This window comes from Sciurus vulgaris, assembly GCF_902686455.1.
Source record: "Sciurus vulgaris genome assembly, chromosome: 11".
Classification (NCBI taxonomy): domain Eukaryota; kingdom Metazoa; phylum Chordata; class Mammalia; order Rodentia; family Sciuridae; genus Sciurus; species Sciurus vulgaris.
The window spans coordinates 64,744,762-65,033,119 of NC_136472.1; the positions used below are offsets into that span (position 1 = coordinate 64,744,762).

Consider the following 288,358-nt stretch of genomic DNA (forward strand, 5'->3'; position numbering starts at 1 on the left):
CTGTTTTCATTTGTCTCTCCATTCAAACTTCCTTCTAAATGATTTCATTCAAAATCATCTTTTACCTGCTTACAAAGGCAAAAATGTAGGTGTTATTCTAGATTCTTCCTCACTTTTATTCCTATGTTCAATTAATCAGTCACTAGTGCATTAATTTTACTACCTAAATACATATGAAATATGTCCCATTTTTTTTTTATTCTACTGCAAATTCATTACTTAGGGCTTCTCCATTTCCTACTTTTTACTCGTTTGACAAATATTTCAGGGAACCTATCATGTTCCAGATACTGGACTCTGCCCTAAGGGTACAATGAAGACACAGTAGACAGGGTTTTTTGTCCTCACTTTTAAAGGACGTAAGTTAGTAGGGAGACAATTATATGGATACATAATTATAATGCACCATAATTTAATTAAGCAGTCACAGGGGTTGTACTAAGTGCCATGACAGAATGAAGGTAGAGCAACTGAGCTCAGAAAATCAGGGATAAATTCTCAAACGAAGTGCATCTCAGCTGAGATTTGAAGGAAGATTAGGAATTAGTCCTATAATATAGATAGTGGGGAGAAGTGGGAAATGCTGTATGCAGAAGCAGCAGTTCACACAAAGACCCATAAACCAGAGAGAGCTTGTTGGATTGAGGAACTGATACAAATTGTGTATAAAGTTTCTGCAGGACTGGGCCAGTATAGTAATTTAGGCTTCCCAGGAAACAAACTCAGATGAATTTATATGCAAGATGTATGTCTGAAACATTACCTATGAGGAAGTAAAAGAAGCAGATTGGGCAGAAGGAAAAGTTGAACTGAAATGTAGTTGTAACATAGGCCCCAACTGATTGCACATGGAGTTCTGGAGCAAGAAGGATTCATTAGCGATGCCCGTGGCATTTCTACATCCAGCAGTCATTGGATGAGCACTGTTCCCAAGGAGGCAAGGTGCACAGTATGAAGAGTTTCCTTTGGCTGGGGGTAATTGCTGGAGAGAGACTCAGCTGTGAGCTGTTAGTGTCAATGCTTGCACAGCTGCAGGAATGAATGTTCTTGTCATAAAGGATAAGTTAGGGCAATGTAACACAGTGTCCCTTTCAGTATTATAAGGAGAGATTAGATATTGCCAATTTTCTTAGGACCTGACAAACATTCAAGGTGTTATGGTAAGAAGGAGAAAACAATTAGAGTTTCAAGTGAGTAATGTAAATAGATTTGTATTTTAGAGATCTCTCTGGAGGCCAGGTGAAGAATGTCTGAGAGGGCAGCAAGAATAAGTTCAAGGTGGGAGATGGATTGGGAAAGACATCATGAGGACCTGAAGAGTGTAGTGTCCAAGGAGAGAGGAAGTTAGATGAATGCCTTTTGAGAAATATTTAAGCTGTAGAATTAGTGGAATTTGTTTACTGATTTAATGAGGAACAGAGCGAGGGAGAGTCAGGGTGATGGCCAGATTCTGCACTGTTTACTGCAGCCTTCATTCTGACCCCTCTAGTCTATCATCACATTGTAGTCAGGGCAATGGAGCCAATATGCAAACCTCATTATGAAATGTCCCTATTTAGGAGTCTTGATTGAATGCCAGTTCTCTCCCAATGAAGCCTAAATTCCTCAGGCTCATCATGGAAGTCTTTGCAAGTAAATTGCATCTAAGCAAAGATGGATAACAGGAGTAACTGGTAGGCAAAGGAGGAAGGAGTATGAGAGATGCATTCTCAATAGCAGGAGATGCACACACACAGCCTTATAAATGTAGCTCTGGCCAGAAAGTCTGCCTCTCAGAATAAAGCATACATCTGCAGATCCAGTCTTTGCTAGCCTTCTAGTCTTTATTACATGTCTCTCACTCAGTCTTGGAGCCTTGTTTGGACACCTTATCCTTGTCAGGACTAACTCCTGAATGAACAGTAACTTTCCTCTTGATCTGGGCTCAGAATTGCTTTCAGAAGTCCTTCATCTAAATCGTGCTCACTCCCATTTTGCAGCCTTGCCAACACCATGAGCCTCCAGGGCATATCACCTGAGGGCTTCTCTGAAAGGCACATGGAAATTCACACCAATGCACATAAGTGCCTTAGCTCCAGTGTTGGGATCCACTTGATAGATTTTAACAGAGATTCCCCAATCCTATCTTATTTTGAGAGAATCAATTCTTCTACCCCTTAGTAAATAGACAGCTTTTAGGCAATTTCACTATGGTTCAACATATTCCACTTACCCATGAAGATGAAGTTCCTGGACATGTCAGATTCATCAGCAATGCAGTGCTGTGGACATGATACCTGGTTTCTCTGCGATTGATGGAGAAGAAGACAGCCCTCATAAATACATTTTCAGAAAACATAAGGCTTTTCCCTCCTCTGGAAAATGCCAAACTATTTTTTAAGGTTACATATTTTAATGAAAATCTTTCCAAGCATATTTCAAATTTATTTACTTTAAAAAAATATACATATATATATGTTTTTTGTTTTTTGTTTTTTGTTTTTTTTTTTGCAATGCTGGGATTGAACCCAGGGCCTAGTGCATGTGAGGCAAGCACTCTACCAACTGAGTTAACTCCCTAGCCCTAAAATTTTTTTTTTCAATTGTAGATGAACACAATACCTTTACTTAATTTAATTTCTATGTGGTGCTGAGAATCAAACTCAGTGCCTCACATGTGCTAGGAAAGTGCTCTACCACTGAGCCACAACCCCAGCCCTCAAATTTATTTACTTTTAAAAAGCTATTTATTATTTTCTTAGTGACATAAGATCTTTATGATTCAGCTACTAAATCATGTACAGGGATCTTTCCGGGATTATTAAGGTATAAAGAGATATTTTCCTTGGCGCTTATTGGGCAAGAACAGCTAGGAACTTCCAATTTTTGAATCTGCTTTTTATATTTTCTCTGACTTTCCCTTCCCCTCTCTGTCCCATCAAATTCTTTTAAATTAAGCAAACTAATTCTCACACTGATTCCCTCCTAACATGTGAAATAGTCCTGTTTGGGATTAGGTTTAGACTTAAGCTTCAGAAATTATTTGAGGCTGCCTCCTCTTTTGCTTACCCACTGCTCTGTGTCCCCCTTTCCTGGAATCATGGCCTATTTGAGTAACTTGTCCTGGCCCTACTCTGCAACAGGACCTGGGCTGCTTGTTCTGGTGTATTTCAGCACTCTTGATCACCGCCCTGCCCTCTGTCCTCCAGGTTCATGGGCCTGTGAGGGTACCCTAGTGGAGACCCCCGGCCCCCATCCTCTGGGGTGGGTGCTCCACTCCACCCTCTCAGAAGTCTCATCCTGCTCCTCTCACCTCTGCTTGCTGCCCCAAGGTTTCTTCACCCTTCACCAGGCTGCATCACACAGTTCTCCCAAAGAAAGAAGAGGATTTTGACAGAGAGGATTGGGGATAACTTTTCAGGGTTTGGGGGTTGTCTTGTTCCCTCCTACACTGTACAGAATTATTCTTCCCCCAATACTGAGCATATTTTAAAGTCCAAGAAATTCCAGAGAGCCTTCCACATTTCCAGTAGGAAACCACCTTCCTTTCTAACTTTCTGCCACTCAAGAGAGACAGTCAGAGATCAGCCTGAATCCACCAGTCTCTGTGGAGAACTTTGCAAGAACAATTCAAGTTCCCAAATTCAGGCACTTGCAGGAGACAGCAGGTACTGATTAAAGGACAGACTGAAGTATCAAATGTTGAAAATTCTCAGAGTTAGTCCTTTTAATACAAAGGAAAACCAGAACTAGAGACCTTAGAAGACTGGTTGTAGTGGTAGAAAAACAAAATCAAACAAACAAAAAGAATAATTTACAGTACGTGTGTCAGGTTATGGCTATGTGTCTTCACTGAGTCTTTAGTCAATGTGCTATGAAAGTAAGAGGACATAGCTCTGCCTCCTAGGGACTCACGATTTACTAGAATAGAGGGTGGGGAGAGGCAAGCAATGGAACAGAATCCACTTGTGAGGGTGGGGATAGGGTTGTTTTTTTATTTTTATTTTTTTGTACTTGAATGAGAGGTACTGAGGGATTTGAATGAGCCATCTTAAGTACAATGACATTTGCCCAGATGTATTGATTTTCTTATTAATTTACTATTCTTTTCCTTTTCAGATCTTTGGATTAGGAGGAACAAAAGGAGGTAGAAGTGGAGGGAAAGGGTGTGGTCTATGGGATTTCATAGGAATTAAATTCAGTTTCAGGATGAAATATAAAAGAAACAAATATATTGTAGAAGGAATTTAAATTAGATATTAAGAGTCTTACGACTGAGAAATATTGGTAAGAAGTTGTTGGTAAGAGGTTGTTGAAGCAAATTGGTGTTTTTTAAGAAGATATTTGGGGAATCATTTTAATCAGAAGGGAATCCCTCCATATAGCTAATCAAAAGTGGCAGTCTTATATAAATGTTTGTGATACTTCTAGTCCTTACCAGTTAGGCCTTTAATTACCTTTCTGTTCTTGTGTACCTTTGCTCTAAGTCTTAGTTAGCTTGAACCACTGTAAGGAAACACTGTAGACTGGGTAGCTTAAACAGCAGGTGTTCACTTTTCACAGTTCTGAAGACTGTAAAGTATATGATCCGGATATTGGCAGGTTCAGTGTCTGGCAAGGGCTTGCTTCTTGGTTCACAGACAGTCATCTTCTTGCTATGTCCTCACATGGTGGAGAGAGAGGAATGCTCTGATCTCCCTTCCTCTTTTCGTAAGGACACTAATCCATTATGGTGGTCCCATCCTCATGACCTCATCTTATGTTCATTACCTTCTAAAGTTCCTACCTCTGATTGTCATCACCTTGGGGTCCAGGGCTTCAACACAAGAATTTGGAGGAACATAAACATTCAGCACCAGTCTTTCCATTGATCAATAATGTTATGATTTGACATGAGTTGAGGAGTCTCCAAGAGGCCCCCTTTACCTCCAGTTACCTCAGGTTGTCCTCTTTCCTCACTTGGCTTGAGTCTACACAGAGCACGATCTCTGTTTTGGACATTTATTTATGACTCCCCCGTGTTTTACTGGAAACGTCTTCTCTCCAGGACCTTATTAAATGAGTGGCAGGGATGCTGTTCCCTGTGTGACGTGAAGAACCTGGCACTGCTTTCCCATAGACTTCAGGATGCCCAGCGTTCACTTGGTGGGATTGGCCTCCCTCTCCTCAAAGCTCTCATCATGGGTGTTCTGGTTTGGCTTTTGAAAACCACCTGTGCAACTGCCTATAAATGGATTCTTTCTGGAAGCTTTCTGGTCCTAATAGATGCTAGTCAAATGCTGGACCCACCAGGTGTGGTTGGGTGGGGTCAGATGGCTGTAATGAGTCTGCGTTCCTTTAGCATCTGGCACTCACATCTCTGCCAAGAGCTTTTGAAATTTTGCCTACTATTGTGCAGCTTGGGTAGGCTTTAGAGCAGGGGTGCATGGACAACAGGGTAAGGGACTGAGTAGTGAAAGCCACTGATGGGATTGAGATGTGCATTAGTGATTCCTGGAGGCGTGGAAGGTGTGGAAGCTGAGGCTGCAGCTGGAGAAGACTCGTTGGCCAGGAGATGATGTCGGAGGCCCCAGGGCCAGGGCTGCTCAGCATGTGTGGAAATACTGGATCTTATCCAGGCTCTGTGTCTGCCCAGCACAGGACTTATCCTTAATCTCTGCTGTCCAGTTTCCCAAGTGACATCTCTGGAGTTTTGTGAACATCTAGCCTACTGAGGAGACTTAAAGCTGATGGTTACCTATGGTCCCCAGAGAGTTTCTCTGAGCGGTCTTAGTTCAGTGTCCCAAATGTAAACATTGAAGTCAACTTTTGTGGAAACCTTTTGTTTGGAGCCTTTAGCCACTAGAGGGCAGAGGCTTCTCAGGCAGTCTTTGGACTGCAGTCAATTGTGTTCCTTTTCCTTTTTAGAAGTGAATGAGAATATATTCCCTTTAAAATAAGTACCCACAAACCTTCTCCTTTCTCTTCCCTTCTCCCCCAATCAATCTGACCACCATTCTTGATCAACTGGATGGAATGACTTGTGTGGTTTTATTTTCAAAGCAGGCTGAGGTGTGAGAATGACTGTTCTTGCTGCTGGGAGATCAGCAGGCTTGAGAAATCCACACCTTGATCCAGTGCATGCAGGGGCTGGTGGGTGGGCAGTGCTGGTTTGTGTGAGCTATGCAGTTTGGAGAGGAATGTACTTGATTTTGACACCCAGACACCTCTGTTTTGACAGAGGTGAGCAGCATGAGCTGCAGACAAGTCCATGACCTCCCAGGATACAGCTTTATTTATTTATTTATTTTGACAGCCCTAGGCAAGGGGTGACAGGTTAGTCCTTAAAGAAGTAGACCAAGAAGGGAAGTGCTCAGTGTCCTTCCTCCTTCCTGCCCCTGTGAGCCATCCACATAGACTCTTCCCCTTGTCCTCATCTAATACACGCTTCTTTGTCAGAAGTTCCCCTTCCAGGGAGTTCTCTGCCGCTCTCCCTTTCCCCCCTCCAGCTTACTTGTAGGATTGGGATTAATCCTTTGGGGGTAATGAGAACACCTGTACTTACATTTCTTCAAAATGGAATTTCCCTTGCTTAAGGAATTCCAGTCCTGCTTTTATGATCAGCACTAGACATCACGGGTTACTAAAGAGACTTTCTGGATACTCTCAAAATCAGATTCCTTTCTGATCATTTGTGAACAATTAAATACTCATTGAAAATGGCTTCCATGGGCTGCATGGTAGGAGAACTGATGTTCTGTGGAAATCAAAATCCCTCCTCCACAGGTAACCCGAACTTGAATTTCTGGGCAGTATGTTTCTAGGATTGCACTGTCACATCCAAACTATGTGGCTTTCCCAGTAATGGTCATAAGCAGTTCCCTAGTCTCAGAGACACAAAGACACCAGAGATGGAAGGGCACAAGACACATTGGGCCAACCCTTCCTCATGTGAGAGGAAATGCAACCCCACAGGAAGGACGTGGCATCAGAGGCAGGAGCAGAGCTCTGGGCCCAGCCTCTGTCTGTGCCTCTGCCCACACAGGTGCAGCATCTGGGTCTTCACTCAGCACTCCTCAGGCTAGGAGTCACTTGCAAACACTACATGTTAATGACAGCTTTTCAACAGACCTGGCAGCTCTGACAAGCCTTTGGCATTTACACTGTAGTCTCTGACATCCTTTTTTAACCCACATATTATGGATCTGAAAAGGTGGTATCTATCACTTCTAGGGATACTTCTTCTAGCTGCAGATGGGGTTATGGAAGTGAGTGTTAAATGGAATCTTGCATAAAATCATGGGGGAGAGCTGCTGTGACTGCATGTTACAGGCATCTAAGGAGACAGAAGGCTCCTGAGAAAATGATCTACACTAGGTGGCCAGGTACATTCATGAAGAACTCACCTTGCTTCTGACATTCCCAGGCAGCAATTTCTGTAAGACCCAGAGAGCTACTCACTGCAAAAAAATACACAAGAACAAATCTTCCAGCTCTGGTGGGGCCATGCTTTCTGCAATACTTTTCCTTGACCTGAAAGGGACATCAAGTTCTGCACCAGCCTATTCAGAGCTGGTCCTGCCCAGTAATTTCATCGGTGCACATATGCATGTGTACACTGGCATGGGCATGCCAACTACTGTGACGGGAAATGAGTGAGGGGTTGGGTCAAGAAAGAAAGTTCTAGGCAAGGGCTTCTTATGTCCATGCTTCTGTTGTTTGAGTCCTTTGGTGACTGCTAAAGTTCTCTTAAGACCAGAAGAGTGGGAGTCAAGTCTAGCCACAGGTATGGTACTGCTTCGTTCTCAGATGTCCCTGGCCTGGGTCTGAGCGGGACCCCTGATGGCAAGGAATGCATAGGAAGGGGTGGCCTGGAGCTTACAAGGTGGCAAGTGGGTTCTTAGGACTCCACAGGGCAGGGCTCTTTCCCACATGTGCTCATTGAAGGTAACTGGTGAGTTCCTTTGGCATCTTTTGAGAATCAGCTGGTCTCTACCACTACTTCTGTCTTTCAGAATAGGGCAAATATTTTATGTGTAGCACCCAAAACGGTGAGATCATGCACCAGAATAGTTTCAAGTAGGGGGTGAAAGTTCAATCTCTCTCTCTCTCTAGTCCTTAACCCCTGTGTAATTACAGTTTCAAGCTTGAAATCTCTCTTGTCCAAACTACTGTTTTTACCTTGTGCCTGGAGTCAGAGAAGGTCAAGAACTGAAGGTTGGTGGAGGAATCTTTCCTCATTTATAGAAGTGCCTTCCTCAACAGCATCTGTCCCCCTCCTGGGAGCATCACAGTACTTGAAGATCCTGCTGGTTTCCTGAGCTGCTCTTTTCTTCCTAAGGGACAGTGGTTTTCAAGAAAACTTCACACCCAGGAGTAAGCAGTCCTTTATGAAGGAAACTGATGACAGCTGCTTTTTCATGGACTGGGAAAATTGACATAATGCTGCCAATCAGCCAAATGTTAATATCTACCAAATATCATAAGCATTTGAACGATTTGCTAAACTTTTCCAGTTTTATGGGACTTTTAAAATTCCTTATTTTTCTTAAAATACTTTAAAAATACATAGAAAAAAAAGATCCTGCTTTTAGGCTTTATGTGATGTTTTCCCTACCGTACTCCCTCCTCTACACAGTGGTTGTCCGGTTGTCCTTGTTCTTTCCTGTTTGATGACATGGTTACACTTTCCCACTGCCTTTTCTTCTTTCTTTCATGGGAGTGGGGAGCAGGAAGAGCACCTTTTGAAGTCAGGAGACAACAAAACCCTTGGTAGTTGCTGCCACACTTGTATTATCTTGACCCAGGAACCCCAGAACATTTGTCTAAGCTATTAATTGGACTGCTACAGCAAGCACTGTCTCATGTGTCCAGTAGTCACTGTGAAGGCACCAGCAGGTGTTAACAGCACTAGTGAGGGCGGGGTCTACCACCGCATGTCAGGTAGCAGCCCCCTCTTGCCAACCCTGCAGGACCAGCTGCATCTCACACATGAATGTCACATGAATGTCACGAGCTCCGTGTAAGCACAAAGGGGTTTCAAGTGGGTTCCCTGTTAGGGAACCAAAAATGTAAGTGCAAAGAACAGAGTCAGGAAGCCGACCTGGGATCAGCAAGCTCTACTTTATTCAGCGCAAGACTCAATCAAACACCCCAAATCATCTTCCAGGCAGAAAAACCAAACCGGGCCAAGGCAAGGATCTGAGTTTTATAGGCTTAATTTAGAGTGGGGCAGAAAAGTAATTCCTGGGGTTTATTAGGGTCAGCTGATCCGTTAGGGTGAGGAATTCAGTACCAATCAGGTGCAGGTTCTTTTGTGTTCTCCCATTTTCCCTTCCTGCTTTCCCTCTAACTGAGGCCTGGGCCCTTAAAGAACAAAAGCTCCAATTTACCATGGACAAGGCCGGTTGGGTAACAGCTGTAGATAGGGGAAATGTCCTGGGGCCTATTTTCCATATCCTTCATTTCTCTCATGAATTTCAAATGGAAAACACTGGAAGGCAAAACTTAATTTTTTTTTTTTTTTTTGGTGCCAGGCACCATGGCACACGCCTGTGATCCCAGGGACTGAGGATGCCAAGGCAGGATCTAATGTCAAAATAAAACTCTCAAAAGGCTGAGGATGTAGATCTGTGGCAAAGCACCCCAGAGTTAAATCCCCAATAACCCTCCCACAAAAGAGTTTTCTTATTAATTTTAGGAAAGTAAATAGAATTCTTTCAAAACCAGAAGAGCTATTTAAGATAACGTAATATTTAGAAAATATTTATTTTGATTGGAATACTTTTAAAGCCTGGAGTTGTAATTCAGAAGATAGCATCTTCTGCTCTTTGTAAATTTTCCTGTGGTGCCCAGATACCTCCTTTTCTCTGGCAGGCTTGGCACAGGGCTGCCTGGGTCTTATTCTCTATAAAAGATTTTATAGTCACTCTTTCTATCTTGAAAACAAAATTAGAAAACATGGACCATAATGTTGGGCCATAATGCAGATTTTGGACTTGGCTAGAACAGCCCAGGAGCCTTGCTAGAGCCAGCAGGTCCAATGAGCCATCAGCCCAACTCCACACTGAGGTGTGGACTCGCCATACAGCAGGGACGGTGTGTTTGTTTCTCTTTTACAAATGTGTAATTTGTGACAATGCCCTTCTTTACTGAGCTCTTGTTTGTACATTCTTGTGTGCTTTTAAAATAGTGAAAGTTTTATTTCACAAAAAACAAATCTTTAAATTTAGTTCTACATTTCCTTGAAGAGATAAGGAATCTTTTCAAAATCTTAAAAACATCTTTTCAACTTAAAAAAAAAAGATAAAATTTGTTTCTGGAAGGTTTATTTACCAGTTTGCAAGCTCATTTCTGAGGATTTGACAAGTGTCTTCAGGTATTTGAAGAAATGGTTTTATTCTCTGAAAGCTTTGAGTCTGGAAAATTGGAGAAATTGTCTTACTTTGATAAATTCAAATCTGGATAAACTCAAAATTAAGACTCTGGATGCTGTCATCATGAAAAAGGAATTTTATGTACACTGTGAGAAAGCCAGTATCTTGGAGATGATGTTCACTTGATGGGAAGAAACATAAATATTCCTACATAAAATGCTGACTTGGAAATAACTTTAATGCAATGAATGATCATTGAAACAATAATAAATCTAGAATTGAGTCAAAAAATTAACTCTTTAAAAACTACCTTACTGTTCAGAATCAAAGTTGAATTTTCAAAAAATAAAGAAAATGAATAAAAGCAATATCAAATATGGTGAACTGTAAGATGTAATACCAATTATGATCAATAAATTTCACATTGGTAAATACATTTCTTCAATGTCTGGCACTGCTCATCCAGTTTTCACAGAGTCATCTGTTTTATGATGTAGTTTGGGGGTGTGGTATCAATGAAAAAGCCTTGAGGACACCATCTGTGACCCAGGTCCCTTCGGTCTATTCTTCCCTTTCCTACCAGGAGGAGGTGCCATGAGAATCATTGTCTACTATGGAAGTCCGTTGCTGGCCTGTGGATGAGCTTGAGACTCTGATGCCACTAAAGCTTAGCCAAGATGACTGGACTGCAGTGCTGACCCCCAATTCTCTGAGGCTTTGGGGGACATCTTTGATCTTGGCTCTTAATCGTTTCCAGGCTCAGAGCTCTTTACCCAAGTGGGAAGAGGTGCAGAGGTGATCACAGAGCTAGTTGAATTTTGCAGTCCATATGATCAGGGAGCCTGGGAAGGAAGTGACAAGCATTTTAAATGGGAGGAGGAAGTGGGTTTCTGCCAGTCCCTGGAGGAGGCTTGATCTGCTTTGATGGGACATGAAGTAAAAGGAGCTTTACACCTGCCATCAGGGTTCCCTGAGGAGCTCTGTGGCATTGCTCAGCACTTACTTTTGCCTCATATCTGTTCTTGGTTTAGAAATGAGGACCCAGGTTCACTTTCTGTAGCTCCCAGAATGTTAGAAACATTACCTTTTCTGGTCTTCCTTGGAGTTGTCCTGCAGGTTATACCTAGTGGGATAATTTTTCCCACTGATGGGACAACTTTTCTGATTATTTTCTTTCTTCAGTTTTAACATTTCACTTCTTCCATAAAGGTCAGCTTGTTTTGGATTACAGCTGAATAGAAAGTGGAACAGTGTATACGATTCTGAGAAAGTCCCACATTTATGTGCCTTTTCTCTGGAAAGGGCATCTCAAAGACACACTTGGATTCCCTGAATTGCCAAAGGTTTAGAAGATCCTAAAGCAGTACTTTGGTGGCAGGGGTCACTGGGTCTACAGCCAGAAGTATTGGTAGTGATTGTCAAAGGCCATTTTTCTTTGCCCCTGAGGGAGGGCTGGAGGGACAACAGTCAGCAGTACCTATGAGACATAAAACTTGAGTGTCAGAGGGGTCTCACAGGCTCACTCAGCCTATGGTGCCAGCAATTTACTCAGCAATGCTCTGTGAGACACTCTTTATAGGGATGTGGGAGGGGGACAGTAAGCCATCTTCTGGCTTGACTGTGGGTGGCAATACCAGAGACTGGGCACTCCTAGGCAAGACACTCAATAGCCCTAGTTGACTGTCCATGAAACAGGTGGTCATGGCAGCTAAATGGCCTCCAGGATTCTCAGGATTCACATAGAAGTTGTAGGTGTTTTCAGACATATACACATCCATATGTGTGTCCTTTTCTCTTGTTTTGAAAATTCTAGCAAGGGAGATGAATTAATTGGGAGTAGGCCAGTGTGGGGAACAATGGTGGCCCTAATCATTTCATTAGGCAGGGCTACTAAGGGAGAGGGAGGGGCAGACAGGAGAAGGCACCAAGCAAGCACTGGTGATGTGGAGACATCAAGTAAGGGGGCAGCTGGCAACAAGTTAAGTTCAGACCAGATTTGGCAAACCCCCACACTCTGCCTTAACTAGCTGCAATAATTCTTTGTGAAGTTCTCACAAAAGGGACAGACAATGTCTATTTAGCATTCTTATCTCTAAGATTAGTCTCAAGTATGGGGAAGTCCTGTTTGCACCCTTTACTTTGGCTCAGAGATGAAAGGCAGGGAAATGCATCTAATTCAAACTTTTGCATTTTGATTACAGTAATGATGATTTTTCTCCTCCAGGGTTTCCTGTGATGTCTGTCATGCTGCTTCACTTATAACTGGTTGCTTTTCTTTATACTTTTTAACTCTCCATGGATAACCTTTTCCTTCCTCCACCCTTTATTACTCCCCATTCAGCATGCATGACCAGCATTGTGTGTGCTTTTAGAGTGACAGCTCTCTAGAAAGTCCTTTGACTTATTAATGTCCCCCCCACCACTCCCATCCCCAGTGTCTCCAAAGATGGCCCTGATGGAGCCACACTTTCCCAGTATTCTACTCTTGCATAGTCCCTTCCCCTTAAGTCTGGGTTTGCCCTATGACTTACTCTTGACCCCAGTATGTGGCAGAATGATCCTGTGTTGCTTTAGAAGTTATTTAAGAGTCTAGCCACAATGGCACATGCCTGTGATTCCCACAGCTGGGGGAGGCTGAGGCAGGAGGATTGCAAGGTCAAAGCAAGTTTTAGCAATTTAGTGAGGCCCTAAGCAACTTAGCAAGATTCCACCTTAAAATAAAAAATTAAAAGTGCTGGGATGGTTATGCACCTCCTGGGTTCAATACCCAATCCCCACCAAAAAAAAAAAAAAAAAAAAAAAAAATCTGACTCTCTCACAGAGAGAGTGGGTAGGGAGGGAAGTAGGCCATTTTGTAAGAAGTTTAACTATCTTGAGACATCCATGTTGTGAGGAAGCCCAAAATCACCATGTGGAGAGAGATGCCTAAGAATTCTCCTGCTGTAGGGCTGACGTTGTGGCTCAGTGGTAGAGCGCTTGCCTAGCATGCATGAGGCACTGGGTTCTATTCTCAGCATCACATATAAATCAATCAATAAACAAAATAAAGGTCCATCAACAACTAAAAAAATATTTAAAAAAGAATTCTGCTGTTCTATTCATACCGGATGGGAAGCCAGACATGACATTCCGCCCAGTCCTACATTCAGGCGATGCCAGCGCCAGTTGCCAACTGACAACAACCATGAGAGTCCAAAAGAGGGCATCACCTAAGTCCAGATATCCCACATAATCCCAAGAGAGCATGTATTTCTACTTACACCACTACATTTTGTAGTGTTTTGTTATGTAGCAATAACAATTAGAACACCCACCATCACAGGACAGGATAATCATGAAAATACCAAATCACTTTCCATATCTATCTTTTTGTCAGTCTCCTTAAGTGGAATGACTTTCTTCTTTTCACATGAAATATAGGTCTATTGATGGCTACGAGGACTAAATCGTGGGTTCATGACTGTTAGAGAAGTTTGAAAAGATCCACGTTGTAGACCCACTCCTTTCCCCTCCCTGACACCTCTTCCTGCCATGTACATGCTCAATGTGTGCAATTCACTGGCCAGGAAGGGGCCCTGGCAACAACACACATCCAGGGCAGGTCTCCTTGAAGACGATGACAGTGAGAGGAAGGGGCTGGGACTTCGTGCCAGGAAGATGAGAGGGCAACTGGTTTCTTCCTTTCTTCTGGCACCAGCCCTTCCCAAGGTCCCTTTCTGAGATACCATCTGTTGTTTCTCGTTCCAGTGCTATTTTCACTTTTTTTCTCTCAAGGTATTTAGTATCCTTCTCTATTCTGGAAAAGATACTGAAGAATTCCCTCCTCCCAAGTTCAATGAGACGAGTTTTGAGTTTTTCAAAAGGAACATTTACTAGGAAACTAAAGGGCAACCAAACAGAGTGCAAGAGAACAGAGGCAGAGTTGCAAATGGGCTGAGGAGTTCAAATTTATAACCAGCCTCTGGCCACAGCTGTACTAGCTGGGCAGGGCTTTCCAGACACAAAGTTGCCTGACTACCATGTGGGTAGTCATATTTGCCTGATTGCCCCTACAAAGTCACCGTGTTTCATACCAACAGGCCAGTAGCATACTCATTAGGACCCCAGGGCTGCTAGCTCTGGGTAGGAAGATGCTGAGGTGGAAACAGTAGGCACAGCTGGCTCTCCAACCCAGGCTCCCATTGCCAGGGACATGCCAAAGTTGAATGGGATGACTGCTGACAGCTATTGGAACCAGTCTGATTTCTTTGGGATCATACTTCTGGGCTCTTCTGCCTGGATCTAGTGACACTATTTCTGCTCACTCTCCTGCTGGCACTAGCCCTTCATGCTTTGGTTCTAAACACTGCTACGGTGGGCGATATCTGAATGGGGAGGGATGAGCTGAGGAGAACCTTGGGCAAAGAGAGCTGAATTTTTCTCACGTCTTCAGACATGGGCAGAACTGGGATTCTCTCCAAATCCTAAGGTTGAAAGATAATGAGATGGAAATGGATTAGGCAGGTTGGGGAATGTGTGAAGCTTGAGTGTATTAACATTGCCTCACACACCAAAGGCCTCCACCAGTTTTTGATCTGACATCAGGATACATCTGACATCTTGTACCAGGCCACCAAAGTAGCAAGAACTTTCTGAGGATACGCAATGATCCTGCTTCTGCTAAGTTGGTTCCACGTCAAAATGTTAACTGAAATGAAGATAATATGTTTTCCAGTAAGGTAAACTACAATCCAATTCTGGACTCTACTGCAAAGAGACTGTATGAAAAAGGAGATGTTATCTTGGAGTCATGGTACAAATGCGTGGATAGGGTGCCTTGAACCCATAATGGGAGAGAGAGGACCACTAGGTAACAGCCCCCTGGTCCTGCTGGGGTATGCTGAGGCCTTTGGTTTCATTTCTGTGGAGGCGGAAGCAATGAGGATGAGGCGCAAAGGTGGTAGCAGATTGGCAAAGGGAAGCTGAGTAATGGAAGAGTTACCCGGGGAGAGCCCTTGACCTTCACTCTTGTAGGTATTTCCATTCCCCAGTGCTATGGAAGTGATATGTGCTGAAGAGAAGAAAACTTTTGTCTGTGGCTGTTCAAGGCTAGACTCTGAACTGCTGCCTATGGAGATACCCCAGAAGGCACTCAGGCCAAGGAGGCACCAAAGCTGTGCCTTCCCCCAGGGAACTGCTGTGTGGTCTCCATAATCTCAATGCTCTACCTATTACTGAGGCTGTTCCTTCAGTGGACAAATGTGCCTGGGAAAGGATATTTCAGAATGCATATGCCACTGAGAGGTATGCCTCTCTAACAGGGATGACAATTAAATCTGACTAACTGAAAGGAAGTGACTTGGTTATTTAAAAATAATGTTATAGAATCTCAAAACTCAGAATCCAGTTTTGGCATAAAAGAAGGCCATGATCAACCAGTAGTCTTCCATGTACATGGGAGGGGCAGTGCATTTTCTATGAACTAACCCTCTTTACACTAGATTTTCTCCAGGGGAATGCCCTGCTTGTCCTATTATTCTCTGAGGGCTTATTCTTTGCAAGGCTAGAGCACTTCTTGGGGTGAAATTATTATCTGAAGACAGTTGTTAGCTAAGGTAGGTAGGTAGTTAAATTTGAATTGAGATCTGCTGCTAGCACCTGGATTTATTTTTAAAATATTTTATCCTTCCAGGGCATTCAAGCAAATAACTTCATGTCAGAGTGACCATTGCCATAGCAGGTGCTATGTTCCCATCACCAAGGGCTTTATGTCAATCACTAAGAGTCCTGGTACTCTTGGGACTCTATGTCACTTGCTTTCTTCCATAGTCCAGTCTTGGTTCTTGGTAATGAGAGACGAGCTTCCCCTACAGTTCATCACCGTGGACCACCCGAAGAAAGTGGCTGGACCATTCAGGTCCACCAAATCCAATTAGGAAAGATGGCCAGTTATTGCTGTGGTTACAGCTGAGCATTTGGTCACTGGAGTCATCCGGGTGTTGCTGGATGGAAAAAGTTACTTAAGATCTTTGTTAGATGGTTGTCCTACTGTGTCCTTGGCATAAGCCGTTCTCTTATTCATAGTCATCGTTTCTGTAGGAAGAAGAAACAAAAAGAGTGATTTGGTTTTCAATTGTACATTTTTAATGTGTACCAAACAAGTGCCAGGCACTGCGAGGGATGCTGGGAATACAAAGACCACGAGTAAGATAAGTGCCCTGATTTCAAAGCACTCAGAGGAAGAAGTGAATAACAGAGGTGAACATCAACTGCTGCAAGTGTCTTGAGGGGCCTGAGGAGGTCTGCTGGGAGGATTCTGAAGGGTAAGTCTTGCCATTTAGGCTGAACAGAGAGCCCATCAGGAGAAGGGGGCGAGAACTTTGGGCAGAGAAGAGAGCCCAGGCAAAAGCATGGAGAGCCTGGTGCACTGGAGGGCTTGTCAGGATTTAGGTGACTTCACCGTTGGTGAGGAGTGGAATGGCAGCAAGCAGGGCTGAACTGGAGGAAGGGAGTTAGAGTGGTGTAATACTGCAACATCCACTCCTTGTTTTCCAGCTGTCAGGGGTGGGCTTTCTTAATGGAGCCCCAGACTTGGATAAGCACGATCTCTTGTTTTGCACACTAAGTTCAGTATTCGACTAAAATTCAACTCAGGGTATCTTCTAGTACAGATTAAGGGTGTTAATTCTGCAGTCATAGAGACAAAGAAAACCAAATTTCCTTGGCTATAGTAATAAAAAGATTACTCACAAACTATGGGAGAGCAGCAAATAGTCCCAAACTAAAATATATAGATTGCATTTCAGAGATCAAAGGTTCACATGTAAGACTCTAACTTAAGGAAAATAATAAAAACCAGAGTGTACACTATAGAGGGAAGGCCATGCTTGACTGTGTCCTTGGATTTAAAGTGTTTGTATGAGTGTGTATACACACACATACATCAGTGAGAAAAGGGGTATTTGATTCTGAGTATAGCAGGAAAATATGAATGGATTTTTTTTTTAAATATTGTGACTTGAACTCATTAAGGGTGCTACTCTGCAGTGCCCTCCAAAGGGCTATTTTCCAACCTACCTCTCGCATTGGCCCTGGGTCCCATAACCCCTTGCCCAGCTGTGAAACCCATCCTTGAAGGCCTGTTTGCTGGTGCCTGAGCCTCATTAGTGAAGGCAAAGTGTGAACAGCATCGGTCCCATCAATGAATGAAGTCTGGAATTTGCTGTGCTGTGATTAGCCCAATGGGCTGTGTGCACCATTTCTTCATTTTTGAGTACCCACTGTGTGCCAGGCACTAGGATATGAACTTTACAAATCCTTAAAAGAACCCTGTGAGGTTCTTTACTGGAAGATACAGAGATGTAGGGAGATTCATTTACATGAAGTCACATATCATAAGTAAATGTCAGACCTTTGATATAAATCCAAGACTTCTAATTCTGAAGTCCAAGCTTTAGCAATTATATCACTCCTAAACAGGGTGTATACCAGTCTCCACATCTGATGCATTAAAACTGCTTTGTCTGCTTTGTCTTTTTAGACACTAAATCTAGACATGCAATCTGCCTTGAAGGTCCAAGCCAGTAGCACACAGCAGGTGTCACATCCCTCATATAGCTTCCTAGCTTCTCATTCAGTTTCTCAAGATTCTCCAGTTGGTAACATGCATGTGTATCTCATATGATCCCTTAATTCTATGTAAAATCTCTTTATTCCCTGTTATGACCTTAGCTTTGCCTGTTCTTTTCAGCAGTCTTTTTGGACTGCTCCCAAGGTACCCAGTCTTACAGGGCACTTGGTTTGTTAATGGCTTTTCCTAAAGTCTGCTTAGTGGGCTAGGCTATCGCTGCAGCCAATTTTTACCACTTCTCATACCCAGGGATACCATCAGCGGAGGTCATGCAGTTGATGGCCAAATTAGAACATAGCTCTGACCAGATCTCTATGGCAGTGTTTTACTTATCTGGCAAATTTCCTTGTGCATTCAATTAGCCAGAATCAAGGATATCCTCTGGAAAAACTGTGAGTGGCCTGTTGGCCTTCCCCTTTTCAGGTGAAATCCTTCAGCTGGATGCATTTTCTGAACTCAGTTCCTGTCTGGGCCCAGCATCCTTTATTTTCCTCCTCTTGAGAGTGCCACTAAGGTCCCAGAATCTTTGTGATCAGGGACTAAGCCTATGAGTTGACGGAATAAAGGAGTATGGATACATCTTGGAGTGGTGGGTCATCTCTACCAGAAGTCTTAACAAAGGAAGCTTCTTGGGAACAAACTTATTCTAGGGAAAATAAGGTGTACAAGTCAGGTCTGAAAAAGGAGTTCAGTTGTCTGAAGGGCAGTCGAGGAAGGCATGAATAATGCTGTCATCCAATCGCTTTGTCTGTCTTTTGGGACAAAGAAAGACTGGAAAAATTTAACCAAACAATGCTAACATTCCAACATCTTTCCAACTCCTAGACATAATAAGCTCTTTCTAAGATTTTTGAAGACAAGATATGAGGAAAGATTTTCCTATAGTTGCCATATTTCACTGCATAATCATGGCATTCTGCTTTTTCAGTCCAAAATGGTTTTATAACCTTCCATCATATAATTGCCACATGGCATAATTCTATTCCTCATGCTGCTTAAAAGGTAAACAGATTAGCAATGTATGGTGAGTGGCATATGGATGCACATTTGTCTTCTTGCACACTGTGAACTGCAAATCTAGAATTTTCACCAATGCACATATATTGTCAGTATATTTCTGCTGTCTTGTTTGATCTGTTTAGAGTGCTGCAATACTAACAGCAAACACATTTATTTGAGTGGTGCTAGGGTTGGCACATCAGATGAGGAAACCAAGCTGGGCGTGGTGGCACACACCTAAAATCCTGGCTACCTGGGAGGCTGAGGCAGAAGGATTGTAAGTTCAAGGCCAGCCTCAATAATTTAGCAAGATCCTCAGCGACTTAGCAAGAGCCTGTATCAACACAAAAATTAAAAAGGACTGGGGATGTCCTTTTAAAAAATATTTTATTTTGAGACTGGGTCTCACTGAGTTGCTTAGGGCCTTGCTAAATTGCTGAGGCTGGCTTTGAATCTGAATCCTGAGATACTGGGATTATAGGTATGGGCCACCATATCTGGCTGGATTATTCAATTTTAATGAGTCTTCCATGCATCCTAATTTTGCACCATGGCAGTTTAATAATTAATGATATTTAAGTAATATTGGTACACTCCACTTTTTTGTATGCAAGGATTATTCTTTATTTCCTTGTATTATTAATTTTACAGAAAAAGACAATTTTATTAACTTATCTAAAAGTATGTATTAAACATTTATAAGGATTAAAGTTTGAGCTAATCACATTGAGAAAATCCAAAGCTAGACAGGCTAGGCTACACAATGCCTTGCCTTTCATATTCTCTGGTTTCAGTTACTTCTATGTCATTTTAAAGATCACAGAGCTAGTTACTTGTAGATCTGGGATTCACACAGGTAGTCTGACTCCAGAGACTAATGCTGACCCTAAACTGACTCTTACATGAATTTACCAAAATGGTGTATTCTTTTTGAATTCTTAAAATAATTTCTTACAGCAGTAGTGGGCATACACCATGCTTTGTGACTCCCTAGGAGTGAAATGAAGTGTATAAGTGGTTGCACAGTGTTATGTACCCATGAGAATGGCTGTTTCAATAAATTGTTGTAGGAGACATAGGAAGAAAAAGCATGACCCTCCAAACAAAAAGGAATGTTCCACTTTGCAGTATGGGAATGGATGTTCCAAGCTGGGGAAAGAAATACAGGCGGTGTGTAAGAAGGAGTGAGAAGATAATTTTGCTGGAGCACACATTGTGTAATTAGGAATAATGGGAGATTAAGATTGGTATAGTCCAATAGTGAAAACACCAAAGAAATGTTCATTTGATAATAATTTACTGTGTTCAGGATAATAAAGAAAGGATCTGAATGGATGCCTAAAAATCTAGAAATGTACTTCCCAAACGAAGTATTTTGAGTTTGGCCATGTGTTGTAGAATGTAGATTGAGGGCTGTGTGGATTAAGTTATTTATTAAATATACAAGAAGTGCAACCTTGGGATTTGGGTAAACCGTCACCAGGTGGTAGCAGATATTCTGACTTCATGGTCTGGATGACCGGACTATGAGAGTCAGCCAGCTCAGAAATGCAACTCCTGAGGTGGATGGGCTTGTGTGGACCGTGAAGAGTTACATTCATGTCCAGGTCTATGTAGGATGATTACTCTGAGGAGCGCAGCAGAATCCCTTTTGTATCTGGCTCCTTTTGCTCAAATATAAGTATGAGTGATTCATCCAGTATTTATTCATTGGAGATTGAGCTCTCCAAAAGCAGATGCTGGGCAGTGGTACACACTTGACAAAATCTCAAGTGAGTACTGCCCATTACCATGTCCTATTTTGAGTTGAAATGGCTAAGCATTTACACCCCAGCCTTTGTCAGTCCTTAGGTGTGAGCTACTCTGAGAACAGCAGACCCCAGGTAAGGCAACTTGTTACTGAGGCAGATGGTGAAAGAAGTGCACAGTGGAGGCTGTCTGCCAACTGCAGTCTTTGGGACTGGTCATTCAATTGGTTTCAGTTTCAGAGGTCTCAATCCATAGACAGCTGGCTCCATTCCTGGGGTGCTTGAGGTGAGGCAGAACATCATGGCATAAGAGTGGCAGAGGGAAGCAGCTCACATGATGATCGGAAAGCAGAGAAAACCACACTCCACTTTTTTGAAAAAAAAAAAAAAAATTTTGGTGTAAAATCTGCAATGATTATATAGTGAAATATTTTAAGAACAGCATTGACCCCGTGGGATTTGAGGGGAGTGGAGGTGGAGACTATGGCATCAACACCAGAGTGAGCCACGGCGGTTTAAACATGACGGCCCTAATGTTGGCCTAGCTGGTTCCAGGGCTGGCTCCAGGCCTACTGCATTGGTCACAGCAGCACTGTCCTTGTTGTCAGACCCAGCACCCTCCCAGGTAGGGTCTCTACAGGTTGAGAAGGTACCAGGAACTTCAACAGCAGCAACAGGAAGTAGTGGTTACAATCCTATCTGAACAGAGTGGATTTTAAGTGAATTCAATTGTTCTGAGACACAATGATCTAATTTGAATTAAATTGAATTGAAACCAAAGATGAGAACTGTCCCAATGAAAACTGTAATGTACAATGACATTTCAATCACAAAAATGACAGCTGATGTGAGACAGGCCATTGAAACTGACCTCAAATTAAGAAAAGGAAAAGACTGAGTGGAGCATTAGATAATATCACCCTGAGAATCTGAAAATGGGTTTTGATTGCAGGAAACATCTAGGGATTTGAAATAAGAAGCTTGCCAAAAATTGAAGTGGCTGTTATTAGATGATTTAATCTTATATATACTTACTACTTGTATTTGAATTTTTTATTTAAAAAGCACAGAATCTCAGGATTTTGTTGACTATTTGTTGCTTAGCACAGCTTTACCAATATGTATGTGAAGACACATCATGTTCTGGCCACTTAGGATCTGATTAGCTCCTTCCTTTCAAAGAGGGAATTCAGGTATTCTTTATTTTTTACTCCCTTTTTCCTGTTTAAGAACTGGTATGTGAAAGAAAGAAAGAATGTAAATATAAACATACTGCTAGTCAGAAGACTGGGATGATAGCATGAGACTGAGAGTCCATTTGTCTAATAACTACTATTAACTGAGTGCTTAAGCACCTAGCTCTATCCTAAGAGCTTTGCATACCTTATCTCATTTAATTCTTTATCTCAACCCTCCATGATAGATATTTGTTTTGTCAGTTTTTTTAATGCTGTGACCAAAGGACATGACAAGAACCATTAGAGGAGGAAAAGTTTATTTGGGGGTTTATAGTTTCAGAGGTCTCAGTCCATAAATAGCCAATTCCATTCCTCAGGGTTCGAGGTGGGGCAGAACATCATAGTGGAAGAGCATGGTGGGGGAAAGTAGCTGAGGACACCACCACCATGAAGCACAAAGAGCTCTGCTCAACAAGGACAAAAAGTAAATCCCAATGACCTGCCCCCAGGGACCTACTTTCTCCAGCTACCTCCTACCTGCCCAGAGTTATCATCCACTTAAACCCTATTGGAGGATTAACACATTGATTAGGTTAAGGCTCTCAGGACCCAATCACTTCCCCTTTAAACTTTCCTTCATTGTCTCACATGTGAGCTTTTGGTTATATAAACCATAACATTATAATTATACATTTTCAGATGAGGTAACTGAGTTTGAGAAAGGCCAAATAATAAAGGTGGCAAATGGCAGAGCCAGAATTCACCACCATGCCTTTATGTATCCAAATGTGCACTCCTAAGTATTACGCCAGGATGGTAAATCATGGTGCTTTGCATACCAATTCCACCCACTACAGCACCTTTCTAGAAGGGAGTCTCAGTCTAGAAAAGAATTTTGAAGAGTCCAGACTGTAGAACAATGTGTCGAGATCCACTGTCAACTTGATGTTGAGGAGAGAGGTGGAAGATGGTGGCATGTGTGCCAGGTACATTGTTATTTACCGAGAAGAATTCACTGGTAACAATCTGAGGAGCAAGGGCTCCTGTAGAGTCATCATCAGAAGGCAAGAATAACACTGTCATATTGTTTCAGATGAAGGGGCAAGTTAAGGAATTGCTACACAAGACATAAATTATTCTACCCAATGAAGTCAAGTGGTGGGTATTCGAAATTTCTTACTCCAAATTTGTATTCATTACATTTATTTATTAATGCTTTCAATGAACATTCATTCAGCACTGGGGTCATTCATGTTGAGCAGTAGGAATACAAAGATGATCAATGCACACCCTGCTCTTTTTTTTTTTTTTTTTCTTTCTTTTAATGAAGTCTTCTATGTTACTTGGTCTGGGCTTGAACTCTTGATCCACAGTCTCTGGAGTAGCTGAAATTACAGGTGTGTGCCACACCCCCATGCCCAGTCAAACCTTACTCTTGAAGAGCTCACAGGATCAACAGAAGACTATAGAAGCAGGAATGAGAAAGCAGAGTAAAATGAAGTCTCATTTGTGATCTCTGAGTGTAACTGCTATGTTGGGGTGTGTGTGCATAATTCTATCTACCCAAATGAGTGAATAAGAAAAAAAAAATATGATAAAAAATGGGTAGGAGTGAAAGTTGAAAGATCCCTAGGGTGTATATGATACATTGAATTCTGAAATGAAACTCCATTTTAAAAGCCTAGGATTATCTCCTAATGACAATTCAGGAAACAGAAGCTAATTAAGAGGGACTTGCCTTGTTAATTCATGGCTCCAGTATGATTCCCCTGAGAGGAAACCCATATCCTGTCCCATGTTGGTATAGCTATTTTACCTCTGCAAGTTGGAACTCACATCACTGAATGCCCATCTGCTATCTCAATTGCTATTGAGGACCTGAACTGATAATTCTCTTTCTATTACTTGGAAAAACAACTTCACTACACCAGAAAGGTGTGTCAAATAAGATTTATAAATGATGAAGTAATGATGCTTTTGTGCAAGCTATATTTATTCAGGTGCAATGCACATTTTATAGTCCTGTTTTATGTTTTTAAACTAAATGCTTAAAATATGATATATGAAAAAATTACTTAATTTATTATTTTAATGGATATTTTTAGGACTTCACTAGCTGAATTTATTTATTTTTATTTATTTATTTTTTTAAGTTGTAGATGGACACAAAATCTTTGTCTTATTTATTTATGTGGTGCTGAGGATTGAACTCAGTGCCTCACACATGTGAGGCAAGTGCTCTACCACTGAGCTACAACCCCAGCCCTTAACAAGCTAAATTTATAGTCAACATTTAAATGCTTAGGAAAATATATAATACTAAATTAATAAAGTTGATTTTTAGGATGTTGAAATGCCTAAGATAATTCAATCAAAATATATATGATTTTATTATTTAGCATTGTGAGAGTTGACAAAGGCTTGAGAAAAATTTAATACCTACTGTGTTTTATGCTTGAAGTATTTGATATAATCAGATCTTAAGTCTGTGATTTTAATTTGAAATGTTGAAGGAAATTTAGCTAACTGATGCTTAAACTGTGCTTAAATAATTAGGTCAATTTTATTTGCTAGATTTATGATGTCTTTTTCTTTATTTTAAAATGTTTAAGAGAATTTGATTAAGTATGAAATCCTTATTTTAGAAGTTTAGGAAAATTTAACCTGTTAATAAGTCAAAGAGTTAAATGAGAAGCAAAGAACAAGTAAAAATGAGTATTTTAATTTCAAAACAAAATGATTAGATTTATGATCATTATAACATTCAACATTATATAGCATTGGTTACATATGTGTCTAAGAATACGACAAATATTAATTAATTTACTCTTCAACACAACTTCCTGAAGTAGGTAGTGCTATTATCCCCGTTTTATAGATGGGATAAATCAAGGTACAGAGATATTAAATGATTGCTTTACCAAGTGACTCAATGCTGCCATAACAAAGTACCACGAACTAGATGGCTTAAAACGACAGAAGCTTATTCTTTCAGTTCTGGAGCCTAGACATCTGAAATTAAGGTATTGGTGAGGCCATGCTCCCTGTGAAGCTTCCAGAGCAGAAAACTTCCTTGCCTTTCCTAGCTTCTAGTAGTTGCCAACCATCCTTAGCTTGCACCTGCATCTTTCCAATTCCTGCCTCCATTGTCATGAGGTGTTCTTACGGGTCCCTGCGTCTTCAGATAGCCTCCTCATAAAGACATTTGTTAATGGATTATGACCCACCCACATCCAGTCTGACCTTATCTTAACTAAATATATCTGCAAAGGCTTTATTCCCAAATAAGGTCCCATTCTGAGGTTCTGGATAGACATGAATTTTGGGAGAGGATACTATTCAACCCAGAATCCCACTGTCACCAATATCCAGCATATCTATAAATGCAATGGCAGTTCTCAATCCTTATCTTATTTGACACATCTGGCTGTTCCTTCTTCCTGGAAAAAAATTCTTATTTTGCCTTCAGGTATAGAATACTCTCTTGATTTTCTTACTACATCAGTGACTTTCTTGGAATTTGTTATTTTCTCTAACATTGGAATCTAATGTTGGAATATGCCCTTTTTGGTCTTTGGATATCTTCTAGTCTCCATTTACATCTCAACCACCCTTACAACAACAGTCTGACCTTGCTCTGGAAATCCAGATCCCTGCATCTGATCGCTTCTTGATTTTGTGTGGATATTATCCCATAGATGCTTCAAACAGCAGGTCCAACTCCCCCCTGTCCCACACAGGTGCTCTACTTGCAGCCTTCCCCAGCTCACTTCCTGTCAACTCCATTCTTCCCATTGCGCAGGCCCCAAATTTTGAAAAAATCCTTTACTTTTCTCTCTCATACCTGGAGATCCTGTTGGGTTTCCCTTGAAAACATATTCAGACTGAAACCATGGATCACTACTTTCCTTGCTTCTACAGTGGTCCAAGTCTCTATCATTTCCATCTCGATTACAGTCGAAAACTCCTAATGGATATTCCCACTTTCACAGTCCGTTCTCAACCTGGCAGTAGGAGGATGAATTATAAGCTTAGATTTGTACCTCTCTCTTGAAAATTCTGTAATGGCTCCCTGTTCATCTCAGAGAGAGAGCCAAAGTGCTTCCAAAGATCTGCCAGGTTCTATGTAGCCTGAACTCTACCTACCAGTTACTTTTCTGATCTCATTTGCTTCTCTCTCACACTTGCCCTCTGTCCCTCACATTGCTGTCCTCACTGTTCCCTATACTGACTCCCTTAAGGCCTCTAACTGGAATGTTCCTTGAGTCTGCAAATCCATATGGCTTGCTCCCATCTCCTTCAAGTGATTGCTCAACTGCTTCAATTCTCTTAAGCCCTACCATTACCTCCATTGAAACTAACCCCCTTCAACAAAAATCTGTGCTACACTTCTGATGTCCCTTACTTGCTCAATTTTATTTTTCACTGTGCTTACTCTCTTCAACATTACACAGTATACTCATTTGCAATGTTGATTTTCTGCTTCTTCCCACTACAAAGCAAGTTCCACTGGGGCAAGGATTTTTGTCTACCCAACCCCAAATTCATCTTCAGTAACCACAGTAGATATTCAACCAATAGTTGTTAAATAAATAAGTACTCGAAATCCAGCATTTTCTTCTGCAAAGTGATGGTCTTGTTTATTTCTTTTGGTACTGGGGCTTGAACTCAGGGATGCTTACCACTGAAGCATCCCATCCCATTTTATTTTTTATTTTGAGATAGGGACTTGCAAAGTTGCTGAGGCTGGCCTCCAATTTGTGATTTGATTGCTTCTTCCAAGTCATTGGTCATTGCACCCAGCTATAAAGTAACTGTTTTTAAGGAAGTTTGAATGATTCTTACTTGAACAGACTGCAACAATGTAACCAATGACACAATGTAAACATCTTGCATCTTGAAAGGTTGCTGAGATACTCTGACTATATGGTCACCAGCATGGTGGTTCCTAGCATACAGGAATTCTGAGTCTTTAAAATAAGAGAAGTCTCTTAAAAAGACCTTCTTGCGGGGGCTGAAGTTGTGGCTCAGTGGTAGAGTGCTTGTCTGGAACATGTGAGACCCTGGTTTTGATACTCAGCACCACATATAAATAAATAAAATAAGATACATGGTCAACTAAAAATATATATACATATAAAGAAACACCTTTCGTTAAAAAAAAAAAAAAAAAAAAAGACCTTAATGAGAACTTTTTGAGCCTCTAGGCTGCTGCAAATCTCATATGAAATAATGCCTGGGACCTTGACTGCCATTGTTTTAACTCTCCCATGGTTATTGCCTGGGATTTGGAGAAATAAGTGCCAGAAAGAATGTACCATCATTTAGTCCCCAAGAAAATGGAACTTTCTTAGCTTTCAGAGCTCGTGCTCAGTTATTTTCATGCATCAATGGAACCACTAGGCTTATAGATTTGAAATACTGACATGCAGAATCTTAGAAAATCAGAATCATTTTAGAAGTTATAAGAGAAGACATTGGAATTCTATCTCACAAGAATTTATTTCATGCTGACTCTGTGCTAGGCATTGTCTAGGTACTGGTTATACAATGATGAATAACAGTCTCCATTCTTGAGGATGTACTGGAGATGACATGTGCACATTCATATCAAGTAACACCAATAATATGTTAGGGATAGGCACAGGGTGCTAGGAGAAGACAGCACAGACCAGAAACATTGAACTCTCATTAGAAGATCTTCAGAATGCTTCCTGAAGATGAAAACTCATCAGATGTTTAAAGATGAGTTGGAGGTTGGGGCTGTAGCTCAGTGGTAGAGTACTTGTCTAGATGTTGGAGACCCTGGGCTCAACTCCAGCACCAAGGCAAAAAAAAAAAAAAAAAAAAAAAAAAAAAAAGGGAGGAGCTGGAGTTGGAACAGACAAAAAGGTGATAGAATAATGTAAGTTAAAAGCAGGAGCAAGGGTGTGGTGGGGAATAGAAATCATTGTGTGAACCAATAGCAACTAGGAGTGACCCCAATGTACAGTGTAAAAAGAAGACGGAGGCATGGTCACAGAGGACCTGGCACCAAGGGAACCTCATCTTTATCTTATTCAGTACAAAGGGCAATTATTGAAGGATTTTTAAGTAAGGGACCAACAGTGGTCAGATTTGTATTGCAGTACTAGGGCCCTGGAAGCAAGGTAGAGACTGGATTGAAGAGAACACGAGAGCAAGGAAACCAGGGTTGTGTGACCCCATTCACCCTCCCCCTGTGGAAGTGCAGGTGAGTAAAGATGCAAAGGGATACTTGGCTTTAGCACTTGAGAGTCTACATTGTTAGTTTCAAATCAGGCCCAAAGTGCTTGAATTTTCTGTAAAGGGCCAAAGAAGCTGGGGGGGGGGGGGCAGTAAAAAATATAAAGGTCAAAGAGATCATGAATGAAGGGTCATATATTTGCATCCCAAGTCCCAAACTTTAGTGTACAATAAAACAGATGTTAGGTGTGAATTCGACTTCAGGACAACACCAGTACCACTTATGGGTGGTGGACATATTCTGGCTAAGGGCCAGACTCCAAGATCCTCTGGTTCCCATCTGCCTGACTGGAGAGAGGGGCACCCATGGGTGGGGATCTGGTCTCTCCTCAGGTTGCTTTTGTCCACTCTTAGGAGCTGTTTGCAGACTGCATCTTGTCTTAGTTCCCTCTTGGGCACTCACCAACCTCCTGCCTGATGACTATTGTATGCTAGAAACTCAGTAGAGCAGAGGCTCAATCACCATCTATAGTCAAGGTCAGCAGTGAGCCTAAAGCAACTACATCCATCAGTTGAGTGCATACTGACAGCCCCTGTTTTTCCTTTCACCATGGGGACAAACACTACCTCACACCTCAAGGGGTTCACAGTAAAGACTGATGGACCTAATTAACTACAAAAGAAAAACAAGAGGTGGTAATTGGTCAATGTGAATCACAATCAAAGCACTGTGGGAATACTTTGTTCTCAGTGGGGTGTGGTTCATTGACACCTCATAGGGGAAGCACATTTAAACTGAACCTTGAGGATTATATAGGATTTATGTAGTAAGAAAGTATAGAGGAAAGGTATTCTAGAGTACTGAAGGACCAGGAGGAAAGGTGCAATACAGCAAATTGATTTAGGAAACAAAGAGGTATAGCCAAAGGTGGAAGTTTTTGAAAAGGAATGACAGTCAAATCTGGGTTCTCCTTCTCAAGGAGGGTGGCTTAGGATGAGAGGGAAATGACTGAAGGGCTGCTGAAACCACTTCTAAAGACTACCTGAGGAAGAGATGGCAGGCACTGGGTGACTTCCTTCTTGGGCACCTTCTGGGATCAGTTTCACCTAAATGGGAGGTGATAGTTCAGCAGACATGTAATTCTCACCTGGAGTTCACATGGGCCAAAGAGAATGGCTGCAGGACTTGTAGCTTATTGTGATTCCATGAAGGATAAAATATCAACCACTTGAGGGCCTTAAGCAAGGGTCTTCATCCCCCTTCCCCAGGCCCTTCACCCTCCCCTTTGTTTTTCCAGGTATAACTTATAGATGTTTTTCTTAGTTTGGGAGGAGGTCTCAGAATTAGCTTAAATACCAGAATGTAGCTGAATGGAATAAACACACATAACAGGCCGAACAATAGTCAATTAACTATTTCTTGATGCTAGAATATTTTTTAAATGTAAGACATTATATCATTTCATCTATTAATCATCCATATGCATCTCTAACAGAAAAAAGAAAACTTTAAAGTATGTAACCATCATCCATTATTGTCTCTAACAAAATGAATAATGACTCCTGAACACCATCTAATACTTGAAGTTCACATTTCCCCAACTGTCTCAAAACTATCTTTAAACAGTAAGTTTGTTTGAAACAGAAGCAAATACATAGATGAATGGATAAAGAAAATGTGGTACATATACACAATGGAATATTTCTCAGCCATAAAGAAGAATGAAATTATGGCATTTGCTGGTAAATGGATGGAACTGGAGACTATCATGCTAAGTGAAACAAGCCAATCCCAAAAATCAAAGGCCAAATGTTCTCTTTGATATGCAGATGTTAACACACAATAAGTGGGGGGAGGAGAAAAGAACAGAAGATAACTGGATTAGACAATGGGGAATGAAGGGAAGGGAGAAGGGATAGAAACAGGAAGGACAGTAGAATGAATCAGACATAACTTTCCTTTGTGCATATATGAATACACGATCAATTAAACTCCACATCATGTACAACCACAATAATGGGAAGTTATATTCCATGTATGTATGTCAAAATACATTATACTGTCATGTACAACTAAAAGAAACAAAAAAAGAATCAAATAGTTACACATTGAATATAGTTGGTATTCTCTCCCATATATCCTATAGATTGGTAGATGGAGCCAAAGGCTTGATTCAACTGAAATTCAAACTTTTTGGAAGAATATTTCACAGGTGGTGCTATACCATGTCAAAGGAAGAGGTGTATCATGTCCAGTTGTCCTATTTCTAGTGATTTTAAGGTGAATCACTGAGTTCAGATGTTGTTAGTCTCATCCACCCATCATCAAGTTCCTATCAATATTTCCTTGATTTCCTAACTGTTGGCGATAGATGCTTAGGTGTTGTGGGCTTTTATACTGAAGAGTACAGAACCAACAGAAGGCCAGAGACCTATGGCACAGACCTAAAGACACTGTAAACCTCTGGATTAACATGCACCTCTTATCTTTTGATTTGCATAAGACAATGCATTTATTTTACTCTTTAAAGCAGTTTGAATTGAGTTTTTGGTTCCCGTTGCTACACTGGGTGGGCTTTATACTCCGTGCTAGGGACCAGTTCTCTATGAAAGGACTCTGCCACGGTTTTGAATGTCCTCACTGAAACTCATATGGAAAGTTAATCCCTGAGGTCATATGTTAATGATATTTGAGAAGTGAGGCCTCTGGAACTGGGTCATGAGGGTTCTGTTCACATGAGTGAATCAACAGATCAATGGATGAATGGGTTATTGTTAGGAATGGTTCTATTATAAAAGCAATTCTCTCTGGCTCACTCCATCTGTCTCGTCATGTGATGCCCTGCACAGCCTCAGGACTCTGCAGAGTCCCCACCAGCAAGAGGGCCCTTCCCAGGTGCAGTACCTCAACCTTCTGCCTTTGAGATGGGCCCAATCTGAGCAGTAGGTGGCCAGAGGGCATCCCTTCTGTGGGGAAGGAACTTCAGGGCACAGAACTAGAGTGAAAGGCCTTCACTCCAGGAGTTGGTTCCCAGGGTGCCTGGCAACTGGCCCTGCTGCTATCATGGGATGTGGTCCTTACCTGTCAGCCAGGAGTGACATTATTACCTGGTAACTTGAGGCCAACATGGCATCAAGCAGCAGTACTTACAGGTAGATTTTTTCGATGTAAGTTGCTTCAAGTCATTACACATTTTGATTTCTCTTACATTTGACTGTGATTTCTTATTATAGTTTGTTTCCTAAAATTGTGTGTTTTAAATCTGCGATGTTGTTAGGTCTTTTTCGTTTAGTGATCCTTCACTTCTCATTCACAGTTTCAAATTAAGAACTGTGTATTTTGTGTATTTTTTTCTCTGCTTTTGTGTTTGTGGAACAATTTTCTAGCAGGACCATTTTCTAGCTCATCCTTCCACTAGAGTTGGGATTTTGACCAGGAAATGTGTCAGATTTGTTATTGTTTGTCATGGGGTCCATGCTAGTGGACTGCAAGAGACAGCTTCAGGCATAGCTGGATCCAGAGGTTCAGACAATGTCTTTAAAACTCATTATCACCCTTTCCACTTCTCAAATCTGTTTTTTTGTTTTGCCCCATTTTGGGGTTGGATTCCACTGGGCTGATGTGAAGATAACAGCTAGCAACTTCACATTTACATTCTTACAGCTCTAAGTTCAGTGGAAATGTGACTCCTCCTTAGAGTTCCAACAAGATTCCTGGGCCTAAATTTAATCATGTGCCAACCCTGAACCAATTTCCAATGTGCTGAAGCCTGAGGGGCCAGAGGGACATTTCTGGATCTCTGTGGGGTTACTTCTACCCATATGGACAGAGGGGGAAGGTGCACTGAGTACTCAAGGAAAATGGGATTCTTTTATCAGAAGAAGACAGAAGGAATGCTACATAAGCAAAATCCAACATTTTCACTCCAGAGCTTTTCAAGCTAAAATAATTAGGCAAAATCACGTTCTGCTTCAGAGGAATTAAATCTATGCAACTAAAATTGAGTCTTATCAGAATTTGACATTTAAAAGTACATTTGTGAGCTAGGTGTGGTGGTGCATGCCTATAATTCCAGTAACTCAGGAGGTTGAGGCAGGAGGATCACCAATTCAAGGCCAGCCTCAGCAACTTAGTGAAATCCTTTTTCAAAATAAAAAATGTAAAGGGTTTAGTGGTAAAGCACCCTTGGGTTCAAGCCCCAGTACCAAGAGCAAACAAACAACCAACCAAAAAACACACTTGTGGAAAAACAACTGTAGAACATGCTACTAAAATAAAAAGAGTATTCTATTAGCTTTTAGGGTTTTGAAAACCAAAGGTTTTCAGTTACTTGATTTTACTGCATACTGTTTCCCACATGTCCTACTGGGTTTGGAAATCGTGGTTCTAGTGAAGCAGATAATTAGGTAGGGAAGACATGGCAGAAGCAAAACAACTGAAAGTCAATTAGCAAAAAGCTTACATCACACATCATCCGGGAATGTGAGGCCATGAGGGATAGCAAATTGGTGCTGGCAAAAGGCACTGTTTTAGTTTCACATTGTTAAATGAGCTGAATGATAAGAGTACAGAAGGAAAATTCTTTAGAACCAGCTCACCATGTAAGCCCTCAACTGCCTGTTAAGACTGGGTAAGCCCTGACTGGTACAGCTGGGTCTCCTTCCAAGCCACTGACCACCAAGACGTGGAGTTGAAAGGCTTGCTGAGATTTGTAGGTCTCTACGCGGGTTTTTCCAAGGAGAGGGCAGTGGAATAACAACAAAAGTGCAACCATAACCTCTAGAGGTTGTGAGATTCACACTGATGAGAGAGCAATGAAGGAAGAGGGCCATGCCCAAGGGAGGGAAGTCTGCGTCTGGATCCACTTTGGTGGCCATGCTGAAGCCGCACTGGGGTAGAAGAACACACGAGATTAAAAGCACTATGGAACCGAAAGGATCTCAGTTTGAACATGCGTTAGTCAGCTTTGGGACAGTAGCAAACAACCCTCAAATCTTAGGTGTTTATACAATATAAACTAATTTCTTGTGGGTTGGCTGCAGCTCTGCCAGATAGGTGGAAGTCCACCTCCAAGTCTCCTCCTTCCAGGATCAGGCTGAAGAAGCCTCTGCTGATCAAGGTGTTTCACTCCCATGACCGATGTCCAAAGCTCAAGGAGGTGAGTGGAAATAGGTGATCCTTCTTAAAACTCCCTCCATATCCCATTGGCCAATTTAGTTTTATGTGGTTATGGTTTAGATACGATGTGTTCCCCAAAAGCTCCTGGGTTAATTGCAGGAATTTTCGGAAGTGAAATGACTAGATTATGAGAGCTGTGATCTAATCAGCCCATCCTGGTTTGAACGGGCTAACTGGGTGGTAACTGTGGATGGGGCCTGGCTGGAAGAGGTGGGTCACTGAGAGCATGCTTGGAAAGGGGTCTTCTTCCCTGAAGCCTCTTCCTCTCTCTCTCTCTCTCTCTCTCTCTGGGATTCCAGGTTGCCACGAGTGGATCAGGACTCCTCTTCCTCACCCTTCCACCATGATGTTCTGCCTCACCTTCGACCCTGAGCAATCAGGGAGTCAGCCAACCATGGACTGAACCTCTGAAAGTATGAGCCAAAATAAACTTCTCCTCCTCTAAGTTGTCCTGGTTGGGTATTTTTGTCATAGCAATGAAAAGCTCACTAACATCCAGGGCCAAGTCCAAAGTTACTGTGTGTAAGGCCTTGAGGAGAGTGCGGAGGAGGTTTATGATAATGAAAAAATATTAAAATCAACCTCAATCTGCTAGCTCTATCGCTTATTTGCCTGATGATGTTGGGTTAGTTGAGCCTCCATTTGTTTGTTCTGGGGAGACAACACCATTTACCTGCTAACAGATGAGGCTTGTATAGCATGTGGCATTATTTTATTGTTAATCTGAGTATCATATTATAGACAGACATGGTGGCTCGTGAGGAAGGCAAGGACCAACTCTGGGAAGACAGCAGGCCAGGGATAGGCAGGTTAGACAGGCACAGGAAAGGGGGTAGCGGTCAGGGAGCCAGCTAAGGGTTTATGGTGGCAAGAAGACAAGGGCACCTGAGACCCAATTCTCATGAACACTGGACAATGGATGAATAAAGGGGTGGACAGTGACAGACCAGGCCCTCTCTCAAACAACCCTGGGAAAGCGGCTGCTCTGAGGATGGTGATGGCTTTATCTTCTCAACCCCAGGATGGTGCCCAGGTGAGGCAGATTTTGTTCCTGGAGACCATATCTGCCAGACCTCACCCTTTTGCTTCCTGCATGTCCAGTCCATCATCTCTCCTCTCCTGGTGCCACTCACATGCTGTCCTGTACTTTCCCCCTCTCAAAACCAGCACCCTCTTTCCACTGTCTCCAGACCTCTCTGGTCTGCTCCATTCTCCATCATCTTCCTCTCCCACATCCTTAACCCTGTATTAAAATCTTCAACCCACTTGACTGAATCTCAGTGTTCTAGAAGAAGGCAATTTAATCCTTCACATTCTATCGCCTCCAGTGGGGTTGTATCTTTCACTCTTCAAAGTCTTTGTTTCTTCATCTCCTTTGTTTCTTCATCTCCAATTCCCAGTCAACCCTTGCCTCCTTCTCCCTGCTACCCTCAGTAACACCTTGGCCAGCCTCCTCCAGCCCATCAGGACTCTGTTGCTCCCTGTTTTCCATTCCACCCAAGTCCTGTCAGGATTCCACATGAGTAAACCAGGAATGGTAGGTGTCTCATCAGTGGCCTGAATTCCCGGGGCATTATGTTGGGGAGACCCAGCTCTCATCCATCTTGCCTGCTGAAGAATTGTTTGAGGGCCTATAAAAGGAGAGTTATTTTGAGAGAATTCTTTGTGCTCTGTAGTAGAGGAGATTTTGCCACTTTATCCAACTATTTCAGTAAATCTGGAAAACAGAAACGTGTGACATAAGGTTGGAGAAGCGGTGGGCACAGCTTCCATTTTCGTTGTAATTGAAGTGGAATCATCGTAGCATGGAACGGTAAACAAAGCACAGTCATCCTATTGAAACCAGCAGAAGACACCTTCTTTGGAGCAGGAGGAGTGGACTAATTTTTTCCACTTGTGGCAGGATGAAATAGGAATGTGGAGCCCAGAGGGGAAGACGAGATTTGCTTGCGGTGGCTATGTACACACTGCACAGTTAGCAGGAGCCAGCAAAAGCAATGATGATTTCCTGAAGTCTCAAGCCAGGTCCCTGCACCTTAGTCTAGCTCCCTCATGGGGTAAAGGCTGCTTCGGAACAGACCTGAGATGGAAACAGATAGTCCTGAAGGCTCCTGAAAGGCCAGGCTTCTGCGCTCTGTCTTTCTTCCCAGCTGCCTCTCACTTCCTCTGCTCCACCAAGTCATCAAATGGCCTGAAAGTGTGAAGTACATGGGATCCTGAAGTTCAGAAGGGACCCTGAGATCCAGCAGTTCTTCTCAGTGAACCATCAAGACTCGTTATAAAGCCCTTCCACAGAGGGAGATCTCACGCTACGAGGCAAAGCATGGGGTGTCACCAATGAGGGCTTTTTCCATTCAGAGTTTCAGTGTTTTCAGTGTGTAGAGGTTTTTGTTTATTTGTTTCTTTGGTATGGGGGATTGAACGCAGGGATGCTCTACCACTGAGCCATATCCCCAGCGCTTTTATTTTGAAACAGGGTCTCACTAAGTTGCTTAGGTCCTCACTAAGTTGCTGAGGTTGGTTTTGAACTTGCAATCCTCTTGCCTCAGCCTCCTGAGTCACCGGGATTACAGGTGTGAACCACCATGCCCGACTAAGAACTGGGAGTTTTAGTGATCTCAGTAAATAAGCCACGGGCTGTGGACAGGAGGGCAAGAGGCACTGAGCCCACACCCTGGCTGAGGACTGTCACAGTAGTCTGGTCCTCATAAAGAGGGCTCCTTCCTAGGGCCCACCATGGAGGCAATGCCTCTGAGATCCCAGCATTAGGTAGAATCTGGAGAGATGATTCAGCCTAAGCATCCTGACTACTAGAATTGTCTCTCTGGAATAACTTCCAATGTTCTACAGCACAGTAGGATAACTATGGTTGGCAATAATTAACAATATTTCAAAATAAGTAGTAAAGAAGATTTTGAATGTTCCTAACACAAAGCAATGATGAATGTCCTAGGTTATAGATAGGTCAGTTAACCTGATAATTACACATTATGTATAGGTGTTGAAATGTCATGCTGTAACCCACAAAAAAGTAATTACTAAGTGATTGATGATATATATTGTCTCTCTGGCATCAAGAGGACAGCAAGCAGCTGTATTCCTGTGGGTCACTGGCCCTGTGTTCCCCAAAGCTGTTTTGTGTGTTGTAGAAAGTGGCTTAGGACAGAAACATGGGGCATGACTCTAAATATCAGCCCACAAGTCTGGGAGAGAGAAAGACAGTGAAGGGCATCAGAATGTGGGAGAGCAGAAACCAGCAGAGCATGAGGCTCCTGGAGAGGCATGGGGGCAGGAGGAGAGAGAGGGTAGATCAGAGAAGGGGTGAAGAGTGACACTTCAGTCAGGGGCTCTTAGATGGCAGAGAGGGAGGTGGAGGACTGTAGTGACACTGGCCCACAGCTACCCGTGATTTCAGAGGCTCCTGGTACTACTTGAAGAATGTTTTTAGACACTCGAATCCTTCCTTTGCTCTTTTCTTCCCCTGAACATGTTTTTATGTTAAATAAAATTGATTATTAAAATTTACCTAGAGTCCATTAAATGTTAGGCACTGTGCTAAACATGTAACATTCATTTTTTCATTTAAGACTCACAACAGGTTTGTGAAGTAGGACCTATTATTGTGTGGTAAAAATGTTGAATATTTCGAGGTTTAAGGAAATTTAGAAATTTGCTCAAGGACACACAACTCAGAAGTGATAGAGCTAAGACATCAACCCATTGGTCTGACTCTAGGGTCCTGAAGTGAAAAGACCCCACCTTTGGCTTTGAATTAGTGGATGGTGGCTCAGGGACCCTGCAGAATCCCAGCAGGAGAGGAACCCCATGGAAACTTCCTTGCAAGACAGGACACCCTTCAATCTGTCCCTAGTCGCTGGCCACTAAGTCCTGGCACTAATCCTGTTTTAGAAAATTATAAACTCCATGAGAGATCAAAGGCAAAGTCGGGGCTCCTGCCTGCCAATCCATTCTTACTTGCTCCTTTATGTGGCCCAGGCCTCCAGGGAGGCAGTGACCACAAGACAGGAGACACACCCAGCTCTGCCTTCGGAGAAAGCATACACGTGGGCATCTGTTGGCTATGGAAATTGGGCAATTTTTCACTTAAAATCATCTGAAAACAAACTTCAGTGCCTTCAAAATTATATATTCACAGAACATTTCTAGACTCTGGAATAGGATTAGATGGTAATGATTTAATTGATGGTTAAGTGTGTAGATAAAATGAATGTGCTGAATCCTTTCCGTAATTATCTCTCCAAGGAGCCCTGGCAGCTGTAATTACTGTCTGAGGCCAAAATTACAAACCAGCTGTAGTTTTAAGCAAAATGTGTTGCAGCCCCTGCTGGATCTATAAGGAAAAGTTGCCCACTAGCGGGACAGGAATCCCGGAGGACCTGTCAAAGAAGGAGCAGAGACCTTGAAGAGGTTTGTTTTCCAGACCTTGGGGAGTAGATTCTTGCAGAGTTGTTATGCATCCCACCCCTCACTGTCACTGCACCCTGCTCTTCTCTCTTTCCCTTGCCACTGAAATCCTTCCTCCTCCCCTTTCTTTACCAGGAAGATTCCTCGACTCACACTGATCTCTTATGTTGGGGTCCAGAGGGGCAGCAGGTTGAATAAAGAGGAGCACTCTTAAATCTCAACTTGGGACAATGGTGAAGCCATCATGGGCTTGGAGGCAGTCTACTGATATCACTATAATGCAGTCTACACCCTGGTGGCCAACAGATGAAATTACGATGAACAGGAATACTCCATTGATCCCATGAATTTAATCATGACTAAATTCTTTGAAGAAGTTATTCAGCTCCTCCTGAAGAGTTATGCAAAATACATGCATTCCTTCAGTGCACATCTCAGAATTATGGAGCTCCTCCTACGTACCAGGCACTATGTGAAGGATTAGATATACACTGAAAAAGAAAACAGATGTGGCTCTCGCAACATTGGACTGTGGTTCTTGTATTATACCTGATTTGGAACCTGCCAACTGCCGTATGGGGATCTTCATCTAGAGATAAGGTAGTTGGGTAGAAGAGAATTTCTGATGAAGTGAGAATGCTACAGGAAGGGAAAGCAGCTGATTTCAGCTGAGCAGGCTGCAGACACTGGCTTTAGGGAAGAGGGTCCTTCTCTGCTCTGCAGCCTCCTTCATGCATTCAGAATTCTTGAAATGCCTATCATACTCATAGGCTATGTTCCTCTGTGGTTCATTCTTTCTGCCCCCCAAAGTATGGATCCTATGCCCTTCTTTACCGTGTAGAACTTTTGCTAGTTATGAATAAGATAGAACACAGTTCCAGGTAACCCTTACTGTAATATTATTAAACTATGTTTCCTCATCAATGGGGAATGAAGAAATCAGCATTGTATCTCTAGTGCTGGCATCTTCTCAGAAATACTTATTTTATAAATGTAAACAAGTCTTAAAATACTAGGGAGGAAGGTGGCAGATGTGACTAGCATAAGCATTGACTAGAGGGAGGTCAAAGACCTCTAATTCCACTCTAAAAGGGGAAAGGGTGCTCATTTCCAAGAGTTTTTTTTTTTTTTTTTTTTTTTTTTCAAGTGAAGGTGTTAGGTACTGGAATGATAAGATTCTGCAAGATGAGTAACTCTCAGCTTCCACAGGGAGTACGCTGGAATTCATTCATTCCCATTCAAGTTCTCTCTCCCTTTTATCACTCAACTGTGTTCTATTGAAAGGCAGGGAATATATATCTTTATCGCATCTTTTATTTATTCCTCAGTGTCTGAACATTGCCTAGTACTTAGTGGCCCTAAAAGTTTATTGAATGAACCCATCCATGAACCCACCAGAGCCCTGAGCATCACCTGCAGTGATGTCAATGGCCAGAGGAGGGCAGCAAAGGGTAGCAGAGCTGATAGCTGAAGCCCAGGAAATGACCATTTGCTCTTTGGGAGACAGAGGCTTGGCATTGAGGTAAGGGTCCTTTACCCACATGAATGAAAATTGCTGGCAGGAGTCCAGTGAATTCCAGTGTCATAAAGGAAGGAGGCCAATTTGAATGGAAACTTGAGAAACCCGTGGATAGTGCTGAGGTAAAGGTGTGGGGAAAGAAGGTGAGACCCAAGTTTCCATGTCTGGTGGGCTAGAATAATGCTGACAGTAAAGTCCTGTGTTGAGTACCTCTAGGAGCTACCGATATGTTCCTGGGACATTGATTCTCTGATTCTGAAAATGGAAAGTGTTCTGAAAGTTGGGGCTGACTCCTCCTTCACCCTGTTTTGGGTTCAGGAACAGCTGGAGTAGAGGGCCAAGACCAGCTCAGAGCTGTATGTAGGAGGATGTTCTCAGGTTACTGTCTTAAGTCCCACCACAGACGTGGGAGCTGGGAGGATTTTGGAGCACTTTAGAAGTCATTTTCACTGGGGAGTAGAGTGTTGACATCAGGTGAGAGGTGTGACAGGCAGCGGTACAGAGGCGGCCATCAGGGACCTGCCAGGAGCAGCTCTTATCTGGAAAGGTTCTCATTGAGAGGTCCTGGCCTGGCAAGCATTGGGAACCAGACTTGGTCTGCTACTCTGTGGTGCCTATGCTGGCTTGATCTTTTGAAATTGCCTAGAAAATGGGTTGATTCTAAATAAGGCAGATGATGAAGTCCTGGGCTGTGGGGGAAAAAAATTGGCTGGATAGGAGGAGAGTCAGAACTGGAAGGCTGGGCAGGTATTTCTAGGGAAGGGGGTGGGGAATGGGGTTTTTCATGGTATCTCAGGAAAAGTTCCAGAATTGAACCTGTTGGCCTACATTCCTTCAAAAACTGACAAACTTCCAGTAATGACAGAAAAATGGAAAGTCTACTGGGGACTCAAGGAAGTTGAAAGCTACAAGAAGTACATTTTCCTCTGCATGTTTTCATGTCTGGACTCAATGCCTAGAACTGCATCCATGTAGCAGTTGACATGATGATGAATCAAAAGGAAGGATAACTAGCAGCTTGGGAAAAGCTCCAACACCGTCTTTAACCACCAAATCTGCAATCTCTCAACTTTCACCCTAGCACTAGACTATCTGGCTGGATGATATAATTTCCCATTGTTTAGTTGAGTTTGTATCTTTACATCAGAATTATTCCAACAGTATATCTTATAGCAAAGCAACTCAAGAACTTGTCAGATACTCTTTGATGCAAGATGACTTTCAGGAAACATCTTCTCAGTGGGCTTCTATTCACAATTAGGTTTCTGTCTCCGTATTAATGCTATGATTTGCTTTAGGAGCATCACCTGTATACCTGGCTCTTCCCTTAGGTGGGTCGTTTCTGTTATGTTCCACAATACATTTTGCAAGGTTTTTTTTTTTGTTTTTTGTTTTTTTTGTTTTTTAACCTCATGGACAGTTTCCAGGAAGGTACAGCACATTAATTTCTAAGTGGTCTCCTGACATGCTTGGGTATCAGTGATGCTAACATGGCTGCAGACATTGCCCTAGATATTTTGTTTGTTCTTTGTGCAGGATGCATCAGAACACCTATGACTATGAGTTTTCTGTCTTATCATCTGTGAGTCATTAGGCACCCCCTATCCTGAAACGCTGTTTTCCACATCCTGCTTAATGTCATTCACAGCAAGTGGTATCATGGGTTATCTGTTTTGTTGTGTTGTCCTCCTCTAACTCCTGGTATCAGTTCATACATCTAGATGAAGTTGGCTAATCAACCTCTGAACAACATAATTCCCACATCTTTGTAAGATGCTCTGCATTCTTGGTTAGAAATGATTTCTTTCGGTTCAGAACCTCATTCTAAACATCAACCTGATTTTTCAAGGCAACTGAAAGATCATCTTTGAAGTACTCCTCAGTTTTCCAGAGTTTCAAAGGGCAGTGGGAAGAAGTAATGAAAATTCCACCTGTATTTTCAAGTCTTTCAATTTCCTGTCCCAAAAATCACTTCCTCTGAAGACACATTCATGTTCACTCCAAATGGATGATCTGTCCATGATAAGCAACAACTTTGACCAATTTTAGCACACTCAATCACACCTTCTACAACTCCAGGAAGGCATCTATCTACCCATTAGACTTTTCTGATCCACATACAGCCCACATAAAGTCATGCCTCACAATAAGCATCACCAATAATGATCTTTTTTAGCATTCCTAAAGTATCTTTCTTCACACTCAAGTGACTGGGGGTCTCTCCCTCATCTGTGCTTCTTTTCCAGAAATACTGGCTTCCCTCCAATGATATGAACCTCATTTCCATTTGTATTATTTTATTTTGCTCAGTTTAGTTTCTTTTCTACTTAGGGGATTGATACCATTTTAAGGTTTCATCTTCAGCACAGTTAGACTGTAGGAAACAGTGAAACAAATGCAGAGGCCAAACACACTCTTTATCATGTTTGCTTTTGGACACTTCCACAGCTACACCTGTTCAGGGGAGTCTTCAGGTTGCCAGGAACACAGGCCCAATCAAGGGTGTTCAATACAAGTTTGAATTGTTTGTGGTGATTTATAATGAAAATATTCACGGAACAATTATAGAAATGAATTCTCACAGAAGTTCCAAAGAAGAAACCATTATAGGAGTAGGTACAGGAATTACAGAATTTCTGTTTGGGGTCCAAGATAGTTCCCAGAATCTTAGCTTCAGAACCTTTCTAGATTTTTTGATCAGGTGTCTGCTATTAATAAGACTTATGTTTTTGTTCATCTGTTTTTCCTCTCATCTTTTTATTAGTTGACTTCTTTAACCTCTTCTTGGCAAATATTTGTTATCACTACAAATCTAGGATACTTATAATGTGGCTTTCTCATGGCCCATCAAGACTTCTAGATTCCCTCTTGAAAGTCTTTTGATCTTTCATTTTGTGGTTCTGTTGATTCCTCATGTTCTTGGCATTTCCAAGTTTGGCGGCAGAATCTAATTAACCCAACTCACCTTGTGTTATCAGGCCATGTCTTTGGGCAGCCCACAGATTGGCTGCTGGGAGCATGTGCCCCTCTTGATCTAATTCACCCATGAGCAGCGATACACACTTTACACACCATGATGGTCAGCACTGTCCTGTCGACAGATATTAGGGGTAGAGTTGTGTATGTATGCAAAGGAGGCTGAGCTGGGGCAAGCGCCACAAATGACATGTTTTAGCATGTGTCTCTCATAGGTTTTGTGTTCCACCCCCTGGTCCATTTTCCAGACTCCTATTTATTAACATATGATCTCCAGCCTTGAAGTCTTTCTCCTCCTGCTCTCCAGCCTTCACTCATGGCTTTACCTCTCAGCAGCCAGTCTGTCTATTGACTTGATGTTGCTTGATTGCAACTCCTATGGCTTGGCCTGGGGACCCCTGCCAAGAAGTGTTTCCAGGACAGCCTTTGTGGGTGTGACCTAGTGGTCTTGAGCACTGGTCACCTTCCTGGTTTCAGCACAGGCTGCTTGAGATTAGATATCCTCCTTTTTCTATCAGTCTACCTAGGCTCCCATACTTACTCTCCTCCATCTCTTTTTCATTGTTACCTGAAGCAGAGAAAGGTTCTGGTTTCCCAGAAGTTTTAAGTTCATATACTAGATGAAGGTTTTATTCCATCAGGAACTTAACTGAATTGACTGACTTTCTTCTCTCCTATGCTATGTGCATGCATCCATGCTCTTATTAGCTTGTGGAAGTCCAGTTTGTATAATTTCTTTTATTCTCCCCTGGAACTGTGTCCTCTCTATTAAGGTGTGTGTGTGTGTGTGTGTGTGTGTGTGTGTGTGTTTAAGGAATATTTTCCAGATGGCTTCACCCTCTGAATGTCTTGAGGTTTGTCTGATTGAGGCCAAAAGTAAAAGTGATTGTTTGCTTTCTGAGTGTTCACTTGCATCAGAGTTGGGTCTTTTAGAACTTTTGAATAAATGCTCAAAGACTGCCCACAGTTGGACTCGCAGCAAGTGAATGGAGGAGGGGCTGTGAATTGGACCTGGGAGGAATGGACTTAGCAGGAATATGCTTCTCTATTAAGAGCTGATGCTGAAATCAGAGATGGCTGGAATAGAAGTGTGACATTTAAGAGTCAGGGGTGGGATGTGGGAGGTGTATGGTATGACGCAAGGGGGCTCTGATCTGACAGGTGCAGTTTCAAAGTGCAGAAGACATAGGGAAGGGGCTGGGTCCTTTCAGATTAAAGTTGATGGAAGAATAGAGGAGGATTCTGGCAAAAATCCCAGTAGGACCAAGGTGAGGAAAGGGGCCCTTTATAAAGCTGAACCAGAATGGAAGAGAGTAGAGCTATTTCCAAGACACTGCAGTGTGCAGTAAGTGTACAGAGAAAGTCTGAGTGTCAGAAATCTGGGGAGAGGAGGAAGGTGACTGGCTGGGTCCTAGGTCTGGTAGTTGGGGGAAGGTGGTAAAAGGGGCATTGTGTACATATTGGGTCCTCTGCTCTTATACTGAGAGCAGCACAAGGTACGTACTAACTCTGCCCAAGGGGTTACATTCACTTGTATGTTGTGGGGGCAAGATGGCACCATAAAGGCTTATTATTATGGGAAGGGCAGAGCATCCTGCATGCTCTGTAAGAAGGGCTGCCCTGTGTCTCTATGTCAAAGCCCACACATCAGTTATCCCTCTCCTGTATTTTCAATATTTTCTTCTCTATTATCCTGTTCTCAGCCTATAAAAATGGTCACATATTTTGCTTCTGAAAAGGAAAATTCCTCTCCCACGACCCTTCAACTTTTTCTAGCTACTGGTCTTCCCCTTGTGTAACAAACAAACAAAGACAAAAACAAAACTTGAAGGAGTCGTCTATTATCATTAACTCCAACTCCTCACTTCCTAATTCCTCCTTCCTTGTCTCTCTCCAGTCCAGATGCCACCAGATGCCATTACTCCACTGAAACTTCTCTCTTTCAGGGGAGACAGACGTAAACATTCAGTGCGACCAGCCCCAAAACTTGTGCACACAAAACAAGTAGCACCGGGATGGGGCAAAGTGCTGAGAGATGATTTAAAAGTACTACTAAGTTGAGTTTGAAATTGATTTGAACAGATTTTGCTGTGTCTCCAATGTGCTGTAACCTGCTCCATGGACCACTGTTGATGTCCTGGTTATGTCCCCTTGTCCCTCTCTCTGAACCTTTCTCTCTCCCTCACTCCTTAGGAGGCCAGCCTCATGTGTATGAGGTCCTTTGCTAATGGTGTTCCCTTTATTTTATTTTATTTTATTTTATTTTGTCCTCACCCTTAGCAAGGAGAAGCTGCAAGGGCAGAACCCACCTGTCTGAACTGAGGTCCCTTCTCTTCAGAGCGAGGTCACAGCTAAGGCTGGAGTCCTTTAATACCGATACACCGGCCCTGGGGGAAAAACTGCAATCTCCCTTAATCCAGGAAAAGCTTCAGTGGGTGAAGTTCTGAGTTTTCTGACATACTTTTCCTGAAAGTCTTAAAATTCAGGCTAATTAGCCTTTCATCAGCAGATTAGAGGCATAAGCATTTTCATTGTAAAAGTCAATGAACCAACCTGCCATCATTCATGTGGTCTTAGGCCCAGAAGAGAACCTGGATGTCAGCTAGGGAAAGGGTAGTACATAGGAGCACCGTGCGAGTGTTTGTGTGCGCGCACGTGTGTATGGAGACGGGGAGTTTGGCTTTGACACACTTTATATTTATTTATTTTTTGGATTTTAAAATTCTTCTAAGCCATGCCATTGTGAACGTAATTGTCTTTAAAAAAAAAAAAAAAAAACAAACATCTTTTAGAAGGTAATATGCGAACATTGCATTTTGTTAAATCCGTAGCTCTTGGATCCAACACACTGAAATTTCTTAATCTCTCCTCTCTTCTTGTCAGCCTTCTCATCCCTCAATCCTCACCCTCTGCCCCTGTCCACTCTTTACCTTTCAGTAGCTCAGTAAACAGCAGGACCATCCATCTGGTCCACACAGAGGTTTGGCTCTCATCCCAAACTCCTCCCCCTTCCTGCCCTCTCATTCAATTTTAGCTCATAAAGCTTCGCGGGCGCCTTCTGCCTCATCCATCCCCACATCTTCTGCCCTCTTCAGGCCCCAGCATAGCTCACTCCACTGCAGCAGTCTCTGCCTCCAGCCTCATCCCCTCCTGCTCTCCTCTTCCAGATGGTCAGCATGATCCTTCTAAAACACCACATTGAGCATGCTGAAGCGCCTCTTAACATCATTCCAGAGCTCCCTCACAGCCCCAGTAAAAAGGCCAAACTCCTCCCCCCTCCCTTTTTGGCCTCATTTTTGTCCCCCGGGCGCCTGTGTTTCAATCATCTGAACTCTTTGGTGTCCCAGGCACTGGCCCTCCTCTTTCACAACCTTGTGCCTTTGAACACACTCATCTTTATTCTTTTCCTTTTCTTCTTTGCTCAGCAGGGGGATTCTTACTCCTTTCCAAGAGCCTGATCAAGTGGGACCAGCATGTGTCTCTCATTACCACTCTCTCCCCATGGAGGGTTGGGAACTCCCATCTATGGTCCCATACAAATTTCAAAAAATGCCAATTACATAATTTATGATCTCATACTGGAACAATTCACTGTTGGTCTCCCCCAGAAGCCTCCTGGAGGACAAGTACTTGGTCTTCATCACTGGGTGCAGAACATTCAGTGTAGTACCTGGCCCCCAGGGGGAGCCAAGGAGTCAGTGGTCACTTCAGGGCGCTTTGTCATAGTGTAACACACACCTTCAATGAGAAATGCCTCTTTCCTTCTGTGTCTCTAAACAAAACTTTTCTTTAATGATAAACACACAAAATTGTTGTCTCTATGCTATTAAGCACGATAAGCTCCAAATCTAAGGTTAAATATTTATGGTAAAAATAATTTACTCATGTTCATGCAAATGTGGCAACAGCAACTCAGGCATGTAGCATTCTATGAAGAGAATCTAAAATCAAGCAAGGGATGTGTTGATTCCCAGCAAATATACTTGATGAAAAGCCAAGAATTCTGGTCTTTCAGAGAAAAGACTAGAATGGATGGCTCTAAATATGTGTGCAGTGGATCATGATTCCATATCTCCCTCCTAATACTCCCACATTGAATCAAAATTACAGTGCCCTCTGTGAAATTGAGTATCCTTTACTTCAGTGTTTTTCATACTAAGAATAATGACCCTTTATTAGATTTGTGAAATTGATTGTGACCAGTACTTTTTAAAAAATAAAATTTAAAAAACAAAGTACATTACACATATGTGCATTACTTCTTGAAACCTTGGTTTCAGTTTTATATGTGTGTGTGTGTGATATTAAATGTATTTCCCCCTGTGAATCACAGGCATGGACATTTCAGGCACCCTGCTCCATGTATAACTGGGAACTTGTTGAAATACTGTGCTACAGCTTACATTCTTAACACCAAAGTTTCTGTGAAGCATTCATAATTCCAAAATCCAGAGAAATGAGAAATGTGAAATACCCTACAAAGTTATCCTTCTTTAAGCATTGCAATAGCACCACTGAAAATCAGCTACTAAAAAGCCTGGGTCTGAGGTTATAGTTTCCTAAGATTTTAATTGGCTGAGAAAAGGAAACAAACACTTGCTGAGCATCTTTCATTGCCAGATCCTGTGCTAGGTGCTTTTGTAAATATCATTTAATCATCATAACAAGTACTTAAAACCTGGAACTAATATCCCCATATATGGAGGAGGAAACTGATCTTCAGAGACATCAGGTAATTTGGTCAAGTCAGCAGCTCTAAGTGGTGGAGTGGCCATGGACTCTTCTGTCTATTAGACACTAGTGACAACAGCACAATTGGGGTGGCCCACCAGGAAATGTAACTGGACTGTGCCTTTCTCTCTGATTAAAAGATTTTGCTGTCCTTAATTTTGGCTGCTTTGATTACAAGTAGCTCTTGCATTTATTTGTTTACATATTCAGCTTCCAAATTAAATTTGGCTTCAGGAATGAGTTCAGTGAAAAAACAAGCAAACAAACAAACCAACAAAACCCCACAAAACACACAAAATCTGACCACCACTCTATCAAACAGTTAAGTCTTCATGTGTTGCTTTAGTTTGCTAAGCACTAACTTAAATTTGTAAATAGATGTGCATATAAAGGAATTTTCCATAATCTATAATCATGTAGAATTGCCATGCAACTCTCATTGCAAAATCCAAACGTAAATCCATGTCTATTCTTCTGAAGGTATTGTCCCCAATTTCTGCTTCCCTCAATGCCACCAAACTTTGCTCCCTCTGGCTGGTTGTGGCTCCTACACTCTTCTTCTACACCTATTCTTTCTTCAGTTTTTTCAACCACATGGAAGGGATATTGTATAACAATCTCCTTCCCCATCCCACTCAATAGCTATTAAGTAAGGATGTCCACTCAGCAGCACAGAACCTTAAAAATAGAGACTACCTAATGTTCTCTGGGTGTGGAGTGGGTGGTGACGGTGGAGTGGGCTCAGTCCTTAACTTCCAGGCCTCCCCTTTTTCTGGGACAGGAATGAGTAAAGCCTAAATCTGGTCCAGATCTATTTTTTTAATATTCCAACTTCTCATTATTCTGTCTAGTGGAGTCTTCTGGTCTCTGCAGCTGATTTTCTAAATCAAGTTATATCAGTCTCTGCCTGCAATTGCTCAAAGATGTTCCTTTAATGTTTAGAGCATCTACCTGTACAGCCCAGGGATCAGCTCTGTATTTCCACTGTTATTGCTATTATTAATTCTGTCCCTACTTTCTGCTACTGAGGAAGCCCATACACAGCAGGAAAGTCTCCTGGGCTCCCATGAATTCAAACACAATCTGTAAAGACAGCAAAGGAAGTTATATCTGTGCTTGGGGGCTTTAGAGAATTATTGCTTGAAACAGTAAGAGGAACATCTTCTGGGCCGAGTAGTCCTCGAAGACTCCCATGTGATTCAAAAGTCCTTTTCTTTCATATTATTCCCTCTCTTGCTTTCAAGCATCTCCTCTGGCAGCAGCAACTGGAACTAAAACTGATTTCCCTGTAACAAAAAGCAGCTTCCTCAAGGTCTTTGTAATTAACTCTTTCAGCTCCAGTCCTTCTGCTTCCCCAACTTGTCCACTGACATACAGTGGGCACACTGCAGCTCTAACATGCCCTCTGACCTGCTGGAGGAGCAGAAGGGCTGGTGGTGCCCTATAAGTGAGGATTTAAATTCTGCCCTAACTCAGTGAGATCAAAGATACTGTCCCTGATGTCACCTCACTATCCTGAGAGTGTAGGGTTGCTCTCAGTTACGATTTCTTTCTCTACAAGGATCCCTGGATCCTCACTCCTGATTTAAGATTTATCACTAGATAAGTCCATATTTAGGAATATGTTGGTTTCATACTTGAAAAGCAATTGAAATACCACATTATTTGTAAGTAGCAGTATAAGAACCATTATCACTACTTCTGGAAGTAAGCATTCTGTAACTTTTAGGAACAAAAACTTTTAAATGCAATGGAAAGATCAGCTATTGTCACCCCATCTACTTACTTGTGAATGCAATGATCATGTTTCGGGCTGGAGGTGGAGAGGCAGACCTACCTTACTGTGGCCACCCTCCATGCTTTGGGGCCCTGTGACACAATCTTTGGGGCCCTGTGTCAAGCAGTCTTGGTTGTCAATTCATTCCTGGACCTCATCTGCCAAAAGGAGTAGAACTCCCTCTCCATTCACTTCCCCCACCAGGCTGACACAGCCTGCCTAGCTAGGATCCTCCAAGCAGGATCCTATTTCAATCCTTAAATAAAGGGCTCTTCTGTCAACTTCTCTAAAACTAGAAGCCTACTCTAACCATTGCCAGGCTCTTAGTTCCTTCATTAGGGCACATGGCTACCACTGGAGGGCCGGCCTCACTACTGCAGAGACGTTTCCAGAACTAAGATGGAAACATCAGATGCTCCGCCTTGAGATGTTGTTTATAGATTCTGTGGGCCCCTCTGCAAACAGGTCAGCTCCTGCCTTCCCCTAATGAGTAGGTGTTGCCTGCTTCAACTCAGTCTTATTTCTTGATGTGACCCTGACTCCAGGCAACAAGGAAGGTGCCTTATTAGTCTTTTTGGGTTGCTGTAACAAAAATTACCAGACTGGGTAATTTATAAACAACAGAAATTTACTGTTCACAGTTCTGGAGGCTAGAAGCCCAAGATCAGGGCACCAGTAGATTTGATGTCTGGCCAGGACTAGCTTGAATGCCTCAAAGAATGTGCCTCCTTTCTGCATCCTCACATGGTGGGCCTCTTTTATAATCCCATTCATGAGAGCAGGACCCTCATGGCCTATTCACCTTCTACCTCTTAATACTATCGCATTAGGGATGAGTTTCAACATGAATTTTAGGGGGACAGGAACGTTCAGACAATAGCAGTGACAAAATGCAGATCAGGCCCAGTGAAAAGAACGAACAGGTGTGGGTTTAAAATCTCCATGCCCTCTTCAGAGACTTCATTAAGCATTAATATCAGGAAGGAAAATCCAGAATGTTTACATTTTTAAATTTGTAGGCAGTCTTATTCCCTTTGGATGACATTTACTTTCTTGATTGGTTTTATGACCTTTCTAGCAAACTGTCAATCTGAGCACTTACTATCAATTTGTAAAGTATCTAAGCATATACTATTCAGATCCTCAGCTATGTAGGAAAAATCACCCTGATGTTTTCCATTTCTTTCATAACTGCTTCTGTTTCTGACAATCTGAGCACAACTCACACACCTAGAAGTTGAGATTGCATTATGTAAGCTTGATGATTTTTAAAGTCCCCCTGGCTTTTTAGGAAAAAAATAACATAGGAATAAAAAATAAAGTTGCTAAAATATTGTTTAAAAGTATAGGTATTCATTTTAATTTTAAACAAGTAAATTGAAGTCCATCATAAGAAAACTGATGGGAGACAGGAAGATGCCTGATGTTCACTGCTGAGGATCTGTGCCTCTCAACCCAAGGGAACAATCACACATGGAGAGCTTCCATAGGCCCTTCGCCCCATCTAGGATTCAAATTCCCCCTGGAAAGTAACATAGAAATACAAAAGAAAAACATTTTTCTCCTTAACTGCAAACAGTATTTGTGTATCACTGAGAGCAGGGTGTCTCTCTTTTGGTCATGACTTTCAACATACAAGCTCATTAACCAAACGCCAATCATTGATTTCATTAGGAAAACTTCACTGAGGGTCTATTGCATGCCACACATTTAGTTAGGTACTGAATGTATCACAGAGAGGAAGACAGAACAGTCAATCTCATGGCACCTCTGGGAATAGTTTCCCTTTACTCCAAGGGAAGACCACTCAGGGCAGGATAGGTGTTCATCTGTGTCCCAGATGTTTTCTGTTCCAAGCAACAGAAATCCCACCTAAAGTTGCTCACACAATAAAGGCAATTTATGAGTTACATATTCATAAGAGTCAGAGGTTACTCTATGTTCAGGAGAGGCTTGATCTAGCAACTCAAGCATATGATTGAGGTTCTGGATTGTTATTCTCTCTCTATATGACCACCCATGGGGTTGACTTCCCCCTAAGTCTGGCTCCTTTACAGAGGTCCAGAGAAGTTACAGATGCTTCATTTATATCCAACAAGAAAGATACAGAATCTTTGTCCCAGCATTCACACCAAATATTTTATAATACTCTGACAGAATTCACTTAGGCATTGTTAATTCCCAAAGTCACTTGTGCTATTCCTGGAGCCAAGATTGGAACTCTAGGGAGTCATCAGTGAGAAATTAAGGCTATCAGAAAGGAGGCTTAATGTTGGCGAGGCAACCAATACATGTTCATGCCGTCAGTGTACAAATACCTACAGAACTGGGCAGAATCCTTTGCCAGCTCTCCTGTATTTTTGTTCTTGGAGTGTAAGAACTAAAATCATGTACCCCAACCAGTTTACAGTCCACAAAGTAGCCTCTACATAAACTTGAGTTCACCATTCTATTATAATTTTCTTCATTAACATAACCTACTATTCCCACAGAATCTTGCTGAGAAAAATAAAAGTTGCAAATAACATTTTCATTCCTGGGCTTCCCAAAAGACTGCCACTTTTTCTTAGAAAGCATCTATAGACCGTATATACCCCAAGGCTTTGAACCCTGGGGCTTGAAATCCTCATCTTGCTGTGTCCATCTAAACTATTACATCACAATCCTTCCCCACAGTCTTAATCTAGTTCCTCTCACCCCCTGTTACTTTGAGAGACTCACCCTAAACCAGACATCACCAGACATCAAAAGAGCAGTAAATCAGACCCTGCCTTCCCCTTCTACTACCAGGGAAAGCAACACACTCAGCTTTGTCCTATTTGTGCATCTTATGGTGATGTGTGAGAGGCAGCATTTGACAGGATCATCTCCTGAAAGTTTCATTTCCAGGAGCAGAGGTCTTCCTTGGTGTCCTCTGCCAGGATGCTCCACCTTTGCCCCAGGTCCCTCCCCAGGCAGGATACAGTCCTTCTTTCCCCAAACTACCTGGAGCAGGCGTGATTCTTTGAGTGGCATAAACTATTCTGATTCATTTATTTCATCTGTGGGAGGACAACTGGCCCATCCCATCATGTCACAGTCACCTACGAAAGAAAGCCGTTCTTGGAGATGGGGTAAGCTGAAGCTCAAGCCCAGGGTCATCCACCTTTCTATTTAATAGCTATTCAAGTGCGACCCAACAGGGAGGAGACTTCCGCAGCAAGGCCATTTGTGAATGAGGGGAGAGTCAAGATGCAGTTGACTTTCGGTTCAAGCAGGAATGTTATTTTCCACCACATTGTCATTATCTTTTCTACCTCTAGTGTTTACCTTGAGCACTCCCACGTTATGTATGATTACTCTCTTTTCTATAAACCTTTGGCAAAGTCACTGGTTTTGTATCACACCTGAAGATGAGAAAATACTTAGCATCCTTCTTTTTATTTTCCTACAGATAATTGAATATGAGAAAGAAGATCTGCTGGGGAAAGCCTGAGTGGTTTTGGATTTACTTGCTGACCTCCACCAGCTGGAAACAAAGACCCACTAACACTAATCGTGCCGGCTTATCCAAACTGTGTCCTGGTCACTTACATCAACTGGCATAGATTCTATCAGGCTTGTTAATGGTTTCAGATCCACAACACATAGCACGTTTATGTTCTTTTCAATCAGTTTGATTCAGTGACTCTACAAGTGCTTTTGGACACTGACTTGCTAAATTCCACCATCAAAATTAGTGTATTTTTTGGTAAAAACAAAATGGAAAAACTCAAGAATAAGGCCTTTATATCACACTCCCCACTCCAATTTCCCTTCATTTTTTCTCTGTCTTCACAGACAGGTAGAGCAAGGCATGACCTTCTATAAAACATGAATGCTTCCATGTTGAGAACAGCTCACTTGAGGGGTACTAGCACCCTTGTGATCCTCAATCAGTTCTCACTGGGGTACAACAGTCTGCTATTCTACACTGGGATCTCTGTGTGCTGATTCTCTCTTATGAAAGGAGACAATGAAATACTCCAGGACCTGGCCACCCATATCAGCTCAAGGGGGAATTGTGTTTTACTATTTCTCAAATTATAATCAAAATGCAAAGCCACTGTCGTCAGATGGGGGTTCATGGGAACCGAGGGAGTAAAGAAACCTCTCCTCATGTACTTGTAAATAGAGAAAGGTAGTCAAAGCTTGGAGCTTAACCCAGGTCATCTCCAGTTGAGCAGCCAACTGCAAAATCATTCTTTTATACCTTGCCTAGAACTGATTTCTACTGTGGATTCCACTGAATGGGGGAGTCTGGAACTTTAAGACTAAAGGAACCCAATTTATTCCAGCATGTACCTCATTCATTAATTTTTTCATTCACTCATCAAATAGTAATTTAATATCTATGTAACAGGGATGGCATTTTGATTGTCTTTAAATCACGTTCCATGCATTGACTCAATACTTTCTATTTTTACCGGCTGAAGGTAGATAACAGAAGGTCGACAACCAGCTAGCATCAGTTAATCTTCATGAAACAAGGGTCTTAAAGCCATGTCTTCTTAGGAGAAAAGATCCTTCTAACTTATGAACATTTCCTTTACATGTTGAAAGGAAACCTTGGAATCCTGAACATAAATCAAAGGTAGTAAGGAATCATGCTATGATAGAAGTTTCCACAAGATAGGAAGAGGAAGTAGAAAGCCTTTAAAGAAAAGAGAGAGGTGAGGAGAAAGAGAGATTCTGGCTTCAGCTCAGGCTTTAAAACCCCAAGTTCAGAGAATATCTTTGCCCCTCATACTTCAGATAGAGCACTAATCTCCAGAATCTATAAAGAACTCAAAAAACTCTACACCAAGAATACAAATAATCCAGTCAACAAATGGGCTAAGGAAATGAACAGACACTTCACAGAAGATGTACAAGCAATCAACAGATATATGAAAAAATGTTCAACATCTCTAGTAATAAGAGAAATGCAAATCAAAACCACCCTAAGATTCCATCTCACCCCAATTAGAATGCAATTATCAAGAACACAAGCAACAATATGTGTTGGCGAGGATGTGGGGGAAAAGGTACACTCATACATTGCTGGCGGGGTTGCAAATTAGTGCAGCCACTCTGGAAAGCAGTATGGAGATTCCTCAGAAAGCTTGGAATGGAACCACCATTTGACCCAGCTATCCCACTCCTTGGCCTATACCCAAAGGACTTAAAGTCAGTATACTACAGAGATACAGCCACATCAAAGTTCATTGCTGCTCAATTCACCATAGCCAGATTGTGGAACCAACCTAGATGCCCTTCAGTTGATGAATGGATAAAGAAACTGTGGCATATATATACAATGGAATATTACTCTGCCATAAAGAATGATAAAATTATGGCATTTCAAGGCAAATGGATGAAACTGGAGAATATCATGCTAAGTGAGATAAGCCAATCTCAAAAAACTAAAGGACAAATGATCTCGCTGATAAGCAGATGAGGACATATAATGGGGGGTGAGAGGGGTTAGCGTTAGGGTTAGGGTTAGGTTTAGGGTTAGGGTTAAGGTGAGTGGTAAGAATGGAGGAAGGAAGGACTGTATAGAGGGAAAAGAGGGGTGGGAGGGGTGGGGGGAAGGGAAAAAAATAACAGACTGAGTCAAACAACATTACCCTATGTAAATTTATGATTCCACAAATGGTATGCCTTGTCTCCATGTACAAACAGAGAACCAACATGTATCCCATTTGTTTACAATAAAAAAAAAACCCAAGTTCAGATGGATTGATGGGGAAGTTGAAGGTAAACGTGGCCCTGGGTCAACCTGGGCTATAGGAACAAGGTAGATAAGACCATGTATCTGTATAGGCCTGTAATGGCACCAAGGTTCTCATGGCTCGTGTCCTTTCTTCCCACATCCTTCCTGGAGAAGTGATCTTGTTTCCTAAATCTGTTGTGAATTAACCACTAGCTCAAAGGTTCAAGTCTTTCATTCTCTCATTTCAAAATCATTTGGAAGCAGTCATGTTTACTGTAGTCAACCTCCCTTGTTCTTCCAGGACCCTTCTCAAGAAGTCTACTCTCCAAACTTCTGCTGGAATGGGCACTAGGTCACACTTCCATGACCTAACCTAGGCAATCAGATGCTTTCTCTTGGGAACCTTGAAGACTTCAGGCAGACTCTGCTGAGAACTCTATAGATAACATCTAGTGATGGTTGAAAGGGGCTGCTAGTGTAATTTCAAGACAAGTCTGGGTAATTGACATTTGCTTTAGATCTAAAGCTCTAATTTTACATATTAACTATCTTGTCTCATTGTCCCAGATGTAAAACACCTATAGAAACTTAAATTGAGCAACAAATATCCCATTTATAGGAACTTCCGAAGTAATTACCAGTCAGGCATGGTGGTACACACCTGTAATCTCTATGACTTAGGAGGCTGAGGCAGGAGGATCACAAGTTCAAGACCAGTCTCAGTAACTTAGAGAGGCCCTCAGCAATTTAGAAAGATCTTGTCTCAAAATAAGAAATAGAACGGGCTGGCAATGTCACTCAGTGGTAGAACATCCCTGGGTTCAATCCCCAGTACCAAAAAAAAAAAAAAAAGAAAGAAAGAAAGAAAGAAAAAGAAAAAAGTAATTATCATGTTCACAGAATTGAAAACTAGGGACTTAATGGGTTAATGAGGCTAAGGCTAATAAAAGAGAACTCTATTCCTTTCTTTTCAGAGATTACTATACCATAATTTCCCATAGTTGTGCTAAAAATCAAATAACCCTGAGCAAGTATGGACAGCAGATTCAGTCAGGCTGTCGGACAGCCAGACTAGTCCCGAATCTCTTTAGTCTGGCACACATTTACGTACAAAGGCTGGGCTTGAAGAGAAGAAGACTGGCCCAGACTTGAGCACCCCTTAAATAGGACTTTGGGAGTTTAGAATCTTGCACCTCTGTCAATTAGGATAATGGTGCTCATCTTTACTATACATATGATTGGATACCCTTTTTCATTCCCTCAGAAAACTAAAATTTGCTTTAACCGAACGGTGTCTGTGCCTGGCTTTCCCATCAAACCAAGGCTACTACTCAAGAGTCCAGAAACTACCCAGGACTACACAAGAAGCAATGAAACCTGGAACTATTTCCCATTGTTCTTCCCAAAGTTCATAATGTAGAGCAGTCTGGCATCCAGGAGGGGGGGAAGTGCCGCCACATGGCCAGGCCAATACCATCTTATTATGGCTACGTAAAGGCAGGGCTGCGGGACGCCCCTAGTGCTCTGTCGTCTCCTGTGGTCGCCTATCCCTGAGTGCCAAGTGGTCTGCTCGGGAGGAGCTTACTCAGCTCCCCAGGCTTTTGACATCAAGGAGAGCAAAGGGAGCAGTGTTGACTGACCTTTGAGTGTACAGGGAAGCCATCCAGAATCCGAGAGAGAAGAGGATTTTTGAACTCACTGGCTTTGAAGACTCCATCTGGCACCTGCCCTGGCAAGGTCAGGGTATACTGGATGCAGCCCCAAGCAGGCTGCCAGATCTCTGCAGGGTTCGGGGTTCAGTGGTAAGCTGCTCCCCCACCCCTCATATATGCATGCTTATGTGTATACACACAAAACACACACCTGTCAAGAACTGGGATTTATCACTGTTTCTTTTTCAAAGCAGAAGTTTAAGAGAGTAAAACAGCAATTTATCTTTATAGCCCAGGAAAGGAGGAAAAGGGAAAGAACTTAAATGTGGGTATCTATGTCCAACCAAGCCCTGAGTCAACCCCGCCCCTGCCCCAATCTGTGATGATGGCTCAGTAGGGTGCAGGCCTTTCTCCTATTCTCCACCACAAATGCTACGGATGACTTTCCCTGTGTGGCTCAGTCCCATGAGAACACACAGCAACCAGTCAGAATGTGGGACATGCATCATGACTGTAACTGAGCACTCTACTGAGCATTTGCCATGAGCCAGCCACAGGGCTGCCTCTCACATGGATTAGATGGTCTAATTCTCACAACCACCCTTGGGAGACAGGCACTGTTATGGCCACTGAGACGAGAAACATACAACAAGCAGGTGGCAGCCCAGCAATGTGAATCTAGGTCCATCTGACTCCAGTGTGCATGTTTCCAAGCCTCTGTCTGTGGCCCTGTAAGAGTGGAGGCCTACAGAGCACGGGCCACTTCCCAGGGCTGCTTTTCATCTCATCTGGTACCATTGCCCCAATTCTGCCAATGACATATTTATTTTTAAAAGGGAAAGCATCACTTCCCCTCTCGGGATGGATCTGGAGTCCAGGGCATTACTTCAAAGAGACAGGAAGCAACAGGGAAGAAGCAGCCTCCCTTGGTTTGCCCTTCATATCAGGGGTGTCCGCATTTCATTTCCTCAGTTCTGCTGCAACAGTTGAGAAACTGCCATTGTACTAGCTGAAGTGTTCCAGCTGCTCTACAGATAACTCCCAAGTTTCAGTGGTTTAACCCTAAAGACATTTCTTTCTCACTTACATAACTGTTGAACACGGACATGCAAAAAAGCTGAGCACTCAGAGTTTAAGGAATATCTCCCAGGTGACCAAAATCATATAGCACTTCTCCCTCAACAGGGAAGGAGCGCTCCAAGGCCTGCTTTCCACCACCCTCTTTGCATAACACCTGCTGCTGCTCAGGACTGGGTGTGTAAACTCCTCCCCATACACACAAGGGTTACTCCCCTGTCGAGGTCACTGAGAGAGAACTGCCTGTGTATGAATCAGGGCTCATTTCTCTTAGCCCTTCCTCACTCTCATCCTTAGTCCTGTCCCATTTCCTGGCACTCCTGATTACAAACCAGAATTGAAGTCAACAATGCTGTCTAAGGAGCAGGAAGTCTGACAACTGCTCTGACATGGCCAGTGGCAGGTCTGGACAATTCAATGAGGCACAGATAGAACCTTTGCGAATTTTACCAGGAGCTGAAGAAGTGATGTACAGTTCAGTCAGGGTCAGACCCCCAGCTGCTTCTCAAGCAATTCATAGGTCCTTTGGGTCTCCCTTAGGGATTAATTCTGAGTCCAGGAAAGAGAAAATCTTAGCTTCTATGGCCCAAGGGCAGAGATGTCTTAAGGGACCTGCAAATTAGGGGCCCCCCAGGCTCTCCTTGAATTTACCCAGAGGTCCTGATGCTTGGTGTTTCCCTCCTGCACAATTTCAACAAAGGATGTGTCCTTTTGTCCTCAGACCTGAGTTGGGAGCCTCTTACCTCCACACCACTACCCTGCATGATTATTCCAGCTAGACTCACCTGATCGTCAATGGCAACTGAGCCCATACAGTATGAGGCTCTGGTCTTGGTCTCTCAGGATGATTATGCAGAGAACAGTGCCTGCATTGGGAGAGCACAGCTCTCTGCCTGGAATCCCTGCACCCTCATAAATAGCGGCTTCCCACTTCCTGGTGATCCCACTTCCTGGTGATCCCACTCTCAGGGGTTCTGTCTCTTTCACTTACTGAGAGCAGAAAGGAGAAAGTCTTTATGGACAATCTCCTCTCAGTACAACAAACAAGTCTCTCCTTTGTGTTCTTTATATGGATGATAAAGCTTATGGTGTACATGTTAATAATGCCTTTCTTATCATCTCTCAGTTCTGTAAGAGATGACTTCTTATCTATATCTGTATTTTCTATACCTGTATGCATGGCATTTGACTTTCAGAAATATTACTTAGGAAATGTAAATTATTTTTAAGGGAATGAGTTAGCAAATGAATGCATCGATAGGCAAAGATGAGTAGAATAAGAATGAATGAGCAGCGATGGAGGAGGGACTGGTGAATGGAGGTGAAGTGGTGGAATGATGGCCAATTGCCTTTGGGAATCCTACCCGCCTCTTCTCTGCAAACATGTTGCTACCCAGCAAAAAGAATATATTTCTAACTTCCTTGCAACTAGGCACATCCAAAGTTCTGTGACTAATTTAAGCATAAGTAGCAGTGATGCATGAGATCTCAAAGAGAATCCTTAAAAAAAGAATTTGTGTTCTTTTGACTCTTGCACCTTTTTATTGCCTTGGAGCTTAGCAGCCATGTTGCACATTGGGGTGAATTCTAGAAACAAAACCACAGTGGGATAGTAAAGCAGAAAATGTCTGTTATCATGGAGTCACTACAATACCCTACCTTTACTTCCTCTGGATCTTTTATATGCAAGAAAGAAAGACATTTCCATTTCACCTGTTGTTGTCTTGTGGTTTATTGTTTTTATTACATGTTGTTGAACCTGATTTGAACCGACTTACTCAGAACCACAATCCTAGAATCCAGGCCTTCTCTTTCTCAGTCCCAAGTTCTTCAAGAAGTCAGGTTCGAGACAATATATGATGGATTAAAACTCCGCACTCACCCAGATCCTTCAGATGCCCCCCAAAAGATCAAAATGGCACCCAAAACCATAACGTGAATCAGAGAATCTTAATCTTTTAAAAATACAATCAAAGTGAGGAATAATTCCTGATCAATGTTCAAAACTCACTAGATTGTTGGGGCCCAGACTGAACCTTGCATTGAATGCAAGTCCCAGTGACCTCAGGAAATGCAACCAGGGAAACCCATCATGACTGTAGATACTGATGCTCTCAGGCTTTGGATGGTTCTTGCATTTTGACAGCAAAGTACTTACTGTTTTGCAAAGTGGAGCATGTGGCGTTAGATCTTACCTCCATCAGGGAATGCCAGTGTGCAATGGGCTTCCGAGGATACGACAGCATTTCACTCCAGTGGTCTCTCCCCAGCCTCTCAGCCTCGTTGCCAACTTGACACACGCCAATGATCTCATTGTGACCTACACTGTGAAAATGGCCCACAATAGTTTTTTCTTAAAATTTTGGTATATAAGAGCAGCAGTTACTCAGCTAAACTGATGGCAGGACTGGGGAAATGGTATCTTATGTTATTCCCTAATTTAAAACTATAGGCCAAGCTTAACAGCCAATAGGACTTGGGATTCATTATTGTACCCTAGTTTTCCTAACACTGAATGGCTTAGCTTGTTCCCAAGAACTCTGTGTTCAAAGAACTTCTGATGCATACTAAAAATGCCATCTCTGATTCTGGAAGTACTTTGGTCCCCAAATCCATAAAATGAAAAGGGAACCCTCTGAATGGAGTTTTTTTTTTTTTTTTTTTTTAACAATAATGGCCATTCAAAGCACCATAAGAGGCCACTCAGGATGGGTGAGGGAGCAGCTCTGGGTCACAGCCACTGGTCTGGAGCCCACAAACAGAGCAGAGTGGAGAAGACTCCTGTGTCTTCTTGCTTCCCACTTCGTTAGAGAACATTGAGATCATCTTATGCTGTTCTCTCTTTCTCGCTAAACCCAGTTTTTCATTCTTTGACCCAACTTGATTTCTCAACTGCACAAATATTACTTAACTCCTTTAATATCAGGGATGATATTTCTGAAACTTTTCCTGGGTAGGTCTCTGTTTTGGACCAATTTGTTTTTTTTTTTCTCAGTAATGTTTTTGAAAAAGTCCTTTGCCTAATTGGAAGGATTTTGCTCATTCTTTAACTCTTTGAGATCCAAGTTCACATATTTTCTTTCTTTTTCCTTCCTGCAAAGATGAGTAACTTTTCTTCTATTTGTGTGTGGGTGCTAAAGAGAATAGAAGGGTAGGGAGAGAGTGTAAAAGATATTCAAGTCTATACTCATTAAAATCAGATGAGTGCAGAAACCCCATGGATTCTGGCATGGATTTTTCCAGTCCAGATTCATGAGTTTACTGATATTTAAATCGAGGCAGGGATCACATAACCAGATTTGTTAATGCAGGAAATCTGGCAATAGCTTAAAAAGTGTTGGCCTAGGCTTCCACAGTTGGTGGGCAACACCCTCTCCTGGGGCCTAACACTAATGGTGTTGTGTGTTGCCCATAGGAGATGGGACAAGGTCTGCCACAGCCACAGGCAGGCGGGGTGGAAGATGGTCATGTGTCACGTAAGCATCTGTTGAAGAGAGCGTTCAGGTCACGGAAATTGCCTTGCTGATATTTCAGAGGTATGTGGGAAAATTTTTATCTACAAATAATATTTGTAAGATTATATTAGAAGTCAGAATGATTTTTTTCTTTTATAATTGTGCTCAGACCACGTGGGAGGTTTCTAATTAAAAAGAGACTTTGCATTTCAGTCTAATGACTGGTTTAACATGTATAATTCCCTGTTGGTACTTCCTTTGCATATTAAAATGACTGTTTTTCAAATCTGTCCTTTAAATACACAATTGGCTACAATGCAGGCTATAAATATCTCTTCTGTGCTGTATTAATTAAAAAGTCTAGCATCTTATGCATTTTAATGTACCCTGTCATCCATACTGATTCTAGCATTTTCAAGAGAACATTTCTGTGTTTGCTTTCAGACTTAAGTGGATGGAAATGATCTTTATTAAACACACGGCAAGAATGAAAAAAAGATTGAAGTTTTGTATTTAAAAATGTTGATGGTCTGGCTAAAGTAACCATTCTGCTGTTTTGAGTGGAATATTTTCTCTAAAGGTAATCAGAATGGCCCAACAGAAGATATGAATTGTGGGGCACTTCTCTAAGCCCAGATTCCAGGAGGTATGCAAAGATGGAAAGGGGAAGAGGTGGAGGTATGGGGAGAATGAAGGAGGAGAAAGATTTAAGAAAGTTGGAAGAAAGAATAGAAGAACAGAGGCACTGTGGTAATCTGACTCTACAGAATGGTTTGGAACATGATTCCTTGTCAGTCTGGCTTCTAGGTGCTACTCATTCAGGCATTTCCAGCAGCCTGGGATACTAGCTAAGAATCCATGGTTGTTCCCTTCTGTTCTCGCTGCCCAGGGTGGGACAGACTTGACTGAGACAGGGCTCCAGGTATCTCACCGGTCATAATCCATGACTGCGATGGACAAATGGATTTGGTCAATGTTCTCGGGAGGGACGTCAAAGACTATGGCTTCATTGTAAACAGGATTCAGCGTGTTCCTCTTGGTGGATGTTTTCCTCTTCTTCAGTCGCCTGCCATCACACATCAGTGAGACTTTCACGTAGGGATCTGTACAGACCATGAGAAGGAGGGCCACTGTGAGGATAAACGTAGATAGTGGGTTTGCCTGGACAATGGCACACACAACTCCTTTACCTGCCTCTGGACTGGAGTTTGAGGATTTTAATTAATGTGATATCTGGGCAGTGACTAGTTAGGATAATTAAGTCATTCATTCAAGAAAAAGCACAGGACACTGTCTCCTCAAAATGTGTGAAATTTAAAAATAGTGTGAAAACATCTGTTACCAAATTAGAAAACCTTCCAGCTAGAAAAAGACCAGCCTATCTGCCATAGCAAGAGAGACACACAGACATTTCCAAAGGAAATTTCTAAGGAAACAGGCCTTAGACCCCAAATTTGAGCCATCCCAGGGAATCTTTTCCTAAAGATCAGGTCTTTAAGAAAGGAATTCCTGGACTTCCAGAATTTCTGAATTCCTAGAAGACATAAAGAAAGGGCACTTAAGGGAGGATGTCTTGGAGTACAGGGGGCCTCTGGAGCCTCCAGTCATCAGGTTTCAAGGGGAGAAACAGTTCAACCTCCAGGCAGAAAGGAACACCAGCTTGCTGTGATGCAGCACTGACGGGGCTGGTGACAAGGCCAACCTCTGCATCGCACAGCAATTCTGGTCTCAACTGTGCCTCATACTATACTCCTGCTCAATGGAAGGTTTCTCATCTTTCTTCGCCTGCATAGCCATGTGCTTCCCTGACTCCTGACACATCCCAGGAGGGACTCAGAGGGCGGAGGGCATGTTTTTTTTTTTTTTCTCTCATATAGGACACAGAATATATTGCGTCTTATGTTCTTTGATTTCAGTGATTGTGAGCCATTATACCCTTTATTCACTGAAATACCCAAACTTTTGTGCTCATTTTTATAAGGAAATAGAATTATCTTCAATCTTCAATAAGCCTGGGATGGTGATATCTGAGGAAAAAGACCCAATTAGATAAGCTCTGCTGGCATGTGCAAACTGCAGATCCAGTTTGCATGGTGACAGGGAAGACCTGAGAGAAAAATAATAACGATGACAACTAAAATTATGTAGCATTTAATATAAACCAGACACTGATTTTATAAATTTTTATGTATTAACTCGTTTAATCTCACAACTCAATGAGTCAGATATTATTATTACTCCATTTTACAAATGGAACTTTGAGCCCTCGAGAGGTTAAGTGATTTGTCCAAGGTCACACAGCTGTTAAGGTGGTAGCTCTGTGATTTAATCTATGCAGTTTAGTTCCAGGGTCAATGTGCTTTATTAGTATATTAGAAACTATATAAGGTACTACATTAGAATCAGACAGGAAGACTGAATTTGATAATGTCCCACCTGATGCTCCTGTTATGTCCATTGCTTTTAAATTCCTTGCTTTTATAATGGTAATAGTCAGCCTGCCAGCCGTGGGAAGATAACAGAGAGAAAACATCAGCTCTCCAAGATCCACATTGTCCTGTTGAGAAAGCAGAGTGAAGCATTAGAAAGTGTCTTAGTCCAGGTGTGCATGAGGCTCAGTGGCAGGGCACTGCAAGGGACCATGTTGCTCCTTTTGCTCAGTCATGAACCACTGGTGTCTTTTCCTTTCCTCTCAGTCACATGGAGAGGAACATACCCTTGCACTCTAGGAGCTTCTCCCACTAAGGAATAGCACATCTTTAGATGGCAAAGTTGCAGAGGCTATCCAGGGTCTCTGCCACCATATATCCAGCCACTCACAGCCCTGCATAGCCTCCATGGGTCCCAGTAGCCCAGAACACAGCTTCCAGTGCAAACTCCACAGCCTTAACAATCTTCCATGGAGCCCTGCCGCAAGGTGGCTCTACTCATATCCCTACCACAGTCTACATAGAGCTTCCCACATAAAGCTACACAGAGATGCCCCACAGTGGTGCACAGTCACAGCCTCACCCATGGCTCTGTGTGCACAGCCCCACAATGCATTGTGAAGTATTTCAAACAGGTCTGCACACAGCCCAAAGTCCCCCCCATACTCCTCCCAAGTTAGTCACAGTATCCCCATACAGTCCTGCATAACCACAACCCTCCCCCAAATACCTACTCTCAGAACGTTGCACACAACCTGGCACAAGTTTTACGAAAAATCCACACCTGGAAATCTAGCTCCTCAGTAGCTCTAGACAAAAACACTGCAAGAGCATCACAGCAGCAGCCCATGGCCCCACATGTCCATGGCCCTGGAGACACCTGGACACTTGCTTCATCCTGTAGTCTCCATGCAGAAAGAAATGAGCAGAGCTCTAGACCCCCTGGGTACCCTGCTGCCTGTCCCCAGGGTCCCATTTCGCCACAGCTGTTCCCTTCTCTGGGTGTGTCTATAAGGAGCCCCCATCCCCTCTGCTAGGGAAGACAATTTTGTGTGGTGTGCAGCCATTCAAATAGGTCAGAAGACATGAGCCTCTTTCTCCTTTTTTAGCCCAGAGAGAGAGTAACCAGGAAGAGAGAGGGAGAGAGAGAGAGAGAGAGAGGTGGGGGGGAGGAAGCCAGTTCATTTAGTTTCAATTTCTAAAAGACACCCGAGGTCATGAAGCTGGGTGCCTGTGTCTAATTAATACAGTTTCATACTGACAATGCTCTGGGGAGTCAGGTTCTTGCCCTCAACATTCAAAGCCTCCATTCCCCTTCTAGATTCTCCAAGGAGGCTTCTATTTTTAGAAGCACAGATTCAGCTCTGGAAGGTCACCTCACCCAACCTCCCGCCTTGACTGCTTCCACAGGAGGATGAAGCGAGCAAAGGGATCTATTTGGTTGCTAAGGCAGATGGATTGCTCTGCATCTCCCTGCATCACTTGCCCCATGTGAAGCAAGCACCTCACCTGGCAAATCAGGCTCCCCTTTAATAAAGATATTAAAGTATCTTTAAATACTGTGTCCTGGAGCCCTGACCTCAAGAGACCAGGTAGTAGGGACTTCCCTTTGGGGAGAGGTTGTGGGGAATGGGTTCTATAGGAGTGGGGGTTCACACAACAGGCTCTGGCTGCGGCTGTTGCTGGGCTCCTGCTGCCTGGGAGCAGGGCCTGAAGAGGACAGGTCTGACCCAGACTTCTACTGGTGACATAGGGGAAAGAGAAGCAACAGCTGTCCCCACAATGCATCCTTATCCCCTGGCCCATTCCTTTGAACCCTTTGACTTTTACTCTTCCCTTGGAGGGCTTTCCACAGTACCTCACTCTCTCCTCGCACTTCATTCTGCCCAGAAAGTCTTGTTTTGACAAAGTAATTACAAGAGCAACTAAAATCATGCCAGTGAACCTTCATAATTGATTCTTTCAACATATATTTCCCGCATATGCACTGCACACACTGTAAGGTTTAAGGTATGAAAATGCTCTCAGTCCAGTCCCTGCCCTCAAGGTTGGATGCACATCATGAAATGTGATATGTCAGATCTCTTCAATACTAAGTACATTGGATCCCTTTCCCAGCATAGACCCCATTCACAAAAATTTATATGACTATTTTTTAAATTTATTTTTAAAAATTTTTACAGATTGCATTTTGATTCATTGTACACAAATGGGGCACATCATTTCATTTCTATGGTTGTACGATGCAGAGTCATACCATTCGTGTAATTGTACATGTACATAGGGTAATGATGTCTGTCTCATATGGCTATTTGCTTATGAGCTAAAAATAATCAAACTCCACACTTGGTATTATATTCAGGATGTAAACTGGGGCTAAAGCACAGATTTGTATTTTTTTTTTTAAAAAAGAAGTTAAACTTTTCAAAGACAAAATGCTTGGTTTGATCTTTAAATACTTTAACAAGTAACCCTCTAAAATTTTCTAAATTATCAAAATAAAATTCAAATATAGAAAAATTTCATGTTAAGAAGTAAAATATTTCCTTTTCTCATGCATATGCTTATAATGTCATTCCTTTCCCTAGAGTAACACAGTGAATAATTATCCAGGTTTTGTTCTTTTCATGCACACATCCACCTACCCATCCGTCCACCCATCCCTTCACTTACTCTTTTAACATGTGCTATGGTTATGAGCATGGGCTGAGAATACTCTTCTCAGAGGCTGGGAGCTAAATCTGCAGTAGAGAACGACAGTCACCACCCTTTGAGAAGATATGGGCTTGTGGGGCAGTGTAACAGGAGTTCATAGCACCACTGGTAACTGTTTAGCCCTATCAGCTGATTTGATTTGGGGTCAAGAAACCTGTAGATCTCAGTGTTTTATAAACATTCCCAATCAAGTGGTTCTCATTCAATAGCAATTTTGTTCTAGGGGACATTTGACACTACTAGAGAAATTTTTAATTGTCACAACTGTGGAGGGTGTGTGTGTTACACCTAGCAGGTAGAGCCCAGGGATGCTTCAAAACATTCTATAAGGCACAGGGAAGCCCATTATCTAGTTTAAAATGTCAATGGTGTCAAATTCCAATTTATATGGAACTGCTTAGATTCTTAGTAAAAGTTTTTCTGAAATGCTGATAAAAGTCAAATAGAAAGGGGTGGTGGAATATCTGGTTTCTTTTTCAGCTTGACAGGACTCAGATATGCATGAGTTTCAGTGGCAGCTGAGTACCCTGGAGGACACAAGGGGGAAGGAAAATGCAACACTAAGAAATGCTTCATTTGTTCCTGCTTTGTGTGGTCAAGTTCAGAATTGTTAGCAAGATGCATTGGGAATTTATGGCAAGCATATGTGAATTTACTACCTACCAACCTGTAAATGCTTTCTTGATCTGTTTGCCTGGAGAGGCCTAGATAGCTGTAATTTTTAGCTAACAAACTCTCATATTGCTCTTCTTAGATTCTTCTGGTGAATTCCTTCCCAACTCCACGAAATTCTGAAGGGTTGGTGCAAGAATCCAGGCTGACCAAAATATTCATGCCCCTGTGCTTTGTTGAGATGAAGGATAGATGTATGACTCAAGTAGGATCACTTAGAGTCATCCCTGGGAATGAAAAATCAATATTGAGAAAGAGAAATTTTCATTTTATTGGGGTTATTTATTGGAAGACAAGAGGCCAGAATCCTTGCAAGGTTCTTGTGTGTGTGTGTATGTTTGTAGTACAAGTGGCAGAATATCACTTTATGTTAATCTATGTCACTTAAAGATGTATACTCAAAATAAATACCACAACAAAGAGTTATAGCTAATAAGATGAACAAAGGAGATAAAGTGGGAGTCTTCTTGTCTGATAGTAGGCTATAGGACCCTCAGTCCAGAAGTGGTCCTGTCCAATTCCCAGGAACAAGAAACACAAGATGGAGAAACCAAGATCTGAATGAACAGGTCTTGTTGAGACTTCCCCCTCAGTCTACCATCGCTAGGTCATACCCTCTTGTCCAATCATGTTTCTACATGTTGTCCATTTTGCATTGAACACAAGCTTACAAATACAGTGTTGGGGTTGTGGTTCAGTGACAGAGTACTTGCCTAGCATGTGTGAGGCACGGAGTTCAATTCTCAGCACCGCATATAAATAAAGTAAAAATCTGTCAGCAGCTATGCACACACACACACACACACACACACACACACACATACAGTTTTCCATGAGTCTTTGGGTCTTCATTTCTGAAGGCTCTGTGTCACATAAAACTTTGATTAAATAAATTTATCATTTCTCCTGTTAATATGTCTTTGTCAGTTTTTATTTCAGACCCACTCAGGAACCACAGGAGGGTTGAGGAAATCTGTCTGCCCCTACACCAGTCTGTGTACTCATTAAGGGGAAGGTCCATTTATCCACCACTCCCAGTGGTGGCCATGGAGGGATGGCTCAGTCAATATTTCTTGCACTAATGAAGTGATGATGCACAAATGAAGGAGAGGTGGATCCCCGGATATGTATTCACTCTCGGTAGATCTGTGGGGCCTTTGTATCAAATGTCCAGTGAATTCCAGACTATGGGACATCTGGTCTCCCTTCCTTCCTCCCCCATCCCCACCCACTCCCTGCCACCAAATTCCCCAGCATTGCCAGCTCACTGGGAAATCCTTTTCTTACAGAGCCTCTTTCAAAAACAAAAACTTGTAGGGAACAGTGGCAAGAAATCATTTGTTTAGCAAGTGCAATCCTAGTTGCAATACTTCTCTCAAATGTCCTCTATCCTCACCTGTAATAATCACAATGATGGTCCAAACCAGTAATGTAGAAGCTGTTAATGATCTGATCCTTCTATTTTCTCAGAAAGACTCCAAATGATCTTCCTATTTTCTCAGAAAGACTCCCCATACTTTCCCCAAACATAATAAAAAATTGGCAAAAATGTCCTTTTCCAGTGATGGATTCTACCAATAATTAGCATGCACTGTTAAAGAAACTGTTGACTGCACTTTATTTATAGATATTAACATGATTAATTGCACTGGAAGTGTGCCTGGAGGATGACACTTTCTGAGCTGGTGGTGGGGCAAAAGAGAACCGGTAGCCCTCATGGGTAGTGAGAAAGAGTTGGGACCTACCATGCCTTTCCTGTCTGAATTGCTCCCTCAGGGGATTCTAGGTTTAGTTCCATAAGACCAGCTTCCCTTAAGAAAGGATTTTCTTTTACCCACTATATGTCAGCTAGGAGCCAACAAGATAACAACATCACATATGTAAACACATAGGTAAAGCTCTTATGGTTGACCAAAAAATGCCCATCACTATTTCATCTGGTCTTATCCAGTTCCTGGTTTAATATAACAAATATATGGGTGACCCCAACATTTATATCTCTACCCCAGCTTTTTGCTTGCATTAGAGCCTCCTACATCCAAATTTCTTCTTTAGATCTGTACTTACAGTTGTTTAACAGGCATCTCAATCTTAAAAATACTTCAAAATGGAGCTGATTTTCCTCTCCTTTCCCCAGCTTTCTTACTGAAATCTTCTCCTTCTCAATGTGGTAAAACCTCCTCCAAGAGGCTGATGCTGAAAGCCTGGTAGACATCATATCTATATTCCTCCTCTTCTCTCACCCTCCCACATCTGCAAGTCATGTAATTTCTCTCTTTAAAAATATCTAGAATCTGTTCAAATTTCTCTGCTCTACAGTGCTACCCCATTTCAAGACACCACCATCTCTTGTCACATGCACAGAAAAGTGATTGCAAGGGCAGGCCAGCTGTTGTGATGGGTGCCTATCACAAAATTCTGTCCAACCATGGATTGGCTCCCAGCTTGGGATTCCCTGTCTTGCCTGATGCTCTGGTAAATACTCAAAGAGGACTTCAGGAGAGGGTTGGTGCCACCTGTGGAGGTGAGGAGACACAGTAGTTCATCACCTCCTCACATGATTGGGGTTTTCCCCTCAAAGCCTTCCAGGGTGCCCTCAGTGGCTAGAGTGCCCATCGTATTTGCACACACAGGATGCTGCAGCATCCTAGTGCTGCCATGACAGACAGGACTGATGGTGATAATAATACAATGTGGAACTTAATGATAATAAGAATGATACTAGCTCAGTCTGAGCAACATCTTTGCCCTCCCTTAAAACAGAAGTGGCTCTGACTTGTCTGGAATTACATGACATCTGGTTTTGCTCTGCTGGGACTCAAGTTGTTCATGTTTCTAACACGTCCAAAATCAGGGAAGTTGTGGGAAATTTGGCAGCCACACTCTTCTGTGATACCCTTAAATAATAATACCTCGCTGAAGGCTTACTAGGTACCCTGCTTTTCTCAACACTACAGGCAACTGGTTTCTGCCCCATTGGAACCAACTATCTAGAGTGACAGGGCAGAGCTTCAGCATGGGGCAGTGGTCAGGCCCCACCTGGCAAAGGAAAACCACATACCACGTATCAAGAGCTGACTCTTTTCTTGGTAAAGTAAGCTTGGTGCTCATCTCAGGCGGATGATTAGTATTGATTATTGAAAAGTATGGTTTCTGAACCCTTTAAAAATCATTGAGTCCTAATGGGTTCATTACAAAGAGGTTAGATCAGACTAATATCACTTCCTTTTTTGATTTGGGTTATTGGACCTTCATATCAGGGAACCTCCAAAGGCACAGTGAATGTGACCTCTGCATGACCTCTGATAAACTCTTCCCTGATATCCTTGTGGACGATCTGGATCAAAGTAGCCCAGAAGATAGTAAAGATATATTCATATCTAGTTTGACAATGGTACTTAAAGAATGCTAATTAAGGATTCTATGAACTGAGTATTATTCAGGTCTGTAATTTATCAAGAGTTTAGAAAAAGAAATAGAATTTGTATATGATACAACAGGCAAAATAAGTATATTTGACCCTATAATTGAGATCCACAAAAATCCCGATAGATGAGATGGATAAAGCCTAACGATACAAATTTTTCAAGATAAATTAATTAAGGGTCTAAAAAGTCAATGATGCAATCTCTGAAGTAGATGCAACCTAATGCATGTTAAAAATTAAAGGTGTACAGTTTAATTTTATTTTTAATCAAAATGTGAAATAGCTACCAGAAACTAATTTTGTTTCAGCCTGCATCAATACAGGTACGGTTTCAAAAGGAAGAGTGTACACCAGTCATAAGACATCTGAAACATTAATTCTGTTCTGGGAATCTCAATTTTAGAGATACATAAGCAGCTGGAAGGTGATGATAAAAGCTGAAACCACTATAGAAGAGGATCAGGATTACATGAGGAGCAAGGATGAGCTATTAAGCTTTATTAAAAAAAAATCAAGAAACACAAGATTCTTGTCAGCATTAATTCAAATTGATGTCAGACAGAAGAGGGACTAAACTTGTCTCCCCAACCCCCAGTACTGGGATTGAACCCAGGGCCTTACACACGCTAGGCAAGTGCTCTACCACTGAGTTACAATCCCAGTTCTAAAAGTGTTTTTAATGGTTCCAAGGATAAGAACTAGGACCAGCAAGTGGGAGCCAGAGGAAGACGTAGAATATTCTTCTCTATCACAATCTAAAACCGTGGGCTGTATTTCTCTGAACGTAGTTATTTCCCCATCTCATCAGCAATTTTTTCTGGTTCAGAGAAGAATCAAGTTTCAAGTTGGAAGATAAAAAAACGTAGGGTCGTCCCCAGTCGTGATCTACTATAATTCCATACTTCAGACATTAGCTGGTAGGTGAGGGGAGACATTTCTGGAGCAGGACAACTGAATTATCAAAACTGTGATTAAGGAGATAGGGCTTGGTGGAGCATGCAATTGTATTTGAAGGGAAGATTTAGAGATGAAGGAACCAGAAATAGTGGAATTTGTCACCTAAAAATGCTTAATTCAGCATTCTAGGCACATGTATACTTTCAAAGGGCACAAGGGGAACATGAAGTGAATACCAGCCTTGGTGTGCCTGGCATAAGAATGTGGGGTACTGGGACCTCCTTGTTTTTCTCAGCATGTTTCCTCAAGTGATAGTCTGAGATTCAAGTGTGATTTTTTTGATCCTTCTATTTTCCTAGGTAGCATGTCTAGTTAAAGAGAGTTCTTGGCTAAACAAACATAGCAGTTTTTGAAAATTAAAGGGCGGTAGAAAAGGCTTTAAAATTTAATTTGAATGTTCAATAACTTGTTCTGAAAAGACTTTACAGAGCAATTCTCTATAGGAAAAAAAAAAAAACAAAGAAATTGGAGTTGAGAACTTATTCCTATTTAAAGGCTGTGGGAATATCAGAGCATCCTTAGATTTGAGCATATGTGCTGGCTTTGATGGATACTGCATTTCGCTGGCTTTTGAAGAGAAGAAAACACTAAGATGAGTTGGAAATAATTTTGAATTCACCCTGCATTCTCAGCATTCTTGTCATCCTGAAATTTTCCATCAAAACTAAGAATTCATGCAGTTTTGTGGGAAGAAGAGGATTCTCAAATAAAGATGACCTCTATAGAGAAGCACAGCAGTGAGTTCAATCAACATGTTTATGAACAATCATAAAGAAAAACATACTATTTTTATTCAGCATAAATGGAGACTTAACCCAAAGATAATCATGGGACACAGATTTTTTTGTTTTGCTTTTTAAAATCATCTACAGAAGATTTATTGGAGAATACTGTGCATTCCCGAACACTTCTTCTGTCTCCATCAGTTCTTCCTACAGCTTAGTACCAGGGTCACTAAGTCATGTTGACTCTACCTCTAAAACATGCCTTGATTACCCCTCTTCTACCCATTGCCTTTGCAGCTGTCTCTAAAAGATTACTTTGGAGCATTTTACACTTCTGACCCATCTTACATGTAAACACAGGTCTGATCACGTCACTCCTTAAATCCTTCAACAAACTCTGGGTGCTCTTAGGTTAAAATCCGAACCTCACAGTACATCCTATAAAGGACAGCCTCTCCAGCTGTTCTGCTATTTCTCCTAATACACTGAATTCTCCAATCAGTCTGGACTATTCTTAAACCCCTGTCCCCTGACACCTTTCCTTTTCATTCTGCTGTGCACTGTTTCTTCTTCCCAAATGACCACTGTTCACTTCTACGCAGGCAAAATGTTCTTTTGTATCTTTGAAGATCTAACTTGCCAAGTTATCTCCTGTGTGCCATCTTCAGTGTCTCTCCAAGTCTGTGTGTTCTCTGCTCTGGCCACTCTTTGTCCATATTTCTTTATTTTATTTCTTTGTCCACATTTCTATCTCCATACAAAATTAGAGATGTCTATGACTCTGAGATGCTGAAGGTAGGGACTATGTCTCCCTTTTGGCTCACTTATCCAGGGCTGTGGTCATTCTACAAAGGAGAACAGGGCCAGAGGTTATTTAACTCGCCCAAGGTCCTATGGCTAGTTAGCGCCCAGGCCCTGTTCCCAAACAGTCTGACTAAGGCCTACCGTGCCCCCAAGTGGGGACCCTTTCTAAGCCCCACAGGCTCTTAAAGACTGGTAAAGGGGAAGGTAGCCAAATTCCTTCTTGTGTGGTGGAGACTTGAGGGAACTTGGAGGAGCTGGACTGGGAGCTAGAAGGGCCCAGATTCTTTCCTTTGTCCCATGGTGGTTTTGCCTCAGGACTGGCCTTCTCTCTTACCTTTTATCAGGAGGAACTACTTTTGCCTTGGTAGCTAGTAGGAAGAAGAGAAACTAAGAGAGAAGTACCCTCACTGAATTCAATTTGAAAACTGGGGCAAATGGCACTTTGACAAAAAAGAATCTGCCTTTCCTCCAAGCACCAGCATCACATCACTTTCCTCTGTGTCCACTGCAACTTTATAACATGATTGAAGGAAATGAGAGGTTTTACCACACTAAAGGGCAGTATAGGTATAATTAGGGGTCATCTTAGATGCATTTCAAATAAGAACAAAAGTAATAGTGCTTCTCTTCTCAAATTAAATTAACTAATATATGTAAAGCCATTAGCACAATGCCTGAAATACATGTGTTAACTCATTTTATGTGTCTTCCTGTACCTCCTAGAATAGGGCCTGGTACAGCGGGTCCATAGTAAGTACACAGTACACCAGAAAGTGAATGGCAATGGTCTCTACAGAAAGGGTAAGGCAGATCAATCACAGACATCTCAGAGTAGGATTCTTCTCCACCATTCTTATATCCAGATCTACAAACTGGATAAAGGAGACACAAAACATGCTAGAAGAATTCCTAGGCAGTGGACAGAATTAGCAGGAATGAAAACAAATAAGATAGTGTCTTTAAATGGTATACCCTGAGAGCTTTCAGGGGGTTAGCAGATATCATCAGAAAGGCTGAATTACTTCCCTGTGGCAAAGTGCACCAGTGTCAAGAATGGGTCTGAAAGATACTTTACATCCCCACATTCTCTGATGCTAAGACTTCATTAAAATCAGTGAATTTCCCTCCATAAAAGTCAACTCAAAGTGGATCAATTAACCAGAAATCTTGCAACTGCTAGAAGAAAATACAGAACCAACACTGCAACACAGAGAGGCATAGACTTCTTTATTAAGGATGTCTAAATCTCAGGAAATGAAACCAAGAATTAAAATGGGATACTATGAAATTAAAAAGCTTCTACCCAGCAAAGAAAACATTTAAGAGTTTGAAGAGAGAGTCTGCAGAATGGGAGAAAATCTTTGCCAGCTACTCTTTTAACAGAGGATTAATATTCAGAATATTTAAAGAACTCAATAAAACAACCCCCCACAAAAAAAAAAAAAAACCCTCAAACAACCCAATTAATAAATGGGCAAATAAATTAAACAGACACTTTTCAAAAGAAGAAATATAAATGGTCAACAAACTTATAAAAAATGTTCAACATCCTTAGCAATTAGGGAAATGCAAATCAAAATTACACTGATATTTCCAGTTTGGCAGCCATTGAGACCACAGACTATAATAAATTCTAGTGAGGATGTGGTGAAAAAGGAAATAACTGTTGGTGGGATTGTAAATTAGTACCCAGAAATGGAAATACCATTTGACCCAGTTACAGGTAACTCCTCATTTTCTCAAAAGAACTAAAATCAGCATATAAACCTCCCAATCCACTCCCAGGACGTAGCAGAGGGTCTGCAGTTTTTTCCACCCAGTGTTCCATTAGATACTCACAGATTTTCTAGGAAAAATAAGTCAACTGATAGAAGGAATCTACTTCTCAGTAATAGCCCAAGGTGGCTTCATGGGTTGGGATGGTTTGAGAGATAAACCTGGCCACTGAAGTTGCTGTGATGACCCAGGGAGTTCCCTGACTCCCTGGGGTAATGACTTAAGTTTGCAGCGTGTGGGAATCTGTTCTCTCCACAAGGGCTTAGCTCTCGTGCACTTGGATGAGAGCTAAGGCAGCTAAGGGAGAAGAGGGGAGAATCTGGACATGTGGGAGGAAGGGAGGGAGAGAGGCAATGAAGGAAGGAAACAAGAAAGTGAGGGAGGGAAGGAAAAGTGTAGGGGCAGGGAGGAAGGCCAGTCTTCACTAATTCCTTTTTCTTTCTTTTTTTCCAATGGTACTGGGGATGGAACCCAGGGACATATGCATGCTAGGCTAGCACTCTATCACTGAGCAACACCCCCTAGACATTCACTTTAAATTTATTCATTCACATATTCAGCAAATATTCCAGGTATTATATTAGATGCTAGAAACAAAAGGGGGGTGAGGGAAGGGTAAAATCCTTGCTGTAATGGAGTAGCCATTTAAATTGCATTTCTAGAGTTCAGATAATAAGGTAAATGATAAGCTATAGAAGCTGGTGGAAGGAAATTCAATTTTAAATAGGATACTCAGTGAAACCTCAGAGATGATACCATCCGGGAGAAAATCTCATGGAAGTGGGTATGGGGTACAAGGGTATCTAGGGCAGTGGCTAGGCAGAGAAAACAGCCTGGGGAAGGAGTGTGAATGAGTAACAGGAAGGAAGCTGATATAACTACAGTGAAGAAAATATACAGGAGAGAGGAGGGGGAGGAAGTCAGAGATAATGTGGGGTGGTGGAGTCTGAATCCTGTAGGCCAGGACTTTGGGTTTTACTCTGCTGAAAGGAGGAACTGCTGGAGGATTTGGGGCAAATAAGTGACAAGAACCAACCAATAACTTAAAAGCATCACTCCAACTTCTATACCAAGAACAGGGGCGTGGGAGATGGAACAAATTAGGAACATGAAAATCAATTAGGAGGCCACTGCAATAAACCTGCTACTACGCAACACTATTCAAGCTTCTGTTGTTTTTAAGATTACTTAGAATTGTCTTGGGTTTTATAAGGTCTCCTTCATCATTAAGAAATACTGATAGCTGGGCATAGTGGTGCACACCTGTAATCCCAGTGGCTCAGCAGGCTGAGGCAGGAGGACTGCCAGTCTAAAGCCAGCCTCAGCAACTTACCAAGGTGCTAAGAAACTCAGTGAGAGCCTGTCTCTAAATAAAATACAAAAAAGGGCTGGAGATGTGGCTAGTGGTTAAGTGCTCCTGAGTTTAATCCCCAGTACCAAAAAAAAAAAAAAAAAAAAAAAGAAATACTGATGTTTCTGCTACTCATTGAGTCAGATTCTTTAGTGATGGCAGGAAGCTACTTTTGTTTAGAAAGAGTTGTGATAGGGGCCCAACTGAGTATTCTCCCCAGGAATTCAGGGACAGTAAAGCAAGAAACTCTCTAGGGCAATTTAGAAAAATGTAAAAAGAACACTGAAATGTTCACCAGAAGTCCTGCAATCACTCTTTTGTAGGCATTGCCCTCCAGTCTCCAACAGACAGGAAGAACAGGTTTTGCCAGGTTCCAGGTGCTTCCAGACTCCAGGAGGAAAGAGTCTCAGCACTAAGCCGAGTTATGTGATGTTGCCATTTTTTTAGGTCAAAAATGGGAATATCAGCAATTTTATTATATAGTTCAACCAATTACATGGCTCAAGGTCAGTGAGAACTGTGCTTACTGCTGTCCTAGATGCAGTCATTAAATGTCCTCCAGCTTAGTTCATGAAAAGTCATTCAAGATAAAATGCAAACCTGAACAACTCAGGGCAGCCAAGGATGCTGATAGAATCCATACTTCCAGCAAGAGAACTGTGAACAGGTAAGACAGGGACCTGGGAATTCTGGGACTCAGTATCAGCAGTAATAACAATACAGGAAAGGGGGGTATAAGACTGGGAAAATCACTCAGGGGAACAATAGTTGGGGAAATGCAAATGATAAGGTAACACACAGAATCAATTTATTTAAAAATACCTCCCAGAGGAGAAAATAATAACAATGCTTCAGCTCTTCCAATGATTTTAGTATGACTCTGAAACCAATATCAAAGATGTGCAAACAAGCAAGCATCTCCACCAAAATGGTAACAAACAGCACACAAAACTATAAGCCACATCTTATACGAAAGTGCTTGAAAAATCCTGTGTTAATATATTAAGGAGTAAAATCTACAGGCAGTATTAATAATATCTTGACCCAATAGGGTTTATTTCCATATGCATGGATATTTCAAAATTAGTAAACCAGGAATGTAACAAGTCACATTAATGGGTTGGAGGAAAAAAATCATGCAAACATCTCAATAGAAAATATAACAGATAAAATTCAATATCCACTTCTACTAAGACAAATACAAAGCTTAATACTGTAAAACTAATGGTATTATGATTAAGTTCAGGATAAAGATCAGAATTTGTGCCACCATTCCGTTATTCAACAGTTTGGTCAGTTTAGCCAATGCCATAAAATGAAAAAAAAATATGAAAAATTAAATTATTATAAAAATCAGTTGCTATATAATTACTCAGAGAGGATATGATTGCTTTGTTGGAAATCCAAGGTAACCAAGTGAAAAACTGTTGGAACTAATGAGACAGGTGGGTCGTTATAAGTATACAAAAATAAAGAACTCTTACAAATTAGAAGATAAATAACCTAATTAAAAATGGACAAAAACCTAAACCAATAATTTAATGAAAGAAGATTATTTACAAAGGTGCTCCAAGTCATGAGTCATAAAGAAAAATCATAATGAAATACCACCCGTAGAATGTCTGAGATGAAAAAATGAAACAACTCATTGGTGCATGACTGTAATCCTAGTGGCTTGGGAGGCTGAGGTAGGAGGCTAGCAAATTCAAAGCTAGCCTCAGCAACATAGTGAGGTCCTAAGTAACTGAGCTAGGTCCTGTATCAAAATAAAAAATCAAAAGGGCTTGGTATATGGCTCAGTGGTTAAGTGCCCCTGGGTTCAGTCCCTGGTACCAGGAAAAAAAGTGACAACATCAGCAAATATAGGAAAGGAAGTGAAGGAACTGGAAATCATATGCACAGTTGGCAGGAATTGAAAACAGTAATTTGAAAAACTATTTGCATTTCTTATAAATGTCTCCTATTGAAGTCTAATTATCACTGTTTATAGATGATATGATCCTATACATAGAAGATCCAAAAAAAAAAAAAAAAATAGAAAAACTCCATCAAAAGACTGCTAACACTAATAAACATATCTGGCAAAGTAGCAGGTTACAAAATCGACGTAGAAGAATCAATAGCTTTCCTGTATACCAACAACAAATCTGCTAATAAAGAAATTAGGAAAACAATTCCATTCACAATAGCCTCAAAACCAAACCAAACTAAACAAACAAACAAACAAAAAACCCTAGGAATAAATCTAACCAAGGAGGTAAAAGACCTCTACAATGAAAACTGCAGAACAATGAAGAAAGAAATTGAAGAAGATCTCAGAAGATGGAAAGACTTCCAATGTTCATGGGTAGGCAGAATTAATATTGTTAAAAAGGCCATACTACCAAAAGCAAAATACAAATTAAATGCAATCCCCATCAAAGTACCAATGACATTCTTCACAGAACTAGAAAAAAAAAAGTGCTAAAATTCATTTGGAAGAAGATCAGACCAGGAATAGCCAATGCAATTTTAAACCTAAACAGCAATGCTGGAGGCATCACAATACCTGACTTCAAATTATACTATAGAGGACCCCGCCTGACCCCTGCACTGAGGACAGTGCCATCACTTGTAAGTCTCAGTTGCAGAGCAAGATGGAGGGTGACTCAAGCCGCCTACATCGCGGAGGTAGCAGGTGGGCACCCAACCTGCCTGCCTTGCGGAGCTAGGCAGTGGGCAGCCAACCTGCCCAACCACCAGGCCGAAGACAGACACCATCACTGAGCAACCCCACCCGACCACCACGCGGAGGTCTGTTGCCATCGCGGAGCAAACCTGCAGACGAGCCAGGCCACCTGCATCACGGAGCTAGCCAGAGGCTTCTTTATAGGCTGGTACAGGCATTTCAAATTATTCCTAAGGGTGTGGCCATCATCATTGGAAGGGCAGCTCCCTTCCTGAGACACCTACAGGAGGCTAGAGGACCTTTGACAAGACACAGGAGTCAAGAGAGGAGATACTGAGATACTCGGGACCAACTCAGAGCCACCAGGTGAGTCTCTCCCAGTGGTCGGGCTCCCCGGATGGGGCAGTAGTCCCGAAACGCAGGGAACTTCATGGAGTAGAGTATCCCAGTGAGACTCCCCTGCTGGAGACTAGAACCCAGTCAACCAGGAGCGTTGCAAAGGAGGGCTGCACAGAGAGAGGCTTCGAAGCAGAGTGAGGGTCCGCGGCCCAGGCGGTAGCTCTGGTCCACAGGGAACGTAGCAGAGGAAGGCCGATCAGCGAGGGAGTCCCTTGCAGGGCCAGGCTCCCCAGCCCAGGCAGTAGGTCAGGACCCCTGGGAACATCGCAGAGGAGGGCAATGGTGGTAGTTCTGGACTGAAGGGAACTTCTCAGAGGAGAGCTGCCCAGTGAAGCTTCCCCACTGGGCGAGGCTTTCCCACCAGGGAGTAGAACCAGAGACACAGGCCCAGATCAGACCTGCCCCAGTCTGCAGTCTGGTCCCCCTTTGGCTGACCATCAATCAACAAGTGGAGGAGCCTCTGCCAACTGAGAGGGAATATACCCCACCTGAAAAGCACCACCCCTAGAGGGGCAGCTTCCTAGTAGAGCACTGCATTATCAAGTTCCTCCAAGACTTCAGGCTACTGAAGGCTAAGAGGTAAGTTATTGGAAATCTACAGGGACAATATTAGTCAATAGAGGAAATCTGCAATATTCCAGAGTATCATCACTAGAGGGGTGGATACCTGAGCAATATGAGAAAACAAGGGAAGAAAAGGTCCCAAACAAACCTAGATGGTATAGCAATAAAATCCAATTACAGCATGGCACAAGATATGTCAGAAAGGGAGTTCAGAATGTTCATAATTAAAATGATAAGGGAAGCAAACGAGTAGATTAAAGAGCAAATGCAGGCACTGAATGATCGCACCAAACAACAGTTAAAAGAACAAATACAGGAAGCAAAACATTATTTCAATAAAGAGTTAGAGATATTGAAAAAAACAAACAGAAATCCTTGAAATGAAGGAAACAATAAACCAAATTAAAAACTCCATAGAAAGCATAACCAATAGGATAGAACACCTGGAAGACAGAACCTCAGACATTGAAGACAAAATATTTAATCTTGAAAACAAAGTTTACCAAACAGAGAAGATGGTAAGAAATCATGAACAGAATCAACAAGAATTATGGGACATCATGAAAAGGCCAAATTTAAGAATTACCGGGATTGAGGAAGGCACAGAGAAACAAACCAAAGGAATGAACAATCTATTCAATGAAATAATATCAGAAAATTTCCCAATTCTGAAGGATGAAAAGGAAAATCAAGTACAAGAAGCTTACAGAACTCCAAATACACAAAATTACAACAGACCCACATCAAGGCACATTATTATGAAAATACCTAACATACAAAATAAAGACAGAATTTTAAAGGCTGCGAGAGAAAAAAATCAAATTACATTCAGGGGGAAACCAATATGGATATCTGCAGATTTTTCAATCCACACCCTAAAAGCTACAAGGGCCTGGAACAACATTTTTCAAGCTCTGAAAGAAAATGGATGCCAACCAAGAATCTTATACCCAGCAAAACTTACCTTCAGATTTGACAACGAAATAAAATCCTTCCATGATATACAAAAGCTAAAGGAAATTACAGAAAGAAAGCTGGCATTACAGAATATTCTCAGCAAAATATTCCATGAGGAAGAGATGGAAAACATTGATGTAAATCACCAAAGGGAGGAATTACCCTAAAGGAACAGCCAAATAAAGGAGAAACCAAAACATGTCAAAAAACAAAAATGAGTCAAATGACTGGGAATATAAATCATATCTCAATAATAATCCTGAATGTTAATGGCCTGAACTCATCAATCAAAACACACAGACTGGCAGATTGGATTAAAAAGAAAGATCCAACAATATGCTGCCTGCAAGAGAGTCACCTCATAGAAAGAGATTCCCACAGACTAAAGGTGAAAGGATGGGAAAAAACATACCATGCACATGGCCACAGCAAAAAAGCTGGAGTATCCTTCCTTATATCAGATAATGTGTACTTCAAGCCAAAGTTAGTCAGAAGGGATAAAGAAAGCCATTTCATACTACTTAAGGGAAGCATAAATCAGGAAAACATAACAATCATAAATATCTATGCCCCAAACAGTGGCTCATCCATATATGTGAAACAAATCCTTCTCAATTGCAGAAATCAAATAGATCACAAACAATAATACTAGGTGATTTTAACACACCTCTCTCACCACTGGACAGATCCTCCAAACAAAAATTGAACAAAGAAACCATAGATCTCAATAACAAAATCAATAATTTAGACTTAATGGACATTTATATAATACACCATCCAACAAAGAGCAAATACACTTCCTTCTCAGCAGCACATGGATCCTTCTCCAAAATAGACCATATTTAATGCCACAAAGCTACTGTTAGCAAGTACAAGAAGATCAAGATACTACCTTGTATTCTATCAGATCATAATGGATTGAAATTGAAATAAATGACAGAGTAAAAAACTGAAACTACTTCAACACCTGGAGATTAAATAATATACTATTGTATGATGAATGGATAACAGAAGACATCAGGAAGGAAATTAAAAAATTCTTAGAGGTAAATGAGAACAAAGAAATATCATATCAAAATCTCTGGGACACTATGAAAGCAGTATTTAGAAAGGAAAATTTATTTCATGGAGTGTATTCAATAAAAGAAGAAAAAAATCAACAAATAAACGACCTAACACTACAGCTCAAAGCCCTAGAAAAAGAACAACAGAGCAATACCAAAAGTAGCAGAAGACAGGAAATAGTTAAAATCAGAGCTGAAATCAACGAAATTGAAACAAAAGAAACAATCGAAAAAATTGATAAAATAAATAGTTGGTTCTTTGAAAAAATAAACAAAATTGATAAACCCTTAGCCACACTAACAAAGAGAAGGAGAGAGAAAACCCAAATTACTAAAATTTGGAATGAACAAGGAAATATCACAACAGACACGACTGAAATACAAAACATAATTAGAAGCTATTTTGAAAAATCCAACAAAAGAGAAAATCTTGAAGACATCAACAGGTTTCTAGAGACATATGAATTACCTAAACTGAACCAGGAGGACACACACAATTTAAATAGATAAATTTGAAGCTTCAAAAAAAATAGAATACTTGGGAATCAATCAAACAAAAGAGGTGAAAGACCTCTACAATGAAAATTACAGAGCACTAAAAGAAATTAAAGAAAACCTTAGAAGATGGAAAGATCTTCCATGTTCTTTAATAGGAAGAATTAATATTCTCAAAATGGCCATACTACCAATAGTGCTATACAGATTCATGGCAATTCTAATTAAAATCCCAATGACGTACCTTACAGAAATAGAGCAAGCAATTATGAAATTCATCTGGAAGAATAAGAAACCCAGAATAGCTAAAGTAATCCTTAGGAGGATGAGTGAAGCAGGGGGTATCGCAATACCAGAACTTTAACTATACTACAAAGCAATAGTAACAAAAATGACATGGTATTGGCACCAAAATGGACAGGTAGATCAATGGTACAGAATAGAGGATATGGACACAGACCCAAATAAATACAATTTTCTCATACACAACAAAGGTGCCAAAAATATGCAATGGAGAAAAGATAGCCTCTTCAACAAATGGTGCTGGGAAAACTGGAAATCCGTATGCAACAGAATGAAACTAAACCCCTATCTCTCACCCTGCACAAAAACATCAACTGAAAATGGATCAAGGACCTTGAAATCAGACCAGAGACCCTGCATCTTATAGAAGAAAAAGTAGGTCCAAATCTTCACCTTGTTGGCTTAGGATCAGACTTCCTTAACAGGACTCCCATAGCACAAGAAATAAAAGCAAGAATCAATAACTGGGACAGATTCAAACTAAATAGCTTTCTCTCAGCAAAGGAAACTACCAGCAATGTGAAGAGAGAACCTACAGAGTGGGAGAAAATCTTTGCCACACATACTTCAGATAGAGCACTAATTTCCAGAATATATAAAGAACTCAAAAAATTCTACACCAAGAATACAAATAATCCAATCAACAAATGGGCTAAGGAAATGAACAGACACTTCACAGAAGAAGGTCTACAAGCAATCAACAGATATATGAAAAAATGCTCAACTTCTCTAGTAATAAGAGAAATGCAAATCAAAACTAAGATTCCATCTCACCCCAATTAGAATGGTGATCATCAAGAATAGTAGCAACAATAGGTGTTGGCGAGGATGTGGGGAAAAAGGTACACTCATACATTGCTGGTGGGTTTGCAAATTAGTGCAGCCACTCTGGAAAGCAGTGTGGAGATTTTTAGAAAACTTGGAATGGAACCACCATTTGACCCAGCTATCCCACTCTTTGGCCTATATCCAAAGGACTTAAAATCAGCATACTACAGAGATACAGCCACATCAATGTTCATAGCTGCTCAATTCACCATAGCCAGATTGTGGGAACCACCCTAGATGTCCTTCAATGGATGAATGAATAAAGAAACTGTGGTATATACACAATGGAATATTACTCAGCCATAAAGAATGATAAAATTATGGCATTTGCAGGCAAATGGATAAAATTTGAGAATATCATGCTAAGTGAGATAAGCCAATCTCAAAAAACCAAAGGACGAATGATCTCGCTGATAAGTGGATGATGACACATAATGGGGGGATGGGAGGAGGGCAAGAATGGAGGAAGGAGGGACTGTATAGAGGGAAAAGATGGGTGGGGGGTGGGGGGTGGGGGGGAAGAAAAAAAATAACAGAATGAATCATAAACTATTACCCTAGGTAAATGTATGATTATAAAAACAGTATGCCTCTACTTCATTTACAATCTGAGAAACAAGATGTATCCCATTTGTTTCCAATAAAAATGAATTCTAAAAATATACTATAGAGTTATAGTAACAATAATTGCATGGTACTGGCATAAAAACAGACACATAGACCAATGATAGAGGATAAAAGACACAGAGACAAATCAATAGAAATACAGTCATCTGATCCCTGATCCTTGACAAAGATGCTAAAAAGAGACACTGAAGAAAAGACAGACTTTTCAACAAACGGTTCTGGAAAACTGGTTATCCATATGTAGAAGAATGAAACTAGATCCTTATCTCTCACCCTGCACAAAAATTAACTCAAAATGGACCAACAACCTCAAAATTAGATCAGAAACTATGCAACTCCTCGAAGAAAACGTAGAGTCAACACTACCTTTTAGGCACAGGTAATGACTTTCTCAATAGGACCCTTAAAGCTCAGGAAATAATCCCAAGAGTTAATAAATGGAATGGCATCAAATTAAAAAGCTTCTGCACAGCAAAGAAAACAATTAGGAACATGAAGAGAAAGAATGGGAGAAAATCTTTGCTATCTACTCTTCTGAGAGAGAATTAATATCTAGAATATATAAAAAGCTCAAAAAACTTTACACCGAAAAATTAAATAACCCAATTAATAAATGGACAAATGAATTAAACAGGCACTTCTCAAAAGAAGAAATACAAACGGCCAACAAATACATGAAAAAATGATTCACATCATTAGCAATGAGGGAAATGCAAATCAAAACTACATTGAGATTTCATCTCACACCAGTCAGAATGGCAGTCATCAAGAATACAAATAATAATAAAAACTGGAGAAGATGTAGAGAAATGGAACACTTTTACATTGTTGGTGGGACTGTAAATTAGTTAACCAATATGGAAATCGGTATGGAGGCTCCTCAAAAGACTAGGCATGGAACCATAATATGATCCAGTCATATCACTCACTGATGTTTATCCTAAAGAACTAAAGCCTTACCATGGTGATATATGTATGGTTATAGCAGCACAATTTACAACAGCCAAACTATGGTACTAGTCTAGGTGTCTATCAACAAATGAATGGATAAAGAAAATGTGGTGTATATATATATACATGCAATGGAGTTTTATTCAGTCATAAAGAAAAAATGAAATTATGACATTGACAGGAAAACAGATGGATCTAGAGACCATAATGTTAAGCAAAAGAAGTCAACCTCAGGAGGTTAAATAAGGGTCATACGTTTTTTTCATATGCAGAAGCTAGAGAGGAAAAAGGAAAATAAAGGTGGGGGTAGATCTTCTGAAAAATCAAAGGGAGATCAGTAGAGGGAGCTGAATAAAGGGTAGGAGGAAAGAAGGGAAGGGAGAAGTGCTGCGGAGTGATAGTAGCCAAATTACATTGTTACATTGTGTACATGTATGAGTATGTAACAACAAATACCATCAATATGTAGAACTATAAAGTACCAATACAAATGTGGAAAAATGTCTCCTACGATCAAGGAATTCTAGTCCTAGGTATTTATTTACTCAAGACAAATAAAAACACTTGTATAAGAATAGTCATAGTAGCTGTATCCATATTAGCCAAAAAAGAAAAACAAGAAGCAACCCATAGCAACCCAAGAGCAGAGGAATGGATAAACAAATTCAGACATGCTCACACTGTAATATTACTCAACAAAAGCAACAGGAAAAGAACAAACTACTGAAACGCTCCATAGCACAGATGAGAATCAAAATCACCATGTTGAAAAACAAATTCTCCTCTTAAATGCACACAAGTGTGAAGTGTGAGTACAGGAAATTACGGTGACAGAAGTCAGAACATGGCTGCCCTTGAAGGGACTGACAGGAGGAGGACATGAGGACACTGCCAGCAGGGACAGAAATGTCCTGTGAAAATTCTATTAAAACTCCATTCACAAATAGGAAGCACGATTTTTCACAATGGGTTCCCAGTATTTTCTTTTATCCATAGCAGATTCCACAATCAACAGGCTTATTGTGATAGTGTCCATTTGAGGACAACGATAAATAGCTTTCAAATTCTAATTATTTCACATTTACCTAATTTTGTTATATTTTTGAGGCTTATACTTTTGGCTATAGCAAAAGTTTAAAATGTGAGTATTTGTTATAAGATAATATTGGGAGTATAGGAAATATTCGTTTATTCAGATGGGAGAGAGACAGCAAATCATTTGGGGGATATTAGTGAAGACTGTTACCTTATACACACACCAAATTAATTCTGAACAGATTCACGTTTAAATAGAGATTAAATAGAGATTGCTGTTTGGAGTGTGGCATCTGGAGTCAGACTATCTGGATTTGCCACTCTCCATGTGACTTTGAGTAAGTCACTGAACTATTTATTTCAGTTTCTTTATTTGTAAGTTAACAATAAATGTTATGTGCCTCATAGGGTTCTTGATGAACAAAGGAAATGATATATACAAATTTCTTAGAATAGGGCTTGGCAAATGATTAATAGCAGATATTAGTTCTTAATGTTGTTATTGTTACTATAGAAAGTTTTTACAATCTCAAGAATAAAAGTGCTTAGGAAAGGGCTTACTAAGCATGACTCTGAAGGCTGGATTTCCTGTGGAAGAACATCATATATGTGAATACATAAACATTTAACAAGGCCAAGAACCAAAGGCTGACACCTGTAATTTTAAGGAGATCTTAAGAATTAGTAAGGAAAAAAGGCAATTCCTCTTCTAAAAATGGGTTTAAAAAAAAAGGCAAGTCACTAAATAAAACAACAAATGGTCAGTAAACTTACCAAAAGGTGTATGAACCTCATCAATATTAAAATGCACAAATCATATCAAAATGATCATGTCATATTTTGCCTATTAGTGAACAATAAAAATTATAATAACAGAAAAAAACCTAGGAAGTCTAAACTAAACAAACAATAACTACAACAATTAGAAAAAAGGATCAATGAAAACAGCTGTAAATCATTATCTGTCATGGAAAGAGAAGTGATTACAGGAGAGTATTGACTGCCTTCCTTACAGCTTTGTATACACAAGAGGTTAAATTTTCTATGAGGATCAGGTATAATTTCTCTAAGTCATAAAGTTAATTTGTGTACATTTATATTACAAATATTCATACCTATGTTAAAGTTAATTAAATGAAGTTTACAAGGGAGCTATGAAATTGGCACTTGCACATGATTTGTAGAACTATAAAACAGTAAAACCAGATCAGAGAAAAAATTAACAATATATATCAAAAGCTATAAAATGTGTATATCCTTTAATTTTAAATGTCTACTTCTAGGACTATATCCTAAGGAAATAATTGGACTGTGTAGAAAACATACATATGAAGATTTACATCTTGGTACAAAGCTGAAAGTTAGTAGTAACTCAAATACTGGTCAATAGAAAATTGAATAAAAGACATTATGGTACATTGACACATGCAAGAAATAATAATAGCCAGAAGGACTGTCACTTAAAATGAAGATATGTATGTCTATTAATTGCTGTGGAAAGTGTTTTTATTTAGAGAGAAACATCAGATTGCACACGAGTGATCTCAGTGTGTGGAGTGATCTCAGGTTTATTGGGGAAAAAACCCACAGTATGTGTGTGTTAATGCTTAGGCATTAAATAAAATCCCAATATAAATAAACCAAAATATTAGTAGATTCTTGAAATAAGAATAATCTGCACATTATTACTGTGTAGGTGAGGAGAAACAAGGGCCTGGCAATTCAGTGGGTAGAAATGAATACCTAGGAGAGTGATACATCTGCCGATGGAGGCCCAAGGTCCAGGAATGTCAGAGCTCAGAGAAGCTACTAACTTCAGAGTGACCAATGTGAGGTAGCAACACATCCTCATAACTTGGCAGAGCAGGAATCATTGGAGCTGGCTTGGAGAGTCATGTCAGACAGGCAGCATCTGAAAGGTGGCCTGGCCACTGAAACCTTTCAGTCCCTTGAAAGGGTAATTTACCAAGGCAGCTAGGGCTTCCTTCAAGTGTGATTACAAGACTATGGGACACATCAGCAGAATGGAGGTTGGCAATTAGTAGTGGCATCCCAAATTAGTGGCACAAGGACTGCCATTATGCTGTAGTGGTCCCAAATTCTACTGACCTCAAATCCTACATGCTTTGAACTAGAGCTGGAAGTCTGATATTTAGTAATAGTACCTGTGAGTATTGATGACTTCTAACCCTGCTCACATATTTCAAAATTTTAAGTTGTTTTGGTTACAAAAGGAACAATTATAGCAAATAGGAAAAGCAAAAATTAAGAGGTATGAAACACCTGAAAATGTCTGTAAAGAAAAAGCAATGTGAACCAGAGGTCAATGAAAAATGTTGGTGAAAATACTCTGAAAGTTTAATAAGCTTATTCATTCATTCATTACTTTTAGTCACCCATGGAATGAGGTACCAGGGTTTGTGGTGAGCAAAAGTAAACAAAACCAACTCTTCATACCACACAGTTCCAATTCATTTTGATCAAAAGTGAAGAAAAAATACAAAGTAGTTAAACATAATGCACACATCATCAGGATGTGATGTACTATAGTTCCCCAAATATTTTTTAGGCTGGCAAAGACAGAAAATGATGAATTTGAGTTTTCATTTTCAGCTGAGAAAGTCCAACAAAGTATTCTATTCTATAAATCGGGAAAATAAAGATACATTTTTTTCGACTACAGTGGATTTTTTTTCTCCCGACAAATCATCTGTTCCCATTTCCCTACCCAATCTTAAGAATTTCTAAGTAATTTCATCAGATTTTTTTTCTTCCTAGTCATGAAGACAAAAAACGCTTACAACTCCATTGTCATTGCTCTTTGTAAGCCTTCTGATTATTAGAGGGCATCTCACTACCAGAGAGTAAAGGCAGGATAAATGCAGGGTGTGTCTGGGAGGACAGGTGCCTGGATGTCCAAGGAGCCTGCTCACTCAGACACACCAGGACACAAACCAGGGACCCCTCGCAATCCATAAAACCTGTCTGGGAGGCAAGTCTTACCGTCTGTACAGAAGGTTCAGTTCAGGACAGATTTTATTTTCCCCTTTCTCCCTCTAGCATTTGCTCTCTCATCCATCTGTCACAGCTGCAGAGTTCCCCAGCCATGAAGAAATCTGACCCCAAATTCTATTTTAGTCCTAGTGATGCCTGGCATTTATCAGAAACAAATGTAACCACTGAAGAAACTCTGCTCAAGCAGGTTAGACTTTCAACTGGATTATAAAAGGATCTTAAATATCCATGTGAACTATAGAAAGGCCAATGAAGGGACAGCAGAGAATTTTTAGCCAGTCAGTGAAAACCTGGAGATCACTTCTGTCTTTGTCACACTATTTTAATTTTTCAAATTAGGGTCAGTTTTAAAGTTGAACAGATCTAAGGTTTAAGCCTAGTTCTGCCATCTGTGTGGCACACATCCCAGCTTTGTAAGTTTGGGTAAATTATTTAACATTTGTTTTCATATCTATAGAGTGAAAATAACAGCCTTTTTTTTTTTTTTTGGTCTGTGTCTGGGTATGAGAAGTGATATATCCTTGACACCAGAACTCAATGAAATGTAGGTTTTACTTACTGATTGATCACGTCTCCTGTTTCTTCTCAAATCTCTTGACATTACTTCTTTACCTAACTATCAAAGAATGACTTTGTTTCCTATTTCATGGAGAAAACAGAAATCATTAGACAGGAACTCCCATAACTCACTGCCAATATCCTTATGAAGAGGTTTGTATCTTTCTTCTCCTTTCAGTATTGAAAGATGTACTCCTTATCTTACCAAATAGGGTGAACACCCCAACCTACCAAGCTTTCTCAGAAACTCAATGGATTGTCTTTGCATTCATCATTCTTCAGCATTTTACTCTCTACTTAATCCCATGTATTAGTGTTTTAACATACATTGTTAAATTAACTTCTTCCTTGAAAGCATGGGCCTTTCCCAGCTAGAATATGTCACTTTTTTATCTTGCCAAACTTTTCTAAAGGATTGTTTGAACCAAATAACTCAACTTCCTTGTCTTCCACTTGCTCCTCAGCCTACTTCTATCTGGCTTATGCACCTAGGGCTCTATCTAAACTGCTGTCACCCAGGCATCCTCCATATTACTAAATAGACATCCTCCATCTTCATCTGCACCTCTCAAAGGTATCCGTCATAAATATTCACTTCCTTCTTGTAAAAATATAGACTTCTCCTGGAATCCACAATGCTAGCTTCTCTTGTTTCTCCCCTTTTGGCTCAAATCTATTCAGTTTTCTTTGGGGAATCTTCTACTCCATTGGTACTTTAAATGTAAAAGTATTTATAGTTTGGTCCGAGGCATGGTGGCTTTCTTTTCACTCTTTACCATCTAAGATGGTCCTCTTCCATGACTTCAATATGCTCAGATTAGTTATATCTTTAGTTTCAAACATATATGTAACACAAAAGGGAATGAAGGAAAGGGAGGAGGGGATGGGAATAGGAAAGACAGTAGAATGAATTGGACATAACTTTCCTATGTTCATTATTAATACATAACCAGTGTAACTCTGTATCATGGAAAATTATATTCCATGCATGTATAATATGTCAGTATATCTACAAAGAACAACAAAAAACTCACATACGTAATAGCCTATCTAGCACACCACTTGGATGGCCAACAGATGCCTCACATTTACTATGTGCAAAACTCAATTCATGATCTTTCATTATTAAGACATTCATTTCTAGTATTCTGCATTTCAGTAATGAAATCACCATTCATCTAGATGCTAACGTGAAAAACCTGAGCATTGTCATTTTCCTTTTATGAAACTTACTGTTAAGAATACTCAATTTGATTGGACCATGTAAGCAAGTCCAGGAAAATAAATGTTAATTGTTTTCCTAATAATTTCTCTGACTAGTCCAGTGAAGTCATTCCAACAGCAGAAGGAGAATTCTGCAAGGTCAACTATATGGTTCTATAAAAAATTCAGCAGAGAAATGATCAAGGTAGTAGCAGTGGAGATTCACATTAAATATACAAAATGAGATTCACAGACACTGGTGTCTGATGGAATGTTTGGTGAAAGGGTAGGAGACAGATATTTCAAATTCCTAATGTAAGAAATTAGTAAAAGAATGGGGCCCATCGCAGGGTTGGCAGACGTGAGAAGAAGTGAAGATAGCAGAGTGAGGAGAGCCTTGGCCATCTGGCCGTTTGGCCTCCTGGCCGGGGGCTGACAGACCCCTGGGGAAGTCGATTGCATTTTCTGGATCATGCAAGAATCCTTATCACACAGGATGAACACTTTCCTGACATTTAGGTGCTTTTCTATTCCTCTCGAGAAAATTCTGAACTCAGGATGTGGCAGGTATTTCTATGTTGTCTTCTAGAGCGGGGAGTCCTGCTTCTTTTATCAAGCCACTTTCCCTACTGGAATACAGATACCTTTCTACACATTACCTCCATCGTTTGGAATGGAAAAAACTGCTTTTCTTTTGTCCCACCTTTCATATTCAACAGAAAGAAGCCCTTAGGGTGCAGTTATCCTGCTGACTTCTCCAGGAAGAAAAAAGCAAATGATACGGGTCTTCTGCAACTTGCTTAATTTTCAAAAAATCATTTTGCAAGCTGAAGGCTGATGTTTAATTTGAAACAGGTGCTTATGTTGTGGTATTTGTGAATTCTTTGCCTTTTGCTCCAAACAAGAAGACTAATAAATGGGAAGTGTGGATGACTTCCATGTTTTTTAAAAATGTCTTCCACTTACAGTCACTATTATGATGAACACATTTGAGACTGTAGCCGTAAATTCCAAATATTTGTTGCAATTTGAAAAGAAAGAGACGTTAAAAAGTTACATACATCTCTAAATCCTGGTTCATCTTGTGACAGATTTACTGGACAGAAACAAAAATCCAGTGTCCCAGTTAACCCTTTGATGTCATAAGGAAGAATAAAGACAAGATATCAAGATTGATTGATTTCATATCTGATATACCTAAATGGAGTCTGTACAAATATATATTTTTACATGTGTCAATCCACATTTTTTGATGAAAGGAGGGATTTTTCTCCTGGAGAAAGAAGCTTTTGTTGACTTTTTCAAAGGTCTTGAACATTTGCTATTTTTAAATTTTTTTCATTCTTCTCCAGAAGGACCAGATTGCGTAGCAGCTAATTCTGTGAATGCATGCTTACATTTAGTTGAAAGAATGGTAAAAGCAAACAACCCAGTTTAAGTCCATGATGGAACCCTGTTCACCTTTCTAAGATGAGAGGTTGCTGTACTACAGTTTTATTCATCTTGTTTTGTGGAATCATATAGCAGAGCAGAGTTAGTTTTCCACATGGTCAAAGCTGGAAGAAAAGTAACACAAGTAGTTTTTTAGTTAAGAAGATGTGATGGACCCTGTAGGATGACCTGACTTCAATTTTGGACACAGAGAAATAGAAGGAAAAAAAAATGAGAAGTTTCCATATAACTCTTTTTTCCTAAGAAAAAGAAATAAAAATGTCTTAAGTAGCACCATTTGACTTTTTGGGACTTTTGACATTACATTGTTCCATTTTTTGTAAAGTCATAAGTAACTCTTTTCCTTCAACCCAAATGAATACATGGATTTATTTTTCTACATAGTAGGTGTAATGTTAAACTGAAAAGGCTGGGACTCAGGTAAATTTCCGCAGTTGGAATTGAACTTTCTCATCAGTAAATGGGTCTATCTCAGAAACAATTTTCCCAATCCTGTGGTTGTTTCATTTTAGGTTTAGAAGAAATTCTGAATCTGAAAAAAACCTCAATAAGAAATATTTCCAATAAGAAGCATGGATCTTGTGTTTTGTTCATCATAGATGAGAAGAAATTCAGGGTTTGGAAAAACTCAAGAAATATGGATCTTCCTTTTTTCCCTTTAACAGTTATATGATATGATGAAGACTATAGTGGAAAACTGTCATTGCTTCCATCATTGTATGATGTCAAACCTCTCATAAGAAGCATGAAAAACTTTATTGATTCTTAGTAGAGAAAGAATTTTAAATTTATTTGATTAAATTAAGAACAGGTAGTATTATTGGATCATCTATTTTCTGGAATGGTTGCTGAGGGTCAGGGGTGCTATGATGCTGGGAACACAGAGGAGATTTACCAAAAATCGAGAGTAATAGAAATTGTCAAAAATGGGAAATGTTGAGCATTGTTATGATTAGATTGGTCAACCAATTTGATTCTAATGTAATTGCTTTTTCACGAAATATATACAGTAGATAAAATATATAATTTTTAAAAAATTTTAAAAAGAAGAATGGTATAGTCAACAACCAATAAGATGGTCAATTAAACAAATGACTAGAAAAAAACGAAAGGCCAAAAACAAATCAACATATAAACTAGAAAGGAAAACCTGCCTGGCAATGGGGTGCATGTTTGTAATCCCAGTGGCTCAGGAGGCTGAGGCAGGAGAATTGTGAGTTCAAAACCAGCCTCAGCAAAAGTGAGGTGCTAAGCAGCTTAGTGAGACCTGTGTCTAAATAAAATACAAAATAGGGCTGGGGATGTGGCTCAATGGTCAAGTGCCTCTGAGTTCAATCCCCAATACCCCATTCCTCCTCCCCCCAAAAAAGGAAATTAAAAACTACAAGATGGTATATATATATACCATCCATATATATATATATATATGGATTACACCTTCAATTAAAAGATGAAAACTTGAAAACTGAATGGACTGACTAGATTTAAAATCTAGATTTATTCTATTTATAATGATTTAAAGTATAACAACATATTAATGTTGAAAGTAATGAAAAATGTATGAGATAAATACTAACTGAAATTCATACAAGATTAGGTATGGTCTTTAAGGAGAAAAGCATTATGAATAGATCAAGTATGGCATAACACTTCTGGTTTTATGCCTAGTATTAGTCTCCTTCTTCCTGACTAATTGAGCCCCAATGCAATTGGGGCATTAATGAGCCCAGTTAAAAATACTCAATTTGCTAGATTCTTTTGCTGCAAGGGATCATCAGTGACTATTACTGGCCACAAGAATGTGGGTGGAAATCGACTGGATGGTAGTTTTGGGAAGTCTATTATTTTCCTGACACAAAGGAATGATTTTGATAGGCATATGACTTTTTCCCTTCAACCTTGTACCATCCTCTTGTACGTAATGCCAAGTTGCTGCAGGAAGTAGACAAGTCATTAAGTGACTATGACTTCAAAAGTAATTCTAGTGTAAGAACGGAAGAGCAGAAAATTAGAAGGATGTTTGTCCTTGAAAACTTTCTTGAAGAACATGACCAGCTCAGAGCTATTTACTAGATTTCTTATTTCTTGAGAAAAATGAAATTCTCTAGTTGGTTTTTCCATAACATGCTTTTGACCTCATTTCTAACAGACATAATAAGGAGCACTTTTCCAGAAAGAAATTGACAAAATTCACACTTATAGTTACAAAGTATCACATCTTTTCAGTAAATGATAATCCAAGCAGATGACACAAGTCAGAATATAGATTATTTGAACAACACAATTAATAAGCTTGATCTAAGTGACACACATGGAACCCTGAATTCAACACTAGGATAAAAACACCTTCTTTGTAAGGAATCATGCAATAGTTATAAAAGAACCACATATAAGGCTATGAAGCAAGTTTTTGTTAAAAAAAATGATGTTCTTCAGACAATATTCTGGGATCAAAATGCAATATGTATAAATCAAAGATAAAAAGTCAACTATATCTACAAATTTGGAAACTTATAAACACATCTTAAATAATCAATCAAAATGATTATTATGGGAATTAGAAGCTGCTTAGAGGCTTCTAATTTGACTCAGAGGGTGTAATGATGGACCACATTAAAAAGTTAGAAAAAAAAGACACACACACACACACACACACATACACACACACACAAACACACAGAGTGAATAATCTCAAAAGCTGGTTGTATTGAAAAGCTTTTAACAAATTAGTTAAATCCTTGACAAAAGTGACCAAGAAAAAAAAGATAAAGGAGAAATAAACAATATTACAAGTGAATAAAAAACTGTGCAGATATTAGGAAATTTTAGCAATATTAACAAATACTGTGATCAGTTTTATGTCAAGAAATTTGAAAATTTAATGGAATGAAAAATTGTCTAGAAAAATATAATCCCTAATGTCATAATCAAGAAAAGATAACTTGAATAGAACTATCAAATTAGTTATTTAAAATTCACCTCAAAGAAACTCTTTATAATAGGTAATTTTACAGATAAGTTCTACCAAGTCTTTAAGAAACCAATATTCTCTATTTTATATAATTTTTTCGTAGATATTTTAATGAAGAAATTTCTCCAATTATTTTTTGAAGCTAATATAACCTCAATATCATAACTAGATAAGAATGGTACAACAGAGGAAAATTAAAGGTTAATTGCTTTTATGAAAATAGTTGCAAAATGCTAAGTAAACCACAAACAAGCAAAATAAAGCAATACATGAAAAAAGTAACACATCAGAACTCAAAAAACTCTACACGAAGAATACAAATAACCCAATCAACAAATGGGCTAAGGAAAGGAACAGACACTTCACAGAAGAAGATCTACAAGCAATCAACAGACATATGAAAAATGTTCAACTTCTCTAGTAATAAGAGAAATGCAAATCAAAAGTACCCTAAGATTCCATCTCACCCCAATTAGAATGGCGATTATCAAGAATACAGCAACAATAGGTGTTGGTGAGGATGTGGGATAAAAGGTACACTCATACATTGTTGGTGGGGTTGCAAATTAGTGCAGCCAATCTGGAAAGCAGTGTGGAGATTCCTCAGAAAGCTTGGAATGGAACCACCATTTGACCCAGCTATCCCACTCTTTGGCCTATACCCAAAGGACTTAAAATCAGCATACTACAAAGATGCAGCCACATCAATGTTCATAGCTGCTCAATTTACAATAGCCAGATCGTGGAACCAACCTAGGTGCCCTTCAATTGAATAATGGATAAAGAAACTGTGGTATATTTATACAATGGAATATTACTCAGCCATAAAGAAGAATAAAATTACGGCATTTGCAGGCAAATGGATGAAATTTGAGAATATCATGCTAAGAGAGCTAAGCCAATCTCAAAAAACCAAAGGACGAATGATCTCGCTGATAAGTGGATGATGACACATAATGGGGGGGAGGGGGCAAGAATGGAGGAAGGAGGGAGTGTATAGAGGGAAAAGAGGGGTGGGAGGGGTGGGGGGAAGGGAAAAATAACAGAATGAATCAAATAACATTATCCTATGTAAATATATGATTACACAAATGGTATGCCTCTACTCCATGTACAAACAGAGAAACAACATGTATACCATTTGCTTACGATAAAAAAAAAGAAAAAAAAAAGTAACACATCATCAACAAAGGAGAATTTATCACTAACATGCAAGAATGATTTAACATTGTATAATAATATTATATAATATGGTGGAAATGGAAATATTACTTTCTCAATAGGTTAAAAAAATCACTTAGTAAAACTTAACACTCATTAATGCAAAATATAGTTAACAAGCTATGAATCTTGAATCTGATAGATGTCAATGAAACACTGCAAATAGTGGTAAAATACTAAAAACCATCACTTAAAAAAGAAGAATACTTGCTTGCACAATTTCTGCACAAAATTGTATTAGAGGACCTAATAGTGTGCCAGATAAGAAAAATAGCAATGGGCAAGAGAAGAAAAATAAAACTGTATTTTACTAAAAATGACAATCTAAGGAGAATCTGCAAACTAATTGAGTAACTAAATACAAAAGTTTGCTGGATATAAGATCGATATTTTAAAAAATCAATAGCATTTTCATTCACCAGCCAAAAAATGTAATTTTAAAAGAAGACAACTTTTATACTAGTGTCAAAAACTATACTGGATTGAGAGGCAAATCTATTAAAATTATAAAAAACTTTAAGGAGAACATTATTATTGAATGACATAAAGGAACACCCTTTATAAAACAGTATCTGACTTGTTGTAATTCTTTAGTCCTTTCTACTCCATTTTTTCCTCTTACTTTACACCTCCTAACATATATACTTTTTATTTATTGTCTGATTTCCCCAAATAGAATCTGAAATCCTCAAAACCAGTACTTTTTCTGCTTTGCTGTTTAATAGCATGTGGAATACTATACCTCAACAAAGAAATTATACGTATTGATAGAAGAAAATCAATAGTATAAAGATGTCAATTCTAGTCAAATTAATATATAAATTCAATGCAATTTAAATAAAATAACTCAGTATAATGGAATTGATTTTCTTATACCACTTTTCACTATTTTAATCTAATAGCAATTTGTGTAATTATTTAATATCTGCCTCCCTCCTTGTTGAAACACCATGGAGGCAAAGAACCTAGGATACTATAGCACAGTGCCTGCCACATAGTAACCATTCAGCATAGAACTGCGGAATGCATGCAAGAACCTATTTAATATTACAACAAGAAGAGAGTGAAATAAAAATAATTATTCTCCAAATAACAGAACTTGTAAGTGAGGCTTCAATCTCTGATGATCACAATTCCTTTGAATTTCATCTATTGTAAAATGTCACAGTTATCTCTAAAGGACTGATAAGGTTCAAAAGTGGCTTTTGTTACTATCTCAAACACTCCCAAGTCAGATGTTTAAGTGATTAAATTACAAGGAGAAAGAAGCATCAGTGGCGTACAGAGGAGTCATGTGCAGCAGAGTATCCTCTCCTTTTTCCTCTCTGGGGGACTTGTACTAAAGGGAGTCGAAAGCAGGTTGGAAGGAAGAGGAGAAAGAGCCCCCAAACCAAGCAAAGGTTGCCAAGGCTACAGTCTTGATGCAATTGCTCATGTTCCAGAATACTGAAACACAGAAATAGCCATCTCGCCAAAGGACAACCTGGATGATGAATGTCAGAGTATCAAACTTTAGGATCTAGAAAAACAACACAAATTTGAATGTGCAACTGGCAGACTCATCAGTGTTTCTTTCTGTGCTAGAGCTACAATTGAGATCCAGACTGTTAGACTCTTGGATCTGCTTCCTTCATCCTTTGTTGGGCTCATTTCCATCTGTCGACTTTAATTACAGTGACCAATCTCAGCTCCTGGACAGGCTCAAACATACTTTCAGTTATCTCAGGTTAGGCCTGAGACAGTTGATAAGCAGAAAAGAAACTTGTCTCTCTGGAATGATTTAGGTGCAATTCCCAAATAAAAGCCCATGGAAAGATTTGAATGTGACTAATCAAGTTCAAATAAGAAAGACTTCATGAGCTTCTATTCTGTGTTGTGGGACAGTGCCTGCAAAACTTACCAGAAATCTGAATTATCAAACTTGCCAGAAATCTGCCTTGTAAATGCCAAGAAATGTTGTTCACATGGGAAGATGTCTTGCCAGTGGCCCTCTGCTACACAACCACCCAAGAGGTGCCAGGGGAAGCTTCTGACTGCTGGGTGCTACTGAATATTGTGCACTGCAGGGCTGAGCATTGGGGAGGCCATGTGTGTTGTGAAGCCTGGAATGGACACAGCTGCTTACACTGCAGGAGCTATATACTGGGTGTTGGAGAAGTTGTGCCACCCTGCAGAGGCCTGAGGAGCAGCCACCAAAGCCAGGAAGAAAAAGAGCCTTTCTCTTGCAATGCTTCTCCAGGCCCTCTGTTGACCCAATGTTCCAAGTGCTAGGAGGGAAAGTATTTAAAAGTTCCAACTTGGTTTTTCCAGGGTAGGCAGTGAAGGGTGAATTTGGAACTGAGAGGAAATAAATTTAAAATTGTCACATGTATTTCAAAAAATTTTGGAGCATGCACCTCTCTATTTACTTACTTATAAAATATTTACATGTATATAATTCTGACAAATTATCTATATAATAAACATATACAAAAAAGAAAAAAGTAACAAAGATGAGAAAATATAAATAGAAGTCCTAATATTTTATTCTTGCACCCCAGTGTATGTCCACCCCTGCCCCACTATTGAGCTCATTCCACCCAGCCAAATTGTTCAGGGACGAGCACCAAATGCTTACTACACCAAGCCTTGTTTTATCTTCCTAGCTCAGAGGACTCTGTGTATTCCACATATTTATTTGTATGCCTTCTACTTTGTATTGCTCTTTCAGTTTTTCCTAAGTAGGTCTCATCTTAATGACTGCAGGGATCAACCATCACATTATTTTATACTATTCCCCAGGGGACCAGGTAAAAATGACATAGACATCACAGATCAGCTGATTCACTAACTATTCTTAAATAACATCAATATCTACCTTAGCACTTCATCATTCTTTCTTATTCAGATCATAACCAGATAGAGTCACCATATGTTTTCAAACTGTAAACTATAGATCTCTGGGTCTTATTATCATCCAGGGATACAAAGTAAGTGAGTATTTAATAAAAAGCACTCATTGGTGTCAGTATTGTATGTCTGCTGCACAGTTTTCTGACTAGTCTACATAAAACCTCTGTTGATCCCAGTACAGATAATCAAGGCAACTGAGTAAACCCAGCTGCCTTGTTAGAGAGACACTGATCTCTTCTCCATCTGTGACGTGTCGAGACAATAGTTGTATGGAAACTCCTAGAATTCTAAGTTTACATATGTTTATGCTTCTTCAGGTAGGAAAAAGCCCACTGAAGTCATATACATCAGAAGTCCTCCTGAGACAGAGACTGCTCTACTCTGATTAAAATTTCACAACACTTCATAGACACATACATTTTCCCAAAACATTAGGAATGGATGGTCACCTCTCTGTTGAGCCAGTTGAGATTTTGGCCAAATGGCCACCCAACTACATGCTGTTGGGGCTTTCCTCAGGCTAAGGGTAGACCTAGACCTGCAAGGAAAGTAAGTTCTGATGGTGTGTCTGTTCCCTCCCATATCACCTGTCTTCCGCCATTGCTCTGTAGTTTATTTCCCAGGAAACACATTCACAAACCAACTGTCACCCCCTCACCCATACAGCAGGCTCTATAATAGGGTAGCTGGTTACTCATTATTTTTTGCTTCCTTTCTCTTTACTCTCATGTCTGAGGGTCACACTCCTGGTGATGTTTATAAAACAGAGAGAATCCTTCCAGCCCTGGGTATTCAAACACCAGCCTGTCTTTGAAAGAAGCCCACTGTTTAAAACTACTCTGCTTACTAGAGCAGCAAAATGTTGACAAAACATAGCATAGCCTCATCTCAAGTTTCTACTTCCATCTCCACAATCGATGAGGATTCTGGAAAGTGCATCATTAATCCCATTACATCATCTTATTGAAGATGTCGGGGTGGTGTTTACAAAAGGAAATGCTTTCTTTCTCCATAAAATCAATGATGACAGGGTAAGGCTCTGGGCAGGGAACAAGCAGTCTGCAGCTTCAGTCTGATACACACACAGCTCTGACTTGGGGAGCCTGTAACTCAGAAGCTGCTCTTAAAAGTAGGCCAGTATCACTGCTGCTTTGTGCATTAGGTGGCTGCCATCAGACGGACTGCCCAAAGCCTTATGGCCATTTTGCACCAAGTGTGAGAGCTTGACCCAGCTAGCCACATCCCTGGTCAATTAGCAACAGCCAGCAAACTCTTGAAAATGTAACCACCATCCTGATCAACACTTGGATTATACTGGGCTTGTATAAAGATCTTGGAAACTATTAAGTTTTTAGTTTCCTCACCAAAGTTCATGATATTCAGTCATTAAGAAATAGGCAATATGGGGGAGATCCAAGATGGCGAACCAGAGGGAGGCTGCATTCCTTGTTATGATCACCCATCGTTTGCCAGTATATCACCGCTTTTTGCATGTAGATAGCTTACAGACCACCACTGACCACCTACCGTTTGCCCAACTGCCTGCCTTTCACCTGCCCATCACCTGCTGTTAGCCTGCTGCCTGCTGCTGCCTGGAAGTCCATTGTCAAGGTACCTGAAGGTTTGGTTACACATGGCTGCCACCAACTTGGGACACCAGTCAGGGCCTGGAGTCCAGGGCCAAAGAGTCTGCAAGGTTTGCCTTAGTCTGGAAATACTGGGCAGGGCCTAGAGATATGTTGTTGGGGTACTTGCAGGTCTGCTTGCACCTGAGGTCTTCCTACTGGGTGGGCTAGTGGCCACAATCTGGCTGCCTCTTTACAGGGTCGCTCCTTTGTGTGAGCGCATCCCTGGTGGTCTCTTTGCAGGTTGGAACAGCACTGAGATCTTGGGAGTGCACCAAAGGAGAGCCTGGGGAATCTGAAGCGCAGGTATGTCTGCTGAGTCTACATGGGCCAGTCTGGGCCTGGTATGACTGTGGAAAGCCAGAGACTGGGGGCAGTTCCCCAGGAGCACAGGTTGGAGAAACTGGAAAAAACTGGGCTCTTTCCACCTCAGTGAGTTTTGAAGTACACAGGACAAAAGGGGCCAGCTAAAATGGGTGGGAAGACTGGAAGAGGGTGTGAGGGTATCTTGCTATGGGCTCACCCAGCCATCAAGTCCAGCACCCACCAGACTGGAGCTACCATCAAACTTCAGGCAACCCCACCTATTGGTGGAGAAGGGAAGATGAGAAAATATTTGAAAGCCAATGGAAGCAATAGTTCAATTTTCCATAGAGATTTTTCTTTCCTTTTTCTTTCTGCCCTCTCTCTTACATCTCTACCATCTTTGAAACCAAATATTTTTCATGCATCAATTTATTGAGGAGTGGGATGTCTGAAATATATTATAGTTTGTAATCTTACATTTTCACTTTAAAAAAAATATATATATATTATCTCATTTATCTGTCTCTTTGGATTCTCTTTCTCACTTCTCTCATGCAAGCAGTCAATGTCTATTAATTCCTCCTTCACTCTTGCTACAAATTTTTACCTCTATCTTCTTTTCTTCTCCCTCATAAACATCACATCCTATACTACTTATGTTCCCTTTTTGTCCATCATTTGAAATGGCAAACACCTTTAGCAAACTTATTGTTTATATTGTAGAAAATAATTGAACATTTCTGTTTATTGCAACAAAACTGTAGATGCCTTAATAGGAGCTATTTGGTTTAATGTTGTATATTGTTTGCATTGGTTGTTGTTAATATTGGTCTCCCCCTTAAAGGTGAGGTACTGAAGCCTTCAGGAACACTGTAAGACTACAGGGTAGAAACTGCACTGCCTCAGATGCACACCACTAGATGGGACGACACACAAACAACATTGAAAAACAAGGGAACAAGGTGCCTCAAATGAACCAAGATGTTCCAACAACAGAATCCACAGACAACACAGCAGAAGAAATGTCAGAGATGGAGTTTAGAAGAGATATAGTTAGACTGATCTTCAAAATAAAGTAAGATATAAGAGGAAAAATACAGGAAGTGAAAGTTCACCTAAATAAAGAGGTGGAGATTACAAAAAGGAATCAAGCAGAAATCCTCAAAATGAAGGAAATAAACCAAATTAAAAATTCAATAGGAAGTGTCACCAACAGAATAGACCACTTGGAATACATAACCTCAGGCAAAGAAAACAAAATATATACTCTTGAAAATAAAGTTGACCGTATAGAGAAGATGGTAAAAAACCATGAACAGAACTTCCAAGAAACATGGGATAATATGAAAAGACAATATTTAAGATTTACTGGAAAAGACAAAGGTATGGAGATACAAACCAAAGGAATGCACAATATTTTCAATGACATGATATCAGAAAATTTCCCAAATCTAAAGAATGAAATGGAAAATCAACTACAAATCAATGTACAAAATTACAGCAGACCCACACCAAGGCACTTTATAATGAGAATGACTAACATACAGAATAAGGACAGAATTTTAAAGGCTGTGAGAGGAAAAAAACCAATTACACAGGAGAAAACCAATTCAGATCTCAGCTGCTTTCTCAACTCGGACTTAAATGCCAGGAGGTCTTCATAACATATCAAGTTCTGAAACAAAATGGATGACAACTGAGAATTTTATATTCAGCAAAACTAAGCTTCAGATTTAAAGATGAAATAAAAACTTTCCATGATAAACAAAAGTTTAAAAAATTCACAACTGGAAAGCCTGCACTACAGAACATTCACAGTAAAATATTCCATGAGGAGGGAAAAAAAAAAAGAAAAAGAAAAAGAAAAAGAAAACCAGAAAAGGGAGGAACTACACAAAAGGAAAAGTCAATCAAAGGAGAAACTAAGTCACATTAAAAACCAAAAAAAAAAAAAAAAAACCCAAATGACCAGGAGTACAAATCATATCTCAATAATAACCCTGATGGTTAATGGCCTAAACTCATCAATAAAAAGACATGGGCTGGCAGATTGCATTAAAAAAAAAAAAAAAAAAAAGACGACAACCCAACACAATGCTGTCTTCAAGAGATTTACCTCCTAGGAAAAGATATCCACAGACTGAAGGTGAAAGGATGGGGAAAAAACATCACTCACGTGGACTACATAAACAAGCAGAGGTTTCCATCCTCAGAGCAGATACAGTGGACTTTGAGCTAAAGTTAGTCAGAAGGGATAAATAAGGACATTTTATACTGCTTAAGTGAATCATATATCAACAAAACATAATGATTATAAATATATATGTTCCAAACAATGGATCATCTACATACATAAAACAAACTCCTTCTCAATTTCAAGAACCAAATAGACCACAACACAATAATACTGGGTGACTTTAACACACCTCTCTCACCACTGGATAGACCTTCCAAACAAAAATTAAACAAACTATCAAACTAAATAACACAATCAATGATTTAGACTTAAGGGACACATAGAGTATTTCATCCATCATCATGCGAACACAGTTTTTCCTCAGCAGCACATGGATCTTTTTCTAGAATAGACCATATTTTATGCCAAAAAGCAACTCTTAGTAAACACAAAAAAAGAAATATTACCCTGCATTCTATCAGATAATGGAATGAAACTAGAAATCAACAATAAAATTTTTTAAAAAAAGCTACTCCAATACCTGGAGACTAAATAACATGCTATTGAATGATGAGTGAATAGAAGTAGAAAGCACGGAGGAAATTTTAAAAAATACTTATGAGAACACCAATACAACATATCAAAATCTCTGGGATACTACGAAGGCAATACTATAAGGAAAGTTCATTGCATAGAGCTGATACATTAAAAGAATAAAAAGTCAACAAATGACCTAACGTTACCTCTCAAAGCCCTAGAAAAAGAACAAATTAACACCAAGAGCAGAAGATAGGAAATAATTAAAATCAGAGCTGCAATCAATGATATTGAAACAAAAGAAACAATTCAAAAAGTTGACAAAATGAATCCATCCCATTTATTGATTCTTACTTTGATTTCTCGTGCTTTGGGGGTCTTGTTAAGGAAGTCTGATCCTAAGCCAACATGACGAAGATTCGGGCCTACTTTGTCTTCTATTTGATGCATGAAAAGTTGGTTCTTTGAAAAAATAAATAAAATTGATAAACCCTTAGCTACATTAATAAAGAGAAAGAAAACTCAAATTATTAAAATTTGAGAAGAAAAAAGAAAATGGACACTACTGAAATACAGAAGATAATTAGAAACTATTTTGAAAATTTATACTCAAATAAAATAGAAAATCTTGAAGACACTGACAAATTTCTAGAGACATAAGAGTTACCTGACCTGAATCAGAATATACACAATTTAAACAGATCAATTCCAAGCAATGAAATGGAAGATGCTATTAAAAGCCTACCAATGAAGAAAAGCCCAGGACCAGATGGATTCTTAGTTGAGTTCTACAAGACCTTCAAAGAAGAATTAACACCAATACTCCTCAAATTATTCCATGAAATAGAAAAGGAGTGAACCCTTCCAAACTCATTCCATGAGGCTAGTATCACCTGGATAACAAAACCAGACAAAGACACATCAAGGAAAGAAAACTTGAGACCAATATCCCTGATAAACATACATGCAAAAATTCTCAATAAATTCTGGCAAACTGCATACAGAAACATATTAAAAAGATAGTGCACTAAGATCAAGTGGGGTTCATACCAGGGATGCAAGTTTGGATCAACATATGGAAATCAATAAACATAATTCATCACCTCAATAGAACTTAAAGTCAAGAATCATAAGATCATCTCAAGAGATGCAAAGAAAGCATTTGACAAAATACAGCACCTCTTCATGTTCAAAACACTAGAAAAACTAGGGATAGTAGGAACATACCTCAACACTGTAAAAACTATCTATGCTAAGCCCAAGGCCAAACTCATTCTAAATACTGAAAAATTAAAAGCATTCCCCCTAAAAGTTGGAACAAAACAGGGATGCCCTCTATCACCTTTTTATTCAACACAGTTCTGGATACTCTAACCAGAGCAATCAGAAGAAAGAAATTAAAGGGATATGAATAGGAAAAGAAGAACTCAAACTATCACTATTTACCAATGACATGATTCTATATTTAGAATATCCAAAAAACTCCACCTGAAAACTTCTAAACCTAATTAATGAATTCAGCAAAATAGCAGGATAGAAAATAAATAACCATAAATTAAATGCATTTCTATACATAAGTGACAAATTCACTGCAAAAGAAATTAGGAAAAATACCCCATTTACAATAGCTTCAAAAAAATAAAATAAAATACTTGGAAATCAACTTACCAAAAGAGGTGAAAGACCTCTACAATGAAAACTACAGGACACTAAAAAAGGAAATTGCAAAATATCTTAGAAGATGGAAAGACCTCCCATGCTCTTGGATAGGCAGAATTAATATTGCCAAAATGGTCATACTACCAAAACTGATACACAGATTTAATGCAATTTCTATTCAAATTCCAATGACATTCTTCATAGAACTAGAAAAAGCAATCATGAAATTAATTTGGAAAAACAAGAGTCCCAGAATAGCCAAAGTAATCCTTAGCAAGAAGAGTGAAGCAGGAGGCATCACAATACCAGACCTTAAACTATACTACAGAGCAATAGTAAAAAAAATGGCATGGTATTGGCACCAAAATAGACATGTAGATCAATGGTACAAAATAGAAGACACAGAGACAAACCCACATAAAGATGGTTATCTCATACTACACAAAGGTGAAAAGAACATTCATTGGAAAAAAAAGTCTATTCAACAGATGATGCCAGGAAAACTGGAAATCCATATGTAGCAAGATAAAATTAAACCTCTGTCTCTCACCCTGCACAAAAATCAACTCAGAGCGTATCAAAGACTTAGGCTCTGGAACAGAGACCCTACAACTAATAGAATAAAAAGTGGGACCAAATGTCCACAATTTCAGCTTAGGACCTGACTTCCTTAACAAGACTCCTAAAGCACAAGAAGTAAACTCAAGAATCAATAAATGGGATGGATTCAAACTAAAATCTTCTCAGCAAAGGAAACAATCAAGAACGTGAAGAGAAGGCCTACAGAATGGGAGAAAATCTTCACCACATGCATCTCAGATATATATATATATATATATTTTTTTTTTCCCCCTTCTAGGATATATAAAGAACTCAAAAAACTTAATACCAAAAAAACAAATAACCCAATCAATAAATGGGCTAAGGAAATGAACAGACACTTCACAGAAGTAATACAACCAATCAACAACATGAAAAAGTGTTCATCATCTCTAGCAACTAGAGAAATGCAAATCAAAACTACTCTTAAGATTTCATCTCACTCCAGTCAGAATGGCAATTATCAAGAATACAAGCAACAATAGTGTTGACCAGGATATGGGGGGAAAGGTACATTCATGCATCGCTGTTGGGACTGCAAATTGGTATAACCACTATGGAAAGCAGTATGGAGAATCCTCAGAGAATTTGGAATGGAACCACCATTTGACCCAGTCATTCCACTCCTAGGTTTATACTCAAAGGACCTGAAATCAGCATATTACAGTGACACAGCCACATCAATGTTTATAGCAGCTCAATTCACAATAGCTATATGGAACCAACCTAGATGCCCTTCAACAGGTGAATGGATAAAGAAAATGTGGTATGTATACACAATGGAATATTACTCAGCCTTAAAGAAGAATGAAATTATGTCATTTGCAGGTAAATGGATGGAGCAGGAGAATATCATGCTAAGTGAAATAAGTCAAACCCCCAAAACCAAAGGCCAAATATTTTCTTGGATAAGCAGGTGCTGATCCATTATGTGGTGGGGTAGGAGTGATAAAGGGACTTTAGATTGTGTGGAAGGGACAGGGTGTTGGGAGTGGGAAGGATGGTGGAATAAGATGGACATTATTACCCTACATACATGTATGTTTACACGACAGGTGTGACTCTGCAACACACAGCCCAAGGAAGAAGTTGTGCTACATTTGAGTAAATTGTGTCTAAGTGCATTCTACTGTCATGCATGACTAATTAGAACAAATTAAAAATAAAAAATTTAATTAAAAAAAAAGAAAGAGGGTTCCTGGAGGAGTTCTATTTTCTCTTCTACTGCCCAAATAGCTCAAGCCCAAGCTTGCAGCTGATTGGAGCTACACCTTCAGAAGACAAGGTAGGGAGCATTCATGTAATCTGAGCTCTGTGGAAATGCCATCACTCTTCTTAATTGGCTTATTAAAGTATTACTTCCAACTATAGGTAATGTTTTCCCAGAAAGACATACTGACAGTTTCACCCACTTCAATGTTTTAGTACCCTTTATTGATTAGATTTCTGATGCATCATTTATTCAGCAAAAACTCGATTGGGGGCATAAGGCAAAAACTAGATTTCGGGGACACACGGGTGGCAGGAGTGACTTGCAGGGTGAATTGTGATGAAAACAGCAAAATACCAGTGGTCCTTCTAAGTTGGCTGGATTTCAGTCATGATGCAAGCTCATTTTTATGCCAAGGTTGATGGAGTCACTATTAAATGTATATTTTTATATCAAGACAGATAGTTTGAAAAGTGGCATGAGAAACAATATGGGTTTTGGAATACAGTCTTGGAATAGACTTAGATTCAAACTGCCTTACCCTTATCATTTGTGTGACTGTAGTCAAGTCACACAAAGACCCCTCTAAACCTCAATTTCCTTTCCTGTAAAATGGTCATAATATCCATTTTACTTTTATGAAAATTAACCGGGAATAAAAGCAGTGAAACTGGGTTCTGGTAGAGAGGAAGCATCCATTCCCCTTGATGCCCCTACTCTCTCTTGCAGAACTGGCTAGACAGGCACTCCAGTGTGGAGGTTTAACCTCAGTGAGGATGCTCCTTGAATACCTTGACGATTTATAGAAAATTTAAAAAAAAACTTTTTTCAATCCATTACTTTTTTCAATGAGTATTCCTAGTACACAGAAAAGAACTTTTACTTCGGGATGGTGAGCACTGGAGGAAGAGAGTGAAATAAAATGGGTGGTTTTTGTTAGAACAGATGTTGGCAAAGGATGGGGTAGGGCTCTGGGCAGCTGAGGAGAAGCCCAGTCCTCACTGTCTAGAGTCTCCTCTAAAGTAAGGAGCTGTCACCACTCCTGTCGAGATACTGTTCCCAGCCCCAGGCAGGACAAGGCACCTGTGTGCTGGGCTCTGGAATTTACTCTGCTGATTCCAAGTTCCTTTTGCATCTGGTAGAGGACTTTAATGTTTTATTTGAAGCAAGTGTGTTTGTATATTTTTCAATATGGTAAAATATATATAACATACAATTTGCCATTTTAGCCATTTCTAAGTGTACAATTTGGTGACTAGTAAGTACATTCACAATGCTGGGCAACCAGCACCACCATCCATCTCCATTAACTTCTGCATCATCCCAAACAGACATTCTGGATCCATTAAACAATTTTTCTTTCCTTCACCCCCGGCAATCCTGATAGAGGTTTTTAACCCTTAATAAGGAAAGTAAAATAGTAGTGACTGTAGATAGGAGGCCCATTTGTGAAATTTCCTATTCCACACTCCCTTGTAAAAGGTACAGGGATCTCAAAGCCATATTAGAATGTGGGATCCTGCCTGAGAGCCCAGCAATACCCCTGCCTCAGGCATGGACCTATAATTTCCTTGGTTTATGGAGGTCAGCTTCCTTTTCTCTCTCTAGATCAAACAGACCTCAGCTACTTTTATAACTGTGATGAGCTGCTGAGAAATACTTAGGCCAGAGCTATAAGACTCATAACTAGGTATGAAATCTAAGAGACAGTAAAAGAAAAATCCATTTTTTAAAAGTATCAGCTCAATTCCTAAAAATCACCTATCCACAATCTGAAAATACTGAAGGATTTTCTTTTGTGTTAAAAAAAAAAAAAAAAAGAAGAAGAAGGTCTGATGGCTCTGATACCTGGAAGGGATTAAATGCTAAAAATAGCTCAAGGTATTGAAAATGCTGAGGGAGTGTGCAGTTCATGAAGCAGAGGGCAGTAAAATCTGGCATTAAATGCTAACAAGAGAGGAATTCTTCAGGATCTGTGAGTCAGTGGGAACTTTCTCCATTAAATGCAAACCAATATTCTTTACTAGCAAAAGGATTATAGATCGTACTTCCCAGCCCAGTTTGTTAAGAAAGCACTATATGTCAAGAAAGGATCTCACTCTGATTTGAAATGAAGGAAATGAACTATGGAGTAGATTCTCTAATACCTCCCTGTTTGGGGTAAAGCCATGCTGATGGCCAGGTGACATTTGCAGGGCCATCTGGTGACATTTCTTTTTGGGAACAGATTAATAGAGACTGAGGAGGGTGGTAGAGTTGGTACAGGGGCCAACACAAGATTCTCAGGTGCTTCCTGGAGTTGTGCAGGTCTTTCAAGGAGGAGGTCCATAATTTTTTCTGTGAGAATATGGTCAAATTAAAATTATTAAATATGACACAACCCAATGGGAGACTCCTTCAGTAAAGGAGTTCATTTTAATTCTAAAAGCATAAGTTAGTATAAAATCCAGGTATTAGGCATGATCCCTTGTTGAGAAATTACAAATCCTCCTTTCACTCCTCAAAGGGTGAGAGAATAATAAATTCAGCTAGAGCCAAAATGCTTTTTCATGGAATTGCTTTCTGCTCCTATGCCACAGACCTAGCCTCCTACCAGTCTGTGGGTTCCCCCTTCAGTTTCCATGGGCATACCAGTGCTTAGCATTGGGTCTGTCTGTTAAAAGAATAAATGCTTCCCTGGGGCTTAGACCACTCCCTCAGTCTCTGCCTTCACTAAGTTCTTGCTCCTTGTCTCAATTTGGCAAGACTCCATAATTCTCTCTGTTCTGCTTCTCATCCTCTCAATGAGCTGCTGTCCACAGGTTGTTGTGAAAGAATAATAAGTGCTCCAAGTAGGAGCACTTATCTTCAAGCTTCCCAGGGACTACAACAACCTTTACTGCTGGTTCCAAGATCTCTGCAGCTACATAGGAAATTCCCCCAGTACCTATTCCTGCAAGCATTGCCCTGCTTTGATTGAAATTGTTTGATCAAGACAGATCAAACAATTGGTAGTATTGGTTAATTGATAAGTGTCAGATTCTCTTCCTGACATACTGACCTCAGCCTCCAAAGAGAAAAGAAGCAAAAGAAGATTCTTCTGAAGGCTGAGGACTGGATTTTTGATTGGGCTGCATGGCTGGCAGGGAACAACTGCAGAGGGAACCAAGTCCTGTTCAGTTGTTCAGGAACAGGGAACCCAACAACCTGCAGAGAATCCTCCAAGACACACAACTTTATGTTCTAGTTGCTAGTCAGTTTTTCATCATAGTGACAAATGTCTGAGAAACAAACAACTTAAAGAAATAAATACTGACACACTGAGGTCAGACGCCGGCGCTAAGCCCACCACACCCACTTACACCATAGACTGGCAGATTGGATTAAAAAGAAAAGACCCAACAATATGCTGCCTTCAAGAGACTCATCTCATAGAAAAAGACATCCACAGAATAAAGGTGAAAGGATGGCAAAAAACATACCATGCACATGGACCCAGTAAAAAAGCAGGGGTCTCCATCCTCATATCAGATAAAGTGGACTTCAAACCTAAGTTAGTCAGAAGGGATAAAGAAAGACATTTCATACTGCTTAAGGGAAGCATAAAACAGCAAGATATAACAATTTTAAACATTTATGCCCCAAACAATGGAGCATCCATGCATATCAAACAAATCCTTCTCAATTTTAAGAATCAAATAGACCAAACACATTAATAGTGGGGGACTTTAACACACCACTCTCACCACTGGATAGATCCTCCGAACAAAAACTGAACAAAGAAACTATAGAACTAAATAAACAATCAATGATATAGACTTGATATTTATAGAGTATTTCATCCATCATCAAGAGAATATACTTTCTTCTTAGCAGCTCATGGATCATTCTCCAAAATAGACGATGTGCTATGCCACAAAGAAGCCATTAGTAAATACAAAAAAATAGAGACCCTACCCTGTATCCTATCAGACCACAATGGAAAGCAATTAGAAATGAATGATAAAATAACAAAATTACTCATACAACTGGAGACTAAATAATATGCTATTGAATGATGCAATGATAACAGAAGACATCAGGGAAGAAATAAAAAAATTCTTAGAGGTAAATGAGAACAATGACACAACATATCAAAATCTCTGGAACACTATGAAAGCATTACAAAGAGGAAAGTTCATTGCATTGAGCTCGTACATTAAAAAAAATTAAAAAGTCAACAACTAAATGACCTAACATCTCAAAGCCCTAGAAAAAGAAGAACAGATCAACACCAAAAATAGTAGAAGACAGGAAATAAAATCAGAGCTGAAATCAATGAAATTGAAACAAGAGAAACAATTCAAAAAATTGACAAAACAAAAAGTTGATTCTTTGAAAAAGTAAACAAAATTGATAAACCTCTAGCCACACTAACGAAGAGGAGAGAGCAAATTCAAATTACTAGAATTTGTAATGAAAAAGGAAAGATCATGACAGACACCATTGAAATACATAACATAATTAATTAGAAACTACTTTGAAAATCTATGCTCCAACAAAATAGAAAATATTGAAGCACTGACAAATTTTTTAGAGACATATGATCCTCCCAAACTGAATCAGGAAGATGTACACAATCTAAACAGATCAATTTCAAGTACCAAAACAGAACAAGTCATCAAAAGTCTAACAACCAAGAAAAGTCCAGACCAGATGGATTCTCAGTGGAATTCTACAAGACCTTTAAAGAAGAACTGATACCAATACTCCTCAAAGTATTCCAGGAAATAGAAAAAGAGGGAACCCTTCCAAATTCATTTTATGAGGCTAGTATCACTCTGATACCAAAACCAGACAAAGACACATCAAAGAAAGAAAACTTTAGATGTACAAAAAAAAAAAAAGAAAGAAAGAAAGAAAGAAAAAGAAAACTTTAGATGAACACAGATGCAAAAATTCTTAACAAAATACTGGCAAATAACATACAAAAATATATTAAAAAGATAGTGCCCATGATCAAGTGGGGTTTATCCCAGGGATGCAAGGTTGGTTCAACATCTGGAAATCAATAAATGTAATTCATCACATCAATAGGTTTAAAATTAAGAATCACACGATTATTTCAATAGATGCTGAGAGAGCGTTTGATAAAACAAAGCACACCTTCATGCTTAAAACACTAGAAAAAATAGGAATAGTAGGAACATACCTCAACATTGTAAAGGCTATCTATGCTAAGCCCACGGCCAACATCATTCTTAATGTAGAAAAACTGAAAGCATTCCCTCTAAAACTGGAACAAGACAGGGATGCCCTCTTTCACTACTTCTATTCAACACTGTCCTTGAAACACTTGCCAGAGCAATTAGATAGACCAAAGAAATTAAAGGGATACAAATAGGAAAAGAAGAATTCAAGCTGTCACTATTTGCTGATGACATGATCTTATATTTTGAAGATCCAAAATACTCAACTTGAAAACTTCTAGAACTAATAAATGAATTCAGCAAAGTAGCAGGATATAAAATCAATATGTATAAATCGAATGCATTTCTATTCATAAGCGATGAATCCTCTGAAAGAGAAATTAGGAAAACCACTCCATTCACAGTAGCCTCAAAAAAAATAAAATACTTGGAAGTTAATCTAACAAAAGAGTTGAAAGACCTCTACAATGAAAACTACAGAACATTAAAGAAAGAAATTGAAGATAACTTTCAAAGATGGAAAGATCTCTCATGTTCTTGGATAGGCAGAATTAACATTGTCAAAATGACCATTCTACCAAAAACGCTATACAGATTCAATACAATTCCAATTAAAATCCCAATGACAGTCCTCATAAAAATAGAGAAAGCAATCATGAGCTTCATCTGGAAGAACAACAGATCTTCAATAGAAAAACAATCCTGAGTAGAAAAAGTGAAACAGGAGGTATCACAATACCAGACATTAAACTATTCTGCAGAGCAACAGTAACAAAAACAGCATGGTATTGGCACCAAATAGATAGGCAGACCAATGGTACAGAATAGAAGACACAGAGACAAAACCACATAAATATAGTCACCTCATACTAGACAAAGGAGCCAAAAACAAACAATGGAGAAAAGAAAGCCTGTTCAACAAATGGTGCTGGCAAAACTGGAAATCCAAGTGCAGCAAAATGAAATTAAACCTCTACCTCTCACCCTGCACAAAACTCAACTTAAAATGGATCAAGGACACAGGAATTAGACCAGAGACCCTGCACCTAATAGAAGACAAAGTAGGCCTGAATCTTCATCATGTTGGCTTAGGATCAGACTTCCTCAACAAGATTCCCAAAGCACAAGAAATCAAAGCAAGAATCAATAAATGGGATGGACTCAAACTAAAAAGCTTTTTCTCAGCAAAGGATACAATCAAGAATGTGAAGAGAGAGCTTAAAGAGTGGGAGAGAATCTTTTCCACAAGTACTTCAGATAGAGCACTTACCTCCAAAATTTATAAAGAACTTACAAAACTTTACACCAAAAATACAAAGAACACAACCAATAAATGGGCCAAGGAACTGGACAGACACTTTACAGAAGAAGACATGGAGGCAATTAATAAATATATGAAAAAGTGTTCAATGTCTCTAGTAATTAGAGAAATGCGAATTAAAACAACTCTAAGATTTTATCTCACTCCAATTAGAATGGCTATTATCAAGAAAACAAACAATAATAGATGTTGGCATGGATGTGGGAGAAAAGGCACACTTTTACATTGCTGGTGGAGTTGAAAATTGGTGCAGTCACTCTGGAAAGCAGTGTGGAGAATCCTCAGAAAACTTGGAATGGACCCACCTTTGACCCAATTATCCCAGTCCTTTGTTTATACCCAAAAGACTTAAAATCAGCATACTACAGTAACATAGTCACATCAATGTTTATATCAGCTCAGTTCACAATAGCTAGATTGTGGAACCAACCTAGATGCCCTGCAACAGATGAATGGATAAAGAAACTGTGGTATATATACACAATGGAATACTATTCAGCCATAAAGAATAATAGTATGGCATTTGCAAATAAGCGGATGGAATTGGAAAATACCATGCTAAGTGAAATAAGCCAAGCCCAAAAAACCAAAGGCCAAATGTTTTCCCTGATAAGTGGAGAATGATACATACTGGGGGTGGGGGTTGGGGAGGGGGAGAAGAATGGGGAAATTTAGATTATGTAGAAGGAAATGAGAGGGAGAGGGTTATAAAAAATTGTGGAATGAGACAGACATCATTACCCTATGTATATATATGATTACACGAATGGTATGAATCTACATCCTGCACAACCACAGAAACGAAATGATGTACCCCCCTTTGTGTACAATGAATCAAAATGCAGTCTGTAAAAAATTGAAAGCTAAATAAAAAAATAATTTAAAAAAAGAAATAAATACTTATTTTTGACACACAAGGTTTCAGTCCAATGTTGGTTGACTCCATTGCTTTGGACCTGAGAGTGGGGCAGAATATCATGGCAGAAGGAAAGTTGCTCACCTCATGGGAAGCAGAGAGAAGGGGAAGGAAGGGGTGAGGGACAAGATATACTCTTCCAGAGCATACCCCCAGTGGTCTACTTCCTCCAAGTAGGCCCTGCCTCCTACAGTTTCCACCACCTTCCAATAATACCATAGTTATGGTTTGGATCTGTGGTGTCCCCCAAAAGCTCATATGTAAGACGATGCAAGAATGTTCAGGGACGAAATGACTGGATTATGAGAACTGTAACCCAACACTGGATTAATCTGCTAATACAGAGTAACTTGGCGGTAACTAGGTAGGTAGGTCACTGAAGGCACACCTTTGGGGTTTATATTTTATCCCTGGTGAGCAGAGTCCTGTCTCAGGTTCCTGGTGCCATGTCCTGGAGATACTTTCTCCTGCCAAATCCTTCTGCCATAATGTTCTGCCTCACCTCAAGTACAGTGCAATGGAATTGGCTGTCTACAGGCTGAGATCTCAAAATCATGAGCACCAAAAAAACTTTTCCTCTTCTAAAATTGTTCTTATAAAATCTTTTGGTCACAGTAGTGAGAAAGTTGACTAAAATAACCCTGAAATTATGAATCCATCAATGGATCAATCCATTGATGAGGTTAGAGCCCTCATCATCCAATCACCTTCCCAAAGGCCCCATGTCTGAACACTGTTGCTTTAGGGATCAAGTTTTCAACACATGAGCCTTTGGGGAACATCCCAGATCCAACTTTAACAGTTTCTTTACTTAAACAAACTAAAGGAAAGAAGCAAGCAAAATAGTCTAGCAACCAAATAAAAATAGTAAATGAAGAAACATGAAAAATGAAGACAGATTGTACAGGAAAGTTAGGGCAAAATTTTAACAGTGATTATTTTTGGACAGGGGGATTATGGGTGACTTTGTATTCAGGATTATCTATTCCGCTTTATGTCTTCTGCAACTGAGATTATCTAATAAAGGAAAAAGTGAACATAATATATTCAAAAAGTAAAACAGATTTTAAAAAAGTGAGAGTGAGTTTAAAAAGTAACATTTTACAGTTACTTGTAAAGGAAATCATGAGACCAGTACATACCAAAGGACCACAAGCTCACTGAAGACAGGCTATTTCATATTTACTCTTTGCACATAGTTTATATGGAATATAGAGCCACCAAGTGGAGCTATACTTAACTTCTTGCTCCCGATCCATAAACACACCTGTACTTGTAGCAGGTCTCCCTTCTGCTTGTGACACGGGGCGTTGCTTCCTATCAAAAGCCAATGCGCCAGCTCTGTTCTGAATCCCATCTGCTCTCACTTTTCAGTAGGCTCCCAGCCACAAGGCCTCCCTCTGCTGCTCATCTTCTCCTCCTTGCATCTTCAGGTTCCCCCACTAGGGTGGCTCTTACCTGTTAATATTTAAAATATCTGGTTCCTCCCATCTTGAGAAAAATCTCTTCAATTTCAGTTCCTCTTCTTACAGCTAAACATGTCACAGAGCTATTTAAACCTGTTGTCTGGACTCTGGCTTTGGTTCTTGGGGTTCTATGGAAAGTTTTCTTGCTGGAGTCATTAATGACTTTCATATCACAGGATCCAATGGGGGTTTTTTCAGTCTTTTCTTGATTGACATCAGTGCAGCTTTTGACCCATCTGATCCTTCAAAGCTCCATGAAACACTCTCCTAGTGACTTCCTTGATACAAGTGGAAGTGGCTATCCCACTTCAGGTTGCTTTAAGGCTTTCTTCTCTACCTAAATTCTAAACATCAGGAAGTGGCTCCATGCTCTCTTCCTTTATCACTGTATGATCTCCTATTAAGTCACTTTACAAAGTGACTTCTTCAAACATTGTAATTAGTATATGTTAACAACTTCTAAATTCGCATTTCTACCTCAGGCAATATTTCTGAGCTCTCGTCTAGTATACTCAACTGTTTTTTGTTTTATTAGACTTGAATGTTTCACAGTTAAATTTGAATATGTTAAAAATAGAAACTATTCCAAGAAATAATAATAAACACCCTATTCTTCACCTAAAGGTTCTCATCTCATAAATACCAACACCTTCCTTGAGGTTGCTCATGCTACAAACCAGAAAATCATCCATTTTTAACAACTCCCTTTTCTCAAGTCTCAGAGAAAATCAATCACTTCTGACAATAAGAGTGGGGAAGGGGAATAAATAAACTCTCACATTCTAAACAATTAAAAATAGGGATAAAATACCATATGAAACAATGGTTTACAAGTCACTGGACATTAAGCAATGAAGATATGTGATCTTGAGAGACAAGAAACAAAAGCGGTGAGTCCTCTGAAGGCCTAGCTCATTACCTGCAGTTTCCAAGACAGAACAAATAAGGGAACCCAGGCAGAGATAGTATGCTCCCTCAGTCAGGAAGTAAATTTGGGAGTCTAGAGCGGTCAACTCAGCTAGAGTTTTCAGGTCAGAATACTAGAGGAAAAAAAAAGAAATAATAATAATCAGTGAGCTCCAGAGAACTGTATTATAAAACACTGTTGAGGGAAATTGAAAAAGATACACTAAATGTGATTGGGAAAACTTGATATTTTTAAGCTTTGAGTTTTTTCAATTGATTTTATATTCAATGCAATCCTAATCAAAATTCCCAAAAGATTATGTGTGCATGCATATAAATAGACAAGACGATTATGAAATTCATATAGAAATGCAAAGAACCTAGAAAAACCATAACGATTTTGAAAAAGTAGGTCAAAGTTGGAGGACTTACACTACTTGATTTCAGGATTTACAAATCTATGACAATCAAAACACTGTGGTTCTGGAATAAAGCCAGACACATAAAGCAATAGAAAAGAATAGAGAGCCCAGAATAGATCCATATATATTATCAATTGACTCTCTTTGAGAGTGCAAAAGACATTTCTGGATTAAGTATAGTCTTTCTGAGAAATGGTATGAGAACAATTGGATACTATATAGAAAAAGAGCATTCATCAATACCTCACACTGTATAGATGCATACAAATTAACTCAAATGGGTCAAAGTCATAAATGTAAGAGCTAAAAGTATAAAACTTCAAGAGGAAAACAGAAGAAAATCATACTGTATAAATTTGGATTAAGCAAACATTTCTTTGACATGTCACAAAAAAGTACACTCTATAAAATATAAAATTGATGAAATGAACTTGAGCAAAATTAAGAACTTCTCCCTTCTTAAACACAATGATAAGAGAATTAAAAATACAAGTCATATCTTGGGAGAAAACATTTGCCACCATATATTGATAAGTGACCAGTATTCAGAATATATAAAGAACCCTCATGACAAAATAATAATAAAAAGTCTACTAAAAATAGACAAAAGATTTCAATACTTCATCAAAGATAAAGAGATTATAGATTAACATATTTAAAGATGCTCAACATCATAAAGAAATGCAAAACCACCATGAGATTCCACTTCATACCTGTTAGAATGTCTAAAATTATAGACCAACCCTACCAAAGACTGGTGAAAACGTAAAGAAACTTGAATCATCTCACACGAGTAAGAATGGTCTAACCATTTTGGTAAACAGTTCAGCAGTTTCTTAAAAAGGTAAACACAAAATGGACAGACATCTTTACCCTGTGTATGATTACACGAATGGTATGACTCTACATCGTGCACAACCATAGAAACGAAATGATGTACCCCATTTGTGTACAATGAATCAAAATACAGTCTGTAAAAAATTTTTAAAAATTTTTAAAAGGTAAAAACATGTCTACCATATGATTCAGTCATTCTATTTCTAGTAACTGTATATGAGAAATAAAAACATATATTCAAACAAAACACATGAAAAACTCATGGTAGTTTTATTTGTAATATCCCAAATTGGATGTAAACCAAAGGTTCACCAACAAGCAGGCAATGAATAAACAAAGAGTGAGTTTATCTAAGCAATGGAATCATATTCACTCATAAAAGAACTATTAAAACACACAACAAAATGGATGAATCTCAAAATAATTATTCTGGTTGAAAGAAGCCAGCCCGAAGAATACATACTATCTGATTCTTATTTATATAATATCTTAGAAAAATCCCAAATAATCTTTACCCTATGTTCATGTATGATTACATGAATGGTATGAAACATATCAACAGTTGCCTGTGAATCGGCATTTGGGTGGCAGGGAGGGGAGATTGGGGGAGGCTGCAAAGGGGCACAAGGCAAGCTTTAGGGAAACAAATATGTTCATTATTTTGATTATAGAAAGGATTTCACAAATGTATACATATGTCAAATATTGTCAAATTGTATACTTCAAACATGTGCACTTTATATCAATCATTCCTCAATAAAACTGCTTTAAAAGTTTCTGTAATCTGTCACTTTTCTTTATGTCTATTACCATTACCCTAGTGAGAAACACCATTTCCCTCCTGGCCTTCTGCAATAGCCTGACCTTTCCCACATGACTGCTCTTGTCCATTTTGCACTGCAGCCAGACAGATCTTTTAAGAAGACAAATCTATTTGTGTCACTTCATTGCTCAAAATCCTTCAAAAACTACTCATAAAATAAAGACCCCACGACTTATTCTTGCTACAAGACATTTCTTAATCTTACTCCTGCCTAAACTCTAGTCTCTCTTCTATTTTGTTTCCCCCTTTTCAAACACTCTGCACTTTTGGCTCCTGGCCTTACCCCAATTTTTCCTGCCTTTGGGACTATACTTGTCCAGTTCCTTTGCCTGAGACTTTGCCTTTCTCCAGCAAAATTCCTAAACTAAACTATCGTTAGTCTCAGTTTCAATGTTATTTCCTCCAGGCATCCTTCCTTGATGCACCAGGCCAGGTTAAGTGCAGCCTGCAGCATTCATTTATGTCTCCTTCACAGCATCAATCATACATAGAAGTAATTATTCATGAAATTTATTGTTTACTATTTGTTCCTTCTTCCACACTCCCATCTCCAAAGACCATAAGACCAATGGCATTTTATTTAGCCATAAAAAAGAACAAAATTATGACAATTGCAGGAAAAATGTATGGAACTGGAGATCATAATTTTGGGTGAAATCAGCCACTCTTAGAGAAAAAGTACTGTGTTTTTTCTCTCATATGTGGAAGCTAGAGGTGGTAAAAACAGAGGGGAAAAAAAAAAAAAAAGACACCATGAAAGTAGAAGGGAAATCATTGGGTAAAGGGAGACAATGAGGGGAGGGAGGAGAAAGTGTGGGGAAGTGAAATTGGTCAAATTACATTTTTATGTGTGTATGAATATGCTGCAATGAAACCCACATTTTGTATTATTAATATGCACTGTGTTTTTTATCTTTTTTTAATTTTATTTTTTTATTTTTACAGACTGCATTTTGATTCATTGTACACAAATGAATCTTTTCATTTCTATGGCTGTGCATGATGAGGACTCATACCATTCATATAATCATATACATACACAGGGTTTTTTAAGAAAAGGAAAAACAGAAAATTTTGATGAATTGTCTTCAAAAGAGAAAAGAAATGTAATAGAGGGTTGGAGGTGTAGGGTGCACACACCCTGGATTTAATCCCCAGCATTAAAAAGAAAAAAAAAAGAGAAAAAGATATGCAATAGAGGAATCTCTTTCAATATTAAATACTTTAAAAACCAAAGTATTGGACTTATAAGAGAGGGTTTAACATGGCTGAACTGATAGAGCAGTAATTTTTTTAAAAAGTCAGTCATGCTCATTTTAATGATATGTATATTCTGGAAGTTTTATCTCCAGACAGTTAACAGAGTAGGAAGATGGAGATGAGGGTAGAGAGGCAAAGCTTTGCAGGAAATGAAGCCTAAATGACCACTAATCCTGTGCTACCACGTCTTTAGCAGAGCAGTGGCCTAGATTCTCCAAGTAGCTGAGCACACAGGGCTGGGAAGATAAAGACTGCAAACGTGGCCACTCTCCAAAGCAGCTTCCAAAGAAACAGCCTACTCCCCTGCCTCTTACTCCCCCACCATGTTTATTTAGACTCCCCTTAATTAGAGCATTTCAGCATGGAAGCATAATCCAATCTGAAGGAAAATTTCCCTGGAGAGCCATCTGTCAGAATTAGGCTACACTTAGCTACTGGACAGTGAGGCTATATTGTAAATACCACAGACTGCTTCGATTCTCGAAAGGCTCAAAACTCATTTTCCAAGCAAGTAAATGCCAATCCTTGGGAAAAGACTTTCTGTCAGGAAGCTAGCTTACTATTTTGGACAGTAATTCTTCCACAGGTAGAAGATCATTAAATGTAATCCCAGGGAGACACTACTAGTCTCACCTTTCTTCAGAGATGAAATTGCTGTCCTTGCCAACTCTATTTAAAGTTCTTCTTCAGTTGTTCTAGATCTATTGAAGATTTCTTTTCCTATCTAGCTTAATTCTCCCCATGTATTTATCCATGGAATAACTTAACTGTGTAAGGGGGACCCAAGTGGAGTCCACTTCTGCTCCCAGCCTCCCTCTCAGGAGCAGCCAGTTTACCATGAAGACGCCTGCCCTAGGTACCCACACCAAGGTAGCAAGTAGACTCTTACCTAGGAAAGGAGCGTGTGGCATGGTAGGTGGGGGGAAGAGGGTCCCTTCTCTCCTCCATAATCTCCCTATATCTCAGAGGTCACCACAGTCAAGGTTCCTCCTGCGTCCACATAATCCCTTTCCCATTATTCTGTTATGCCAACTGTTGTAGACATCTCTGTGCCAGGCCCAGATCCACTTGACCTGGCTAGTGCATCCATTCCTTAACTGTGTGAATGGTGGCTTCTAATAGTTCACGAGAGCATCCTCTTTGGAAGGATTCCCTTCAGCTGACAGGAGTCACTTGAAAAATGGGCATATTATTACATCCTCTCGCCAGGGATAGTCTGAAATCCCCTTGTCTCAGGGTATGATACCTCCATAGTGCCTCATGATTCACAGTTCTCTGTATAAATGGGCTCAGGGCAGACTTTAGCTGACCCACTGCCATCTTCTCTCACTCTTTCCCATTATCTACCTCTTTCCCTTACTTCCTTATAGGTTTCACTTCAGCAAAGTTCCTCAATAGACCCTTGTATAAGAGTCCTTCTCAGCAATTCTGCTTCAGCAATTCCAATTTGAGGTGCATATGCTATACTAGAGCAATTTTCATTTTATCATATTTATTCATTCATGCACACAAAAAGTATTTTACTTTATACCTCTTAGGTTAAGAACTGAGGGTACAGTCACAGACTTTATCATCACAGAGCAACTAGTCCAGTGGAACAGACAAAGATACATAGATAAGTATCAGAATGGATTTTTTAAAACTCCAGCTATATCTTGCTTATAATACATACACATAAAATATAAGGATACAGGGCATTTGGAAGTAAAAGAATAAAAAAAAATTATATCAGAGAAAACTAACTTAAAAAATCTTATAACTCTATAAATACCTAAGTATACTTGAAGGCATAAAGTATTTCTCTAGATAAAAAGAGAAACTTACTAATAACAGATTTATTATGGACAGAAATATATAAAAACCACTAATATCATAGCTTCAAATTGATATAAAACAAAGTTGAAAGGACTACCTAGAAAATGTTGAAAAGTCATCATTATGGTAAAGTTTTCAAAAAACATTAATATATGAAACTGAAAAAAATCAGTCAAGATGCTGATATAATATGTTAATTAAATTATAATCAATTTCTGGAGCTGATTACTTAGAAATAACGCTTATACTTAGAAAGTGGAACTCAGTCTGAGGGATACTAAAATAGAAACTAGGTTGGACCTAAAAAGGAAAAAAAAGGATGCTGATATAATCCATCATCTTTTCAAGTGTACATTTATAAAAACGTAAATACATATATATAAAAAGTTAAAAAATTAAAATTACTAGCCTAACATACAAGTAATTAGAAATAAACAAAATGATAAAATCTAAAGAATAAAAAGAAAACAAAACATAAAAAATAAATTAATTAGAATCAGCAAAACTAAAAGTTGGTCCTTTGAAAAGGCTTATAAGACTAGAATCCGTCAATGATACTGATCAAGGAGAAAGAAAACAACAAATAATCAATATTAGAAATGATGGAAAGAACATAATTACAGATGAGGCAGATAATAAAAACAAGAAAAGATTATGAAGAAGTTCAAGTCAATACGTTTTTAAAATTTTATTTTGTTCGTTTGGTTGTTTATATTTTTGTGGTAATGGGGACTGAACCCAGGAATACTCTACCTCTAGTCTACATCTCCAGTCCTTCTTACTTTTTATCTTGAGATAGGATCTTTCTAAGTTACTCAAGCTGGCCTTGAACTTGCAATCTTCCTGTCTCAGTCTCTGAGCTGCTATGTGCCACTGTACCTGCCAGGTTAATACATTTAAAAAACAGATAAAATAAATTCCTAGAAAAATATGTTACCAAAATCTACTCATGAAGAAACAGAAAATTTGCATAGTCCTATAACCATCAAAGAAATCGAATAAATTTTCCCCAAAGTAAATACCTGACCCAGAAAATTGCAGTGTATGTTATGATTGAAAAGGCTTATTTTAGTTTTATGTAAAGTCTTCAAGAGAATAAGAAAAGAAAGAGTGCCCTATAGTTTGTTTTTAAAGACTGTATGTCTTTGAAAATAATTGAACAACAGAGAACAATAAAACAGAAAAACAGGTTGGTTTCACTCATGAATTTAGTTGCAAAAATCTTTAACAAAATGTTATCATATAGTTCATAAACATATATTCATGTATATCTATGTATCTAAAGAAGAACACATAGTGAACAAGTTGGATTTGTCCCAAAAATGTTTCATGAAAATTAGAAAACAGCTATATAATATGCCATTTGAAAAGAAAAAAGGAGTAAAACACATGCTTACCTCAATAGGTTTAGAAAAATAGTGTAACAAAATTCAACATCCATTCAGGTTTTCAAACGGTTTATTTACTTTAAAGATTAGAAGCAAATCAAGGATTACTATATTGGCCTTTGTGTTAAGAATCCTAATAAGTGCAATAAAATAAGTAAAAAGAATAGGAGAGGAGGAGAAGTCAAGAGTTAAAGAAGAAAGAAGAAATAAAGTGGTCCTTATTCATGTATGATATAACTGTCAATGTATAAAATGCAGAAGAATCTATGACCAAATTATTAAGGCTTAATAATTATCAATACCAAGGGTTGTGAGAACACAGCTTAAGATGAGCTTATATGCTGCTGGTGGGAATGTAACCTGGTCAGATCATTCAAAGATATATTTTTCTTTGATCTAGTGACTCCATTCCTAGGTATATGCCCCAGAGAAATTCTTCACCCATTTACCAAGAGACATGTATAAAAAAAGTCAATAGTAACATTTTCTGAAATAGAAAAAAAGAATAAACTATCCATTGGTAGGAGAATAGATGAATAAAATATAGTACACCATATAATAAAATGTTAAAACACCACTGTAAAAAAACTAATTAAACTAGTTATGTACATGAACATAAGTGATTCTAAAAACATAAACCTGGACATAGTTTGCAGAAGAATACATATACTATAATTTCTTTCACATAAATTTCAAAAACAGTCAAAACTAAACAACATATTTTTATACGGTAAAATTATTTTTAAAAACAAGGAAACCACAGATATGAAATTCAGTATATTGAATATCTCTGGGAAAGATTTTGGAGATAGATGAGGAGCACCAGGAAGCTTCAAAGACACTGATAATTTTGTATCTTCAGCTAAGTTCTGAATTGACTGACACTCACTTTGTTATTTTTAACCATATGCATACATTATGGATTTCATTTAAAAAAATCAAATGCCTTGTCCTGGCAACCATGCTAAGATAAAAGCTATCAAGCCCTCTTTGTCAGAGACTTACAGCTTAATCCGTCTCTTTCTGCAGGTGTTCTGTCCTCAGCTCAGCCACTTCTCATTCCCTGTAAACCATCAGGAGGAGTACATGTTTGAGGGACCATGAGTGGGAAAACCGACAGGATGACATTCATGAGAACACAGTTTGGTAGATCCCAGTGGTGGTCAAACTCCACTAAGATCCATGTTATAGAAAGAACTTTCTACAAATCAGCTCCCTTTTCTCCTCTATATCCCTACCCTCCAGCCAGTTGTTATTCATTTACACTACTGAACATGACATAGACACAAAATCATCTGATAATCACTTACGACATAGAATAATGGGATTAAATGGGATTCAAATTAATAAACTTTTTCAATCTCAGAGCCTGTCAGTGCTATTTTCAACTGTGAAGAACAAGCATCCTGGGCATCTCTGACTATTTATACCCTCCCCTGCCTGAGTGATTCCAGGTGTTCACCTCTACCAGATCTGGAAATGGTCTGAGACCTATGGAAGACAGTACAGGGAAATAAACATATCAGTCACTATAAAATACTGAAACTTCGCAATGGCTTATAAAGTCAAATTTTGATGGAAATATGTTTTTTAATTATTAAGATTAAAAAAATGTCTATTTTATACCACTCCTTTTTCTGAACTGGAATTTATTAGCACCTCATAACTTCTGTCACCATGTAAAAACCTGGCATCTTCTCCAAATCAGTGTCTAAATGAGATGATCATAAGTCTCAGAGCAGTATCGGAACCAGTGTCTAGGCAGGCCAACAAGAAAGAGACTTCTGAAGTGCTTCATGCCTATTTGCCAGGGAGCAGAGATAAATGTCAAGGGTACAGACCTAAAAGCAACATTCCTCCAGTCCATAAATCCAGGCTCTCTGAAAGTTTGACCTGCCCCAGATGCCACCTTCTCTCTTATTGACTGACAAAATTCCGACAAAGATGCATTATATTATTATTGATCTGGCTTCAGTAGCTCAGAGGTTTAATTAAACTATCATTTTTACACTCAATAATTGCCATTTTGTTTCTCCCCAGGAAAGCATGAAGATTAGTTTTTATTTGAATGCTAACATTTATAAAACTCGTACTCTCTTTGGAGGAATAAAAAAAAAACTAAAAGAGATTAGTTTATAGGTTCAGCTCTGTATAACATTCTCCAACCTAATTCATCCTTAGAGCCGCATCAAATAAGCCTCCTCAAAGGAGCTTCATTTTATTTGGCAAGTGCTTATTATCTCACTTCTAGACCCTATTCTAGAGGCCGGATACCAGCAGTGAACAAGTCAAATTTGGTCTTTGGACTTAAGGAACAGTCTTCTGGGGAGAAAACTACAATTGAACAAACACATAAAAGAATATATTTTGAGTAAATGACAGAAGTAGAGTGTCATGGAAGCAAATACCAGAAAAGCCTAGCCTAATGCAGGGCTCAAAATAGAGTTCTCTGAGGAAGTGGGATTTAAGCTAAGATCTAGGAGCTTAGTAGGAGTTAGCAGGTAAAGGGAGGAAGAAATAAACCTGCATCTGTGATCATTTTGAGGCACTTTTCATGAACAAACTAAATTGTCTATTGAAAAACTTAAGTCTTAATTCCCACTTGGCCATTATTCAGTCCTGTAACCCTGGCTAAATCCCCGAATGGCCCTCCACTTTGAGTTACATGATAAATGAAGATTTTAGGTTGCAGGACCCTCTAGAGTTCTATTCAATTGCAAAGCAAGCATATGATACATTGATTACTGTTCAGTTAGTGTAAGTAAAAATAGCTCTTTTGAACAAGCTTCAAGCAATATAGCCCTGTTTCCAGCTAATAGGGCAAATATTCACAGGAACTTCTTTTAGTAAAAACACTGTTATAATTTTTTTTTTTTTTAATGTGTAGTAGAGCTGATGGGACAGAAACGGAATCTTTTAGTGGCCAGAAACAAAAAGACAGCATGAATTCAAAGAAGTAAGTAAGCCCTTCAGTTCACAGCTTGAATGGAGGTAAATGTGACTCTCTGGTGTTTAGTGGCTTATGGGCTGGTGTTTAGAGGACTGCGGGAGGATCCTCCTGCATAAAGTTGGAGTCCCAAAGCCCAAGGGTCACATTCTTAAAGAATAAACAATAACAGAATTTCTGCCTTACATAAGTAAATATTGGAGTACATGTCTGTCCTGGACCTATTTTAGGTACAGAAGAAAAATATGTCTCCCTAACCAGTTTCGAACCATTAACACAAACCTGCACTTACATACTTGAAGCCTATGTTTACCCTATCTCTTATCCAAAATCACTCAAGCTCAAATGTTAAACTTTTCCATACTGTAGTTTATTTAGGTATCTGATAGAAATAATCTTAAATCATTGAATGACTGCACTTTAAACTCAAGCCTTGAAATTTCCTAGTGACAAAGTTTCAAGCTAGCTGAGCTTTCAGTCCCAAATTTAAATAAAGAAGCAGCAAGGCACAATGAGTTAGAGTCAATGGAAATGCAAATGAATCAGAGGTGCAGACACTATAGCTACTAAGGTTATGAAAAAAGAATACAAAAATAACTATGGATGGAATGGTGAAATAAATATATGTGTATATACACACATGTATATAAGCAAATTGAAATTATGTTGAGAAGGAGAAGAGACAAATGTTAAAACATCTCAAATAACGGAAAAAAGTAAATGAAAAATTTTCAGAACTGATCAAAGGAAACAAGCCCAGATTTGGGTATCTCAATATATCTCCATTAGGATAAATAAGAACAAATGCCCAATTAGCAATATAATTAAACTACAGAACACTAAAGAGAGAAGTAAGATCTAGACAGCAATAAGAACGAAAACTGACATACAAAGTAATAAATATTAGGTTAACTATGAACTTCTCAAAAAAAATGGAAGTCAGAAAACAATGGAATAACAGCTTTAGAATGCCAAAATCAAAGTAATTGAGAATTTCCTGCTCCTGAATTTTTATTCCAGAAGAATAAGAATAATCTAATAATAAAGACAAAATAAAGACATACTCAGGAGCTACAGCTTTCAGCTAAAGGTTATTGCCAGTCTATGAAACAGGGAAATAAATACCCCAACTTCATTTTCCTCCCTTCCTTCTGTCTGAAGCTAAGCAGAAGTCAGACACTGAGAGAGTTCTTTCACTGTAAAGAAAGAGAAAGAGCAGAAGTCAGACACTGAGGGAGTTCTTTCACTGTAAAGAAAGAGAAAGAAAACCCCTAAGTCTCTAAGGGCACTGAGCAGCAATACAGGGAAGGCACCCAAAATAATACCTTACTAACTTTATAAAGCAAATATTACCATGATTCCAAACCAAACAAGGACAGTACAAGACAGTAAAGTACATGCACTCATGCACACAAATGCAAAATGAAACACTGGCAAACTTAAGCATCTTATAGAAAAGGTAATGTATCAAGGGAAGTCTCTCGCATTCTAGGAATATAAGATTGACTCAAAATTAGAAAACTGATTAACATAATTGACCAAAATAGGAGATCAAAGTGGAGGGAACTCACAAAACCACGATTTAATAAAACAACTATTTGTGATAAAAAGTCATAACTAGTAATAGAGTGATCCATTCTTAACATGATGAAGATACCCACAAAATGTCTATAACAAAATCATACTCTATGAAATGTAAGGACATTCCATCAAAATGAGGAACGAGTGAAGCCAGGCTGCTTTCATGTATATTATTTAGCATTGTACAGAACTTCTAATCTGTACATTAAATAACAGAAAGTATAGAAAAATAAAAGGTACATATTAGAAAGCAACAAACAAAACTACGTACTAATTGTAATTCGTACGTAACTAATTATTTGCAAAGAAAATTCAGAAGTCTACAAATGATAAGAATTAATAAGATTTTTACAAGATTGCCAAACAGAAGACAAATATGCAAAATTTCAACTATGTACTAGCAATAGAAAGAAGGTGCAATTTTAGAAAAGGTAACATTTAAAATAGCAAAAAATTAGGTACTCAGCAATAAGTCTAACAAGAGACATGCAAGACTCTCATGTACAAAATTAAAAGGTTGGAATGAAAGACTTTAAAGAAGAACTAAATAAATGAAGAGATACCCTATGGTCATGAATACAGAGACTCAATATCACAAGAAATGTAAAATTTTCCTAAACTACCTAAGAGACTTGAAACACGTCCAAACACACACCGGAAAAAAATTTTGCTTAACAATGTAACTCTAAAATTGATAAGAAAAATCAAGTGTCAGTCAACACTTAACTAAGGGAATAGGCTAGTGATTTGCTCTTCTAGGTATTACGAACTTTTCTAAAACAATAGTAATTTGCAATGTGTGCTATTTATAGATAGTTAAATAGAACAATGGATAGAATAAAGAATACGGAAATAGATTCTCTATATGTGGAAATCTATATAGGACAGAGCATGCACGGTATATTATTGGGAAAATATGCCAGAAAATTATTTATCCATTTAGAAAAAGAAATACGGATACATTGCAGACTGATGATCTGTGTCTCCTTATGTTGAAGCCCTAATCTACAATGAGATGGTATTTGGAGATGGAGACTTTGGGCAACAATTAGATTTAGATAAGGTCATAAGTTTGAGGCCCCATGAAGAGATTACTGTTCTTATAATCTTGAAGAGGAAGAGAGACCAACGCTTGCTTTGTCTCTACCATGTGAGAACACAGTGAGAAGGCAAGTCAGGAAAAAGCCCCACCAGGAGAGGAATTTGCCAGAACTTTGATCTTCAACTTCCCAGCATCTAGAACTATGAGAAAGTAAATGTGTGCTATTTAAGTTACCCAGTCTATGGCATTTTATTATTCAGCCTGAGCTGACTAATGTAAGATGCCTATATATTACACTATACAAAAATGCCATTCCGGGGGTGGGGGTGAAAATTGTATTTGCAAAATCAAAATTTTAAAGCTCCTAGTTGAAGAGAAAGGAGAAATGTTATGATATAGGGTAAGATCTCTTAAAAAGACAAATATGTGCTAATTTACAATAGGAAACACCAACATATTTTATTACTTTGAAGATAAGAACTTCTATTTATCAAGACACCATAGAGTAAACACAAAGACAACCATACACTGAGAGATGGTGTTTGCAGTACACATAATCAACATAGGATTGAATCCAGAGTATAAAACAAGCATATGTGAATCAATATGGAAAAGAAAATGATAAAAGGCAGCACTCAACAAGCACTTCACAAGAAAGAAAACATGAATGACTTATAAGCATGAAAAGATGATCAACCTTGGCAACCAATACCAATAACATATCATTGTACACACATATTAATCAGTGTGACATGTGCAAATGGAGCATTAGGAAGTGCCACATTCCACCAATGGGAGGATCAATTTGTACAGTCACTGTAGAAATGAGCTTGCCACTACCTAGAAAATTGAACACAAGTATACCTTATCTCTATCACGAATACGTCCTAGAGAATAATTGTATGTGAACCAGGAGATGTATGCAAAAATTTTCTCTATGATATTATTCAGAACCACAAAAACTAATAACAACCTGAATGTTATCAGCAGAAGAATACTAATTTGTCATATATTAATGCAAAGGAATATTATATAGCAATGAAAATATCCAAATCACAGCTGTCTCATTCATTTATGTCGTTAAATACTATAATCAACACTGAATGGAAAAGAAAGTCAAAGAGTTATGAGAAGCAGAAATAGACAAAATCTAAACCTATATCATCCTAAATATATACCACAATATAAATAAAATTTGGGATAGTGTTTTCCTCTTGGGCTAAGAGGAAATGTGGAGACAATTTAGGGTTAGCAAAAATACTGGTAATATTCTATTCCTTAGTGGGTTCATGCCTGTTCATTTAATTATCCCTTCATTAATCTGTGCATAGCATACTATATTATATAAATGTACATTAAAAAGTTGAAACTTTGGTAAATCTCAGGTATTTATGTTCAGTCTCCATACACAGTCATATTTAAAAAAAAAAACACAATCTCCAATAATATCTTTAAAATATATGGAAGATTATTAAATAATCTCTAATTCCATTCTCAGGACCTCCCATCTCTGGTGGCTATTCAAAGGTCTAGATAAATGCCCAGAAGTTTTCCTCCTTGATAAATAATCTCACATTCTTCTTAACTCTATAGAAAGCCACTATTTTCCAAAATTGGACAGGAAATTCTTAGTCCCAGGAAAGTGCCACAATGGTCAGAAGATCTCTGCAGGCTGCCACTCTGTATTCCTGCCCCCTGGGAACCTGCTTCAGGAGACCCCTAGGGAATCAGTCATTTCTAGATGTTTATCAGCCCCTATATGCACAGTATTGCTCTCTCCACAAAGTCTCCAGAAGGCAACTCACAGTAGGATCCACACTGAGCTTTCTAATAACCTCTTCAGCTATTTTATGGAATCCATCAGACAGTGGAATGAATCTGACTTAACATTCCTGTATACATATGTGAACATATCACAGTGAATCTCATCATATATATCCGCAAGACATTAATTTAAAAGAAAACAACTATAAGTAAATAGCAGAAGGATTAGTAGAGTAGAGGGAAGGGAACAGGGGGTGGGAGGATAAAAGAAGTACTGGGGATTCAATTATAACAAATCATATTCCATGCTTTTATAATTATGTCAAAATGAATTTTTTTTGTCATTTATAACAAAAAAGAACCAATGAAAAATAAAAAAAAAGTATATATATAAATTGATATCTCACTAGATGGTGTGATAAATCCCTCCCTTAAATCCCTCCCTCCCCTCCCCTACCCTGAGTTCAGACCTAAGCCCAAGGCTCATCACTGTGGCTGGTAGTGACTCAGCTTCTTTAACCAAAGGAACTTGGTAAAATGTCCCAGTGAGAGGGTTAATTCTTAGGCCACTCATATCTACAAGCAGCCTGACTAATGTGTTTTTTTAAATCTTCTCAGCTGCCTTCTGATTTGGGCAATTAAGGTTTGGGAGACAATTCTTTCTTTCCCTAGCATCCATTTTTGGGTTTACATACATCATAATCTTTCAAGAGAAAGAGGTATGTTCTTACCCCAATATTCCAAATCACCTTAATTTCACCGATTGCTATTCTCTATACCTTCTCCAGCTTCCTCTTTTCTTTCTCAACATTATGACAATGGCCAGAAGAACTCCGTGCTATGCTATCCCTATCTGAATATCAGGACACAGCTGGCACTAGTACCTTCTGGCCTGTGGAGAGAGGGTGTCCCATAAAATAGCCAAAGTGAGGGCAAATCCCCAGTCGATAAAAGTCGTTGAGGATGGAGGATATTACTGGGGGTATCTGGTCACTGGACAGAGCTTTGTGTGTCCTTATCCTGAACAGAGTGAATTTTTCTCTATATATAGGCTCCAAACTCAAGCTGGATCAATGTCATAGATAAGCGAGAATGGTGGTACTTGATCCCTTTGGACGCTATGCTGGCCTCTGAAGGGCTTATAAATAGGACATCAAGCTAAAAACGTTGTCTCAAGGAATTTGGATGGGTGAAAGAAACAAGAAGCCTTAAAATATCGATTACCTAAGAAAGTACGACTTTCCCTTCTGTTTTTGTAATGTCAATACACCTTGGCAGGAGAGGGTAAAGGATGTGAATGAAGTGAAAATATTGCCTCTATGATTCCATGTTTAAAATGTAAATATGGACACATGGACCAGTACATAGCAACTCTGTCTTCTCTCCTGGGCCGTAAATTGGATTTGACCTTCTAGAGATCAGTTCTGCTATTATCTGTAGTTTCTTTTCAGACTGACCTACTTGTAACTTTGATTCTCTGAGTTTTACAAAATGTGGTGCCAACTCTCCTCAACCATTCCCACTTCCAGGGTTATAGATGAGGATCTGATCAGGGAAGTGCTGCTGAGTCAACCTGAGAACACAGGCAAGAACCCAGTGCTCTCAGAGCTGGGCTGCAGAATATAGTGAAGAAGATGCTAAGACCCACTTAGCACAAACAACCTAAGAAAGCTCTAAAGCAAAAGTGGTGAGGAGGACAGATATCTGCTATCCATTAGGGAACAGTTAAGGATCAGAAAGCTGAAAAGAGAAAGTGGGATCCTTTGATATAGCTTTCATGAATAATTCTTGGAAATTTCGAAATGCAACTTGATAAAAATGTGTCTCTGGAAAGGCTCAAAGAGGCTCTAGAATAACATCTATAAAAACATAAACATGAACTTTATACTCTGCCCCCCAAATAAAATAATATGTAAAGTAATCTGTTTCCATGCTCACCAAAAAGAACCCCTGCACTACCCGCACCCCAATGAAGAAATGTTGGACTCACGTTAGTGACATATTCAATGTCCTTCCAAAGGATGCACTCCCTGGGGAAATCAGCCAGGTCTAAGAAGTGATCCACCACCACTTGGCCGATTAAATCGTGGCGAGAGAACCTGTCAAAGTCATACACAGAGAAGTGAAGTTTCCGAGCCTCAAGGTCATTGTAGGGAACTGGGAATAAAAACACTTCATCAAACACAGGGTTAAGGGTCTTTCTGTGAACTTTAGTCTGGTGTTTTGTTTTCCGATCAGGAAGCAAATAGATCTTGACGTAAGGATCTGAAGTCCCAGAAAAGTCCTTGGCAGGCAAATTGACAGCTTTGTGAATCTTCACTATGAGCTGCTCTAAGTCGCAGTCATATTTTAAAATGAAGTTCAGTTTCCCACAAGCTTTGCTGTTACTCCTTCTCCCATCATCATTATCCAGTGACCTCTGCTTATATAACTCGGGTTTAATTCTACCAATTCCAGTCAACTGTTCCTGTTTTTGAAGCTGCTGGATATTGAAGTCCGGGTTTGACAGGTTGAGTTGTCTTCGGATTGAATTATGCCTTGAATGAAGAGCAAAACAGAGTGAAGTTATAACCTCATTAGCTACGGGTCTTTCAGAAACCTGTGTCTGGAATGTAGGTAGCTCTTATGTTATGTTAAGAGCTTAGATCTGTGGGGTTTTTTTTTTTTTTTTTTTGGCCTAAATTCAAAATGCTCATCAATGTGAGTAAGCTGCTCCCTAAGGCTTGAAGCTCAAAATTGAGGCTGGTATCAGGAAATGAACTTACTAACATGTGACCTTGAAGCTTTAAGGGTTTAATGCACTTTCTAAACTGTCTAATATGCCATTAAAGAAGCTTATCTGGCAGGTGGGATATAAAGATTTGTATGGGCTACTTTAAAAATAAAAATTATTCACCTTTATAGATAATATCCTGAAATTGAAATACTTAGCTAAGTGTTGTCTAAAAAGAATGAATGCATCTTTCTCTAAATTACATAGAATTTTCTGTCATTGGCTTACAGCCTTGTAAGGAAGTGAATCCTTGCTGGTTCAAATCAAATAATTTCAACACAAGAGCACAGTTTTTGCTCATGTAAAGTTGTATATGACCCGGATGTGTCTGCCTGCAGGGATCATGCTGGCTCTGACAGGTGTAAGAGACAAACAGCACTGAGATTGCTTTTGTTGTACCGTATGGATTATTAGTGATCAGGAGGTTTCATTTCTAAAATAAACACTAATGGCACCAAAATTAAAGGTGAACTCCTATATATGCAGATAGGGATTAAGTTAGAGAAGGCTGGATGCTGACATTTGCAAATTAAATATTTGCCAGTGGAGTCTACTTTTCATCCTATATGCTTATTGGTTTGAGTTAGAAATTCCCCTTAAATTCTCTTTAAAACCTGTTTTATCTGTGGAGTCCTCGCAAGTTGAAAGGTTTTGTTTTGTTGCTGGTGTTCTTGTTGTTTGTTTGTTTTTGATACTGGGAACTTAACCCGAAGACACTTTACCACTGAGTCGCATCCCCAGCCCTTTTTAAAATTTATTTTGAGACAGGGCCTCCCTAAGTTCTGAGGCTGGCTTTGAATTTGTGAGCCTCCTGCCTTGGCCTCCCCAGCTGCTGGAATGACAGATACGCACTACCTGTGCCTGGGACAAAGTTGTTTTAGGTTATTTTTGCTTGTCTTCAGCTCAGAGTTTAGTCTTTATATTATGCTATATGTAGCCACTCAATAACCTTAAATAAAATAGTGTCTGCAGTAAAAGGGAACAGTCAGGATGTCTCTGAGGGACTAGTAAAGAGGTGGTATTGTCTTTAATTCTTTTCTTATGACTACGTTGTGAAAAAAAGGTGGGATTAACAGACCTCAAAACATGTTTGAAATTATTCAGCCTCACAAACATCACAATGAACATTCATCTTCCTCCTGAAATATCCTCCTCATCGCTAATTAGCTGTGTGGTACAAGAGCAAGAGCACAGTCACAGAGCCACCACTTGTATTTGACAACCAACATAGTTCTCAGCAAGCAGATACACCCCAGTTACAAACATTCCCCCATGTGCAAAAACTGTGTGTTCTGAAAGCTGTGGCTGCAAGACTTCAATTTCTTCCAGAGAAATCCACATTCTTCAAGTTTCTCTGCATCTGATGATTTGGGGGTGCTGGGAGGCAGATGCTGGTAACTGACCAAACTAGTTCTCCACACCAGTACAGTCAAGCCATTCCCTTGTCTAAAATTGGAACTAGTGTGGTACTAGAGTACAGCTTTTATCTTGCTCTTTTGGCCTCTGTGGACAGAAAGAACTGTCAGGTAGCAGCAAATACCCTGAACCTATACAGAGGCGAGAAGAGGATGATATCAGTTGTGTCGTCTGCTACTGATTTTTCCATATGGGCTAGCTCCAAAAAGGGTCCTGCTTTGGTACTGAGTCAGTTCCCACAAACCTCAGTAAGGACTAGTTAATAGGACTAATTGTGGGGATCTGTATGGACTATTCTGGGTGCTGTTTAGTTACTGATGCTGATTTATATAATATAAATGAACCTTCAAAAACTACTGGATGCTCCTTCTCAAATTGAAGTCTGATGTAGTGATAATCCTGTCTCCCAGGCCCAGCTACTCTGTGGCCCTTTCCTTCCTGGGTGACGGCCAAGTAGAGTCTCTGTGAATGTCACCTTTGAGTTTTTTTTGAGAACTGGTTATAGATTCATCACATCACAGCAAAGTTTTGTCTTAAATCTTGTCTGTAGAACTAAATCTACCAAGTAAATTTAAATTTAAAATACATGGATTTGGCTACTTAGCAATGAAACATATTCTGTTGTACATTTTTCTTAGACATAAAATGTGAAGAGGAATTGGTACTATATGTTCAGCTCTTGCTAACCACAATGGATTGCCAACAGTTAGAAGGGGTGAGGTGGAAAGGGCATCATAGAAAGATTTGTACTTCAAAGGCCAAAACAAAATTTCATTCCAAGTACCTGATTGCCCAGGAAGTCCCATATTCAAAATTCCAATACAACCAAAGATTCTTCTTAAAAACCAATCACAAATAGGAATACTATTACCTACCAAATGTATTACATGATCATGTCCTTCCCAATATTTTTCTCCCCATTCAGAATTACTACTGGGCAAATACTTGAATCCCACTGTAAGGTACTGGCTTAAAGCAGATAGCAAATACTAACCAGGCATGACAGTCTCTCATTGCCCTGGGCTCCTTTCAGGAGGCAGTGAGTTTACTGGAGTTGGGGGAGGAGAACAGAGAGGTTCAGAATAGTCAGAGAATCTGGGTAACTTGGAACTTCCGGCATAACAGCTAGAGCTCCAGGGGCTGAGAAATGAGAGTACAGCATGAAGGCTGCCCCAGGGACACAAAGGAGAAGATGAGGTGAAAGCAATGGAAAATCAATATTCCATAGCTTTCAGAGGCTACTAAAATGGAAGCAGGAAGAAAAAGCGAATCCAAAGCAAGAAGGAGGAATGATCCAGAACATAGTGTTATGACCCCAGCTCTCTCTACCCAAAAGGAGGTGGTTCTAAATGGTCAATGGAGATGGTCTTTGAGTGCAGTACACAAGAGGTTCCCAGGGTCAGAGTCTGGAACTTTAATGTCACAGAGTGATATCAATTATGATACTGAGGGACTATGGTAAGGGGGAATCTGTTCAAAACAGTTTTGTGAGTAGATCTGGGGATCCTGGATTTTGGTGTTCTCAGGACTTAATGTGCACAATGAATAGAAAGAAAAAAGTAAACCCCAAGGATGGTGGGAGAAGGAGGTAGAAAGCCGAAAGATGGTCTCCTCTAAGTAAGTTGCCACAGAGAAGTTGGATGCTGGGATTTAAACTCGGCTTCCTCCACCTCTCACTCACTCTCAGGCGCAACAGAGGCTATTTCTCCTGTCATGGAAGAGACAGGGAAAAGAACTTAAGGACTGAACTCGGCTGAGAAATAACAAAGACCTGAATGGGAAGATCTGGGGTTGAGCCTGATGAAAGTTTGAGTTCAAAAATAATTATAAAATTTGTAAAGTGGGTTTCCCATAATAAACTCCAAAACATACTTTTACACCTGAAGCAATCTAAGTCTTGTGCTGAGCTGCAGCCATGGGTCAGGAAGGGGCAGGATCGCAGAGACAGAAAGGTTTTCCTCCTCTCCTTTCTTCCCAGCTCTAGTCTCAGGCCCTGACTCATCACCCAAATAGCCAACTACGTCCATCAGATCTTAAGAAAGAGGACATTACTGCAATTCAATAAATGTGAATATGCAAAGGAAGGTGTTAAGTGGAGCAGAAGTTGCAGAGAAGCAAAGTCCATGCCTTGAAGGAAATAACAGGTCAGGCTGGCAAGGAGATGGACCTCCAGGATCTATAAAGCAGGGCAGATGGGGATAAGTACTGACCGGAGGTTAGAGAGCCTGAGAGCAGAAAGGGAGAATGAAAGGCCTCTGGCTCAGGACGTTTTCACGGAGCAGATGGTACTTGACCTGGGCTTGCCTATTTAATTTGGCCTCATCCTTATTCTCTTTCAAACTGATGCTGTAGACTTCGAGAGAAAAATTAACTGATTTTCATCTTGGTCCCAGCTCTCTAAGAGGATCTTCAGCTCTTTGACCCCAGCAGTTTTCATGTATGCCCAGTTTTCACATATACCCCTTTACAGAGCCTGGATACATTCCAGACTCTGCTAGAACCAGTGTTTAGAATTCCCAACATCCCTTTCATCTCTGGGTTTTAGGTGCGACCATGGACAAGGGCACTCTCTCCCACATTCCTTCACCTCGGTGGCCTCATCTCAGAGGTGAAAGCTGACCTATCCTTTCCCTGGTTCTGGGGCACCGTGTTAGCCAGGCTTCAAGATCCAAGGACAGAAAAAAGAGAAGCAAACTGTGAGTCCAGAACCATCATTGGCTTCTTTTCTACATTCCAGTCAAGGCAGGAAGTGTGGAAACAGTGGAGTTAGACCCTGTTTACCTTCTCTGAAACTCCCCTGGTGGTGGAGAGATGAGAGTTTGGTTGTTCTAAACCACAGCAGACACAGAAGGGGAGGTACTAGACAGGGTCAGTTAACACACTGCAAGGGCAGGAGGGAACAGGAACCTGAAGTTTACTTGGCTTGGGCTTCAGGGTCTTCTCCAGTGAATGAGATAAGGAAGGCATCAAGCACCAGGCCTTAGGGCCAGTGGAGTAAGGGGGTCAAGTGCAATTCAGCACACTGAAGCATGACCTGCTCTTCACACCATTTCCCAAGTTAAAAAGGTTTGAAACCTTGGCGTCATTTCCAAATACCATTTCCCCCATAACCAATGAGACTCTTGCCCACCACTTTCTCTACAGTAACTCGTATCGTCTGTCTTTCCGTTCCCACTGCCCTCAAGACAGGCGTGGACTGGCCCTCTGTACCCACTCTTTACCCTACCCCACGTATCTTCTGCATTCACATTAATCTTCTAAAGAGCAATGTGAGCACTTTGATGTGTGTAACTGATGCTTTTCTTTTGGGTCTTTGAAGGAAGTGCTAAGTTTTTTCTAATACCAGAACCTAATAGTGAATTTGGCACATAACAGATGCTCAGTACATGTGTTTACAGTAAATATATGAACACCATGAACATAACCATTTCTGAAAATTAAATCCCAGTAGAAAAAAAATGAACAGTTCCATCTAGTTTCAGGGTCTCATGGAAGTTGGGATAGGTCTAGGCAACTTACATTTTTTAAGTTGTCAGTTTATTAAATCTGAAGAAATAACTATAAGTGATTAAGAAACATTTTGCTCTCAACACAAAAACATAGCTTCACAGAAAAGTGCTACTCATAATTACAACAAACTTAATCTTTGTGTATTACTTATGTGAGTTGTGGTCATAAGGGACCCAAGTTTAAAATGTGATGGTTATCTTCTTTCGATCCTGTCACTGCATTTCTGTACCTCTGTGGATTGCTTAATTCAAAAATAAGGTCAAAAGTCTAAATGGGAGACTCTTAATGAATGTGAAGCCTGAGATAAATGGCCTTCTGCCAGTCTCACACCATTATGGGCCCTACTCAGTTTATACTTCTGGCCATTTGCCATTCTTGTCAGCAGAACAAGAGTAAAGCAGCCTGCTATTGATCAATGTATTCTGTCAGTCATTCATGGAAAAAAAGTCTGCTATGTATCAGGCAGACTTAAACGGCTGTGATCTCTGATTCCAAAGAATTCTCAGTCTAGTGGGAAGTATAGGCAATAAATAATCACATAGAAAGAGTGTTCAATGTTGTGAAGGAGTGAAAAAGCCAGTGTGAGAATTTAAGAGTGGGAGGGAGTACATTCTTCAGGTGGGGTGTCAGGGAGACCTTTGTGGGCAGGAGACATTTTTGCTAGGACATTAAAACTACAAAGGATCCAGGAAGGGCAAAGATAAAGGAAAAGCATTCCTAGCTGAGGGAACAGGACATGAAAACATCTCTAGGCAGGGGAAGGCTTGGTACACTGAAGGAAGCAGGAGAGGCTAGTGTAGCTGGACTGTGATGAGTTTTCTATAGGCAACACCTCCTACAGAGTCCATGTAGACAGCATGTGCTGGGTTTGCAACGTGGAAGACCTAACAGGAGGCAAGGCTCTGCCAAGACCATGCAGGGCCTTCACAGACCTGATGAGGAGTTTGTGATGTGACCAGTCAGTTTTCATAGAACCAAAGTATTACACGGGAAATTTTAGAAGGCTTAAAAAACCAGAGGGATGTTCATCTAGAGACATAAATCAGGAAATAGATGGGATGGCCTTTCAAGGTTCCTTTTATTTTGGAGAACCAGAGATTTTCATGTATTCGGAACAGAGCTCTTTATAACAAAGCTCTGGTACTGAAAACTGAGAAAATTAAGATGTACATTTTCAACACATTAAATAATTAATATAAGAGGGATTTTATCCAAGTTGGAAAGAATTAACAGGAATTTTAGATAGTTTTAATAGTAATTGAGCTAACTAGACGTAGAATCTTATATGCTTGATCTTGCAACAACAAGAAGTCATCCTGACCAGAAACATTTTTGAAGATAAAACAAAGTTCATCATTAGGATATTCCAAATGGTACTAGTATAAGTCAAGTGTATACAATTTGAAAAGGCCAGCTGAAATTAAGATTTCCAGTGTAAGTGCTATGTCAGAAGCTATACCAATCATGGTGATAGGGAGAATGTTCTTAAATGGGAATCTAAGTCATATGTGCACTGAACCAGGGATATGTCCTCAGAACCCTGCAACAAGTGATAACTGCTACAGGACAGAAACAGTGAGAAAGGAAAGGACATAATGAGAAAGAAGGTAAAAGAAATAATGGCTAGAAGAGCAGATCACTCAGGGTCATTTCAACAAGGAATACTTTCCCCCTTCTCAATATGTTACTTAAAAAAGAAAGTTGAAAATGTTTTAGTGGTGCACACCTGTAATCCCAGCAGCTCGGGAGGCTGAGGCAGGAGTATTGCAAGTTCAAAGCCAGTCTCAGCAAAAGCAAGGCACTAAGCAACTCAGTGAGAGCCTGTCTCTAAATAAAATACAAAACAGGGCTGGGGATGTGGCTCAGTGGTCAAGTGCCCTTGAGTTCAATCCCAATACCCATTCCCCCAAAGAGTTTTGGAGCATGAAGGAAATTTCATTCATTTTCCCTTTTGCCTGTAAAAAGGTAGGGGTGTGTGTATGAGTGTATGTGTATCTGCATGTACGTGTGTGTTCTTATAATGTAACACAATCACTAAAGAATTAGAGGACCTTACACTACTAGACAAAGATGTGTATTTGCAAAGAGAACTCTTAAAACTAGGTCAGTAGTAATTTAGGTATGAATGTTTTAAATGCATAAAGATGCAAATTCATATTTAATACTAGGTCAAATGCAGTGAGAAAGAGTTTAGTTTTCTGAGGGCAATTCAGCTATTGCTCAACCTAACCTGATATTGGCCATCAGAAAAGATAATTTAATTGCATGTCTCCAAAACTAAAATAAATCTAAATGTAAAATTCATTTTACAGGGATAATTCCTTTGCTTTTCTCTCTCTCTATTTTTTTTCTTCTACCCAATTTCTACAAATCAGTGGGCAAGATAACAGTGGTTTTTCTCTTTTAAACAAATTATATTCTTGATACACAGGATATTTATATATTCTTCTAGAATAAATATGATAATTATAGTGATATTATTGCTATCAGTTTATTACAATTATATGGCAGAGAGCTCAGTTCAAATCTAATAAAAACAGTGTTATCACCCTGTATTGGAGGAACCAAGACAAGATAAATTATATGCAGAAAAGAACCAAATAGAAGGCAATTTCACTGGAATCCTCATCTAAAAGGCTCCAGGTCTTAAAGTATTGAAAGGATTTTATTATAAATCTGTACCACTGCATGAACTCCATGATAGCATCAAACGGAGCTCTAGTTATATTTAAGTCTTAAATCTGAAGAGAAATCCTAGTGATAAAATCTGAAGGTTTCTTGTAAATCAAATGGCAAACAACCACCCATTTCCTTACAGAGGAATATTTTAAGTTTAGCTCTTTGATTCAGAATTGGAAATGATGCTAAAACAGGTTTCTGAAAAAATTAAACTGTAAGCTGTCATATTCCATCCCCCTGAATGTGAATGAGCAGAGCCTCTAGGATAAACTTGATTAACATAGAAAAGGGTAAAATCTTATGTCTGCTTCTATAGAATAAAAGATTTTTTGAAACACCCCCAAACTGTGTTCATACTGTCCAAATAACAGCACATGCTATTCCTCTATCACTCAAGCAAATATTTTCATTATAAAGAAAGTTGCTTCTGTGTCTTTTTTCCTAACATCTCTTATTAAAACTTGGCTGTTATGTGCAGTGATTTAGATTTGGCTCACCTTTGTGCAATCTGAGTCAAGAGAGAGGCCTATCTCAATGACAACAGTGATGACAATAATACAAAAAGCAAAATGGCAGCACTTACTAGGAGCAGACCTGTGCGAGTGTATGTTGTCATTTCATTTTCAAATCACCTGAAAGTTGGTATTATTACTATTTCTTTTATAAAAAAGGAAATAGCACATATGGAGGTTAAGCAATTTGTTCAACATTTCACATACAGGTAATAATAGGTCAATTCATTAGACCCAAGAGCCCATGATTTTTATTACTCTCCTTCATTATTTCTCTACTGTTTAAGAGCACGAAGCAACCAAACAATTGAAAAAGAGTGACCCAAGGTCCAGGTACTCTTGTAGACCTTACAAAAGCTGAAGATGGACAAAGATCTCCAGCCATATTGTGGAGTCTGAAGAGAGTCTACTTGTGACTGCTAGGCTACACCAGAGACACAGTGAATAAATTCTGCAGTCCTAGGAGAGCAGCAGGAAACAGTGAGAAAAAGTTCAGGTTCTAGTGTTGGTTGAACTACAGTTCAAATCCTGATCTGGGTACTTACTAATATGACTTTGTTGCTTGATCTTCTTGACTTAAAGTTTATTCTACTGTAAAAGAAAAATGATAGTAGCTTCCATATCAAAATTTTAAGTTAAAATAATGCACATAATGTTTGCACATTATACTAGACACATGAGAAGTTCTAACAATGTTAGCAATTACTTTTATGGACTTGGTAGACTAAGTAGAGCTCAGGAACTAACTCACCACAGGAAGTACAGCTTTCCCATACTTGTGTTTCTGATATTGAATGGACATCTAAAAGGTTACACACTTCTGGGCTAATCAATGCCATAATTTTCAAAAAGGGAATGGGTGATCTCTGCCTTGCATTTCAGAAAGGAAGCAGGCATTACTGACCGAGCTGACGAGGTTGGCTCTGTGACTTGGCGTTGCACACGGACGCCATGAGCACAGTTCTCCTGGATCCCTGGCTGGGTGGAGAGGGGAATGTCAGGGGAGGTGTGGCTGATCTTCATGGAGGAGTCAGGGCAGGGTGTGGGCAGATCTAGGAAGTCCTCACTGTTCTCCTGCTCATTGGTCTCTGCATCCGTGTAGTTAAGAGGTTCCTGGTTGTTGTCTTTGCTACCAGACAGTAGGCCTCGTTCTCGCCATGGAACCCAGCAGAGTTTCCAAGACACGAAGAGAGACACGCCAAAGAGGGCGAGACCACAGGCAGTGACCACAAGGGTCAGCAGGCTCACCGAAATATCTGAAAAGAAGCAAAGATCAGAGGTCAGTGTGACTGTGCCTCCAATATACCCCCATTGCACAGTATGGGCAGAATGACCCTCTCATCCATTCATCCCTAAGAAGGTGACTGCAGGAGGCCAGATTGGGGGATGCTGTAGGGTCATCTAATTCTGGAGCAGTGACGATGAGAATTTGGACGCAAACCAGAGGATTAGCGAAAGCAGAGAGAAGGTAAGATGACATGCAGGATGTGTTTAGAAACAATGAGCAGCCTGCAGCAGCAAGACACAGGTTATACTCTGGAGGAGTAGAAACGCTCTGTGAGTTGAATGAAACCCTATCCTACATGCAGTACAAATCATTAACATTTTCTGAGCAGGGCAGTTTCAATGGTCCTTTAAAATTACTCTGTCATCTCAGAGAGCTATATAATACAATTTGGGAATTAAGTCACAACTTTTTAAAACAAGAGAAACTTGAGTATTTTTTTTACACTTTTGCTATTACCTTTAAGGGGTCTAAACAAAATAGAGCTCAAGATTTCTGTGAAATTTGTGCTCCAATAATACCCTCCACTAAATGGTCACGTTCTTGGGACCCAGGGCACACTGTTGGAGTTTGAGGTTCCCAAGTAACAGACCCTGAAACAAGTTGCTTAAGAGCAAGAGGTTTATTTAGATGGCAAAGAAAACGTGGAGGGGGAAATTGGCCGGTGGGCAGGGGGGACTAAAGGTTAAGCCTATAGTGACTAAGGGTTAAGCCTATACCTAAGTGTATACACCAGGAAAGAGGGGCCTGGGTTGCTTATCTACCAACTCTCTTCAGTCACTGACTTGAGGGTGGCCCTCAAAAGGCATTAAATACTTGGCTTTTCAAGCTGCACCACAGGTAAGCAACATGAGTTTCAGTGGCAAGTAAAATCCCACATTGAAATCAGTGCAGAGGCAATAGTATAGGTTGACAAGCCTGCACTGAAGTGGTAAGGGGGAGGGAACATGGCAGGTGATGACAGCAACTGTATATGACCACGGTCCTGAAGCCATGCAGTAGCCAATGACTGTGCTCCTAACTTTCAGTACAGAGTCCAATTCCCCAGGCTTCTAATCCAAACTACAGTAGAACCAGTGAGGTTGATTCCAACCTGAAATCATTCTACCTGTCTTTCCGGTGCTCAACTACACGTAGGAGCCCTAATGATTCTCCCAGGATTTGCTTCTATGTGTCTATCATTAATATCTGCATTACTTCCATTAAAGTTTTCTGAATGTCCTTATGTGCCAGGTATTATGCTCGTGTTTGGAGATAAAAATAGGGAGCAGGACAGACTCCATCCCTTCACAGATTCACATTTCAGTGAAGGAGAAAGTCAGAGATGATTTCCACCTCACAATTTCAACTATCCACAACAACACCAATGTTTTATGATCTCTGACAAGTCGCTGAGGCATGTACAGATCCTCCTGTAAGCAAGTACTTACCTACTGAGTCAGCTGATCAGCTACCATGCATGTGCTTTTTAAAAATTTTTAGCTGTAGTGGGACCTAATAAACTTTATTTATTTGTTTATTTATTTATTTACTTACTTACTTACTTACTTTTATGTGGTGCTGGGAATCAAACCCAGTACCTCACACAGGCTAGGCAAGCACTCTACCACTAAGCCACAACCCCAGGCCCATGCATGTGCTTTTAAACATTACTATGAAGGCACCTGATCATTCTTACCAAATGACAACACTATTTCTTCATGAAAAATTGCTCTTGAAAGAAAGCCAGCTTCCAGTTTAGTGATGGATCTAATAGATGTACCCTAAGCCTCCTAGTCAATCTTTGCCCTTGTGGTGAGACAATATTATATCTCTATTTGAAAACATTTGGGTTCTAGTTCCAACATGGGTGACCTGGTGCAAATCTTTTTCTCTTCTGTCTCTTCAAATTCCACTGAAGGTCTGGGATTGTGGCTCAGTGGTAGAGTGGTTGTCTAACATGTGTGAGGCACTGGGTTCAATCCTCAGCATCACATAAAAATAAATAAACAAAATAAAGGCATTGTGTCCCTCTACAACTTAAAAAAAATTTTTTTTAAATCCCACTGTAATGGGATAAGCAATGGAAATGGAGGAAGGGTACCATGGATCCATCACCAAGTCAGTAACTTTACAGAATTTCTGGAATTTAGAAAAAGCCAATCAGTGCTGAATACCTAACACAGACAAATGAAGGGACACTAAGCACAAATAAAAATTAAAAATACCAGGTACAGAGATGAGGGAGAGAATAAAGTAAACCACACTTCATAGAGCCCCAAAATAGGGTGAACATGATTTGACCACAGGCTCCACTTGCTCACACAGCAGAATGGAAAATTTATTGCTGCAGACTCCTGTGATAAGTGATAGTGCTGGGTGCACAAGGAGGGAGGAGACCCAGTCCCAGTTAATTAAGCTGCCCCAGAAAATAACAATTCCATTCCCCCTAATAAAATTTAAAAACAAAACAGGCTCCACACAGTGGTGAAATCCCTTAATACATTCTGTAATCCAAATGAAGGCAAAACTCCTTCCCTATGAACTGCTAATTACTTCAGCTTTGTCCTGACAGGTTTAGAAACTATGAGCAAAGACTAAAGGAAGGGCATGCTGGGAGGAAGTGGGGTTTAGGAATGTGAGGTGGTAACTGTATTAAATTTACTAAACAGCCACTCTCCCCTACCACGGTGTCCCTCTCCCAGGAACCAGCCTAAATCCCAGTCCTCTGATGTCCTGGACATGTGGCTTGATCTGCCTAATGAAAGATGAGTGGGTCTGGTCCATTCCACCAGAGCTCTGGCCTTAGGCATAAGACGAGTTCTCAGATGGAGGCTAATCTCCCAGCCTGTCTGTGTAGCATAAAAAGATTTGTGGCATAGGCCAAAGTCCAGAATGAAAAATAAATTTAAACCTGACCCACAGGCTAGTGCAGAGCTGTAAGCAATTCACAAATCCATGAGCAAAACCTGAATATTTGGTATTTTAAGTTACTAAGATTTTGAAGGGATTTGTTGCCATGGCAAAAAAGTTGACTAATATGCATGACTGTCCATATTTGCTGTCCAAAGCTAAGACACTTTTAAGAGGGAAAAGGGGTTATATTAATAACTACATGGGATAAGATACTTAACCCAGGATTGTCCAGGGTAAACTAGGACATATGGTCACCCTGGACTTCAGAATCCCACATGAGCTCTGAACACATCAGCTTAGTACAACATGACTTTCCAGGTTTTAGCTTGGCATAAACAACATGCCAAATAACTTGAAGACTTGGCCCATTTTTAGTAATCATAGGGCCTCTGACCCTGCTCAAGAACAAGTCCAGCTCGTTAGTTGGTTTCCAGTTGATGTGCTCAAAAGTCAGCTTGCTCAAGGATGAGGAGCCATGACAGCAGAGATCTCGTCTACTTCAACACTCAAGGAATCTCAAACAGTTCCTGGCACATAGTAGGCATTCACTAAATGATGAAGCTCATTGAAGGATCCCTGGAGATACCTTCGGCCAAACCTGAATCATTGTTGCATAGGTTGTGGCTTATAAACCACTTGAGGGGTGCTAGTCACATTCAGTCTTTCACATTTTTGCATATATGATTATTACAAAAAAAATTTTCTAACAGATGGTAAAAGTTGACTTTTATTATTCACATTAAGATGCCATGTGAATCAGGAGTAAGCAAGGGAACACCTGAGAGGAGAAACCAATGATGGCATACACTCACTGCCACACCAGTCACTAAGTGTGATCGTCTGGAGTTCTATCACAAAGAGCTGTGTGCCCACTAGACACTACATTTGTAACTTTTCCCCCTCTTGTCAGAAAAAAGTAAGAGTCACTATGGTCATACTCCCCACCTCAGACCCATGACCTCAGCAAATGGACAGAGAATCGGTATAGAATCAGAGAACAGTTCTTTATGAGAGAAGTTATTTCTCAAGTTAGGTGGTAGGTATGTGATTATTTGTCTTATTATTAATCTTAAGGTGATACGTACTCATTACATCTACTCTTTGGCATTCATAGTATATTTCACAGCAAAAACTGAAATAAAATGGTGGCAATAAAAATAATTAGATAATTTTTCTATAGAATAAGAATAGCATAATAGATCCTTTTGTCCAAGGATCAAGGGAATAACAACACACGCTTTAGGGATTAAAGGAGGTGAATGTCACGCCAATTTTGATTCAGATCCCTGAAGGTGCTGCTGCTTTGGTTGGGGGTGATGGTGCTTGAAACTGTACCAAGAACTGTGTGGAATGCATCTTTCCCAGGGAGGTGATGTGGAGTAGAATGCCCTGCAATTAGACTCTGGTCATACCATGTGATATACCACAACAATGTCACTGCAACACCAGACACAGCACTCTGTGGCATCTCCAAACTCATCAATATCCTAGTTGGTCATATATAACTCTAGGGGACCTCCATAAGCCTAAAAGAGTGTAGTGCTTTTTCGGAATGGCAACAATTATTGGCTAACGAGTGAAAAATTTGAATATCCATACAATGCATATGAACCAAGAAATAGTAGTTGTCACCTTAAGGTGTGAAGGGCCAGGAAGAACACATGAACAGACACTGTAAAGTCACAGGACAAGTGGAACAAATCAGCAGCTCAAAAGTGTCCAGCCATGCTGAGTCATCAGAGCAAATGGACCTTGACATGAAACAAATTCATGCAAGAGGTAAATTAATTTGGTAAGAAGCATGGCTATAGCAGTAACCAAAAACAGATACTCTTGAGATCCTTCTGATCTAGAAATAAAATAACATGATTGCCTAAACAAAAGAAATATTCAAGAGGTTAAAGTCAAGGAACTTGAGTGAACATAAACCAAAAAGGAAAAGCCAAAAGAAACCAAAGACTTCAAATATTTAAACAAAAGATAAAAAATGTATAGTATTCACACAGGAGGTCTGAAATTTAAAGTTTCCTAAAGATTAGGAAGGAGAAAATGAATATGAAAATCATTGAAGGAAAAATTTTAAATTCCCTAGAAATGAAGGACAAATTGACAGGGTGCTCTGATCACCTATGATAAAATAATATCTTAGATGCATTATTATGGCATTTGAAAGTATTAAGACTAGAGAGAATCACAAGACTTAAGAAATGAAAATAATAAGTTCACAACGAAATCAGAACCATACTGGCATTGAACTTCTCATCAGAAAAAGTCAACAACAGAATAATGTCTGCAAACTTCTAAGAAAAAAACTACATTCAACTTAGAATTCTCTACCCAACATGTTACTGACAAAGTATGAGAGTTACAAAAGTCAGTTTTAGATCTGCAAGAAGTTAGAAAGGTTTCTTGCTAAGGAAGTTACTAGAGGATAACTGAGGAGATTAAAATGAGACAGAAGTCGACACAATACAGGACAAATTACACTCAACTTAGAAGACTAGTGAAACAAAGTTCCAGAGAGGAGTCAGTCCAGCCTAGAGCAGTTACAATGATTAAGCATCTAAAGTTAAGAAACAGTTAAGAAACAAGTATATAACAAGGAAAACTGAACTGGAAATCTAATGATATTAGATACTATCATTAGTAACTACTAGGTATGATAATTATATTGTGGTTATGTTTTACATATGGAAATATGTGCTATGATGTCTGGATTTGCTTCAAATTATAGATGAGACAAGACTGACCATGAGTTGATAATTACTGAAACTGAGTTTTGAATGTGTGAAGTCTATTATATTATTCTCTCTACTTTTGAATATATATGTTTGGCAATTTCCTAATGGAAAGTTAAAATAAAACACTCTTTGGTAAAGGGAAATGTTGATCCCTGACTTCAACCTTAAGACATTCTTATTTAATAGGTCTTAGATGAGGTCCAGAATCTCTGTTTAATGATCATCTCAAATCTCAGAAGAATCTTATACAGATGGCCTGTAGATAACTCTGAGTAAATCTGATCAAGAGAGAGAGAGAGAGAGAGAGAGAGAGAGAATAGATAGATAGATAAGAGAGATATTTATAGATACATACAAATGTGTATAGGGGTGTGTGTGTGTGTGTGTATGTGTGTGTGTGTGTGTGTTGTGTGCATTCAGAACACAAGATACCTTCCTGATCCTAAGATAATTGTGCTTTGGGAGCCAAATAAAGATAATGATGGGAAATTTTGTTATGGAAATCGGGTCATGGGGAACTTGAGGATGTCACGTGGTGTCTTCCAGAGAAAATGGTAATGTAATTAGTTAGAGGAAACAGGCAAGACCAGACAACCTTATGATGAGATGTTCAGTGTTTCAGTGAACTGAACCAATGAGAAACACTGTATTAGAATAAACCTTAGGGATCATCCAGTATATTCCATGTGAGAATTCCCTCATTGATATCTTCATTTGACTCCAAAGCCTTCATTTAATATTTCATATTCAGTATTTTTAAAATTTTATACAATGAACATATATTACTTTTGTTCTTAAAATATTGTGAACCTAAAACTTCTCTAAGAATAAAGTGTATTAAAATAAATAGAAGAGGAGGAAGGGTGGGAAAGAGAGGGAGAAAGAGGAGAAGAGGGAGGAGGATTGCTGGATTCAAAATATCACAGCATTCTGAAGTTATTGAATAAAGGAGAATTTAGCTCCATCCACACCTCAGTAGGCTAGAGGGTACCTTCTAAATGGTAATGCTGATGCATCTTGGATAAGAAGCATGCAATAGATTTAAGGTTAAAATGTGATGCTTTGTTGTTTAAATGATTGAACTGAAGTTGTCTGGGAAATGTGATATTGCAGAGACATTGCTGTGTAATTATACTGTAGGCAACACAGCACAGTAGTTACAAACAGATTCTTGAGTTACAAAGTCAAGATTTGCAACCTAACATTAATTATGTAATTTTAGATAAATTTTATCTAAATCTTATTTTGTCCTAGTAACACTGAGATCATAATAATCTCTACCTCTTTGGATGGTAATGAGACTTGGAAAGGTGCTAGTGCTCAATGAAAAGAAGTTACTGTGCTTCTATTGTTGTTGTTGTTTTTTCTATGATGTATCTCAGGATGAAGTTACTTCACGTCCAATCTTATTCTTATAACTCTTAGGTGTCTGCCAATAAGTGATCACCTTGGTTACTAAATATTGAGGCCTTGGACACAATGGGCTGGCACAAAGCAAATAAGAGATGTTCAATCAGTGCTTAGTGAACTGCATTAATGAGGAAGAGAGAAGGATCTCCTATTGTACAAATGATATTTGCTAAGAACTAAACCAGTAGTGCAAAATAAATAAAAGTAGTCCTTGCCCTCAAGAAACTACTAGTCAAAATAATTTCAATATTGCTATTCACAATTCACTGAGTACTACTAGAGTCCAGAAGTCAGGGGTATGAAGCCAAGTCTGGAATTCAGAGAAGGCTTCTCACATGACTAAGACAGAAATTAGTACCAAGAAGTAAAGTGTATGCGGTGGGGGGTTTGCTATAACAAAACCCTAAAAATGCGGGAGCAAGGTAATGAGTAGGGACTAGAAGAATTCTGAGATGTGTGCTTGAAAAGTCCTGCACTGAATGGACTATTAAGGGTGGTTCTGGTGAAGACTCTAAATGAAACAAGAGGAGAGCTGTAGAGAGAGCCCCAATCTTCTCAGAAAACACCTAAGTAAACATGAGCAGACTGTTGGTAGAAATATGGTAGAGACTATTCTGTTGAGGTCTTAGATGGGAATGAAGAACAAGTTATCAGAAACTAGAGAAAAATGATCCTTCTTATAAAGTGGTAAAGAACTTGGCTAAATTGTGTTCATGCTTTACTGTTTTGTGGGAGGGAGAACTCGTGAGCTGGATATTTTAACTGAAATTATTTCTAAGCAAAATATTGACAATGTGACTCCTCCTGACTGAAAGAAGAAAATTAGAGAAGAAAGAAATCACTTGAAGACAAAATTACTACTAAGTACAAAGAACTAGAACTAAAAGATTTAGAAAATTTTTGGCATATCCATATTGCAGAAAATGAGAAAGCATGTTAAGAAAGAGAACACTAAGGGAATGGCCAAGCAAACCTTTGACAAGTAGGTTAATATGAGTGTGCACCAAATACGCCCCAACCAGAAAACTGACAGTTAGAATGAAGGGGAAGGTAATGGGCAGGAACAAATAAATGAAGGCTGTCCGATTTGAATTTTGCGGGATGATACCATAGAGCTATTTACCTGGAAACACGTCCTATTCTTCAAAACGGGAAAAATGACCCAAAGGAAGATTCAGAGATCACCCGGTCTACCTCTTGGATTTCAAAAGGGGAGCCATAGCTTTGCTTTCAACAGGCCAGATGGCCTCTGCCCAGAGCCAGGAGGACAGGGCTGCCCAGAGACAGCAGTATGGGGCCACCTGGAAGAACCCTGGAGGCTCAACTCATGTTTGGCAGAGCTGGGGAAGCAGGGTCAGAGCTTCATGTGTCCAGAAAGAGGGACCACTACCAGAGTGGGTCCCAAAGGCAAGACCTCAGCCGAGGGGTCCTAAAGGGAAGAGTTTTGAGCCAAAAAGTATTGTTTCAAGTCTTAAGACCTCATGGAGTTTTCCCTGCAATTTGGATTTACTTGGAATCTCTTACTTCTTTCTTCTTTCTCCCTTTTGCATTGTAAATATCTATCCAATGTCTGTCCCTCCACTGTGTTTTGGAAGCTTATAATTTGGTATCACAGGTTCATATTTGGAAGAGTAATGTGTCCATATCTTGAGTCTCACCCATATCTGATTTAGATGAGACTTTGGCTTTAAGACTTTAGAGTTAACAGTGAATATAATGAATGCATTTTGCAAGTAAAATGACATGGACATGGATATAAGGAGACGATGAATATAATGCTAGAGACTGATTAATTTTGTCCCCTAAAATTCATATGTTGAATCCCTAACCTTCAATGTGATAGTATTAGGAAGTGGGGCCTTTGGAAAGTGTTGGAATTAGTTCCTTTATGGACTCCAGAGAGATCCCTCACCTCTTCTGCCATGGAAGGACAAGGTGAGAAGATGGTCTCTGAACCAGGACACAGACCCTCGCCAGACACCATATGTGCTGCCACTTTGGTCTTGGACTTCCCAGTCCCCAGAATTATGAGAAATATTTTTTTGTTGTTTATAATACACCCAGTCTATGGTACTCTGTTATAGCAGCCTGAAAAAACTAAGACACCAAAAATGAGCAGTGAACCACGTTCTACTTTAAACCGATTCACACATGCAAAAATTAAACCCAAGTAATCTGACTATGTGGTCAAAAAATTTCACTGGTTGAAAAGAGCAGCAAGGGCTGCTGTGTATGACCATGCATACTACATAGGGTACTACCTGTTCAATTTACATAGTAGCCTGAGAAGGATCTTGCATATTCCAAGAGACCTAGGCCCAAATTTGTACCAATTATATTCTGTGACCATGAGTAAATCACTGCCCTGCTACAGTCTTTCACATCTGTCCTAAAGGCCTGGATGTGGCTCTCAAATTCTGTGGTTCCTATAAAACTGCCAAATGACCTTGGGTTCACAGCAATATCTGTATCTCGGGCTGAAGCCATTATAATAATTCCCATTAGTGACCACAAGTCAAGGAGTGCTATCCAACTGGAGGCTATAATTTAGGGCCATTCCTGCCTTTTATTTTTGCAGCAGACATGGTGCTTTCTTAGCACTGGCTCATGGTGAAAATTGCAAGGATTAAGGAGCATTAACTTGGGCCTGCAGGAGCCATATCATTATTAAGGTACTGAGCCAGGTAAACAGAGCACACAGCTGCCTTAACTCTAAGTAACCCAAGGGCTAGTAAAATGAATTAGAACATGGAAACTGGCAATGGCATTAGTTGCATCTTTCTGCAACCATCATGAAGCAAGGCACATCTGCAACAGGACTGTGTCTCTGATCCTCAGATTCCTTCCTCAGAAGGCTGCCAGATGATTCTGACTATGTAACTAAGCAGCTGGCCTAAAATTAGTGTTGAGAGAACACTTGCTGTTGCACCTTCTATTTGCAAAGTGCTGCCTCATGGGTGTGACCAGCTCCTCCTAACACTGGCATCACCACCTCTGCCTTGAGTGAGGCAGATGGAGCAGGGACTGCTGAGGACACAGGAGCTGAAGCCATAAACACTCAAAGCTGGATTTTAGCTCTTGCATTCATCATTTCTCCCCTCTAAAGCCTGTTGCACCTGAGCCTGCTATCTGTTTAACAGAAAGGTTTAAGAATCATAATCAGGCTTTTTCCTCTTTCCCCTCTTTTATTTGGTCTCTCCAGAAAATATTTAATTAGGGAGAAAATATTTTAAGAGAATATTTTACTATACTCACTTATTTGGAATTGTTTGTGAAATCTACTTTTTTCTGTATCATGGGATTCTGGTCAGTGTAAGGTAAATGGACACACCCAGATGTGCTAGGATTCTTGTAAAATAATAGAAAGTAGATGATGGGGACATTTGCCTGAAAAGAACAATGTGAAATAAAACTCAAGGAACAAGAGCTAGGCCAAAGAGATCAATGACCCTCCTTAGTGTGTCCGTGGGAAAACAGAGTCCTGCCCTGCCTGGCAGTGCTGGTGGGGATGCTGGGGTGTGGGAGTTGGCAGTGGGAGATCTGGTGTTCAGCTGTTACTCACTGGAGACTGTGGATTGTATACAACCTGTTGTGGGCCATTTCTCACCTCTCTGATGGGGGAAGAAATTCTTCCTTGCCTGGCAATGCATTTGAGTCTATAAAAAAGCTTGTCACAGTGTTTTATAGTGCTTCTTGACATTCTCTTTAAGCCCAGCACTGCTGCTTTGGCCCCATAATTCATACCTCCCAAGGACCCTTTCCTAACTTCTTTCAGTGGGAGTCCTTTACTAGACCAGATCTGGTCTTGCTCCGTTCCAATTTATGTTTAAATCTCTCATCTACCCTGTGAAACAAGATCAAAAGGTTGGTTGACAATCACCTTTGTGAACCAACATTTAGAAAAATTTCGTAAAGCAACATATAATGAGGGAGTACTTCCTCCCTCCCTCCTGTTCCTGGCTTGCATAAGGAGTGACTTTTTTCTAAATGATTCTGATCACTTCTCTCACTGCTTTTCCATTCAAAAGAAAGTGATTACAGCTTTTGATTAGAAAGCTCAGGCTTGGTCCTGCCTCGCCCTTCTCTTCGACATTCTCCTGCCTACACAGGGCACAGTGCAGCATTAGGAAGTTTGTTGTGGTTCTGGACCCCAAAGTCAGGCAGGTTTTCCTTCCTGGTCTTTCCTCAGACCACAGTTGGATACCTTCAGGACAGGGCCTTGATCCTTAGACATTAGTCTGACCAAGAGCAGACTGCATGTGTGCTTTCTTCTCTGTGCTTATACTGCTGTGGCAGAGGACTGCCAACTTCTGTTTATGTGAAGAAAATTTAATGGGGGGGGCATCTTTTCACGGCATAGAGTTGAAAAAGAGACAAGGGTACATGGGGAAATGACCTGGAGACTGTGTGTAGTTTTTTTTTTTTTTTTTTTTTTTCTTTTTTAAGCACCTGTGAGAAACTCCCCAGAATCTTCTAATATTTCTTGAAATAGAGCAGAGCTCCCTTGAGAGCTATTGAGGACAATGGACCAATGAATTTTATGTAGAAGTATCTGCAGGCTGTCCAGACTCCAGGCATTTCAGTGTGCAATTCTATGATTCTGAAACAATTGTCAAATTAGAAACTTTTAAAATCCTATACTCAATTCAGCATTTGTACATGAAGCCCTTTATAGTCAAAGACACTCTTTCATTATCTGATTGATCTTGAAGCTATGTAAGTCCTGCAGTAAGGAACTGTGGAAGGCCCATTTACCATTCTAAATTCACTTCCCTCCACTCTCTCCCTGGCTCTGGCCCCTTTAAGGATAACCCATATGAATGATATCCCAGATCTCCCTTGACTTTTACTTCTGTTGAGTTCAGCTGATAGGAGCTTCTAGTGAAAAACTGGAGGCCAGGAGGATTATAGTTAAGGTGTTTATGTCCCTGGCTGTGTTATTGCTAAGTCACCCTGTTGTATATCCCCGCCTTCTAAAGCCACTGCTCTTTTTCTGGGTTCTTTCAGACCTGTGGGTAGTGATAGATTCCTTCTGTTATTGGCCCTGGAGTATGCTAATACCCTTTGCTAATTATCTCAAATCCCAACCATATCTTTGCAAAAAACATCCTTGTATTAAACTCTCAAATTTCCTAGTTTGACCATGTTGCCTGTTTCTTCTGGGAGTCATATTGATTCACTTAGAATGGGTTGTTTTCTATTCTGAGCACTGCCTCTAGTTACCTGGGTAACCTCAAGGAACCTGTACTTCTATATGAGCCTGAGATTTCCAATATACAAGAAGGGATGTAGTGAGATGGAAGAGCCTTCCAGATCTCACAATCTCAAATGGAGCAAAAAATTCTCCCTAAAGTATCTTCTACAACCCACATGATATCTGACATAGAAAAGGCACCCCATGTTTGACAAATGACAAAATTCTAAGCTATGTATCATTTCCATTTTATTTTTTCATTCCTTACTCCACTAAAAATGTGCTTCAGGAATAGGAATTGCCAAAGAAGTTGTATTAAGAGTACTTGCTCATCATGATCGAAAATGATACAATATTCCACACTCTTCTGAACATGTAAGACTCCATGGAGGCAATGTAGTATTGCAGGAGCATGGGCCCTGAAGGCAGACATCATTTATTAAATTAACTTCATAACACATTGTATTGAGCTTCCTTGTGTGAAGATATTATGTAATTGGGGGTAGAGAGACTTATCTAGAGTGTGTTAGAGAAATAATATCTTCAAGAGAAGCTCTGATGTCTTCAAATAGTCTTGTTCCTTTGTCCAAGACCAACCCTGGAAGAACCTCTTTTGAGTAGATTTATTCCCATTCCCATTCTTCCCTACTATTTCCATCTCTGTCTGACTTGAACCCTGGTCCATGCTAAAAACACAACTTATAACCCCTTATCAGCATGGACCATTATATTCTCAATCAAATCCAGATCCCAGATTATTGATCTGCCTGTGCTAAAGCATGATCAGGCTTAAATTAGTTGTTGAAAACATGGGCTCTTGTGTCTCTATTATTTAACAATCAACTTTCCACAAATTACATGCTTTGAAGCTAACTATCTGTCAGCAAAGATTTTATGCGACTGAAAGAAAGGTGGTATATTTTAAATCACTAATTTTCAACATCAGTCATACATGGAAAGCCATACATGATCATATTATCATCAGAATGACTAATATTACTGGCATATGACCAAGGAGTATGGTAATTATTCTAAGGAGCAGTGATCAGTAAAGAAAAAAAAAATACTTAAGACTTCACTATGACTTACTCTTAATTCTAGATGGAAGATAGAGGAATACCATTTTTTCTCAAAGTGTTCTCTGTTCTCTCCATAAGTTCTAGAGATTCGGCATAACAGGCAGTAGGCAGAGCTGTGGCTATGAGCAGGCACTTACGATGTTTCTTAAGACATTTCTGGAATCCTCACTTTTTTTTTTTTAACCAAGTTAGTTGTTTCTAATATTTTTTTTAAATTGTAGCAAAACATAAAAATTATCATTTTAATCATTTTAAAGTGTAGGATTCAGTGGCATTAAGTACGTTTACACTGTTATACAACCAATCACCACCTTCCATCTCCAGAACTTTTCCCACCATCTCATACTGAAACTCTGAATCCATTAAACACTAGCTCCATATTCCCCACACTCTCTGGCCCCCTAATAATCACTGTCTACTCTAAGTTTTTATGATAAACCAAGTAGTTTGTTTCACTTGAAAGTTGGCACTAGACAGGAGCTTCACCTTGCACAAGTGTCTAAAAAATCAGGGCCAGAGAGCACAGGCAGGCTGTGGCATGAATGATGAGGGAAGATGAGAGTCTGGGGGCCTATCCCAAACAAGACACAGGAGGCTGAGATGGGGAACAGGTGTTTAACTAACATTCTGCAGGTCCTCTGACCTGAATAGAAATGTGCTGTCCTGGGTATGTACAGAACTCCTCACTTCTCACACCCTCTAGGCCTTCATCAGTAATCTACATCACTAGGGGTGAAGGTGAGCTTGAGTCAGAAGTGTTCACTTAATGCCAGAAATGTGAGCCTTGGAGTCAGGAATAAATCAGACTTAAAACAACAGCAGTAGAGAAGGCTGGGTCCTCCACCTGCAGAAGTGGAAGAAACTAAGGCCAATTCACTAGTGGTAGACCAGGCAGATGTCTATGGGCAGAACCAGAGGTTAGCAGGCAACCAAGGCAAAGTAAACAGGAGCAACACTGGAGGAAAGAAATAGTTAAGAGGAGAATGAAGGAGGGAGGATGGCATAAGCTGTAGGCTCAGATGAAAGGCAACAAAGCCAAAAGGAGTGGCCCATTTATATAAGATATTGATCTCCACCATGTCTCCAATGGGAAGCTCACAGGAAAACAGAAGACATGAAAGGATGGAGCTAATGGTCTAGGAAATCTAGGCATAAAATGGGAAAGTAGCCTCACTAAGCTCAAAAGTGGGTGGTATTCTGGAAATATTTGAATTACACAAAAGTAAATGAAACAAATTTTTAAAAAATTGAAGCTATTGAAAGGGATGAGTTATTATTAACATTAAAATATGAGGATCAACTAAATAAGGAGGAAACTGATGAAGAGTTAAGTTTTTTTTTTTAACAAATACATATAACTCTGAAGATTTCCTAAATACCAGTAATAGCCAGATACATAGTCCCTTTTAAATATTCCTTTCAAAGTACTTCTCATGAAATGCCCCTCCCCTAACTCCTAGGGTCTAACATCTGTCCCAGGGTTTCCCAGGCCTCTGACAAATACATATGTCCTACTGCTGACTCTGGGAGTCTATAAGAGAAAACACTTGAACAGTATTGTAAAATTAAGTGTATTGAGCACCTATCTCTGCCATTTGCTAAGCTGTTAAGATGCTTCTTCCTACTGTGAACTGCTACATGTTCTGCTAGATGGACTGCTATATGTCACTTGGAAAAAGTAGTACATCAAAGTTTAAACAATATCATTTCTGCCAGATAATCTAGCAAATATGTAACAAGGAAATGGAATAAAAGCATAAGGCACTTGAGTATCTTTATAGCTTGCATATTGTTTTGAGAATTTCTAGATATTTGCTGCTTTATAACAGAAGGGAGTCTCTATTTCATTATCCCAAAATGAAGAAGAAAATGTAATTAAACATCATCACATTAATCACGTCAGGAAAAAAGTAGGGATACCAATTATCTCAATGGAAAGAAGCAATGACCAGGTTAGGAATAAGGAGACTGACCATGAGCGAATACTACCCCTCTTCTAAAATAGGCAGCGACCCAAGTTCTCTTCAGAACTTTGGACAATTAAAGAGAGAACAAAACCACAGTGACCTGAGAAACCAGTGTGAATAATTATGTATGACTATTACTTAATGCTGTCTTAAGAAGTAGACATTTCTGAAAGAAAACACCTTTGGGCTGATATTGGTCACAGTGTCTTGAACCTTTCACTGAAGGACAAATTAACAGAACCATTAATTTAATATGTGTATTGAGAGGGAAGAGCAGCGCTTCTGATCTTTAACTTCCAAATTCCTCAGAAATAGGATCTAGGGATACTCCTGGGAGGTGGAAATATAACCCCATGGTTGAGTGAACTCATACTGTGCTGTCCTTTTGTTTCTCAATGCTCAGATTCCACAGTTAGAGGAAGGTGGAGGAAGGAGAAAGTATAGAAAAATAAAAGACTCAACCATACTAAGTGTTTTGAGGTAAACTTCTGCTTCTAAGATATTAAAAATATGGAGCAAACACATACACACAAAACAACAACAACAACAATAGAGAAGCATAGAGGATCAATCCAGGAAGCTCCCTAAAAAGAAAACTAAGAAATGGAGGGAAAAAATTGTCATAAAAATAATATTTTCCAGCATGAAAGAAAGACATAAGTTTTTTGATTAAATATCAGGAAATGCTAAGCAAGACGAATGAAAAAGGGCAGGGCAGGCAACTAGATACATTGCTATGAAATTTCAAAACTTCTAGATTAATGTCACATCTAGATCAAGAAAAAACTGTCTTCAGACTTTTAGGCAATTCTAGAATGTTAGAAAGACTATTACACAATACCTTTAAAATTCCAAGAGGAAATTGTTTTCAGTGTAGAATATATTGTGTCAATTCATTAGTTAAAATAAAGGCAATATAAAAGCATTTTTATTTATTTATTTTTTTTATTGTAAACAAATGGGATACATGTTGTTTCTCTGTTTGTACATGGCATAAAGGCATACCATTTGTGTAATCATAAATTTACATAGAGCAATGTTGTTTGATTCATTCTGTTATTTTTTTCCCTTCCCCCCACCCCTCCCACCCCTCTTTACCCTCTATACAGTAGTTCCTTCCTCCATACTTGCCCCCCTCCCTAACCCTAACTCTAACCCTTCCCTCCCCCCCATTATGTGTCAACCTCCACTTATTAGCGATATCATTCGTCCTTTGGCTTTTTGAGATTGGCTTATCTCACTTAGCATGATATTCTCCAATTTCATCCATTTGCCTGCAAATGTCATAATTTTATCATTCTTTATGGCTGAGTAATATTCCATAGTATATATATACCACAGTTTCTTTATCCACTCATCCATTGAAGGGCATCTAGGTTGGTTCCACAGTCTGGCTATTGTGAATTGAGCCGCTATGAACATTGATGTGGCTGTATTTCTGTAGTATGCAGATTTTAAGTCCTTTGGGTATAGGCCAAGGAGTGGGATAGCTGGGTCAAATGGTGGTTCCATTCCAAGTTTTCTAAGGAATCTCCACACTGCTTTCCAGAGTGGCTGCACTAATTTGCAGCCCCACCAGCAGTGTATGAGTGTACCTTTCTCCCCACATCCTCGCCAACACCTGTTGTTGCTCGTATTCTTGATAATCGCCATTCTAATTGGGGTGAGATGGAACCTTAGGGTGGTTTTGATTTGCATTTCTCTTATTACTAGAGATGTTGAACATTTTTCCATATGTTTGTTGATTGCTTGTAGATCTTCTTCTGTGAAGTGTCTATTCATTTCCTTAGCCCATTTGTTGACTGGACTGTTTGAATTCTTGGAGTAGAGTTTTTTGAGTTCTTTATAGATTCTGGAGATTAGTGCTCTATCTGAAGTATGATTGGCAAAGATATTCTCCCACTCTGTAGGCTCTTTCTTCGCATTGCTGATAGTTTCCTTTGCTGAGAGAAAGCTTTTTAGTTTGAATCTATCCCAGTGGTTGATTCTAGCTTTTATTTCTTGTGCTATGGGAGTCCTGTTAAGGAAGTCTGGTCCTAGACCAACAAGATGAAGATTTGGACCTACTTTTTCTTCTATAATCTGCAGGGTCTCTGGTCTGATTCCGAGGTCCTTAATCCATTTTGAGTTTAGTTTCGTGCATGGTGAAAGATATGGGTTTAGTTTCATTCTGTTGCATATGGATTTCCAATTCCCCCAGCACCATTTGTTGAAGAGGCTATCTTTTCTCCATTGCATATTTTTGGCCCCTTTGTCTAGTATGAGAAAATTGTATTTATTTGGGTTTGTGTCCGTGTCCTCTATTCTGTACCATTGATCTACCTTTCTATTTTGGTACCAATACCATGCCGTTTTTGTTACTATTGCTTTGTAGTAGAGTTGAAGATCTGGTATTGCAATACCCCCTGTTTCACTCTTCCTGCTAAGGATTGCTTTAGCTATTCTGGGTTTCTTATTCTTCCAGATGAATTTCATAATTGCCTGCTCTATTTCTGTAAGGTACGTCATTGGGATTTTAATTGGAATTGCATTGAATTTGTATAGCACTTTAGGTAGTATGGCCATTTTGACAATATTAATTCTTCCTATCCAAGAACATGGAAGATCTTTCCATCTTCTAAGGTGTTCTTTAATTTCTTTCTTTAGTGTTGTATAGTTCTCATTGTAGAGGTCTTTCACCTCTTTTGTGAGATTGATTCCCAAGTATTTTATTTTTTTCGAGGCTATTGTGAATGGGGTAGTTTTCCTAATTTCTCTTTCTGAAGATTCATCACTTATGTATAAAAATGCGTTGGATTTATGGGCATTGATCTTGTAACCTGCTACTTTACTGAAATCACTTATGAGTTCTAAGAGTTTTCTGGTGGAATTTCCAGGTTCCTCTAAATATATAATCATGTCATCAGCGAACAGGGATAGTTTGAGTTCTTCTTTTCCAATTCGTATCCCTTTAATTTCTTTGGTTTGTCTAATTGCTCTGGCCAGAGTCTCAAGAACGATGTTGAATAGAAGTGGTGAAAGAGGGCATCCCTGCCTTGTTCCAGTTTTTAGGGGGAATGCTTTCAGTTTTTCACCATTTAGAATGATATTAGCCATGGGCTTAGCATAAATGGCCTTTACAATATTAAGGAATGTTCCCACTATCCCTATTTTTTCTAGTGTTTTGAGCATGAAGGGGTGCTGTATTTTATCAAATGCTTTTTCTGCATCTATTGAAATAATCATGTGATTCTTGACTTTAAGTCTATTAATATGGTGAATTACGTTTATTGATTTCCTGATGTTGAACCAACCTTGCATCCCTGGGATGAAACCCACTTGATCATGGTGCACTATCTTTTTAATATGTTTTTGTATGCGATTTGCTAAAATTTTGTTGAGAATTTTTGCGTCGATGTTCATTAAGGATATTGGTCTGAAATTTTCTTTCCTTGATGAGTCTCTGTCTGGTTTAGGTATCAGTGTGATATTGGCTTCATAGAATGAGTTTGGGAGGGTTCCCTCCTCTTCTATTTTATGGAATACTTTGAGAAGTATTGGAATGAGCTCTTCCTTAAAGGTTTTGTAGAACTCGGCTGAGAACCCATCTGGTCCCGGACTTTTCTTTGTTGGTAGGCTTTTGATGACTTCTTCTATTTCAGTACTTGAAATTGGTCTATTTAAATTGTTTATGTCCTCCTCATTCAGTTTAGGCAATTCATATGTCTCTAGAAACCTGTTGATGTCTTCGAAATTTTCTATTTTGTTGGAGTATAGATTTTCAAAATAGCTTCTAATTATGTTTTGTATTTCCATCCTGTCTGTAGTGATATTTCCTTGTTCATTCCGAATTTTAGTGATTTGGGTTTTCTCTCGTCTTCTCTTTGTTAGTGTGGCTAAAGGTTTATCAATTTTGTTTATTTTTTCGAAGAACCAACTATTTATTTTGTCAATTTTTTGTATTGTTTCTTTTGTTTCAATTTCATTGATTTCAGCTCTGAGTTTAACAATTTCCTGTCTTCTACTACTTTTGGTGCTGTTCTGTTCTTCTTTTTCTAAGGCTTTGAGCTGTAGTGTTAGGTTGTTTATTTGTTGAGTTTTACTTCTTTTATTAAATGCGCTCCATGAAATAAATTTCCCTCTAAGTACTGCTTTCATAGTGTCCCAGAGGTTTTGATATGATGTTTCTTTGTTCTCATTTACCTCTAAGAATTTTTTAATTTCCTTCCTAATATCTTCTGTTATCCATTCATCATATAATAGCATATTGTTTAATCTCCAGATGTTGGAATAGTTTCTGTGTTTTACTCTTTCATTTATTTCTAACTTCAATCCATTATGATCTGATAGAATACATGCTAGTGTCTCTATCTTCTTGTATTTGCTAACATTAGCTTTGTGGCATAATATATGGTCTATTTTAGAGAAGGATCCATGTGCTGCTGAGAAGAAAGTGTATTCACTCTTGGTTGGATGGAATATTCTATAAATGTCCGTTAAGTCTAAATTATTGATTGTGTTGTTGAGATCTATGGTTTCTTTGCTCAATTTTTGTCTGGAAGATCTGTCCAGTGGTGAGAGCGGCGTGTTAAAATCACCTAGTATTATTGTGTTGTGGTCTATTTGGTTTCTGAAATTGAGAAGGATTTGTTTGACATACATAGATGAGCCACTGTTTGGGGCATAGATGTTTATGATTGTTATATCTTGCTGATTTATGCTTCCCTTAAGCAGTATGAAATGACCTTCTTTATCCCTTCTGACTAACTTTGGCTTGAAGTCCACATTATCGGAAATGAGGATGGATACTCCAGCTTTTTTGCTGAGTCCATGTGCATGGTATGTTTTTCCCCATCCTTTCACCTTTAATCTATGGGTATCTTTTTCTATGAGGTGAGTCTCTTGCAGGCAACATATTGTTGGATCTTTCTTTTTAATCCAGTCTGCCAGTCTATGTCTTTTGATTGATGAATTCAGGCCATTAACGTTCAGGGTTATTATAGAGAAATGATTTGGTTTCCCGGTCATTTGGTTCATTTTTAAAATTTTGTTTATTTATTTGTTTGACACAACTTGTTTCCTCCTTTATTTGACAATTCCTTTAGGATAATTCCTCCCTTTGCTGATTTGCTTCTTTGTTTTTCATCTCTTCCTCATGGAATATTTTGTTGAGAATGTTCTGTAATGCTGGCTTTCTTTTTGTAAATTCTTTTAGCTTTTGTTTATCATGGAAGGATTTTATTTCATCGTCAAATTTGAAGGTAAGTTTTGCTGGGTATAAGATTCTTGGTTGGCATCCATTTTCTTTCAGGGCTTGAAAAATGTTGTTCCAGGACCTTCTAGCTTTTAGGGTCTGGATTGAAAAATCTGCTGATATGCGTATTGGTTTCCCCCTGAATGTAATTTGGTTCTTTTCTCTCACAGCCTTTAAAATTCTGTCTTTATTTTGTATGTTAGGTATTTTCATTATAATGTGCCTTGGTGTGGGTCTGTTGTAATTTTGTGTATTTGGAGTCCTGTAAGCCTCTTGAACTTGATTTTCCATTTCATTCTTCAGATTTGGGAAATTTTCTGATATTATTTCATTGAATAAATTGTTCATTCCTTTGGCTTGTTTCTCTAGGCCTTCCTCAATCCCAATAATTCTTAAATTTGGCCTTTTCATGATATCCCATAGTTCTTGTAGATTCTGTTCATGATTTCTTACCATCTTCTCTGTTTGTTCAGCTTTGTTTTCAAGGTTAAATATTTTGTCTTCAATGTCTGAGGTTCTGTCTTCCAGGTGTTCTATCCTATTGGATATGCTTTCTATGGAGTTCTTAATTTGGTTTATTGTTTCCTTCATGTCAAGGATTTCTGTTTGGTTTTTTTTCAATATCTCTAACTCTTTATTGAAATGATCTTTTGCTTCCTGTATTTGCTCTTTTAACTGTCGATTGGTGCGATCAATCAATGCTTGCATTTGCTCTTTCATCTCATCATTCAATGCTTGCATTTGCTCTTTCATCTCCTCGTTTGCTTCTCTGATCATTTTAATTATGTACATTCTGAACTCCTTTTCTGTCATTTCTTCTGCCATGCTGTCATTGGGTTTTATTGATGTAACATCTAGATTTGTTTGCAGCATTTTCTTTCCTTGTTTTCTCATGTTGTTCAGATATCAGTGGACCGCTGAGATATTGCAGATTTCCTCTGTTGATTTGCAATGACCCTGAAGATTTCTATATATATCCCCTCTTAGCCTTCAGTAGGCTGAAGTCTTGGAGGAGGTTGATAATGCGGTGCTCCACAAGGAAGCTGCCTCTCTAGGAGTGGTGGCCTTCAGGTGGGGTATATTCCCTGCTAGTGGGCAGAGGTGCCTCCACTTGTTGACCAATGGTCATCCAAAGGGGACCTAGGCTGTGGGCTGAGGCAAGGCCTGTTTGGGCCTGAGTCTCTGGTTTTACCGTCCTTGTGGGAAACCTCACCCAGCAGGGAAGACTCACCCGGTGGGGAGGTCTCGCTGGTCAGTTTCCTCCTAGAGGTTCCCCTCAATTTACAGCTACTGCCTGGGCTGGGCTGCCTTCCTCTGCAAAGTTTCCAGGGGTCCGGCCCTACCTCCTGGGCCTGGGAGCCTCACCCTTCGCAGATGAATCTCCTTAGGCTGCCCCTCCTCAGAGAATTTGCCCATAGGCCTGGAACCTTCGCTCCGCCCTAAGCCTGTCTCTGTGCGGCTCTTCCACCCAGAAGCCTCGTAGATCCTGGGACCCTGTTCTGCACCTAATCGCCTGGCTGTGTGGCCCCTCCTCTGAGCAGCCACCTGTGGCCCCGAACAATCGCTCTGAGTCCCAGAGACCCGCCACAGGCCTCTTCCTCCAGACAGCCGCCCAGTATGCCGGTGCGGTCACTAGGAGTCCAAGAAACTCACTTCGTGCCTCCTCCTCCCACCAACCACCCGTAGCCCGGGGCAATCAATCACTCCGAGTCGAAGTGACCCTGCCCGTTCCTCCTCCTTCTCCAGATAACCCCCCGGGTGTTCAGGAGCAGTCCCTCTGAGTGGCTCTGAATCCACGTGACCCGCTGCACGGGTCCTCTGGGCAACCGCCCGGAGCTCTGGTGTGGTCCCTCAAGACCAAGCGTCCCACCACGCTTCTCCTCCAGGCAGCCCCCCTGTGTTCAGGAGCTGTCACTTTAAGACCAAACAACTCACCACTCGCCTTCTCCTCTGAGCAGCCGCCTGGAGCGCTAATGCAGTCACTGCGAGTCCAAAGGACCCGCCGCGCTCCTTCTCCTCCTTCTCCTACTCCTCCGGGCAGGCCCCGGGGTTCAGAAGTGGTCAGGGTCCAAACAGCTCGCCACGCAGCCCCTTCTCTGGCAACCGCCTGTAGTTCCCGTATAGTCACCCGAATCCAAGCGGCTGCTCCTCTTCCTCCTCGTCCTCAGGGCAGGCCCCGGGGTTCAGAAGCGTCGTTCTGATTCCAAACAGCTCGCCGCGCGGCTTCTCCTCTGGCAACCGCCTGCAGCTCTGGCGCAGTCTCTCCGAATCCAAGTGGCCACGCTCCTCTCCTCCTCCTCAGGGCAGGCCCCGGTGTCCTGAGTCCACACAGTTCTCCCCGCCACTCCTCCCCCGGGCAGCTGCCGGAGCCCCAGTGGCTGCTCCGAGTCCCAGCGCTGTGCCGAGCGGCCTCCTCTATGGCGCTCCAGCGGGGGGAGGGGCGTCTCGCCGGCAGTTCTACTTCACAAAGTTTCCTGCGTTCCGGGACCCCCGTCCCATCCGGGATGCCCCCCCAGGGGGTGAGAGTCACCCGGCTACTTTGAGTTGGTCCCAAGCGTCTCAATATCTCCTCTCTTGAATCCTGAGTTCTGGAGCAACACGTAATGCAGCCACCCTCTAGGCCGCCATCTTGAAAACCCCTAAAAGCATTTTTAGAAACATAAAGGACACAACAATTAAATCTTATGTCCCTTTTTCTGAAAAATTTACTTGAGGATGTACTCCAGATGTGTTTTGTAAAGGAATTTTAAAAAAAGAGAAAGTAGGGAAACACTACCTAATCTTCAAGTGCTAGTGACGTGAGGTCCCAGGAACTCAGCTCTGTGCAGGTTGGAGTGAATCTTAAGAGAAAAATACTGTGAAGAAGAGAGTGGAGTCCCAATATCAAATGTACAATCAAAAGGTTGGATGTATTTAAGATTCTTTTAAAATATAGTGACGAAACATGCTTTTGTTTACAAAATATTCTTAGTATCATAAGATAATAAGAAAAATTATAAAATAGTTTTAAAAACACAAACTGCCATACAGGAAAGTAACAATGAAATACAAAATCAACTAATACATGACAAGATTTTCAACAACTGTTGGCATGGAACTGAAGACTGTATTCAAGTAATCAAATCCTTTAAGACACAGAAGAAAACAACACAAAACTGGGTTTCCTTTTCTGAGGGCCCAATTGCTTTGTGGTTCCATAGTAATTTTTTACAAAATCACAATATTGTAATATTGATAACATTAACTAATATTTGAGTGCCTACCAAGTGCCAATACTATGGTAAGGAAATTCACTGATCATCAACTATTTATGATTACCACAATTTAACAGCTGCTAAAATGACACAGAAAAGTGAAATAACTTGCTGAAGGCTACTCTTAGCCTAAGAAGGTCCTTTTAGCTAATGGCACTAATTGAGAAAGTTGGTTAAATATAGGCATAGGCAAAAACTTCCTGATTGGAATTCCAAAAGCTCAGGAAACAACAGGAAGATTCAACAAACAGGATTCATCAATTTAAAAAGCTTCAGCACAGCAAAGGAAATAAGGGCATGAAGAGAAAACCTACAGAATGGGAAAAAATCTTTCCCAGCTATTCTTCCAACAGAGGATTAATATCCAGAATATACAATGAACAAAAAAAAAAAAAAAAACAAATGCAACACACACAAACACAACAAACACAATTCAAATAACTCACTCTAAAATCAAGCAAATAAGCTAAACAGACATTTCTCAAAAGTATTACAAATGGCTGACAATTATACAAAAAAGTTTCAACATTGTTATCTATAACGGAAATGTAAATCAAAACCACACTGAGATTTCATCGAATTCCAGTTAGAACAGTAATCATCAAGAATACAAATCATAATAAATGTTGGTGGGGGGACACTCATGTTATCAGTAGGAATATAAATTAATATAATCACTGTGAAGATCAATATGGAGGTTTCTTAAAAAAACTAAAAGTAGGATTACCATATAGTCCAGTCATACCACTCCTTGGTATTTTTCCAAAAAAATTAAAGTCAGGGCACTTTAGAGATATATACAGAACCATGTTTATCACAGGACAATTCACAACAGCCAGATTATGGAATCATTCTAGGAGTCCATCAACAGATGAATGGATAAAGAAAATTATATATACACAATGGGTTTTTACTCAGCCATAAAGAAAAACAAAATTATGTCATTTGCAGGAAAATGGATGAAAAAGGAGAGCATCATGTTAAGTGAAGTGAGTCAGACTCAGAAATATTGTTTTCTCATATGTGGAAGCTAGTGGGGAAAAGAGAGAGATTGAGAAGGGACATCATGAAAGTAGACGGGGAGACCAATAGGGTATAGGAAGAGGAACAGGGAGAAGGAGGAGGGAGACAGAGAAGGAGGAGAGAAAGGAGGAGAAGGTAGAGGGAGGAGAAGGTAGAGGGAGGAGAAGGTAAAGGGAGGAGAAGGTAGAGGGAGGAGAAGGTAGAGGGAGGTATTAGGGAGTGAAATTGATCAAATTATGTTACATGCATACACCAATGTCATAATGAAACTCACTATTCTATATAATTAATATGAACCAATAAAATGTTTAAAGCAAAAACAAAAGCCACTTGCCTTAAATATTATATATTTTAATATAAACTTAATTTTAACTTAAAGACATTATTTTACCAATCTTTTGATCAAAGATTAAGTTCTTTTCCTTGAAATGGATTCTCTGAGTATAGTTATATGTCATGTTTTTTACATCAAAAATACCCATAATATGTTTTTGATATGTTTATTCCACATTTCTTTAAAGTGGAATAATTTATTATTTATAATTATTTGCTATTAATAATTTCTGGAGGAGGAAAATTCTTCTAGATTTTTACCACTCCTTTTGATCTTTTACAGTTGCTTCTCCACTATTACCTTGTCAACATTTTTAAGAACTTGCCTTTATTGAGCCTTACAAAGCATCTGATTCAATTTTCAAGGAAACAATCTTTTAGTATTCATATTTCAACAGTATATGAAATATTTAGTTAAATTGCATAATTGCAACAAGTATTACAGAATGAACAAATTTGGCGACAAAAAATAACTGCTTCTTAGTGAGCATTCAGCTTAACTTAATGGAATAGAAATAAATGAGAACAGTAGTGAATCTGCAATCTGTGAGCACTCAGTAAAGTGTATCATGGTATCTACTGAAATGTGTTCTACAATAAAGGGGAATCCCCAATAATTCTATAGTCAGATATTTGAAAGGAGGTTAAGAATAATTCAAATGTACCATCAACATGGCTTACAAGTATGTATATTTAGAATTAATATGACTGAATTATATTCATCCTTCAATATTATAATTCTAGGACACCCTTTTTGCCTTCAGATACCAAGAGGAAGTGGATGCTGAAGTCCTTTATATAAGATGCTCCAGTATTTGAATAAAACTTGAAATCATTCTGGATGATTTATAATAACTAATATGATGTAAATGCTATGTGAATAGTTGTTATATGGTATTATTTAGGGAGTGATGAAAAGGAAAAAAGTTTGTACATGTTCACTAAAGATATGCATACATATGTATGTATATGTGTATTACATGTATATATTATATATACACACATACATAACATATAATATATAATATACATATATAATATGTATACTTTATACACACACACACACACACACACACACACACACACACACATACCGGTTGAATGCCTGGTTGGAGATTTCAGTGGCTACAGAAGACGAACTACATAATTCAGAATGTAAAAATTTTACTATCACAATGTAATAATACACAGCATAATAGCCAAACAATATATACTTTGCACAAAATGGGGAGTCCAGAGACAATGTTTAAGGTGGATAAAATAGAAAATGAAAGGTAAATTTTTTTAAGTTAAACATGTAACAAGTCAAAATAATGAATAAAATTGGAAATGGGAAAATTCCTCTTCACACACACACACACACACACACACACATACACATCCACTTTACAATTATGAAGGAATTTCCCAAAAATCTAAATCCTCAAAAGGGTAAATAAAGGCAATCCAAGATGGCAGACTAGAGGGTGACTTCATCTCCAGTCGCTCCAGGACCCAGGATTCAAGAAGGGGAGGCATTGAGAGACTCGGACTAAAACAGAACCACGGGGGCCAGATTCTCCAGCTTATCGGAGCAGGCCCCCCAGTGAGAGAATTTCTGCACAGAACCAGCTCCAAGTCAATGAGCCAGCCCAAGGCGAGCTCTGGCCTGGCCCCAGGTTGCTTCAGAGACCAGGACAGGGCAGCCAGGGACTTCCTGAAGCAGCCCAGCTCCCTCCAGCGGGAAGCGCCATTCTAGGCTAGCTTCTCTGAGCAGACCACCCAGTGAGAGCCTTTCTACACAGAGCCAGCCACAAGTCCCCAAGCCAGCAGAGAACTCCAACCCGCAAGCAGCCTCTGGGACCAGGGCAGGGAAGCCAGAGACCTCGCCAGGTCTCTCTCCCTGGAACCAGTAGCGGGCTAGGGGCAGCTTTCTTCGGAAGCACTGCATTATCAAGTTACTCCAAGATTTCAGGCTACTGAAGGCTGGGAGGTGATACACTGGAAATCTACAGGGACAATATAAGCCAATAGAGGAAATCTGCAATATCACAGAGTCCCACTGATATCTGACCAATATGAGAAAACAAAGGAAGAAAATGTCCCAAACAAACCTAGATACTATATCAATAAAACCCAATGACAGCACAGCAGAAGAAATGTCAGAAAGGGAGTTCAGAATGTACATAATTGAAACAATCAGGAAAGCAAATGAGGAGATGAAAGAGTAAATGTAGGCATTGAAGGAGGAGATGAAAGAGCAAATGTAGGCATTAAATGATCGCACCAATCAACAGTTAAAAGAGCAAATACAGGAAGCAAGAGATCATTTCAAAAGAGTTAGATATACTGAAAAAAACCAAACAGAAATCCTTGAAATGAAGGAAACAATAAACCAAGTTGAAAACTCCATAGAAAGCATAACCAATAGGATAGAACACCTGGAAGACAGAACCACAGACATTGAAGAAAAAATATTTAATCTTGAAAATAAAGATGAAGAAGCAGAAAAGATGGTAAGAAATCATGAACAGAATCTACAAGAATTATGGGATATCATGAAAAGGCCAAATTGAAGAATTACTGGGATTGAGGAAAGCCTAGAAAAACAAACCAAAGGAATGAACAATCTATTCAATGAAATAATATCAGAAAATTTCCCAAATCTGAAGGATGAAATGGAAAACCAGGTACAAGAGGCTTGTAGGACTCCAAATATACAAAATTACAACAGACCCACACCAAGGCACATTATTATGAAAATACCTAACACACAAAATAAAGACAGAATTTTAAAGGCCGCGAGAGAAAAGAATCAAATTACATTCAGGGGGAAACCAATAAGAATATCAGCAGACTTTTCAATCCAGACTCTAAAAGCTAGAAGGGCCTGGAACAACATATACAAAGCCCTGAAAGAAAATGGATGCCAACTAAGAATCTTATACACGGCAAAACTTACTTTCAGATTTGACGATGAAATTAGATCCTTCCAGGATAAACAAAAGCTGGAGGAATTTACAAAAAGAAAGCCGGCATTACAGAACATTCTCACCAAAATATTCCATGAGGAAGAGATGAAAAACAACGATGCAAATCAGCAACGGGAGGAAGTAGCCTAAAGGAATAGCCAAATAAAGGAGAAACCAAATCACGTCAAAAAACAAAAATGAGTCAAATGACGGGGAATACAAATCATATCACAATAATAACCCTGAATGTTAATGGCCTGAACTCATCAATCAAAAGACATAGACTGGCAGATTGGATTAAAAAGAAAAATCCAACAATATGCTGCCTGCAAGAGACTCATCTCATAGAAAGAGATTCCCACAGACTAAAGGTGAAAGGATGGGAAAAAAAATACCATGCACACAGAGACAGCAAAAAAGCTGGAGTATGCATCCTCATTTCAGATAAGGTGGACTTCAAGATAAAACTGGTCAGAAGGGATAAAGAAGGACATTATATACTGCTTAAGGGAAGCATAAATCAGCAAGATAACTATCATAAATATCTATGCCCCGAACATTGGCTCATCCATGTACGCCAAACAAATCCTTCTCAATTCCAGAAATCAAATAGACCACAACACAATAATACTACTCGATTTTAACTCACCCCTCTCATGGTTGGATAGACCTTCCAAACAAAAATTGAATAAAAAAACCATGGATCTCAATAACACAATCAACAATGTAGACTTAACCGACTTATGTAGAATATACCATCCAACAAAGAGCAAATACACTTTCTTCTCAGCAGCACATGGATCCTTCTCTAAAATAGTCCATGTTTTATGCCAAAAAGCTACTGTTAGCAAATACAAGAAGATTGAGATACTACCTTGTACACTATCAGATCATAATGGATAGAAATTAGAAATAAATGACAGAATAAAAAACAGAAACTTCTCCAATACTTGGAGATTAAATAATACACTATTATATGATGAATGGATAACAGAAGACATCAGGAGGTAAATTAAAAAATTCTTAGTAGTGAACAAGAACAAAGACACATCATATCAAAATCTCTGGGACACTATGAAAGCAGTACTTAGAGGAAGATTTATTTCATGGCATGTATTCAATAAAAGAAGAGAAAATCAACAAATAAATGACTTAACACTACAGCCCAAAGCACTAGAAAAAGAAGAGCAGACCAACACCAAAAGTAGTAGAAGATAGGAAATAGTTAAAATCAGAGCTGAAATCAACAAAATTGAAACAAAACAAAAAATCGGAAAAATTAACAAAATAAAGAGTTGGTTCTTTGAAAAAATAAACAAAATTGATAAACCCTTAGCCACACTAACAAAAAGAAAGAGAGAGAAATCTCAAATTACTAAAATTCAGACTGAACAAGGAAATATCACTATAGACACGAGTGAAATACAAAACATAATTAGAAACTATTTTGAAAATCTATACACCAACAAAACAGAAACCTCGAAGACATCAACAAATTTCTAGAGACATATGAATTACCTAAACTGAATGAGGAGGACATACACAACTTAAATAAATCAGTTTCAAGCAATGAAATAGAAGAGGTCATCAAAACCTACCAACAAAGAAAAGTCCGGGACCACATGGGTTCTCAGCCGAGTTCTACAAAACCTTTAAAGAAGAGCTCATTCCAATACTTCTCAAAGTATTCCATAAAATAGAAGAGGAGGGAACCCTCCCAAACTCATTCTATGAAGCCAATATCACACTGATACCAAAACCAGACAGAGACACATTGAGGAAAGAAAATTTCAGACCAATATCCTTAATGAACATCAATGCAAAAATTTCTCAACAAAATTTTAGCAAATTGCATACAAAAATATATTAACAATACAGTGCACCACAATCAACTGGGTTTTATCCCAGGGATGCAAGGTTGGTTCAACATCCGGAAATCAATAAATGTCATTCACCATATCAACAGACTAAAAGTTAAGAATCACATGATTATTTCAATACATGCAGAAAAAGCATTTGATAAAATACAGCATCCCTTCATGCTCAAAACACTGGAAAAAATCGGGGTAGTGGGAACATTCCTTAACATTGTAAAGGCTATCTACGCTAAGCCCACGGCCAGTATCATTCTAAATGGTGAAAAACTGAAAGCATTCCCCCTAAAAACTGGAAAAAGGTAGGGATGCCCTCTTTCACCACTTCTATTCGACATCGTTCTTGAGACTCTAGCCAGAGCAATTAGACAAACCAAAGAAATTAAATGGAAGCAAATTGGAAAACAAGAACTCAAACTATCCCTGTTCACTGATGACATGATTATATATCTAGAGGAACCTGAAAATTCCACCAGAAAACTCTTAGAACTCATAAGTGAATTCAGTAAAGTAGCAGGTTACAAGATCAATGTTCATAAATCCAATGCATTTTTATACATAAGTGATGAATCTTCAGAAAGAGAAGTTAGGAAAACCTCCCCATTCACAATAGCCTCGAAAAAATAAAATACTTGGGAATCAATCTCACAAAAGAGGTGAAAGACCTCTACAATGAGAACTACAGAACACTAAAGAAAGAAATTAAAGAAAACCTTAGAAGATGGAAAGATCTCCCATGTTGTTGGATAGGAAGAATTAATATTGTCAAAATGGCCATACTACCAAAAGTGCTATACAGATTCAATGCAATTCCAACTAAAGTCCCAATAATGTACCTTACAGAAATAGAGCAAGCAATTCATCTGGAAGAATAAGAAACCCAGAATAGCTAAAGCAATCCTCAGTAGAAAGAGCGAAGCAGGGGATATCGCAATACCAGATCTTCAACTCTATTACAAAGCAATAGTAACAAAAATGGCATGGTATTGGTACCAAAATAGACAGGTAGATCAATGGTACACAATAGAGGACATGGACACAAACCCAAATAAATACAATTTTCTCATACTAGACAAAGGGGCCAAAAATATGCAATGGAGAAAAGATAGCCCCTTCAACAAATGGTGCTGGGAAAACTGGAAAAGCATATGCAACAGAATGAAATTAAACCCCTATCGCTCACCCTGCACAAAACTCACCTCAAAATGGATCAAGGACCTCGGAATCAGACCAGAGACCCTGCATCTTATAGAAGAAAAAGTAGGTCCAAAACTTCAACTTGTAGCTTAGGATCAGACTTCCTTAACAGGACTCCCATAGCACAAGAAATAAAAGCAAGAATCAACAACTGGGATAGATTCAAACTAAAAAGCTTTCTCTCAGCAAAGGAAACTATCAGTAATGTGAAGAGAGAGCCTACAGAGTGGGAGAAAATCTTTGCCACTCATACTTCAGATAGAGCGCTAATTTCCAGAATCCATAAAGAACTCAAAAAACTCTACACCAAGAATATAAATAATCCAATCAACAAATGGGCTAAGGAAATGAACAGACACTTCACAGAAGAAGATGTACAAGCAATCAACAAATATATGAAAAAATGTTCAACATCTCTAGTAATAAGAGAAATGCAAATCAAAACTACCCTAAAATTTCATCTCACCCCAATTAGAATGGCGATTACCAAGAACACAAGCAACAATAGGTGTTGGTGAGGATGTGGGGAAAAAGGTACACTCATACATTGCTGGTGGGGTTGCAAATTAGTGCAGCCACTCTGGAAAGCAGTATGGAGATTCCTCAGAAAGCTTGGAATGGAACCACCATTTGACCCAGCTATCCCACTCCTTGGCCTATACCCAAAGGACTTAAAATCAGCATACTACAGAGATACAGCCACATCAATGTTCATAGCTGCTCAATTCACCATAGCCAGATTGTGGAACCAACCTAGATGCCCTTCAGTTGATGAATGGATAAAGAAACTGTGGCATATATATATACAATGGAATATTACTCTGCCATGAAGAATGACAAAATTATGGCATTTGCAGGCAAATGGATGAAATTGGAGAATATCATGCTAAGTGAGATAAGCCAATCTCAAAAAACGAATGGACGAATGATCTCACTGATAAGCGGATGAGGACATATAATTGGGGGTATGAGGGGTTAGTGTTAGGGTTAGGGTTAGGTTTAGGGTTAGGGGTAAGGAGGGTGGTACGAATGGAGGAAGGAAGGACTGTATAGAGGGAAAAGAGGCGTGGGAGGGGTGGAGGGGAAGGGAAAAAAACAGAATGAATAAAACAACATTGCCCTGTGTAAATTTATGATTTTTAATAAAAAAAATGTGAAGTAAAATAAACCAGATTCAAAAGACCAAAAAAAAAAAAAAAAGGGTAAATAAATATGTTTGCTTTGAGAGTGGATCCACAGATACAAATTGAAACTTTTCTTTCTTCCTCTTTTTTCAGTAATTTGTCTGTGTGTTTAACATTGAACATGTATTACTTGGATAACTACAATGAAAATTGTAAATAGAATGTGAAGAAGTTAAATGCTATAAAAAGGAAACGTTTTAAATTGGGAAGCTGAAACATTTCAAATTCTGACTAATGAGGCTCATGAAGGGACCTGGAGTGTGGGGTGTCTGTCTCAAGGGAAATAACTACCAGATAGCTCAGGAAAACACCTGTGTCGGTTTCTGCTCTCAGAAACTTCCCACAGCGCTGCCTACAGGCTACCTGCGGGTGGAGGGCCCAGATGGCCACAAAGCGGTCTTGAGTTCGCGCCTGCGCACTGAGCCCTGGGAGGTGAGCTCCAGAGGAGCTGTAATTAGGCACCACCTGACTTCGGGCACCTTAGAGCCTGTGGCACCTTGCCTGCCATCTGTCTACCTGCCCGCCTCTGAGAACTCACGCCTCCCTACTACTTGGTCAAAGGAGATTTTATAGAAGCCCTGATTGTGGTCTTCTCCCCGGCCCCCCATTGAGAACCATGGAATAAGCATCACATAATATAGAATCTTCTACATGCAACCACTTTGGCTTGAAGAGAAAATGGAAAACGGACATTGATGCTTACAGATGGATTCTCCATCTCCCTCCAGACACCAAATTGTTATTTTTTCATAATATAAAAAAGTGGTTTTTTTCACTTTATAAATGTAAAATTCTATTATAATAGTAGGAAAGAGGCTTCCTTACCCCAATTAACAAACAGTGGACTCCATAACACATTTTGGTTAAGGTAATATTTGAGAACCTGTAGAACACCTTGTGTGACCAAAATAGAGCCAAGCTGTTGGGTCATGGCCAATGCCCACAGCAGGAAAAAAGAATTAGCAACTTTAAGCAATTTTGTGTTTATATTCATTCAACAAGCAAAGTTCTGCTTAAGTAGGCCCCTGTGCCATAATTACAAGGGTCATTTCTGAAAATATTGATAGAGGCCAGGAGCCTACAGTGGGAAATTTAAACACACTTCAGGAATGTTCTTGGGAAGCATAACAAAGTTATTTAACAATTTGCTTGTAAGTGTAATTGTGAGAAAACAGGAAGAGAGAATATGATTGTGCATTAGGGGCATATTACTTATCCAATGACTATCCAAAAACTCTCAAAGAAACAACACTCCACAGTACTGTTTTTAATAAGAATTTTTATAAGGATTGTGGCTCAAATCCTAATATCTTTGCATGAGGCAGATAGTTTCAAACTTTTAGTTCCTAAAACTTGTGTTTAAATAGACTCTATATCTGGCTGTGTACACATGGGTCCAAAACTTTACCTTGTGGCCACAGCCAGGCTTCCATCAGATTTTGATTACAAACTAAATGTCCTTTTACAAAACAGGTATAGATCTGGGGAAGTTAAAAAAAAGAAAAAGAAAAAAATCCATATATATATATCATATCACAAGAAGGGTTTGTGATGAGTTTGGTTATTACCTTAACCAAAGGTATCAAAAACAGTTTTGCTGAAATCAGTAAGATGCAACACAAGAGAGATACTTTTCCATGTCAGAATATGTATTGATGCAACATGCAAAGCTGGCAACAAGCATAAGTCATAAATAATTTTCCAGACATGACAGAGGAAACCTGTTCTATCGGATCTGACCTCATCCACTTGGGAATTCCTCCCCAGGGGCAGGACAAAATTGTTAGGTATGCTGCTGCTATGCTCTGGCTTAGAAGAACTGCATTTTTATGTAAATATGAAAATATGCCCGAGTGTCATATCTGTGATCCTGCCTAAAAACAGAAACATATCCCAGTTGGATATCTGTGAATGCAGAACTTGTCCCTGTTCAGTAGTGAGGCAGAGTCAGCTCACAGAAGCTCATAAGAGCCTACCATTACATTTTTAGTGTTTTTAAAAGCTGATTATTAAACACAGCCATTACTAAAAATTAAATTACATAAACTTACAATTAAATAAATTATATTTAAAATGAAGGTAATAAATACCCCTAAAAAATCATTTGTTACTCATTTTACTATTATATGTGTTCTTGGAGTTATTTACACTCCTATCTGTGTGGTAAAAATATTAGCTAATGATGTGCTACCATGAATCTCTTCCCAACTCCATGCTCAGCATTATCATTTGGTAGCTTGAAATGGGCTATGTTGGAAGCATTTATACTACTAAAGTTGCAAACACCACAAACCAGGGCTGGATTTATCATTTTATTCATATATTATAAAAGTGATATCTTACTGAAGTCTTACAAATGTGGTGGAGAAAATTTTAATAACAGAGATGAGAAGTTTGTAGCCATTACACAGTGAATAGCACACAAAAAAACTGAGGTTGTATTCCCTTTATCTGATTCAACAAAGAAGTTGCTAATGTTATCAATGAGTAATTGAAGTTCTGACGTGTTCTTTCACTTTGATCTCACATGCTAACATAAATGAGACTCAACCAATATATATGTTAGACCTACACTCATTTGTCAATTGCAATCAGAGGTTTCTATGGACACAGGACAAGGGTTTGAGGAAAATCAAAGAAAGCAGTCTGTGAGAATCAATTGTAATACAATCAATAAAGTGCAATGTGTATTTTATTATAATTTTTCCTGTGTATCTTTCACATAAGTAACATTTATAAAAACTTATGTGTGTATATTTATGCATAAACTTTTAATTCTGGACAGTTGGTTGTTAAACATGTACTAATATGTCACTGGCCCCAACCCAGGCACTGTGGAAACTGATTTTCCCATGAAATTTACACAACTAAGTTTCTTCTAATATGACTATTGCTCTTTAAATCAGGTCTTTAACTAATGCAAAATTCACATTTTTATGCTCAAAAGATATGCCTCATTAGCCTTGCTTTTGCAGCATAAGTGGCTGTCACCAGATGGCAACAGGGTTGGGATTGACCCTGGGCAGTTAGATGTAGAGGAAGATCAGAAAATTTATGAGTCATAATCATATGCAAAAAATGAATCTGCTTATAAAACAACTAAAGAATCCTCATATTTCTCTTTCTGGGTAACTTTCTTCGCAGCAGATAATCTTACTCTTTGAAGCAATAGTTATGAAATTTATGTGTGCTTGATAACTGTCTGGGAAGCTTATTTACAGCATAGATTCCTGGGCTGGGAATCTACCCAGAGATCCTGATTCTGGGTAAGGTGCAAGAATCTCATTTTTAAATGAACTCTTCCACGTATCTCTGAAGGAAGGCAGTAGCTCATGGTTCACAGTTTGAGAAATGCAGTATTATGGGACACTCTGAACATAACCATGGTAGCTTTTCTAAGCACCCCACTGCTTTCTTAAGCAGATTCTGGCTTTAGCAAGCTGTCCATAAGGAAATATCTTTCTTTCTTTCTTTCTCTCTGGCTTCTCTTTTCAGCTGGCATAAGCCTCACCCCAATCAACCTTTCCCCAAATCAGTTTTTTGTTCCCGGTGGGAAGTGGGGAGAGAAAGGACATGCATTGGTTATCATAAATAGCCCAATGAAAAATCTTGCTGAAATCAAGAGGGACTCTACCAATAAAGGAAACAGGAGGCTTCCTATGAATATGTTTTAATAAGCTATCTCTGGAGCACCTTTCATGATGCTTGTGAACCATCTGCTAAATTGGCTTAGGACTTTGCCAGGGATGGACATCAAGACCACAGGTCTTGAATTTCTAGATTTCACATATCCTCCACTCTGAGGGCTGGGCCATGTGCCCAACTCCATCTGCTGGCACTGCTGCTTCTATTGGATCTCTTCTGGCATCTGTTATCATTACTCCCTCTCCTCAATCAGGGAAATATCTCCCTTTTTAGTTTGAACATAGTACATTTCTGATTATTTTTTTGATGTTTCCAAAACACTAATTCTGTCTATCAGCATTCCTGAGAATAGCTTCATAGTATATGCCTCCTGAAGGTTTCCTAGATGTTTATTCACCAGGCCCCTTTGTTATATACCTCTAATCCTTTCAATTTGTACTCCAGTATCCAAGACAGTGAACTTTCCTCCTCCTTTCCACTTGTAAGAGTTAGAAAGGGAGAATCCAAAAGATCATATATTTTTCATTCCTCTTGAGCTATTTAGGCTCTTACTACATGAAATTATACCTGGTTTTATTCACTTGCATTTTTCCTATAGCATAGAACACAAGTCCAGCTATATTCAGCCAAATCAAATCAAATATAATATCAAGTGAGATGATTTTTTAATAAATCCTCTATAAATCAGATATCAGTGTTATTGCTCTGGCTGTCATAGGAATAAGGCACACCTTCAGCACCTTAGATGCATTCAAGGCCCCCAAAACAATTTTGCAGAAACTCAGGGCTCTGTAAAACAAAGTTTTAAAATCACCTTGCAGAATCAAACAATTTCTTAAATTTGGAGCTGGCTTTTCTCTGCTGTTTAATGTGCAACATTCCTAGCTTCTAGCAATACTACAGCATCATTGGCACAGTGCCTTTCTTAGCTAATCTTTACATGCCACCCTGACAGAATTGTTCAAGTGAAAATATTCCGGGCACGATTTTCAAAAAGTTGATAAAATTCTGCAACAGAAACATTTGTTTTCACATTGAAAACTTCAATCCAGCATGTACTCTGGGGGAAGAAGCATTAACTTTCAACTAAGCACAGACTAATCCTTAAGAAATTACCCACTACACCATTCTGCCCAAGTGCATACATAATACCTATCATAACAAAGTTAGCTTACCACCTTTTGTTTGAGAAAATCATTCAGATTCACAAGATAAAGATACCAATGGATGTAATCTTCCAATAGTCCTCTTAACCCTCTTTTTTTTTTTTTTCTTTTAAGTTATCATTAAATTGGCTTTTGGTCTTAACAGAACAAGGAAGATAAAACATTGAACTTTTTCTGACAAATGTAAACAGAATATTCTTTAGGCTATAGCACATAATGAATTCTCCCTAACTTGATGACAACGCTCGGAATGCAGCCCCAAACACGCATCTAGACAGGGTGTTCATTCTTCTTTCACACGCGCAAACACTCAAGTGCCTACTAGGCTTCAGGAAGATGCATAACATACAGCCCTTTCCTTCACTGAGCACCCATTCTAATAAAGGGGCAGGTACATGGACAGATAAGTTTAAAGTGTAGGTACAGTGATAGGAAAAATTCAGAACAGCACATAGAATCCAGCTAATCCTAAAGCCAAAGTTTTAAAAGAATGATTAGAAAATCCATCAGAATCCACCAGAAAGGAATGAGGAGAGCAAGAAGAGTCATTCTCAGCTGAGGGAACAATCTGGAAGCTTGAAACTGTACAGCAAACTCTGTTACTATAAAAGAAGGAACAGCATATTGTAGGACTTGACTTATGTCATGCAAAGATAGACTTCATCTTGTTGACTGGAGCCATTAAGAACTTTACAAAGGAGAAATGTGAAAAAAAGAATTTTACAAAGGAAAGCAGCAGGATCATATTTTTTTTAGAAAGATCATTTTGGCTTCCATTGAGGGTGAATTTAGGTGATTAAAGACAGAAACACAAAGCAATTAGGAGCCGCAATAATACAGGGAAAGTTTTGATGTTCTGAAAAATGGCGGCAGTTACAGGAATGCAGAACAGAGACATATTTGATAAATAATTATAAGGTAAAACTGGAAGATATTGGTGAATGTTGAATGTAGATTATCAAAGGTATGTGGTGATTATAATAGAAGTTTCTGGAATGACTCCAAGTTTTGGATTTGAGTGACTGGGAGTGCAGATGGTGGGACCCTTTGAGATAAAAAGAAGTCATTCTGGGATTGGGGGAATGAGTTATTCATTCACTTATTATTTGGGCACCAGGAATTGGTCCAGATCCTATAAGCATAATAATGAAAAAGAAAAATAAAACTTAAATGCTAATAGGGGAAGGCAAATAATAAACAAGCAAAAAATATTATGTTACAGAAATTCTGATACATGGTCTCTGAAGTAAAATAATGCCAAGAAAGAAAAGGCACATATGGAGCCTTTCTAAGATGGTGTTCACTGAGCAAAGAGGCTAAATGAAGTGAGGTATGGCTGTGTAGGCCCAGTGAGACAAAAATTTCAGGCAGAGGAACAGCATTAAGTTTAAAGATCAGAATGATAACTCCAGTTTTGGACATGTTGAATTTGAGATCACTTTATTCACATAGAGATGTACAGGAGATAGTCAAATGTACAGGTTGAAGCTCAGCAGAATCCAGGCAGGAATATGGACTTGGAATTATTACCATGCCAGAGACTCATGAGTCTTGAGATTAGAAAGGACAACTTGGAGAAAATGCCCAAGATAGAGAAGCAGTGGGTCATGCTCAGTAATGTGAGAAATGCCAACATTTATGGGACAAGTAGAAGAAAAGGAGTCCATGAAAGAGAAAAAGAATAACAGGATCCAGTTTTATCAAATTCAAGAGAATAGAAAACGGTGATGACCATTTTAAATGCAGCATCATTCCAAAAACTGAAATGTGCCCACTAGGATTAAAAATTAGCAGGTCACTGATGACTGCAGCTGCAGCAGCCTCAGAGGAGTGGTGGGTATGGGAATCAGGCTATAGTGGTTTAAGAAGGGGTGGGGGAGGAAACCCAGTAAGTGTTAGATATCTTGTGAACAGAGAGAACACCTACATTGACAAAATTCTGATTCTGGCCAGCCAGAGAGAAACAGCTGGAGCAGAACTGGCAGACAAAAGGATGCACCCAGAATTAGAACAGAGATCATGCCCTCTCTGCTCACTGGCTGTGTGCAGTTCTGATTCTCAAAACCTTTTTTTTTTTAAATATGGTATCATGAATTGAACCCAGGGTCTCACATAAACCAGACAAGTACTTTACCACTGAGTTACACCCCAGCCCTCAAGAACTAATTCCAATCAACACCTGAATTTTCCTGGGCTAGGATGGAGAAGCCAGGTCACTTAGCATTTCTCACCCCAGTGGATTGCCAGAAACTTCAGGAAGTTCTCCCAAAACTTGTGTGAAAGATCAAGTGTGATGGAAAATGTAGTGAAAAACATAACAAATTATATTTTCAGTGAAGGAGCATAGCCATGGAAAGGGGTCTGGGATCTACTAAGTTTCCTGAGCAGGTGGCCTTACACATAAGTCCTCATTCTTCCATCCCTATCACAGAGTATCAGTGCCACAGTTCAAGGTCTTGTCCAGTTATATGCATCAAGTAGAGTGAGAGGTACAGAAAGGGGAAACCTGAGCAGTGATGAAGATGAGTAGTGATCTAGCTATATGGCGAAAAACTGATCAACACACTAATGTCCTGAAAATATTTAACAGAGGGTTAAGTAAAGACTAAGCAATCATGACTCATATGCATTACAGAAACATAGATTTGGACAATAATTTTTGAAGCCAGAATGAGGAGGCTTCATTGGAAGCAAAAGAAAAATCAGGACCTAATTAGTCAAAGGCAGTTCTACCTAGCCTTACAGATAATAAACTTATCATATGACTTTATCTTCAGGGACATATAGGCCAGAAATAAAAACACACTGCAGGGATTTTTAGATAAATCCAGCAAGAGCAAAAACATGATGTTCTATAATCAAATCAGGTCATTCAGAGACCTCTCTAATCTTAAAGACTGAGTTTAGGTAGAATAACACTTTTTCACTTACTCTAAAACCTCAATCAGATACTTCCTTCACACTCCTATGTTCTGGCCCCAGGACTCACTTAGAATGGTACTTCAGCTTCTTGGAAAGAAGCCAACCTTCAAGTTCCTGTAAGCAACTTCTGTGACACCAGAGGCAATAACAGTTCATTTTATTCTAATTGCCTTCACAGGAAATGCACACTGGATTATTTCCCCCATCTCAACTATGTTCTTGCACCTTGACCTCTCTTGGATACATATTATTAGGCAATGATTACTTAAATATACACACCAAAATGTAAGGATAGGTGGAAGGGCCATAACCATTTTTAAAAAGTAGGAAATAATAAATGCAGTCAATCAGAATTTCAAAATAAGATTTGAAATTGCTTTTTCATTTCAGATACATATTTTTTACTATATTACTATATCTCACACATAAATTTCTGAAACCCACTTCAGTCTCTCTCATTCCCTCAACCTGTTCCTACTTCTGCATTCTGTATGGCCAAGCTGCCTAAATAGAAACCTCAGATTCATTCATTTATGCCTTCCTCCTATTGCATTCCATGTTCTGTGAATTCCATTATAAAATAAATCATGATTACTACTTTTTTTTTTGCGTTGCTGGGGATTGAACCCAGGGCCTTGTGCTTTCAAGGCAAGCACTCTACCAATTGAGCTATCTCCCCAGCCCAATCATGATTACTACTAGGAAAGAATTTAAATTCATAACATGCCCAACAATACCCTTTCTTATCCTTATGACTTCGTCTGTTATCATATAAGTAGTTCACACTGTAACTTTCAAGCCCAATTCCATCAACTCTAAAATCATTCAGGTTCCTTTAAATATTTTTTTCTGAGTATTTTCATAACACTTCAAGACATTTATTTCTTCTTTGGGGAAGCCTTTCTTCACATTTTTCCTGAGTCTGAGCTAGGTACCCCCACATATGTGCTCCTATATCACACAACATTTTCCATTACTGCACTATAGTTGCATATTTATTTGTCCGTATCTCCACAAGAAGTTCATGTCCTCCAGGACAGGAATTATGTCTTGTTTGTTCACACTAACTTCAGCACCATGGACAGTGCCTGCTGCACATTAGGTCCCTGTTACCTGTGATGTATGAATAGCTTAAGTCGGAATAATATTTTGATCTTAGGAAAGCAAACAAAAACTAACAAATAAAGTCAATAACAAGATTTAAGTATGAAATGAAAGTGTGGATAAGATGAAGAAAGAGGAGAGAAAACAATAATAGAGTAGGGCACCAAGGTAGAGATTAATGGAAGAAGTAAAAGAAAGCAATAAAAGGATGCAGTAAGAAACACGCAGATTTTTTTCTGTGAAACATAAAAAGAATTTCTACCAAGGGGATTAATAAGAGAGCTAACATTAACTGATCTCTATGTGCCATGCCCTGTTCCAAATACATGATCTTATGCACACCTTATAATTACGCCTATAAACATTATTCTCATTTTGCAGAAAAAAAAGTTGAGACATCAAAAAGTTGGGTAACTCTTCCTAAATTATGTAACTGCTAAATAATGCAGCACTCTTTGAACCTAGAACATGTGCTAGGTGGACTGCTCTTTCCTGGAAGTGTTCATCTAGGAAATATTTAAATGTAGAACAAAGGCAGATTTGATGGTTAAAAATCCTAAGCATCCAATCTCACAAATGAAACCATAATTTATGTCCTTATGGCTCAGCATTTGTGTGTGTGTTTTTCTTTCCTTTTTTCCTCTAAATTTCTATTGTATAGTTCCTCCTCTATCTTATAGCACAATGTCCTATGTGGAACTGAAATCACAAGCATTCATTCCTCCCTAACCCCTCCAGGGAAATCTGTGGCATGTGGGCCTGGGCCAGTGACTTAGGAGGCAATTCTACAATGGGTTGCTCTCCTTTATCCTTTGCTACAGCCTCAATCAGAGTTGCTATGACACCAGCCAGCACTCCATGCTACACACAGTCCAGCAGTAGCTTTTCCTTGTTCTAACAATTCTCTTGAAATGCTCACTTCTGGGAATGCAGTATTTAAAACAGATATGTCTCTCAGGTAAGGCATCAATGAGGACCAAAGAAAAATACTTCCTAAATTGGCATTAAAATAGGCTTAGAGCTAAAATACATACTGTTACTTTATATTGGAAAAAATATGTTCTCTCTCTTTTCCTAAACTTCTATAACAATAAAAAAAGCTTTCTCATGACAGTATTCACAGATGTGAGGGAAGGCTACCCCTCTAGTTGAAAAAAGTCATGAAGTGGCTATTATGCTGTAGGTTACTGCATTCATCTAAATCTTTCCAAGTAGAAGCAGAGATCTTAAAGGTAGAGTCCTTTGAAACCTTCCCTTATCTTCCATACTTTTTGAATTTACTAGGCTTTGCAGATTTTTATCTATAAATATTCTCCACTTCTAATGAATATATATGCATGTATTTCTTGTGCATCTAAACATCAAAGCAAATACCTCTGATGAAAGCAGATTTTCACAAGAAATTAATTTTAACTGATTCAATTCATCATCTAACAGTGGTTACCAAGGATACCAAATAGCCCAAATCACTTGGCTCTAACTTGCTTGTTAAATCAGAAGATATTAACAGAAAACTGTGAAGAATTACTGTTGTCTAAGTAATCTGGCTAGAAACAGTGCCCCCTCCCAATGTTCCCAAGTCCTGAACTCAGTTAAAAAACATTCCAGTCTATAATAATCACTAAAAACATACAAAGATTTTTCTAGGATCTGAAAATCAGTGATTAGTATTTCAAAAAATGACCACTAATGGTTTCACTGTATTCACATCCTGATAAAAGACTGAACTGAGAATGGCTACTGATTTGATCTTCTTATCAACCTGAAAGCAGACAATTCTCACCATGGCAGTTAATTGAGCATTCAGGTAATCTTGCTGAGTCTGTCCTAAATCAAACAGTCCATCACTGGGCATTTATTAATACAGGGTAGCATTTAACATATGAACCTGGAATGTGCCCTTGAGGGCAGAGAATTGAAATAAAAATATTCAAATAAAAAAGAAAGTATACACAAGACTAAGCACTATCTAAAATGTACTATTGTACATCATAGATTTAAAGAGGAACTCAAGAATTGGTATTCTTTCTCCAAAGGCACAATCAAGTTTCTTACTAATAAATGTATTTCTATACATTGTAAGAACATTAGTTCTGTCATTCATTACTATTATTCTGTTCCACTCTCTGGTTTATCAATTTCTGTCAATAATATCTTTTGCAAAAGAAGATGTTTATTTTGTTATATTTGTCAAAATCTGTCAAGCTTATCTTTTATGGTTGTTAGCTTTGGGATCAGGTAAGGAAGGTGTCACCTACCTCAAATATGACAGCAACTGGTAGTTGTCATTCAACGTCTGTTTTTCTGGTTTCCCAAAACAACAGAAGTTACTCTGTATTTGAAATGAGGATTTATCAAGCTGAAAGACTGCTTCTCAACCTTCCTTGTAGCTAGGTATGGTCATGTGCCTGAATCTGATCAGTGAGATGAAAGCATGTCCTTGAGTTCTACATCCAAAAAAAGAATTCAAGAAGAGGAGAAATCGGGTTGAGGTAGGATCTTTTCTCCTTCCAAGGGAAGTAAATGTGAGTGCTGGAATTCCAGAAGTCATATCAACTCCTGCAGTGACTTTCTGTTAAAAGTCATGCACTAAAGAAAAAAAGAACAACAACAAAAAAAAAAAACAGAAGCAACGTGGTGGGTCTTATAACTGCCTGGAGACTTCTAGATCTGGGCAATCTACCTTCAGATCTCTTTAGAGGAGACAATTTTTTAAATTTACCTTCTGTGTTTATGCTGTTATTATTGTTTAACTGACATATGTACAAAATTCTGATTATAAAATAATTATACATTTAACTTTGGAATTTTAATGATTTTATTTTTCATAAAATTTAAACCATGTGAAATTTTGGGGGCGCAAGAATGCAATATTTGCCCCAAACAGTAAATTATATCAACACTATAGCCTAATCCATTTCTTCCCCACTAATCTGAAATGCAAACTTTGTCAGATACTGTACTACCATGTTATTTTATTTTTGTTCCATTAGTGTTTCTGAAGAGTATTTTTTTTTTCTCTTGGAGAAGTAGGAAGTACAATTATCTGAAGAAATTTAAGTAGGAGCAGAGCTTAAGATGAGTGGAAAAAGAACAAGGGAGAGGCCAAATGACTATGAAGCAACAATGAAGGCCAAGCTGTGATGAGTTCTCCTATTACATCCTGAAGACTGACGGGAGAGTTGCATACAGAGTGCCTATGCTCAGATTTGGGCTCCACGAATCACTCGTGTAGGATCGGATGAGTCGCTTGACTTATCTATGCTTGGAGTCCTCCCATGTAAAATAGGATAGCACTAAAACCTGCCTCAAGGTTGCTAAGTGAAATGAGCTATTAAATAAAAGCTTAGAACAGCGCCTGGCACTAAATCCTACTAATTATTATTATGATGATGAATAGTTATAATGTATGTAATAATGTTACTGTCATCATCATCAACACTAATCATTACCATCTTTATTATCTGAAGATAGTGGGGTTTTGTTTCTTAAGGTATTATCAAGAATAATGTTTTGGTGTGAATCTACATCTTGAATAACCACAGAAACAAAAAGTTGTACCCCGTTTTGTGTACCATGAATCAAACTGCAGCCTGTAAAATTTTTTTAAATGCTAAAAATGAGAGAAAAAGAAAAAAAGAATGTTTGATTTTATCACATGCTTTCTTGGCACCACCTGACATGATTGTTTTTGTTCCAAAATCTTACTATTGTGAATAAGACACTTTTTCACACCCACTGGAATATATGACAGATAATGACAAATATTGTCAAGGATGTGAAGAAATGGGAATTCATATGATCACTGATAATGTAAAAAAGTGCATTTCAGAAATTAGTTTGGTAGTTTGTCAAAATATTAAACATAGAATTACTAATGACCCAGAACTCCTACCTCTTAGGTATATACCTAAGAGAAATGAAAGCATACATAAATGTAAAAACTTGTACCTGAATATTCTAAGCATCAACTTTAATAATAGCACCAAATTGGGAAAAAGTTAAAGGTCCAAAGAATAGAAAATGGATAAATAAAATGTAGCACACTCAAATACGGGAATACTAATCTAATTAAAAGGAAAGAACTAATGATACATGCTACACCATGGCTAGACTTCAAAAATATTATGGTAAGGGAAAGAACTGGCAACAAAAAAGATCATATATTAAATGATGTCATTCACATGAAATGTCCAGAAGAGGTCAATTTATAGAGACAGTAGATTAGTGGTCTCCTGGGGTGGGAATTCACTATGGATGGATGTAAGGGATATTTCTGGGGTAATGAAAATGTTATAAAACTAATTTACAGTGATTCTTGCACAACTTTGTAAATTTACTAAAAAATAATTGAATTGTACACTTAAAATGGATAAGTTGTATGATATGTAAAATACGCCTCAAAAAAGTTATTGGGGGGTAGTAGGGATTGAACACAGTCACTTAACCATTGAGCTACATTCCCCAGTCCTTTTTATTTATTTTTTCATTTTTATTTTGAGAAAGGGTCTCACCAAGTCACTTAGGGCCTCGCTTAGTTGCTGAGGCTGTCCTTTAACTTGCAATCCTCTTGCCTTAGACTCCCAAATCACTGGGGTTACAGGAATGTACCACCATGCCCAGCAACAAAGCTATTTTTAAAGGTGGCTGTAGCTGAGCTGAGGAAAATTTGTGAAATTTCTTACTTATTTCGTATAAATATAATTAAAAATTGCAATAAATATTTATGTATAAACAACAATAACTGCAAGCGTGATAATAGCCTTCCTAGTACTTTCCCATTCTTATATTCTTCAAATAAACTCTACCAGGTTACAGTACAGCATTCTTTTAACACAAAGTTGTATTTATTTTACTATTACTTAACATGGAATTTGTTCATTTATGTGCTTAAGCAAGATTGACATCTAGATTTTTTTTCAATGTCTTTGTCAAATTCAGTATCCATATGATACTAGCCTCACTAAATGCTTTTCCTGAATCTTTTCTGTGCTATGGAATAATTTTTAAAGTATATGAATTCTTAAACCTTTCTAGAGGACAACTTAATAATTTTATATCAAAATAAGTAATGTGCATATGCCTAGATCTAGAAATTTCACCTCCAGTAAAAATGTTAATAGTAATTCTTTCTAGATAGTTATTTAACTCTTGTGCTTGTTTAGAATGTTTTAATTTTTGCAATCAACATTTAAAACAAATTTGCAATGAATATTATAGTTTCAACAAATAAGAGGGATGATGCATTACTTGGGATTTTGCTAAATCTGTCTTGGGGAAATACCTGGGTCTATAGCTTTGTACAGTGACAGTTCTTTGATGATCTTTCAGTTTCCTCTATATATACCCACTCTGAGATGTTTTCTCTTTCTGCTCAATTTGTATTCTAGTTCACTGGTATGTATATGACATTTTAAATATGATTTTAAATTTTTCATTATTTATCTTTTATTCATTCCTTTTTTCCTTCCTTTTGCTTTATGTTCATATTTTTTCTAACAATTTTTTTCTTGGTCAGAATAGCAAACTATTTATACATTTGCATATCAAAGAAAAACATCTTGGTTTTGTTTAATAATAACATTTCTTCTTTGGTTTTGCTTCTTTATTTCTCACTTTCTAATTCATTAATTTTTCTTTGATAAAAATTGATGCTTTGCTCCTACTTTTTTGGTTTGCCTTATTTATCCATTTTTCAGGCCTTAAATCCAATATTTGGTTTATTTTTTCTGTTGCTCTATTTCCTATAACAAGTTAGAGCTAGAAATTTTGTCCTAAATATAGCTTTGGCTGAACTCCACAGTTTTGATACATGTGCTCTCATTTCTACTGTTTTCTCAATGTCTATAATTTCAGTTTCTATTTCTGAAATTTTTTTTACTCAAGATTTCTCAGAGTTCTATTTTCAGGTGTTTAGGGTTTTGGTGTCATTGTTGTTGTTGTTTCTTATTATTCTTTCATTGATGGTTTTATTGCATTATGGTCAGTAAAAGTGGCTCATATGATTTTTACCTTTTGGAGTCAATGTTTACTTTATATGGTCTGACCATGTACTGATCAATTTTTAAAGATGGCTTTTGAACATTATTTTCTCTTAGTGGGTAGAAAACTCTGTAAATACATAAATCACACAAACTATATTATTTCTATCCTCTATTTATTTACTTTGTCTATTTGACATATCATATTAGTGAAGTATGACAGTCTTCCAAATCTAATTTTTTAAACTCACATTTTGACAAACTTGGTTTTATATATTTAGATATTGTTTCATTAATTAAGTTTATAGCTGCAGAGTCCTCATTGTATATTGCACTACTTCTGAACATAAATCTCGTGATAACTTATGTTGTATTTGGTATGTTTATTACAGTAATGTTAATGTAATTAGCATGAGGTTTTAGAAAAATAGCAGATAAAAACATTATAAAATACAACAGACAAACATTCTACCCTTATTATTTTAATATATTTAACAAAACGATTCCTTGAACATTGAAATAATCAGGTATCGTAGAGTAATTCTGATCCACTTATGACAAATTTCCCGTGTTCTCAACTGCATTAGTAAGGTCACTACTACTTATTACCCACTTCTTCCCTGGGTGAAATCTGATGACTGTCCACAGCTGTATGGTATATGAACACAAACCTTAAGACATCACCACTTACTACAAAGGCATATGGTACAAAGCTCTGTTTTGTGAGTCTGCCTAGTTCAACTTCCTAATTTCCACATTGAGGCAAGACAGTTGTAATTGAGTAACTGAAGCATAAGACAATATAAAAATTAAAAGATAAAAAAATGGAAAAGAGCAGCAATTTTACTCTGCATCAGTCTGCCAAGGGGATCCTCTCAAACTGAACCTGTGGGAATTAGATTTTCCTTCCAGAGAAACCTCCAGTAATCCACACATAAATGACTTCTACAGCAGTATGGAGTTAGAATCAATGATGTTTCTACCAACTGCATATGGAAAAAAAAAAAAAAGAAACACTTGGGGAAATTTCCTAGTTCTCTTTGTAGACTATATCTGAAACAGATTCCATAACATGATGAATTTTAGCTCCCTCAAAATTAAAGTAATATACACAAAATGCTTTGAAAGCTCCAGAAGAGGAATGACCTATAAATTTAGGTATGTTACAGTGACATTAAACCTAAAGTAACAGTCATGGTGGAACAGATTAAAGAGCAAGCAGTCCTGTGTTTTCATTCCTTCTGAAATAATCTAGGAAGCCTTCAGAGGGGGCTTAGCTAGGCCAGCAACTGGCAACCATTTTAATCAAAACAACAAAATTGAAAATATATTAAAGGTGATGTCCCTGAATAAAGTGTTAAAAGTGGTTCTAATGTGGCCTCCTCATTCATATTTAACTTCTTGTTCTGTTTCAGGGACTTATTTTTTTTTAAGAAGTAAGCATACTGGAAGATGATTTATAGTCTATAAGAATAAAGGATCCACGTCCTCTAACCTCATAGCCTAGGCTCTTTATAGAGTTTATTTACCATATGGTTATCCTAAATTAAGAACAAATGATAATCATATTGTCTGCCTAGCAATAAAGAAGACTACAATTTTAGTTAGTGCTGGGATATGACAGTTACATCCTACAGCTAAATTTTCTACAGAATTTATTATTAATTGTGCAAAAACAGCAGCTGTACTTACTAATAATTCAAGGTTATTCCCATTGTGATTTTAAAAAAAAGCTATCAGTGATACACAGTAAATACATTTTTGTGTTTCAATGTCTTACCTAATATTATATGAGAGTTTTATACAGATGTTTGAGCATTTATTTTGATAGTGGGGCTACAAAAAGTAATTTCAATCCAGGTAGGCCATTAATGTATGTCATTCACAACCCTGGCTACACATCAGACTCATGTATACGGATATTTAAGGTGTCACCCTAAATACTCTGATTTAATCAAGTAGGGCAGGGTAGTTGTGCCTTCAAAAAGTCTACCAATTGATTATGATACACTGCCAGAATTGGTAACTGCTCTCCAAAAACCTTTGAGTTGTAAGGGAACTTAGTGTTCAACCATTTCTCACCCTCATTGATTCCCAGCAACTTCTTCCCAATGGTCCAACAGTCAACTACCCTGGACAACTGGCACAAAGTGTCTCTACATCCTCCAACTTAGCATGCTCAAAATTGATATCACTATTTTCCCACAAAACATACTTGACTTCCAGTACTAAATCTAATAAATCACGGGAACTTATTTCTAGGAATGTATATCAGACACTTGAGAATCAGAATTCCTCTAGTTCACATCACCACACAAACTATTTTACCTCTTAAATATCTTCTATCTATTGCCTTAAATATTCCTTCAAGCACATGTCTAAATTTCCAGTGACTCAGGAGGTTGAGGCAGGATGACCACGAGTTCGAGGACAGCCTCAGCAACTCAGCAAGGCCCTAAACAACTTAGTGAGACCTTGTCTCAAAAAAAAAAAAAAAATACAAAGGGCCTACGATGTAGCTCAGTAGTAAAGTATCCCTGGGTTCAATTCTCAGTACTAAATAAATAATTATTTCTTCAACATCTTTGCCTAAATAAAAACTAACAGTTGATCACTTACTAATATTTTCTCTAAAATCCCCCAGCTTTGAATCTCCAATTGCCTTACTGCACCACAACTGCCCATTCTTGTTATAGTCATCTATCATTCCTTAGCTGCTTCATTCATTACTGGAACAATCCATTCACTGGCTTACTGTCACTATCTCCAAACCACTTTCATCATAGTTCTGGGTTAAGTCAATATCTACGTAATGATAATATTTCCAAAAACCTAAGCCTTTAGTTCTTTGAGCTCCTCTCAGTAATTTTTCCTCCAACACTACCTTGGGGCCTCACACTGCAATCATGTCCAAGAGCCAGTCATGCCTTGGAGCTGGTTGAAACAAGTGCGGCTCCTCCATTGTGATGATTTCAAACATCCCACCCTCTGGGCCCCTTCACTGCATTCCCAAACATCATCCCAGCCCTCAAGGATCTATAATCCAATAATCCTACCACCTCTTCACTTTCCCTAATCCTCTTCCATGACCATTTTTCTTTCCTTATTTCAATAAGTTTTCAGTGTCAATCACTCCATCACTCCATGCTATATACCTTGAATTTTTTTTTTTTTTTTTTTTTGCTACTCTTTCATTTCTATTTATACACGAAACCCAATATAGACACAAACTTCTGTCTCTCTCAGGTCTGCACAAACTCAGCTGAACATAATAGGAGAAAAATCACACCTAGGCTGATGGATTTCACTTTAAATACATAACACTAACTTCAGGCAGGACCTGAGTATTTCCCAGCAATCATCCTCTGTGTCCCTAAACCATTCATTCTCCCACTCTCCTAGACAATCACTTACCACTCTCCTGTCTTTAAACTTCCATCACTTCAGACCCATCCTCACTCTCAGCTGATCATTTTGCTACTTCCTATTTCACTGAGAATGAAGGAGCAATCAAAAGACAAACTTCTATGGAATTCCCACAGCACATCTAACACCTGTGCCCATATATTCTGCTTAGACTCTGACAATGAGCAAACTATTGAAAAACTCACCCACTCAGCATATCACTCCAGCAGTTCAATCCTCTGCATAATTTTTTCCTTCTCTTCAGCATACAAACAGCAGTTTTCTTTTTTTTAACATTCCCTTTTGAATAGTTTTCTCTTTCCCTTCAAAAAGGTTGTTTCTATTCCATTTCTTCAATTTCGGTTCTCTTATTCTCTTTTGAAGAGACCCTTGGCAGACTTTCATCAACCCCACTTGCCCACCACTCCACCAGAATCACTCAGTTCAAGGTAACCATGAACCTCCATGTTGCTGAATTCAATAGTCAGTTCTTGGTCCTTATCTCACTGGACCTATCCGTTGTATTTCATGCAGGGAAGCATTCCCTCCTCCCAGGAATACCTTCTTTACTTCCAGGCCAACACACTCCTGATTTTTCTTCCACTTTATTTGCTGAGCCTTCTCAGTTTCCCTGTTGGTTCTCCTTGTTTTCTCCATCTCTAATCAGGTATTTAACTTCTTTTCTATCTTCATTCATTCCTTGGTAAGTGCTATGGTCCAAATGTCTATGTCTCCCCAAAAATTCATATGTTGAAACTTAATCCCAAATATGATAGCATTAGGAGGTGAGGTCTTTGGGGCAATTAGAAAATAAGGGCACAGCCCCCAAGAATGAGATAAGTGCCCTTATGAAAGAGGCTCCAGGGAGCTTGGTGGTCCCTGTCTACTATGTGAGGATACAGAGAGAAGGTGCCATCTCTGAAGAACAGAGCTTCAACTGACGCTGAAACTCTAGTGCTTAATTTTGGACTTCCTGGCCTCCAGAACTATGAAACATAAATGTTTGTTGTTTTAAGCCATGCAGTATGGTTATTTTGTTCTGGTAGGCTGTATAGACTAAACCAGTAAGCTCATTTAGTTTTTTTGCTTTAAATTTTGTGCATGTACCTTTGGTGCCTATTGCTGCAATTCAGACCTCCTCCTTGAACTCCTGGGCCCACCCACAGACATCTCTCTGGCAACCCTTCCCTTCTGTCCTACATCATTTACTCTGTACTACATCATTTTCATCACGTCCTCAGCTTGGCCTCCAGGTCAGTGCTGTTGCTTGGATTTTCTTCTTCATTTCTGGTCCCTCTGTAGTTCCTTTGTGAGTCCTCAACTGCTCTCCAAATCCTCAATGTTGGAGAGTTCCAGAACTCAGTCCCAGTCACCTTTTCTCCTCTATTCACACTGCCTCCTAGATGATTTCTGTCAGACTCATTTTAATATCATCCATACGCCAATAATGTTCACATTGCTATCTCCTGCCCAGCCATCTTCCCCAAACTCCCGGCTCTATTTCTAAGTTCCTAGTCTGTTCCCCCACTTCAATCACTAATGAGCATTTCCAATTTGACACACAAAGCACTTAGCTCCAAATCATTTCCCTCCAACATAATTCTCTTACAATTCTGTTGTCTGGTCTGCTCAGGCCAAAATCTTGGAGTCATGCTTAATTCTTCTCTTTCACACTCTACATCCATCCATCAGTAAATCCTGTCAGCTCTACCTTCAAGCTTTCCAGAATTAAACAACTTCTAACTATCTCCTCTGCTATCTCTCTGGTCCAAACCACCACCTACATTCTTATAATAGCTTCATGACTGCTGTCCCTGATTCCACCTTTCTCTCTACAGTGTGTTTTAAAGAGATCAGCGATCCTTTCTCTGCTTAAAATTTTTCTACTGTTTTCCATTTAACTCTAGGTAAAGTCACATTCTTTACACTGGCTTATAAGCTCTACACTCAGAATGCCATCACCTCTCTGACCTCGCCTACTTCTGCTCTACCTCTTGTCAACTTCTCTGTAACCCCACTGGCCCCTGGCTAATACCACAACACGCCAAGCAGGCCCCAGCCTGTTGTTCCCTTGCCTGGGATGCTCTTCCCCTGATATGTGCATGTGTTGCTCCTGCATCTCCTTCTGATCTTTACTCATAAGCAACTTCTCAGTGATGCTACTATAGTCTCTATGCCTTATTCTCTTCCCATACTTTTTTCTTTAGTTCATACCTAACATACTATGCAATTAACTTATGTATTATCATTTTCCTTTCACCAACACGTATGTCCCATGTAGGCAAGCTTTTTGCTCTTGTTTTGTTTGTACAATATTGCAATATGTATCATTATATGTATGTACATACAAATATGCATGGGTCTAGGCCTCTAGGCTTTCTACAGTCCTGTACCACATGATGACATTTTGGTCAATGATGTATGGCATATATACAATGGTTGTCCCAAAAGATTGTAATGGAGCTGAAAAATTTCTATCACCTACTGAATCTTAGCTGTCCTAATATCATAGTACAATGCATTACTCACATGTTTGTGGTAATGATGGTGTACACAAACCTACTATACTGCCAGTCATGTAAAAGTATAGCACATATAATTATGAACAATACACAGTACCAGATAATAAATACCTATGTTGCTATTTGTGTATGTATTATACCATACTGTTTGCTTATGCTTTTACTTATACTTCTACTTATTATGAAGCTTACCATAAAGAGTATGCCATGTTATACTGGCAGCAGTCTCATAAATCTCCAGTTTACTTTGTCTCCTGACTACATGAAGAGGCCATATCAAGTGACTGGTGTGTACCATCTAGGTTTGTGTGAATACACTCTTGTGATGTTCACCTAGTGATGAAATTCCTTAACAACCCATTTCTCAGATCATATCTCTGTCATTAACAGAACAGAACATGGCATGTAGTAGATGCTCAATAAACATACAATGAGGAAATGAAAGGCAACCCCAATTATAGCCTCTTTAATCAATCCTCATCCTACCTCCAGAATGATCTAATTAAGAGGGAAAGTTGCTTACCTCAATCTTTAGTTTAAAATCCTTCTTCAGTTGTTCTCCAGTACTACAGCTGATGCAAACTGAAATATCTTCACTAGTCAGGCATGTTCCATAAATGTGATAAGTAAAAAGTATATGTGGAGGTAAGGTGGGAGCAGATGTGAAAAGCAGGCAGTTGGGGCCCACCTAAGGGCATTTGATTCAATTATTTTAAAAAATTTTGTTTTTTACTTGACAGAGAAAAAAAGAACCACCTACATAGCATGGGTTGATGGACACTGGGCAGGCCTTACTCCCTCCTAGGCCCTATAACATCAGAGAACACAGACTGTACATATGCACAGACTAGATTATTGCAAGGCAACTGAACATATCTTTTTTTTTTTTTTTTTCATTACTAAATATCCAGGCAAGGAAGCAAGATGTCACTGTTGGCTTAGTCAGAAATTATATTCAGAACCCAGATGTTTGAACCAGATGATTAAATTTGCTAAGGGCAGTCTTTACAACTGTAAGCAGGTAATTATGCTTGATATTCAGAGTGACATGATTGGGGATCTAACATAGGTAACCTTCCATTCAATGACTCCTATCTGCCAGGACCTTACCCACACGGGAAGATCATCATTAGCACCAACGGGGATGTATTTCACATGAGGAATCAGGAAGACAGGAGAAGCCTCAGTCACAGAACTTCCATAATTGGAAATCTACTGGAGTACTTTGCTGAAAATGGATCCTTTGGGCTCATCACAGCAAGTTCTACATTCAAGACTTCTGTGTCAGAGTGTCCCAGCCTAGTCCTCAGTGGACTCTGACAATGGCATACAAGGACTTCATGATTGACCAGTGTTTACAGAGAAATATCATCTGTCAATATTCCCAGCACACACTGCACTTACTATGGCCAAGGATCCATTCTCTCCTCTCTTGCAGACCTTGTAATTTCCTAGAATATCCATCCCACCCACAAGTTCCAGGCAAACTGCTCCACCCAAGAATAGACTTCACTAGGAAGCCTTTATATATGCACTCAAGTCAGCTAATTAGTTCTCTTTTCCTGCACTATATCCAGTTCATCTCTCCTTCCTGACTTGACTTTATTAAATGAAATCATTATTTTATCTCAATTCCATAGGGGTGGTAAGCTTGTCTAATGTAACTTTGAAATACTGATGCCTGACCTAGTACATGGCACTTAAGAGGCATTCAATGAATGCTTTTGTAATTTAACTTAATTCTAATTAGAAAAGATTGATCAGGTCAGTGGAGCTAGCATAAAGGTTACATTAGGGAAGGGGAATGGGGAGGGAAAGAAAACATTTTTAAAAGATATAAATTGTATGTTTTTTCATAGTTCTTATAAATAAAGGCAGTGGTTTGCATTGGAAAAGAATGTATCCCTAAAATTTTAAAAGATGATATAGTATAATACATTGATTATAGTCAGACAACCTAATTCACTATTCAGAACCCCTAGGGGCTAATTCAACAGAATATTTACATTCTAACTAATGCAAATTGGTAAGAAAACACTAATATTTTCAAAAAATAAATTGGCACATCGTAGAGAATAAACAAAAAATTTGCATATGAATTAATATAAGTAGATTTAAAATATTCAAAATATTCAATCCTACCATCAACAAAATACAAATGGAAATAACTCCACAGTTACTAAAAGTGTTGAATTCACAACCTTTTGTTCACATTCTACCACCTACTATTTTTCAACACAGACCTTCTAGAAATCAATCTGAGCTCATGGTTGTTAACATTTAAATTTTTTTCCCAAAACAAAGTAGGAGACTATAGATACATGATTTATAAACCAGTGAAAATTTTTAAAAACTAGAAATACCCCAAAAAGAATAAGTAAAAAACGTATAATTACTCTTTTATAGAGTCAAAATCATAATGATGATTTTGAACTGAACAATGGTTTTCATCATGGAAAAATTATGATAATCATAGTAATGATGACTAATAGTGGTTGACCATTTACTATAAGTCAGACATTATGGTAACTATTTCGACATGTATTATGAGATAGATACAAGAATGGAGTTGCCAGCATAAACAAATAAAAATACAGGATGCCCAGTTCAATTTAAATTTCAGATAAACAACAGATAACTGCTTTGTATACATATGTTCCATGCATTACTATACACTGTTTATCTGAAACTTAAGTTGAACTGGCATCCTAAATTTACCTAAGTATTAGTAACCCAGATCCTAGTAGCCCACCTTACTGATGAGAAAAAGAGGATACAGAGGTTAAATAACTTGTCCAGGGCCATGGAATAAACAGTGATAAAATGCTATGTTTACAAGAAACTAAAAGAGAAATTTTGCCTACAAATGATTATAGGTAAAACACATGCATGTCAATGGACCACAGCTGAAAGGACATGTGGGGCAGATGATACCACTACCAATTATACCTACTTATCAAACAATTACTGAACCATTTACTCTTGGCATTGTGCTGCAGGACCCCTCCATTCCCATTTCACAGATGAATAAGATGAAGAGTGAAATCTTTTGTTTAAGGTTACTAAGCTGGCAAATACAGGGTCAGAGTCTGATTCTAAAGCTTTTGCTTACTCTGATTTTCTCAGTGAGTTTTTCTCTTTTATAACTTTCAAGTACAGGTCTATCACTGGTGATATAAAATTTTTGTGTGATAAATAAACACACCAGGATGCATGAATATTTCAAGGAGATCTGCAAAGCATACATTTTAGGGTTTGCTTTGGTCTACCGACATTCCTAGAGAGCCAACTAAATGAAACACTTAAAAGAAAAAGTTGTGATGCACAATTCTGGCTACAAGGAAGATCAATGATCACAGTGAAAACTCCACAAATCAAGATGTGACTTCATTCAGAAAATACAAGTGCACACTCTATCCTTATTCTTTAAAAGTGAGACTGCTCCCCACTTAGGCCTCTCACTAAGCTCTTCCCCTTACTTTATACACTTTGGCATGGGAACTTGTTAGTTCCCTCAAGTCACTCAGTTAAGGAGATTATGAATTTTTTTCTAAGCCAATCATATAGAAAATTTCACATGCACACACAAACACAAAAGTGTCAGTATGCTTTTCTAATGAAAATAATATTTATGCTTATGTAATAGGGAATTTTTGCATGATTTTCCCATAGCTGTCAGCTTAATTTTTCCTTCAGAGTTTTGCCCACATCAAAAAGTGCAGGCTTTTGATTGTTTATTCTAAGAGAGGCAGCTGGCCACAGGGCTGCCTGTGATGCCTTTACCACAATTTGCTTTTGTTTTCCCCTCTTGATAATTACCTCATGACTAAACCATTCACTGGCCCATGTAGAGGAATCCCACAGAGATGAAAACACACTTGTTTAAATAAAATATTTATGAAGAAGCCCTAAAATGTCACTAAAGTAAATGCAAATTAGATCTTCACATATTGTGCATACAACATGCCACTCATTCCTTAGAAGACTATTTCCTGATTGCAATTAACATTAATTTTTAAAAATTAACACCATTGTGCATAATCACACCAATGTCTAGTCATAAAAATCCAGTGTTCTAAGATTTATTTTCTTTTGACTGTCTTGAAAAGTTTGAATTAAGGCTAATCTTTAATCATGATGGTTGTTTTAAAGATTTTTTTTCCATAGAAACGATATTTAATTACTATTTTACGTGTACATAGTGAGTATAGTGATTTCACTATAATTCAACACAAGGTGACACTAACAAAATTCCAGCATTCTGGCCTTTTAATGAAATACTCTGGACATATTTTCTTGATGTGATTTGAAATGTTTCCCCCTCCTTCAAATTGGGTATGTACAATAGAGTCTCATTATATTTTTTCATGACATTTTTAAAGAGACCTCAAAATAAAAATTTGGCATAATATTGTCAAAAGAAAGTTAGGAAAGAGCTGATATGGATACTAACTATACAAGGGCAATAGTAAAGCGCCCTGGTTTCTGATACCACCTTTCCTAAATTTGCAAGAAAGAAATGTGATCTGAGCCAAAGAAGAGTTAGGTGCAGTCATCCTTTCCTCATGGTTTCAAAGCTGTCCTCCACTTGGGAGCACATTACAGTTAACTGAGGAATTTAAAAATATACTAATAGCAGGTCCTACCCACAGATATTCCAATTTAATTGGTCTAAGATACAGCCCAGTCATTATTAGGTTTGTGTTGTTTTACTTTTTTTTGTTTGTTACAACTCCCTAAGTATTTCTAATATGCAGCCAAAGCTGAAAACTATTAATCTAAAAAAAATTCCTGAATAGAGTATTATTTAACAGGAGAGAAGAATTACTAATGATGAGACTTAAGGCTGTGCTTCACACCCAGACCTGGTGAATATTTTATAAACCTTGGGTACACACAGAAGAATCTCCAGAATACAAAGATGGAACATGAATGGAAAAGCAGTACCCTGGGAAATAGAATTTGTGATAAAATACTAAGATGAATCTCTATTTATACAAATGTAATCTACACTTGAGGATTAAATCCATTATACAAGTACAGAGTAGAGAAAATAGATAAAAGGATGGCTGTTTGAAAAAATATTTAGGAAACTTTCATTGAAAATAACTTCTTTTTTATTAATTTTTTTTATTTTTACAGATACATTTTGATTCATTATACACAAATGGGGTACAACTTTTCATTTCTATGGTTGTACACAATGTAGATTCACACCATTCATGTAATCATATATATATATGTGTGTGTGTGTGTGTGTGTGTGTGTGTGTGTGTGTGTGTGTGTGTGTGTGGTAATACTGTCTGTTTCATTCTACTGTTTTTCCATCCCCACTCCTCCCACCCCTGAAAATAACTTTTAAGTTCTTAGTATACTCATCCCTCTGTATCTGTGGGTTCCACTTCTATGAATTCAGCCAACCACTGATTAAAAATATTAGAAAAAAAACTGCATCTTTACTGAACATGTACAAATTTTTCTTGTCATCATTCTCTAAATAAAACAGTATAACAGCTATTTACATAGCATTTGCATGGCATTAAGTATTATAAGTAATCTAGAGGTGATTTAAAGTATATGGGAGGATATGCATAGGTTATATGCAAACACAACATCACTTTATATAAGTTAATTGAGCATCCTCAGATTTTGATATCATGGAGGGTCCTGGAACCAGTGTCCTGCAGAACCAAGAGGCAATTGTAAATGTGATGTGACTACCTAAGGAGCTACTTTGACTTAGACCCAACTCTTTTTTTTTTCAAAAGGGCTGCGTGGCCTCAGGCTACTTTACTTCTTTACACTTCACTTTGTTCATATATACCAATCACTTTTAGTCATGCTTCTTGGATTTTAATGTGCCTACAACTCCCTTGAGGAGTCTGTAAATACACAAATTCACAGTCAGTAGGTCTGGGTTGGGCCTGAGATTCTGTATGTCTAACAAGCTCCCAGATGCTGCTGATGCTGCTGGCCTACCCCATAGACAGGAGCTTTGAGCAGCAAAGAGTTAGAAAACTGTTAGGAGGACCAAGAAAAATGACCTACATAAAGTGCTGGTTGGTACCCTACAAAGAAAACACAGGAAAATGATAAAACAAGTTTAAAAACTAGAAATTATATGATCCAATCCTATTATCTTTCCAGATGTGGAAAACAGTAGGTCCAGAGAGTTTCACGTTGTTCCCTCTTAACTGCCAAAGGTGTACAATGGAGAAGAGGGATGAGACTAATTCAGATTGAAAAAATTATAAACAAGATCAATAAGTAGAAGTGTAAGAGAGCTTTTAATTCCGACAAGGAAAAACCTTCCAACAATAAATGCAGCTCTACACCAATGGGCCTCTGGACGATGACGTCTCCAGTTACAATGAGCATAAACCAATTGGTAATGTTAAAGAGGAATATTCAGACCTCAGGTTACCATACAACTAAGCTTGTCTATCTTAATTACACACTTAATATGTACAAAAAGTAAAAATCAAAATAGAAAGCTTGTCATTTCCCTCCCCATTCTAACCCTCTTTCTGAAATCTTCGGCTCAGTAAATGGAGTTACTTAGGTCAAAAAGCTTTAGAATTGCCCTAACATATCTTCTTTCATCTTTCACATTCCTTCCATCAATAAATACTAGTGGGGCAGGGGCTGTAGCAGTGGTAGAGTGCTTGTCCAGCATGCATGAGGCCCTGGGTTCAATCCCCAGTACTACAAATTAAAAAAAAAAAAAAAAAAAAGGTTAGTGGCTATACCTTCAAGTGGCTATACCTTCAAGTTGTGTCCACAATCCAGTTACTTCTCACCACCTCCATCAGCACTATCCTGATCTACCCCTATGTCCTCTTTCTGGATTTCTGAAATAACTTCCTAATAGCTTTTTCTGTCTTTATTCTTCCTCTACAGCATTTTTTCAGCATAGAATTCATTGTTGACACTTCTCAACAATATTTAATACTTTGTATCTCATTCGGAGAAAACTCAAAGTCCTTACAATCATTCACAAGACCCTACATGATCCACTCTCTCCAACCCGTGACAATAATTTTTGTCACTCTCCATCTTTTCACTCTTCTCCAGCCACCTCTGAAGTCACTGCTCTTTGTAGGCATAGCAAGGATGCTCCTGCCTCAGGACCTTTGTACTTGCTCTTCTCTCTGCCCCAGGCACAATGGTCTGTGACTCACCTTATCCCACCTCTGAAAAAATGAACAAACATCCTAGATACAGCATCACTCTGCAACCCACAGGGAATTATATCTGTTTTTCTCCTTTTATAACTAATATATTTAGTGGAGTCTGAAAAAGCTAGCTACCACTGTGTGGCCATGGATAGACAATAGGCAAAGAAAGCTGGAAGATGGCATTCAGATAGATTCCTTCACAAAAAAATGGAAGTGACCCATCTACAGACAACTCTCTCTGGGGACCCATATACCAGGGCTGCTCTACAAGATTGTTCTGCTTCACACCACACAATAGCTTTATGCACATAGTGTTGTGCAGTGTAGCTTCTCCAGCCACTCAGCTTTTAGGGCTCACAGATTAAGGCCACTCTTGGCTTGCACAAACAGCTTCAGCGGGACGGAGATAAATGCATCTGATGTAAGAATTAATGTGAGCAAGGCAAGCAAGGAAGGAAATGGAGGGAGATTTGGCCTGAGCTGAAGTGCCCTGAAGGAGAGGGTGCACTTTTGATGTCATCTTTGGCCTCATTTCCTCTCACCTTGCACTTGCAGTCTCCCTCCCCTGCCTCATGAACAGGCTACTTTCTGACACAAACTAAAGAGCCAGAGGGGCATGCGGCTACCTCAAAACCATGTGCCCTAGTTTAAGAAAGCAGAGCACTGCTTTCAGGAACTCAAAGAGCAGGAAGGCAGACTCCTAACTACAGTTATTTCTCAGCCACACAATCAGATTTCCTCTTCTAATAAGTATTCTTTGTGACTCTTCCTCGAGGGCTGGCCAGAGTAGGGGCTGAAGAACATGGAAGTCATTCCCCTGATTAAAAGGAGCAGAGGCAGAAAACTAGCCAAAATGGTTTGGTGTGTTAAACATGCAATTTAGAGACAGGTCTAACGCACCTTCTCTTGACTCTACAAGATGATGGCTTTTGTGGGATAACAAGGAGAGCCATGTGACAGCGTCATGCAACAAAGCAAGAGGTTTCAGCACTAACACTTGCTTCGTGTGAAGCACATTAAATAATGGTCTTGTTCTTGCTGTGTAAGGACAGAACCTCACACACCTGGGACATCTTCCTGGGACTTGTGTTGGTGAGATGAGCACTCCCATTAGCATCTGTGGTCCATGCAAGGAAAGGCAGCCAGCAATGAGCCACGCATAGGCTAGACACTAAATCTCCTGAGAAATCTCTGGCATCAGTATTTCTCCACTTAATTCTCCTCTTTGAAGTAACACATTCGTGACCATTTGATGAACTTATTAATGTAACCACAGGCAGCAGAGAACAATAATCTTTCTTTTTCAAGAGAAAAAAACATGCCTAAATACAGAAAATCTGATCTAAACTTTAAACAGCTGCCTTCACCCCCCCCACACACACACATTTTGAATATCCTTTCAAAAATATTCTATTTAAGTCAGGCTCAGTGTGAATCTCTTTAGAAGTCAACTAATTTTCTAATATATCCTTTGGGCAAACGTATTTTCATATAATTGACTGGCTTAAAATGAGGTAAACTGGCACTGAATAATTTGCACAGCAATAGCTCATTGCCAATATTTATACACAGGAATATCAAAGGAAAGGCCATTTTCTCATCCCATTTTTAACACTCTAACCACAATATGCTCCCCCTTTTTTTAATTTGAAAGTACTTAGGAGAATATTCAAGAAAAAGATTTCTCCAGGTGAGCAGCATCTCATGCAAACATTTGAAAGGAGTGTATCTTCCAGTGACCAGTTGTGGATGAGAAGACGTGGGAGACCGAGGTCCTTGGGGAAATCAAATGGCATCACTAAAACTCCGTCCTCCAACCTTAATTAGCCAAACACCAAAATAAATGAACTTTCCAAAGTTAGGAGCTTACTAACTTTCACTGATAACTGAAGGTGCACAAGCCATAATAGGAGAGCCCACCCAACCTCGTGTGATGAGCCGGAGGCGGCTGGTCAGGCGCCCAGGCCCAGGCCACCTCCGTGCCTGGTGACCCGCAGGGAACCGGTTCAGGCCCAGCTGCCCAGGACTGGTAGCTCCCCAATGCCAGATCCCGTCCCGCCCTTTTCACCCCGGACCGATAAAATAAATTAGGGCTCAGGAGCGAAGGCAAGCAGCGCCCGGTGGGATTCAGCCGGAGCCAGGAGCCCTTCCCAACTCCCAACTTCCCAGAGTTTCCGCCAGCCTCGTCCCTCTTTTCATAGCTTGGGAGGCCGCCGCGGCCTCCCCTTGCTCAAGGCGCAGGGAAGTAGAGCTCGAATCTTAGAGCTCAGGAGCTGCCCCCAGGAGCCCTGTTGAGGGGAGCGCAGGTGGCGGGCGTGGTTCCTCCAGCCCTACCCCAGCCCACCCGGACTCGGCCTCCGTTCGGCAGCCTCCTCCCGGGTCCTGCCCGCTTCTAGCATCAGGCCACGGTGCACTGCTTCATGATCCCTCTTCAGGCTCAGTGGCCACCCCCCTGCCCTCCGCCAGTTCGCTTTGCTCTTCTGCTTCAGGCCCCAGTGCAGCCCCAAGTCCCAGCCCAGGGCCCTTTGGGTCGCGCCAGACGGCGGCGGTGGCGGCGGCGGCAGCAGCACTCACCTGGGTCGCGGAGCCGGGGTCTGGCACGGTCCCGCAGGTGGTAGATGAAATCTTGGCAGCTGTCGTGCTCCAGGGCCCCACGGGCACAGAGCTCGGCCAGCAGCTGCAGCGCCTGGTGACAGAGCGCGTCCCTGGCCCCGGGCATCGCCCCCCCGCATCCTCGGACCGCGCCGGGCAGGCGGGCGCGGGAGACAGCCCTCCGCCTGCCAGCTCAGAGCCGCCGCCTCCGGGCGGTCCGCGCTCGCCGCCAGAGACCCGCCAAGAAACGTTCCGAGCTCGAGCCCGAGCCCCAGCCGGCACGGCCTCCCACCGGTTGCATGTAGCTCTTCTCCCGCCCGCCGGTCGCGCTTTCTCTCTCCCGCCCGGCCCCTGGGTCCCTCCTCCAGCGCGGAGGGGAGGTGGCGCCGCACAGCCCAGCGCGCCTCTTGCCTCGCGCTCCGCCAGCCACTCGCGGCCGCCGGAGGGCGGGGCTGGGTCAGGGGTGCTCGCCGCGGGGTAGGCTCGGCGGCCCTCGCTTGGGCGCCAACTAGGGACTAGGGGTACTCGTCGGCTTCTGGGGTAGCGCCAAGCGAACTGGACTCCGAAACTCGCACTCAGAACAGCCGCGCCCAAGCTTGGAGAGGGTGAGCATGTGCGTGCCCCGGACGCTCTCGCCACCCATTCCTCTGCGGTGATGCAAACCAAGCACCCCCTTCCACCATTTCTCGTGGCCTATGTCCCAAGGCACATTCTGCGGTGAGTGGCGCTAAGGTTGCAATCTGGACCACACCCACGGAGAACCAAGTGCCTGCCTTGAACTTGGAAAGCGCCTCCTGGGCAGAAACCATGGGCCTAAGGGTGCTAGACGCCCAAATGCTGAGTTTGGGGCCAAGAGTTGCCAAAGGAAGGATTTCAACAACGTGGTGATTTGGACAAGGTGGAAGCTCTCATATCAGAACTAAGGTCAAATAAATGACTCCTGGGAAGACGCCAAGGCTGACCTGGTTTTCTAGGCAACTGACGGAAATCCGAGGATTGCCAGAATTTCCCCAGCACCCACGGGAGAGTATCCTCAAATTTTAGGTGTTTGGAAGGGACCTCAGAGTACCTCTCAACCACCCATCTCTTCAGTCCTTCAGGCAATAAGTTCAGAAATAATCACGAAGTATTGAGCTCTTTTGTTTGTGTGCAGGCACTATGTCACGAGCCTTTTGTAATTCTCTGGTTAGCTCAAAAAGTCTGTATACCTATTATCCCCATTTTGTTATTGCAAAACCAGGTACCCAGAAAGGTGTCACTTGCCCAACCAAGTTCATAGATGGGGAGAAAGGTACCTTTCTCCCTGTCTCCTTTTATATTTATAAAATACTAGTGACTAGCCCCATTCTAGAACAATTAGAATGGGGCTAGTTGTAGAGATTTCTCTACAACTGACATAAGGCCATCTCATAGCAAACCGTACTGCATAGAAAGGTATTCAGGATTCCATAGAGTATTTATCCAAAAGGGAAGATGTGAAATCCTGCTGTGAATGATGCTAGGGTTTCAAGGAGCTTATAGGGGAATAGCAGAGAAAATACAGAGTAGTAAAGAAGGAATTTAACTCTGGAGTATTGCCATTAAGACAGACCCTCCATCCCAGGAAAATGAAAGAGAAGAAATGAGCTGGGAGGGAGTACATGGGTGAAGTTGAGGAGGTATTGGTCCTCCAAACTTATAGAAGGAGGAAAGGCCATGTAACACTGGAGGTGACTCTGGAGACAACATGATGTAGAAATGGGCAGAGGTGGGTGTTAAACCTGTAAAAATATAATACCTACACCACTGTCAGAAAGGAACTGAAAGCAGTAAGAAATGACTTTAATAAGCCAAATAAGGTATGATAAAGACCTAGACCAGGCCAGAAGCAGTAGCTGATAGAAACATCTAAATTTGGAAAACATTTCAATTATTGACAAAATTACAACCAGTAGAATGAGGAAGAAATGAAAGACAGAAATTTCAAAAAATGTCCCTGGCTCATATGCAGTGAAACCCTGATAGCACTTAAAAATGCTATCCTACAGTTGAGAGAGGGGAAACTGGCTATCAGCAGTGGAAAGGTAGAAACTGATTTGCCACATGTATGGGTTCCTCCAAGAAAAAAGAGCTGGAGAAGTAAGAGAAATGTGGGATTTAAAATGTGGCTCAATGAGAGCATTGGAAAGTAGCAAGCAGAGTAGAAAGAGGAGAAGCTAGACTGGAGGTCAAGGCCGGACGAGTAATTAACAGATGAGTTCTTAACAACATCAAATGTCAACTTTTAAATAGTTTAAAGAGAAACAAAACCAAGATCTGTCTTTGGCTATAGCATGTAGTAAGACTTTCAAGAATTAGAATAGTTACTAAGCAACCAACCTTGTGCAAGTTCAATGTTTCTGCTGAGGAGTTCTCATCAGATAATACTAACAAGTGCATCACTGAATTGTTAATGAGATTACTTAAAGTAATACATTTAAATTACTTAGAATAGTGCTGCCACACATTATGGGTTCAATCAGTATGTTTTTGTTTTTAGCAATAGGTGTCTACTACAATCTATACTAGGTGCTGAACACATTTTCTTAACCTGTTACTCATGACATCCCAAAGTGGTGAATGTTTTATAGTCATGAGCCACAGTACAAAGTTTTGGTTGATAATGGACCACATGTATGACAGTGGTCCCCTAATATTATAATGAAGCTGAAAAATTCCTATTACCCAGTGACATCTTTGCTGACACGATGTTATAGTCCAATGCAAAACTCACGTTTGTGGCTGTGTTGGTGTAAACAAACCAGTCATATAAAAGTATAGTAGGGACCAGGGCAGGGCAGCTAGAGGCTTTCCCAAGCAGCCTGGCTCTCTCCGGCAGCAGGCAGGGTCCACACCCAGCTTCTAGGAGCAGGACCACCCAGTGAGAGGATTTCCACTCAGAACCAGGCCCCAGCCCTGGACCCAGTAGGCAGCTAGGGGCAACTTTCTTTGGAAGCACTGCATTATCAAGTTCCTCCAAGACTTCAGGCTACTGAAGGCTGTGAAGTGATACACTGGAAATCTACAGGGACACTATAAGACAAGAGAGGAAATTTGCAATATCACAGAGTCCCACTGATATCTGACCAACATGGGAAAACAAGGGAAGAAAATGTCCCAAACAAACCTAGATACTATATCAATAAAACCCAATGACAGCACAGCAGAAGAAAAGTCAGAAAGGGAGTTCAGAATGTACAGAATTAGAACAATTAGGGAAGCAAACAAGGAGATGAAAGAGCAAATGCAGGCATTGAAGGAAGAGATGAAAGAGCAAATGCAGCATTAAATGATCACACCAATCAACAGTTAAAAGAGCAAATACGGGAAACAAAAGATAATTTCAATAAAGAGTTAGAGATACTGAAAAGAAAAACAAACAGAAATCCTTGAAATAAAGGAAACAATAAACCAAGTTGAAAACTCCATTGAAAGCATAACCAATAGGATAGAACACCTGGAAGAAAGAACCTCAGACATTGAAGACAAAATATTTAATCTTGAAAACAAAATTGACCGAACAGAGAAGATGGTAAGAAATCATGAACAGAATCTACAAGGATTAAGGGATATCATGAAAAGGACAAATTTAAGAATTATTGCAATTGAGGAAGGCCTAGAGAAACAAACCAAATGAATGAACAATCTATTCAATGAAATAATATCAGAAAATTTCCCAAATCTGAAGAATGAAATGGAAAACCAGGTACAAGAGGCTTATAGGACTCCAAATACACAAAATTACAACAGACCCACACCAAGGCACATTATCATGAAAATGCCTAACATACAAAATAAAGACAGAATTTTAAAGGCCGTGAGAGAAAAGAATCAAATTACATTCGGGGGAAACCAATAAGAATATCAGCAGATTTTTCAATCCAGACCCTAAAAGCTAGAAGGGCCTGGAACAATATTTACCAAGCCCTGAAAGAAAATGGATGCCAACCAAGAATCTTATACACAGCAAAACTTACTTTCAGATTTGACGATGAAATAAAATCCTTCCATGATAAACAAAAGCTAAAGGAATTTACAAAAAGAAAGCCAGCATTGCGGAACATTCTCAGCAAAATATTCCATGAGGAAGAGATGAAAAACAATGATGCAAATCAGCAACGGGAGGAACTAGCCTAAAGGAATAGCCAAATAAAGGAGAAACCAAATCATGTCAAAAAACAAAAATGAGTCCAATGACTGAGAATACAAATCATATCACAATAATAACCCTGAATGTTAATGGCCTGAACTCATCAATCAAAAGACATAGACTGGCAGATTGGATTAAAAAGAAAAATCCAACAATATGCTGCCTGCAAGAGACTCATCTCATAGAAAGAGATTCCCACAGACTAAAGGTGAAAGGATGGGAAAAAACATACCATGCACACGAACACAACAAAAAAGCTGTAGTATCCATCCTCATTTCAGATAAGGTGGACTTCAAACCAAAACTAGTCAGAAGGGATAAAGAAGGACATTACATACTGCTTAAGAGAAGCATAAATCAGCAAGACATAACAATCATAAATATCTATGCCCTGAACATTGGCTCATCCATGTACGTCAAACAAATCCTTCTCAATTCCAGAAATCAAATAGACCACAACACAATAATACTAGTCGATTTTAACACACCTCTCGCACCACTGGATAGACCTTCCAAACAAAAATTAAATAAAGAAACCATAGATCTCAATAACACGATGAACAATTTAGACTTAGCAGACGTATATAGAATATACCATCTAACAAAGAGCAAATACACTTTCTTCTCAGCAGCACATGGATCCTTCTCTAAAATAGACCATATTTTATGCCACAAAGCTACTGTTAGCAAATACAAGAAGATTGAGATACTACCTTGTATTCTATCAGATCATAATGGATTGAAATTAGAAATAAATGACAGAATAAAAAACAGAAACTTCTCCAATACCTGGAGATTAAATAATACACTATTATATTATGAATGCATAACAGAAGACATCAGGAGGGAAATAAAAAAATTCTTAGAAGTGAACGAGAATGAAGACACATCATATCAAAATCTCTGGAACACTATGAAAGCAGAACTTAGAGGAAGATTTATTTCATGGAGTGCATTCAACAAAAGAAGAAAAAGATCAACAAATAAACGACTTAACACTACAGCTCAAAGCCCTAGAAAAAGAAGAGCAGACCAACACCAAAAGTAGTAGAAGACAGGAAATAGTTAAAATCAGAGCTGAAATCAACGAAATTGAAACAAAAGAAACAATGGAAAAAATTAACAAAGAGTTGGTTCTTTGAAAAAATAAACAAAATTGATAAACCCTTAGCCACACAAAGAGAAAGAAAGAGAAAACTCAAATTACTAAAATTCAGAATGAACAAGGAAATATCACTACAGACACAAGTGAAATACAAAACATAATTAGAAGCTATTTTGAAAATCTATATTCCAACAAAACAGAAAACCTCAAAGATATCAACAAGTTTCTAGAGACATATGAATTACCTAAACTGAACCAGGAGGGCATACAGAACTTAAATAAATCCATTTCAAGCAATGAAATAGAAGAGGTCATCAAAAGTCTACCAACAAAGAAAAGTACAGGACCAGATGGGTTCTCAGCCGAGTTCTACAAAACCTTTAAAGAAGAACTCATTCCAATACTCCTCAAAGTATTCCATGAAACAGAAGAGGAGGGAACCCTCCCAAACTCATTCTATGAAGCCACTATCACCCTGATACCTAAACCAGACAGAGATACATGGAGGAAAGAAAATTTCAGACCAATATCCTTAATGAACATCAGTGCAAATGTTCTCAACAAAATTTTAGCAAATCGCATACAAAAATATATTTAAAAGATAGTTCACCACTATCAAGTGGGTTTTATCCCAGGGATGCAAGGTTGGTTCAACATCCAGAAATCAATAACTGTCATTTACCATATCAACAGACGTAAAGTTAAGAATCACATGATTATTTCGATAGATGCAGAAAAAGCATTTGATAAAATACGGCATCCCTTCATGCTCAAAACACTAGAAAAAACAGGGATAGTGGAAACATTCCTTAATATTGTAAAGGCCATCTACTCTAATATCATGGCCAATATCATTCTAAATGGTGAAAAACTGAAAGCATTCCCCCTAAAAACTGGAACAAGGCAGGGATGCCCTCTTTCACCACTTCTATTCAACATCATCCTTGAAACTCTAGCCACAGCAATTAGACAAACCAAAGGAATTAAAGGTAAACGAATAGGAAAAGAAGAAATCAAACTATGCCTGTTTGCTGATGACATGATTATATATTTAGAGGAACTGGGAAATTCCACCAGAAAACTTTTAGAACTCATAAGTGAATTCAGTAAAGTAGCAGATTACAAGATCAGTGCTCATAAATCCAATGCATTTTTATACATAGTGATGAATCTTCAGAAAGAGAAGTTAGGAAAACTACCCCATTCACAATAGCCTCGAAAAAAATAAAATACTTGGGAATCAATCTCACAAAAGAGGTGAAAGACCTCTACAATGAGAACTATACAACACTAAAGAAAGAAATTAAAGAACACCTTAGAAGATGGAAAGATCTTCCATGTTCTTGGATAGGAAGAATTAATATTGTCAAAATGGCCATACTACCAAAAGTGCTATACAGATTCAATGCAATTCCGATTAAAATCCCAATGGTGTACCTTACAGAAATAGAGCAAGCAATTATGAAATTCATCTGGAAGAATAAGAAACCCTGAATAGCTAAAGCAATCCTTAGCAGGAAGAGTGAAACAGGGGGTATCACAATACCAGATCTTCAACTCTACTACAAAGCAATAGTCACAAAAACGGCATGGTATTGGTACCAAAATAGGCAGGTAGATCAATGGTACAGAATAGAGGACACGGACACAAACCCAAATAAATACAATTTTCTCATACTAGACAAAGGGGCCAAAAATATGCAATGGAGAAAAGATAACCTCTTCAACAAATGGTGCTGGGAGAATTGGAAATCCATATGCAACAGAATGAAACTAAACCCATATCTCTCACTATGCACGAAACTAAACTCAAAATGGATTAAGGACCTCGGAATTAGACCAGAGACCCTGCAGATTATAGAAGAAAAAGTAGGTCCAGATCTTCAACATGTCGGCTTAGGACCAGACTTCCTTAACAGGACTCCCATAGCACAAGAAATAAAAGCAAGAATCAACCACTGGGATAGATTCAAACTAAAAAGCTTTCTCTCAGCAAAGGAAACTATCAGCAATGCGAACAAAGAGCCTACAGAGTGGGAGAATATCTTTGCCAATCATACTTCAGATACACCACTAATCTCCAGAATCTATAAAGAACTCAAAAAACTCTACTCCAAGAAGTCAAATAATCCAGTTGACAAATGGGCTAAGGAAATGAATAGACACTTCACAGAAGAAGATCTACAAGCAATCAACAAACATATGGAAAAATGTTCAATATCTCTAGTAATAAGAGAAATGCAAATCAAAACCACCCTAAGATTCCATCTCACCCCAATTAGAATGGCAATTATCAAGAATACAAGCAACAACAGGTGTTGGCGAGGATGTGGGGAGAAAGGTACACTCATACATTGCTGGTGGGGCTGCAAATTAGTGCAGCCACTCTGGAAAGCAGTGTGGAGATTCCTTAGAAAACTTGGAATGGACCCTCCATTTGACCCAGCTATCCCACTCCTTGGCCTATACCCAAAGGACTTAAAATCAGCATACTACAGAGATACAGCCACATCAATGTTCATAGCTGCTCAATTCACAATAGCCACACTGTGGAACCAACCTAGATGCCCTTCAGTTGATGAGTGGATAAAGAAACTGTGGTATATATATACAATGGAATATTACTCAGCCATAAAGAATGATAAAATTATGGCATTTGCAGGCAAATGGATGAAATTTGAGAATATCATGCTAAGTGAGATAAGCCAATCTCAAAAAGCCAAAGGACGAATGATATCGCTAATAAGTGGATGATGACACATAATGGGGTGAGGGAAGGGTTAGTGTTAGGGTTAGAGTTAGGGTTAGGGAGGGGGGCAAGTATGGAGGAAGGAAGGACTGTATAGAGGGAAAAGAGGGGTGGGAGGGGTGGGGGGAAGGGAAAAAATAACAGAATGAATCAAACAACATTACTCTATGTAAATTTATGATTACACAAATGGTATGCCTTTATGCCATGTACAAACAGAGAAACAACATGTATCCCATTTGTTTACAATAAAAAACAACAACAACAACAAAAAAAAAAAAAACATCTAACCAGGGATACAATTTCTGGTAATGCTTTTGAACAATGAAGTTTGAGAACTTCCAGTTTATATGGTGGGGAAAAAGAGCCTTTGGAAAAGGTCATTTAAAGTCAGCTCTGATGTCCTCTGGGCAATCATAATATTAATGATTATAACTGAAAATTATTGGGCATTTATTATATTGCTATATATTTGCATTTGTTTATATTGCTATATATTACTGCATTTCCTCCTGATCACCCAAAAAGTGGTCACACACAATATTTCTCCATTTTTACAGTACAGAGAGATTTGATAACGTCCCCTAAGATCCCACAGCTTATTGTTGCCAGTCAGGATTCAATTTCAAGTTTGCTTGGCTCAGAGCTTATGTTTTCTATATCATGCTGCTGCTTTGAATTATCTCCAGGGTAAAAATAGCCAATATCTACTTGTTTGACATTGTTCTAAGTCCTCTCAACAGCTTTTTCATTGTCTTCTTTCTGAAATGTGGCACCTGAGCTGAACCCCAACCTCCTCGTGTAGTCATTCAACAGGTGGCATGTAGTACATCCTGCTCTCTTTGTGCCTGAAAGCTTCTGCCTTGCTGTTTGGATAACAGCACCCCAACAAGCAGTGGATGAAATCCCATAAGTGTTTCTGGCCACATCCTGCTCCCAAGACCTAGATTCTGTACTTGGGAAATGGTTTGGGATTACTAATGGCAGAACTTCCTGTTAATCATTATTTTGGTTTATAGAGTTCCTTGCCTCTAACAAAAGAAAATAAAATTCAAGCGGCACGACTGGTTCTCAGTGAGGCTGTGCGATTTCCTAGTGATGAGCACTCCATCGAAATGCTCACAATCTTCTGTTTAATCATCCAAAAGAGGCTTTTATTCATCCTCACACTTGCTTCAGAGCTTAAAGTAAAATTCACCTGGACCAAGAGAGTAGAGGTAACTTAGAGTTCATGTTCTGTGACAGCAGCCTGCTCTCATCGCGGTCATCAATCTCCTTGTACATCTGTGAGCTGTATCCTTTCCTGTTAGTAGTAAAAAATAAATAAATAATTTTTTTTGCACTGTTCAAAGCAAAGTCTCCCTCCCCACTTCCATATATATACATATATCTTTGGAGTGAATTTTTCTTGAGACATGAAATGAAAAAAAAAAAAAAAATGGGCATCGAGTAACAACACTTTGTCCATGTGACTGTTATCATTGAACCATTATCCCAAAGAGCAGATTGTTTTGGTATGTTCAAAATCTTTATTCCTCTTTCCTAGACTATGTGATTTCCTTCCTGGTTTTACGATTGACAACTACAAGTTATAACTCCCACTACTATCACTTTAAAGAAAGTGGAGATGTACTAGCTTTAGCATTTCATACTGAGGAATACACTGAAGGAGAGAAGCAATGTTCCAGGTCAGGAGTCAGGTACTACTTTGCTGTGTCTTAGTAGACACTGTTGAGAATAAGGTTAGAATAGAAAACAGAGGTCTGATTTTTGCTAATTGAGACTGAGGAAAACCTGGACCTGTGCATCTTGCCCTACCCAATGAATTTTTGGCTGATGGGAATAGTTACTAGGGATTGAACCCAGAGGTACTTTACCACTGAGCTACAGTCCCAGTCCTTTTTATTTTTTATTTTAAGACAGAGTCTTACAAGGTTGCTTAGGGCTTCACTAAGTTGCTTAGGGCCTCACTAAATTGCCGAGGCTGTCCTTGAACTTGAAGTCCTCCTGCTTCAATCTCCCACGCTGCTGGGTAGATCAATTTTTTAAAACTTTTTCTTCTTCTTTTTCAAATCCCTGAAGCCGTGTTTCAAAGGGGCTAATGACTCTCATCCTGGACAGGTCTGAGTTGCAGTCATTCTGGATTCCCCAAATACAAGAGCTTGATGGCATCCCATAATGACTAGACTGTGACACAAGTGGTCATGGAATACTCAACTAGCTTAAGAGATGATGGGAAAATAAAGATTCTAAATGACTAACACATTTCCTTACCTTCTGTAGCAAGTTTCCCTCCCTAGTGCTGAAAAACAATCCAGTGCAGCTTGGCCCAAATTCAACTGTCTGGGGGTTTTTTTGTTTTGTTTTGTTTTTGGTACCAGCGATTGAACCCAGGGGCACTGAACCACTGAGCCACATCCATAACCCTTTTTATATTTTTTTATTTTAAGACAGAGTCTCCCTAAGTTGCTTATGGCCTCACTAAACTGCTGACACCAGCTTTGAACTTGTGATGCTCCTGCCTCAACCTCCTAAATCCCTGGGATTACAGGTGTGTGCCACTATGTCTGGCTCCACGTGCCTGGTTATTAAGAGAGAAGGTCAATGTGCACATTCACGGATGAGAAGAATATGAGTATTAAACCTTAAGAGTTTCAACAAGCCCTTTCTTGATCCTTTGCTTAGTAACAAGTGGTTTTGACCAAAAAAAAAAAAAAAAAAAAAAAAAAAAAAAAAAAAAAGAAAAATTGAGAGAGAAAGAGCAATAGGAGAGCAAGGGGAGGGGAGAGAGAAAAACATTCAATATTTTCCTCTTACGCAGAAGACGATATAAAACTCATGTTTGTCTCTGGCATCACCTTGTCCAAAGAACCAGGCTCAGGTTAGTTGCTAAGTTCTTAAGGCACATTTAATCAACCAATATATTAATCAAATGTCTAAATGCAACGGTTTTTGATACAATTTTTGTGATGGATCTTTGTTTTCTTTGTTTATTTATTTGTTTATTTTTTAGTACTGGGGATTGAACTCAGTGGCACCTGACCACTGAGCCACATCCCCAGCCCTATTTTGTATTGTATTTAGAGACAGGGTCTCACTGAGTTGCTTAGCACCATTGCTGAGGCTGGCTTTGAACTCTCAATTCTCCTGTCACAGCCTCCCGAGTCGCTGGGATTACAGGAATACACCACCACACCCGGCTGTGATGGATCTTAAATTTCATATTTAAACTTTCTTTTTCTTATATCTTACACTCATTGATTATAACTGTGAAATCTTTCATCAATATATTCTTTCTCTGTACTTCATTTTCTCTAAATATTTTTCGCAAATATTATTCAAACTTTATCCTCTTAGTATTGGTTATACTTTGAGTTATCCATATTGCCAATTTTCTTCCTTTTCCTTTCTACCTTCTCTAACTTCCTTCTTTCTTATTTTCTTTCCATAAATTCAATCTGCAAAACTTTTATTGGGAAGCAAAGTAGAATTTGTAACTCTAGAGGTCTATTTCTTTTTTATTATAATTATTACAATTCATTTTACTGTAGTTTTTTTTTTTTAGCTCATACTGTGTGCCAGACATTGTGAAAATGCTCTAAATACACTAACTCATACAATCTCCATAACAATCTCATGAGGAGGGTATTGTTATTAGTTATTCCTGCTTGTTAGTGGAGGAAACATAAGCACTGAAATTTAGTAGCCTGCTCGAGTTCACACAGCTAGTCAGTAGTAGAGATAGGCTGCATAACTCCTATACCCTGTGTTTACCACCCTCTGTAGATGGGCCCAGGTGAGAGGCCAGAGCTCATGTCCTAAGTTGAACAGGCCCGAATGGCCATTAAGAGCAATGTTGGACTTGTACCTTCTCCAGCCCTGATGGACGCAGTCAGATCTTTACTTTGGTTTTGTTTTCTGTATGTAAGGATGGGTAGGATCTGACCAATGTATCTTCGTGTCCTATGTGTTCTTTCCAGACTGACCTGTGTATCCATTTAGTCAGTTGCTCCGCATCTCATGCTGTATGCTGTGCTTAATGTATTTTTAAATTAATCATTACCACAATCATTTGAAACAGTTATTGTTATTATCTTCTTGATTGTATAGATGTGAACATTGAAACTCTAAGGTTTAAGTAACTTACCCAAGGTCACACAGCTAGGCAGCAATGGAACAGAGATTCAAATCCATATAAGGGAGACTCCAGAGACTGAAATTTAATTGCCACACAATATTCCTCCTAATAAATTTTAGAATTGCTTGGCAGTATTTTTCAAGTTTTATATATAGTTTTGGAGGTTTTTATGATCCCTTGGACAGTTGCAGCAAGACCAAATCAACACTTCAAAATGAATTATATACAGTCTATTACTAAATAATTAAAAACCCAGGTGAGTATACTAAAAACAACTAACAAAACACTCTGTGTCCTTTTTATTTTGCTAATCCCAAACCACCTAAGAAATTGTCAGTCCCCTGGGAACTGAATCCTCACCACTGACTTTCACCCGTTATGTCCTTTTGGTACTTCTCTTCTGCACTTCTGCCTCTTGTGTCCACAGGCATTAGAATTACCTTCCTCCAACAAAGAGAACTTAATTTCTCCATCTGCAACTCATCAAGCCTCAGATTTTATAGAGATTTTTTTCACTAACTGGACATGTATTTTCTTCTCATTTAATAACTGCAAAATAAATGATGCCGGGTACCAAACAAGTACATTTTCTCTCCTTCCTGGGAAATACTAAGTTACTCTTTTATCTCTTTCCTCTGCTTTTCATAGGACTCTCTAAAATATGTGCTGTGTGTACGTTTATCTAGTTGGGAAAGAGTACATTTCTCTGGGCTTGGCCAGTATAAATAACAAAATAATATCCCTGGATGCATGTGGATGTGGCAGATAAGCTTTTTCTTTTCTTTTCCTTTTTTTCCCCCCCGTGTGTGTGTGTGTGTGTGTGTGTGTGTGTGTGTGTGTGTGTGTGTGGTGGTGGTGGTGGTGCTGGTAGAGGGGTCTGGGGATGGAACGCAGGGCCTCATACATGCCAGGCAAGCACTCTACTACTGAGCTACATCTGCTGGCATAGAACTTGCCATTCTCCTGGCTCGGCCTCTAGAGTAGCATGCAGTAGCATGCACCACTGTACCTGGAAAGCTTTTTTTTTCTTTTGAACCATTTTATTTCCTATGGAAGAACATTTGTTTCCAAGGACAGTTAGAATCCTTCAGGTTCACCAGGACACAGCAGTATGCCTTGGTGAGCGCTTATTTTGCATTTTTTGTGGGGTCTTCTGAATTTAGACCTCTTTTGAGGGAATGTGGTGTACTGAAAGGAAAGGAAACTCATGAAGTTCAGATAATAAAGGCTTTATGCAAAATATGAACTTTAATGAACTATAGATGACTGCCTGACTTTGAGGGTTTAATTAGAGGAAGAAATGTACCTTTTAAACTATAACTTTAACCCCCCAATCATTAGAATAAAAGCACATGCCTTAATTTTATTGTAGATCAAAAAACAGGCTCATAACAAATCAGTTGTCCTGTTTAAAGCAGCATAATGATATTTGTGAACTACTTTAAGTGTATTACCTGAATAAAATAGTAAGAGATAGTCTTGTTCAGTTTTTGTTTTAAAATGCTTGCAATATTAAAAGATATGTTCAAAGTTTATATTAAAAGATACACTCAAAGCTTATTTTATAGGTTTTTTTTGAGCCTTTGCCATGACATTTATGAGGAAAATGTCTTGCACATATTATTCAAGGAAAAAAAGTAGACAGATTTTCTAAAGTGTTGGTTTTTCTTTTTTTCTTCAATTATCTTCCTATTTTTCTTCAGTCTCCAGTGATTTTTTAGGCTCAATTTGAACTGAAATTCACTTGAAGTAAATCTATTATATGAACCTTTGAACACAGATGCAAGTTAAAATGCAGAAAGTAGTTGTTACTTTCAAACACAGACATCTAAGGTGGAGTAGGGTGGGCTGAGGGGAGGGGAGGGGGAGAGGGGAGGCTTGGGAACAACTATTTGACCATCTCTTTGGGCTGAGAACTGCCTTGGTTTTTTTTTTCTCAAAAAACTCTCTTCATTGACTTTTACTGGTTTCTCTTCTACCTGACCCTCTAACTGTTGTGGTGACCCAGAGAGGCCCTCTACTCCTCTGTCTTACACCTTTTACTCTAAGGAATTTCATTCAGTACTATGGTTTTAAATTCCTTTTATATGTTGTTAATGCTCAAGTTTGTACCATCAAGGGTAATCTTCTTATTAGCATTCATACTTTTAGCTGCCTATGTGGCAACCATTTAAATGTATAACTTCATCTTCACCTCAGTGTGTTTATTACCAAGCTTCTTCATTTAAGTGAGTTATTCATTTAATTGCCCAGGTCTGAATTTATGCATTATTCCCTTTGTCCCTTTCCCTTCCTTCCTCCTAATCAAATTCACCAGCAAATCTTGTCACTTTTTGGTGAATAATATATCCCCAATCTTCTTCCTTCTCTGTGTCCCCACTCCATTACCTTAATATAAACCACCGTCACCTGCCTGGACCCTCTAGTAACATTTTACAACATACAGTATCAGTTGCTTAATCAGCATCTATTAATCCCCAGTATCTGTTAAGCCCCTAATATTTTTTTCATTAGCCACCTTCTCCTACCTAGCCAAGTCTTTAAGGGAGTCTGGCTCCTTCCCCAGATCCTGAGGGTTGAAACTAATATGACTGAGGCAATTGTAATACCATTTTTCTTACCTATGACTGGTTTAGAAAGGAGCAGCTGACCAAATTATAGCCAGTGAGACATGAAGGAAAGTCTGTGGAGAGCTCTTGAGAGATATTTTTCTCTAAAAAAGGGACAAAAGGATTATAGAACCTCCTTCTGAGAGAGGAATTTGAGGATGGGAGATGGGGGGTAGGGATGTACTGAATCTCAAAAGAAAAGTGCCCATGAACCCTTGGAATTCAGGAAATGCCAGTGAATCACTGAAGTGCAGAAAATGCCCATGAATCACTAGAGTGCAAAACAAGCAACTGAGTGAGCAACTTACCTTGTGCCCTTGGCTCCAAAAGTAGCATGATCTGAGGGCAATGTGCAAGCCCTAAAACAATGGGTAAGAAAATGCATAACTCTGTCTTGGTTCCACCTCTAATGGAGCCCCTAGCTGTCTTCCTTTATAAATAGTAGAACCCCAGAACAAGGAGGGGCTTCTCACTGTCAAGAGATAACCCACATCCTCCCTCAAATGTGTCTGTTTTCCCAAATAGATCTCTGCACCTCTAACTGACACATCCTTGAATTTCTGTGATGCTTGTCAAAAACCCCACTGGTCCTGAATTGGAGACCCCTCTCCAGGAACTCCTCAGACCTCCTCTGGTGATCTTTTTACTTATGAACACTGTCATGTCTAATCCAATACTGTGCTTGGAACCGCTACAAACTGTAACCAAAAAGAGAGGATAAAACGAATTCACACAGGACACTACCTTGAGTACTCTTGTAAAGAGGAGCCAGTCTGGATGGTGCACGTCTGCTGCTTCCTTCCTGAGTCCTTCTTGTTATGAAAATGCAATCATTTCCATTTACTTGAGCCACTCTGAGGCAGTGTTTTCTGTTACCTGCCCTTTAGTACTGGGAATTGAATCAAAGGGTACTTAACCACTGAGCCACATCCCCAGCCCTTTTTAAATATTTCTTTTAAGACAGAGTCTTGCTTAGGGCCTAGCTAAATTGCTGTGGCTGGCCTTGAACTTGCGATCCTCCTGCTTCAGCCTCCCAAGTCACTGGGATTATAGATGTGTTCCACCATGCCCAGCTGTTACTTGCCTTTGAAGGCTTCTGCGTCAGAGTTCCTAGTTGTCAACAACAGAGCCCCCAATGTTGTTTAAGCAAAATGTATAAAAGAATGTCCTGGAGTAATAATGCTTGAAGGCCAGGCAGCTACGAATGATATCCACATTCCACCAGCAGACAGCAGTGATGACTTCCCCAATTCCACCATTGCTGGGACAGGCACAGCAGTTCACCAAGAGAGGCTGACATGATATTTACCACTAGCAAATGTACCTCCTCTGAAAGCTGAATCTCCCTCCACTACTTTCACCAAAATGCACTCTTTGTAGTACCCTTTCCTTCGTGGTCCTTCCCCTGACCCCTGCACCACCACCATTGGAGGTCTGTCAGTTGGATCAGATTGGCACTCAGCTTTGGTCACTTGCCTTTGCCCTAACTGTGAGGGAGGTTAATAAAGAGAATCTTCCACTTCTACCTTGTGATGGCAGGTCTCCAAAAGGGGATGCATTCATTATCTATTTCCATGTAACAAATTATGCCACAACTGAGAAACCCAGAACAACAAGCATGTTATTTCACTGTTTCTAAGCGTCAGGAATCTAGGACAAGCTTGGGTGGCTAGTTCTGGTTAAGGATGTCTGGGGCTGCTCTCAAGAGCACTTACTTACTGGCATGGTTTTGGTTTTAAATCTCTGTTTTTCACCAGGCAGCCTCTGCACTTGAGGGATACCTGAATATTCTCAAAAAATGCTATCTGGCCAGCGGAACATGAATGGAGAGACAGGGTGGGGGGAGAGAGAGAGGGAAAGAGAGAGAGAAACACCAAACATATGCCATAGTGTTTTATAACATAATATTAAAAGTGATATGCCATCTCTTCTGTTATGTTCTATGGGTTACCCAAATGAAACCCTGACACTAGGTCGGGGAGAATACCCAAGGGTGTGAATGCCAGGGTGTAGGGGTCAGTAGAGGCTATCTTGGAGGCTGGTAACCACAGTGATAAATTCTTCAAACTTAGTGAATAAAAGAAGCATGAGGGGCCGGTGTGGTGGTGCACGCCCGTAATCCCAGAGCTCAGGAGGCTGAAGCAGGAGGACTGCAAGTTCAAAGCCAGCCTCAGCAATTTAGTGAAGCACTGACCATCTTAGTGAGACCCTGTCCCCCCCCCCAAAAAAAAAAAAAAAAAGGCTGGGGATGATGTTCAGTGGTTAAGCACCCCTGTACCCTATATTCAGTCCCCATCAAAAAGAGGGCCAGGAAAGATGAAAAATATTAATTAGAGCAGTGCTTTTCCACTTTTATCACATTGTGGCAGACATGGGAAAGAATACTATTTATTTAGCATGTTCAAGTTAAAGGATGAGTTTCTCCTGGACCAGGCCAACCCTGCAGCTTTGGCCAACCCAGTCCTCTCCAGGTTACACCATAATTCAGTATCTGTACACCTGCAACTTGTTTATGTGTCCAAACATCCTAACTTGTATAATTTCTTCTTCCATCCTTGCCACCTACAATCCTTTCTCCTCAAAACATGATGATCTTTTAATTCATGGCTTAAATCACATCAATTTATTGCTTAAACCTCAAATGGTTTCTAATCACATTGAAAATTGAACCCAAGCTCCTTTGCGTGACCTTTGTGTCCAGCATAACCGAGCTCTCCTTAGCCTTTCTCCTATCAGTTGTACTACTCTCTCCCTTGCTTGGTTTATCTTACCACATTGTTCTCTTTCTGTCCCCAAATATAATCAGCTTGTTACCAATTCACTGATGTTTCATTTGCTCTTTCCTGAACTTAGACACACCTCCTCAGCTGACTTCTTCCTTTTCTTCATGTTAGCCATCACATATCACCTTCTCAAAGAGCCTTCCATGTTAGCCCTACCTCAATGATCCACTTCACATCAATCCATTTTCTTCATATTCCTTGTGACTATCAGAAACTATCTTGTTAATTTTAACAAACATTTGTTGAATATCTACTTTGTGCTAAAAATTGTTATGGGTGCTGAGTTCTATTTGCTTATTTTTAAATTTATTCCCATCCCCCACTCCCTTACCAACTAGGATGCTCACTCCATGAGGGTAGGGACCTTGCCTGTCATGCTCATCACCAAAAGTCCAACATCCAAGATGGTGCCTGACACATAAAAACGACCTTATTTTATTTAGCAAATAAAATAAGGTAGATGATGAAGGGAAACACTCAGACTCACATAGGTCAGGAGCCTGGCAGACACATAGAACCAGTCAAAGAATCATGCTCCGCAGGAGATAGAATACAAATGACCATTCTAGATCTGGATGAATTCTGGAGAAGGACTAGAACTGTGAAGAACCAAGATGAGAGGAAAGATGAGAGGAAAGCATCCAAACAGAACAAGTTAAGTTTCCCTCCATTGTTATCGTTTTACTGTCAATCTATCAACACATACTCAAGATAGCAATGATAGCTATAATGGATGAACAGTGCCCCCTTCAATTTCATGTCCACCTGGAACCTCACAATAAAACCTTACTTGGGAGTAGGATCTGTGCAGGTATAATTAAGAATCTAGAGATGAAATCAGCCTGAACTTAGGGTGGGCTCTGTATTCAGTGACTAGTGTCCTTATAAAAAGAAGAGAGATCACAGAGATATACAAGAAGAAAAAGCCAGAGACAGAAATTACAGTGCTACAGCTATAAGACAAGGAATGCTAAGCAATAGCCAGGAGCCATCAGAAGCTAAGAGAGGCAAGAAAGATTTTTTCCTAGAGTCTTTAGGAGGAACTTGACCCTGCTGATACCTTGATTTCAAACTGCTATCCTCCAGAACTTTGAGAGAATAAAATCGTTGCTTAAGCCACCAAGTTTGTGATAACTTGTTGCAGTAGCCCTAGAAAATAATGCAACAGCTATGCTGAATTTCCCTACCTTGGGTATAGATTAATTGTTCATTAATTTAACCAGGTAAGTTTGAGGTTGACAACTTGCCTAGTATTTGGCAAAGAGCAGAAGATTTTTTAAATGTTTGTTGAAATAAATGTTTGATGATTGAATGACCTGTTATAATTTCCAGAAACCCTTAGGAGAGTTATATCAAAACCTTTCAATGATTCTGTCTGAATATGAACAGCCAAAAGCACCTGAGGAACCTGACCTTTTCTTGCTGGCTGAAATGAAAATGCATTGCCCTTGTATGTAGTATTATACAGGAACTCAAGTTAAAATGGAAAAGAAAACAGAAGGGCTTGGAAATAGGTCTGTGATTTTTATGCCAAGTTTGAAATATCTTAAATTTGTAATCAAGGTTTAGATTTTTACTGCCTGGCCTACCTGTTGTATTTAATGGAGTCCAGGACCAAGAGAAAAGTTGCCTAGATTATTGCATCTGTGCCTTTCCCACCATTTAGGTTGGTAAATTGAGCTCCCACATGATTATGACTTCAGTGACTCTGGGCTCTTTAAAAATACCAGATCAACTTCTTACTTCTGGGACCTCACAATCATGGAGGAGGGACATGTGGGTGGGCTCAAATAAAACAGGGCCATGTTAAAGTTTTTATAAAGTTACCAAACAATGTAATGGATGGAGAGAGTAAGTCTGTCTAGAAGAACTGATCTATTATCTAGTTGTATGACCATAAGAAGGTTACTTAATATTCCCTGATGTATGTGTCTCATTGATAAAATGAATGTTTCACAAAACAAGGTCCTTTCAGGCATGGGTGGTTTAACACCAATCTTGAGTTAGGCTCTTTCATGTGTGGTAGTCTTATCTCCCCTATTCTATTGTGATGGAGTAGGAATAGTGTCTCAGTCACCTTTTACTCATAGTAGGCATCAATTGGGTGCAAGCTGATTGGTTGGCTGAACTTTATCTCTCGCTCCTATTCTGTTATCTCAGAATCAGATAAAATTCAGTACCCTAAGTTGTCAGACTTTAAGGAAATGAATTTAAAGATAAATATTAAATACCTCCAGGGAGTTATTACTGGCCTAGCACCTTACTCTTGGAAATCCCACCGAAGGGCTTAACAAGAGCTCTGTGGCTTAGTTTTGTTTCAATAGCAGTGTCAGAAAGCTCCTTTTTCTGACACTTCCATGCTCTTCTCTTATTTTTAACAGCTTGAACCAGTGACCACCATGCATCCAAATGTGTGTAAGTGTATTAAAGTGTGTTTATTTCTGAGAAGTGTATGTGTGCACATGCACACAAGATATCTCAGAGAGATGCTCTGAGTGTGTGCTTGTATGTGTTGATTTGTCTAGTGAGAGGGAGGGAGAACTCTATGCCTTGTATAATTCCCAGGCCAACCTCTGGAACCAGAAGTCTTTCTCAAAGTTATAGAATGTATCCCAGAGAACCAGTATGGGTGGACTTCTTGCCTCTTGCTTATCAGTCCTTGGTCCTTCATTCCTTCTTCCTTCAGGGAGGACTCTTCACTGTTGACACTTTAGAAAAAATGACCATGGAAAAGCTACCCAGTATCAGCTCTTTTTCTGGAGTACTAAAAGATAGCAAATAAGTTAACTTGGCTTTCTATCCAAAATAGATGATGTTCTGTCAGAAGGACTATTATCTGGAAAGATTTTTTAGTTGTTTTAAGTTTATGATTTTCTCTGCTCCTAGAGGAGCAAGAGAATCATTTGTTTTTCAAAAGAAAACATAAAATAAAAAATAATGGCCCAATAAGCCAATTTTCTCCCAGTGTAAGTCGTATTTATCTGAGTGAATATGCATGTGTTAAGGCCCAACAGGTCCAAGTGTGGGCCTCCAGAGACTGTCCCATGAGTATTAATATTAATCTGGGATTTTCAGGGAACACAAAGTAGCCTAATGTCATACCATTAACACTGTTTCTGGGTCAGGATGACTCCTGAGGCAAAAGGAACTTCTCTGCTCTAGAGAAGCTTTAGGTTTCTTTTCTTGTCCACTATCGCTCCCACTTTCCCCCAGCAGAACTGTTTTTTTTTTTTTTTTTTTTTTTTTTCAGATCTAAGAGCTAAACAGAAGGAGATCATTTTAGGAGCTATTGCTGTTCTAAGCACTTTACAAGCATTAACTCATTGATTCCTCAAAATAATGCTATAAGGAAGGTGCTATTATTATCCCCATTGCACAAGTAAGGACATTGAAACCTGGAAGACATTAAGTAACGTGCCAAAGGTAACATAGCCAGTAAGGAGGAGAGCCGTGGTTGGTCCTAACCCAGGAAGTCTGCTTAGAGACCACTTTATTAACTGGGATACCACAGAATCTGACTGGCCAAGTAACTGCTGTAGGCAGGTTCTAGAAATGCACTTGCAATGTCAATATTAAATAAAATTACAGCTTAAAATAGAAAAGAACCTTGGAAATTATGTATTTGGAGATTGATTAATTTTAATGATTATAGCAAGGCAAATAAATATAAAAGTGAAAAACATTGTGAATGTATTGTAACAGCCCATGGCTCTAATAAAAAGAACATTGATAGGAGTAAGACTTCATTGCTTTTTCTGCTGCTGTTCTTTTATACTAGCCACTTGATATCTCTGAATACAAGTCTCCATCATCTGTCTCTTTATGCCTCAGTCAGGTTGAATTCTGGGAACTGAATTCCTTAGAGGCATACAGAAGAGTCTTTCTAATGAGTAGACTGTTGTGTGGCTGGAGCAGGAGAGGTATAAGAAAAGTGGCTTCCCTATAGCCTTTGGTATGTGAAGCAGGCTACTTAAGGATCATCTAATCTACATTAGTGGCTTTACTCCAGATCTTTTGCAAATATTCCTATGACACTTTCTGTGTTTTCAGGTTGGGTCATTGGGAAGTAAAAGAGGACAAGTCAGTGTGGTCTTTGTTTGGCTCCATCAGAGCTATTATGTTGTCTCTTCTAAGACAGATCAGCATCTATACATTAAGACTTAAGTAGAATCATGAAAATGGATGTTTTGGTATAGTATTATGTGGCAGATTGCTTTATACCATGATGCATTCTTGAGCATATCATTGTATTTCCCACACTCTGACTCTATTAAATATTTTATTCCATGGCAGAGTCCCAAACCAGAGTCCTTGCCCAGAATAATCAACTATCTGTGACATATACTTCATTATTTTTTCCAGTGAACTAATTCTCTGTTGCTACATAACAAATTGCCCCAAAACTTAGCAACTTGAAACAAAAAGTATTTACCATAGTCTCTGTGAAATCCAGGAATCCAGTTGTGGTTTGGCTGGCTATCTTTGGGTCAAAGTTTCTCATGAATGTAGTTAAGTTATAATTCAGAGCTATGGTCTCATCTGAAAGCTTGACTGGGGGAGATAGTCCTCCTCCAGGCTCACTCATGGAATTGTTTGCATGCTTCCATATCTCATACTTGAACTGGGGCCTTGGTTTCTTGCTGGTTACTGGCTTAGAGAGCTCTCTTAATTCCTTGCCATTGAGCAGCTCACAATATTGTCGCAGCTGACTTTCTTCACAGCAAGCTAATCGGAAACTCCAAAATGCTAAGAGAGATAGAACACAGGTCTTTTTGTAACCTAATCTTGGAAATGATGTCTTGTCACCTTTGCTGTGCTTTATTTGCTGAAAGTGAATCACTAAACCTAGCCCAAGATAAAAAAGAAAAACGGAGCTTTACACACAGGCATGAATATTAGGAAGTGGGGATCATTGTGTCCCATCTTAGAAGATGCCCACCATATCCACTTAGAATAGGGTCATTCTAACTCTGGAATTGTTGATATTCAAGCATTTGTGATCTAACACTTCCAAAATTCTCCATCTTTTAAGTCTCACCTTTGTATAACATCCAGATAAGACAGTTCAATAAGCTATGCACACTGTATGAAATACACCTAACTGCCAGTTAGATTTCCAAAGAGGTCTTATGTTTTGATGAGTCCATCATGAATCTTATTTCACCATCAAAGTCTTCTCCTGATAGGTTTTCTTTTTTTCTGGATTTGCATTAACTCTTTCAGTGGGCTCTTTCTTCCTCCTTCATAGCTATAGAGTCCCATTAACATTAGTTTATTTTAGCCAAAAGATTTCTACTAAGGATTTAGAATGATATAAGGTGATTATAGTCAATAAAGGAAATATCCTGAAGTTTAATGGAAGATATCATTGTTCCTAAAGACATACATTAAACATACTTCTACAACTTTAGAATAAATTATTATCAAATAAAATGAAGATAGGCAGTCTTTTGGAGATTTTGTTCTAGTTACATAGTATGCTAGGTGGTCCCATTAAAAAATAAAAAATAAAAAAGATATCTGGTAAGGGGCATCTGTAATATAGGGAAGGGGTGGTCACGTTACAATTTTCATAATGATATTTTGGAAATAGATGGAAAAATCTTAAACCAATAAAAATAATATAACAAATATCAGAAGACATTATTTCCAGAACATTATGCAGATCTTATTCTTAGATGATCAAGATTTACTTATTAATAGTTCACTTACCAATATTGTCCCATGGTAATAAATCAAGGGGAAAAGCAATATAATCATTTCTGCAGATGACCTCAAATGATCTCATAAAACTTAATATTTATTCTTGAGGAAAGTCTGGAAAATAGGAAGGGAGGAAATTTCCTTAACATTAGGAACATTCTGAAGGTTGAACACTAGAAATACTTCCTTTAACATTCAGGAACAAAATGAATTTTCTTAATGTCTTCATTATTATACAATATTACTTTGTAAAGTTGAAATACAAGAGCTAAAACTATGGAAGGAGAAACATATTTCACAAATTACTGGTTTGTTGATCTTGGAAACCCAAGAGATTTTAATAAAAATTACTAGAACAATAAGAGAAGTTAGGAAAATATCAAGATATGAGCATAAATACAAAACATCAAGTCAGGAACAGTGGGGTGAGCCTGTAATCCCAGTGACTCAGGAGGCTAAGGCAGGAAGATTGCAAGTTCAAAACCAGCCTCAGCAAATTAGGGAGGCCCTAATCAACTTAGTGAGACCATGTCTCAAAATAAAAAATAAAAAATAAAAAATAAAAATTTTAAAAGGGCTGGGGTAGTTTCTTCACCAGTGATGACCTAGTCAAAATCAGGGTGAAATTTTTAAAATTCTATATTATTGAAAATAATTAAGCAAGCTGGGAGCAGTGGTAAACATTGTAATATCAATGATGGAAACCTGAGGCAGGAGGATTACAAGTTTGAGTTCAGCCTCAACAATTTAGTGAGACCCTCAGCAACTTAGCAAGACCCAGTCTTAAATAAAAAAACCAAAAAGGTCTGAGGATGTGGCTCAGTGGTAAAGTGTCCCTGGGTTCAATCTCCTGTATAAAAATTAAAGGAAAAAAGGGCAAAAACTCAAAAAAATCATTAAGCAAATTTATAAATAACTCTGCAAAAAAAATGTAGAGAACTTTGTGTCATCCATATGAAAAATCTTAGAAAATACATGGAGAGATATCATAGAAGAATAAATGAAGCAATATACAATGTTCCTGAATGAGAATATCAAATATTATAAAGATAAGTCTTTAATTCTTCTCAAAATAGTTTAAAGATTTAATGTGACTCCAGTAAAAGTTTTTTAAAAGGGTTCTTCCAATTTTTACTTGACAAAGGGATAATATAGTTCATTTTTTAACATACAGAGTTTTTTGATGGTGAAATTATTCCAAAAAGACACTATAAATAAAATGAAAAGGATATCAATAAGAGATTTATCTTATAATAAAATTTATAATAAAGTTGCAGTTACCAAGATGCTAGGTATATAGGGCAAAAAATTGACAGTTTAATCAATGGAGCTAAATAAACATTTTAGAAACTGACTCTCATGTAGAAAAATTTAATATATGGTGAAATTTTTTATCATAAATCCATATGTAAAGAGAAAAGTACATGATGCTGGAACAATTGGTTAAGTATTTGGGAAAAAAATAAAGTGAAATCCAAATGACATAGTGATGTCCTTAAGATTAACCAAAATAAATGATTCTAGTGTTATGGTTTGGGACTTCAGTGTCCCCCAAAGGTTCATGTGTTGAACAGTGCCACAGTGTTCAGGGGTGGAGTCTTTAGATGGTGATTGGCTCTGACTTCATGAATGTATTAATCCATTTATGGATTCATAGCTTAATGGGTTTCAGGGGAGGGGCTTTTTTATAAAAGAAAACTCTCTGTTTCCTGAACACCTTGAGGTCAGCAACTCTGCTGTGCCACCCACTCCCTACCATGATATTCTGTCTCACCACAGGGCTAAAACCAAATAAATCCTCCCTCCTTATAAGTTGATTAGCTCAGGTACTTTGTCACAGCAACAGAAACTGACTAACAGATCTAAGTAACTCAACTATAATAAACTATAAATGAACACTTATATACTCCAGGAAGGAAAAATTACTAAAAGAATGAAAAAGATAGGGTTGGAGATGTAGCTCAGTGGTAGAGTTCACACTTAGCAAGTACAAGGTCCTGGGTTCAATCCCAAGCATTCCCCAAAAGGAAGTAAATAAATACCTAAAACCTATCTTTCATGAGTCATCATAAAATATTTTTTAATGAGAAATTATTTGTAGACTACAGATTAATCCTCTTAAAATATTTTTAAAATTGGTGTCAAAGAAGAAATAGACTATCATCTTGGTAGAAAATAATGGATTAAAGTATACAGATAATTCACCAAAGGAGAAACACAAGAAATCAAAAACAATGAAAACAAATACAATGTCTGACCTTTTTAGTTGTGAAAAAATAAAGGTTAAAATAACAATGAAACAATGTTTCTCTGGGTCCTAATTTGAAAAAAAATTAAAACTCTAATGGTGTTTAGTTATGGTTAGACTAGCAATAGGTAAAATCTGCCTCGAAAATGATTTTGGAAAAATATACCAAAATAGTTAACTATTACTGTCCTTTGACTTAAGTAACTCTTAAAAAAATGGCAACTATTTAGAAAACAATGTGATTATCTAAAAATGGGACTGAATAAATATCAATACATTAATAATATATTTTACAGGCTTTATAAATAATTTTCAAAGAAATTATTTAATAACATTAAAACATTTGCAATATGAATGAAAACATTAGAAGACATTATATAAATATTGTATAATGTTTATATAACATTATCACACATTTGTGTATATCTATGTACATGCACACACCCAAATAACAATACATGTACATACATAAGAATGACTAGTAGAAAATAGTTAAAACCTAATTTTACCTTTGCAAATAGATTATAATGAGTTTTCTTTTATTCTCTTTATTTTAGTAATTTTTAAAATACTGTGAATATTATATTTTTATAATAATTAAAGGCTTGTTAAGGAAGGATAAGGGGATAATCTTAGAATTTAGGAGACATTCACTTTTATACTCTTTGGACAACGATTTACCCAGCATCTGCCTAGTGCCAGGCTATATAGTAGATCCTCACTATGTTAAGGGTAAAGGGTTCTTCTCTCATTGACTTTACAGTCCTTGTGCCCCCTCAAGATTTATGTTTCTGATTTTCAACTTCCCCTTTCCTAATATTATCTCAGTCAGAAAGAAAATAGGTTGCATTTTTCTCACATTCAGAAAAAAAATTAGCTTACTTTCCTATAAAAGAAAGCCTAGCAACCAGTTCTCTGGACTTCCTATCCTTTTGCTCTGATAGGCAGCCCTCCCCTGGAGCTGATTTTTTCATGAGAGATGATTGTGTCATCAGCAGCAGTCAAATTGTCAAATGACACCTTCCTTTATCTCTGATGTGTTACCTTCCCAGGAGCTCAGTTTAGCAGAAATCGGTGCTGAGGCCCAGACAAGAATGAATTGTTTTTTGTTTTGTTTTGTTTTTTAAAATTAGCTCTGCGGCTAGCTCTAGAAGGAGCTATAGTAAGCTACTTTTCCCCTCAGATTTTGCTGTTATGTCTACAATACAGTGTGTGTGAGCGTGTCTGTGAATGATGCATTAGTGCGAAGCTGCTATAGTGCTTTGTGTACATAATATATGTGTACTAGATTTCCCAAATAAAACTTAACAATTTATGAAAAAAAATTTAAGTGATTCCAAAATTAACCTTTCCTTTTGCTATTCCCCTTTTAGCTGCTGATTAACTGGGCAAGAATTTTAAAGTATTATTTTTTCTGTAGGCAAAACAGCTTCTCTCAGTCACTCATTCAACATTTAGTGAATCCCTTCTAAGTGACAGTAATCATTGTAACCACTGGGGATTTTGAGATGAATGAGGCAGGGTTTACAGGGTTGAGTAGAGGTATAGAGAATAATGCAGTGCTGGGAGCCAAGGGCTATATGTTCAAGAAGCTTTAGGAGCCAAAGGAAAGATCATCTAATAAAGTCTTTTAAAATATGCTATTTGTGATATATTTGGAAAGGTGTGTAGAAGCTCGAATGGCACACAAAATAGGGACAGGCAAAGAAGGAGCATGTGAAAAGTTAAGGAACCCCTCAAGAAAGTGTGTACCAGAATAACGTGTTGACTCACTGACAGCGGTTTTGTTTCTGCAATGGTTAAAGAATTGGAAAGAATGTGAGTTCTTTGTGTGAGATTGTGTTTTCCCTTCCTCACTCTACTGAGGTACTTGGCATTGTTCTAAATCATTTTTATACCTGTCAACTCAATAAATTCTCATGATAGCACTATGAGGGATGAACTGTTACCAACTCTAGTTTATAGATAAGAAAAAAGAAGCACGAGAAGGTAATTTGCTGGTTACTAACAAACCAGACTTCAAATACAGGAAGATTTAGTCAAAGTCTAAATGTTACCACCACTACCTAAATAAAGTATTCATATACAGAATATATAAAGAAAACTCCCATAAAAAAGAGAAAGAAAGAAAAAAAAAGGCTACAGATTATCAAGATCATTAAAAAAGAAACCCAAACAAACTGCAAAAAGATGCTCAACCTCATTTGGATTGATGTGCAAAGTAAAACAAAACAATGGTATTTTGTCCTATCAACTAGGCAAATATTAGAAAGTCTGAAAATGTCAACTATTTGCAAGGAATTTGGAAAAATAAAATTCTCCTACATTACTGGTACAAGTATAAATTGGTATAACAATTTCAGAGAGCAATTGGTAGCAGTCTGCCAAACAAAACTAAGCAAACTTTATAATCTAGCATTGTACTTCCGGATGTAAAAACCAGAAAAAGTTCTCAAGTATGCGCACACAAAACATGAATAATGAAAGTAATTTATCTACAGTTTGTAATACTATAAAGATGACAATAACATAATCATCTATTACAAAGGGAATAGGTTAAAAAAAAACCCACCCATGTATGTTTATAGTCATGTAATACAATACTCTATAGTGAAAAAAATTTTGAACTATATTTATATAGTTTGCCTATAGCTGTAAGACGTTAACCATCATGAATTCTGGGTTGCAAGAGAATAAGTATTTGTCCTATTATTCTTTGTTTTTCCACATCTTTAAAATTTCTTAGGAAAAAAGCAAAGAAAAGAACGTCTATTCCTTTCTTATGGAAGGAACCATAAAGCCCATAAATGTCTCAGATCATAATCATATTTCCCACTTTTTGCCATTTCTCTGCCTTTGTAGGAGCAGATAATTAAGTTTTTGCATTTATAGTTTAAGCGTTTTCAAAAGGCTTATGGATATTTGAACCTTTTCTTTCCCTTTGTGGTCTTAGATCATCTCCAGGGCTTGGGAACATCTCTTTACAAAACCTTACACTTTTTCATTTCTACTGTTTTACTATTTCAGGTGGTTCTTCAGGAACCAAAGCCTGTTTTTCCTATTGCAAGATATTTATGAAGAGCACCAGAAACAGCAAAAATGCTTTACCACCCTTACATTTTCCCACCAAGTCCCCTGAAATCTCAACTTTACACTGGGCACTTCATCTGATTCAAAGACAGCAGTTTAACCAGCTGCTTCACGACCACTTAAACTAAATTCACCAACTTCTCAGCAGGAGCCTCACTAACCCACTCCCAAGCCCTTGACTAGTTCTATTATTACAAGTGTATCAATTGTAACATGCCAACTCCAGGATGACTTTGGTATTAGTCAGGACACTTTAGATTGCAAATAGCAGAAATTTAAGTCAAACTATATTAAACCAGAAATGAAGTGCATTGGTTCATATATATGGACAATCCAGGGGTTATGACTTCCTTCAGACATTGACTAACCCAGGGGCTGAAGTCATTTTTTATCTATCCCAGTTTTTCCGTTCTGCTACTCTGTGTTGTCCTCACTTTTCCTGCTATAGATGGACTTTTTCTTTGTAGTTTTGGAACATGGTTGCTAGAGGTCTAGGTTTAGCCTGTCAGAACTTAACTCTAGGGAAAGGATAGACATTTTTTTCTCAGTGCCCACATTTCAGTCCCATGAATGAGTTCTTTTCTAAAATTTTTTATTTGTTCTTTTCAGCTATATACGACAGCAGAATATATTTTGACATACATAATGGAGTATAACTTCCCATTTTTGTGGTTGTACATGATGTGGAGTTACACTGGTCATGTATTCATATATGAATATGTATGTCCAATTCATTCTATTGTCTTTCCTATTCCCAACCCTCCTCCCCTCCCTTCATTGCCCTTTATCTAATCCAGTGACCTATTCTTACCTCTCCTACCCTGCTCTCCCTCCCAACCCCTGACCCTGCTTATTGTGAGTTGGCATCTGCATATCAGAGAGAACACATTCAGCCTTCAGTTTGACTTATTTCACTTAGCATGATAGTCTCCAGTTTCAACCATTTACCCACAAATGCCATAATTTCATTCTTCTTTGTGGCTGAGCAATATTCCATTGTGTATATGTACCACATTTTCTTTAAATTCATCTGTTTAAGGGCACCTAGGTTGGTTCCATAGCTTAGCTATTGTGAATTGAGGCTATCTCTTCTCCAAAGTATGTTTTTGGCACCTTTGTCTAAAATGAGATAACTGTATTTATGTGGGTTTGTCTCTGTGTCGTCTATTCTGTACCATCAGTCTCCATATTTATTTTGGCACCAATGCCATGCTGTTCTTGTTGCTATAGCTCTGTATTATAATTTAATGTCTGGTATTGTGATGCCTCCTGCTTTTCTTTTCTCACTGAGGCTTGCTTTGGCTATTCTGGGCCTCTTATTTTTCCAAATGAGTTTCATGACTGCTTTTTCTATTTCTATGAAGAACATCAATGGAATGTTAATAGGAATTGCATTAATTCATCAAATAAATTGATTCAATGATAAGGTCAAAGTCCTTATAATCCAATCATGTCCTGAAAGATCCACCTCTGGACATTGCTGAATCGGGAACTAAGTTTTCACACATGAGCTTTTGGGGGACATTTCAGATCTAAACCTGTTATAATTTGGATATGAAGTATTTTCCAAAAGCTCTTGTGTTAATGAAGGAATATTCAGAAGTGAAATGATTAGATTATGAGAGCTATAACCTAATCTATCCATTCTAATTTGTAAGAACTACACTATGCTGGGTGGTAACTGCAGGCAAATAGGGCATGGCTGGAGGAAGTAGGTCAGAGGGGACCTGCCCTTGGGGGTTATAGCTTTCTCTCAGGCTCCTCACTGTCTTTTTCTGCTTCCCTGCCATGTGAGCAGAGTTGCTTTCCTCTGCCTTGCTCTTCTGCCATGATATTTAGCCTCACTCAGAGCAATGGTGTTGGCCAACCATGGACTGAACCTCTGAAACCATTAGCCCAAAATAAGCTTTTCCAGGTATTTTGGTCACAGAAAGGAAAAGCCAACTAACACAAAACCATAACAGGTTCTGATATACTTGTTTGGGCTGACTATCTACCCCTTGGATGAAGTACAGCTGCCAGAAGGAATGGGCACTATGATAATACCCTAACCAGTCCAAATGGAATGGGAAGTAGGTGCTTTCCCAATTGGGTGGTTCTTTGGAGAATAAGGATGGGACTTTGAAAGAAAATGACATTTTCTGGAGGCCAGCATGGTGGTAGTAGGACCAATATGATAGGAAGTAGCAGTTCCAAAACTCCAGATAATGGCCCCCAAACAAAGACATCTAAGGTGTATATGAAACTAGGTATGGGAACTAAATAATAATAGAGAAGTCTTTGGCATGAACTGGCCCAGAAGTGAATGTGAGACAAACTTCTCCTTCCCCCAAATACATAGAAGATTTGGAATGGGGTCAGGAATATGTCTCTGCTTTTATATGCTGAATATTTTCAGATAGCACACCTCATAGGCCTTCTACTGTTTTGTTCTCCTTTTCACCCTTCTAGTTCTTTGGCCCCGTTCTCTATTCCTCCTTGTATTCTCTACTTCTCATGCCCACTTCCCTTCCTTTCTGACTCACTTTCCATCTTCTCCTGAGAACCACAATATTTTTGGTAAAATATCCAACTCTAGACTTTTGGGGGAAGACTGTCATCATTTTGCACATGATTGAACAAAAGAAGACTAACTCTTCATTGCTGTGATACAGTAAGAACTGTTTATTCCATTTCAAAGTATGTGATTAAAGACAATGATGAGAAGGACAGAGAGATAACAATACTGGAACATACCTACCATACTAGAATATATTTGTGAAATACAAAGATACTTCCTTGAAGAAAAAAAAAAAAAAAAAAACTGGGAACACACTGTTATAACTGTGAACTGTGGGAATTGTGTTGGAAGAGGCTACATCCTTGAGTATCTTGACCTCTTTATTTCAGCTGCTGGCACCTGATCCTAAGACACCAAAAAGTCTTCTGAAGACCTAAATGCAGGATGTCTTCAGTTAGTTACCCTGACAGTCTCAACAAGCAAAAGGACTCTAAAGTCTGTAGAATTGGGATTCATACTGTGCAAATTTGGCTAGTAGCCACTTGTCCCAGAAGTTTAACTTTGGACCTGGCCATACCCATAGTCACTCCACACGTCCAGGTGCAGCTTTAGTTCCAATGTCCAACAGGGGAAGGGTCAAGGAAGAGCTTTCCTCCCACTTTCCATTGATTTCACAGCTTTATAGACAAATGGAAGTATGAATGCTTTTTTACTCTCCCAAGGGATCATCTGCCCTTCCTGCATGTGTCCATGCTGTGAAAAGGGAGATTATAGAGTACTGCTCTACAGCCTGCTTCCTCCGTAGCTGATCACTAGGCAAAATGTCAGAGCAGCTGGTGCTCATCAATTTGCCCTCTGTGATTTCAAATACCAATTAGGACTGTGAACTCCTAATTGCCTCATTTCTAGCCACATTTTAAAGTAATTAATAAGTAATTGAGTAATGCGTTAATAATAGCTTTAATCATTTTTCTAATGATCAGCTCCTGCATATAGTTGTCTGTATGACCCATGGGAAGCATTGCATCTCAGGTCACATCTTGTTAATAGCCCCTAAGCAATCATTTCTGACCAAAGCAATTTGCTTTCCCTCCCAAAGTAGTCACACACACACACACACACACACACACACACACACCCCAAAACAACAAAACAAACTCTTCAAACAGACCTCTGTTTTCCTTTTCTTCCCTTCTCCTACATACCCTATGCTGTCCTCTCATCCAATGTATTCTCCCACTGAAACTCAGGAGGTGTCAACATCCAGGAGAGATTTCTAATCACAGTGAAGCCTACTCCTGAACACACACTTCTTTCACTTATAAGAACATTTACCGGGACTCCCAGTTTTGTTTCATCATAAATACAGCTTACATTTGACTATTAGAAATAAAGGCACTTATTAACCTTTGGGGTTTGATTCAAAGGGAAGTATGGCCACTATAAAACTACCCAGACCACCAAGAAAGCTATAGGCAAGAGGTACAGATAGACATAAATAGAACTTAAAAATGGACTAAACTTGCTCTCATGATGATCTCTAAGAATTGAGACCCAGGGTAACCAGGTCATTTAGAAATGGGTCACCAACCTTCAGTCTTCAGGATTATGGGACTTGGATACAGGAACTCCAAATCTGATAATACTGAAAAAAGAGTCTAGTTCTGTGCATGTGGAGATATTATTGGAGACTAACTTACAGGGTCTGGTTGGCATAGGGTTTTTCAGGCAAGGTCTTATTATTTTTTTCTTTCTCTTGATTCATAACTTCTTTCTCTCCATCAGTCCTTTTGATTCAGAATGTAATATACTGAAGTATCTCCTTTCAAAAGCACAGCAAAAATCAACTCTTCTCTGCCTTTCCCCTCTCCAATAGCAACTACCTAGAGTTATCTAGAGGCCCTTCCTCTACACACAGGCCCACTCCAATGTGCAGATAGTTCAATAATGTTTATAATAGTATTTATCAAGGAGGTGTGAGGTGTCAGATTGGGGGGAAGAGGTACCAAGGGTGGATATGGTAAGGCACAGCCATATAGTTTCTACCTCTAATCCCTGCCCCTGGTTGAGAACTACTGCTTTAGACTTACATCATGCTAATGTCTCATTTTGTATTATTTTGATTAGTCTTCCAAATTCCAAAATCAAAATGTAATTCTTGTAGTTACATTAAAAATCTGGGAGACATGAAGTGATTTATAACATATACTCACTTCCTTAGGTTGAGTACCCCAGAAACAGACTCTGTAACCAAGATTTGATTTAAAGCACGAGGTTTATTAAAGTCTATTCTTAGGAATAATACCCATAAGGCAAAAGAGAAACTGGTATCTGCCATGGAAAAGTTTAAAGGGGGATGTAATTACAGTCAGGTTTCAGCTAGTCTTTTGGAGGTTCTGAAGCTGGGGTAGCCCTTAGAAGATGTCCTGAATTCCCCTGCACTGGAGGGAAGGTTGGGACTTGATTCCTCTACAATGACTAGTGCAATGCAAGTTGTCCACAGAAGGAGCATAACTTTTGATAAGCATAATTTCTGGATAGGGACTCAACCATGAACAACCAGAATTCAGCCTTCCTGGCAGCTGGAAAGAAAGGATCTACATGATACTCTCCAGTATCTAGTACAGTCACCCTTCCTCCCCACCCTGTTCAAGTCTTGCCCATTCTTTCTTATGCATAGGAATGGTGGGTGACTGACAACACTGAGGTGTCATTCTTCGTTTGCCTCAACTCACTCTGGGGACAAGTTAACTCATTCTTCCCCTCCACCACCACCTTTCCAGGAATTTGACTCTATTCACTTCCAACAATAACCAGTCACATTTTTTTTCTTTTCAGAGACTTCCTTCTAATCTCAGGAACTTCCTCTTACATCTGTTAAAAGGGTGACTAACCAAAGTCAAATGCAATTCTAAGGGAAGAGATTGGAACTCTTCTACGTCCTTTGGCAATCATTCCCATTAATCAACATTTCAGTGACTTACTAATTGTCAAAATAAAAAGGCACTTTTAGTCCTCAGCATGTTTGACATTTATAGAATATGACTTTACTTTATATTTTGAATCTCCTTTCTCTTCCTTCCCCACATTTTCCTTTACCTCAAATTCTTCTCATGTTCTTTTTTTACCTCTCTGGCTCTTGTGCCTGAGACTCTGGATTCCCCTCTTCTGTCTGTCCCTAAATATCAATATTGTATCTATATTAATAGCCCCCAAATTGTATTTAGTATTGTTCAGTCAGCTTTTCATCACTGTGACCAAAATCCAGACAAGAATAACTTAAAGGAGGAAAAATTTATTTTGGGTTCACTATTTCAGAGGCTTAGTTAGCCTGCTCCATTATTGTGGGTTTGAGATGAGGCAGAAGATCATGGGCAGAGGAAAGCTGCACAGCTCATGGTGGTTGGGAAACGGAGATAGAGAGGGAAGAGCTGGGGAATAAGATATATAATCCCAAGGCCCAGTTGGCTCCAGTAACCCTCCTCCTCCAGCCACATCCCACCTGTATATAGTTACCACCCAACACAGTAATTGTTTCAAATTAGGATGGGCTGATTAAGTCACAGCTCTCATAATCTAATATTTTCATCTCTGAACATTTCTGCATTGACACAGGTGCTTTTGGAGGACACCTTATAACCAAATCATAGCTAGTATTATCATTCTTTTCATATCAACCATATGCTGTTGATGTCTGTATCATAGATCTTGCTCAATATGTCCTTACTCAACAATGTTGCTATGTGTGTTTGATGAATGATTGTATGCATTGAACATACATGGGTGTATATGCTCAAATGTCTTGGACAAGTTAAACAATATGTCCTGTTTTTTCTTCAACCCATATCTCCTCCTATATCACCTGCTTCAGGTAATATATCACCAGACACACGCACCACTATGCCACTTCAGGCTCTGGCTTCTTCTACTCATCTCACATGGAATCAAATACTAACTCTATTTATTCTACTTGATAAGTAGCTTTCAAGTCTCTCCACTCTCCACGTTGTTACTGACTCTAGTAGAAGTCTCATAAATTCTCACCTATCTCTTTAATAGCTTCCTAATGGGTTTCGTCACTCCATTCTCCCTCCAATTCATTTCCTACACTTCTGCCAGAACAATCTGCTTAAAACACATGTCTGGTATTATTGCTCTTTCCTTAAAAGCCTTCAACTTCCAATTGCTTTCTGGATAATGTTCAAACTCTTTCATTGCATTAATACACCTCATAATCTGGCTCCTGCCCAGCTGTTTGAGCTTTATCTCTTGCCATACTCCATTGCAGACATACCAGACACTTCATAATTTCCAGAATCTATCATGTTTCTTAGATCACCATGTGTTACTCCTGCTATTTCAGAAGTCAGTAATATTTTCCTATTATTTCTTGTCTGATTATATTATCCAAGAAAAAGAACTATAGGAATGACAGCAGTTTGGTAAATTTTACATGAACATTCTGTGGTCCATATGATTCGACAGGTGGAGAGAGATTGAAGCAGACCGTGGTCAATTCTCAGAGATAAAGTAATGTACCTCCATTATTTTAACTATAATTTTAGGAAAAAGAAAGTATAAAAGGTATTAGAATTCTGAGAAGATAGAAACCTAAGTTCAATTTGCTACTGAGGCAATCCAACAAAGATTGAAGGAGAATCACAGCCAAATTATTATCACTGGAAAACAGAGAGGGACTGAACTGAAATTCCTGCAACTTCAGGTGCATAAAGAGACATTAGTAGGGGATTAAAGAACTTCCGTGTGCCCACTGTCTGCCCCTGTTGCCGAATACAGGTAGAAGCTGGCCAGGTGGCACTTCTCTCAGTTTCTTGCTCAGGTTTGGGCTAACTGCATCTAGTCACCCAACCTTCCTGGAAAGATAAAGCTCTGAGCCAAAACTACCCATAGCTGCCTGCCTCCATCTACAGGCCCGCTTAGCAGACACATTTCTAACCTTTACAGTCTGTGAAGGAATTAACATGTCCATTGACTGGGACTCCCACTCTGTCATCTAAGAGGAGCTTGCAGTATTTTATCTCTTAGGAGACACCCACATGCAGTGAAGATCTATGCACTTACCTGTCATGTGGAAGGATCTGCCCACCTTTCATCTTTTGGAAAAGATCCAACTGCTGTTTCTCTATGTCTGTAGAAGACAGAATTACACAGGATTTCAAGAAAGCCTCTCCCATGAGGGGTTAGGGGAACTCTTAGCTCCTCAATAGGTAAAAATCATGGAGCAATTAAAACAAATTAGCTTCTTCACAGTAAAGGAAACAATCAAGAGTGTGAAGAGAAAGCCTACAGAATGGGAGAGAATCCTTACCACATGCATCTCAGATAGAGCCCTAATCTCCAGGATATATAAAGAACTCAAAAAACTTAACACAAAAACACAAATAACCCAATCAGACGGGCAAAGGAACTGAACAGGCACTTCACAGAAGAAGAAATATAGTCAACATATACATGAAAAAATGTTCAACATCTCTAGCAATTAGAGAAATGCAAATTAAAGCTACATTGAGATTCCATCTCACTCCAGTTAGAGGGCAACTATCAAGAAAATAAGTAACAAATGCTGGTAAGGATGTGGGGAAAAGGATACACTCTGGAAAGCAGTGTGGAAATTCCTTTTAAAAACTAGGAGTAGAAGCACCATTTGACACAGTTATCCCAATCCTTGGTATATATTTCAAAGGATTTCAAATTGGCATACTACGGTGGTGCAGCCACATCAATGTTTATAGCTGCACAATTCACAATAACTAAGCTATGGAGCCAACCTAGATGCCCATTAATTGATGAATGGATAAAGAAATTATGATATATATATATATATATAATGAATTATTACTAAGTCATAAAGAAGAATGATTTTATGACTTCTGCTGTTAAATGGATGGATCTGGAGACTATCATGCTAAGTGAAATAAGCCAATCCCCAAAAAAGTCAAGTGTTCTCTCTGATATGTGGATGCTAACGCACAAAGAGGGGTGGGAGGAGAACAATAGAAGTTCACTGGATTAGACAAAGGGGAATGAAGGGAAGGGAGGTGATATGGGAATAGGAAAGACAATGGAATTAATCTGACACAAATTTCCTTTGTACATATATGGCTATGTACAACCACAAGACTGTGATCCCAATTAGAATAAGATATACTCCATGTTTGCTTAAATATGTCAAAATATACTCTACTGTCATATATATCTAAAAAGAACAAATTTAAAAAAAATAAATTAGCACTTCAAAGTAGAGAATTAAACTGAGCAGTTGGAAAATAGTTTAATATTGTAAAAAATTATTAATGTTGAAAATAGCAAAAAAAAATAGCAGAAGGCTTTAAAAATTCTAGATCTTGTATTATGATCATGGAATATTACACCATTAAGACACAACAGACTTCCATAATAAAGAACAATTTAACAATAAGAAAATGTTTTTTGATATAAAAAGTTTGTTTTGTCAAAATTAGAAGTTCAATAGAGGCAATGAATAGAAGAATATATGTTACCAAAAACAAAATTCAGGATTTAATTATTGAAATAAATAATTCTCCCAGAATACAGGGCAAGAAGATAGAGAAATTATGAGAAAACTGATGAAGAATAAATTTAGGCCCTCCAATATCTAAATAATGGGAACCTACAGAGGAAAGAGCTTATGAGAGATAGCAATAAAAATTGAACTGGAAGAAAATTTCTCTGAGCTGAAAAACCATATACTATGCAAGATAGTTGAAAATTATCTATACACACTTAGGCATATTCTAGTAACATTTTGGAAACAAGTGATAAAGTCTAAATGTTTCCACACAGAAAAAAACAATTTCCCAAAAAGAAGAACCAGACTGGCACCAATATCTTCTTCATTTATGATATTGGAAATACAGTATCAATGGAACAATATCAGTGTTTTTAAAAAAAACAAATGGTAATTCTACATCTCCATTTCCAGTCAAATTTTGTTCATTCATGAAAGCAAGAAATTCATATTTTTAGATGTGCAAAAACTCAAAGTATCACACTCATATTTCCTTTCTAAAAAATTAGAAACTCACCAAAGTCAAATGAAAATTGCATTAGCATAAAGATCTTAAGATACCAAAAATTAAAGAGAGCAAAAAAGAAACAGTAACAGAGACTAATAGTAATTCAATTTAAATAATAATTGCTATTATGGTCCTAAAATATGTTAGAATTGTTAAGAAAAAACTCTTCAAATTAAAAAAAGCAATGTAAATGGGAATGAATACCAATATAAGAGTAAATTATATTTACTCTTGCTGGTTTTCAAGCTTAAGTGTTGCTTCTATTCACTTGCTACCTATTTAAAATTATGAGAATCAAGGGCAAATTATTTAACCTCTTATGTATTGGCTTCCTCCTCAATATAATGAGATGGAGACTAATATCAGCTTCATAGGGTTGTTCTAAAGAATAAATAAGTTAGTACATGTAAAGGATTTAGAAGAGTGTTTAGCATAGAGTAAGTGCCTAAGACACATCATCTATTATCATCATCATTATCATCAATTCCATTATTACTACATCATTGAGAGGGCAGAAACACAATTACTATTTCATTCTTTTTTTTTTTTAATTGTAAACAAATGGGATACATGTTGTTTCTCTGTACATGGAGTAAAGCATACCATTTGTGTAATCATATATTTACATAGGGTAATGTTGTTTGATTCATTCTGTTATTTTTTCCCTTCCCCCCACCCCTCCCACCCTTCTTTTCCCTCTATACAGTCCTTCCTTCCTCCATTCTTGCCCCCCTCCCTACCCCTAACTCTAACCCTAACACTAACCCCACTATTTCATTCTTAACACTACCAAAAAAAACAACAAAGGTTTGAAATGTTCATTTAAATTAAGTAAGCCAATGGAAAACTTGAAATACAATAGAACTCTGAAATCAATTGAAGAAAAGGGGAACAAAGACAACTTGATTAATCCAGCTAATTGACCAACATGAAAATTCAGCATAAGGAACTTGTTTGAGGGATGATTAGAAACTCAATTTTAAACACACTGAACTTAAGGTGTTTCTTAGGCAATTTGATACATAGGACTCAGCCTTAACAGAGTTCTGGGCTAGGGATGTATATTTTAGAAAATAAAAATTCACACATGTAGTTAAAGCATGGGAGGATTTCAAGAAGAGGATAAGGGTAAAGTATGACTGAAAGGTCTGATAAAATAGTTTGTTTTGGTCTTAAAGAGATTATTGAGAACATGCCATATCATAGTATATTGAGGAGGTGGCTGGTACCCTGGAAGCATGGAGAATCAGATGGTCAAACTGAGTCCCCCCACCTGGGACCAACTGTACTCAAGGAAGAATATGTGCAGAGGTAGAAACTCTCTCACATAAAATAACATTCAAGAAATAGGACACAGGACATGGGACCAAAAGGCAGTCTTCTACTTGTTCATTCAACAAGTATCTATTGAACACCATGTGTCAGATGCTGTGCTGGACTCTGACTTGTGCTGTGTGAATACAACACATCTTTGCTGCCGCCAGGAGGTACTAATGTCTATAACCATGAGAAAACTAGTCTCTCCTCAACTCATCAAGAGGGAGAAGTGTCCTTCCAGGCAGTGAATCAGCAAGTTAAATGCTGGGATTTAAGGAGACTTCTTTTTTTAGTTTGTTAGAGAGAAATGTTTATTTGTATCAGTATTTTATGTCCTGGGATACAGAACAGTCAACATTTTTACAGTTTGTGTTTCATATCCTGTGTATCCCAGGAAAAGAAGCCCTCTTTTACTAAGAATGTGGACCACCTACTTAAACTTCATTCTTAGATAAGCACATTGCAAGAAAAAATCTCTGCAGGTTCCCTGCAGACTGTGAGTCACCTATGCAGGAGAAAGTCTGAGTATTTCTTAGGAACATCCCTCCCTCTCCATTTATTCCATCTACCTCAAATCGATCTCAGGAAGGATACTGGTTAAGGGGATGCCTTCTTTTGCAGTTCTTGTGAGTATTCTACCATGGATTCAAATTTTAGTTGTCAATCTTGTGTGACAATTGCCTGTGTAACTGCGCTTTCTCATATGATGGTGCTGTGTTCTCTGTTGCAGGAAGAGTACAGTGACCATTTTTTATCCATTGCCTTGAGTGCATGCTGGAAGCCTGTTAATTTCAGAATTCCATGTATAAAATCTGAAGATGTACTACATGATAGGACTGGGGGCTATAGCAGGGAAATCTTTACTCAAAGGTATAAGGTCAGGGAGCACCAAAATCAAAGATATTCACAAAGCCCAGGTGGGAGTAAAAACTCTGAATAGGGCCAGGAGGAATTGACCTAAATTTCTTAAAATTCAAATTTGATATTAAATTCAGGGTATGGGTGAAGGAGAGAAAAATTAGGAAAGATGAAAGTAAAAGCAACAGGCAAAGAAGGGTTGGTGATTGCCTTTCTGAAACTGCTTACAGTTTGAGATAATATTTGCAGAATTTCCAAACTCTATTGAAGTTGTGTGTACTCAACCACGATGAGTATGAAGTCGTTTTCTTGGAGTATTAAGTCAGAGGAAGTCTTTGTAGGTTTTAGAAAAAAATGAGGACATAAATTTGTACTAGCTCTAATACACATCTGCCCTAGTATCCTGGAAAATTACTACTATTTGGTTGTAGGATATTCTTAATAACAGATACATTATTGTGAATGTAACCATTTCCTTATTGTTGAAAATTTATGTAATTTCTGTTTTTCACTAATATTATACTATGATTAACATCTTTGTACATGCATTCCTGTTTCTATTAAATATTACAGTATATCCTTAAGATAGATACAATCATTTAAGAAAGAATGTAACCTAATCAGATCTCTATCTTAGAAAGATACTTCCAAATGAAAGGAAAAAGAAGTAGACACAAGGAGATCAAATAGCATCTGAACAGCAATAATTCAGGTAATAATTATAACTGAAGAACTAAGGAATCGGCAGAACCAGTAGCTATGAAAGGAAGAACAGATAGAACAAATGAGCGGGTGCAGAAGGAGGAGAGAGGGAGAGGGCTTTGGGAAATTCCTTGGTTTCTTACCAGGCAAACCTTTCAATGTAAGGTACCCATGAGACATAAATAAGAGAGATTAAGTATCTGGCTGGGATATAACAAGTCTAAAACACAGGAAATGTATAAAGCAGAAGGCATGGTTGTTACTTGTCTACCTATAGGTGATACTTGAAACTGCAATTGCATAGCTATGATTACCCAGGAATATTGTGTAGAGAAAAGAGGTCAAGAAAGGCCAGATTCCTGGGAAACTCAAAATAATAGGGGAGGGCAGAGGAAGAAGAGCCTCTGTTCCTTCAAAGTAAATGTCACTGATATTTAAGAACCAAAATGTGGATATGGAGTGATTATTCATATTATCTTAGAGAAACCAAGTGGGAGGGGGGTCTAAAAAATGCAATATTTCCTAATGCTAAAGCTAGGTCCGATTAGATAAGGGGTAGAAAATAATTGGTGTCAAAGTTTATCTGACTTCAGTAGTTCTTATTTCCAAATTGGATAGAATCAGATTCTCAGTGAATCATTATGGGGCAAACACATAAGGGATGCTTATTTTATGCCTAAAATTCACAAATCATACATATCAAATATATTTAATTCTACTATAATAATATTGACTATTGATGTTTTATATATTTACACCATGTAACACATACTTGTTTTAAAATGATGATTTAAAAATTTTAAATGGCATTTAAATTTTTACTAAGATTTTTAATTCTTTATTATACCCCCCAAAATACTTTTGACTTGTTATTTTTTTCTTACTATATATTGTATTTATTTAATTAAATCTAAGATATATTTGAAGAACCTAATAGGCACTTAATAAATGTTATTAACTTATTCATTGGACAAATCAGTAAATCAATGAGTCTAAAAATCTTAGCTCAGACACAAAGATTTATCTTCCTTCCTTGAAAGACATATTAATGCTGTGTTACATATCCTGGGAGCACGGATGCAACCAGAGGCAGTGTAATACAACTGAATGAGATGGTGAACATGATAATCACTTATTCTGTGCCAGGTGCTGGAACAAGGATGTTACATATATCTCCCCATCTACCAGAATCTATATCTTTCTTCTTTCTCTTCCTTCTTTCCTGTAGATGAATACCTACTGTACCTACTGGTAAAGGCCAGCCCCTTTACCGATGGCCTCAGTTGAGTGTGCATATATGTTTAACACCCTACTCTCCTGGTACATGCAGACTTCCAAACACTGGATGGTTGTAGTCAATATTTATCATTCTGCATATGGAACAGTTTATGTTGGGCTGGTATAGTTTACAGTGACTGTGAAGGAGCATGCAGCTTGATGAACCTGGGCTGTCATAGTATAAAAGACTGTTAGAATATAAGGAAACTAACATATGGTAAGCTGTCACATTGTATTCTGGTCTGCTAATATGTTTAGTATCTACTGGGCTGTCATGATAGATGTAGAGCAATACAAAATGCGTCCCTTTATACACAGTAAAATGTCATTTATGGTTCATGCCAGGCTATCATGGTATATACTGAGCTGTCAAAACACAAGCAGAACTTGTCAGATCCTGGACCATCACAGTTATATTGCTTGCTATTATACATACATTCTGACATTATCTGGCCTGTTGTAGCAAATCTGAATCTGTCATGGTATGTGAGACTAATACACAGTGGTCCTCCAGAGTTCAATGGTTCTCCCAGTGCATACAGGCTGACACCTGTTGTGCAATCATCTGTATAATTGTCACGCTGCATGTAGACTAATACATGGGGCATCGTAGTGTACATAGACTGGCATGGTGTATACACATTAACATACATTGGGTTGTATTCTGGTACATATAGAGAAACATGTTGGGCTGCTTTAATGCCAACGGGGTTGCAAGATGTAAATATGTTGACATATCCTGGATAGTCAGTGGTTTGGGGCTCCAGCATGCAGATAACTAGCAAATAAGTCAGCTAAACAAGGGTTCTCTTTTATGTCCTGGTGATATATGTTTCTAGCTCCTATATTAAGTAATCATTCAGTGCTAATACCATTACATTTAGTTCACGCTGAGTTATAAGGTGCATACTAAAATTAAAGTTCCTCCATTTCAAAAGAAGTATCTAAATAGTATTCTGTTCCCTTTTATGTATGGGAAATATCTTTGGTTTTCATAATTTTTTTTACTTATCTATACAGATGGCAATAAACATACTTTGTTTTCCCTAACAGATAATCTGATTCCCTAAAACACAGAATACACTGTGTTTACATCAATACATTGAAATATTAATCTTTCACTTCTCAAGACTAAATATATTTGTCACATTTAAAGAAATGACTCATAATTTTAAAGTTTTATTTGTCAAAATAAGAATATATATTTTATTATGTAAACTTTAAGATATAGACAATATTCATGTATATGAATCAAATTTAATGAAATGGACAACAATATAAATTATATCAAATCTACTAAGGGTTCTGACTACCTGACCTCACATTTCTACAAGCATGAACCCTGGATATTCTGAAATGTGCCTACAGCAATTATACCCCTATTTTGGTGGTGAAAAGCTGGATTCTAAAAATTAGCACACTTAGGAAAACTGAATATCCATATGCAGAAGAATGAAACTAGACCCCTATTTCTCATTGGTTACAAAAAAATCAATCTAAAATGGATCAAAGACTTAAATGTAAGACCTAAAACCATGAAACTAGTAAGAAAAAAAAAAAAAAAAACAGGGAAACAGTTTAGGACATTGGTATGGGTGAAGACATTTGTGAATAAGATCCCAAAAATACAGGCAACAAAAGCAAAACTAGACAAATTGGATTACATCACACTAAGAAGCTTCAGCACAACAAAAGAAATAAACAACAGAGCAAAGACACACAACTTACAGAATGGGAGAAAACATTTGCAAGCTATTCATTTGAGAAGGGATTAATATCCAGAATACATAAGGAACTCAAACAATTTAGCAGGAAAGAACAAATGACCCAATTTAAAAATGGACAAATGATCTAAATAGTTATTTGGCAAGAAAAAAAGAGGAAGAAATACAAATGGCCAAAATGTATACAAAAAAAGTTCCATATTGTTAAATATTGAGGAAATACAAATCAAAACCATAATGAGATATCCTCTCACCTCAGTTAGAATGGTTATGACCAGAAAGACAAAAAGATAATAAATGTTGGCAACTGATAAAGGGAACACTTATACACTGTTGCACTGTTGGAAGAAATAATTAAATTATGTAAATTTGTACAGCCATTATGAAAAACAATATGGAGGTTTCTCAAAAAAGTACAAATAGATCTACACATGATCCAGCTATCCCACTGAGTAAATATCCAAAGGAAAGGAAATCAGGAGATCTGTAACCCCATATTTATTATAGCACTCTTCGCAATAGCTATGATATGGAATCCACCTAGGAATTCATCAGTGGATGAACAAATACCACATGTTCTTGAAATTCGTACATGGAAACCAAACAAACTAATTTCATGGTAGATGGTAAAATAGCTTTTTTTTTTTTGCATATGCTTTATATTTGTAAACATTCTTAAACTTACCAAAAAGCAGCAAGCACAGTATTCAAAAAACTTTGAGGGTAAATCACTGACTTGATGCTCCATCACCCTGTATATCACCAAAGCAAAGAGGGACGGCAAAAACACCATGCCCCTGAATATCCCCCTTTCTGTTCCCCAAATTCTCGCCACATTAAGGGAACAATGAGAGCAAGTGAGAGCAGAAAGTCCAGGTACATGTTATCACAAAGAAACAGTGGCTTTCTCTTGTGCACACTGGAAACTAGGGCAAGTTAGTGTTATCTGTAAAAATCTATTTTCTTGCATGTACACCAGGACAGTTGCTCCTTGGGAAGCTGATCAGACAAGCAAAGTAATCAAGTTAACACTGATGATGTCACTGCTTCTGTGTCTAACATGTAAAACCCCTTCCTGAATGGGGGATGAGCATTCAACTCAGGGCACTGTGGAAAGGATACATGTCACTCATCCAGCTGTCCACCATTAGACAGAACACCATGAGGGAGAGGAGGCACTACCTGGCAAAGGACCATGAAAGACTGAGATGCTGTCAGCCTATCACCACAGGCTGCTCTCTTGTAAACTTTCCCTAACAAACCGTATATCTCCCATGCTATCTCCAAGCACTTTCTTGCTGTCTGCAACCTACCCCTCTGCCCTGGCACAACTGGGCTGTGGATGAGACATACCCTCTTAATATTTTAGAATGTGTTTCTTATAACCAAGGATTTTCTTTTCTTTTTTTCTGGTACTGGGGATTGAACCCAGCGGCGCTTAATCACTGAGCCACATCCCCAGCCCTCTTTTATATTTTACTTAGTGACAGGGTCTCGCTAAGCTTTTTAGGGCATCACTAAATTGCTGAGGCTGGCTTTAGACTCACAATCCTCCTGCCTCAGATTCCTGAGCTGGGATTACAGGTGTGTGCAACCACGCACAGCTAGAATATTTTCTTAATTACAAGAATACAAACATCAAAATCGGAAAATTAATGTAGCATATTGTCTAATACTCAGGCCCCATTTAAGATTTTTTTTCCAGTAATGTCCTTTATAGAAAAAGGATCCCACCTAGAATTATGTGTTACTAGGAATCATATCTCTCCTAAGTCTCCTTTAATCTGGAATGGCTCTAGAATCCTTGACTTTCATGACTTTTAAAGATTAAAGACAAATTATTCTGTATTATGTCTCTCCATTTTGGTGTGTCTGCTGTCTCCTCATGACCAGAATCACAGAATAATGCTGTTTCTGTTGTTGCATCCTCTGAGGCACAACACAGGACTAATTTGTCTCATTACTGATGATTATTCACTTTGATCATTTAAGATAGATTATACCACCGTTCTTTACTGTGAGATTTCATTTTTCCCTTTGAAATTAGTACATATTTTTTGAACAGGTTTTTGAAATTATGTGAATATCTCAATGCTTATCAAACTTTCCATTTCTTTATATCAGAATGAACTATTTTTTTCTTCTTTCTTTTTTTACTTTTCTTTTCTTTTTTGGTACTGGGGATTGAACTCAGGAGTGTTTTACCACTGAGTTACAATCTTTTTATTCTTTACTTTGAGACAAGTCCTGGCTAAGTTGCTGAGGCTGACCTTGAACTTGGGATTCTCCTGTCTCTGCCTGCCAAGTGACTAGGATTACCGACATACACCATCACACTCAGCTAGAACTATTCTTTTCTATTTTACTCAATGGATTATAACTCTTTACTCTCACAATTTATTTTTCTGTTCAGATATGATGGTCCTCAAGATGGTTTCTGTTTCCTTGCAATGTGTCTTGTCACTTATTTAGCACTTTTTCTTTCTGGTGTTCAGAAGCCAAGATTTGGGTAGTACATGTGCTCTTTGCTATTGAGGTGAGGCTTATTATTGAGATCTCAGTCAATACAGCTATGTATACCTGTTTCTACTTACAATTATACCCATATTTAAAAATCTATATTGATACAGTTTTATGAGTTTACATCAATAACTTCAGGTCCAACCCAACACCATAGGTTCATCCTAGTTTTCTTATTCCATATTTTAAACTCTCTTCTGTAACAGTAAGAAAACATTATCTTCACCATATTTTCTTATTTTACCAACTCTGTGGTATGTAACTAGTCACCCCTCACTCTTCCTATCCTCTTCCCTCTGTGGATGCTCTCCTCGTTTAGGTTCTAGCATCTCATGCCAGGAGATCCCCCTATGTGGATAATCTCTGACATCTCATGCCAGCTGTATCCATATTGATGCCCTTCATACTCTCCTCTGAAATTGACAGCCCACACCAGGCTGTGTCTCCATTTAGGCACCTTCTTTACCCTACTCCAACTCTCAGTTATGAAATACATGTTGAGAATATGCTGTGGTTTTGGTACTACGGCAGCTCTTCACTCATAAAGGCAACTTTGAAATAGTCCCTTTTGTATTATTTCCCTGGTATATGCAGTAAATGTTCAAACGATGTTTACTGAATAAAGTGTCTGGCATGGACACTGAACCAATACTCATCTCATGATTCTCTCTCTGACCGGGCTCCATGGCAGTTGTAAAGAACATAAAACAATAATAAAGACACATTTCTATTCTCCAGAAGATAGTTTAGAGGTGAAGATAAACATTTAAGCACCTATAATGCAATGTAAAATCATAATATGATAGAAGCTACGATGAAATGTGGGAGAGGAAAAGCTTATTTAATAATGATCTGCTAGAGAGAGTGACATCTGACCTGACTATGGAGGGAAAAGTTAAGCTTTTCATGGATGGTGAAGGCAGAGGAAGTTGTTCCAGATTGTCACAGCAGGAGCAAAGATATGAACAAAAAAAGAAGTACAGCATGTATTTGAAAAAGTATGACTAAGAAACATTGCATTGAGGAAAGTGGCAGGAGATAAGCTGGAAATTAAGGATGAAAAAATGATACAATTCCTAAAAGATGACTAGTGTAGTCATCAGTTGGCTAAAATTAACAGAGCAGATATTAAAAACAAACAAATTAAAACTAATTTACTAAAAATAAAAAAATAAAAAAAAAAGATCTATGAACTAAGGGTCCTAGTAGTGAGTCAGAGCTCCACACTGAAACATCAATAATCTACCTGCTAAAAAAGGAGGAACAAAAATGCTAAGAGGTGCATGCTGTAACCCCAGAGATTTGGGAAGCTGAGACAGGAGGATTGTAAGTTCAAGGCCAGCCTTAGCAACCTTGGGAAAATGTCTCAAAAAAAAAAAAAAAAAAAAAAAAAGGATTGGGCATATAACTCAGTGGTAAGACATCCCTGGGTTCAATTCCCAGTATACCCCTCCCCTGCAAATACTAAGAGGGATCATGACTTAGGTTGGTAATTTGCTATTAAGCATTAATATTGCAACCAATATCTGCCATGTTTGGATATGGTTTAAATGTATCCCCCAGAAATTCATGAGTTGGAAGCTTGGTCTTCAGTGTGACAGTGGTTAATAGTGGTGTGGAGACTTTAAGAGGTGAGGCCTGGTGGAAAGTCCTTAGGTTTCTGAGAGTTTAAGGTAGTTCTTGTGGCATCCCTTGATAGTTCTCAAGACAGCATTGGTATAAAAAGAGCAAGCCTGGTTCTACCTGGTTTTCTGACCCCATTTCAGATACCAGTTTGCGAGTTCGTGGATTGCTATCTGCACTGCTGACTGGCTGCACATCAGGGGTTTCTATTGCCCCCTTCTTGGGTTTGATCATTTGCTAGAATAGCTCATAGAACTCAGGAAAGTGCTTTACTTACTATTTTCCACTTTGATTCAGGCAGGGTATGGGGTAGGGACACCGAGCTTTCCTGACCACTCTGGGTGCGTTCAGTGCGTTCACCAATGTTAAAGGGCTATGAACACCATCCTTTAGGGACTGTTATGGAGGCTTCTTTACATAAATATGATTGATGAAATCAGTGGACATGGTGATTAACTCAATCTCTGGCTCCTCTCCCCTCCCCAGAGATCACAGGGTAGGGCTGTAAGTTCCAACCCTTTAACATGGTTTGGTCTTTCTGGTGATAAACTCCCTACCACCTTATCCCAAAACTGTGTAGGTTCTTCCTCCCAGTTATTTCATTAGCATAGAAAAACACTTATCACTTAGGGGATTCCAAGAGTTTTGAGAGCTGTGTGCAAATAACCATGTGGGATATATATGTATATATATGTATACATATATACAGGCATACATACAAGGATATATACACGTATATACACATATATATATGTGTATATATATCCTCCATGTGTATATATACATATCCCCCATGGTTAATGGTTTTATACACACACACACACACACACACACACACACACACATACGTTTTTGTTTTTTGATACCAGAGCAGAGAAGGCTTGTCTGGCTCCTAATCACTTCATCTGGAAATGTTATGAGCTCACATTCCCTTGGTGAGAACTTGTCATATGGCCACGCAGAACCACAACGGGGGCTGGGCAGAATAGAATGGGTGTATGCTGGATAAAAGAGGAAATATGTTTGCTGAACAGTCTGAGGTCAGCCACAGTGTGGAATTGAGTTTGTCTCAATATACTGATCGCTCTGATCTTTGCCTCTGGTCCTCTGACAATAAGCAAAGTACTACACAGAGATTATAAACTGTAACACAAATGATCCTGTAGCTCATTTTATAATGGCACAATAAAAAAGAGTCCAGGCTGCCAGAGGCAAAAAAATCAAGGAGAATTAATCCATTCTATTTGTCAGCAAATTGAAGATCTCATACAATGTGTATGGCTGCTATTTGACAGTTTTGTAAGACCTCCTCTGCAGTTATTGAAATATGCCCCCTAGAGTTGTTCAGTGGACAACCTGTGCAGCTACACATGGCAGTCCTGCTTCCCCATTCTTTGATAAATAATTAGCAGGAAAGAAAGAATATGGATTGTATGCATACAAACTACAAAAAGGAAAAAACTGAAATCCAAACCTTCCCTGTTTTCTCAGAGAATTTAGAGGACAAATATTTTTTGAATCAAAACATCAATAAAGAGATTTCTAAAAATCAAAATAAACTAATCCAGTAAAAAATAAATCAGTGAGGCAAGGAGTTATACCACAGGAGGTTGATTTGACATTTTACTTGAATGCGTACATTTATAATAATTAGGAATCTGATGTAAAGAACAATAGTAAAAGGAGACTTGCCCAATGTAGGTAAACATCTGCCATGATACTTATGAACTTAAATGATATGGTGCCGCTGCACAAAATGAGACTGCAGATCCCTGGGAGTCGGAGAGGGAGTTCAGAAACGGATCCAAGCACAAATAGTATTTTAGTGTTAAAACGGTGACATTTAAAGTCTGCAAGGAAATGACTGGTTATTAGAAAAATAGCTTTTGAGTACTTGGCTCTCTATTTGGGAGAAAATGAAGGTAAATATAGCATTTGAAAAACGAATTTCATATAGCTTGACAATCTAAAAGAAGAACTTAAAGTTGTGTAAATACTGGAAGAATGCAAACATTTTATTACCTCAGAGGATGCCATAAGACTGAGAGGTCACGAAGAAGAAGATCAATAAGAAAAAAAAGTTAAAGTTTTCTCAACTGCTTAAGAAATCATACAAAGTTATAAGATAAGTTACAATAACAGCAAGAAGCATTTTTGTATGGCTGAGTGTTTTATATGCAATACTCAATTCTCATAGTTACCCCTTCATGGGGAAAATTATTATGACCTCTACAGTTTTGAAAACTGGGGTCTTGAGGGGGTTAAGTGACTTCATCAAGGTTACCCAGATAGTGACAAAACTAAGACTGTGAAGAGCAGGCTGTGCCCTTATCAGTTACTCCATGATGAATAGAAATAGTAGTTTTCAGACTCTGCATAACCCTGAGTTACTTCATTTTAAAAGCAGTAGTTTGTCAAAAATTACTCCATTTTGAATACAAGGGCTGAGATAGAATGACGCTACACCTTGTTTATACAATTAAACAAGTACTATCTGTGCAGCACAACCATAAGGCACAAGCTGATAAATAAATCAACAGTGCTAATAAAAATGACCAGCTGCAAACTAATCAAATTAATAAGCAGCACAGAAATGTGTGGCTGTATCACACTCACATTGGAAAAACCAGGCCCCTGACTTATTGAGCATACAATAAGACACAGAACACGGAATGAAGAGACCCCCTCACCCGAAACCCATAAAAGTCAGAGCATCCACACACTGGTCAGAGTAGCCCACTGACCCCATGATCTGGTCACTTATCATGAGACCAGGATGGCTGTCCAGGGGCTTCAACAAAGTGTGCTTTCTATTGCCTGTGATGACCACGCATCTCAAGCAGACACTCTAAGCTGACACTGTGAAACTACTGTCCATTAGGACCCTGGCCTAGAATAAGTTCCCATGCTTTGACACCTCTGTGCCCTCAAAAAGTTCTTAGACTGGTTAGGTCTGTCATCTGATCTGACCACCTATACGGATTCCTTGCATTTGGTATCTGCTCTCTGCCTTTGCTCTTAGTTCAGCTTCCTGGACCTCTGTGGCTGCCTTAACCCTTTCTTAGCCTTGATGTAATATATATATTACACTTTATACATATATATACATATGTACACACATACATACATATATGTATATACATATACATGGATATATGTATATATATATATATTTGTGTGAAGTGTGATATGTGACTTGAGAGTAATAGATACCAGCAGTTAAGATCAGAATGAAAAAGAACCTGTGAATGCCCAACTTATAATTATCAGATGATCCATAAGTATTCCATGACCTGCCACTGCTGAATGTGATGTAGGGTGTGAATTAATTGTTATTCCATAAATTCTAACATTGTGGAAAAACACAAACATGTTTGGACGACATTAATGACACAGCCTGCTCACAAAAAACTAATGGCATGCACCTGCATTCCCAGCTACTCAGGAAGCCCAGGAGTTGAAAGCCAGATGGGCAACATAATGAGACACAATCTCATTAAATTAATTAATTAATTAAAAAAATAAGATTTATAACCAAACTTTGATTGCAAAACCTATTTGCTTACCAAGTTTACTACACTGCTTCCTTAACATACAAAAAGAGTAGAAAAATATTTGTGTCATAAAATATCCAATGTAAATCTATAATTCCTACCAATTCTTACATATGATTTAGAAAGAGATAAATTAACTCAATAGAAAAAGTGAGTAAAAAAGGTAAACAGTGGGCAATCCAAGATGGTGGACTAGAGGGTGACTGCATCTCCAGTTGCTCCAGAACCCAGGATTCAAGAAGGGGAGCCATTGAAAGACTCGGACTAAAATAGAGCCTCGGGGTGAGTCTTCCCCACCAGGTGAAGCGCTGCCCAGGTGGCAGGCCTGGATTCGGGTGGCTTATTAGAGTAGGGCAGGGAAGCTAAAGACTTCCCCAGGCGGCCCTGCGCACTCCGGTGGTGGACTCCTCCCACAGGGCCAGATTCTCCAGCATCTCGGAGCAGGCCCCCCAGTGAGAGCGTTTCTGCACAGAACCAAGCTTCAAGCCCCTGAACCAGGGTGGCGCGTTCCTGCCCGCAGGTTGCTTCAAGGACCAGGACAGGCAGCCAGGGACTTCCCCAAGCAGCCCGCAGCCCGGCCCCCTCCGGTGGGAAGCGCCTTTCCAGGCTAGCTTCTCGGAGCAAACCCCCCAGTGAGAGCCTTTCCACACAGAGCCAGCTCCAAGTCCTGGAACCAGTAGAGGACTAGGGGCAGCTTTCCTTGGAAGCACTGCATTATCAAGTTACTCCAAGACTTCAGGCTACTGAAGGCAGGAAGGTGATACACTGGAAATCTACAGGGACAATATAAGCCAATAGAAGAATTCTGCAATATCACAAAGTCCCACTGACATCTGACCAATATGAGAAAACAAGGGAAGAAAATGTCCCAAACAAACCTACATACTATATCAATAAAACCCAATGACAGCACAGCAGAAGAAATGTCAGAAAGGAAGTTCAGAATGTACATAATTAAAACAATCAGGGAAGCAAACGAGGAGATGAAAGAGCAAATGCAGGCATTTCAGGAGGAGATGAAAGAGCAAATGCAGGCATTAAATGATCGCACCAATCAACATTTAAAGGAGCAAATACGGGAAGCAAGAGATCATTTCAATAAAGAGTTAGAGATATTGAAAAAAAAAACAAAACAAAAAGAAATCCTTGAAATGAAGGAAACAATAAACCAAGTTAAAAACTCCATAGAAAGCATAACCAATAGGATAGAACACCTGGAAGACAGAACCTCAGACATTGAAGACAAAATATTTAATCTTGAAAAGAAAATTGACCAAACAGAGAAGATGGTAAGAAATCATGAACAGAATCTACAAGAATTATGGGATATCATGAAAAGGTCAAATTTAAGAATTATTGGGATTGAAGAAGGCTTAGAGAAATAAATCAAAGGAATGAACAATCTATTCAATGAAATAAAATCAGAAAATTTCCCAAATCTGAAGAATGAAATGGAAAACCAATTACAAGAGGCTTATAGGACTCCAAATATACAAAATTATAACAGATCCACACCAAGGCATATTATTATGAAAATACCTAACATACAAAATAAAGACAGAATTTTAAAGGCCACGAGAGAAAAGAATCAAATTACATTCAGGGGGAAACCAATAAGAATATCAGCAGATTTTTCAATCCATACCCTAAAAACTAGAAGGGCCTAGAACAACATTTACCAAGCCCTGAAAGAAAACGGATGCCAACCAAGAATCTTATACCCAGCAAAACTTACTTTCAGATTTGACGATGAAATATGATCCTTCCATGATAAACAAAGCTAAAGGAATTTACATACAGAAAGCCAGCATTGCAGAACATTCTCAGCAAAATACTACATGAGGAAGAGATGAAAAACAATGATGCAAATAAGCAATGGGAGGAACTAGCCTAAAGGTATAGCCAAATAAAGGAGAAACCAAATCATGTCAAAAAACAAAAATGAGTCAAATGACTGGGAATACAAATCATATCACAATAATAACCCTGAATGTGAATGGCCTGAACTCATCAATCAAAAGACATAGACTGGCAGATTGGATTAAAAAGAAAAATCCAACAATTTGCTGTCTGCAAAAGACTCATCTCATAAAAAGAGATACCCATAGACTAAAGGTGAAAGGATGGGAAAAAACATACCATGCACATGAACACAGCAAAAAAGCTGGAGTATCCATCCTCATTTCAGATAAGGTGGACTTCAAGCCAAACTAGTCAGAAAGGATAAACAAGGACATTACATACTGCTTAAGAGAAGCATAAATCAGCAAGACATAACAATCATAAACATCTATACCCCGAACATTGGCTCATCCATGTACATCAAACAAATCCTTCTCAATTCCAGAAATCAAAAAGACCACAGCACAATAATACTAGCCGATTTTAACACACCTCTCGCACCGCTGAATAGATCGTCCAAACAAAAATTGAATAAAGAAACCATAGATCTCAATAACACAATCAACAATTTAGACTTAACCGACTTATATAGAATATACCATCCAACAAAGAGCAAATACACTTTCTTCTCAGCAGCACATGGATCCTTCTCTAAAATAGACCATGTTTTATGCCACAAAGCTACTGTTAGCAAATACAAGAAGATCAAGATACTACCTTGTACTCTATCAGATCATAATGGATTGAAATTAGAAATAAATGACAGAATAAAAAACAGAAACTTCTCCAATACCTGGAGATTAAATAATACACTATTATATGATGAATCGATAACAAAACATCAGGAGGGAAATAAAAAAATTTTTAGAATTAAACTAGAACAAAGACACATCATATCAAAATCTCTGGGACACTATGAAAGCAGTACTTAGAGGAAGATTTATTTCATGGGGTGCATTCAACAAAAGAAGTAGAAATCAACAAATAAACGACTTAACACTACAGCTCAAAGCCCTAAAAAAAGAAGAGCAGATCAACACCAAAAGTAGTAGAGGACAGGAAATAGTTAAAATCAGAGCCGAAATCAACAAAATTGAAACAAAAGAAACAATCGGAAAAAATTAACAAAATAAGGAGTTGGTTCTTTGAAAAAATAAACAAAATTGATAAACCCTTAGCCACACTAACAAAGAGAAAGAGAAAACTCAAATTACTAAAATTTGGAATGAACAAGGAAATATCACAACAGACACGAGTGAAATACAAAACATAATTAGAAGGTATTTTGAAAATCTATACTCCAACAAAACAGAAAACCTCGAAGACATCAACAAGTTTCTAGAGACATATGAATTGCCTAAACTGAACGAGGAGGACATACACAACTTAAATAAATCCATTTCAAGCAGTGAAATAGAAGAGGTCATCAAAAGCCTACCAACAAAGAAAAGTCCGGGGCCAGAGGGGTTCTCAGCCGAGTTCTACAAAACCTTTAAAGAAGAGCTCATTCCAATACTTCTCAAAGTATTCCAGAAAATAGAAGAGGAGGGAACCCTCCCAAACTCATTCTATGAAGCCAATATCACCCTGATACTAAACCAGACAGAGGCACATGGAGGAAAGAAAATTTCAGACCAATATCCTTAATGAACATCAATGCAAAAATTCTCAACAAAATTTTGGCAAATTGCATACAAAAATATATTAAAAAGATAGTGCACCACGATCAAGTGGATTTATCCCAGGGATGCAAGGTTCGTTCAACATCCAGAAATCAATAAATGTCATTCACCATATCAACCGACTAAAAGTTAAGAATCACATGATTATTTCAATAGATGCAGAAAAAGCATTTGATAAAATACAGCATCCCTTCATGCTCAAAACACTGGAGAAAATTGGGGTAGTGGGAACATTCCTTAACATTGTGAAGGCCAACTATGCTAAGCCCATGGCCAATATCATTCTGAATGGTGAAAAACTGAAAGCATTCCCCCTAAAAACTGGAACAAGGCAGGGATGCCCTCTTTCACCACTTCTATTCAATATCGTTCTTGAGACTGTAGCCAGAGACATTAGACAAACCAAAGAAATTAAAGGGATATGAATTGGAAAAGAGGAACTCAAACTATCCCTGTTCGCTGATGACATGATTATATATTTAGAGGAACCTGGAAATTCCACCAGAAAACTCTTAGAACTGATAAGTGAATTCAGTAAAGTACCAGGTTACAAGATCAATGCTCATAAATCCAATGCATTTTTATACATAAGTGATGAATCTTCAGAAAGAGAAGTTAGGAAAACTACCCCATTCACAATAGCATCGAAAAGTTAAAATACTTGGGAATCAATCTCACAAAGAGGTGAAAGACCTCTACAATGAGAACTACAGAACATGAAAGAAAGAAATTAAAGAAAACCTTAGAAGATGGAAAGATCTCCCATGTTATTGGGTACGCAGAATTAATATTGTCAAAATAGCCATACTACCAAAAGTGCTATACAGATTCAATGCAATTCCAATTAAAATCCCAATGATGTAACTTACAGAAATAGAGCGAGCATCTGAAAGAATAAGAAACCCGGAATAGCTAAAGCAATCCTCAGTAGAAAGAGTGAAGTAGGGGGTATCACAATACCAGATCTTCAACTCTATTACAAAGCAATAGTAACAAAAATGGCATGGTATTGGTACCAAAATAGACAGGTAGATCAATGGTACAGAATAGAGGACATGGACACAAACCCAAATAAACAAAATTTTCTCATACTAGACAAAGGGGTCAAAAATATGCAATGGAGAAAACATAGCCTCTTCAACAAATGGTGCTGGGAAAACTGGAAATCCATATGCAACAGAATGAAATTAAATCCCTATCTCTCACCCTGCACAAAACTCACCTCAAAATGGATCAAGGACCTCGGAATCAGACCAGAGACCCTGCATCTTGCAGAAGAAAAAGTAGGTCCAAACTTTCAACTTGTTGGCTTAGGATCAGACTTCCTTAACAGGACTCCCATAGCAGAAGAAATAAAAGCTAGAATCAACCACTGGGATAGATTCAAACTAAAAAGCTTTCCCTCAGCAAAGGAAAGTATGAGTAATGTGAAGAGAGATCCTACAGAGTGGAAGAATATCTTTGCCACTCATACTTCAGATACAGCGCTAATTTCCAGAATCGATAAAGAACTCAAAAAACTCTACACCAAGAATACAAATAATCCAATCAACAAATGGGCTAAGGAAATGAACAGACACTTCACAGAAGAAGATGTACAAGCAATCAACAGATATATGAAAAAATATGAAAACATCTCTAGTAATAAGAGAAATGCAAATCAAAACTACCCTAAGATTTCATCTCACCCCAATTAGAATGGCAATTATCAAGAACACAAGGCAACAATAGGTGTTGGGGAGGATGGTGGGAAAAAGGTACAATCATACATTGCTGGTGGGGTTGCAAATTAGTGCAGCCACTCTGGAAAGCAGTGTGGAGATTCCTCAGAAAGCTTGGAATGGAACCACCATTTGTCCCAGCTATACCACTCCTTGGCCTATACCTAAAGGTCTTAAAATCAGCATACTACAGAGATACAGCCACATCAATGTTCATAGCTGCTCAATTCACTATAGCCAGATTGTGGAACCATCCTAGATGCCCTTCAGTTGATGAATGGATAAAGAAACTGTGGCATATATATACAATGGAATATTACTGTGCCATGAAGAATGATAAAATTATGGCATTTGCAGGCTAATGGATGAAATTGGAGGATATCATGCTAAGTGAGATAAGCCAATCTCAAAAAACTAAAGGAGAAATGATCTTGCTGATAAGCGGATGAGGACATATAAGGGGGGATATGAGGGGTTAGCGATAGGGTTAGGGTTAGGTTTAGGGTTAGGGATAAGGAGGGTGGTAAGAATGGAGGAAGGAAGGACTGTATAGAGGGAAAAGAGGGGTGGGAGGGATGGGGGGAAGGGAAAAAATAACAGAATGAATGAAACAACATTGCCCTATGTAAATTTATGATTTTTAATTAAAATTTAAAAAAAGGTAAACAGAAAACTACTGCAATAAATATACATGACTGATACATGATATATTTTTGAAAGTTTACCTGGCAAATAATCAAAGAAATATAAGTGAAATAAAAATACAAATAAGATAGGTTTTAAAAATGCATCTTCCTTGGTGGTAGTAGTGTGAAGAGTTAAGCATTAGTATCTGTCACTAGTAGGAATACATACTAGTACATATTTGGGGAACACTTTGGAAATATTGCCCATCCTTTGGGATATGTGTATTTATGGCCTAAAATGTGTCAGGGAATATAGCCTAAAGACACACAAATTTTTAAAAAATATTTCTACACATTTTTCATAGTAGTATTGCTCATACTAATGAAAAACTAAGATAATCTAAGTGTCTATTATTAGGAGGCAGTTAAATAAAAGATGCTATGTATATAAAATAGAAAATCTACAGTTCTTAAAGTCAAAAAAAGGTCAAGTGTCTGTGACTCACAGTACACTGTTAAAACAAGTGGCAATACATCCACCACACTGCTAAAATGAAAGAAAATATGGAGGAGGAAATGTTTTCTCAAATACTGACTGTTAGTATTAGTCAGGGTTCTCCAGGGAGACAGAACCAATAGGAAGTACATACATAGGAGAGAGTTATTTTTAAAAAATTGGCTGATGCAATTGTGCAGTCCAAAGATTGCAGGGTAAACTACAGAATTCCCTCTTCCTCTACATTGATTTGTCCTTCCCCTGTTTAGGTGAGGCCCACATATGTTGTAAGAAGTAATCTTATATGCATGCCTATAATTCCAGTGGTTCCGGAGGCTGAGGCAGGAGGATTAGGAGTTCAAAGCCAGCCTCAACAATGGCAAGGCACTGAGCAACTCAGTGAAACCCTGTCTCTAAAACAAAATACAAAAATAGGGCTGCGGATGTGGCCCAGTGGTTGAGTGCCCCTGAGTTCAATCCCCAGGACCCCCACAAGGAGTAATCTTCCTTACTCAAGGTCTACTGATTTAAATATTAATATCATCTTCAAAAACACCCTTACAGAAACATCAATAACATTTGACCAAATTATCTGAGTACTGAGGCCTAGTTATTTGCCACATAAAAGTAACTATTACAATGAGGTCTCTGGAAAATGTCTTTGAAATGTATACCAAAGCTGAATATTACTATACGCTATGACCTAGTAATCATTCCATTCTCTGTAAAACCAACGGAAATGCTTATGTATGATTCCCAAAAGACATGCCCAAGAATGTTCACGGAAGCACTATTCATAAGAGCTATAAACTGGAAGAGCCCTCCAAAAGTGCAATGGATCCATGTGTGGACCTGCAGTCACACCATAGAATACTAGCCAGCACTGAGAAGAAATGATTTACAATCACATGAAGCAGCATGGATGTATCAGATACATGTCATTGAACTAAAGAAGCTAGAAACAAAAGCATACATACTTTATTATTGTTGTGGTTGTTATATTATCATTATTTAAAACATAAAACCAGCTAAATTAATCACTCTGATTTAGAAATCAGCATAGCGTAATGACTGGAAAAGGGCACAAGGAAGCCTTAGGTGTTGGTAGTATCCTGGGCTATTTTTGTTATTGTTGCTTTTATCTTGGAACTCGTTATCCAAGTGTTTTCAGTTATTGAAAATTCATTGAGATGTTCAATTGCTGTAGGTACATCTTTATATATGCAAGCAAGACTTTCATATTTTTAAATAGCAGAAAAACAAACATTTCTAAATATCAATTTATCCCTATATCCATCCATGTTAGTATAAAAGCAGATATGGATTTTAAAGTTAGAAATAAATGGTTAACACTGCTTATCTGAGGGGCAGGTATGTAGGGATTCACTGGGAGAAGTGACAGAAGCACTTTAACTTTTGGATATTTACATTTCTGTATCATTTGATGCTTTTAAACACAACTCAGTGATTGTGATTTTGATTTTATTCCTTTCTTTGGGGGAAAGAGGGGCATATTTTTTCAATCTTCTCTCCATTCAAAAGTAGATATAAAAATTATTTTTATAATTTTACAGTTTGTATTCTAAAGCCTTCATTTTTCATTCAACATCTTTCTAGCAAATAGAGTCCAGTTTATTTTTAAGAACTACATGAAATTCTTACATATAACTTACTTTAACAGTTCATTATTGATGAACATTAAGATTGTTTTATATTTTTAATATTGTAAACTGAGCAGTAATGTGAATACATCTCCCTCAGGCAAATTCCAGGAAGTGTGCTGAAGAATGAAGTATTTTACATCTTAACATCTATTGCTATGCTACTTTTCTAAGGTGATGTGTTTCACTCTCACCAATACTGACAAGACTTGCTGCCCTTCATAATTGCAAATTTGGGTTTGTTAATAATTTAAATCTTGCCACTTTGATAGGAGGAAAAGCTATTCACATTTTACTAGCATTGATTATTTGTGAGAGTAAACATTTAGTAAAATAATAGTAAAATGTGAATAGTCTTTCTTTGTTAACTTACCTCAGAGTATTTTGCCCATTTTTGCATTAAAACATTAAACATTTTCACTATTGATTTTTAAGAGCTCTCTATTTATCTGGGATATTGATTCTTTGTCTTCAATTTACTGCAAATAATTTTCCAATTTGCCTTCCACCTTTCAACCTCTTAATAGTGTTTATTTTTACACAGACGTTTCATTTTTTAAAAAATAATTTTACCTATCTTTCCTATCGTATTTGCTGAAGCTTAAGACAAACTTAGAATGGTCTTCCTCAACCTAAGACTTCTAAAAATATTCATGAATGTGTTAGTATTTTATGGTTTCAGCAAGACTTTACCTGGTATGAAGTAGAAATCCAGATCTATTTTTCTCAAATGGTTGGCTAATTATCTTAATTTCATAATCTTTGTCTTCCCTACTAATTTAAAAATCTACCTTTAGCAGATTTTAACTCTCTATTGACACTTAGTTCTAAGTCTGGAGTTGTATTCTTTCCATTGTTCTTTCCGTTTGTGTAATGATAACATACATTTTAATTGCTTTAACCATATAAAGCATTTTAATATCTGTAAGGCAAACCACTCATCATTCTTCTGAGAACTGTTGAATATTTTCACTTCTATGTTTGTATAATTGTTCTATAAAGTTGAAAAGAAATTCTGTTGGAATTCAGTGGAACTGGCACTGAATATATGAACAGGTATAGGATATTGATCTCTTTGTTGTACAAAGTGTTTCCTACCCTAAAACAATATAGGCCTATTTATTTATGGTCTTTGGTAAGGTTTTATGAATTTTAGTATTTGTGTTATAAATAACTAGTCACTTTTCAGTTATTACAGTAAACTATGACTTTTTCTATTATAGTTTCCAATTTCTATTAAGTTTCCATACTGGTAAGTTATGTTGACTTGCATATATTAGTTTTGTAACTAGTTATTCCACTCATTCTTTACATTACTTATTAGTTTCCTTGGTACATATTTACATACATCTTATTTCACTGTCTTGGCCAATAAGACTGTCTAATCATTGTAATTTTTTTTCCAGTGGTAGGGTTGGGGATTGAACCCAGGGTCTCACACATGGCAGGCAAGTGTACTCTCCCACTAAGTCACATGCCCAACCTGTTTTGTTTTTTGAGATGAGGTCTTGCTATATTGCCCATGCTGCCCTTGGACTCCTGAACTCAAAGAGAGTCTCATACTTGAGCCTCTCACAAAGCTGGGACTATAAGCATGTGCCACTGCATCCAGCTTAATAACTATGGTGATTAACATGTACACTGGAAAACAACAAGGGTCACAGCAGGCATCCCTGTCTTATTTCTAATTTAAATGAGAATGCTTCAGTGTTGACATAAATATTAAACTTTGGTTTAGATATTTGTAGACATCCACATGTTCAGAAGACACATATCCATATATATCTATTTCTATGAAACTAATAATCACAAATGGAAGTGAATATATTCTTAATATCAAGGTAGGAAAGACTTTATTAAACAGGTTATGGCAGCAAGGGACAGGGGCCATGCACAAAATAAGTGTGTCCCCTCATTAAGCCTTCCATCACTGCTAACTGATTCATTTGCCAACAGCAATAGTCATGATTGAGCCCTGATATGGTACCTTCTTTGGAAAGTCCTTGCTGCATGATAAGGAAGGTAAGTTAATTATACTATATTTCTCAAAGTCATAGATTTAAGTTCTGGGTCGAAATTTGTCTTTCCTGTTCCCGAGTACTTTACCACTGTTTTATTCCTTGCCAGGTTATTCTATACAATATTACCTACAACTAAGATATATATGTATTTTTTTTTTATTCACTACTGGGGATTGAAATCACAGGTGATTTACCACTGAGTTATATCCTAAGGTCTTTGTATTTTTTAATTTTGAGATAGGGTTTCGCTAAGTTGCTGAAGACCTTGCTAAATTTCTGAGATTATCTTTAAACTCGTGATCTCCTGCCTCAGCCTCCCAAGTCACTGGGATTACAGGGGTACATGTGCAGTTAAGGAATGTTTTATGGCACAAAAAGTGTAGCAATGAGCTCTAACTATATAACTCCTTTGTCTTAGTGTGTTTCCCATCACTTGGAAGCAGCTGGTTTGACAAGAGCACCAAACAGCCTGTAAAACACCCAGTAATGGCAAATTGAGGATAATCTTCTGTGAGATGTGATGTCTTTCAATATGACTTCACCATCAGCATATGCATACTATGTCCTTTCTCCCAGAGAATACGTTGGATTGAGAATTATGAAGTAAAGATGGATGATCTTCTCACTTTTATGCCTTATAACCCACTCACGGAACAATTTATTGCCCATCATATCCCTTGCCTCTTTGGGACTAGGGATCATCACAGATTCCTGCTGTTGCTAGTGCCTGGTGTTTCACACCTTTTGTTGATTGCCTTCATGAAACTCTCTGAAGTAAAAACCTTTTGAGTGTGCCATCAGTTGACTTTTGGAACCCAGATGTACTGCTCTGCGGTTAGGAGTAATTTTAGGGGTTGCAACTTCAGTACCTGCCTCACCTCATTCCCTCCACTGAAATTTTAAAATTACATATTCTCTCACCAATCACAAGGAGAAATTTCCTTAATCTCTGGTTTGGTTTAATTTAAATTTAGACCAAAATGCCAAACATACTTTTCCTTAATTAGCTGGAAGAATAGAGTTTTACTGGCTGTATTACAAAATAATGAATGAGCAGAAGACTTACAATCAGGATCATGATGAAAGCACTTTGGTACTTCCAAAAGACAGTTGCCACATGTGTTGTTCTTGTTCTTACCTCTGTAAATGGATTTAGCATTGTCACCATGGGAATAGTCATAATTTCCTCTCCTATATGAAGTCAACTGAGCTTCAAATGCAGAGTATAAAAAAATTCTCTACTTAAAAATTGAATACTCAACATATTGCCAAAGCACTTGATATCTGTCCTCAAGTTTTATTAATTTTGATTTAATGCACATGTGTATGAAATTTTATTAGAAATTCAGCTCTTTACTCACACTAGCCACATTTCAAATATTCAGTAGCAACATGTAGCTAATGGCTACTATATTGAGAAGAACAAATGTTAGATATTTCTAGCATCACAGAAAGATTGGTTAGACTTCACTGCTTTAAATCACAGAAATACTTTAATGAAATTAAATGCCCACATTTGTCCATTGATGAATTATTTATATTAGGTAAAAGATTGGGAACAATGAAATTTTCCATTTAAAAAGAAGAAGTTAGGTCAATTATATAAATATTTATTTTATGATATAAGCAGTCAGTAAGAATGATTGTGGTTCTATGTGACTAACATGGAATGATATCTGAGTTATGAAAATTTTGTATATTTAATGTGACTATTTAATTATAGTATTTTATATTTTAATAGATTATACATATAATTTTAATTTTATCTTGCATATTATGTATTACAATATTTGTATTTTTGAATTTGCATATGTAAATATTATACAAACATTGGTACTGATTTAGAAAAAGGTGTGTTAACAATAGTCTCCCCTGGGGGATAGGAGTAAGGTGGGGTGAGTTATACAGCAGATATTCATTTCTTACTTTACATACACTTGGGAATTTTAAATTTTTTAAAATTCAAATGTTGTGAAATATAAAAATATGGGAAAATATATGCAATAACGAAGTAAACATACATGTACCCAATCCCTAGAATAAATCTTAACCTTTTAAGAATTTCCTTTGGAATTTTTAAACAAAATCAGTAGGAATTACTCTGTCCATATCTATTATCCTTTTTTTCCTTAGCCTCAGCAACTGTCCTGAATTTAGTGTGTAGCAATTGACTTCATATTAAACCAGACATATGTACATACCTAAATATACATACCATAAATAATATAATTTTGAGCTGGGCATGCTGGTGCACACCTGTAATCCCAGTGACTTGGGAGGTTGAGGCAGAAGGGTCACAAGTTCAAGGCCAGCCTCAACAACTTAGTGAAGCCCTAAGCAATTCATTGAGACCCTGTCCAAAATAAAAAAGGTTGGGGATGTGGCTCAGTGGTTAAGTGCCCCCGGGTTCAATCCCCGGTACCAAAATAGTAATAATAATAACAATAACAATAACATGTTGAAAGCTCTTAGTATTTAAGTGGATTCTATAATAATTGACATCACTCTGTTTTATTTTGCAGTTTCATTCAGCAGTGCATTTGTCTAGGTCTGCCATGTCAATATGTATTATTTGTCAGTCATGATAGCAATAGTTGCTGTAGAAGAACCTACATTCTGAGAAATGTATTATCAGGCTATTCTGTCACTGAATGAACATCAGAAAGTGTAATTAAACAAAACTAGATTGTATAGCCTATGACACACCTAGGTTATATGGTACAGCCACCGTGTATGTGTGTCCATCAGAACCAAAACACCAGTATACAGCACAGGACTATGTCTTCCTTCCAGATTGAAACTTGTCTTTTTAAACATAAATTTTATACTAAGGTAGTTAAATTTGTCAATATTTTTCTCTAAGGTTTGTGCTCTTTGAGGCATCATAGAATGAGGCTTAAGAGAATACCATTCTAGGGTTAGAGCACTAGAGTCTGAATGCTAGCTCTACCATACATCTATAAAACAAGCTTATAAGAAAACTCACATAGTACTCTATTCTTTTAATAAAGAATAGTATTCTATTGTTGTTTTAATGAAGATAAACTGAGATAGTATATAGTAAACATGAAGAACCAGTGCCAGGCATATAGTAACTTTTTAAAAAACAAATTACATAAACCTTAAGAAATCTTTCAGGGTTTCTTTTTCAGCAACAAATTAGATGAGGTTTAGTGGTAGTCAAGGGATGGTACTTACCTCAGACTTTACTAAGATAAAGCAGGTTGTTTATACTACCCTTAGCCCTCAGGATAAAACTGGAGGTTTGCAGCCCAGAGCTTACTGGAGGGCACAGCTGTCTTGATACAGGAAATGATGGATTAAACCAGATGATTTTAAACAGTGGGATCAACACTCATTTTTTTTTGAAGTTTTAAGATTTAGACATTGCAATGATTTTATGTTTGGTGATTCTAATTCAGTTTTATGTTTAAGGAGAGTTTGTGCACTAACAGGTCAATACTTTAGACCTGATAAATTATATCAAATGATTGTCAATTATTCACTACTACTTCTTTTTTTTTTTTTTTTTTTTTTTTTTTTTTTTTTTTTGGTGCTGGGGATCGAACCCAGGGCCTTGTGCTTATAAGGCAAGCACTCTACTGACTGAGCTATCTTCCCAGCCCCTACTTCTTTTATTTGATGCTTAATGGTGCGATGGTTTTATTTTTCTTGCATTTCATATACTAATAAAAGAGGAAAACTGCGGTATTTTCACATCAACTATATTACCTGAAATATATTAGACTTTTTGAGTGTCTACAAATTATTTAGCATTGGGGACAGTTTTGTGAAAATATTCTGAAATGTGATATTTTTCTCTTTTTGTTACTGGTATATCATTAAAGAAAAAAAATAGAAACCTTAGCTATATGGCCCTTTCATTATTATGCCCTGACAATACCGATTTTCTAAACATTTATACCTTTACATACATATCTTTACATGCTCTGTACATTACTCTTGTTAATTCCTTTGTGACAATATTTTCTCCAGACTGTGCCTTTAAATTTTGTGCCAATAGGTAGTGGGTTCAAAATTTTGGGAATTCAAATGTTAACATTTGAATACCTCTTTAAGAAAAAAAGATGTACAATTAAATTTTTTTCTAAAAGCTAGTAGTTATTTAGAATGAGAACTCACAAATTATAAGTTTTAAAAAACCAACAATAACCACAAATATTACAATTGCCAAATGACTCAATCTATTTATCATCCTAACAACACATCTTTAATTATTTTCCCTATTATTTTCTGCATCCTTTGCTTCTTCAAATGATAATTTTTATTATCAGTTTTGACAGAAGAACTAGCTCAGTCTTTCCTTGAGTATGGTTATCAAAAACTTATTAATTATAGTTCATTTTTTGCCATTATGAAGTATCTGCCAGTTTTCTTTCCATCAAATTATATTTTTTGGCTTCTCCTAGAATTTACTTCCCACTTGTAATTTAACGTTTTAATAATGATTCTAAAAACATACAAAATCATTCTGTAATTCACACACATAAGATCAATTCAAATGATTTTAAAATTATTACTGTGCTATGTTGAGTTACCTAGTTGTATAATCAGATTATTTTCTTATACTGATCATATTAGCTTATATAACGTGTAGTTTAATAAAGTGAACTTGTGTTTCATGGGGCCATTTCACATGTTGGTATCAACTGCATGTGCCATTTCATTTCAATTTATTTGAGTCCACAAGGTGACAAGATCTGTCACATCCATTAAAGATGAGATATGATATATTGGGAAATTTTAAAAAAAATGAGTTGAACTCATTATTTGTGATACTGCTTCAGGTTTTACCTTGCAAATAATAAGTCCAATAAAGTTTACTTCATGCAGTTCTGACCAAAAAATAAAAAATGTGTCAGAGGACCAGGGGCTGAGACAGGAGGTCAAAAGCAGACAGCCAGGCAGGAACTGCAACAAGGGAACACCACCCAGATGTTTCCCAAGATAAGAAGAAAGGCAGTCTCTGAATAGTTCCAGGAGAGGCAGAGTCAGCTCGGTTCTCTGTACACCTAGAGAAACTCCAACTTCAGTCACATTGACTTTTAGTCTTTATCTTTTTTCTCCCCACTCCATTCTGGAGCAGCCATAAACATCATCTAAGAATCCAGGAGTAGGAGGAGGAGAAAGGGAAGACATCAAACTTACTTCTCCATCAATGCAGGTTTCCAAGTCTGAAACAAAGTTCAATTTGGGAGTGAAAAGTTTTGCACTTAATGAGAGTTCATGTAGAGCTTTATGGTACAGAGAACCAGAATTTTAATTGCCACAAATAGGAAAATAGTGTTTTCATTCCTGATAGTAAACAAAAAACTAGGCAAACTCACTGAAATTTTATCCAGGGATATGACAGATCAAGTCAAAGTGCAGGTTTGAAGTGTGATGGTATACTGAGATTGCTTTCTATTTTCATTTTCCTGAGCCCAATGCACTCAATAAAATTTGAGTTTGCTTATGCTGCTTTATGCTGTGGGCAATTTTAAATCTTAATAAAGTATAGTATGTCAACAATATTCTTTTAAACTTTTTTATTAGTGCATTATAGTTATACATAATATTGTGGTTCATTTTGACATAATTATGCAAGCATGAAATATAATTTGCTTTGATTTAGTTGCCAGTGTGTCCCCTTTCTCTTTCCTCCTCCCTCTCCCTGTTCCCTTTTCTCCTTTCCATTTGTCTTTCTTCTATTTATAGCTTTTTTTTTTTTTGAGTTAGTGCCTTATAGAAATATGTAAAGGTGACATTCACTGTAGTACATTCATATATGTACACAGCGTAGTTTTGATCTGTTTCATTCCACAGTTCCTCCCTTTTCCCATCCCTTCTTTCCTCCCACTCAATCGCCTTCCTCTGCTCCACTGATCTCTCTTCTATTTTCATGATATTCCCACCATGCATTCCCCCCCTTATTTTGGTCTACTTCTACATACAAGAGAAAACATTTGATGCTTGACTTTCTGGGTCTGTCTTATTTCACTTAACATTATGTTCTCCATTCTATTCGTTTACCAGCAAATACTGTAATTTCATTCTTCTTTATGGCTCATTAAAACTCCATTGTGTACATGAACCACATTTTCTTGATCCATTCATCTGTTGACAGGCATCTGGGCTGGATCCATAACTTAGCTATTGTGAATTGTGCTGCTATAAACAATGTGGCTCTATCATTATAGTATGCTAATTTTTAGTTTTTTTTTTAGATATATACCAAGAAATAGGACAGCCAGAGTCATATGGTGGTTCCATTCCTAGTTTTTTGAGAAATCTCCATACTGATTTTCAAAGTGGTTGTACTAATTTGCAGTCCCACCAACAATGTATGAGTGCACTCTTTTCCCCACATCCTTACCAGCATTTAGTATTACTTGTATTCTTGGTAACTGCCATTCTAACTGGAGTGAGATGAAATGTCCTCAATGTAGTTTTGATTTGTATTTCCCTGATTGCTAGGAATGTTGAACATTTACATTTTAATGCACAAAGAATTTATTTGTAATGTGAGATAATGAACTCATTTTTATATAAATACCAATTGTCCCAGCTTTATATGTTCCATATCCATCATTTTCCCCACTGATAAATGATGCCACCTAGGCAATAAGTTGCTTTCCGTACCTGATTGCATTTTTTATTTTGACCTTTTAGCCAATATCACAATGTTTTACATTTCTAATTGCAAGCATAATATAAAATCTTAAACCAAATATATATTATATATTTTGATATTAGGACAATGAACATATGCTATTGATTATCTGAAACAAAAAGAATACATTATTTCTGGAAAAACTCCAACTGTAAAAAGTAAAAAGCCATATGACAGATGTAGATGTCAAAGACTCATAACAAAGAAAGCTTTACTGTAAAGACAATCCCAACTTTTGCGTACCCAGACCACATATAAGTTAGTCCACATTCTGATCTAGAAATCCCAGACATTCTCCTAAAGTACCTCCTTTCTTTGGGGTCTGAAATAATAACAAAAATTTAGGAAGGTAGGAAAGTGAAGATATTACTGAACTTTATCTTGAGGCAATAATAAGAAATCAACATGAAATAATTCTAAAGCGCAAAATATATATATGTGGGTTATTAAAAAAATGCAATACTTACAAGCAGTAAAACGGTTACCATAGGTAAAAGAAGGACAAGGAATGGGAAAATGTACGGCAAAGGGAACAAAGTTGCAATTATATTGGATGAATAAATCTAGAGATCTAATGTATAACATAAGGACTACAATTAAGATCAGATGGTATTCCCGAAATTTGCTATGAGTAGATTTTAGGTGTTCTTACTGAAAGAAAGGTTAACTATATTAGATGATAGATGGATATGTTAATTTGCTTGCTGTAGTAATCATTTCACTATGTATATAAATACATCATATTAAACACCCTAATATATATATATATATATATATATTAAAAAGGAAATAATTATAAAAGCTTGGTACAAACACTTTATATTCAGATTTTCTAGTGGGTATCTGATTAGCTTTGTAATAATTGTACTGTGTGGAAATTTTCATGGATTTTTGAAATTTTAGAGCATTGTAGAAGTGCTGATATATTCAAAAGGATCCTAATTAAAGATTTAAAAGTCTTTGATTAAGTTTGCAATCAACATTTTAATGTTTGGGGAAATTTAATCGGTCTACTGCATAAATTTGATTTATTAGTATACATGCTGTGTAAATATTCAGTGGAATATTATTAATATTTAAACACATTCTAGATTCATATGATTAGTTAATAAGAAAATAAAGTAATTCTAAATAATAGTGTTATTCCTCTTTCCAAATAGAAATTATTTGGACATAAATTAACCTCACAATGATAAAGTCATATCTTTTCCCCTAGTTGTCTTCTGCAAAATGGTTTGTCTATTTTTTTGTCTTTAATTTCTTTATGGAAATTTTAGGCTAGTAAATTCTGGAAAAGTACTCTGTACTTATTTTCATTAAAATGGCATTGAATCAATAAATTAATTTGGAATGAATTTTCATCTTTATGATAACATATAGTAATTTTTTTCTGATTTTGTGTCAAAAGAAAATGCTTCCAACATCTCCCTAATCAGAGTGACATCTTCTTGCATTCAGTGAGGCTGATAAAAAAATTCAATTTCAATTTTATTCTCACTCATTTGCATAAGACCCAGATACTGATCCTTTTTGGATATATAATTTTCAAATATTTTCTCCCATTCTGTGGATTGTCTTTTCACTTTTTCATATTGTCCTTGCAACCAAAGGTCACACAGATTTACTGCTAAGTTTTCTTTTGAGAATTTTATGGTTTCTACTCTTATATGTAGTACTTAATTTATTTGGGTTTTTTTTTTTTTTTTTTTTTTTTTTTTGCAGTGCTGGGGATTGAACCCAGGGCCTTGTGCTTACAAGGCAAGCACTCTACCAACTGAGCTGTATCCCCAGCCCCATTATTTGGGGTTTTTAAAAATATATGGCATAAAGTCTAGGGTCTCTGTTTTGCAAGTGATTCTCCAGTTGTCTGAATCCCATTTGTTGAAAAAAAAATGTTCTCCATGGAATATCTTAACACCCTTGCTACAAATCAATTGACTATAGATGTATGGTTTATGTCAGGACTTCGGATTCTACAGATCTGTGCCAGTATTACACAATCTTATATTTTATAGTTTTCAGTAATACTTTTGATGTATTTTTCATTGCATATTTTATTCTTTTTGGTACTATTACAATTGAAACTGTTTTATTAATTTCATTGTAATTTTGTCAGTGATAATATATAGACATACAATTGATTTTTGCAAGTTGTTTGGTTTACTAGTTCTAATAGTTTTGTATTTTTGTGGTTTCCTTAGAATTTTTATATACAAGATCTTTACATCTGTGAATAGAGATAGTGTTCCGTCTTCCCATATGTATTTTTGCCTTTAATTTCTTTTGAATGCGAAGTATTTCTTTTCCTTTTTTTTTATTCCCTTACTTTTCCTCTGTGCTTCCCTCATCATATCTAGTAGTTTGCAAATTTATCTCATTTTCCTTATCTAATATCTGGCTGTATACTGACTGAAGTACTGCTTTACTGTGATATTGTGGACATGGCAGATTTGGTTATGGAACACTTGGGAGCTTAGCTATGTTTATGGTTTCCTGTTTTCTATGCCTGTAGCACCTGAGAGTATAGGCCCTGGCAATATTTAGCACATTTTAAATTATTTATTTTCTGTTCTTTCCCTCAAACTTTTTGTCTTACTGAAGAAAAGATGAATAACATTTTTATTTTGTTCTTAGTCTCGATTATTATCACACCTTCATCTTCTGATACAATTATGCTATCAAGCTAATTGTTGTTGCTTTGTATGTGATCTGCATTTCCCATTTCCCTCTAATATTATTGAATATTTTCTCTTCATCTTTGATGTTCTGCAGGTTTACTGTGAAATAGGTATAGAGCATCTTCTGTATCCTGTTTGATTCTGAGAGTGTACTTTCAGTCTGAGGACACCATATATTTACTTGATTCTGAAATTTTAAAATTTTATTTCCTCACATATTTACTATGTTTTATTTCCTCTATTAGATTATTTTGAAGTCTAATCAAACATACTTCAGGCCCCTTAACTGCCTTTTCACAACATAGATATTAAGTTCTTTATCCCCTTTCAAAGTGATTTAATTTGGTTAATCATAACTGATTAATCATGTGGGTCTCACATAATCATAAGAGGGTTGAGAAAGTTAGAAACAAATGAAATTTTGGGACAGCATCCCTAATCTTGTCATAGTGACCAACATGTGTCTGTGCTCTGACTTGCCAGCTCCACTTTTCAATATCATACCATCAACCTTTACATTAAGACTACCAGCTTCAATGCCCTTTCTGTGCTATGCCCAACCCTGCCCTGAGTGAAAGCTCTTGTGAACCCATTATAGACCAGAGACCCTGAGTCAATCAATAAGGGCTGTACTGGTTCCATTTCACTACTCATGGTTTTCTTTTCCTCCTTTCTCTTCAGAGGTCTGAGCAGTCATTCAGCCCCATTTTATTTGAAAACATCAGTACACCAAGGCCAATCAGTTTCCAAGGTTGGCTCCAGCCATTTCTCCCAATAACCTTAAAAGTCCCACTCTGGGACTTTGCCCTCAAACTCATAGTTTTCCAAAAGCACAGGGAGCCCTGGTATCCTTGTCTACAGCCTCTAAGCCTTGGTGAAAAGGGATTGGATTTAAAGCTGAGAAGTTTTCATCCAGGCTTTGATTTACTCATCATAATAAATGATTATTATAATGACTTCTATCCTTAATCATTTGCCTGATGTGTTTATTTCTCTTCTAAGCACATTATACATAGTCTTCACAAAGATCATATGAAGGAGTATTATGGTTCCTATTTAATTGACAAGGTTTAGAGAACTGTAAAACACAAGCTATGTGTGGTAAAAGCAAAGATCCTCCTCTTTCCATCTAGGGCAAGAGTTCTCAAATTATTGTCTGGGGAGTCTGGGTCAACACTATATTAATACTAAGATTTTATTTTCCATCTTTACTCTACCTTTCAGTAGTGTAGAGTACAAGAGATTGACTTCAGAAGCAGGTAAGAATCCATCTCTCTCTGTTTAGCCTGACATTAAAAAGAATATAAAACAATGTTCTTTTCTCACTATTTTTTTTATCTTGGAAAATGTGGTTATTTTTCTACATAACTAGTATTATTTATGTTAACATTTGATGAATTTGTTGTAATTTTAAATAAAATCTTGCATAAATTTTTTAAAGTTTGCAGTTTTTATTTCTGATATAGTAAATATCTATAGATATAACAAAGTTCCTTGGGGTTTTAAATAATTTTTAAGTCTGTAAAGGAGTCCTAGAATAAATCTAAAATTTGGGAAACACTGTCCTAGAGTATTTCCACTGTCTAAATACATATGTATTTGTGATTTCCTAAATATCTTCCTTTAACCTCCTTAGGCATATAAAAATGAGTGTATATGTACACTCACACACATTTTTAAACAGATAGAAACATATTATACAGCTGCTTTTAAATGTTATTTTGAATTTATTGTTATGTGTATTTGGTACATTTATGCTAATTCTTTCAGATACCTGGAATCTACTAGGAAAGGTATGCAGGCCTGTAAGAATCATAGACAGGAGGAAGAGTGGAACTAGAGGCAGTCAGAGAAAGATCCACATACATCTGAATGTTCAAAGATTTGACTTCATTAAACATTTGCTCATTTATTGTTCTGGGATTCATTTTGGTGAGATATAAATGTAGCATGTGCTGGATTCCTAAATTATATGCAGATATAAGTAGCTATTTAATGAGTGGTCTTTCCAATTCTTTTGTAATTCAGATAATTCCATCACATAGTGTCAAGTGTTATCTTCTGTTCCAGTGATCTCTTTATTCGATGGCAGATTCAGTGGCTGAGCACCTTGTTATTGACTGTGTTCTAACAGCTGGTAGAATAGACCCAGTGTTGGTAAGTGCTGATTGGGTGACCTGTTCAATTTTTATATGAAATTTACATTTTATCGTTTTCTAAGATAAAATCATGTTGAAGTGCTTAGCAGAATTGTGTGTAACTTCTAAGCTATTAGAAAACTATTAGTATTATTTTGACATTTGAAACACCTGTAATGTGATCTCTGACTACATGGAAAGAGGATTTGAGTGGGTGCTTATGGGAACTTTTCAGGTTCTATCCAACTCACCACGAACTCCCTCCCTTTTCCTCTAATCTATTCCCTTCAATGTAGATCTTCGGTTTTGCAATTTGTTCTCTTTCCTTTATTCTTTATTACCCTTGTTTTTTTGGTCACATCCTTTTTTTTTTTTTTTAAAGAATGAAAGCTTCATCCTTTTATTTCCTGTAATTTCCATTTCTTTAACATCAACTTTCCTATATAATTTAAGTTACTGGTTTGACTAGGCTTTCTGTTCTTTCTAGTATCCAATGATTTGTTTTCCTTTGTCATCTACTTTTCCAAACTTATCCCCATTTGATCAGAAGTATTTGAAAAATCCCACTCATATCATGTTTGATAGTATCTTTGGCTCCTGGCCTGTGTTTCTTGCTAGGTGCTAGTCCCTTACCCCATAACTTTCATTCTATTACACAGTTTAATATTTTCTGTTTCCCTCTTCTAGTTCTGGCTTCTAGAAGTTCAGTCAGAATCAGCACAGTTTATTCCCCCTTCTAGTAAGGTACACTGCTCCAGTTTTCTCAAGTTTTATTTGTAGTTATCAATGCTTTAATATTTTCATTTTGAAGCTATTATTTTATCCTCATGCCTCTGTGTGTGTGTGTGTGTGTGTGTGTGTGTGTTATTGAGGAAGAACTTTTTTCTGTTTAGACTATCTATATATTATTAATATATCAGCATATTACTGGCTCATTTGCTTTGCAATTGACATATCTTCTTTATTTAAAAGTTAATGCTATTAGTTCTTGCCAATTCTTTTTTTCTAATTATACAAATATTATCTACAGAAAATAAAATCGTTTTCTCAATCTTCCCAGTATTTACTGCCCTCATCTGTAGGAGATCAGAGCATCTCTGGCTAGACATCACATCCACAAGTGTGAACACTGATGCCATTGATGACAGAGCACCTTATGGGTCACAGAGGGACCTGCAATCAGTGAACCTAAGAGACCTGTTTATTCACAAACCTGGGATACTCCCTGGAGACCTCCAGAAATAAAGGAGAAGTGTCAAGAGTGAGAAATACCTAGTGGTAGGTAAAGACCACAACCAGAAAAATCTAGCTTATTACTAGATCCTGTTTAATACTGTTGATATGCCACTTGACCTTTGTGACCAGGAGCAGACAGCATCAACTATTAAAGCACACAGGAACTGAAGAGTTGAGGAAAAAATAAAGACTTTCTGGAAATAGCAAAGAGAAAGGCAAAAAGAGCAATTGAAAAGATAAAACTAAATCTCAAATTTCAATCCTAGAGAAATCATATAGATGAATTTAAAAACAGTTAACAGGTTTAAACATTAACTCAAGAAAAATGACAAGGATTAGTGTTGTTATCTTTCTTTAGGTCAAAGAAGAATATAAAAGAATCTTCCCATTAAATTAATATTGTAAATTTGAACTTGCTTTTATAGCTCTAATTATAATTAATGTGTTAATTTTGGTTGTATGATTACTTAAAACTATGAGGGAAAAGGAGTTAACACCTTCTTCTATGTTGTACTGTTTGAGTTAGCTTTTTCGATGCTGTGACTGAAAGGCCCAACTAGAACGACTGTCGAGGAGGACAAGTTTATTTGAGGGCTAACAATTTCAGAGGTCTTAGTCCACGGAAGGCTGGCTCCATTCCTTGGGGATCATGGCAGAAGACTATGGCAGAGGGAAGCAGCTCAAATGAAAATAAGAAAGCAGAGAGAGACTCCGCTCAGCAGATAAAAATACATACCCCAAAGCTGGCCCCCAATGCCCCACCTCCTCCAGTTACCACTCAGTTAATCCCTTCAGGGGATTAATTCACTAATTGGGTTAAGGCTTTTGTAAGCCAATCATTTCTTCTATGAATTTTCTTGTATTATCTCACACATGAGCTTTTGGGGGACACCTCACATTTGAACCATAACATTTACATACTAATAAAAGTGATCTGAAGCAAAAAAAAAAAAAAAAAGAATGTTAGAGTTCAAGCCAACCTCAGCAATTTAGTGAAGCCCTAAATAATTTAGCAAGACCCTGTGTCAAAACCAAAAATTAAAAAGGCTTCGGATACAGCTCAGTAGTGGTTAAGTGCCCCTTGGTAAAAAAAAAAAAAAAAAAAAGGTAAAACTACTGTTATTATTTTTCATTGAAGATATTTTATAATTAAAAATCTAGGAATGACATGGCTCAAAATAAAGAATATTTTTATAAATTGAACACACTTATATTTATAACAAATTATTTTTATTGCCCCAATATTTCTCACCTAGTCAACAACAGTTGCAGATTTCATCAGAGATTGGCACTGACTCAAAGACTAGTGTAGGATTATTACAGCAAGCAGAGGTTGAGAATAGAATATCTTAGGAATAACTTTATGGAATGGGTATTAATCAGTCAAAATAAGTGCTACAGCTACAACACATGTCAGCAACACAATGAGCCAAAACCAAAACCTGAGAGTATCACAAGATAAATTCAGCCTGGTCATAACTATGGTCCCAAAGGTATGTTAAAAAAAAAAAAAATTAAGCACCTACCACAGTTCAAAACTAAGAAATTAACCTAACGCAGTTTTCCTGAAGTGAAAAATTGTATGTATCTCAGACTTTGAGAGAAATTTAACATATCTTTCATCATTAGTATCAAAGAAAGACAGAATCACCCATATGTTACTTAATTTCTCAGATTACAAAATCAAAGAAATTGAAGTACATGCAGTTAGAATGAGAGGAGACCTAACATCCAAAGGTGGGAAGAAAAAAGTCTGGGAAAATACTTATAGAGCACTTATGGGATATGTTTTCTTACCACAGATCAATTATCCTGCTAAGTTGATGTTCTCTTTAAAGGAAGAAGGAAAACATTTCCAAAACCACAGTAAGAGAAAATTCCCTGCCTCTGGTGAATACTATGATGATTGATTGAACTGGTTCTACAGAAAAGTACACATTGAAAAGATGAGGACAACATCTTAACATGCATTAAGACAGGCTTACAAGAGACAATTGTGATGTATAAAATATATTTCAATAACTATAGGGTTTTAGAAAAGGAGCCATAAAAGATTTTTAAATTACATTAAGAAATTACAATAAAGATGAGATGCAGATGGGTAGTAAGAGAAAAAGGACCAACAGTAAAACAAAAGAACAAAACAAAAACATGAAATTCTAGTTCTCCAGAGGTCATGCAAGGATGTTTTAAAGCTGTTATTTTATGTAAGAGTAATTTTGTCTTGTCTCTCAAAGTTAAACCTGTAATATAACACACAAACATGTTTACTGTTACTTTAATTTCAGCAATGTATAATAGAGCCATTTTAAGTTATGCAACCATGTGGTCAAAATGCAGCCATTTTTAAGCTCCCTAATATGTACCCAGTGGACACTATAGCCATTTCCCCTGCCCTCCCCAATTTTAAAATTAGCCAGTTGTGTAGATTGTAACCCCAAGCTCCTCCTATCAGAGTAAGGGACAGTTTGCCTTAGGAATAAAAATAGGTGTACTGCCCACCGAGGTGTGCCCTCTTGCTGTATTTTCTTTGGTAGCATACCCTTCTACAGAAGTAAAGTCTGCCTTGCTGAGCTATTTCCAAGCTTGTGTCTGATTCCTTGCAACACCCAGATATTTCTAAAATTTATAAGCAGGCTTCAATATTGAATGGAGGTAGTTAGCTATTAAAATTTAATCTTCAAAGGTGATTAACTTCCCATGGAGAGGGCTAAAGAAATTCTTATGCACTTCTCTTTGACTGAGTAACCCCAGTTCTAGGATTTACCTTGAAAATGCATATCTATAAATATAATACAACCTGTATACAAGGTTATTCTTTGCAGCATGACCTATAATAGTAAAATCTATTGAAATGTGGGACAGTATAAATTCCTGTCAGTAGCAACATGGTTAAATATACTACAATCACCTTAGAAATGCTATGCATCTACAAAAAGGGATTTCTCAGACATCATTACCCTATGTACATGTCATTACCCTATGTACATGTATGATTTCATGAATGGTATGAATCTACATTGTGTGCAACCATAGAAATGAAAAGTTGTACCCCATTTGTGTATAATGAATCAAAATACAGTCTGTAAAAATGAAAAATATTTTAAAAAAAGAAAATCCAAATTGCAAAGTTCAAAACTACAAAAAAGGGAGATTTCTGTGAATAGAAATGGAATAATTTCAATTTTATTTCCCATAAGTAGGAAAAATGGTACAAAGGGCATATACAGAAAATGCTTCCTTTTTTAAGAAAGAAAAGAAGAATGTAATTATATGATCATTTTTGCAAAATGCATGGAGAATAAATCAGAAACTTATAACAATGATTATCTAAATGGGTGATTGTTTCATATGGTAACCTAAAGAATGTAAGACTAGGGCATACGGAATAAGGGAGGGAACAATAATCTGAGGACGCTTTTTCTCATAGTTTACTTTTATCTGAATATACATTTTCATGTGCTTTTGATTTTTTAAAAATGTAAATAAATGCTTTTTATACTTAAAACATAATTGAATAACAACTAAAAGAAAATACCTACAATTGAATGTACAGGAAAGAAACAAATCTAACTCTACTAAATTGATGATATAACAAAGGAAAATAGAATTATTTCAAATAGCTTTTTAATATAACACATTAGTTTTATATCTTTAGTGGCATCTACTCTGAGGAAAAAATGAACTGCAAATAAATTTTGAACTATTTATTATAGTTTATTATTAATAATAACATTGGCTCATGTTACTACTAATAATAGTTGTATGCATAACATAGAATAAAGGAAATATGTAGCAAGAGTTCCATCATAAGAAAAAACATAAAAATATAATACATATATATAATATGTAATGATAACTCTTGATTAGAAGTATTATAATTATATATTATATGTAATATTTTTATATATTATATATCATAATATATTGTATATGATATTTTTTCTCTAGCTCTGATTCCTGGATTCTATTCCTAATGACAGTTAACTGATTCCTAATGCACAGATTTTGGTTTCTAAATACCATTGCCTACTATGAAGATTAAAGACTACTTGGAGAAAAAGATGATTTCAAATCTACTATGGAAAAAAAAATACAAAATGACTCTGGACTATCTTGGAACATAACCAAAAGATGCTCAATAACTAGTGGAGTCATGCCAAAAGCACACAGAAGCCAACTTGAAGAGACTTCCCATTGTCCAAATTTTAGAAAGCTTGAACATTAAAAAAAGGAAAATGTTAACAACGGTTGAGTTTTAACAAAATATTTAAATGAATTCTGATTCTGTAATGATACATACATTATACATAATTGTGGTAAAAGGGAGAGCTCTTATTTAAGGAAGAATGCTGTTTAATAAATGTAAAAGGACTGATAAAATTAGAAAATTACTATTCTGCAACCAAAATTTCACAATTGATTTAGGTAATGGTCATGAATTGATTCTAAACTGCTAAGTGGTAGGTGATTGGGGAACATGAGATTCATATTGTTTAAAAGCATTACCCCTTCCCCACAAATCAATTACTAATTCAAAGAGAAATTGTCGGTTTATAACAGATCCATTGTTCATTGCCATAGTTCCATCACTAAACTTAGCATTAAGACTGAGACAACTTGGCTGAGACCTACCCATCTTTCAGTTTGCAGAAACTGAGGGGCTAAAAGAACGAGTATAATGACACCATAAGGAAACAATTAGCCCAATACAGAATGTGAATTTCTCACAAATACAAAAAAAGAAAATTAGCAGGTCTTGTTATAGTATGGATCTGAAATGTTCCCAAAGGTTCATGTGTTAAAAGCTTGGCCCCAATACAGCAATGTCCAGAGTGGTAGGCTTTCAGGGAGTGATTGGATCATGATGAATATGACCTCATCGACAGATTAACCTATCGATAGCTAAAGGACTACTGAGAGGTAGGACCTAGTTGGAGGAAGAAGTCACTGGGGGTGTTCCCTGGAAGGGTTTTTTTCTCCCCAGCCCTTTCCTCTCTGTTTCTCTCTGCTTTCTCTACTTCCTGGGTGCCATGAGCTGAGCAGCTTTCATTCTGCTAGATCCTTTTAAAAAATTTGTTCTAATTAGTTGTATATGACAGTAGAATGCATTTATACATTTTGAGAGATCATATATAAGTGGAGTGTAATTTGTCATTTTTTGATTATACATATTGTAGGAGTATTACATTGGTCATGCAGTCATATATGAACATGAAGTAATAATGTCTGTTTCAATTTACTATTCTTCCTGCTCCCACACCCCTTCCCCTCCCTTCACTCCCCTTTACCTAATACAAAGTAACTCTATTCTTCCCTATCTTCCCTCTAATTGTGAATCAGTATCTGCATATCAGAGAAAACATTTGATCTTTGGTTTCTTGTGTTTGGCTTATTTCACTTACCATGATATTCTCTAACTCCAACCGTGTATCAGTGTGTATCAGCATATATATATATATATATATATATATATATATATCACATTTATATATATATCACATTTATATATATATCACATTTATATATATATCACATTTATATATATATATATATCTCACATTTTCTTTATCCATTCATCTGTTGATGGCACCTAGGATGTTTCCTTACTTTAGTTCTTATGAGTTGAGCACCTATAAACACTTATGTGGCTACATCACTGTAGTATGCTGATTTTAAGTCCTTTGGGTGTAAACGAAGGAGGGGGATAACTGGGTCAAATGGTGGCTACACCCTTTTGCCACAGTGTTCTGCCTTACTTCAGGCCCAAAGCAATGGAGCCAGTTGGTCATGGACTGAAGCCTCTGAAACTGTGAACCAAAATAAAACCTTCTTCCTTTAAATTGTTTATGTTAGGTATTTTAGTTATAACAACGAAAAACTGACTAATATAAGGCTGCTCAAAATTTAAAATGACTGAAAAGAAATAGTATCCAAATATGATTTTATTTTTTATTATACCTTGAATCTAAAAATACAAAAAGAGATATAAAGGACACTTGGTGGCAATTGGGGATATTTTAATATGGATTGGACATTAGATATTATGGATTATTATTAGAGTTTTAAAGTGTGAGAATGATACTGTGCTTGAGTAGGAGGGTTTCTTTGTTCTTTAAGGGCCTTAAGGCTATGTGTGCATTTTGGAACTTAGCTCAGGGTAACTGCAACTTACTTTCAAATGAATCAACAAACATAGATGATAATTTTATTTATCACTTACTTATTTACCTGTGCTACTACTGTCCACAATCTAGTCAGAGACAGACAGACAGGGAGAAAACAATTATAGCAAAAAGCTAACAATGAGTAAATATGAATGATGGGTATATGGGTATTTACTGTTCTTTCAACTTTTATGTATGTGTGAAGCTTTTCAAAATAATGATTTGGGAGCAAATATCAATTAAGCAGATTGCCTTAATGTATTTAGTGCCCTATTTTCCAACCATCTCCCTCAATTTTCAAGGAGAAAGAATAAATTGATAAGAACACAATTTGGAGAGTTGGAAAACAAATGCACAAATGTAAATAATTTTGTCAATTGGAAAGAGAGAGTTGAAACCAATGTCAGAAATGAGAGATCTATAAGTAGACTGACTCATACACCTGAACTACAGAGAGGGTCTAGAACTGGTGGTATCTTGGTGATGTTGCATATGGCTTTGAAATGAAAAAGATTGAGGAAAAAGATCCACTACAGAAGCAATTAGGTGTCCACATTCCCTCCTTGACCTTCCACAGATGATTGCCTGACCCTCTGCCTCAGCAGAAGATTGAAAGTTAATTGTGTGGAGAAGGTAAACAACAGGGATTTAGTATGGAGTCACCAAGCACATATGAAACTGGTGTGAGATGCTGGAAACTAGAATATGAAATTAAATGATAATGCCCTTCCAACACCCTTTGTCTCTCAGCTTCCAAATTGGTGTCAGCCAAACTTACCCCCATCTACACTGGAGGTTAGAAGATTTATTTTTGGGAAAACACTTGACTAAGGAAAACACCTGGATATTGACTCTCTGTGTGATCCTCAGGTAGATTTGCAGTTCCTGTCCAATTAATGGGAAAGGCCAGCTATTTACAAAACTCCCAGGCACATTAAGTTTCTAATCAGCATAACTCACTATAAATATGAATGGTTAGCCAAAGTTCACTAGTAATTGAAGAAAGCTTCTAACCAGACTGGCTGAAACCAGATAAGAAGGGATCGCCAAATAAATAAAGATAATGCAGAGATCAGAAGGAATTTTCAAATGTGACAATATTCTCATATTTCTGAGAGAATGTTATATTCATGAAAGAAGAAAAGGGAATATGCAGCCCTTTATAAACTGCATATCTATTCCATTTGAGGACCACAAGTGTCAATATCTAAGTTTCTTTTTTGTTTAAAGAAAAAAAAAGGATGCTTGAAAAATATGATTAATGGAAGTTCAGAAAGAGAAAACAGAAAATGGAGAGAATTAAACTATAAAGGAATTCATTCAATAACAATTCATGAAATGAAAGATAGGAAGGTCCAGATCAAAAGGCCCACTAAATGCATAGGGCGGTAGATTAAAAAATAAATAAATAAATAAGTCAAGGCACATCAGTGACACTGGCGAGTAAGAGAAAATACTAAATCCTTCTTAAAGAGAAAAGAAGTCCCAAAAAGCATCAGCTAACAGAGTGACATCAGATTCTGGGCAGCTGATGATACATGCACAAGACAAGTTCAACAAATATTCAACAAGTTTCTGGGTCACATTCTGTCCTATCAAGTGTTTCACATATGATAGAAAATTATTACTAACCTAGATTAAAAATAATTTTCAATAATAGATAGTCAGTGTTCCTGGGGCTCATGAATGTTTACTATTGGCTCAGGTCCTATTTTCCTTTTCAAGAGTCCTTTTTTTGGAGATCCAAGATGGCAGACTAGAAGGTGACTGCATCTCCTGTCCCTCCAGAACTCAGGACTCAAGAAGGGGAGGTATTCAGAGACTTGGACCAACATAGAGCCATGGGGTGAGTCTCTCCCACCTGGTGAAGCTCAGCCCGGGTGGCAGGCAGGGAAAGGGGGGCAGCTTCTCAGGGCAGGGCAGGGCAGTGAGAGTCTCCCCCAAGCAGCCCTGCTCCCTCCCACAGCAGGCCTGGTCCACAGCCAGCTTCTAGGAGCAGGCCGCCCAGTGAGAGCTTTTCTGCACAGAACCAACCCCAAGCCCTGAACCCAGCGGCGGGCCCCAGGCCACAGGCGGCTTCTTGGACCAGGACAGGGCAGCAAGAGACTTCCCCAAGCAGCCTGGTTCCCATCAGCGGCAGGCGAATTCCACAACCAGCTTCTAGGAGCAGGCCTACCCAGTGGGAGATTTTTAAGCAC

General features: G+C 38.4%; 1 protein-coding gene across 2 annotated transcripts; it reads right to left on the reverse strand.

Annotated features, from left to right (window-relative positions):
• Positions 1 to 13,636: 13,636 nt before the first annotated feature.
• Positions 13,637 to 205,780, reverse strand: SYT9 (synaptotagmin 9). 2 transcript variants are annotated; one of them, XR_013757974.1, is made up of 7 exons: positions 205,415 to 205,780; positions 142,202 to 142,553; positions 132,398 to 132,944; positions 63,016 to 63,136; positions 61,511 to 61,682; positions 59,320 to 59,444; positions 13,637 to 16,406 (listed from the first exon to the last, which is right to left on the reverse strand). XR_013757974.1 is itself a non-coding variant. In XM_079105734.1 (7 exons), the coding sequence occupies exons 1-7, from the start codon at positions 205,557 to 205,559 to the stop codon at positions 16,398 to 16,400; spliced, it is 1,476 nt and encodes a 491-aa protein (XP_078961860.1). In that variant the 5' UTR covers positions 205,560 to 205,780; the 3' UTR covers positions 13,640 to 16,397. The 2 variants fall into 2 exon arrangements, 1 of the variants encoding a protein (XP_078961860.1); XM_079105734.1 differs by having other exon boundaries at positions 13,640 to 16,406; positions 59,320 to 59,449.
• Between the last annotated feature and the right edge of the window lie 82,578 nt (positions 205,781 to 288,358).

Excerpts from the sequence above, each read along its gene's own strand:
- SYT9 (XM_079105734.1), bottom strand. The coding sequence starts at position 205,559 with ATGCCCGGGGCCAGGGACGCGCTCTGTCACCAGGCGCTGCAGCTGCTG. Across the intron at positions 142,554-205,414 it reads ACCCCGGCTCCGCGACCCAG|ATATTTCGGTGAGCCTGCTG; the intron begins GTGAGTGCTGCT and ends GCTTCTTTTCAG. Across the intron at positions 132,945-142,201 it reads GAGCCAACCTCGTCAGCTCG|GCATAATTCAATCCGAAGAC; the intron begins GTCAGTAATGCC and ends TCTTCATTCAAG.